General features: G+C 38.8%; 1 protein-coding gene and 2 pseudogenes across 1 annotated transcript; all 3 read left to right on the top strand.

Moving 5' to 3' along the window:
* The first annotated feature begins 30,884 nt into the window (after positions 1-30,884).
* Positions 30,885-33,221, top strand: LOC113068359 (zona pellucida sperm-binding protein 3-like; annotated as a pseudogene).
* Positions 33,222-45,315: 12,094 nt separating this feature from the next.
* On the top strand, positions 45,316-47,669 carry LOC113068358 (zona pellucida sperm-binding protein 3-like). Its single transcript, XM_026241085.1, has 8 exons — positions 45,316-45,881; positions 46,084-46,202; positions 46,291-46,394; positions 46,468-46,645; positions 47,025-47,142; positions 47,222-47,304; positions 47,370-47,458; positions 47,534-47,669. Exons 1-8 carry the CDS (start codon positions 45,345-45,347, stop codon positions 47,602-47,604), a joined length of 1,299 nt encoding a protein of 432 aa, XP_026096870.1. The 5' UTR covers positions 45,316-45,344; the 3' UTR covers positions 47,605-47,669.
* Positions 47,670-77,720: 30,051 nt separating this feature from the next.
* On the top strand, positions 77,721-245,735 carry LOC113068209 (oxysterol-binding protein-related protein 6-like; annotated as a pseudogene).
* The last annotated feature ends 29,030 nt before the right edge of the window (positions 245,736-274,765 follow it).

The following is a 274,765-nucleotide window of genomic DNA, read 5'->3' as shown; positions in this document are numbered from 1 at the left end:
AAGTTTGGGAAAGTTTTTTTCGAGTATGGCTCTGTGTGACGTTAGATGGAGCAGAATTTCCTTATATGGGTCCTGAGGCACTTCTGCCGGAAGAGCGCGCTCCCGTATAGCAGAGCACTGAGAGCACAACAGACTTCACTGATCAGAGCGAGAGCGTCGCCAAATGTCACAAAAGAAGTGTGTTTTTGGTTGCCAGGGCAAGACAACCCTGCACAGATTACCAAAAGAGAAACAGCATTAAGGGACCAGTGGATGGAGTTTATTTTTACAGAGCATCAACGGAGTTGTGCAAGTGTTTGTGTTTGTTCCCTGCATTTCCCAACGAAAAAGGGTCACGATCGTTTGTTGGAACCGCAGGCGGTGAGTAAAACTGCTTAAAATATCTCTGTGTTGTTAACTTAGCTATCCGCGCTGATTCTGGATCATAAATAAACGGCTGAATCTGACTGTAAGCCATGGTTTGTTTTGGATGATGGTTTTTTCCTCACGGTAATGTCACAGCTTCCAGACGATCTCAACACAAAAGCCTACTGGCGCTCGTGATTCTTTAGCTCCGCCCACACGTCACGCCTCCATTAGTTAATGCACTGTGAATTACATGAACTAACAATGAATAACTGTATTTTCATTAACTAACATTAACGGAGATGAATGAATACAGTAATAAATGTATTATTCATTGTTTGTTCATGTTAATTAATACATTAACTAACATTAACTAATGGAACCTTATTCTAAAGTGTTACCGGAAAAAATAATGTATGTCATAATCTTCAAAATTTTAATTCTCTCTCTCTCTCTCTCTCTCTCTCTCTCTCTCTCACACACACACACACAAACACACACACACAATTAAACATTTTGCCAAAGACTTTCTGTATGTATAAAAATAAAAATAAAAATATGTATTTTGCTTTATACGTATGCGAAGGAGCTTGTTTGTTTGTCACAGCACAGACGGCTGTGAAGTTTAGATGAAGTTAATGTATCTGTAATTCAAGAACTGAGCCCTTCAATACCATTACGCATGTTATGCTTCATTTAAAAAAGTGTGTGTAAACACAAATGCTGTTTTCACATATGGAGCAAATCTAACCATGACCATGCTACGGTCGTAAACCTTACACATACCTCTGCTTGTTTCAGACACAGAAAAGACATTTTTCGGGGCCTCTGTTTAACGGTTCAAAATATACCTATATTAAAAAGCAAAATATAATCACCTATATATCCAACAGCTGTAATTGTATTTTATATATTTTATGTTAAAAGTATATTCACTATCCATATCACGTATCGGTTAGATATTTCAAAGACTTTAATATATTCGTTATTTAAAACAATATATTTAATTATTCTATTCAGTAATTGTTTAATAATTCAAACAGTTGACATTGTACGTTATCTACCATCACCTTACGAACATGACATTTCAAACATGTACTGAAGTCACCGCATCTGAGCAAGAAGATGAATTTCTCAAGGCAAATGCATACCTTGACTCCAGGGGTCAAACGACTAAAAACAAGTCAAGAATCTTGGTGTGATTCTGGAGACAGAGGTTTTTTTTCTGTTTAGCTGAACATTTACTGAATGAGCATCGTGCAAAGTCCGAACTGGTTGCATAGTATTTTACATATAACCATTTTCTATTCTTAACTGTTTTAGTTCATTTTAAATAATTTTTGAAATAGTTTTAAAAGCTGTTTTTTAAATTCCTTGTTTTACTGTTGTGATTATTTATTTATATTTGTATGATTATTTTACTTAATTTAATGTAATGCACTCTGAATTACCATTTAGTATAAAACCTGCTATATAAATAAACTTGCCTTGACTAATACTCCTGGTCATCCTAAATACTGGTCACGCTCAATGAGATGAAGACCGAACACAACAAACATCCCTCTTCGGGTCATGAAGCACCTTGTCTAACACAACACACATTCTCCAGAATGGGGAAGTGATGGGTTCATTATCTCATGATGAAGGCAGACTGAATATCAAGATAGCAGATGGGACTGTGACTTTTTCATAAGACAATTGTCTGATTTCAAAAACACACAACTGAATCCTGATGCTATTTCACAAAATAACACCACAACAGCTGATCCATTACAACAAATGCATGTCAAGTCTGTTTATCATATTATTCTTGAATATAATTGTTTAGTCTAAACAACTAATTCAACTAATACCACGTTCAAATGCTGCAGACTTCTAGGTCAGGGGTCTACAAATCCCAGCATAAACCCCAGGGCAATACCCCACAATACTCATATACACTGCACTGGTCTAAAACAATGGACTTCTAGATATACACGTGCTCAGATACCCTGTATAAAAAGACTCACATCTCTGCACTATTTGTGAAGTATACAATCCTTCCTTGTGGCGATGTTACAATTTGAGTAATGTTAGTGATGCAAAGACCGATTCATTTTCGAGAACCGATTGTTTCGTAGAGATTGGGTCAATGAACCGTTTTAAAGAACCAATTTATCGAATCCATTAGTCATCACACAAAGATGTCAGTATACATTTCTTTTTCTAACAACTCACTGTCATGTTATATCATTTAAACATTAAAATAACGTTATCTGTGTGAATGCATATTGCTGTTTATTGTCGTTCATTTTAGTTAATGATGTTCATGGTTGCATTTTTATGCACTGATCCTTCATGTTGGATACGAGTCGTGACTGACCAGATTTGACTAGCCTACACATAAAAAAACAGATATTTTCTTTTAAGTCTATAAAAAAGAATAAAACATCCTAATAAACTTATTGATTTAGCTTCACAAATCTGCAAGCACGATAAACTATATGCTTTTTAAATTGATAGTATGGTAATTTAAAAAAAAATGTATATACGTGTCTCTAAACACAACTTTAATAAATCACTTGTTTTAAGCGAAAATGATGATTCAGACCATTTTGTTCAGTCGTAGTGTTTCTAGGTGTCTGCCTTCTGGCCTTGGTCCAGGAAACAGGTATGACTGAAACTGAACATTATCATGTCTGGCTTTAAGAAATCATGAGGTCAGCAACTTTTTAACATTGCTTAATTTTTCACAACTGTAAGTGAAGTGACATACAGCCAAGTATGGTGACCCATACTCAGAATTCAGGTTTGGTATCTTGCTCAAGGGCACCTCAGTTCTGTCAATTGACGTACGAGACTCGAACCCACAACCTTAGGGTTAGGAGTCAAACTCTCTAACCATCAGGCAAATGTTTGTTCAGCTTAAGTATTATAGTCCATTACAAAAGGGTCAGGCGTGAAGCTTATATCTATTTTAAAGTAATCATAATAAAGTTACAGGCTTCCGGGAGTTGGGCGAACACTTGACAGAGTATTATTCAAACAGTCCTCAGCGTTATCCTTCATTAAATATTTCATAATCATTAAGACGTTTCATTAATACGACGATATAAATGTAATCATACAAATATATGCAATGGCGCAAAAAGTGGGTATGCGGCGTATAGGGGCGCCGCTCCACGGGGGGCGCCCAAGCGATGGTTAAATATATTTTTTAAGTAAGTTATATAAAAGTTATATATAAAAAAAGTTTTATAAATTTTATAGGACTATCAGCCTAAATTAGGCACTGGTGCCCTCATAAGATTCCATCATAGAATGTAGACATCCTGAGTGGGCAGCAGTAAACGTTGTCATTGAAACTCAAAAAAGCTATCAGGGGCTAAAAATAGAAAAAGAAACAGGGAAAAGCAGATGACGTGTCAAGGGATGTGACAGCAGCTAAATAAGTGCATGGAGAAAGGCAACAGGTAGGATTTAAAATGTGACGTCTATGCTTGGAGGCTTGCAAATACGTTATTCATGTTAACTGACTAGCTAGCATTAGCTAACACTGGGAATGTAGCAGACAGAATATGTAGCTAGCTTAGAATATGCAAAACAGAGGTTGCTGAGCTAAAAACTGAAAAATATAGGTTAGCATGTACAATAAATGACAAGAATCTGGAAAACAACTTTAATATCTCGGGTTACCATGGAATCATGCATAGATTTGGTACCAAACTTGGAGGCTTGCAAATATTAATGTTTGCATATTATATATATATATATTAGTGCTGTCAATCGATTAAAAAAAATTAACTAATTAATCGCACAATTTGTAAAAATTAATCGCGATTAAAAGACTGAAACTTTTTGGATATGTAAATGTAAAATGTAAATAATTAATGTAAACTCAAGACAAAGAAACTATTTAAATTCAAAATATGATTGTTTATTGGAATTTTTGTTTAACTTGTAACACAGATTTTCCCATGTAAACAACATACCTGCAATAAACCATCAATATCCTCCAAATTAACTGTTGGCTTGAAAGCCATATTTACTACAGAAATAAAAACACAGGCATGTAAGTACCATTTGAATTTCAAAACAATCAATGCCAATAAAAAACAAAAATGATTTCCATGTTGAATTCTAAGTGGACTGCAAAAAAATTCCAAAGTGTAGTCATTGCCAGTGCTTTAAGTGGGCCGGTACGCACCGGTACTCAGTACCGCCACTTCCAAATATAGCTCTTGAGCGTACCGCCACCTCTCCGTGTGCCCAGAACGTGCTTGTAGCGTACCGGTACGCTCATTTGGACATCTGTTTTAATAGAGGTTTTAATCTTTTACCTGCACTGCCGATTTTCAGAGCGCCCTTCACAATGCAAGCTTCCTAATTCATCCCACCCAGAGCAGAAACTACATTACCCATTCACCCTTAAGTTATACAAGTGAATAGCGCATGTGTCGCTTTTCCCACTGTTAAGTGTCAACAACTCAACGTGGCCGGAGAAGGTGTGTGAAACTCGTTGTGAGTTATACTAAAGCAAAATCTTGAGTATTTATTGTCTGATAAACATTAAAAACTGTCTGCGGAGGTTGAGTCGTCCTGCAGCCCCCGCTGGCTGTTCATTGGCTGCAGCATCTTTTTTCTAAGTTCTAAAAAAATACCGTAGACGGCAAGGCACAAATTTAGATATTCATTTATCTAATTAATCTATAGCCTATGCACAAAGACAATATGATCTTTTTGTCCCCTTTTTGTTTTAAAGCTTGATGAAGAGAGAGAGCGCAAGTTGCTGCAGCTGAGGAGGACAGTGATGCACGCGTACAGGAGCAGAGATGTATAAAGTACTAGAGAACCATACTTGAGTAAAAGTACAAGTGCTCTATCAAAAAAGTGACTTGAGTAGAAGTAGAAGTGCTCTTTAAGCACCACACTTAAGTAGAAGTACTAAAGTATTCAACATTTTTTGTACTTAAGTATTGCAAGTAGTCTATTTTAAAATTTACTACTCAAGTACTGAAAGTAAAAGTAGAAGTATTGTGTTATGTAGCTATTAAAGAAAATAGTCAAAAGTTTGAACATATTGTTTTTACTATTTCAAATGATTAACCTAAAGGACAATCACAATTCCTTTGACTGTAACTTCTTGTAAACAAAAAACAGTTACTAGGGTTAGTTAGCCCAATTTGCAAAATGATGTCATTAATAACTTACCCTCATGTTGTTTCAAACCCATAATACCTCAGAGGGTCATTTCGAATTTTTTGAAGCATCGAAAATACATTTTGGTCCAAAAATAGCAAAAACTATGACTTTATTCAGCATTGTCTTCTCTTCCGTGTCTGTTTTAAGACAGTTAAAAACAAAGCAGTTTGTGATATCTGGTTCGCGAACGAATCATTCGATGTAACCGGATCTTTTTGAAACAGTCCACCAAATCGAACTGAATCGTTTTAAACAGTTCGCGTCTCCAATACGCATTAATCCACAGATGAATTAAGATGTTAACTTGTTTAATGTGTCTGACACTCCCTCTGAGTTAAAACAAACCAATATCCCGGAGTAATTCATTGACTCAAACAGTACACTGACTGAACTGATGAAGAGAGAACTGAAGATGAACACCGAGCCGAGCCAGATAATGACTCGTTCACGAGTCAAGAACCGTTTGTGTCAGACGCGTCCGATTCGTGAACTGATGAGCTGATGATACTGCGCATATGTGATTTAGCGTGAAGCAAACCGACGCACAGAGCGTCTGGAACCGAACTGATTTCTTTTGGTGATTGATTCTGAACTGATTCTGTGTTAATGTTATGAGCCCATGTGCAGTCAACGCCAATGACGCCATTGCATCGAACGCAAAAGAATCGGTGAACTGTTTTCTTCAATGAATCGAACTGTCAGAAAGAACTAACGTTACTGGTCATCCGAAAACCGATGCAACCGGTTCTTGACTCGTGAACGAGTCATTATCTGGCTCGGCTCGGTGTTCATCTCTCTCTTCACAGCAGTTCAGTCAGCACGCGCAGTCTTCTTAATCGCTTGTTTCGCTCAATGATGTGCCAGCTTCATCAAACCTCCCATCTACAGTTCTGGCAGTGGTTTGTAATGGAATGATTCGTAACATAATTGTAACGAGTAACGATGCAGCACATAAAAAAAATATCGGAGTAAAAGTATTAAACTCAGCGAAAATATGTACCGAAGTAAAAGTGGAAGTAGGAGAAAAAAATAATACTCTAGAAAAGTACAGATACCGCCTTTTAGTACTTAAGTACAGTAGTGAAGTAGTTCTACTTCGTTACTATACATCTCTGTACAGGAGTGATTGACAGTTCGCGGCACTGTGTACAAAAAATACTCCGCTACATAATTATTTCGTTATTTTCGTTTAAGCTTATTAACGTTAGCGTTACAGAAAGGTCTGATTTACACACTGTTACAGTCATTGTTTTTTTTTTTAAACAATGACATTTGAGTTCATGATTTTAATGTTGCTGTTTCTTGTGGCAGACTAAATGAAGAGTAATGTTTCTTGTGGCAGACTGAAGAGTAATCCAGCAGAGTTTTATACTGAAACTTTCCGTCTAAAAGTCCTTCCTTGGTCTTATCCATATTTCTTTGCACGTTGAACACACATAGGCCACAACTGGAAATAAAAAAAAACTGCAACCGCGTTAATTGCGTTATTTTTTTTTTAACGCGTTAAATATTTCAAATTAATCGAATGCGTTAACGCGCTAATTTTGACAGCACTAATATATATATATGGCACCCCTGTTTAAGATGTGGTCGTGGACTTCTAAGAATTCTCCTTTTTTTTAAACAACATAGAACCCATGCAAAAAAAAGAGCCTAAAACTAAAATCACACATTTAAGAAAAAAAAAAAAACTTGAAATCATGTGTCCCACAATTATTGGCACCCCTGATGTTAATATTATGTACAACCCCCTTTTGCCAACAAGACAGCCCTTAATCTCCTCCTATAACATTTCACAAGATTGGAGAACATAGAGAGAGGGATCTTTGACCATTCTTCTTTGCACAATCTTTCTAGATCATCCAGTGTCCGGGGTCCTCTCTTATGCACTCTCCTCTTTAGCTCGTCCCACAGGTTTTCGATTGGGTTGAGGTCTGGGGACTGAGATGGCCATGGGAGGACCTTGAGTTTGTGACTGCTGAACCATTTTTGTGTAGATTTTGCCACATGTTTGGATCATTATCCTGCTGAAAGACCCAATGATGACCCATCTTCAGCTTTCTGGCAGAGGCCATCAGGTTTTTATTTAAAATGTCCTGGTAGTTCAAAGCATTCATAATGCCATGCACCCTAACAAGGTTCCCATGGCCTTTGAAAGAGAAACAGCCCCACAGCATCACAGATCCTCCACCATACTTCACGGTGGGCATGAGGTGCTTTTCGGCATACTCATATTTTGTTTTTCGCCAGACCCACTTAGAGTGTTTGTTGCCAAAAAGCTCTTGGTCTCAGATCTTAGTCTCATCTGACCAAAGCACACGATCCCAGTTGAAGTCCCAGTTCTGCTTCACAAACTCCAGACGTTTACGTTTGTGAGTGTTTGTGAGAAAAGGCCTTTTCCTTGCATGCCTCCCAAACAGCTTGTTGGCATGTAGAGAGCGTCTGATGGTTGTTTTGGAGACTTCGTGACCCCAAGATGCCACTCTTTGATGCAATTCTGTGACTGTGAGCTTAGGATTTTGTTTTTACTTCTCTTACCATCCTCCTCACTGTGCGTTGTGGCAAGATAATTTTGGCACCTCTTCCAGCCTTGTTTGTCACTGTTCCAGTTGTTTTAAACTTTTTAATGATTCCTCTGACTGTAGATATGGGCAAGTTAAGGCGAGTGGCTATTTTCTTGTAGCTATTGCCTGACTTATGAAGGTCGACACACATTTGCCTTACTTGAATGGTTTGTTCTCTTGTCTTTGCCATGTTGACAAAGGGGTAGATTATTAGGCCTCTGTGTCACGTCATATTTATACCCCAGGTCATGAATTACTGATTAAAAGTTCCTAGATACCCTGACGAACTTTAGCAACTACAGAAATATATATATATATATATATATATTAGTGGTGGGCCGTTATCGCCGTTGACGTGCTGCGTTAACGCGAGACTCTTATCGGGCGATAAAAAAAAATATCGCCGTTAATCTATTCTCAAAGTTGGGTTGGGAGCTGGGTCTATATTAAGCAAGCTATGATGACTTTCACCTTGATATTTTATATAACTGACTCGCTGAGACCAGCCTAAAAAGATGCTCAGGACAGTTGACGGGCCACTGCTGCGCATCGCCACGAAAGCTTATCTTTCTCACGTGTTGTTAAGCCGTACCGCTTGTCGATTTAAACATTAAAGCATCCAAAAACTAGATGCGGAAAAGCTGAACAGAGTAACGCATGCCGTTCCCTCTCGAGGCGGTAACTCAACATTACGTCAGCTAAGACGTATATGGGAACTCTTCCCTTCATGTTGTTTGCACCTTGTGCAATGTGGAATTAGTTTACAGCTTTTTCAAGCACTTTGTGATACATTTTGGAAACAGGAGATGAGCCCCTTTTCTAATGCACCACCTAGCTTGTTAAACCCCTTCTCAAAGACCTACTGTTTGTCAATTTTATTTCGGTAACACATATTCTGAATGCCTTCGGCAGAATTCGAATGAGCCATTTTAATCTAGATTAATCTAGATTAATTTCGAGATCACAGTGAGATTAATCTAGATTAAAAACAATTAATCTATGCCCACCTCTAATATATATATATATATATATATATATATATATATATATATATATATATATATATATATATATATATATATATATATATATATATATATATATATATATAAAAAACAACAAAAATTTCAGCGGAATTGTTAGGGCTGCCAATAATTGTGGCACATATTTCAAGTTTCTTGTTTTTTTTAAATGTGTGAATTTTTTTTTTTTTTTTTTTTTTTTTTTTTTTTATCACCAAAGAAATGTACTTAAATAAAAGGTTGAATTTTTTAATTTTTTTGCATTTGGGTTCTATGTTGTTTGTGTCATGGTTCATGAATTCACTCTCTCTCTCTCGTCTATCGTGTTGTTGGATGGACACTCAGGAGGAGAACATGTCGATCACAGGAAGGGCGGTCCAAGCGCTTGTGATGCAGGTGTCCGAGCTCACCCAGCAGATCCAACAGCCACGAGTCTCCACTGCGCCACCCACACCGCCGAGTCCACCCTCCCCTCCAGAGTCGCAGCCGCGGCGAGAACCGAGACTGCCTACACCAGAGGGTTATTCAGGTGAACCAGAATTTTGTAGAACATTACTTACTCGATGTTCGATGCACTTTGCCCTACAGCCTCAGACGTTCAACCAAGAGCGATCCAAGGTGGTGTTCGTACTAATGCTATTATCCGGGAGGGCGGCTCTCTGGGGAAGGGCGGTGTGGGAGAACCAAGACCCATGCTGCGCCTCGTTCCAGGCACTCTCCGAGGAGATGAGGAAGGTTTTCGATCGGGTAGCGGCAGGTAGGGAGGCGGCCAGACTACTCGCCGATCTCCGCCAAGGTCACGGTTCGGTGTCGGAATATTCCATCCAGTTTCGCACCCTGGCTGCAGAGTGCCGATGGAACAAGGAGGCGCAGTGGGACAGAGAGCTCGGCTTTCCCGGGAGGAGAGGGAACACGTCACAATCCCAGAGTTGATTGGGGCACAGTTCCATCTCCATGTGGAGTAACGATTGTCATAAGTCTTGTCTAGTGTCTGCGTGTTCGTCTGTACCTGTACCTGTGTCTGTGTTCCAGGAGGAGATGGTGAATTTGTCTAATGTGCTTAGGGAATACCAGGACCTGAGAGAAGTGTTCAGTAAGTCTCGTGCTGCTTCTCTTCCTCCTCATCGTCCCTATGACTGTGCCATAGATTTAGTTCCAGGTGAGTCTCTGCCTAAGGGCAAGTTATATTCACTTTCTGTTCCAGAGAGGGAGGCTATGGAGAAATATATTTCTGATTCTCTAGCATCCAAATTTATTAGACCTTCCTCATCTCCAGCGGGGGCGGGGTTCTTTTTTGTGGGGAAGAAGGATGGGTCTCTGCAACCGTGCATTGATTATCGAGGGTTGAACAACATCACGGTAAAGAATACTTACCCGTTACCGTTGATGTCTTCAGCTTTCGAACAGTTGCAGGGAGCATCCTGCCTTCGGGCTATCCAACTCGCCCACGGTCTTCCAAGCACTCGTTAATGAAGTGCTGAGAGATATGGTTGATCAATTCATATATGTTTACCTGGATGACATATTGATCTTTTCTTCTTCTCTCCAGGAACACGTTCAGCACGTCAGACGAGTGCTTCAGAGGTTGCTAGAGAATGGGCTTTTTGTCAAGGCGGAGAAATGCGTTTTTCATGCACAGTCCGTCCCCTTTTTAGGGTACATCGTCTCGTCTGAGGGAGTGCGTATGGATCCTGACAAAGTTAAGGCTGTGAGATTGGCCAAGTCCAGATTCCCGTAAGGCCCTACAGAGGTTTCTGGGATTCGCCAATTTTTATCGACGTTTTATTCGTAACTTCAGCCAACTAGTCGCTCCTCTGACCGCCTTGACCTCCCCCAGAACGACGTTCAGGTGGTCTGATACAGCAGAGGCTGTATTTGCCAAACTTAAGAGTCGCTTCGTTTCGGCTCCCATCCTCGTTGCCCCTGATCCATCACGTCAGTTCGAGTTGTTGGCAGTCAAGTTAGCACTGGAGGAATGGCGACACTGGCTAGAAGGGTCAGGGGTACCTTTTATCATTTGGACCGATCCTAAGAACTTAGAATATATTAGAACTGCTAAAAGACTCAACTCTAGGCAGGCTCGGTGGGCACTTTTTTTCGGACGTTTTGACTTTTCTCTTTCGTACCGCCCGGGTTCCAAAAACATCAAACCCGATTCTTTATCTCTTGTTTTTGACCATTCCGAACCCCCGTCCACTCCTGAGTGTATTTTACCCGAGACATTAGTGGTCTCCACTCTCAGATGGGAGGTCGAATCGAAGGTCATGAAGGCCTTAGAAGGGGTAACGCCTCCGCCCGATTACTCACCGAACCGGTTATTTGTGCCTGAGGAATATCGGTCTGAAGTCATTCAGTGGGGTCATTGCTCCAGTATAGCCTGTCATCCAGGAGTTAATCGTACCAATTTTTTGGTTAAGCAATGATTCTGGTGGCCGTTAATGGCTCGTGATATCCGTAGTTTTGTTTTGGCTTGCTCTGTTTGTGCCACTGGTAAGACGTCCAACCGACCCCCTGATGGGTTACTGCAAACGCTGTCAGTCCCTTCGAGACCCTGGTCCCACATCGCTCTAGATTTTGTTTGGGAGGGTTACGGTCCGGAGGAGAGAAGTTGGGTTCCTGCTAGAGACATTCTGGATCACTCTCTGATCGATGATTACAATCGTCAGGTAAGACCGTCAGGGAACGCCAAGAGGCGTTCGTAAGGGAGGGGGTACTGTCACGGTTCATGAATTCACTCTCTCTCTCGTCTATCGTGTTGTTATGTGTGTGTCTATGGGCGTTGTCACTCATCAGCTATGATCAGCAGCGCCAGCTGGTTTCAATTGTTTGTGGCCTATATAAGTTCAGTGACTGGTGTTTCATGTTGTCAGATCGTTGTTTCTCCCCGGTGTGCTCCCGTACCTGTTTCATGTGTCCTAGTTCCTGCCTGAGTCTTCCTGGATCTTCACTCTTCTCTGGATTATTCGTTCACCTTCACGAGGATTGCTCACTCACCGGGATTCGAGGGATCATCACCGAAGCAAGCACCATCATCGTTGCCCACCAAGGTCCCTGTGTCACCGTGCCATCTGCCTTGTGTCCGCCCCTGTGTTGACCTGTATTTTCTGTGACTTCCTGACTTTTGAGCTTGGTTAATAAACACGCCTTGCGATTACATCCTGTCTCTGTGTTACGTAACAGTTTTAAAAAAAAAAGGATAATTTTTAGAAGTCCACTGCCACATCTTAAACAGGGGTGCCAATAATTGTGGAGGACACTGTATATATATATATATATATATATATATATATATATATATATATATATATAAGGTAGCATTAGGGCTGTCAAATGATTAAAATTTTTAATCAAATTAATCAGAATTTTCATTGGATTAATCAGGATTAATCACTATTTGCAATTACACCTGAATCCTTATTTTTCTGAAATTCATACCAAAAGATAAAATAACAGGACACAGATACATCATTTTCATGTATTGATTCATCAATATGTGGTTCTTTTTTTCTGAATTTCAAAAGTTTAACATTTACTTAATCAAATTTACCTGAGCACTATATCAAACCATGCCATTGATTTAACAACAGATAGTGTAAGAGTTTTAGGTGAACCAGTGGTTAAATATAGCCACATATCTATGAAATTATGCATAGAGAAACTCTAAAGAATGAACTCAGAAACACAAACATGCGCCACCATCACATAAGCAGCACTCTGGGCACTCTTGTTTTTGGGAGGTGTTCATTTGCTCTGCCACAATACTTTAGGATCAATATTTTCACTTTCTGAAGGCTTCAAGTGCGAGTAAAATCAAGTAAAAATGCATATGCTTTTCTCTGTTTATCGAGCTTGGCATGAATGTATTTGAGAGTAACTGGGGTAAAACCTTAAGCTTCTTCGCTGTTTTCGTTGCGGCGCTCGCCGCTGTTTTTTTACTATCTTGAGAATTCAGAGATAGACGAGACTTTCCTGACCTGATTAATTTGTCACACTGCGCATGCGTGAAATGCGTTAAAAAATTTGACGTAATTAATGACAAACAACTAATTAACGTTGTTAACGCACTATTTTTGACAGCCCTAGGTAGCATGCACAATAAATGTCTAGAAGTTGGAAAACATTACTTATGCAATAAGGCTGGATTATCATGGAAACACATAGATGTTAGCTCAGCTGTGCTGTCAGACATACAGGTTAAAGTTACATCTGCTGGGGGACATGTAAGCTGTAAGTAGGGTCACTTCTCTCTCTCTCTTTAAAGAGCCACATAGATGTGAAATCAAAAATGACCTGTATTACAGTGTACGATGTGGCTGTCCATCAGTGTAAACAATGTGCAAAGTAATTAAACCAAAAATACACGATTTATAAAGTTATTGGCTTCTAAAGTAAGGAGTCGACTCTGAATCGCTGAAACGAGTCGTTATAGATTTCAAATCTTTTGCCCATCTCTATGTAAGTCACTAGGAGCACTTTGCATAATAATCTCCGCCTACCGTCTTGAGAGAAACTGACCTCTGACCTGCCCCCCCAAAACACAGACGCTCTGGTTGGTGTGAGAGCATCATGTCGAGGAGACAGTGTGTTTTTCATTGTAAAGGCAAGTTTGTTTTATTTTCACTGCCAAAGAATGAAGATCAGAAGAACCAATGGCTAAAATTCATTTTTAACACAATACCAGAGCAGTACAACAAATCCTTACACAACATTTCACTGATGACTGCTTTTCTAATCTCGGTGAGTACAAGGCGGAATTTTCAAAGCGTTTGGCCATAAAAGAGGGTTCATTACCAACTTTATTTAGAACAACGAGCATCTCCGAATCACAACGCGAAGTATGATTATGAAGTTATGTGTCTGTTTTCTCCCGAGCGTCTTATCAGTATGTGTGCTGTCTGCAGCCTTTGTCTGCGCTGATCTTCATTTACAAACACATCATTAAAATGAAGTGTAACAAGTGCTGCTAACAGATATTCTGTGATAAAGTAATCCATATGAAAACAACGCGATGTCTGTTTTTCACGTCTCCCTTCATTATATCTAATGTGACCACGCCCCCACGCTGAACTCGCTATTCAGATTCAAACTGAAGCGCACGGCTTGAAGAAAAAAGAAGAAAAAGCAGCGAGACTGTTCAAGTTTTTTATTTTACTGTTTGCTTCGCGATGCTAACGCATAGTTTACCGTGAAGTTGTGTGCGGAACAACCAATCAAAACTGACTGTCAGTTGACCAATCAGAACACAGTATGCTACCGAAAGGTGGGGTTTAAGGAAACTGAATCTTTTGAACAGCTTCGCGCGAACCGTTTGGGGATCTCTGAGAATTGAGGTAATTTTAAAATTATATTTTGACAAAATGAAAATGTTTTTTAAACTTGGATGGATTAAACCTATTGTACAGGACTTATAAACAGTGATAGGAAGCTTAGAATTTTCATCTTACTGGCTCTTTAAAGATCTGTGCTACTGTATATATAAACTGCTCAAAAGAATAAGGGGAACACTTAACAACACAATGTAACCCTCAAGTATCTGATGCCATCACTAGGCTGATTTAAAAATTGAATATAGGCTGCTATATTTAACAGTGAGTTTATTTCGTTCTGGTGTGAGGATGGTGGATCAGGAAAGACAGCTGAAGGCAACAGGTAGGTCTAACATCAGGTGGAAGTGTAGAGGGAGCCACTTGATACCAACAGGTTCATTTCTTAATATTGTTATTATGGAAATAGTAGGGGTGTAACGGTTCACAAAATTCACGGTTTGGTACTTGTGCAATACAGAAAAAAGAAAGAAATGCCAGAGAAATTTCCTTTAATTTTATTATACATTTTTTATTAAAACATATATCATAATCTATGATATTCTTTACTTTGAGCAATGATGACTCTAAGTGATGATACGTGTCTCTTCTTAGGAGCATATAAAACAAAACAGCTCCTTGGACAAAATTAAATGTAATATTGTAGTAGGCTCGTTATGAACAAATGTTAAATTAAATGTTAAGTTAAAAGTTAACATTTGAGGGCAGCAAGTATTCATAATGTCAAAATAAATCCGACGTAATGTTACTTAAAAGCATTATAGCCTACTATTCCTGCCAAACTTCCATGGTTGCAGGTAGTGTCAATACAGTAAATCCATGGTGAATGTTGCTGATCTGTGGACACTGGATAGTTAATTCATGGCAAAATGTTACTTCCTGGTTTCCACGTTAGCACTGTTTGATCCGTTAATAATGGAGAAATTTGAATATTTCTCACTAGATCTCGTAGGGGGTCATGAAAAAGCTCTGGATAAATTAAATGTAAGCCTACAGGAGAACCTTGGTTTGGTTTTTCCAAATTTGAGTTTTCCTGACAATGCCTTTGACAGTTGCCTCTGCAGAGAGATCATTCTGCAAGCTTAAGCTGATAAAGACATACCTTCGTTCCAACATGAGTAATAATCGCTTAACCCAATTAGCAGTCATTTCAATTGAAAACAGTGTTGCATGAACCATTTCATTTGATGCAATACTAGATAAACGGGCAAGTGAAAAGGCATGCCATGTTACAATTTAGCAGACACTAAAGAGCGCTTTTAAATGTTTGGTAGCAACATTGTTACTAGGATTGGGCATCAAGAACCGGTGACTGACTAGTTCTAACTATTCTGTTTGTAACTTTTCATTATTTGATAACATTGTTAATAATAATAATTTATATATATATATATATATATGTATATATGTATATATATGTATATATATGTATATATGTGTGTATGTGTAATGGAGGCCAGCGAGTAGTGCTGTGCAGGTAAACCTCACTCCCCGATCTCAAGAGACGCACTAGCGACAGACGCTAGTGGCTGTAGCCATTTAGCCTCCTTGTTAGTGCGTCCGCCTCCCATGCCGGAAGACCCGGGTTCGAGCCCCGCTCGGAGCGAGTGCGAGGAGCGTCAGAGAGGACCCGGGTGAGAGGGGTTACATTGGTGCCGTGACCCGGATGGGAGTGAGGTTTAGGGGGGTGAGTGTAACGGAGGCCAGCGAGTAGTGCTGTGCAGGTAAACCTCACTCCCCGATCTCAAGAGACGCACTAGCGACAAACGCTAGTGGCTGTAGCCATTTAGCCTCCTTGTTAGTGCGTCCGCCTCCCATGCCGGAGACCAAGGTTCGAGCCCCGCTCGGAGCGAGTGCGAGGAGCGTCAGAGAAGACCCGGGTGAGAGGGGTTACATATGTACAGACCAAAACTTTGGAAACATTACTATTTTTTATGTTTTTGAAAGAAGTTTCTTCTGCTCATCAAGCCTGAATTTATTTGATCACAAATACAGAAAATAATATTGTAATATTGTGATATATTATTATAATTTAAAATAATTGTTTTTAAATGTATTATACTTTAAATTATCATTTATTTCTGTGATGCAAAGTTGAATTTTTAGGATCATTATCACATGATCCTTTAGAAATCATTCTAATATGATGATTCATTATCAAAGTTGGAAACAGTTCTGCTGCTTAATATTTTTTCAGAACATGTGATACTTTTTTAGGATACTTTGACGAATAAAAAGTAAAAAAAAAAAAAAAAAAAAAAAAGATGCTATGTTTTTAAAATATAAATATTTTGTAATAGCAATATACACTACTGGTCAGTAATTTGGGGTCAGTAATTTTTTTTCTTCTTTTTAAAAAAAAATCAATACTTTTATTCAGCAAGGATGTGTTAAATTGATAAAAATTGATAGTAAAGAAAATATATTATTAGAATATATATTAGACAGCAGAACTGTTTCCAACACTCATAATAAATCAGAATATTAGAATGATTTCTAAATGATCATGTGATCGACTGATGTTACATGTGACACTGAAGGCTGGAGTAATGATGCTGAAAATTCAGCTTTGCTTCACAGGAATAAATTACTTTTTTTTTAAGTATATTCAAATAGAAAACTATTATTTTAAGTTGTAATAATATTTCACAATATTACTGTTTTTTTCTGTATTTTTGATCAAATAAATGCAGGCTTGATGAGCGGAATAAATTTCTTTCAAAAACATTAAAAATAGTAATGTTTCCAAACTTTTGGTCCTTTTAAGGTAGCCGCCAGCCCAGAGCCAATTCAGAGGATGGCAGCTACAGTGGGTTTTCCTGAGTTGAGTCAGGTTCCCGTTGACTTTCCAGAGTTGAGTCAGGTTCCGGTTGACCCTCCAGAGTCGAGTCAGTTGCTTGTGGACCCTCCAGAGTCGAGTCAGGTGCTCATGGACCCTCCAGAGTCAGGGTTAGTCACCGTTGACCTTCCAGAGTCGAGTCAAATTCCAGTTAACTATCCAGATTCGAGGCAGGCTCCTGTTGACCGTCCAGAGTCGAGTCACGTTCCAGTTGATCCTCCTGAATCAAGTCAGATTCCTGTTTACCTTCCAGAGTCAAGTCAGGTGCCCGTTGACTTTCCAGAGTTGAGTCAGGTTCCGGTTGACCCTCCAGAGTCGAGTCAGGTGCTCATGGACCCTCCAGAGTTGAGTCAGGTGCTCATGGACCCTCCAGAGTCAGGGTTAGTCACCGTCGACCTTCCAGAGTGAGGGTTAGTCACAGTCGACCTTCCAGAGTCAGGGTTAGTCACCATTGACCTTCCAGAGTCAAGGCTAGTTCCTGTTGACCTTCCAGAGTTGAGTCAGGTGCCCGTTGATTTTCCAGAGTTGAGTGCGGTTCCGGTTGACCCTCCAGAATCGAGTCAGGTGCTCGTGGACCCTCCAGAGTTGAGTCAGATGTCATGGATCCTCCAGAGTCCGGGTTAGTCACCTTTGACCTTCCAGAATCAGGGCTAGTCACCATTGACCTTCCAGAGTCAGGGCTAGTTACCATGTACTTTCAAGAGTCAAGGCTAGTCAACGTTGACCTTTCTGAGTCAAGTCACTGGTAATCTTCAAGGACAAAGTCAAGTCACTGGTGATCTTCAAGGACCGAGTCAAGTGACTGGTGATCTTCAAGGACAGAGTCAAGTCACTGGTGATCGTCAAGGACGGAGTCAAGTCACTGGTGATCTTCAAGGACAGAGTCAAGTCACTGGTGATCTTCAAGGACAGAGTCAAGTGACTGGTGATTTTCAAGGACAGAGTCAAGTCACTGGTGATCGTCAAGGACGGAGTCAAGTCACTGGTGATCTTCAAGGACAGAGTCAAGTCACTGGTGATCTTCAAGGACGGAGTCAAGTCACTGGTGATCTTCAAGGACAGAGTCAAGTCACTGGTGATCTTCAAGGACGGAGTCAAGTCACTGGTGATCTTCAAGGACAGAGTCAAGTCACTGGTGATCTTCAAGGACGGAGTCAAGTCACTGGTGATCTTCAAGGACAGAGTCAAGTCACCAAATCAAATAAATAAGGCTCAGGAGACGGGGTTCCAGGTGTCAGAATATGGACTTTATTGAACACAGCAACAAGGCCGAGATGCCGTGCACTGCATCTGAATCTTCTGTCTGTCCATGCACTCATTTTATACCTCTATCTCTATACCTTATTTGGTAGTTCCGGTTTTTAATTGGCATTGCCTGCCAAGTTTGCCACCCCTTATCGCTTAATGATGGAATTCGGCCAAATCAACAATTAAACATCTCTCCCTATTGGTTGGCTATGGTCACGTGAGACATCCCCACAAGTCTGTTTACTACTGTCAACACTTGGAAATCACCCAAAGTTATCAGGGTTATTTTAGTTAACAGGTGCATTACAGAGGTCAGTTTAGTTCACAGATACAACTTAGTGGAATATTACCAGGATCTCCCACTGGGAGGTCTTTTATGTCCAATCCTGTTCAACACTACTAGTACTGCCCTATGGGAGAGCTTTTATTCACCTGACCCTTTTCATGACAACCAGTATTTGGGAATAACTCAGCATATTGATCAGTATATTGCTCTCTGTCATAGTTATACATAATATTATAAGTAAGATAATACCATATTAAGTAAATAACATAGAATAACACATTTGTATTGAGTAATACCAAAGAATAACACAATATATTCCCCCCTCTGAGACTTTACCAAGTCTCACCACTAAGCCCTTTGCCTAGAGTACAACACCACAAGTCCACCACTCCTTCTGTCCATCTATGAACCAATAATGGTCCTCCATTTCCTCTTAACAAATGGTTTCTTTATGTTGTTGCACTCCAGAGGAAGTTAGATCCAAATATCTCTCCCCACAATTGACTAGAGAAGAGTAAAAGAATCTGCTTCCCTATCTATACATTCTTGGGGGTCAAATGAATCAAAACAAATTAACAATGTGTATTAAAGCATGTGCATGAGATGTCTTAGCCTTGCCCATGGTTGTCATGGTTATGTAGAATATATGAATGATTCAAATAATCAAAATTAGTAAAAACAAAGTAATACAATAAATTGTACACTGGTTCATCCCACGCTGCCAGAGGAACTCCAAGCATTTCCGGTAGCCTGGAGCGCTATCTGGTGATGCTGTCCTTCGTTGCCAGAGGAGCTCAGGCAACTTTCATTGCCATTCAGCTCTATCTGGTGTTGGAGTAGATAGTGGGTTTTTAAACCTCCAGTTGAATCTACTCATGTTGCTAAGCACTGAGGTGCTCGTCGATCCCTTCTTCTTTTCATACTTTGAAGACTTTTCCAGTGTTGAAAAAGACAAACTATATACTAATAAATGAAGATTACATTAAGATAATAAGGAAATATGCAATCTTTCTTTACCATCCCCTTTTCTGGTTGCAATGCCTCGTAACACGGACAATGACCTGCTTAACACCTTCAGCGTCCCCTTTCTTTCTTAAGATGTTCTTTAAAACAAATGATTAGATAATAAGTGACTTAAGAAATAAATGACTTAAGGACTAAGTGACTTCAGGAAGGGGTATATGCCAAAATAAACTTTCTGCCTACTCTAATTCTACTACATAATAAGAAAATAAAAATACAATGAAGATACTGACTCCCTCTCTATCAAAAGTAACAATACAGGATAAAAATAAAAAAAATAGAAAACAAAAGGCACCCCTTCCCTACCACTCCATTGTTTTTCAGGAAGGTTTCACACAAATTCATCCAGTTCATCCAGTCCAGGTCCCAATGTGCACGTTGGTACATCCAATGTCCACTCCAGTCGGTCTCACTGACACATTAATCATCTGTTTGGCTGCAGCACTGGCCAGCATTGATCTGATGAAAGGCACAATACAACAGAACAACAAAAGAAACACAACAACAACAATGCCTATTATGATGCCCACTTTAGTTAACCATTGTCCCCAAGACCCAAAAAGTAAATTAAACCAATCCCAAGTATGTACGTCTACTCCAGCGTTCTTGGTCACTTCCTCTCTCAGGTTTTCCAGTTTCTCCATAGCTTTGGTGAACGATCCAGCTGGGGCTGTACTATTTGAAATATAAGTATATGAGTCAGTTCCCAACATTACACATACATCTCCTTTTTCGGACAGAAGCCAGTTCAGTGCTTGTCTGTTTTGCCATACCATTTTACTTGTAGGACTTAGTTGTTTTCCCAGAGCTTTCAATGCATCATCAATGTAATTAATGAATCTCTGCTGATTGTAGTAAATATAATTTATCCACTCCGTGTTCTTATTTGGGGCTAGTCATTCAACTATAGACTCAAATCCAGATTTTATTTACTTTCTAGCTTTATATTGCTCTTGGTATTCTTCTTGGTTGGCCAATTAAATCTATGTATAGATCTGCTTCATAGGCTCTTTTAGCTCTGTGTCACCTTAGTTGCGGCTGCTTAACTTCATTTAAGTCTCCTTCAATCATTGTTAACCCTTGTAACAGACTTACTCTGGTATAATACCTTTCCAGTCTTTTCGTGAGACTCTTACTCTTTTTTTTTTTTCACATACCCAATAGTAATCTGCAATTGCTTCTAATTGATCTTCCATGATGCGAATTTGGGGAAAACATATAGTTCTGTGTCTTTGACCTTTATGATTGTCATGTTCATTCATGTTTATCTTTACAGTGGCTGTGGCATATATCCGACAGAATGATTTGAGCACTTCTAAATTATAATACATATTTTGGTCTAAATGCCAGATTATTGCACAATTCCTTTTAAATTATCCCATTTTATGTTTCCCTTTTGATTTGTTGAAACACTCATACTCCAATGCGCAGTCGATTACATAAACTACAGGGGTCTTTCTTTTCTTGATGTCAGTTTTTATATCTATTTGTTGACATTGATCATGTCCATTTTCTGACATTACTTAGGGTGCAGACTTCACATTCAAATAGATATTCATCCACCATTGCTTATACATATAGCAACCAATAACTTTGTCACTTTATTTATAATCTTTCTTAATTTTTATTTTATCATTATTATTATTATTATTTATTTATTTATTATTTTTTATCACGTCCCCCCTCGCGCAATGGTCAAAATCATGTGTTTCAGAGATAAGGATTGTAACCAATATAGATCTTCATATGAGCGCCAAAGCCAATTTGCATTTTTTTTCGTTAATGGTTCAAATGTTGTTCATGCATCAGTAATCCTCAAATAATCAAAGGTGCTTTAATATTTTGATGGCCCATATGTTTTCTTAGTGCTCTAAGTGGAATTGTTTTGATTTAATAATTATCATTCCAGTCTGCACTAAAACCTGTCATTCCCAAAAAAGTAATAATTTATCTCACTGTTTGTAGTTGTAGTCCTCTAATTGACTGGGTGATATAGCTTTCATCCCATGTGAAATTGTGCATCCTAAGTACTCAGCTTGCGGTTAGCAAAATTGCAGTTTTTCTTTAGAGGCCTTATGTCCCCCTTCAGCCAAGTAAGACCTTTAATTGAGCCTTGGTGGCAAAGTCATTGAACAGATCAACAAATTATCTACGTACTGTATTAATGTACTGTCCAGCCTGAGATCACTTAGATCTTCTTTTAGAACTTGATTAAATACATATGGTGAGTGTTTTGAAACCTTGTGGCATTCTCATGTAAGTGAGTTTTTTTTTTACCTTGGTAGGTGAATGTGAACAAAAGTCTGCTCTCCTCGGCCAAGGGAATGCTGAAAAAGCTTAGCAGAGATCAATTACTGTATAATAATTAGGAGCTGAACATTGGTTAACAACGTATGCAAATTTGGAACTTCAGTAGGCCAATCCTCCACAACCTCATTCACTGCTCTCAAATCATACACCAAACGCCATTTTGATTATCTACTGGCAATATTGGGTGTTACTGCAGCTAGTAATTTCAACAAACACTCCTGCTTTCATTAATCCCTCAATTGTCTTTTTGATTCCCTCTTCTGCTTCTGGTTTTGAAGGATACTGAAACTTTCTGGGTAGCTTAGTACTGTAACTTTCTGAATATTTTAGCTATCTGATTTTACTAATCCCACTTCTATGTCACGCTGAGACCATAATTCAGGTGGTACATGTTTCTACATTTCTTTCTCAGTTCTTTCTCAATTCAATTTGCTTTGTTTTTTTTTGTTTTTTTTTTTAACCTTTGGCTCAACTTTTATATTTATAACCATTCTGGGGACTCCCATCATTGGAGTAGTACACAAAATTTTTAGATACACTTTATCTGCTGATTGGAAGATTGTAGGATTTTCTGTGGCTTCCCAGTTGCTTTTTTTCTGCTCGTTTCATAATGGGGCCTATGTCTTTAGAAACACAATCTTTACTCACAATGTCACATGAGGAATCGAGTTTGCCACATCAAACCTTCTGGTCCTACTATTATGTATTATATGTATGTATGTTTTCTAACCATCTTTTTTCAAATTCTGGGTCTTTGTGTTCAGTTTTTGGTGGACTTGGTTCACAAAGCTGTCCTCATATGTATCTTCCCCATTTGCTAATTGTTTTTTCTACATCTTCCTTTAGATGACCCAACCAATATATATTAGCACATGGTTCTTGTGTTTGTTGTAATGATGAAACATTCATTTGTATAATTGCCCTATTGTCTACATAAATTCCATCTGGTGTACAGCATATCTGCATTTTTAGTTTACATATAGCATCCCTGCCTAATAAATTAACAGGTGTGTATTCTGAGACTAAGATTGGTATTCTTATTTCAGTGTCTTTCAGGCTTATGCTCACAGGGGCATTCATGGGAAGTAACTGAGTTGTCCCCAAGAATCCTACTGTCTTTATATATTTTCTAGACATTGGGAAGTGCGAGGCATATCTTGGATTTAAACAGGAGTTTGTTGCCCCTGTATCAAGCATGGCAATAATGGGTTTTCCTTCGATTTTAACTTGCAGCATTGGTTCTTGATCAGCATCACAAGATATCATTGGAAGCTGATTCCTCCTCGTAGGATTCTCTGGGCAGCCCTAATAGCCTTGATCAGGTCCACGCCATGGGTTAACAGGGCCTGGAGGTTGAGATTGCACTTGTCGTTGTCCATAGTTGACTCCTGGGGCCATTGGCTGGCTCTGTTGCCAAGGATTGATGGTGCAGTTTCTTCTACTGTGTCCAGGCTGATAGCATCCCCAACATACTCCTGGAGGGCCACCAACTTTTTGTTGATTGTTGTTAAATCTTCCTCTGCCACGTCCTTTTTGTTGTTGTCTTTTCCAGCTCCTGTTGTTTGGCTGCTCTGGCTTGAGATAGATGACGACTGGTGCCGGTCCTTGTGGTGCATCAACTGTTCCAGCAGGCGGTGCCTGTGCTGCTGCGCTCTGATTTGCTGGTGCAGGCACATTCATTGTTACAAGTGGATTGACAGGCACCGAAGTATTGACAGGTGCCATCACTGCTGATTGGTCTTCCTTCTGCACTGCTTGGACCTTTTTCTTCTTATTTAGCAGCTCTTTTTCTTGGTCCTTCATCTTTAGCTCTGGTCTTCTGTGCTGTTCTACGGCATGGGCCACATGGTCTCTGAACTCTTTACGTAGCTTTGAGATCAGGCCTACCACATCCTCCAGCTTCACTTTCATTACTGCAGGCATGGCTTCCACAATGGCAGTCCTGAAGAGTGCTGTCAGTACTTTTCCTTGCTCAGGATCTTTTTCCAGTTCTTGTTTCCAGCATCTCTGTTTTTCTGTATGTAGGTGGTGGGATTCTCAGTCTCCCCCATTGGCTCCCCCTTCAGGAATTCTGGATAAGTTTGCATAGGGTATTCAAGATGTCACGTCAATGTTTGTCAAATGAAACTCCTTCTGCTTGAGGCCTGTCGACGGCTTGGTGAAGGCCAGACTGCTTGAGAATATCATTCATCTTGGAGGCCCCCAAATACTTAGCAAACAGGGCATTGATGTCACTTAGGGCCAGAAGCTTTCCAGTTGTTTCTTCTTCAAATGTTCTGATTCCATTTTCCAGCTCCTTTATGTATGTCTAGAAGACGGCAAACCAAAGTGTCCAGATCTTGACTTGCCCAAGTAATGTTTTGGGTGTGACCTTGCTTGATGATTATTAAGCACTCAAATTTTGGGGTTTCAGTCTTCTTGATGTCCTTGTTGATCCGTGCTGCTCTTTTCCTATCTTTTCCTTTCGTCTCTATGCTTCTTTCCTTTCGTCTTCTATGTCTTGCATGACCAGTGTCCCAGCTACTTGCTTGTACTGCTTCCGCTGAACATAGTCATGTGGGCTTGGGTGTGATTGCATTCGTTCATGTTTGCCCATCAGTTCGTCCAGCTCTTATTGAAATGTGTCCACAGCTTGCTTGAAATCTGCTCTTGTCATGTGGACAGTTTGTTTGAGATTCTCTCTTGTTCTGCTGCACCTTTCCTCCATCTCATTTAGGTGTCACTGTTCTTTCAGGTGCATCTTCAAGCTCTTCTGGTTGATGGCTCCCCAATTCTTCATAAACTGAGGTTAGGTGTTTGTGGCAATTCTCCATTTCTTTGAGTATCTCTGAAAGACATTGAGATGTGTGTGGCTCACCTGTTTTCTCCTCCTCTCGGTAGTCCTTGTCCCGTCCTCTTTCAGTCCTTAGCTCCACCTTTTGGGCTGTTCTCTCTCTCTCTTTTTGTTTGAATGAGACATTGATGTTGATGTTATCAGCCCCTCCTTTTTAAGCTTCAGCCCCTCTCTCATGGCTGTGTGTGTATCTCTCTCTCTCCTGCTGTCTGCCATTCTCCTCAGCTCACTTCTGCTGTGCTGCTCATTTATTTCAACATCTGCAGGTGCATCTTGTACATATCCCTCAAATTCTATTTATCCCTTTAAATCTATTTTTCCCTGTACTAAAGGGATTTGAATAATAGCTTGATCACAGGAAGGAGCATATGGAGGCGGCCTTTCTTCAATGTCATTGTTTTTATTGTCTCTTTCTTGTTTCTCCAATTTTAATGATTTAATTCCATGTTGTTTTAACCGAGTCAATACCCATGATTCTTGTTCTCTTTTTTCATTTCATTTCATTTCATTCATTTTTTTTTTTTTTTGATTTATCATTGATCTTGTAATTATTTTAAGATTCTTAACAAGTTCTCTCTGCCCACCTTTTTGAGAGCTCCCTTATTACTTGTTTACAGGCTGGATTTTTAGAAATCAATAACTCTACTTGAGTTGACATCTCTGAAAGTCACAGTTATTAATTTGTTCAACACAATAAATGATTATTTTTCCCTCAGTGACTTACCTCTCTAATCCCAGCACTTTAATAGCTAATCTTCACCAGGCTCATCAGACGAGCATCACTAAAAGTATCCGACCCCTGATTTCCACCTGGACTTATCACCTTTTAAAGAAGCTGATTAGATTGTCTCAAATATTTTAAAATAATCACAATGTTTTTTCTAGTTAACAGTTTGAAGGGTAACACAGGATTTATTGGTTCTTTCCATCGCAAATTGCTTTTTGTTTGAATTGTTTTCTCCCATGCTAATTGCCTCAAAACTCCACAATCTGTGACCTGTAGCTGTCATTCCTCCTGCCCAAATTGAGTAAGTGTTACTCTATGCGAAACCCTCCTATCTTGAATATTCTAATGTTCAGTTCATCTTTTGACAATATTTTAAGTTCAATGGTTCCATAAAAGTCAATTAGCAATCTCTTTCCTTGTATTTATAGAATTTCTTTACCCCTTCATCCCCTTCTTCTCTTTTTCTTATTAACAACAACTTCACCCATTATTCTCTTTTTTATTATTTATATCGATTAAGCAATGATCTCAACATCTGCCCTTTCATTTCTTAATCCTGAAAGATTTCTACCAACATTTCTACTGTCCGTGTATAATAGTCTACATTCATCAACATATTCATTATCATCCGTATAATACAGACCCCAGACCCACTTTACATGGTGAAAATATATATCCTTTTTATCATTTATTATTATTACTATCCTGATATTTCATGAATTTCCTAATTACAAAATATATTTTTAGGGATTTGTTTTTTATTTAATAATGCATCTGAGGTCTGTTATGACATGACTACACGCATAATGTTTGGGGTCATATTGACGTCAGCAGCAGTATTACTGAGATCAAATGATTTTCGCATGTTTTAAATATGTTTGGTATCTAATGTGTAATTTCTGAAGACTAAACTCTCTCCCTCACACTATCTCTCACACATGCAAACACACGTACACACACACTCTTTCATACACCCATGAGCACACATAAGACTTTCTCTTTGTTCTCTGTCACACACACATGCACAAAGTCAGACCAACATACAGGTTCTCAATCTCACATGTGTGCACAAATACACAAATCCATCACACCACACACTCACAGCTGCTCTGTTCTCCTTGTCCATGCCCTTTTGCTTTTACTCTTTGCTGACACTCACAGAGATAATTTCACTCTTTCACTCATACAGAGGTTTCTCGCATGGACACATACACACACACAGCTTCTCCTTCACTCCTACTCATTGCTTCCACTCCCTCCGTCATGCACACACCAGCCTTGGTTTCTGTCTCTCTTTCTCTCTCTCACTCTAGAAATGAAAAACCAGTCACTTGTTACTTTATCAATAATTGTTTCACAATTTAGATCACAACGTCGGTAACTTGGATGACCTCCAAACTCCCGATAAAGCCAGTTTTTTGAAATCTACTTTGTTCTTTCAACTCTTTATACACGCTTTATTTTCTAATCACCACCTTATTGCCTCCTCCTGTATTATTTTACAATTGTTCACACTAGTTTTTCATACCATTGCAAACACAAACAGCCACATAAAACATTTAAATCAGCACATTTAGCTACATGCAAAGCCCAGTATAGTTAATGTGGTTAGTATAGCCAAGCAATCAGTGCTTACAGTAATGTATCCAGCATGCTGCGCGCACACACAAATCTCTCTCTCAACATACAATGGACAGACAGAGACTAACACGTTAACTCTTTCCAGTCTTCAGACACCCGAACAAGCAGCCCTTCCCATGCGGGGACCCACCAGGGCCACATCCCCACCTACTTGGGCAGTTCCCTAGTTCCTAGACGCCCCCACTTAGGAAGTCCCTGTAACGGGATTTCTTGCCCCTCTTGGGCAATAACACTTAACACTTCATATGCATATACATCTCTTTATCAACTTTAAGCGGGGACCCACCAGGGCCACATCCCCACCTCCTTGGGCAGTTCCCTAGTTCCTTGGCGCCCCCGCTTATGAAGTCCCTGTAACGGGATTTCTTGCCCCTCTTGGGCAATAACACTTAACACTTCATATGCATATACATCCCTTTATCAACTTTAAGCGGGGCCCCACCAGGGCCACACCCCACCTACTTGGGCAATTCCCTAGTTCCTAGGCGTCTCCACTTTTTTCTAACTATCTACTTTTCGCAAGCGCAGCTTCCGACACCCGGAACCCCTTGATTTATACTTAATTAACTTTTCATTAAATTTAGTTTTCATTAAATTTAGTTCAAATTCAATACTTAAGTTTCGTTTATTGGTGAAGCCCTGTCCAAATTACCCCCACAGGCCTGACCTTAACCTACCACGCAAACATTCTTGTGTCCAATTTAAGCAAAAATTGCTTACCTTTTTTTAGGCGCCTTTAATTTTCAAGTAGTTTGCGTGGGAGTCAGGCCTTCTGCCCGCGACGGCTCTCGTGGACACCGGACTTCAATCCAGTCCCTTCGTTTTCGCCAATTATGTCATGTCTTAGGGCTGATGATGCATTTCTTCAGTCAAATAAATAAAGCTCGGGAGACGGGGTTCCAGGTGTCAGAATATAGACTTTATTGAACACAGCAACAAAGCCAAGATGCCGTGCACTGCATCTGAATCTTCTGTCTGTCCATGCACTCATTTTATACCTCTATCTCTATACCTTATTTGGTAGTTTAATTGGCATTGCCCGCCAAGTTTGCCACCCCTTATCGCTCAATGATGGAATTCGGCCAAATCAACAATTAAACAATCTCTCCCTATTGGTTGGATATGGTCACGTGAGACATCCCCACAAGTCTGTTTACTACTGTCAACACTTGGAAATCACCCAAAGTTCTCAGGGTTATTTTAGTTAACAGGTGCATTACAGAGGTCAGTTTAGTTCACAGATACAACTTAGTGGAATATTACCAGGATCTACCACTGGGAGGTCTTTTATGTCCAATCCTGTTCAACACTACTAGTACTGCCCTATGGGAGGACTTTTATACACCTGACCCTTTTCATGACAACCAGTATTTGGGAATAACTCAGCATATTGATCAGTATATTGCTTTCTATCATAGTTATGCATAATATTATAAGTAAGATAATATCATATTAAGTAAATAACATAGAATAACACATTTGTATTGAGTAATACCAAAGAATAACACAATAGGCTTTGAAAGTAATGACCAGGGCCCGTATTCATAAAGAATCTTAATGCAAAAAGTAGCTCCTAGTGACAAAATTCTAAGAAAATTCTTAGAAATGTGGGCATTTATTTTTAGAGAAAAAATCCTAGTAAAGAAAAAAAGTAATTCAGAAAGCACCTTAACCCTTAAAAGAGGTCTTAAGCTCAAACTTGTTAGGAGCAGGACTTTTAAGAGGCTTAAGAGTTTCTTTAGCAGAGGAGAAAATGGCAGAAAGACGAAGAGGGAGAAATAATGTGTTGCAGACAATGGATGACAGTGAGTAAATAAGACGTTATAGATTAGATCGTGCAGGGATCATGTTTGTGACTGATCTTATTAGAGACGTGCTAACATCTCCGACACAGCGCAGAAATGCCATAGCGCCAAAAATTAAAGTTATCACTACATTACGATATTTGGCAACTGGAAAAATGCAACAATTCAATAGTCGTGATTTGGGTCTGTCACAATCTTCTGTAAGCAGAGTGATCACACAAACAATTACAACACTTTTAGAACATCTTATTGTGTCGCAGTTAATTTAGTTTCCACTGGACATTCCCACCTTGCAGGCTCAAAAAACTGCATTTATGAATATAGCAGGCTTATAGGTGTGCACAAGCAGGGGGATGTCTTGTCCCTTGCTGTGACACCCGGCCTGAATTTTCCTTTAAGAATGGCCTTGTGTTCATCAACTAACTGGGCTAACAGTAAACACTGTTCCTCTGTCCAGTTTGGCTTTCTCGCCGTTCTTGGTTTTGATTCCAGGTTTGATACATTTAAACCAACATTCAAACCGACACTTAAACGTACAATATGGAATTTTTGGCCACCAGGGGTCACTCAATCAAAATAATAACATAAGACGTACTTTGATGACGTCGGGTAAGAGCGTAAGGCTCATGGGAGTTGTTGTTCATTGGAACACGCGCTCTGTCGCTCCCTATCATTCCTCACTCATTCTAACTTAGTATTTTGACAATCACGTCTTTTCGAACGGAGAGACGGTTTCAACGGCAACAACATAAACAAACGTTACTGCGCATGAGCGCTTTTGTGGACCTAACTTAACTTCCGGTAGACTTCCAAATATAATCAATAACAACAGCCAAGTCCCTCTAGAGTAGATATTTTTTGATAACAAACAAAATGTTTGCTGCGTGGATCAGGCGGACTTAATGAAAATGCTAATTCATTATTTGCCAACAGGAGATGTTTTAAAGTATAGACATAAAGTGCGAGAAATAGAGGTTTCCCCAGTAACAGCTGTAAACGAAGCAGAGCTGGTACGCTCATACCCTGCTATCAGGCATATAACATGATTTCTGAGAGCATTCTTAGAATCTTTATGAATACGGGCCCAGAATTTGAAAATGCACTCTATATCCACATGAACACATGATATGTAAAAATTGATAGCCTGAATGCACTGTAAGTTGCTTTGGATAAAAGTGTCTGCTAAATGCATAAATTTAACTTAAATTTAATAATTTAATATCCAACAGGAAGCCAATGAAGGTCCTTCAGCACAGGAGTAATGTGTGATCTCCTGCTGGTCCTAGAAATAAAAGGATGAACAAGCATCTCCCTCTCTTTTTAAAAAAAACCATAGATCTATCCTTAGCAATGTTTCTGAGGTGGAAAAAAACAGGTACGAACCACAAACTTAACATGACTGTTAAAACACATCGATTTGTCAAAAATGACACCCAGATTTCTCATGTCACTGCAGTCAGATGATGATAGACCCTCAAGGACCTGCCTAATCTTAAGGCTAATGTTGTCTGGGGCAAAAATCATCACCTCAATTTTATCTGTATTAAACAGATAAAACGTTCTTAGCTTTCTATTGGGTAGTGATGTTCTTGACTTTTCTAAATTTGGGATGAATAAACTCTACAAGCCCAGAGGAGAATCTAAGTTAATCAATTAAGCTGAAAGGGGAGGAGCCACCTTAATTCAAAGCTCTACTAAATAGCAAAGCCAACACTGATGTGCATTGTAGCATTGTGCCACAGTTTGATAGAATGGGGTTCTTGCAAGGTTTGTTAGTGTTGGTTGTGATTGTGGCTTTTGACCTGAAGAGTGCACTGGGAAGTTTGAAACACCGTCAAAGTCCAAGCAGCACAAAGCTGCAATCAGCTCCAGCTTCCAGAGTTCCTGATCTTTCTTCTCAAGGGTTCTTGAATCCTTTCCAAAAGGCTTCTCAGCTTCCGAGTCTTGACTACAGAAAATTTGCGCAAGACCCTCTTGGTCTTCAGGAGAAGCAGCTGTTGCAGGGTCCAGTCAAGCCTTTGGACTGGAAGTTTCCCATCGTTCCAGAGGTGCAACGTGAGTTGGCGGTGAACTTCCAGTTGAGGCAACCTTTGACTCCCAGTAGTTTGGCTGTTCAATGCAGTGAGAGCCGGGTTCATGTGGAGGTGAAGAAGGATATGTTTAGCAATGGTCAACTGATCCAGCCATCTGGTTTGTCTATGGGAGGCTGTCCTGTTGTTGGTGAGGACTCTGCCTCTGGGGTGCTCATCTTTGAATATGCACTACAGGACTGCAATAGTGTGCTGATGGTAAGAATGGTTACGTCTTACTGGATTACCAATAAAAACAAGGGTTCTTGATTTAGTGTTAGTCGAATGTTAAACATCCACAGAACCTTTCAGTTTCTGATACCTGGTAACTGAAAGCTGCTTTTGGGAACTGATGTTCTATGGCTGCTTTTTTTAAGTAGTTGAACAGAACCCATTTGGTAACCACTTCAGTCTCTTTCAGATGACTGAAGATGAGCTAGTCTACACCTTTGCTCTTACCTACACCCCTGTGGCATTTGCTGGCACGTCGATTACCCGTACTGGGTACAGTTGTTGGCATTCAATGCCACTATCAAAGGTAAGCGACTGACTGGATGTCTTCAAGCAGTGTTTCTTGTGGTGTTGTAACCGGAAAACGGTTTATTTGGTATCTCCTTGAACTACAGGCTCCATAATGTGAGCAGTAAAGCTTTGAGGCCAACTTGGGTTCCTTAGGCTTCAATGGAGGTTGCCGAAGACGTCTTGGTGTTCTCCATGAACCTCATGCTGGGTTTGTGTAGTTTCTTTAGATCTTAAGCCTTGTGAAATGAGGCTGTGCCTAAACCGTTATTTCCTCTTGCAGATGACTGGGCCATTCAGAGGCCTTCAAATGTGTACTACTTGGGTGACCTTATTAATATTGAGGCATCTGTGAAGGTGTACAACCACGTCCCCCTGCGTGTGTTTGTGGACCGCTGTGTGGCCACCCAAGTACCTGATGTGACTTCTGTTCCGAGATATTCCCTCATTGAAAATCATGGGTTAAAGTCCTGTCACTTCTCTAGAATGGTTTAAGTTTGTTCAGTGAGCGCTCGATCCCTGAGAATTAGGTTGAGTCAAGTGACCATCGGTTTAGCTCTTCTTGGTAAGTGCTTTTGGCATCGCTGAGAATGACTGTCCCAATGTTCATCCTACTGTAAATGGTATGTGAGATTTAAAATTTGTCTGAAGCATAGCTTGGCATTTCTGTTTTTGGTTGTTTAAGTGTGAGCTTGTGCACACTCTAATGGCTTACGTTGCCCACAATCTTTTGTGCTCTGGCTAGGAATTGGTTTGATCTACGAACCCCTACTACAGCGTTAACCACAAACATTGATGCGGGCAACTGGCTGTAAACCTGTTTTCACCCACTCTTTATCAGGTGCCTTGTGGATGCCAAGGCTACGGCTTCCAGCTCCCACTTCTTGCCTCGGACCCAGGAAGACAAGATCCGGTTCCAGCTGGAGGCTTTCATGTTCCAGGGAGGATCCAGTCCTTCTGTACGTACTACATTGACTTAATCGGAGTCCTCTTCCCATCTGCTCTGGTCTTGTGAACCCTTACCAGTGTCCCTTGCAGATCTACATAACGTGTACCGTGAAGGCCACTCTTGCTTCTGCACCCAGTGACGCTCTCCACAAATCCTGTTCCTTTTCCAATGGGTATGTTCATGCTGCTTAAGAACACGATGACGCTGCCATGTCTGATTTTTCCTTTCTTGTTGCAGGTGGCTTGCTGCTGATGGGAACCACCAGGTTTGTGCTTGCTGTTACTCAACATGTGGTCCTGAAGGGGGAAGTGATGCTCCTATTGGGGGTAGGTAGCTGCTTTAAGATTTCTTCTGACACTTCACGTGCTCTACTTGACTTGGGTATTTGCCTTTTTCAATAGGTGTTCAGTGGGAAGGCAAGGCCTCACTCGGTCCTGTAATGGTTCAAGGGCGACAGAAGACTCTAGCTTGACTTCAATAAATGGGGGTTGGAAACCCTATTGCTGAGTTTTAATAAATGCACAACCTTGTTCTTGCTTCTGCTCTTCTTGTCTAGTTTAAACACTGGTTTGTGCTCTAAAGATTAGATTCTTCTCATTGCTCGTTTTACTTGATCTTCGTGCTGCATTTGGCACCTCTGAGCTCAGATTACAAAACTATACAGGTATTCAAGGGCAGGCTTAAACAAATGGTAACGAGCAGACTGGTAGGATCTAAATATCTTTATTAAAATGGGTAGTCCTCATTTATCTCTGGCAAAATATGGAGTGCCGCAAGGATCCATCCTAGGTCCTCTATTCACTCCTTAAGGTCACAAAAAGCTGGACTTCTCGTAGTTCTTAGGATGGCAGAGTCCACTAAAAGAGGTAGAGCTCTTTTCGCATTTGGCTCCCAAGATCTGGAATCGCCTTCCAGATAATGTTCAGATACACCCTGTTTAAATCTAGATTTAAAAACCCATTTCTTTCGCCAAGCTTTTGAATTGATGTCTCTGTTTGATCGACAAATAGGTGTACTATGGACAGCTGGATTGTGTGATAAGTCTATGAACACTTACACTTGTGCAATGGACATTTTGAAAAAAAAATTGGGGTCTGGGGGGGTCCCTACAGGTCCTCAGAGATGGTAGTTCCCAGGAACTTGAAGCTGGAGACCCGTTCAACCATCCTGTGGATGGGGTCATGTGTGCTTCCTTTCTTTTTTCTGAAGACCACAATGAGCTCATTTGTTTTACTGGTGTTAAGGAGCAGGTTGTTGTCAACACACCATACAGCCAGGAGTTGTGTCTCCTCCCTAAATGTGGGGAAATCGGTAGTCATTCTGTCCCTTTTCTCTTTCTAGAAGGAAAAGCTCCCTTCTCAGTAGGGAAGTTAACTTAATCTTTGAAGAGAACTACTGTGAACTTGGTTTAAGCTCAGTTTAAAGAATTAAGTTGAATCTGTTGCCCGTGACGCTATAAATTCTTCTGCCGATCGGAGTCTCTGCCCCAAGGGTTCCACCTGAACACCCACTTCCCAGAAGGCAAGGCAAGTTTATTTATATAGCACATTTCGTACACAATGGTAATTCAAAGTGCTTTACATAAAAGAAAGTAAAATAATCATGTGTGTGGGTCCATGCACATGCTGAATCAGGTCAAAGGTGTTTAGAACCGTTATCATTTATTTTGTAGTTTTGTTTTCTGCATTATCTATGTGAATATTAAAATCCCCTGCAATTGCAAAACAGTCAAACTCTGAGGATATTATTGATAACATTTCTGTGACCTCTTCAACAAAGGCTGGAGAGTATTTTGGAGGCTTGTAATAAAATAATAATAAACCGAATGCGTGGAGCACCTTTCAGCACAATCCCTATATATTCGAAAGACAAGTACTGACCAAATGACACTTGCTTGCATTGATATACATCTTTAAATGCTACACCCCCACCTCTCCTAACAGTCCTGCAAACACTCATGTAAGTGAAGTTAGGAGGGGCTGCTTCATTTAGGATTGTTGCACTGCAGCTGTCTTCTAGCAATGTTTCATTTAGAAACATAAAATCTGCTTCGACCCTGGTCGCATCCGCTCGTCCCTCTGAGTGGCCTCGGACCACTCTAATATCGCCGTCCCTCTCAGCCGGGAGGGGACAGCTGAGAGGACAGCCGTTCCCATGGCTCCTCCAGAAGCTTTCGTTTCGTTGTTTTCTTTTCTTTTCTTTACTAAGTTTATTAAAATATTCGCCTCTCCACACAAGGAAGACAAATTCTGGAACATTGTTTGTTGAACCTTTCAAATACCGCGCGATTCAGCAGCAGCCCCGGGCCGGAAGACAAAGAGACCACGCTCACGGCCAAGCTCCAGGGCAGCTCACACGCGTGTCCCACATCTGGCGTCACACAGAGACACTTGCAAGTATCGTTTTTAAATTGAGTAACTAAATTTATCATAATGATAGAATAATGTTTTCATGGCCAGAGAATATTTTTCCTTGAATTATAAGAAGTGAAAACTTTATTGAAAATGTATAAGTTAATCTTACGGCCGTTTGCTGGACAAACCACTGTTTGATTTGCAGTAATTTACAGTAAGAGATATCACTATAACTGATTTGAAGAATGGAATATTGACATATTAATGAGTAAATTACAGTGCCCTGTAATGAGTTATTGGTATATGCAATTGAGCTATTTTTCATCTTCAATAAAATTTAGTGTAACTGTCATATGACTCAACTCAACTCAACTTTTATTTATAAAGCACTTTCAAAACCATTAGAATGGACCAAAGTGCTGTCCATAAGTAGGCTGATCAACAAGTGCTTTAAAAACAAACATCAACACCTTATATTGTATTCTGTATCTAACAGGTAGCCAGTGAAGGGATATCAATAAAGGTGTTATGTGATCCTGTTTTCTGGTATTTGTTAAAAATCTCACTGCAGCATTCTGGACACACTGAAGACGAGTAACCAGTGATTCACTTATGCCCAGATAAAGAGAATTACAATAATCCAGCCGGGTTGAAACAAAGGCATGCACAACAATCTCCAAGTCCTTGTACGAAAGAATTGGTTTCAGTTTAGACAATTTTCTTAAATGAAAGAAAGATGATTTCACAACGCTGTTAACTTGGCGGTCAAAGCGTAATTCCGAATCGAGAAATACTCCAAGGTTCTTTACATAACTTTGCATATTGTTGGACAGTAGTCTATTATTTCCAGCCGGAGCATTCCCAAACTCGTTGTTCCCAAACATAATAAACTCAGTCTTATCCTCATTTAATTGTAAAAAATTATTAGCTAGCCATCCCTTTACCTCAGTCAAGCACTTATAAAAATTAGTAAAATATGCACAACCATCACACTCCAAAGGAAGGTACAATTGTAAATCATCAGCATAGAGGTTATAGTTAATATTATGCTGCTTAAAAATAGACCCCAGGGGTAACATATACAGAGAAAACAGAGTCGGACCAAGGATTGATCCCTGAGGAACCCCCCAAGAAATAGCAGCAGATGCAGAGACATAATTTCCAATTTTAACAGAGCATGTCCTGTCATGCAAATACGAGGAAAGCCACTTAAGGGCTACACCATTGATCCCTACATAATCTCTAAGGCGGTCTATTAAAACTGCGTGATCTAAAGTATCAAAGGCTGCACTTAAATCTAGCATCATTAAGGCAACACTTTTCCCGGAGTCAATACTTAACAAAATATCATTTGTAACCTTCAATAGTGCTGATTCTGTGCTATGTTTGGTCCTAAATCCAGACTGAAAAATATCCATTATGTTATTTACAATCAAGAAATCTGTAAGTTGATTATGGACAACTTTCTCTAAAATCTTATTCATAAAAGGCAATTTTGAAATAGGTCTGAAATTTTTTAACTCATGTGAATCCAAGTTATGTTTTTTTAATACCGGCTCAATAACAGCATGCTTAAACCCTGAAGGTACAATTCCCTGATATAAACTACTATTGATAATCAGAAGTATATTAGGTCCAATAGTGTCTACAACCTCTTTAAACAATCGCGACGGGAGAACGTCATAAAATGAGGTAGTTGGCTTTAAATGCATTATTATCTTTTCCAACTCAACTAATGTAATAGATGCAAATTTACTTAAACAACGAGAAGGATTAATTATATCAGCTACAACATTGCCTACAGGCACAATATTCGAACGAATAAGAACAACCTTATCAATAAAATATTTTAAAAAACTATCACACAGATCATTAGACGGGAAAGGAAAATAGTTGATAGAAGGACTCAATACTTTATCTATAGTTGAAAATAGTACCTTTGGATTATTTGCATTATGTGATATAATTCGCGAAAAATATGAAGATCTAGCGGCTCTAACAGCGTTTTGATAATTTGATAGAGATATGAGATATATATTAATCATATTCCTGATTAATTATTCAAATTCCCTATATATCATTTCAGTTAATTATTATGTACAACCCAGTGTGGCAACATTATTGGTGGATATAACGCGCGCATTTCAAACGTCGTTTTGTGAGCAATCAATCTGTGTATATGGTTTTTTATAATTTCTGAAATTATGTACTTGTGAGATAGGTCGCAAGACGCGAACTCACTCCTAACTGACTGAGGCAAAAAACTGATCAGTCAGCACGTTAGGTATTTATAGAAACTTAACAGTATAGTCACTGTTATTTTTAATGAAAGTAAACTGCAGTATAATGTTAAAACGTCTCCTGTTAAGAAAGACCAAGATCTTTTTACAGTGAGAACATTTTAATATGAATAATTAAAAGATGAAGAAATCTTGTATTAGTTGCAACATGTAAATCTGAACATGAGCGATGTTCCTCTGATTCAGTTAAAAAGGCCTTGCTTATTAAATATCGTTATTGAATTTGTGGTGAACCACAGCGATATTCAAAAATAAACAATAAAAACTCCTGGTCTAAAATTGGCTTAGCTCCCCGATTTTAAACCTAAAACATTTAAATCATAAGTGCTATTTTGATAAATGTCTATGGGAGCCAACAGATGGAAAATTCCTGACAATCATTTGCATTTACAGCTTTGCTCGTGGGAATATTATTACAAGGAAACAAAATAATTGTTTCCTTCCTTTGACTGTTTACATTTACTTTGAGTTTGGTTCAAACATGATTTGAATTAAAATGTAATTGTTTAATAGTGGAAATCTAGATGTTTCAGGTCAACTACTGATTGAACCACTTAGAAGGTAAGCCATCTAGTTGCAGTCTCCTGTTAAATCGACTAACAGATCTCTGTCTTTTCCATTCTGTTTTGAATTCAATTTCCACTTTTACCCTTTTTGATTAATTACACCCTGTTTGAATAATTTCATAATTACTAATGATACCTTACAGCCATCATTGGTTATTATAGGATATTATTCAGATTTTCCTTTTAATTCTTACATGCTTATTTTACATTTTGATTTAAACCAGTTTTGAATTTTTAATTTGAATTAAGTTTCTGCTCACCAGGTTAAGCACAGAGAGACAGTACTTCCCCCTTGTGGTGAAAACCAGCTACTTCTTCTCCCGTGTTCCATTCCTGTCTTTTATTTTGATTTTTATTATTTTTCTTCTCTCTTTTGGCTTTTTATTTTGATAATTACCATTAGTATCATAATTCCTTTTCTCTGTTTTATCATTATTAGGTAAAGCTGTTACCTTTCCTTTCTACATATATATTTACTCAATGATGTTAAACAAACCAAACCTTAATTAACTTTAAGTTTCCTTTGTTCATCCTTTGTGTATTTGATTGTAGAACTCCCTTGGTGATTGGACAGTCATCTCAGGTTTCCAGTGAGCAAGGCTGCCCGACCGGTGTTACCGACACTGGCTGTGAGTGAAATTCGGTTCCTATTGTCTCTGTCCGTTAGCGGCACGCAGTGGAGACAGCAATTTGGCACTCCAAAGATTGTGTTAAAAGTTACAAGCTGTTCGAGAGGGCGCAACGCCAGAGTAACGGAGGACCGGGGACACTGCGGTTGAATGTTTGGGGAGCGCCGGAGAGGTTGACCAAGCCACTGGTTTCCACCTGAATTACTTCAATTCACCCAGGTGAACCAAAAATGATAAAACCCATCCACTTATTATAAGCCACAAAATATTAGATATTCCCCCAGATATATTTTAAGTGTTTGACACTTTTGCTTCTTTTAGCCACACCATATTTCTAGGTTTCCTACCCAGATAGCCCACTCACCTGTTGGCCCTATCTTAAAACCTAGCAGTAGGCTTAGGCCTCCTTATTCTCACTAACACATTGTGTTTCTATTGTTTTTATCTCATTTCAAGTGTTGTGTTTCACTTTGATCTTTTTCTATCCTCTGTTCTGTTGTGATTTGTTTCTTTCATTTCACAGAGAGACAGTAACCTGTGAGAGCCACCAAGGAAGCTTAATAGTAGAGCGACAACCAGCAGCCGGTGTCATCACGTGACCCGCTAGGCTACTGCCTGTCAAATCTCCATTTCAGGTCCTTCGTTGACCCAAGTTAATTGGCTACTGAACTGTCTGACTGTTTGCATCAGTTAGTCCCAAAATTCTCATAAACGGCACAGCCCGTATGAATATAGCTCGTTAACCGTAAAACGAACTTGCATTGGTCTTTTTGTGTGTGTGTGCTGTGCTTCTCTCACCAACAGTGAAGCCTGGATGTTCCAGTCATCCAGTCCAGCAGTCCACGGGGGCCACCTCTCGACATGGTTGAAAGCAGTGACGACCCCCTTCCTGCCCAAGGACGCCAGTAACCTGCAGCACTCAGAGCAATTAAACACCAAGCTAGATGAATGGAGCATATCGACCTTGAACAGCAAGCAGCAACGCTTAAGCTTCAAGCGGAGGAGGCCTGGAAGGACCAGGCCCCAACCCAGAGTCGTCTTGATCAGCTCCTCCTCGAGACCCAGAACCAGCGCGAGAAAGAGGACGACACAGATCCAGAGCTACAGAAAGGAGTGCCCTGCAAGATCTTCGCTTCGACACAGATCAAAGAGAACAGCTGGAGAGAGAAGCCAGAAAAGAACTCAACAAAAACTCCAGCAAGGTGACGCTCTTTTTAGGAGAGCAGAGACTGAACTGAAAGAAATAGACTATAAAACCTGGGCCTGCAAAACACACTTGCAAGCGGCCCGAGCTAAAATCAACGAGCTTACTCTTCAGAGAGACGAGCTCCAAGATGAACTTGACACTGTTCACACAGAACTGAGACAATATCACAGAGAAGTGAAGTGACATTCAGCCAAGTATGGTGACCCATACTTAGAATTTGTGCTCTGCATTTAACCCATCCGAAATGCACACACACAGAGCAGTGAACACACACAAACACACTGTGAACACACACCCGGAGCAGTGGGCAGCCATTCATGCAGCAGCGCCCGGGGAGCAGTTGGGGGTTCGATGCCTTGCTCAAGGGCACCTAAGTCGTGGTATTGAAGGTGGAGAGAGAGCTGTTCATGCACTACCCCACCCACAATTCCGTCCGGCCCGAGACTAGAACTCACAGCCCTTCGATTGGGAGTCCAACCCTCTAACCATTAGGCCACGACTTCCTCCAAAGTGTGGCTCAGAGTGGCTGGATCGGAGATACCCACGCCACAAAGTTTCTCCCGGCCCACCACTCCAACCCTTTCAGCCAAGAACCCAGAGCTGAAAAAGGGGGTGTAAGCTCATGGCTCAAGAAATCACCAGCCAGCTTACAAGAACACCTGTCACCAACGGAGGGGAGAGAACCCTTCCAGAGAACGCATGTCACTAAACCCTGCACTACTCATAGAGAACTTGACAAGCTAGCCAGAAGCATCTCTACATTCAATCCAGATTCTGCAGGAGGACATGACGTTCATGCTTCTTTACAAGACATTGGCTTTCACTTGCAAACTGTCACCAACGTGACAGATGTGAACACATTGTACCTGTTAAAAATCATGTCCAGCCGCGATGTGCATTGTTTTCTGGATCCTCAACCAGAGACTGTCAAAGCGTACTACCAGCAACTGCTACAAACTTTGATTCTTGAATTCTCTGATCCAGACTTAGACCATGGGCTCCTTATTGCAATGGACCTCAAACAGGGCCGACTTGAAAACCCACAGAATTTCTATAGTCAGCTACAAAAAGCCTACTTCGGAGCATGCAACGAACCAGGTATGGAACAGGATGTCGACTTAAAAACTCTGTTCCTCCGAGACCTACGTGCCAGTTGGAGTTTTGATCTCAGAGTCCCAGCATGTCCGCGTAACATGACTACACAAGAGTTACGGAACTTAACCCACAAAGCTTGCACCAAGCAAAAGACTATTTATGAAAAGACTGTGAAAAAAACCCAAATCTCTGTCTCTGAGCACTGCTTGGAGTTAACCCTTGAGTTGCGCACTACAACATTTAAATTATTTATGACAAGAAATTCCAGAGTCACGTGGGCGAGCCTCAAAGGAGAAACGAAACCCCCCACATTCCTGAACACACACACACACCAACTTTTCTTAATAATAAAGTCCTTAATAATATGTATTTTGAATATGTTTGTGCGTTGTATAAAATGGTTAATCCTTGTTATGTGAAGAGTATAAGTTGCTAGCTTATACTTTGGAAATGTTTATCCTAATTTTAATGTTCTCAAATAAGAATCATGAGTCTGTAACCCTACCCCTAACCATCTCTTAAAACTTTATGACCCCACTGGGCAACAGGACAGGAAAGAGCCCGTTCACCGGTACCTTTTTCTCAATGTATCCTAAACTATTACTTTTTCAATGTGGTCTCAATGTATTAAGTATTGCTTTTGGTGCATTAGAGATTCCCCATATAAATTGGAGAATCTACAGTTTTTATCGTGTGCTAATCAAACGCTAAATGTGTGTAATTCTGCATTTGAATGTAACTTCATGTTTTATCAGTTATATATGTACTGTTTGGTGTTTTTGGAATTGTCATATTGTGACCCAACTATGTGTGATTTGTAGTTTGATGTATTATTAGTTCAATTCTTAAAAACCCATATATTCATGATTGCCTCCGAACCGCTCACATTACGAGTCAATGAAGTGTCTGATCTTTAGCTACATGCTGTTTAAATTGAGTAACTAAATTTATCATAATGATAGAATAATGTTTTCATGGCCAGAGAATATTTTTCCTTGAATTATAAGAAGTCATAATTTTATTGAAAATTGATAAGTTAATCTTACGGCCGTTTGCTGGAAAAACCACTGTTTGATTTGCAGTTATTTACAGTAAGAGATATCACTATAACTGATATGAAGAATTGAATATTGACATATTAATGAGTAAATTACAGTGAGTTATTGAGTTATATGAGTTATTGGTATAGGCAATTGAGCTATTTTTCATCTTCAATAAAATTTAGTGTAACTGTCATATGAGATATATATTAATCATATTCCTAAATTAATTATTCAAATTCCCTATATATCATTTGAGTTAATTATTATGTACAACCCAGTGCGGCTACAAGGGTTTTACATGTTGTTGGTTTAGATGATTTAACAAGTTACAGCTGTCAGCAGAGCTAAATTATATCCCATTGTAAACAACTATATTTTTCATTCAGAAAATAAATGTTCTAAATTGTACAGTTATTGTACAGATAGGACAGCACTGACAAACTTACATAGAAAATGTTATTTTGGCATTATTGTTTATGTTTTTTAAAGTGTTAACAATTAAATTGATTCTGCAAATCAACCCATTTTATTGTTCTAAATGTATAATTTGTTAGGTAAATAATTCATTTATTTCACTTACATCTCCAATGTAGCCACAACAGAGCCACAAGAGAGCGTCATGTTTCAAGTGATGGTTTTGTGGATGCATCAAAATGTATTTCTGGAATAAATCGTAAAGATGGATGGATTTTAAGAGAATCACAGTGTTGACTCAGAACATCTAAAAAGTTTCAGTCACTGTTAGATGTGGAGACTGAATACATCTAAAATATTTCTAGTTCCTCAATCTTTCTAAAAAAAAAAATGTTGGAAATATACTGATCAATATCTCTCACTATGAAATCTCCACACATTACAAGGATTGACTTGCACTGAAGTAAAAATTCACAGTAAAAAAAAAGGGATAATAATGTTTTATCCCACTTGTTGTACCTGAACAATTACATGTGACTTCTGGGCTGCTTTGTCCCTCTATTTTGCCAATTTACTAATGTTTTCCTTTCTACTCATTTATATTTAGGTATACATGATGTTGCCATTACACATATGAAGATTAAAGTCTCAGATTCATATGTAATAAAGTTTAGTAAGTAAAGTTTATTTGTATGGCACACAAGGAAGGGTCATAAAGTGCTGCACAGTAATATAAAAATAGACAATAAAATAAAATAACAACTGTACAAATACACCTAGTACAACACTACAACTATAAATTCCATAAAACTTCAATAACAAACTAATCATATTGTTAATTAAAAGCTTGTCCAAAAAGATGAGTCTTTAAGTGTTTTTTAAAAGATTCCACAGAACTCATAGTTTTCAGAGCTAAAGGGAGCGAGTTCCAGAGCCTTGGAGCCACAACACAGAAAGCACGGTCACCTCTTTTCTTAAGATGTGTTCTGGGAACAATTAAAAGATCTTGGCCTGAAGACCTCAAAGACTGACATGGAGTATATGCAATAGATCCTGGATGTAAGATGGTGCTTGACCATGCAAGGCTCCCTAAGTAATGACCAGGGCCCGTATTCATAAAGAATCTTAATGCAAAAAGTAGCTCCTAGTGACAAAATTCTAAAAAAAATTCTTAGAAATGTTGAAATTAAAGAAAAAATCCTAGTAAAGAAAAAAAGTAATTCAGAAAGCATCTTAACCCTTAAAAGAGGTCTTAAGCTCAAACTTGTTAGGAGCACAGACAAGGACTTTTTTTAAGAGGATTAAGAGTTTCTTTAGCAGAGGAGAAAATGGCAGAAAGACGAAGAGGCAGAAATAATGTGTTGCAGACAATGGATGACAGTGAGTAAATAAGACGTTATAGATTAGATCGTGCAGGGATCATGTTTGTGACTGATCTTATTAGAGACGTGCTAACATCTCCGACACAGCGCAGAAATGCCATAGCGCCAGAAATTAAAGTTATCACTACATTACGATATTTGGCAACCGGAAAAATGCAACAATTCAATAGTCATGATTTGGGTCTGTCACAACCTTCTGTAAGCAGAGTGATCACACAAACAATAACATCACTTTCAGAACATCTTATTGTGTCGCAGTTAATTTAGTTTCCACTGGACATTCCCACCTTGCAGGCTTATAGGTGTGCACAAACTGGGGGAATGAACTGTTAATAGTTTGTGCTATATGCTCCATGTCTGCTTCTTGTCCCTTGCTGTGATACCCGGCCTGAATTTTCCTTTAAGAATGGCCTTGTGTTCATCCACTAACTGGGCTAACAGTAAACACTGTTCCTCTGTCCAGTTTGGCTTTCTCGCCCTTCTTGGTTTTGATTCCAAGTTTGATACATTAAAACTAACATTCAAACTGCAACTTAAATAGGACAGCAATCACTGTAATTGGAAAGAGTGGAACAATTTTTATCATTCGAAGCCAATCAAATACCTTATAGGAAATTAAAAGCATGGTAAATAAAAAAAAAAATGATTTATATACACACATATTGTGTGTGTGTGTGTGTGTGTGTGTGTGTGTGTGTGAGAGAGAGAGAGAGAGAGAGAACGGTCAAATAGGAAAAATTACTCATTTAAATTCAAAGTGAAAATTAGAATAGACCTATACTTAAAATCACTCTTTTTTTCCTTCTTGGACAACCAACCAATCACAGTCTTCAAAAGATTGTGTCATACATAGCAACAGGGTCAACCCCGCCTCCTCACTAAGATGAAAGTTTTTGTCTTTTCCCTACTTAGAGTTGCTCTCAGATCGGTCTCGAATCGCTCTTAAGCTAAGACTCCTACGTAAAAGTTTTTAAGCTAAATTAAGAGTTTTCTGAGAGGATTTTGAAAATTTGAAAATGCACTCTATATCCACATGAACACATGATATGTAAAAATTGATAGCCTGAATGCACTATAAGTTGCTTTGGATAAAAGCGTCTGCTAAATGCATACATTTAATTTAAATTTAATAATTTAATATCCAACAGGAAGCCAATGGAGGCCCTTCAGCACAGGAGTAATGTGTGATCTCCTGCTGGTCCTAGTAATAAAAGGATGAACAAGCATATCCCTCTCTTTTTAAAAAAAACATAGATCTAACCTTAGCAATGTTTCTGAGGTGGAAAAAAACAGGTACGAACCACAAACTTAACATGACTGTTAAAACACATCGATCTGTCAAAAATGACACCCAGATTTCTCATGTCACTGCAGTCAGATGATGATAGACCCTCAAGGACCTGCCTAATCTTAAGGGTAATGTTGTCTGGGTCAAAAATCATCACCTCTGTTTTATCTGTATTAAGCAGAAAAAACGTTCTTAGCTTTCTATTGGGTAGTGATGTTCTTGACTTTTCTAAATTTGGGATGAATAAACTCTACAAGCCCAGAGGAGAATCAAAGTTAATCAATTAAGCTGAAAGGGGAGGAGCCACCTTAATTCAAAGCTCTACTAAATAGCAAAGCCAAGACTGATGTGCATTGTAGGATTGTGCCACAGTTTGTTAGAATGGGGTTCTTGCAAGGTGTGTTAGTGTTGGTTGTGATTGTGGCTTTTGACCTGAAGAGTGCACTGGGAAGTTTGAAACACCGTCAAAGTCCAAGCAGCACAAAGCCGCAATCAGCTCCAGCTTCCAGAGTTCCTGATCTTTCTTCTCAAGGGTTCTTGAATCCTTTCCAAAAGGCTTCTCAGCTTCCGAGTCTTGACTACAGAAAATTTGTGCAAGACCCTCTTGGTCTTCAGGAGAAGCAGCTGTTGCAGGGTCCAGTCAAGCCTTTGGACTGGAAGTTTCCCATCGTTCCAGAGGTGCAACGTGAGTTGGCGGTGAACTTCCAGTTGAGGCAACCTGTGACTCCCAGTAGTGTGGCTGTTCAATGCAGTGAGAGCCGGGTTCATGTGGAGGTGAAGAAGGATATGTTTAGCAATGGTCAACTGATCCAGCCATCTGGTTTGTCTATGGGAGGCTGTCCTGTTGTTGGTGAGGACTCTGCCTCTGGGGTGCTCCTCTTTGAATATGCACTACAGGACTGCAATAGTGTGCTGATGGTAAGAATGGTTACGTCTTACTGGATTACCAATAAAAACAAGGGTTCTTGATTTAGTGTTAGTCGAATGTTAAACATCCACAGAACCTTTCAGTTTCTGATACCTGGTAACTGAAAGCTGCTTTTGGGAACTGCTGTTCTATGGCTGCTTTTTTTAAGTAGTTGAACAGAACCCATTTGGTAACCATTTCATTCTCTTTCAGATGACTGAAGATGAGCTAGTCTACACCTTTGCTCTTACCTACACCCCTGTGGCATTTGCTGGCACGTCGATTACCCGTACTGGGGGTGCAGTTGTTGGCATTCAATGCCACTATCAAAGGTAAGCGACTGACTGGATGTCTTCAAGCAGTGTTTCTTGTGGTGTTGTAACCGGAAAACGGTTTATTTGGTATCTCCTTGAACTACAGGCTCCATAATGTGAGCAGTAATGCTTTGAGGCCAACTTGGGTTCCTTATGCTTCAATGGAGGTTGCCGAAGACGTCTTGGTGTTCTCCATGAACCTCATGCTGGGTTTGTGTAGTTTCTTTTAGATCTTAAGCCTTGTGAAATGAGGCTGTGCCTAAACCGTTCTTTCCTCTTGCAGATGACTGGGCCATTCAGAGGCCTTCAAATGTGTACTACTTGGGTGACCTTATTAATATTGAGGCATCTGTGAAGGTGTACAACCACGTCCCCCTGCGTGTGTTTGTGGACCGCTGTGTGGCCACCCAAGTACCTGATGTGACTTCTGTTCCGAGATATTCCCTCATTGAAAATCATGGGTAAAGTCCTGTCACTTCTCTAGAATGGTTTAAGTTTGTTCAGTGAGCGCTCGATCCCTGAGAATTAGGTTGAGTCAAGTGACCATCGGTTTAGATCTTCTTGGTAAGTGCTTTTGGCATCGCTGAGAATGACTGTCCCAATGTTCATCCTACTGTAAATGGTATGTGAGATTTAAAATTTGTCTGAAGCATAGCTTGGCACTTCTGTTTTTGGTTGTTTAAGTGTGAGCTTGTGCACACTCTAATGGCTTACGTTGCCCACAATCTTTTGTGCTCTGGCTAGGAATTGGTTTGATCTACGAACCCTTACTACAGCGTTAACCACAAACATTGATGCGGGCAACTGGCTGTAAACCTGTTTTCACCCACTCTTTATCAGGTGCCTTGTGGATGCCAAGGCTACGGCTTCCAGCTCCCACTTCTTGCCTCGGACCCAGGAAGACAAGATCCGGTTCCAGCTGGAGGCTTTCATGTTCCAGGGAGGATCCAGTCCTTCTGTACGTACTACATTGACTTAATCGGAGTCCTCTTCCCATCTGCTCTGGTCTTGTGAACCCTTACCAGTGTCCCTTGCAGATCTACATAACGTGTACCGTGAAGGCCACTCTTGCTTCTGCACCCAGTGACGCTCTCCACAAATCCTGTTCCTTTTCCAATGGGTATGTTCATGCTGCTTAAGAACACAATGACGCTGCCATGTCTGATTTTTCTTTTCTTGTTGCAGGTGGCTTGCTGCTGATGGGAACCACCAGGTTTGTGCTTGCTGTGACTCAACATGTGGTCCTGAAGGGGGAAGTGATGCTCCTATTGGGGGTAGGTAGCTGCTTTAAGATTTCTTCTGACACTTCACGTGCTCTACTTGACTTGGGTATTTGCCTTTTTCAATAGGTTTTCAGTGGGAAGGCAAGGCCTCACTCGGTCCTGTAATGGTTCAAGGGCGACAGAAGACCCTAGCTTGACTTCAATAAATGGGGGTTGGAAACCCTATTGCTGAGTTTTAATAAATGCACAACCTTGTTCTTGCTTCTGCTCTTCTTGTCTAGTTTAAACACTCTGGGTTTGTGCTCTAAAGATTAGATTCTTCTCATTGCTCATTTTACTTTATCTTAGTGCTGCATCTGGCACCTCTGAGCTCAGATTACAAAACTATACAGGTATTCAAGGGCAGGCTTAAAGATATTTAGATCCTACCAGTCTGCTCGTTACCATTTGTTTATTTAAATGGGTAGTCCTCATTGATCTCTGGCAAAATATGGAGTGGCGCAAGGGTCCATCCTAGGTCCTCTATTCCCCTCCCCCATTAGCCCAATTTTAAAGTCTCTGCCTTGGCAATCTATGTTCCATATCAGTTACAAATTATTACTACTGCCTGTAAGGCCTTAAATGGTTTAACTCCAGTGTACCTAACTAGCCTTCTACAACACTACAATCCATCTCACTCCTTACGGTCACAAAAAGCTGGACTTCTGGTAGTTCTTAGGATGGCAAAGTCCACTAAAAGAGGTAGAGCTCTTTTCGCATTTGGCTCCCAAGATCTGGAATAGCCTTCCAGATAATGTTCAGATACACCCTCTCGGTTTAAATCTAGATTTAAAAACCCTTTTCTTTCACCAAGCTTTTGAATTATGTCTCTGTTTGATAGACAAATAGGTGTACTATGGACAGAGCTGGGCAGATTACTTATGAGTTGTAATTATTTACCGATTAAATGAGAAATTGTAGTCAGTAATATCTGTTACACTGTTGGTAACGTAATCTGATTACATTTGTGCTAACCCTTATTTGATATCACATATATTCAGTTAGTTTTTATTTTTTTATCTACAGGTCCTTCTCAAAAAATTAGCATATTGTGGTAAGTTCATTATTTTCCATAATGTAATGATAAAAATTAAGCTTGCATATATTTTAGATTCATTGCACACCAACTGAAATATTTAAGGTCTTTTGTTGTTTTAATACTGATGATTTTGGCATACAGCTCATGAAAACCCAAAATTCCTATCAAATTATAATTTTTCATCCGACCAATAAAGTGTTTTTAATACAAAAAAAGACAACCTTCAAATAATTATTTTCAGTTATGCACTCAATACTTGGTCGGGAATCCTTTTGCAGAAATGACTGCTTCAATGCGGCGTGGCATGGAGGCAATCAGCCTCTGGCACTGCTGAGGTGCTATGGAGGCCCAGGATGCTTTGATTGCAACATTAAGCTCATCCAGAGTGTTGGGTCTTGCGTCTCTCAACTTTCTCTTCACAATATCCCACAGATTCTCTATGGGGTTCAGGTCAGGAGAGTTGACAGGCCAATTGAGCACCGTAATACCATGATCAGTAAACCATTTACCAGTGGTTTTGCACTGTGAGCAGGTGCCAGGTCGTGCTGAAAAACGAAATCTTCATCTCCATAAAGCTTTTCAGCAGATGGAAGTGCTCCAAAATCACCTGATAAATAGCTGCATTGACCCTGCCCTTGATAAAACACAGTGGACCAACACCAGCAGCTGACATGGCACCCCAGACCATCACTGACTGTGGGTACTTGACACTGGACTTCAGGCATTTTGGCATTTCCTTATCCCCAGTCTTCCTCCAGACTCTGGCACCTTGATTTGTGTTTTTGAAAAATCTTTGCACATAATCATATACAAAACCTTAGGGAGGTATTTCCTTTCCATCAAAGAAGGCTTGTATGCAGATGAAGTAAGCCTTCTTTCCTACCTGCCGAGCAGCCTCCACTTTTGGCCATTGTTGTCTGTGTATAGCTTTGTCCATAGTAGTTAAATCTTCTCCAAACCGTAGATCCTTGGACTTCAGGTAGGTGCTGGTTTTCGCCGCTTTCCAAAGCATATCTCGTATGGATCTGGACACGAACTGGATGATGACGGTTCCTCTATCGTGGCATTTCCATCAAATTTTCTTCCGAGCCAGTGTACTATGCCTACATCTTGTTGTATTTTAGTGGTTAGCTCTGGAAGAATTGCACAACATATATCCACCACTTGTGCCGTTACGTCTTCACCGGTCTGCTCAGTCAGACCGTACAAACTCAAATTCAATCTTTATTTGTACCGTTCTATTTCGTTAAGCCTGGAATCGAGGTCCGACATTTTCTTGGTATGCGCATCACTGACCTAATGCATCGCCTTCGTGTCCTTTTTCAAAGTTTTCACCTCATCTTTGACATCCTTTACTTAATTGAAAAGGAATTCTCTCATTTTCTTCCAAGCTTCAATGCTCACCGTATTTGCTCTTAAGAGCTCCTCTAATCCGTTGACTCTTTCATTTATGCAACGCATGATGTTTTCTTGAATTTCAGACAGAGATGGTTAATTTTTACTTTTCTTCGGATCAGGGGTGCTGGGAGTTGAATCCGGTAAAGAAACTCTCATGCCTTGCACTACATATGCGTGCTCTGTTTGAATGTCAGTGCTGCAAACTTGCATTTGATCATCTTTATCCTTCATCATTGTCAGCGACTTTGTTAGGCTTTTCTTTTTAACTTTAACGTTACTCTCCCTCTCTCGTTTTTCCGCCATTCAGTGCAGTCTTTCCGGGTTAATTACAGCGTTCAAAAGTACTTTACAGCAACTATTCGTGTTAATTGTCTTGTAAATAATAAAATCTTACATTTAGATGTCGAATTGGTCAATTTATTAAACAAAAAGAACGATATGAGGTGAAGGAACAAACTTTTTCCTCAGCATCTCAAAACTACCTCCTCACCGGTTGCCATCTTGCGCGCCCCAGGAGCCACATGATGCTGATGCAAGCTGTGAGACGTGACGTGTTCACTGCTCATAGGCCAATCAGAATCAAGTTCTAGCCTTGAAAAGCGGTCGCATTACAACTGCAACGAAATTCAATATGTTAAATAATAAAACATCTAAGCGTAAAGGAGGGGCCGAAAGTTGAGAGAGAGAAAAACGACAAGCACTTGAGGCAGATACCACCAAATGTGTCAAGATAAAAGGCAAAAGACTTAAGTGAAGACGTCAGCAGGACGGGACTTGACTGCTGAGGCGAGACAGAAATGTAATGACACACGTAGGCTAATCCACCACTCAATGATCTATATACATGACATTTAAAATTCTCAGCTCTCAGGTTCTGTCCATTTTATTACAAAATTCAGACAATACCTTTTTGTCGTTAGAAAATGTGACGTGACAGATCGCTTTAGTGCCTCAGTTCAAGTAAACCGATCATCTGTTACTTTCTGTTTAAAGATACAGTACAACTTACCGAATGCCTCAAAAACAATATCGATCTATCAGTCATCAGTCAAAACAGCAGGAGAACAATTAGGTCACAGAATGTTATATTTACCTCAAGAAAGCCATTTAAAGACCATAGCAGGTTAGATGAGAAAAATAGCCATGAGAAAGGAGTATTTTGCTAAATATGTGCACTATAGTACATATTTATTATATTTTCACCTGTCATTAAATAATTGTTACTATAATGAAAACTGCATTATATTTCATTTTAACTAATAAACTTTAATAATACCAGCTGATGCTCTATGTCTCTGTATGTTTACAGCATTTATGTGAGATATATTTTTTTCAATTTGTAATCAGTTGAGAAAAAAAATCCCTTAAAGTGCAAGGCACAAGCCTTATACCTGTCGGTCTGTGTCATTAATGTGAACAAAAGACAAAGAGAAATAACAGCTTTAACAAGGATATATATGTATGTACTTCATCTACAGCGATATCATTGACTTGATTGCAAATAAATCCACAGACACTATTTAACTGAAGAGAGATGACATCACTGAATTCAATGATGAACTGCCTTTAACTGTCATTTTGCATTATTGACACACTGTTTTCCTAATGAATGTTGTTCAGTTGCTTTGACACAATGTATTTTGTTTTAAAGCGCTATAGAAATAAAGGTGACTTGACTTGACTTGTATGTATGTATGTATATTTATATATGTGTGTGTGTGTTAAATGAAGTATTTTACATTTGATTATGCAATATCTGTACCTGGAAAAGCTGCTATTTATGATAATTTTTTCTTATTTTATTGCTGACTGTTCACTTGTCTTCATTAATGTTTGAACTTAGTGTTTTCTGTGGTATTGAAATTGAAATTGTGAAATGAGATTGCAACTTATTTACAAAGAAAACAATAGCAATTTTATTTTTATTTATGTATCTATTTTTGGCAGGGCAAGTACAATTTTTGAACCCTAGCATTGAGCTCTGCATTTGAATACTAAGCCAGTCTACTTCAAGGATTTTTAAAGGCCTTTGATTATGTTAAGAAAAATTAATTATAAACCACTACACAACGTTCAGAATTGGATTCTGTCTTAATTACTATTTTATTTTATTGTAGATCAGTGGTCTTTATAAATCACGTTTACTGTAGATCAGTGGTCTTAATACTAGCCTACTATAAGCAGCCAAAAGGTCTGAGGTAATTTGTGTAAGTTAATATATAAAAAAAAACAAAAACAAGTGTTATGTTGCAGCACATGAAATAGTTACAGCAGAAACTGTGTACCCTAAGCATTAATATTTCTATTAGAATAATAAGAAACACATAAATTAAGACCGTTAGATATTTAAAATAAAGCCTGATAAAATCATTTGCATTTTCTTTTTTATTATTGTAATAGTTTTTTCTTGGTTTTGATAGTAATAAATTCTAATCAGAAATTTTACATGCATATTAATGTATGTATAGACATGTAGTGTGTGTGTGTTGTGTATGCGCATGTTTACATGCGTAGTGGGCCGGTCTGGATGAAGTCCAGGGCTGATTTTTTGTCCCAGTCCAGCCCTGATGAAGGCTGTAAGGATTTGACACCCGTTTTATAGACAGTTCTCAGCATACTCATAATTAGGGGTAATCTCAATTGTTTCACCACATTTACTTATTTAAATTACTGAAATATTATTATTATTATTATTATTATTATTATTTTTTTTTAATCCTTTTTCAATAGAATTTGCTCAGACTTCTGCAGTGTCAAGTGAAGGAAGCTCCTGTGAGTCTGATGACTCTATGAGTGTGAGTGAAGGAAGCCCTTCAAGAACGGAGCAGAATGCTGAAGATGATGCCAGAAGTGTGAGTCTGTCTCATTTATGTGTTAAGTGTGCAGTAGAAATTGAAAATGCACAAATGAATATGAAAAATTTCATTTAACTGGGCAGGTACACAATATTAGCTTATGTTCACTCCTGGAATTGACTAATTACTAATTTAAGATATCAAACTGCAAAAAGATAAATGGTTAGTTGACCCAAAAATAACTCTGTCATTCCAAACCTGCAAGATTTGCATTTATTTTCAAAACACAAATTAAGTTATATTGAATGAGATAATTTCCTTACATCGACAGCCTACACAACTACCACTTTGATACTTCAAGAAGTTCATAAAGAGATCATAAAACTAACCCAAATTAGTCGAGCGGTTTAGTAAAAATTTTCTGAAGAGACTTCGATCACTGTACAATGAACAGAATTACTTTTTTACACATTTAAACATTGATCAGGGAACATAAACAGAAAATTTGGACTAAACCACATAATACATAAGGATTACTTTTCTTTATGGATTAGTTCTCTTTATGAAGTTTCCGAAATATTAAAGTGGTAGTTACGTGGACGTCATTCAAGGAACAAAAATCTTATATTCTATTAAAATATCTTCATTTGTGTTACAAAGATAACAAAAGTCTTGGCTGAGTAAACTGATGAAATGTACATTTTTTAACGAACCCTGTAATACAACTATATGGCCACATGTGTCACCCAAGATGCGTGCTAATGCCAGGTTGTGAACAGAGCCACTGTGTGACTATACAATCAACTGAGCAGAATGCTTCCTTATGAATTACTTTACTTCTAAAATCGATACTATTAGAGATAAAATTGTAACCATTCAGCCGTCAGCTACAGTATCACATCAGACAGTGCACTATAGACCCCCTGAGGAACAGTTCCACTCATTCTCTACTATAGGAGAGGAAGAATTGTATAAACTTGTTAAATCATCTAAACCAACAACATGTATGTTAGACCCTATACCATCTAAGCTCCTAAAAGAGGTGCTTACAGAAGTCATAGGTCCTCTTCTGTCCTCTAATTCCTCATTGTCATTATGATATGTAACCAAAACCTTCAAACTGGCTGTTATTAAGCCTCTCATTAAAAAAAACACAACTTGATCCCAAAGAACTAGTTAATTATAGACCGATCTCGAATCTCCCTTTTCTGTCCAAGATACTAGAAAAGGTGGTATCCTCACAATTATATTCCTTCTTAGCGAAAAATGGTATCTGTGAGGATTTCCAGTCAGGATTTAGACCGTATCATAGTACTGAGACTGCTCTCCTTAGAGGTACAAATGATCTGCTCTTATCATCTGATCCGTGGGTGTATCTCTCTATTAGTTCTATTGGATCTTAGTGCTGCGTTTGACACAATTGACCACAAAATTATTTTGCATAGACTTGAACACTTTGTTGGCATTAAAGGGATAGTTCACTTTCAAATAAAATTTTGGTATGTTTTAGCTTACCTCAAGGACATCCAAGATGTAGGTGTCTTTGTTTCCGCAGTATTTCCCATTTTTATATTTTTAGGTCAAACCGTGCTTGTCTGTAACTCATATAATGGAGGTCTATGGTCACCACCTCAAAGAGCATGCACAGAGGAGTCCAAATTAAACAATTCCGCATCATAAGTACACATTGATGACCTAAGACACGAAACAAGCGGTTTGTGTGAGAAAACTAACAGTATTTATATAGTTTTTACCTCTTGCACACAACCACATCCAATTGATCTGAGTGTGCGAGTGCTTCCTGATGTGACATGCGCACATGCTCTAGCTTAGTCTGCGCAAGCGCGGAAAGCGCTGGAAGTGATCTCTCTCACACAAATGTCACTCATTGTTTACTGTTTACCACACGATACACCACCAATCTGCACTGTCTGAAATATAATTTTCAAGGAGACAAACCCCGTGATTCCCTCGTGAGCCCCATCCTTGGACTCTGATCTCCGTCACAGGTGCTCATCATCAGGACTTGTGCATAAAAGCTGGACTTCCACAACAGTTCAACGTGAAGTCTTGATTTGCTGTGTCTGTCATTTCTGAGCGTTATTACCCGTGTTTGATTTCCTGTTACCGATCCTGTTTGATATCTTTTTCGCACCTTTGCTGCCTACCTACCGACCCCCTGCTTGTTACTGGATTTTTATTCTCTCTTCTTCCCACGTTGTTGAGATTGCTGGTTCTGATCACTGCCTGTACGACTACGAGTCTGTGCAATAAAGCCTGCATTATGGATCCCATGTCGAGTTCTGGTTCATTACAATAATGCAGTAATTGTAATTAATTGATTTGTTTATAACGCACCCTATAATCTTTGCGATTTATAATAAAAATACAACACATTACTCACTCTATTGACAGCGTGCCATTGGGTCCCTCTGGCATTGGACGTCGCCTCCAGTTTATACGTGGCAAACTAAACACAACGTGCAAAACGCTGTGTCTCAACAGCGGAGAAAACTCAGGATCTTCAGTCAGGCAGGTGTGATGCGATACAGTCAATGTCCTCGTTGTCGTCTTGTAGTTGTTCCATTCATGACAACATATGCTCTCCACTTCTGTTGGCATCTCACAACACTTGCTACTAAAACACCACCAATATTGAAGAGATCTCTGTCTCTCTGAGGCTTGAAGACGTGCTGCTGAAGCAGATCGCTCCTGAGTACTTGATCTGTGTATTCTGGTTCAAATTAATATGGTTGTGAAAAAAATTCAACTTTGTCTATGGATATATTGAAATCATCTTCCATTGCAATTTCCTTTACGTCTAAACATGTTTAGATCTTCACAGTGAAAGGTAACACTTACGAAATCTCTGTGTAAACCATAGAGAGCAAGTTTAAACAATGAGTGATGTACACGCAAGAGAGATCACATTCGGCACTTTCCGCGCTGGCGCAGACTAAGCCAGAACCCGCGCACGTCACATCCGGAAGCACTCGTGCACTCAGATCAGTTGGATGTGGTTGTGTACTACAGGTAAAATCTATATAAATACTGTTCGTTTTATTTCACAAACAGCTCGTTTCGTGTCTTATGTCATCAATGTGTAATGACGATGGAGATTTGTTTAATTTGGACTCCTCTTTGTCACAGACAAGAATGGTTTGACCTAAAAATATCAAAATGGGAAATACTGTAGAAACAAAGAAACCTACATCTTGGATGTCCTTGAGGTAAGCTAAAACTTATCAAAATGTATTTTGAAAGTGAACGATCCTTTTAATGGAAGTGCATTACCATGGTTTAAATCATACTTATATGACCTCCATCAATTTGTAACAGTGAATGAAGAGGTATCATATCGATCAAGTGCAGTATGGAGTACCCCAAGGCTCAGTACTAGGGCCGCTACTCTTCATGCTTTATATGTTACCCTTGGGAGATATCATCAGGAAACATGGTGTTAGCTTTCACTGCCATGTTGATGATACTCAGCTCTAGATTTCTTTGCGGCCCGGTGAAACACAAAAACTAATGAAATGCATAGTCGATATATAAAAAAACTGGATGACAAGTAATTTCTTACTGCTAAATTCTGAAAAAAACAGAAGTAAATCTTTTACACTGAATCTTTGCTGCTTCAATCCAGATCGAGTAGGCTATTGACTGTATAGGGTAAATTAATATAGCATAGTACATATACAATAAAATATACACCTTTTACACATACTCATACATAACATACCGTATTTTCCGGACTATAAGTCACACTTTTTTTTCATAGTTTGGCTGGTCCTGCGACTTATAGTCAGATGCGACTTATTTATCAAAATTAATTTGACATGAACTAAGAGAAATTAACCAAGAGAAAACATTACCCTCTACAGCCGGAAGAGGGCGCTCTATGATTCTCAGTTCTCCTGTAGTCTACCCCTGAGCATCATAGAGCGTCCTCTCGCGGCTGTAGACAGTAATGTTTTCTCTTGGTTCTTGGGTCTAAATAAATGCGACTTATAGTCCAGTGTGACTTATATATGTTTTTTTCCTCGTTATGACGTAGTTTTGGACTGACGTGACTGACGTGAGTCCAAAAAGTACCGTATTTTCACGGGATGGACAGGTCTAGAAATATAGTGCTATATAATGTAAATACAATGTCTGGAAGTAGTGTTTCTGTGTTTGCATATGTGTATATGTGACTCATTTTGTAGGATACTGTAGTTTTGATGATACCCAGCTTGTTCTGACATTAACAGGTTATCTGATTCTCGTATGTTACTGCTATGTAGTTCTTCTGTGGTTGTATGGTTTTTCATAGTAGATAGATTTTTCATAGCTCCTTAATCACTTTACAGATTGCTCAGGTTTCACATATCTCCAAGTAATTGTGTTGATTTGAAACTGACTACCATAGACTATAATGGAAAATTGGATTCTGTTTATAAAGTACAGTATTTGAGAGGGTTGGGTCTTACCTTCAGGTCATATGAAATCTAAAAATGAACCAAATCAATATTTCATGAAATAGGCAACAAGCTTCTTGTAAAGCCAGTAAAGGTATTACTTTTACTAAAAATTAGAATGGTATTTTAGTGCACTTAACTTCTAACTTTTTAGTTGATCAAAACAGTTCTCTTTTGGATATATAATTACAATGAGATATTCTTTAGCCTACTGATTATCAGTTTGTTGCATGTCCTTGTAGACCTTGTATGTGTGTTACACAACATATGTTGCACTTGGCGATCATGGTGGGGATTGATATGGTAGTGGACCATGATGGTCATAGAAGAAGTGAAGGAGCTGTACCCCCCCAATTATGGTGGGGTAATTCGCACTCTGAAGCAGCTGGTAAATGCAGTCACTTTAATATACAAATCCAGTATTGAGATCCACTTCCGATTTATTTCTCAACAGTTTATGTCCACATGGCGGTTTTTGATTATATTTGCCAAGATATTATGTATTTTGAAATTATATTTGATGTGATTTGTCCATTCTACCGATGAAAAAACAGAACTATTTGCACTGTATTTATCAGTGGGACAATATTCATACAATACTATAATCTAGAAATCATTTAAAGGGGTCACATGCAGGCCTCAGCAGCACTAAGTGCTAGGTGTCCAGCAACATAAAATTCTAATATTATGCTAATTTAACAGTGAGTGGTGGTTTCAGACATCACAGTGCCATATTCTGCCTGAAAGAATGAAAGAGCACTGCTGAAGGTGGAACGATTCGACCAATCAGATGAAAGAAGCATTTCAGCTCCGCCCACAAGTGCGAAATGAAAGATTAAAGCCGTAAACCATTTTGTTATGTACACATTTTTATAATCAAAACTTACACGGAACAACTGTCTCGTCCATGTTCTCTCACTTGAATCCTCTTGAGTTTCTTGACCTTCTGCAAGCCCCGCCTTGTTCACGCAGTGATTGTCATGGCAGGAGGGGGCAGAGACGCGATCGGCTCGGAATGCATTTTCAATGTGCACATTGTATTTTGCTACATTCATTGTGGGACACTGAATGAAAATGCAATCATAAGTGTCTTGACTGTGAGTGTAAATGCAATTAAGTAAATAACATTTGAATTATAACTTTGCCACAGTTTTTTGCTTGAAGATGTTACATATATCTAATCATTTCTGTAATACATTTTCATTTTAATTTTGCAACTTATAAAGTGTTAAAAGTAGTATTCATTTTACATATTAAAACTAGTGTATAAAATGGCAAATTTAATTTTCATTTTCATTTTGTGCTCCCTTGTGTACTACTACCGCTCCCACTCCGGTGGTAGAGGCGTCCACTTCCACAACGAATGGTAACTCTGGGTTTGGATGCACGAGGAGTGGGGCAGTCGTGAAGGCCAGCTTCAAGGCCTGGAAGGCTCCGTTGGTTGCAGGAGTCCATGACAGGGACTTGGGCTTGTGGCAAAGGAGGTTGGTTAGAGGACTGGTGATAGTACTAAAATTCTGAATGAATCGTCTATAAAAGTTGGCGAAGCCAAGGAATCGCTGCAGTTCCTTTATGGTGGTAGGAATGGGCCAGTCCCTGACGGCGCTTACCTTCCCCTCGTCCATCCGGATGCCACTGCGCTCAAGGATCCGGATGAGGTTATACGCGCTGTGGAGGTCCAACTTGGTGAACATAGTGGCACCACGGAGATGTTCTAGGGCCGCTGGGACGAGGGGAAGAGGATAACGATACTTCTGAGTTATCTTGTTAAGGGCTCTATAATCGATACATGGCCGTAAACCTCCATCCTTCTTGGCCACGAAGAAGAAACTGGAAGCAGCAGGGGAGGTAGTTGGGCGGATGTATCCTTGAGCCAGCGCCTCCCTGATGTAATCCTCCATGGCCTTCTCCTCGGGAACGGATAGGGGATAGATCCGTCCCTTAGGCACTGGTTCACCCGGCAGATATATTGCACAGTCCCACGGCCGGTGTGGAGGCAGCTTGGAGGCCCGCTTCGTGCAGAAGACATCACTGAAGGGGGCAAAGCACTGGGGTATGGAGATGGACTGGTTCTCGACAGGGCTTTCAATGGAGGTGGAGTAGACTGGTAGTGGTTCGGGGGGACGTTCCACTGCAACAGGAGAGCCGGAGATACATGATTGAAAGCAGGCTTCGCCCCACTTCAGGATTTCTCCGGTCTTCCAGGAGATCACTGGGTTGTGCTGCTCCAACCATGGGCGCCCTAGGATGACATCAGCGGTGGAATCCTCCAGAACCAGCAGATGGATGTCCTCGTGATGAAGGAGTCCTGTCTGAAGGGAGATAGGGCCCACGCAGTGGCGTACATACTTCTTGCTTAACGGCCTGCCGGTGATTGTGTGGATCTGGTAAGCGGCCGGCAGACGGCAGATAGCTGACGGCAGAGGGCGCCGGAGATGAAGTTACAATAAAATATATTGTAATATATTATTTTCCCTTTTTATTTTCTAATTTTGTATATATTTGAATACATTTAATAATATATTGATGAAACATATATTATATAATATATTGCTAAATATACAAATGATTGTTGCTTTCAATATATTGCAATATATTGGAAAATAAATAAATATATATATGAATATATACCTAATATATATATATATATTAGATCAGTATATTTGTTTTCCTTAATTTAATTCAACACTAACTTTATTTTCCTCTGATTTATAAATAATTGATTCTGTATAAAATAATACTACCATTACAAAAATTGAGTTTCTTTTCAACCAATGTATTGTGTAACTTAAAAATAAGCAGATTAAACAGATACAGTCATGGTCAGAATGAATGGCACCCCTGGTAAATATGATAAAAACTGCCTGAAAAAAGAAATCTGCATTGTTTATCCTCCTTACCCTTTCATTAAAAAAATTGCCAAAAAATCTAACCTTTCATTGAAGTAAATTAATTAAAAGTGGGGGAAAATTAAATTATGAAATGTTTTTCTCATGTTGGCCACAATTATTGACTCCATGCAGTGTACTTGCTTGTTATAAATGCATAAATTTACTTTCTTACATCGTAATGATGTATTTAACATAACCAAGAATGATCTTAAGATATCATATTGTATGCTATATGTGTTGTGAATACACCCATGTTAAACATTAAAATTGACTTCCATTTCAAATCATAGGCGCACATAAGCGTAAAATATAATTACATTAATAAACCTGTACAAACACCTCCAAATAAATACTATGCTTCTGGATTTACACATTTTGTGTGTGTGTGTGTGTGTGTGTATAAATATACATATATATATATATATATATATATATATATATATATATATATATATATATATATATATATATATATATATATTTATATATATATATATATATATATATATATATATACATATTAAAAAAAAAATTTCAAGTGACCACTCCACCCCATTGAGTCAATTGGAATGACGTAGCATAATGCTATGGTTCCCAGTGTTTGCCAATTATTGTTATGATTTACACGATAGATTAATGCAATTCCTTTATGATCTTTTGTGTAGGTAAGGTTTTAAACTTCAGTTCAGTGATACTGCACAATAGTTCTTCTGTGGTGTACGAGGAGAGGATGTACAAACTGCAAGTAATGATGGTGAGCCAATCCAGATTGTGGCTTCCATCTTTGTTTCAACTGTTTCTGCAAAGGCGACCTGTTACACAGCAGATTCTATTATTGTATACTGACTACCAAACAGTTGCAGTATCCGGATCTGTTTCTAACTGAACAAGCCATCGATTTCTTCCATTCTTCTACCAATTTTTTTATTTTTTTCTACAACATCTTCCTGAATTGAATTGAATTGAATTCCACGACAAGAGCAGAAATTAAAAGGAATTTAAGAGCCACACATTATAATTGTATTTTCATTTTGTGTATTGCTTGTCTGTCTAACAGTAAAGTGCTGACTTTTTTATTTTAAATTTTTTTATTGTAAAACAATTAAAGCGATAGTTCACTCTCAGATTAAATTTTGATATGTTTTAGCTTTACCTCAAGGACATCCAAGATGTAGGTTTCTTTGTTTCCTCAGTATTTCCCATTTTGATATTTTTAGGTCCAACCGTTCTTGTCTGTGACTCACATAATGGATGTCTATGGTCACCACCTCAAAGAGCATGCACAGAGGAGTCCAAATTAAACAATTCCCCATCGTAAGTACACACTGATGACCTAAGACACGAAACGAGCGGTTTGTGTAAGAAAACGAACAGTATTTATATATTTTTTACCTCTTCTACACAACCATGTCCAACTGATCTGAGTGCACGAGTGCTTCCCGATGTGACGTGCGCGCGCGCTCTGGCTTAGTCTGCGCAAGCGCGGAAAGCCCCGGATGTGCTCTCTCGCACATGCACATCACTCATTGTTTTTGTTTTTTTTGTTTTTTTTATCACTCATTGTTTACCACACGCTACGCCACCAATCTACACTGTAATATAATGCAGTAATTGTAATTAATTCATTTGTTTGTAATGCACCCTGTAATCGTTGCGATAACACATTACTCACTCTATTGACAGCGTGCCATTGGCTCCCTCTGGCATTGGACGTCGCCTCCAGTTTATACGTGGCAAACTAAACACAACGTGCAAAACGCTGCATCTCAACAGCGGAGAAAACTCAGGATCTTCAGTCAGGCAGGTGTGATGCGATACAGTCAATGCCCTCGTCGTCTTGTAGTTGTTCCATTCGTGACAACATATGCTCTCCACTTCTGTTGGCATCTCACAACACATGCTACTAAAACACCACCAATTTTGAAGAGATCTCTGTCTCTCTGAGGCTTGAAGGCGTGCTGCTGCAGCGGATCGCTCCTGAGTACTTGATCTGTGTATTCTGGTTCAAATAAATATGGTTGTGAAAAAAATTCTATGTTGTCTATGGATATATTGAAATCGTTTTCCATTGCAATTTCCTTTACGTCTAAATATGTTTAGATCTTCACAGTGAAAGGTAATACAGTACTTCTGAAATCTGTGTAAACCATAGACAGTAAGTGTAAACAATGAGTGATGTACATGCATGAGAGATCGCTTCCGGCACTTTCCGCGCTTGCACAGACTAAGCCAGAGCGCGCGTGCACATCACATCAGAAATAATTCGTGCCCTCAGATCAGTTGGACGTACTTATGATGGGGAATTGTTTAATTTTGACTCCTCTGTGCATGCTCTTTGAGGTGGTGACCATAGACATCCATTATGTGAGACACAGACAAGAACGGTTGGACCTAAAAATATCAAAATGGGAAATACTGAGGAAACAGAGAAACCTACATGTTGGATGTCCTTGAGGTAAGCTAAAACATACCAAAATTTAATCTGAGAGTGAACTATCGCTTTAATTTCAACCTAAATATGTCCTAATAGCATCACTGTTTTGTTGGAGAACACACGTTATAACTTCCTTCAACTGTCGATCATAGCGGGCTTGTGGACATCTTCTAAAAAAAATTCTAAGAGAAATGTTGCAAAAAAGTATCCCACATAATTTCATTTTAGAAAGGCATTTATGTTATATAATTGTATGTAGTCTTATTGATTCCACTTATGTTACAGTTATCAGGTGATGGATTCAGCACTGTAAAACTGTCAAGAAGTATCTGCAAATAAATATTAAGCACATTGTGATTCTGTGCATGAGGATAAACCTTTGTGAGGTGATATATTTTTAACATATGTTTGTAAATTCTGGCCTGCACCATGATGGCATATGAACAAAAGTGACTTGTTTTGTCAGATGTGTGTCACTTCTCTCATCTCCTCGCATCTGTTTGGTCCAATTTCAGGTTGCGATCTCTAATTCAGAACAGAACCTGCCCCAGAGCAGGTATGGCAATGAATGCAGCTAGCCAAGCCACTTTCAAGGTACAGGATTGGTGCAAGCTTAACTGTGTCTTACGCAGAACCTGATTTTACCAAGTGAGACATGTTCCTGGGACAACATCGTTGTTGACCCTGGAACAACATTGTGATTAACCAATCAGATTTGAAGAACCAGTTTATAGATTTTGTGAAGTTTACGCTTAAAATCAGTGTTTGGTGCTTGTACATCAGTGTCATTCATCTATCATATCCTCTGATTTTAGGGATTACTCATGGTTAAGGTTAGGTTTAGGTGTAGGGATATGGTTAAGAATATATTTTTGGAGTAAAATGTTGTTCCAGGGTCAACAAAATATGTTGACCTAGGAACACATCGAACTTGGCAAAATCAGGACGTGCGTGTCTTACCTGGCTAGCCAGCTAAACCGGCAACTCTTAAAATGACTGGTAATTTGCTAAGACCTGATCGCAATGTTGGGGGGCCTTCAAGGAAAATGGTAAGGGCAACACTAAAACAGTCTGGTCATATAATTAAAGTGGGGGGTGAAATGCTATTTCATGCATACTGAGTTTTTTACACTGTTAAAGAGTTGGATTCCAAAGTTTCAAAAATTAAGTTGTACGTTTGAAGAAGTATTTCTGTTCCAAAAATACTCCTTCCGGTTTGTCACAAGTTTTGGAAAGTTTTTTTCGAGTATGGCTCTGTGTGACGTTAGATGGAGCGGAATTTTCTTTATATGGGTTCTGAGGCACTTCTGCCGGAAGAGTGCGCTCCCGTATAGCAGAGCACTGAGAGCACAACAGACTTCACTGATCAGAGCGAGAGCGTCGCCAAATGTCACAAAAGAAGTGTGTTTTTGGTTGCCAGGGCAAGACAACCCTGCACAGATTACCAAAAAAAAAAAACCAGCATTAAGGGACCAGTGGATGGAGTTTATTTTTACAGAGCATCAGCGGAGTTGTGCAAGTGTTTGTGTTTGTTCCCTGCATTTCGAAGATGCTTGTTTTACAAACAAGGGCCAGTTTGACGCCGTTTATTTCTTAAGGATAATGCAGTTCCAACGAAAAAGGGTCACGATCGTGTGTTGGAACCGCTGGCGGTGAGTAAAACTGCTTAAAATATCTCTACCTCCTTGTTAGTGCGTCCGTCTCCCATGCCGGAGACCCGGGTTCGAGCCCCGCTCGGAGCGAGTCGTTGCTGCTGCTGGTGCTCTCGTTCAGTTTCAGCCTTCACAGCTGTCACATCTCGTGATTCTTTAGCTCCACCCACACGTCACGCCTCCAGCTGGTCGTGTTTTTCCGGGAAAAATCGGTACAGACCATCTTTCTCTTATGAATATAATAAAACTAAAGACTTTTTGGAGTTATGAAGGATGCAGTACTACTCTATAGGTACTCAAGATTAACAGGATATTGAGTGAAAACGAGCATTTCACCCCCCCCTTTAAGCATTTGATCACTGCCGTTAAAGCAGTGAGACATTATCTGGCTTAGCTCGGTGTTCATCTTCACAGCAGTTCAGTCAGATACTGTTTGAGTGCATGCATTACTCCGGGATATTGGTTTGTTTGAACTCAGAGGGAGTGTCAGCCACATTAAAAAAGTTAACAGCTTCAGTCATTTGTGGATTAATGCGTATTGGAGACGCGAACCGTTTAAAACGATTCAGTTCGATTTGGTGAACTGGTTCAAAAAGATCCGGTTACATCGAATGATTTGATTGCGAACTGGATATCACAAACTGCTTTGTTTTGACAGTAGAACGTACACACAGCTTCAATGGAGGGACTGAGAGCTCTCGGACTAAATCTAAAATATCTTAAACTGTGTTCAGAAGATAGACGGACTTTATCCATTACTGGTTCTTACTGGTTTGGAACGACATGAGGGTGAGTTATTAATGACATAATTTTGATTTTTGGGTGAACTATCCCTTTAAAAGCCTTTAGTTTTCTATAAAAAACGACAGTGCGCTTTATAATCTGGAGCATTTTATATATGGATCAAGGCGCTCTGTCAAAATGTTGACATTCCCTTTAGCACAGCTCCATCTAGTGGATGCATAATGCAAACCCAGTCAAACGTTTGACTGTAGTATCTTCTATTCTATGTGCCTTATAGTCCGGTGCGCCCTATATATGAAAACAGTTCTAAAATAGGTAATTCATTGAAGATGTGCCTTATAATCCGGTGCGCCTTTTAGTGCGGAAAATACGGTAACCTAAAAATAACCTACAGGGAACGTTCCCAGAACGTTCTTGTTTGGTTCCCAAAAAATTTATCAAATGGGAACCATATGGCAACTTTAGGGGAAGGTTCTGTGTTTGCTGGGTAGACTGATTCTAGTTCACCTGTTTCAGTCAATGCAGTCTGAGCTATAAAGAGAACTGATTAGTTCATCTCAGGAGTCTTTCGTGTTTTCGAGTCGTTCCTTAATCACGTGACAGCCCCAAAAGCTTTGACCATAGACTGGAGTTACTCTGGAAACAAATCTCTGTGTATATTATTACTATTATTATTATTTTTTGTCTTTACGATTTTAAGTGGACTTTCTTAATGTTTTAATGTTTGTATTATTTAATAATAATAATAATAATAATAATAATAATAATAATAATAAAGACTGTATAAAAGGGTTTAACATATTGTTCGTTCTTTTGTCACGTGACGTTACAGCATTGGATAGAGAAAATAATTTACAAGTTTCCTCACAAACGGGTGCATAGTCATTATTATTATCATCATCATTATCATCATTATTAATAATTATTATTTACTCTCACAGTTATTGCATTTCTGGTCTCAAATTGTAGCTTTTTACTTCTTACAGTTTATAAATGTATGAATTTCTGTCATGATAGTTATTTTCTATACACTGAATTTTGTAACAAAGGTAATAAAGAGTATTTATTAATGAACACATGATTATGGAGGGTTTAATTTCATTGATTTCTCTTCTTTGAACAACACTTTCAAAATTAATTGGATTAGAGAGCTTTTGTGTAATCCAAACTCAATCTGGAATTTTATCCACAAATCCACTATTTTTCCAAATTAGATGGTCTCCCTTTCCTATTGATCTGCAATTATAATCTTGCTAGAATCTCTTACAATCTATCAAAATTTCATAAACAATCAAGACATTTTATATAAGAGAAACTCTTTGTTTTTTTTAATAACTGGTTTGAGATTTTTTTGTTTTTTTTTGTTTCCCAGTTATTTAACTCAGACGGTCTTATTTTAAGTTATAAAGGATTCTTATGTAAATGTATTTTCTAGTAACTACCAAAGAATTATCCATTGTCATGTACACTTTTCCTAAAGGAGCTGTTCTGCTTTTAAGGGTCTCTGTTAGATCATTCAGCACTTTATCTTTATCTTTAGACCCATTTGGAAAACTGTGCTTTTTGTCACATCCTTCATCACGTAACGATAAGATTACATCACATTTTCAAAAGGAGCGTGTAACAACTACATATGTGGTGTCTTATTGGAGGAATGTGGTACTGGACTGGACAAAGTCGTGGCCTAGTTGTTAGAGAGTTTGACTCCTAACCTTTGGGTTGTTGGTTTGAGTCTTGGGCTGGCAATACCACGACTGAGGTGCCCTTGAGCAAGACACTGAACCCCCAACTGATCCCCGGGTGCAGCAGCATAAATGGTTTCCCACTGCTCCGGGTGTGTGTTCACAGAGTGTGTGTGCATTTTTTTGTGACTTAAAATAAGACCTCTAATGTTTTTGAAAGAAGTTTCTTCTGCTCATCAAGCCTGCATTTATTTGATCAAAAATACAGAAAAAACAGCAATATTGTGAAATATTATTACAACTTAAAATAATAGTTTTCTATTTGAATATACTTAAAAAAAGTAATTTATTCCTGTGATGCCATGCTGAATTTTCAGCATCATTACTCCAGCCTTCAGTGTCACATGTAACATCCAGTCTATCACATGATCATTTAGAAATCATTCTAATATTCTGATTTATTATGAGTGTTGGAAACAGTTCTGCTGTCTAATATATTTGATCAATAAAAGGTTAAAAATAACTGCATTTATTCAAAATAAAAATAAAAATCTAATAATATATATTCTAATAATATATTTTCTTTACTGTCACTTTTTAGCAATTTAACACATCCTTGCTGAATAAAAGTATTTATTTTATAAAAAAAAAGCAAGAAAAAAAAAAAATGTACTGACCCCAAATTACTGACCAGTAGTGTATATTGTTATTACAAAATATTTTTATTTTAAAAACAAAGCTTTTTTTTTTTTTACTTTTTATTCATCAAAGTATCCTAAAAAAGTATCACGTTCTGAAAAAATATCAAGCGGCAGAACTGTTTCCAGCTTTGATAATGAATCATCATATTAGAATGATTTCTAAAGGATCATGTGATAATGATCCTAAAAATTCAGCTTTGCATCACAGAAATAAATGATAATTTAAAGTATAATACATTTAAAAACAATTATTTTAAATTGTAATAATATATCACAATATATATATATATATATATATATATATATATATATATATATATATATATATATATATATATATATATATATATATATATATATATTAGGGCCGGGACTCGATTAAAAAAATTAATCTAATTAATTAGAGGCTTTGTAATTAATTAATCGAAATTAATCGCATTTTAATCGCATATAAATATTTGACCTGTGTAACAACAATGAGTTTTACAGAATAATTAACTCAAATGATATATAGGGAATTTGAATAATTAATCAGGAATATGATTAATTTATATCTCAGATGACAGTTACATTAAATTTGATTGATTATGAAAAATAGCTCAATTGCCTATACCAATAAATAATCACAGGGCATTGTAATTTACTCAATATGTCAATAGCCAATTCTTCATATCAATTGTTGTGATAGCTCTTACTGTAAATTACTGCAAATCAAACAGCGGTTTGTCCAGCAGACCACTGTTGACCTATCAATTTTCAATAAAGTTATCACGCCTTATAATTCAAGGAAAAATATTCTCTGGCCATGAAAACATTATCCTATCCTTATGATGAATTTAGTTTCTAAATTTAGAGCTTGTAGATGTAGATCAGACATCTCAGTGACTCGTAATATAAGTGGGGTGGAGTCCAAGCAAATCGTCAGTATATGGGTTTTTAATAATTAAACTAGTAATACATCAAACTACAAATCACACAAAGTAAATATTCATACGACAATACAAACAGTAAGCTTTATACAAGACATAAAATCCAAATAAAAGAGAGAGAGAGAGAGAGAGAGAGAGAGAGAAAATAGAATGAGATCACATAAGGAGCTCAGGTATGGAAATCATAGTCAGTAACTTTTGGAAGCCAACAACGATCAGATCACAGCAACAATTTAAAGCAGCATTTAAATCTCCATAGAGAAAGTGATACTTGCAAAGTGTCCAATGTGCGTGAGCTGGACATCGGGGCGCGCTGGATCTTTTGAAACCGGCGTGTGCATGCTGGAGACCGGCGCACGCTGGAGCACGTGGTCTTTTGTTCTGTCCTCGCGCGGTATTTGAAAGGTTCAACAAACAATGTTCCAGAATTCGTCTTCCTTGCGTGGAGAGGCGAATAGTTGAATAAACTTAGTAAAGAAAATAAAAGAAAAGAACGAAAGCTTCCAAAGGAGCCATTAAAATGGCTTTTTCTCACAGCCCCTGTGCTGAGGGGGGGCTTGCGCTATGAGCGCGGCCTAAGGCCATGCGGAAGCAACGTTGGTCGATGCAGGAGGGAAGGGAGTCAGCGTAAGAAGAGGAAGAGGCGGACCTTGTTCGGTCATTCTTATGGCTTGAAATGATTTGAGGGAACATCCAATGAATGTCCGCGATCTGCAGCGGGAAAAAGTTCCTTTGTCTCTGCAGAAACAACCCCCTGGTGATCTAGGGCGTGTCAGATTTCCTCAGGGATATTTCTAGCAAGTTTGTAATTCAGATTACATACATTTTTAATTACTTTGCTCTAGATAAATGGGTCTGTCACAGCATGACGATTACACAGATACTAAACATAATATATATAGATGATCAAAACATGAAGTTACATTCAAATGCAGAATTACACATATTTAAAGATTTGCTTAACACATGATAACACTGCAGATAGTCCCAATTTATATGGGAAACATCTAAATGTACCAAAAGGGAATACGTAATACATTTATAAAACATAAAAACAAAAAGGTAATGAATTCATTCCATAGAATGCATTGGGGAGAAGATTTGGCTTCTCTCCTCTCCTGTTGTCCAGGGAGGTCGTAAAGTTTTACGACCTGCAGGGGTGGGGGTTGCAGAAGCATGGCTCTCTTTGAGAAAGTTAAAGTGAGGAGAGACATTTCCTAAAGTATAAGCTAGCAACTTATACTCTTCACATAACAAGGATTAACCATTTTATGCAATCCATAAACATATTTAAAATACATATTATTAATAAAATTATGAAAGTAAGGAACTTCTAAGAAAGGTTTCCTTCGTCTTCAGGAATTTGGTTGGGGGTTTTCATTTCTCCTTTGAGGCTTGCACGGGTATTGTAAATTAATTTAAGTCCAGCCAGGCTGGGGCCAGGCCAGGCAATTAGTGCAAAATGGGTTTCATTTTTTTATGCCTGAATTTAACCCATGAATCGATGATCTGCATATCTGTTACACCTGAGAAGTGAGAAGTAATTTTTTTCACATGGATTTCTAGTATACCATTGAATAATGACTGAATCCATAAGCTTAAGCAACAAAATATTGTTTATTTTTATTCAATCAAGTCTAGCAGACCAGTGCAATTTTTGCCATGAAGTGTAGCAATAGCATATTTAGAAACAATTTAGAAACAGTACATTTCAGAAATTCAGGAAGCTTATAGGTGCTGGAACCTTCTGTAAAGTGTTTTTTTAAAGTAAAACACAATACTGTCAAGTACATTCAGAACATTGGAAACCCTGACTATTAGAAAACATCTCTCTGTTGCTTCAGAGGCCATAACATACTAAGTCCAACTCTCAATAACCTTGGCCAAAACAATAAAGAGTTCAACATAAACTGTTGCACCAACAAAATAATACATAGTTCAACATAAAGTGTAAAGTCCACGCTAGCTGCTATATGTTTTGCGTTGAGGTGATACTTGAGACTTGATGTGCTGCTGCGGTGATATGCGAACGCTAGTTGGTGCTCCAGTATAATCGGTCCACCGAAACTCATCCAGTGTGTAACGTTCAGAGGTGCAAAAATAAGTTATTAAAAATTAATCTTAGTTAACGCGTTATTTTTTGTGTAATTAATTAATCTCAATTAACGCGTTAAAGTCCCAGCCCTAATATATTAATATATATATATATATATATATAAATATATATATATATATATAAATTCTGTATTTTTGATCAAATAAATGCAGGCTTGATTAACAGAAGAAACTTCTTTCAAAAACATTAAAAATAGTAATGTTTCCAAACTATATATATATTAGGGGTGTAACGATACGCGTATTCGTATTGAACCGTTCGTTGAACTAATTAATTATATTTGAAAAAAAAAAAAGTGAAATATAATGATATGCGTTCAACAAAGTAGCCCAATAACCCAAACGACGTAACAGGCAACGCCCCTGACACCCCCGAAGAAGAAAAAAACACCAACTTATATGTTTATATTAGGCTACTCAGTCAGGCGCTCGCTAACTCAGTAGTACGCACTGAGTGAGCGAGCAGTTCATGGTAAGCGGTGGCCAGTGCATTTAACAGACCAGAAATAGAAGATCCTCCAATAACCAACAGGTCTGGTGTTTGGGTGCACTTTGGATTCCCTGTAAGCTATAATGGTGATGGCAAGAGAGTGGTGGATAAAAAAACAATGGTCGCATCTGCTACATGACAATAGGGTACACCAGCGGGAATAAAAAAAAAAACGCCGACATCACCTTAGTGTGTCAGTAGGGAAAAGACGAAAAAAAGGAGAAACATACTACAACAAACTATCCCCGCAGCATTTAGACAGACATTTCCGATGGATTCAAACAGGGCAAAAGACATCACCGCGGCGATTGGTAGGCTTCATTTACGTTACATTACATTATAGCCGCGGATATGAGACCTTACTATTTACCATTCATTCTGTCATCACCATTATAGCTTACAGGGAATCCAAAGTGCACCCAAATACCAGACCTGTTGGTTATTGAACGATCTTCTATTTCTGGTCTGTTAAATGCATTAGACATTTTGCAACGAGCCTTCAGCGCGTACTGAGTGAGGGAGCGCCTTAGGGGCCGTTAACATATCGTGCCTAAAAACGCGTGGAAACTGCTAGGCGCGTCTTTCTCCTCCTTTCCAAAGCGCTCAGGCAGAAGCGCCCCTGAGGCGTCTGCCTTTGCTAAGAAACAGTGACGTGCTCCCTCCATGAAAACGCGGAAATTTCAGCAAAGGATATATATACACACACATATATATATATATATATATATATATATATATAAATTTATGTATATATATATATATATATATATATATATATATATATATATATATATGTATATATATATATATATATATATATATATATATATATATATATACATACACACACACACACACACACACACATACACACACACACACATATATATATATATATATATATATATATATATATATATATATATATATATATATATATATATATATATATATATATATATATATATATATAAGTGGTGGGCCGTTATCGCCCTTAATGTGCTGCGTTAACGTGAGACTCTTATCGGGCGATAAAATGTTAATATCGCCGTTAATCTGTTCTCAAAGTTGTGTTGGGAGCTGGGTCTATACTAAGCAAGCTATGATGACTTTCACCTTGATATTTTATATAACCGACTGGCTGAGGCCAGCCTAAAAAGATGCTCAGGGCCACTGCTGCGCATCGTCACGAAAGCTTAACTTTTTAATGTGTTCCAAACACAAGACGCGGAAAAGCTGAAGAGAGTAGCTGGTTACTCACGCGCGGTGTTTGGTGCGGAGAGAGAGAGAGAGAGAGAAAGAGAGAGAGAGAGAGAGAGAGAGAGAGAGAGAGAGAGAGAGAGAGAGAGAAAGAGAGAGCCGCGTATCACGGACAGCGACAATTGAACCGAGCTCTCTTCTGCGAAGTTCTCCTCAAAGTCCCTCCTGCACCTGAACGAACAAATACAAATCACAGTTTGAACAAACAAAAAGATGTGAAAGAGCCCAATTCAGTCTCAAAACACTTGAACATCGCATTTGCTTATTTTTGCTCTTGTGCCGACAAATAAATACAAAATATGTCAAAATATCCACCTTGGAAATTATGCTCGAAAAAAACGTCAGTTATTTCTTAAGTGAAAGTAAACAGTTGAGGAAAAGAATGGGATGTGTATTTTATTGGATGCGTTCATCGTCTCTTAAAGTGACCGCGCCTAATTTAGCTACTGGCTGCTGTAATGTTAATCCAAGAAAATGATAATGAAAATCACTCACTGCTCTTGACTGAATTACTTTGTAGTTTTAACAGTCAAACCAAAAATTATTCAGACACCAGATATAATTTTTGATATATATATAGCAAAACTGTAATAATGTGAGAAATGTTGAAGGTGTCTGAATGTTTGATTGTATATTTAATTTTTACATTGAAGACTATCCAGTGCTATTTTACATTTAATTAGTTGGTTTCTGTACACCTACAAACTTGAAAAAAACTTAAACATTGGGGTGAAACAGGCGTAATGTTGTTTGCACCTTGTGCAATGTGGAATTAGTTTACAGCTTTTTCAAGCACTTTGTGATGCGTTTTGGAAACAGGAGATGAGCCCCTTTTCTAATGCACCACCTAGCTTGATAAACCCCTTCTCAAAGACTTACTGTTTGTCAATTTTATTTGGGTAACACCACTGATCTATATATATAACTGGATCGCTCATAGTGTTCTAAACTGCCAACAGGCAGTGAAGCCACCGAAAGTGTTCGATCCGCCATCTTACTAATCCCTACCAGCAGAGGGCACCATTGAGTTGCATTCAAACTGCTGTCCTAAAATAACTCGATTTGAAGCTGATCAGTCAAACGGGAATCGTTTTTATGTTATGTGTAATAAATTAGAATGTTTACTTCTGGTGTTATCTGCAGTGTTTACGGTCATTTGGGACAGGATAAGCGATATATTTAAATCGTGTAGGTGGGTGTGTCTGCTGCGCACTGACGACACAGGTAACTGATCAAACAAAAAAATGGCTTATTTCTTTATGAACAAAGTTATTCAGGAATTATTAAACGAACGTATTAGTATCAGAAATGGATTTAAATTACAATGAATTATACAATAATAAATACAATAATTTACTATCTGGGAAATAAAGCTTTGTATATATTTCTTAAATCCGTATTGTATATAGTCTGTAGTTATTTCTCTGAATAAATTCAGATTTCAGAACGAACACTTTGTAGTTTGTTATATATGTTGTTGAGGTCGTGTCCGTCTCATGTTCATGATGCTCACTACAAACGTAGCTTTTTAATAAGTAGGCGAAATTCCCGACATTTAAAAATGCGGCTTCACTTTAATGACGTCATGAGCAATCCAATTCTATATTATAGATCAGTGGGTAACACACATTCTGAATGCCTTCAGCAGAATTCGAATTAGCCATTTTAATCTAGATTAATCTAGATTAGTTTCAAGATCACAGTGAGATTAATCTAGATTAAACTAATTAATCTATGCCCACCATAGGCTATTTTACATATTATAGTCTTGTGCGCTATCTGTCATGCCCACTGATGGTGCGCTGAAGTGAACTAACAGAAGCAGGTTATCTTCAGAGAGCAAGATATATTGTTCTTCTAATAAACCTGAAAGTCACTTCCGATCTTGGAACCGACAGCTGAGGTTATCCTCTCGCTTATGCTTAAAAATCCCCGTTTATCACATACCCACGGTCTCTGCTGTTGTGAAAGATGTGGAAAACACATACACAATACACTTAACCAATGATCAAACTACATTAAACAGAAATTAAACTGCTTTTGATAAATAAGTCTGAATATTATTTGAATTTTAAACAATAAGAGCTTTTCTACGCAAAGTAAATGAAAGGGAGTTTGAAGTATTATGTTCTGTTTATCTCTGTACAACACAGAGATAATTCCCGAAAACTAAATTAAAAGCATGTTAATGTCGATGCTTTATTTCCAGTGTTGGGCAAGTTACTTTTAAAAAGTAATTAGTTACAGTTACTAGTTACTTCTTCCAAAATGTAACTAAATTAGTAACTCAGTTACAAATTTTTAAAGTAACTAGTTACTTAAGAAAGTAACTATTGCGTTACTTTCAAGTAAAATTAAATTTTAAATGCTCAAACGTGACCCCACCTCTACCCCTCTTTAAAGGAACTTAAAATACATGTGCATGTTCAATTATTTATGATAAATCTGAATATTATAATGAAATGGACACTTAATACAATACATTATTAACAGAAACATGAAACATTGTACACACATCTAAAAAAAAAAGTTGCTGTGGGACAAAGTGAGACTAGCCTCCAATCAAATGGCATGTATGTAGATATTATGTTTATATAGTGGATCAATGCAAATAACACGATAGATTTTTGGGAACTTTTGATATTTCCTTTTATTGTTTCTTTAATTTCTTGAAGGAAAAAGTAATGTATATACTTCTATTTAGAGAAGGCTACTTTTGGATTATTTGGGCTCGTCGCCATACCTGTCTCTGGTTGACTGACTGGCTTGTGTTGTTCGTTGTGTGTCCTGTCCTGTCCGATGATGGGTCGTTCGCGAATGAGCGTTAGTGATGATGGATCGACTCGTTCGCGAATGAGCTTTTGATGAGTCGTTCGCGATTCGCGAATGAGCCGACTCTAAGAGCCGGCTTTTTTAGTTGAACTTCGGGAGCTGGCTCGCATATCTGAAGAGCCAACTCTATTTTTTCAAATTTAGCCTATAGAAATTAAATAATTATGTAATAAAAATTGAAATATTATAGTCAAAGTCATTTAAAGAGCCGTTTGTGAGCCAAAGAGCCGGCTCTTTTCAGTGAGCTGAGTCAAAAGAGCCGAATTCCCATCACTACTATGCGTGCTTTCGAAAACCCGCCCAACTCTACCTCTGATTGGCTTACAATGAAATTTTACTCTACCTCAGCCAATCGTCAGCATTTATGCGCTTGTCTCGTGCTCTGCCCACTAACCAAGGAAGAACAGTAAAAAAAAGTATTTGCCTCTCGCTCAGAGATCTAGTTGGTCTGATGAAAAAAAAAACAGCTTCATCATCAGTTATAGTAACGCGCCGCATTTTTTGGCAGTAACGGTAACGGCGTTATTAAGATGAGAAGAGTAATCAATTAGATTACTCGTTACTGGAAAAAGTAATGCCGTTAGTAACGCCGTTATTTATAACGCCGTTATTCCCATCACTGTTTATTTCTGAAATCTCGCAGCCGTGAACACACCTGTGTGACGTCACGACGGTGATTTGGTAAGAGCGCGTTGCAGTGAACGAGACAGCTGCATGAAGCTTCTTGTCTGCGTGAGGTAAGAGTCAACTAATGTGTGCTCAAAATATGTTTCAGTGTTCAGTTATGAATCGTGGGACATCGTTTTATGTGTTTTTTGGATCGAATTTTAATGTCATAATTGTATTGGTACTGAAAAACAAATTACCTAAGCCTTAGGAACCGTTTATATTTGAGCTTTGATGTATTTGTAAGAGTTATGCATGTCACTGCTTTTAAATGTAACTCGTTACATTTTATAACAATAAATGAGTGGGAACCGTTTGATCAGAAGGTTTGATGAATCTGATAGCCTGTCTTCAAGTGTCTCTAAGTGGTGTCGAATTATTTATTTTGTTTTATTTAGTCTATTTAAGAGCGATCAGCTTGTATTATGGGGTTTTAATAACAGCATGCCGATAGAACGTAAACTCATCTGCACGTGTGTGTGTGTGTGTGCGTGCAGTGAAACTTTGAAACCTTAAGTCATCTGAGTGGTCTTCAGACCAGTCACCGAAGCACACACATTATGTAATTTATTTTCTATTTTATTTATTTTTCCGTTTATGCATCCGCTTTCAGACTCAAGCTCAGTGGTAGCCTATGTTTAGATCACAGTACAGTTGTGCTGTTGCATTACTTAGTTTCATTGTAGAAATGTGTGAGAGAAGCTTTAAGATCAAATACTGCTGGACTTCTGCTATTTGTTCATACAGTAGCTTTACTAGAGTTTCAATTATTTCAAGTAAAACAACTAAAGCCCCCTCCCAAACCTGTTTGTTCACATTGCTCAAATTCATTGTGAAAGACGAGTCACACAAGATAGACAATGACTAATTATAAATTTAAAACATTTAGATTTTGGCCTTTTTGTAATTTATATAAAAAAAAATTGAGCTTTGTTTGTACCTTTCAGCATTCTAGCATAAATGTTTAACCTGCTTCTTATGGTCTTTCGTGTTTTGCAAAGTGTAGATTAGCTATTATCTGTTATGAGTTTTTTTCAGTATAAATTCAGAGGTTATAATTATGCTGAAAATTATTTGATGCTGTGGTTCTTAAAATGAAATGGAGCTTTAGGGTTGATTCTTCTACAGTCTGTGGGTTGAACCATTCACTGCTGAAATACAGGGTGCTTTTCAAATGGATGGCTGAATCACTTCCTACACTAGTTCCTGCTCCGCATCAAATGCTAGAATGAGTCTGTGTAGTTATGCATGCATAACTATTTCAGAAAGGTTTCTGCCCCTGCAGGAGCTGCACAAAATTACTATTAAAAGTATAAGTTAAATAGTAATTTATATGTGTTTATCTTATTATTACCTATTTTTAGGGGTGCTCCGATTGATTGGCAGCCAATTGCTATCAGCTGATAATCACTTTGGGAAGTTTGATTGGCAGTAGATCTCATATATGGATCTCAAGCTAAAGACACCTGTGTTACATCCTATAATGCTAAAGAGGAGGTACAATTCTGATTCTTTATTAAATAACTTCCTAAGAAATTTGAGAAATTGGACAATTTAGTGTAATTCATTTAACAAAAAATAAATAATGCCATATATGTGTGTGTGTATGTGTGTGTGTTAGAAAAGCATTTTCAAAACTTATAAGCAGAAACGTAATTGCAACTAGGTGTAGCTGCAGGTTTTGAGGAAATGACCCATATTTGCTGCCTCTATCCGAGTCCCTGGTACGACTGTGCCTTATTTCACTTTCCTCCATGTGATTGTGGGCTGCCACTGACTCATGACCGAAGATTGATGATAGTATTAACAGACTTAACAGGTGCCTTTTGCATTGTTAGCACTTGGCTGATATTTAATAATTATTATAGTGATCTTATTCCCTTAAGCTATACGCATTATTGTTAATACCAACAAGTGAGTTAGTCCATTTTATTTTTGTGGTGTCTGAAGTGATTAGAAAGTCTTAGTCACAGTTCCAATGGACTAAATGTAATAAATTGTAAAAAAAAGACTTCTGTTTCTGAAATGTATTCTAAATGTTTATCTGAATTCTTTCATTGTGAAGCTTCTGAGTTCTTGCAAGTTGTTTTCCACTTATTTGTACTTGTTTGAATGATGAATCTCAGACCATATGTTGTTTGATGGAAGCATCCAGCCCGACTTCTGAACATATACAACCTATACCAATGGCTGACTTCAGACATCCTCAATCAGTGAGTGCTGTCCTCTGTGCTGTTAAACCCACACACTCCTGTAACGGCAGCACAGGGTCTTTACGCCACTCACGACAGGTCAGTCAACCGCTCTCAGGATTTCTTTTTGTTCCCAATCCCTGGAGTTCTGCATTGGGAGAGAAAAAAAAAAAAAAAAAGTATAAAGTTATGTTACCAATTATGTTTTTAAGAGGAAATTACAATTCATATGTTAATAACCAGAACAAAAAGAAATCCTGAGAGCGGTTGACTGACCTGTCGTGAGTGGCGTAAAGACCCTGTGCTGCCGTTACAGGAGTGTGTGGGTTTAACAGCAGATCAAATCAAAACCAATGCAATGTTTTTCTCTTTTAGAGATATTTTGTATTAGATAAGGGGGTTCTCCAATATTCAAAGACCCAACAGGATGTAAGCAAAACTACTATCTCTTATTATAGTGATTAAAATCACAATGTAGTAATGTCCTTTTCTCAAATCCGTAGATTGTCAGAGGCAAGTTTTACGGTGCTTTAGATGTTAGTCTTGCGGTCATGTCTGTGAATAGGAAATCTAAGCGCATCGATCTTGATGCTGGCGACAGCTTGTACCATGTGAAGGTATGTATATGTAGAACTAAGAATGTTAGAGTAGTAGTGATTTGATGTTGTAAATCATTACAGTATCTCATGTTGCCCACATTAGCTGAGTCTGAATCTAGTAAATAAATCCTCAATAAATAAACAAGAGTGTCCAAATTGCACTCAAACCATTATAACCAACATTCATTATATGCTTCAAGAAAAACAGTGCATTATTAAAGATATTATTTTAATTTACAATTTAAATGACAACTGTTTTGTAATATTTGCTGTCTGCCGAGTGTCTGAATGTCTTGCACAGAAAATTGTAGGGCTGGATGATATGCTCAATTTATATCATGATATATTTCTTAATTACGGTCGATACGATAAAATTTAGATATTGATTTGAACAGTAGCCTATTTAAAAAAAAAAAAAAGCCTCAAAAACTGCCAAGAACAGCCACAACAGATGTCTGTACCTACAAATTTATGAAAAACTAATTTGCCAGATCGATAAAACCTATTCCTATAAAACTATGTAATATTTTTGGTGGAAAATATGGCACAAATAAATAAATATTCACCTTTTAGTATTTAGCCTTAATACAAACAAGACATGTGGAATCACTGTCAAATAAACCTCTCCGACTCGCCTCATTAATATTAATATCTTTAACTTCAAAATATAGGCTACCAAACTGTACACTACCAGTCAAAAGTTTTTGAACAGTAAGATCTTTAATGTTTTTTTTTTAAAGAATTATCTTCTGCTCACCAAGCCAGCACTTATTTGATCCAAAATACAGCAAAAAACATTAACATTTTGGAATGTTTATACCATTTAAAATATCTTTTCTATTTAAACACATTTTAAAAATTTAATTTATTCCTGTGATTTCAAAGCTGAGCTTTAACATAATTACTCCAGTCACATGATCCTTCAGAAATCATTCTAATATTGATTGGCTGCTCAAAAACATTTGTTGAAAAGAGCGGAGTAGATTTTTTTTTTTTTCAGGTTTCTTTGATGAAAAGAAAGTTTAGAAGAACAGCATCGTATTTCTATCTGAAATATAAACAAGGTTGGGGAGTAATGGAATACATGTAAAGGTGTTACGTAATCAGGAGGATACAAAAATCCAGTAACTGTAATCCGTTACAGTTACATCAAAAAACGTAGTAATCAGATTATAGTTACATTTTGAAAAAAGGGGGAATACTTTCAGGATTACAATGGTTTCATTTAAAACTAAATAAATCCGTATTTTGGCATAATAACACGATATTAAGCGCAGCTTGATTAATGACTCGCGCGAGTTATATCTATTAAGAGAAAAATTAGATTAATTTTGTATAGAAAAGGCTAAGAGGGCCTTTATTAGATCTAGGGCCAAATGGCTAGAAGTCGGAGAAAAAAACTCTGCTTGCTTTTTCAATTTGGAAAAAAAAGAGCCGAACTTAAAAAAATTTCCTCTTTGTATATTGACAACACTCTTATATCAGATGACAAAAAAAAAATCAGACTTTTACCAAAAATTATATACATCATATTTTAATCCTGTCTCTAGTGATTTATTTCTTAACAAGATACAACCTTTCACTCCTAGTATAAGTATAAATGGCAAAAACCTTTGTGAAGAGGAGATGTCATTTAAAAGAATTAGATGATATCATTAAGAAAACACCTTTTAACAAAAGCCCAAGACCTGATGGTTTACCATTTGAGTTTTACAGATGTTTTTGGGAAGAAATACGTGGGTTTATTTTGAATGTGTTCAATGAGTGTGCAGCAAATGGAGAACTTACAGAATCTATGAAACAGGGAGTAATTACTCTAATTCCAAAACCAAATAAAGATGTTTTGTATTTAGATAACTGGCGCCCAATCACACTGCTTAACTCTATATATGCCAATAGGTTAAAACCATGCTTGGAGGAAATCATATCACACAGTCTGGATTTATGAAAGGAAGAAATATTTCAAACAATATTAGACTGGTCTTAGACCTTTTAGATTATTCAGATTTAGTAAATGAGGAAGCTCTTATTTTGTTTTTAGATTTTTATAAGGCTTTCGATACAGTAGAGCACAATTTCATGCATCAAGCTCTTAATCATTTTGGTTTTGGCCCAACTTTTACAAATATGATGCACACACTCTATAATAATATCTCAAGTAGTGTTTCTTTATCCGGTGGTACGTCTTCTCGTTTTGGCATCCAAAGAGGCATTAGACAGGGATGCCCTATTTTCCCCATTTTTATTAGTAGCTGAAACTTTGAATCTTTACACTCTGCATTGCTCTTAAATCAAAGGTATTGAGATAGGAGATTTTACTTTAACGATTAGTCAATTTGCTGATGACACTTGTTTATTTTTGAAAAACATAGATCAGGTCCCTGTTATTCTGGAGGCACCCAAATTGTTCTCTGATGCCTCAGGTCTATCTGTGAATCAGTCTAAGAGTGAGATTATGGCTATACACCAACTAGAAGACTCAAGTATATCTGGAATACAGGTTAAACAATTAGTTAGATACTTGGGTATTGTAATTAGTAAATCAGACACAGAGAGACTAAGAGAGAATTTTACGCAAAGATTACAAAAAACAAGAAATATCTTTAACTGTTGGCTCCAAAGAAATTTATCTATTCAAGGTCGTGTATTGATTTCAAAGGCTGAAGGGATCTCCAGAATTGTATATCCAGCATTATCTCTTTATGTAGATTCTAAAATGTGTGCCGCAGTTGATAACATTTTATTTAAATTGATTTGGAGAGGTAAAACAAAATATACTAAAAGAAAAACCATAATCAGAAGTGTATCAGAAGGAGGACTTAATGCTTTAGACTTGGACACTATCAATAATATATTTAAAAATAACTGGATCAAAAACTGTCTTTGTGAAAATAACCTTCCATGGTTCTTTATTCCCAATCTAATCTTCAAAGAATGTGGTGGTCTTAATATTCTACTTGCTTGTGATTTTAAATGTACTTAACTCCCAATTAAGTTGTCTAACTTTCACAAACAAGCTTTGAATGCATGGAAATTAGTTTACAAACACAATTTCTCTCCACATTCCTTGTAATAACCAGTATATATTATTCAAAAACAAATCAATTTTTTGGAGCGATTGGTTTAACAAAGGTTTAATTTTTGTTACAGAATTGATAAATCAATCAGGTGACCTTTATAATTATAATGAATTTGTTAATTATTTTGGGACAAGTCTTCTAAAGAATATTTTAAACTCATTCACTGTATCTCCCCGAAACTACTTTATCTTATAAAAAAACGAAAAGATGTATAATCCTGTAATTGGTTATCTTCCTAGTCTGAATGTTGGGGGTCTTTCCATTAGAGACAAAAAAATTTAATTATATATATATATATATATATATATATATATATATATATATATATATATATATATATATATATATATATATATATATATATTAGAAGAATTTTAACTAAAGAAAAAAGTTCTTCACCTAAGGCAATGGTGAAGTGGAAACAGGATTACCACTTCATTGGTTTTAAGAATTTGTGGTCAGATATAAATAAATATGTAATTCCTAATAAAGTCAAAGAAACTCACTTTAAAATAATAAACCGATACTATCCATGTAATGATTTTATTAGTAAGTTTAAAGAAGGGTTTTCGCCATTATGTAGTTTCTGTAAAGAAGAAAATGTAACAATTGTACACTTATTTTTCAGTTGTAATTATACTAAATTATTTTGGTCCCAAGTTTCTTGGTTTCTTTTTGAGTTATTTTATAAGTTTGTCACAATAACCGATGTAATGGTCTTGTTTATTGATTGTGCTACTGGTTTATTGGAAATGGATAATATTATTAAACTTCTTACTCTGTTAGGAAAATATCATTTACATAAAGCAAAATGTATATCGACTGTACCAAATGGTAGACTTTTTTAATTTTTTTGGTATCTCAATAATAATAATAAAAAAAAGCAGTTGATGATAGCCATTGACTTATGAATGGCAGAAGAGTATTATAGATGTATGAAAAAAATACTATGAAAGTCAATGGCTACTGTAAACTGTTTGCTTGCAAACAATCTTCAAAAAATATATATTTTGTGTTTAACAGGAAACTCATTCATAACATCTTTGAGGGAGAGTAAATGATGACAATTTATATTATTGGGTGAATTTAAAAAAAACGTTTAATCTTTTCATGTCTAAATAAAATAATCTTATTTGTGTGTGTTTTTTTTTTTCTCGTAATTTTCTAGCATTAAATATAAAACTTTATCAGTAAATGTAATGTTTAAAACTAAAAAAAAAAAAAAGTCACGTGTGCCACCTGCTGGTGCATGCGCAAATAACAGCTGTCTGCAATCTCCTAAGTCTCCTGCAAAAACCTATGGCAAAAACGCGTTCATTTCATGGAAATCCCGCTGCTATTTTGTTTAAAAAGAAGAAATTGCAAACAACGTTGTACAGTGCAAACTGTGCCTTCCAGCAAAGAAAACACTTTCTTCATTGAAGGATTCGACATCCAACCTAAAGGAGCATTTGCACTTTTAAAAATTAGTTTTCTAATTGATAAAATAAAATAATTGTATTCTCTATTATCCTTTTGAAGAAACATTTTCCATTGTCTAAAAATGTTTCTTATTATATTTTCATTGGAAAAAAATTGAATTTGTATTCTCTATTTTCCTGTTGAAGAAACATTTCCTTAAAATTATTTCTTATTATATTTTCTATTATATATTATTATAATAATCTGTAATACCAATACCATGCACTAGATGTCTGTATAGTCCTTTACATATATATTAATTCAGGGCTGTGAAATTCTTAATTAATAAATGTTGTTGTTTTAAAAAAATAATATTTGACCTTGAAGTAATCCAAAAGTAATCAGTTATACTTTCATATTGTGGTCCTTGGATTACGTTACTGAATACTTTTTTTATGAAGTAATTAGTAACTGTAACAGAATACATTTTTAAAGTAACCCTCCCAAGCCTGAATATAAATCTTATGTAACATTATAAATGTCTTTCGACATAATTTATCAACTTAAAGCATCCTTGTTAAATGTAAGTAGTTTCTATAATAATATTGAAAAAAAAAAAAAAAAACTTTTGAAGCTTTATTTCAGATAAATGCTGACCTTTGGAACTTTCATCAAAGAATCCTGAAAAAAATGTACTCCACTGTTATTGACAATCAGCAAATTGTCATAATAGAATGATTTCTGAAGATCATGTGGCACTGAAGACTGTATTGTTTACATTTTACATATTACATTTTAAAAAGCTGTTATTTGAAATGGTAAAAATATTTAAAAATTGTACTGCTTTTGGTGTATTTTAGATCAGAAGATGATGATAAAAAAAGTAAAACCGTATTGTTTAAAAACCTTTGATGTAGGCTGATTATTCTTATAGATTGAAATGTGCTTCAACTGGACTAAAGAGTTTGAAACGTGCTCCAAGCTGCTTCAGAAAACAAAACAAAAATTGAGCAACAACAAAAACATATGTTGCTGGAGACAGGGCTTATTGAAAATGCAAACTGATTGTCTGCCAGCAGAAGGGGCTGTAAGAGCGGCAGAACCAGCGGTTTCTCAGGTAATGGCTGTAATCAAAGCAGCTCCACTCATGAACACTGCTTTATCAGATGAAATGAAAATGCAATTAAAAAAAAAAAAAAAAAATTTGGAATCCAGAAAAATTCAAATGGAAAAAACGGAATTTGAAAAAAAAAAAAAAAAACTGATTTCATAGTTCCGTACAGCCATTCAGAACTTCTACTAGCCAAAACAAATAAACCAGGGGACGGAATCACAAGAACGTTCTTAAGAAAAAATGGCAGTTGATTTAATAAATAAAATGTAAGAATATTTTGTATTCCAAAATGTTTCTTAATATTCTTTTTTTTTTCTCTTATGATTGTTCCTAAGACTTTATACTTAAAAGGAATATTCTTAAAAATCTATGTAAATAACTTAAATTTAAGTGCCCCTAACTTGTCTTAAAACCCAAATAGTTATGATTGTTGATGTTTATTGGGTTATTTCAAATGAATTTCTATATTTAATCACAACTACACTAGTTACATATGATACATAGTAGGACTATATAGGACAGTGATGTAAACCATGGCCATTCATGATTGTGTAAAGTGACCATTTGCTGTATTTCAAATTCAGTAACAACTCTACACAATTAAGTCTGATAGGGATCTCTTTTTTTTTAAAATTTAGCCTATAAATAAAACAATCTTTTGCAGTATACAGCACGATTGCACCCATATACAGGACGCATTTATTGTAGGAGCGCACACACACATACTGGAAGCATTCACTCAGAAAGAGCACAACAACAACCGTACAAAAATGTATGAAACTGATTGCTGCTTCTTGAGACCATCTTTTTAAAAGTAACTTCAAAAACATGGCACATAAAAATGTCAAGCCGAGCGTCACTCAAGCCAGTTCCCATTCCTTTTACTGTCAGTTTGCTGATGTAAGTGTTTCTCAATGGAAGCAATATGGCATGTCGCAGAAAAAAGCTAACGGCTACTTCTCGGATCTGTAGAATGATGCTCAAAAGTCTTAGACATGCCGTATTAATCAAGGCTTTGAACCAGTGCAAGGAACGAAAACGAAAACCGGAAACAAACAAAATTTTGACAGAAACGGAAACAAAATCTAATTTTATGGTTCTGAACAGAATCAATTTACAGGCCATTTACAGGTTAATAATTATTTATTATTTATTATTTATTTTATTATACCATTTTAATATTTAAAATTTGCTGTCAACCAATCACAAATTCGAGTAGTCCATCATAAGCAAATGTGATACTGAAGCCAACTCAGCTGTGAGCTCATCATAGGTCAGTCTCAATGGCAATGCACCGCCCTTAGAGTTTATCTGAGGATAGTGTAAGATGAATTCAACAGATCACACCTGCAGCGCTTCTGTGAATGAAGAAAACTGAAAAACTATAGGCTTATACAAAAACGAATATAGGCATATACAGTATTGTTCAAAATAATAGCAGTACAATGTGACTAACCAGAATAATCAAGGTTTTTAGTATATTTTTTATTGCTACGTGGCAAACAAGTTACCAGTAGGTTCAGTAGATTGTCAGAAAACAAACAAGACCCAGCATTCATGATATGCACGCTCTTAAGGCTGTGCAATTGGGCAATTAGTTGAAAGGGGTGTGTTCAAAAAAATAGCAGTGTCTACCTTTGACTGTACAAACTCAAAACTATTTTGTACAAACATTTTTTTTTTCTGGGATTTAGCAATCCTGTGAATCACTAAACTAATATTTAGTTGTATGACCACAGTTTTTTAAAACTGCTTGACATCTGTGTGGCATGGAGTCAACCAACTTGTGGCACCTCTCAGCTGTTATTCCACTCCATGATTCTTTAACAACATTCATTCACATTTCTTGGTTTTGCTTCAGAAACAGCATTTTTGATATCACCCCACAAGTTCTCAATTGGATTAAGGTCTGGAGATTGGGCTGGCCACTCCATAACATTAATTTTGTTGGTTTGGAACCAAGACTTTGCCCGTTTACTAGTGTGTTTTGGGTCATTGTCTTGTTGAAACAACCATTTCAAGGGCATGTCCTCTTCAGCATAGGGCAACATGACCTCTTCAAGTATTTTAACACATGCAAACTGATCCATGATCCCTGGTATGCGATAAATAGGCCCAACACCATAGTAGGAGAAACATGCCCATATCATGATGCTTGCACCTCCATGCTTCACTGTCTTCACTGTGTACTGTGGCTTGAATTCAGAGTTTGGGGGTCGTCTCACAAACTGCCTGTGGCCCTTGGACCCAAAAAGAACAATTTTACTCTCATCAGTCCACAAAATGTTCCTCCATTTCTCTTTAGGCCAGTTGATGTGTTCTTTGGCAAATTGTAACCTCTTCTGCACATGCCTTTTTTTTAACAGAGGGACTTTGCGGGGGATTCTTGAAAATAGATTAGCTTCACACAGACGTCTTCTAACTGTCACAGTACTTACAGGTAACTCCAGACTGTCTTTGATCATCCTGGAGGTGATCATTGGCTGAGCCTTTGCCATTCTGGTTATTCTTCTATCCATTTTGATGGTTGTCTTCCGTTTTCTTCCACGTCTCTCTGGTTTTGCTCTCCATTTTAAGGCATTGGAGATCATTTTAGCTGAACAGCCTATCATTTTTTGCACCTCTTTATAGGTTTTCCCCTCTCTAATCAACTTTTTAATCAAAGTACGCTGTTCTTCTGAACAATGTCTTGAACGACCCATTTTCCTCAGCTTTCAAATGCATGTTCAACAAGTGTTGGCTTCATCCTTAAATAGGGGCCACCTGATTCACACCTGTTTCTTCACAAAATTGATGACCTCAGTGATTGAATGCCACACTGCTATTTTTTTTAACACATCCCTTTCAACTAATTCAACTAATTGCCCAATTGCACAGCCTTAAGAGCGTGCATATCATGAATGCTGGGTCTCATTTGTTTTCTGAGAATCTACTGAACCTACTGGTAACTTGTTTGCCACGTAGCAATAAAAAAATATACGAAAAACCTTGATTATTCTGGTTAGTCACATTGTACTGCTATTATTTTGAACAATACTGTACACTAAATATATGTAATCTATTTAAATCATATTGACAGATTAACGAAATGAAAGAAAAAATGTGCTAAATTACATTTCATTGTGATGTGTTCCAAAGTTTTCGGAAAGGAAAATGAAACCGCAGAGAAATGTTTTCTTTATTTTACAAAAGCTTTACAGTTTTAATTATTTAGCAGAAGTTTGACAGCTTTAATATCTTGCTTCTGTAAAACCAAACAGCGTTGGTATGACCTTACGCGCTGACACAACATAATTTTGCTATATTGAAGCCTGTTCATTACAAAATAAAATACAGTTTAAAAAAACAAAGTAACACTGCTCCGTTGTACAATGTTGCGTTCAGTGTGACCACACCTCACTGTGCTGATATAGCCGATGTGCAGGATGATGTTTTATGTCGATGGAAGTACAAATATTTTAGCATACAGATACATCGGGAACATGGAACCATTTGCCCAATGAGAGTGGTAGGCATCAGCTTCACCTTAATTATTATTATTTTTTTGTCTTTTTTTTTCCTTGTCTTTTTGAGTAAAGAAATTGCTGTATAATAATAATAATAATAATAATAATAATAATAATAATAATAATAATAATAATAATAATAATTATTATTATTATTATTATTATTATTATTATTATTATTATTATTAGGCAAATTATAGGCAAAGAATATTGATTTAAACAAATGTTATTAACCGGTATTTCTTCCTCCCGAACCGGAATGGTACTAATATCAGAGGAACGCAGGAACGTAAATGTTAAAATATTGATTCTGCTCTGAGTGAACAGATTAGATTTTTTTTTTTTTTTTTTTCAAGCCCTGGTATTAATCAAACACTAGAAAGTGGGAATGGGTTGAAAAGTGGCCTCTTGTCTCCTCAACAGTCTTAACGGAGCTACTCCAGCAGAGCATTTGCTTGACTAACTTGAACACTAACTTGATTGGTCATTCAAAAGATGAACAGACGATTCTGTGGTTGGCAAAACAGCTCATCATTAGACCTAAACGTGGGATGTGAGGCCTCTTCTAGGGGAGTGTCTCTGACAGCGATGACATGCAAAATGATAGAATAAAATTTAATCATAACACATTGGATTTGCTTGTGAAAAACTCTAATTGTAACTATTTGTTTGTGGGTGCGTTGACTTGTCTCCTCCTTCCAGGCAAAGAGTGATGATATCTTCTATATCTGGCTAACCAAACTGACTGCCCATCGGCATTTCAAGAAGAACGAGGCTATAAACCTACACCAGGGGGTCCTTCAAGCCCTCTCGACAGGAAACGGCAGCACTTTGCCTGCCACGAGTCTTGCACAGAGAAACAGAGCGATGGTGGGCATTAATGTTCATCTTAAATGTGATTTTGCTTTTGAAAAAAAAAGTAATGTTTTTTTTTCTTTTTTTTTTCACTGGTTTGAATTTTCCCCATTGAGAGGTTCTGAACTTTTCTCTTATCTAGATGCCACATTATCAGAGCTCACCATCATTGTTTGGGTCAGAGATGCAGGTTTTCCCATCAGCCTCTTCATCTCGAGGAAATACTAAAGTTTCTGATTGGCTCAAAAAGACACAGGAAGCTGACTTTTGCCAGCAAGGTATGCAATACTAATACCTTTTTTTAATTTAGCATGAGTATATGGAGTCAGTGTAGGTCCTGAAGAAATGTCATTTAAATCGACATTATAAAACACTAGAAAAATTTGGGACAACTTTTATATATGCATTTTGAGAATCTTCAGTGTTTGCAATTAGTGTTGTCAAAAGATCCAGTACATAGTTGAAAGTTACGGTAACAGGTTTTTTAAAGAACTGATAGTACCTTGTACCCGGTCAACCTGGTTCTTGATGTGCTATTCGAAAGGTGTGCAGATGCGCTCTCTTAATCCTCATGTTGTGATCGGGTCTTTTTTGCCCCGAGAAGTTTCTTTTTCCCGAAAAAGATTTTTGAAGATTTTTTTCCTTGTTACACTTGTGGTGCTCCAGGGCAAAAATGACCCAGACTCAAAAAATTGCTTAAATCATTCATTATGCTATATTATCACCAAAGATTGGTGACACACTGGCTGCGTGGCGTGAGTGTGGCGTTTCTGCTGCGTGTCAGTTGCGTGACGGCTGCCTCACGTTTTCTGTGTCCTTAAACACCATAATCATGCCTGGCGCGCTGCTGCTACTGTAGGTGACATAGAGGGAGGCAGCCGACAGACCAGGATCTTGTCTTCACTACAACAATATCTACACTTCATGTTGAGCATAAATATAAAGCCTACTGATAAAGGACACCGTCAACAGTATTAACGGTAAAATAGACTATGTTTGACAGGTACAATATGCCAGTGTGTCACCGGCCTAAGGTTTTCAAAAGGCATCACGCGAGTTCGAACATCACTACAACTAGAAAAAAAAACTATTGTAATTCAAACGCAGCTCCCGTCGGCATTTAAACAGACCTTTGCTCTTAATTCCGATCGGTCCAACGCAATAACGAAATCTGAGCAGGTCTAAAAACTGAAACTGCTGATGCTGCAAATCTACACTTTGGAAAAGTTATATATTTTAAATATAAGCAGGCCTACAAGCTGGGATTGGTAATGCTGCACTGTAATCATAGTTATTTATTTATATTTTTCCTTATATTTTATTATGTGATATTGGTTTGAGACTGAGAGTATTTTATTTAGAGGAGAACTTTGCAGCAGTATTTTATTTCATATTCTTTTTTTATTTTATATATATTTTATTAAAAAGTGTCTTTTAAACTTTTTTTGTACAATTTGTTTACACTTTTTATAGTAATGAACAACCTGCAGTTTAATGTTTGGATTTCTTCCCCTTACTGTATGAACCGAACCGTGACTTTAAAACCGAGGTACGTACCGAACTGTTATTTTAGCGTACCGTTACACCCCTATCCTAGGTGTATATGACTTTCTTCTTCAGATGAATCCAGTTTGAGTTATATTGAAAATTGTCCTGGCTATTCAAAGCTGTATCATTGTTGTCCGCGGGTGTTACAATTGAACAGTCCATAAGTCGTCAAATAAAGCACTTCCATCTATAATAAAACGTGCCTCACAGGACTCCGGCGGCTGAATAAAGGTCTTCTGTTTTTGAAAGAAAAATATCCATATTTCAGTGTATGACAGATATCGTGACCGAAAGTGTTTATTACGTTTGAAATATGGATATTTTGTTCACTCCCCAGAGCTGTTTTACAGTTGAATAGCCAATCCGCTGACTGCAATGATAGAGCTTGGAATAGCCTGAACAATTTTTTTATATCTCTAACTGGATTCATCTGAAAGAAGAAAGTCATAAACACCTAGGATGCTTTGAGGGCGAGTAAAACGGTCTAATTTTCATTTTTGGGTGAAGTATCCCTTTAATGTGCTCTTTCTCATACTACAATTAATCAGATGCAAATATAAATACAAAACCAGTCCTAAATGAAGAAAAATTGACAAAAAGATTGAATCCAATGTTTGGTGATAATTAGATTAGATTAGATTCAACTTTATTGTCACTGCACATGTAGGTACAAGGCAACGAAATGCAGTTAGCATCTAACCAGAAGTGCAATAAGCAGTAAGTACAGAATAAAGGTCTATAATATGTACAATAACTATACAGGTAAGTATTATGGACATAATTTACAGATATTAAATACTATAAGCACGATATACAGATAGCTGTACTATGAACATACTATACAGATGGGCTATGTAAAAGTGTATGTACACTATAGGCAGAACTAAGAACATAATTTACAGTATTGCAATGGACAGTAAAGTGCATAGAAAAAAAATATTTCAATGTGCAAATGGATTATACAGTGTTCCTGGATGAACAGACAGTAGTGCAAGTAATAACAAGTTACTTTTTGCTTGTTGTGAGTAAATAAATCAGTGTTGAAGAGGGGGGAGGAGTCTATGTGTGTGGTGTGGGGGGTGTTGAGGGGTGTCAGAGGGCAGAGTTCAGCAAGGAGACAGCTTTAGGGAAAAAGCTGTTCCTGAATCTTGTGGTCCTTGTCCGGAGGCTCCTGAAACGCCTTCCGGAGGGGAGGAGGTTAAACAGTTCGTGGTCAGGGTGAGAGGAGTCCTTGAGAATGCTGCGAGCTCGACGTAGACAGCGTTTCCTCTGGATGTCCTCAAGAGCAGGAAGTGGTGTCCCTGTGATTCGTTGGGCAGTTTTCACCACCCTCTGCAGTGCCTTGCGGTCAGCCACTGAGCAGTTCCCATACCAGACTGTGATGCAACTGGTCAGAATGCTCTCGATCGCACACCGGTAAAAGTTCACCAGGATGGTTGAAGACAGCTGGTTCTTCTTCAGTGTCCTGAGGAAGAAAAGGCGCTGGTGAGCCTTTTTGACGAGGCTGGAGGTGTTTGTAGTCCAGGACAGGTCCTCCGAGATGGTGGTTCCCAGGAACTTGAAGCTGGAGACACGTTCAACAACCATCCCGTTAATGTGGATGGGGTCATGCGTGCTTCCTTTTTTCTTCCTGAAGTCCACAATGAGCTCCTTGGTCTTATTGGTGTTAAGGAGCAGGTTATTGTCAGCGCACCATGTGGCCAGGTGCTGTACCTCTTCCCTGTAGGCAGTCTCATCGTTGTCACTGATGAGGCCAATCACCGTGGTGTGATCTTAATGATGGAGTTGGATCCATGCACAGGCTTGCAGTCGTGGGTATAAAGGGAGTAGAGGAATGGGCTCAGCACACAGCCCTGTGGTACGCCAGTGTTAAGTGTGATGGTGGTGGAGTGGTTGTGGCCTGACCGAACATGCTGAGGCCTGTTGGTCAGAAAGTCCATAATCCAGTTGCAGAGGGAGGTGTTAATGTACAGGTCTCCAAGTTTTGTGGTCAGCTTGGAGGGAATGACGGTGTTAAATGCTGAACTGAAGTCAACAAACAACATCCTAACATACGTGTTGTTATGGTCTAAGTGTGTGAGGGCAGAGTGCAGCACTGTGCATACTGCATCCTCTGTGCTCCCATTTCTGTGGTAGGCAAATTGGTGTGGGTCCAGTGTGGGTGGGAGGCAGTCTTTGAGATGTGCTAGGACCAGTCGCTCGAAGCACTTCATAATGATGGGTGTGAGTGCTACGGGGCAATAGTCATTGAGGCACGTTGGGGAGGAGTGTTTTGGTACTGGCACAATGGATGTGCACTTAAAACATGTAGGCACAGTTGCTTGGATGAGGGACATGTTGAAAATGTCTGTGAAGACCCCTGCAAGCTGCTCTGCACATGCCCTAAGCACACGTCCAGGAATGCCATCAGGGCCAGCAGATCCGTTGATCCGGCTCAGTGCAGTGTGGACATCTGTGGAGGTGAGTTTGAGAGGTTGGTGGTCTGAAGAGGCTGAGATTTTGGTGGCCGTCTCCTTGCTGTCGCTGTTGAAGCGAGCATAAAAGTAATTTAGCTCGTTAAGGAAGAAGACGTCCGTGACTGTTGGTGTGGAGTTGCTTGACTTGTAGTCACTGATGATCTGGATGCCCTGCCACATGCGTCGGGGGTCAGAGTTGGAAAAGGGTTCCTCTACCTTCAACTTGTAGCAGTACTTCGCCTTTTTGATGCCCCTTTTCAGGTTAGCCCTGGATTTACTGTAGGCCTGAGCGTCGTCTGACCTGAAAGCGGTGTTGCGGGCTTTCAGCAGAAGTCGCACCTCCTTGTTCATCCATGGCTTCTGATTAGGGTATGTTGTTATCTGTTTTTCTGTTGTTACACTGTCAATGGTGGAGTTGATGTGATCCAGTACAGAGGAGGTGTAGATGTCAATGTCCGTGTGAGAGCCACAGCCAGCCTGTGAAGCAAACATACTCCAGTCAGTGTGTTGAAACCTGTCTTGAAGTAAAGAGTCAGCTCCAGTTGGCCACACTTTGATGGTCCTCACTGATGGCTTCACACGGTTGATGAGGGGTGAATACTTAGGGGTGAGAAACAAAGAAAGGTGATCAGACTGTCCGAGGTGGGGGAGGGGGCTCGCGATGTAAGCTCCATTAATGTTTGTATAAACATGATCCAAAGTTTTGTCTCCTCTGGTGTGGCAGGAAACATGCTGGTGAAATTTGGGGAGTACTGTTTTTAATTTGCAGTGATTAAAATCACCCGCGACAATAAAAGCAGCCTCCGGGTGAGCAGTCTGTTGTTTACTAATGGCTGCATGAAATTCGTTCAAAGCAAGCTTGGCATTAGCATCCGGTGGAATATAGACTGCGGTTATTATGGTGGAAGTGAACTCCCGTGGCAGATAAAAAGGTCTACATTTAACCATGAGAAACTCTAGGTAAGCTGAGCAGTGTCTCCCAACAATGACAGTGTTCGTACACCAAGCTTTGTTGACATAAATGCACAATCCACCACCTCTTGTCTTGCCGGAGTCATCTGCCGTTCTATCTGCCCGAAGCGTGTAGCGTCCTGCTAGCTCAATAGCATTGTTGGGTACGTCGCTGTGTAGCCATGTTTCTGTGAAAACCATGACATTGCAGTCCAGAAGTCTCTTACTGTGGGTGATGCGGAGTCGTAACTCATCCATTTTGTTCACCAGTGACCGCACATTAGCGAGAAAAATGCTGGGTAAAGAGAGCCGGAGCGGTGTTAGCTTTAGCTCCGCTCTTAGACCTCCGCGCTTCCCCCGCCTTTGTTTACGATCTCGACGCCGCCTGCGAGCACTTCCGCCCAGCCGGGTAGAGTGCGAAGCCTCGGGTGTTCTAGCGATCTCAGGGATGAGTCGAAGATTGGTGATAAAACTGCTGGTAAAGTCCTCACCGATATCCAAAAGCTCCTGTCGGGTGTATGATGTTAAAGCAAAGCTGTTCAGTACGAACAGACCCGAGATGAGCAGGAATAAAACTGCAAAATTGCAAAAACTGGAGAGACGCTGAGCCTCGCAATGTGTTCGCGCCGCCATCTTGGTCAAAATATAGCATGAGGAGTAATTTATAAGCAATTTAAGGCCGGGTCATTTTTGGTAAGCTTTGTTTCCCATATATTGATTTAATTGTGGTGGTCTACCACAATATCAAAACTGACAGCCACAAACACATTTTTCAAAACGTGTCAAAGTGGAAACCTGGTGCGGGTGTTTTTATGTCACTGTATTTCTGAAGGAAGCTTTCTTCAAAAAACGATTTATGTCATTTTCATTTCATCTCGCCCGTAATGCCTGAGCAGCTATTGTTGGCTGATTTGCAGCGCTTATTTGATTACAGCCGTTACCAGGGGAAACCACTCTCTTGCACGCTACAATCGCCTCCTGCTGGCAGAGAATGAATTTGCATATATAAAGGTGGTATTCTGTCAGGTGCATCTCAACAAATTAAAATGTCGGGGAAAAGTTCATTTCAGTAATTCAACTCAAATTGTCAAACTTGTGTATTAAATAAGTACAGGTGCTGGTCATATAATTAGAATATCATCAAAAAGTTGATATTAACTAATTCCATTCAGAAAGTGAAGCTTGTATATTATATTAATTCATTACAAACATACTGACATATTACACATGTTTTTCTTTTAATTTTGATGATTCTAACTGACAACTAAGGAAAATCCCAAATTCAGTATCTCAGAAAATTAGAATATTGTGGAAAGGTTCAAAATTGAAGACGACTGGTGCCACACTCTAATCAGCTAATTATCTCAAAACGCCTGCAAAGGCCTTTAAATGGTCTCTCAGTCTAGTTCTGTAGGCTACATAATCATGGGGAAGACTGCTGACTTGACAGTTGTCCAAAAGAAGTATGCAAGACATGTGTTTCAGCTGTCGCATTCCTTGTGTCAAGCCACTCTTGAACAACAGACAGCATCAGAAGCGTCTCGCTTCAAAAAGGACTGGACTGCTGCTGAGTGGTCCACAGTTATGTTCTCTGATGAAAGTAAGTTTAGCATTTCCTTTGGAAATCAGGGTCCAAGAGTCTGAAGGAAGAGAGGGGAGGCACACAATCCAAGTTGCTTGAGGTCCAGTGTAAAGTTTCCACAGTCAGTGATGGTTTGGGTGCCATGTCATCTGCTGGTGTTGGTCCACTGTGTTTTCTGAGGTCAAAGGGCAACACAGCCGTATACCAGGAAGTTTTAGAGCACTTCATGCTTCCTGCTGCTGACCAACTTTATGGAGATGCAGATTTCATTTTCCAACAGGACTTGGCACCTGCACACAGTGCCAAAGCTACCAGTACCTGGTTTAAGGACCAGGGTATCCCTGTTCTTAATTGGCCAGCATACTCGCCTGACCTTAACCCCATAGAAAATCTATGGCGTATTGTGAAGAGAAAGATGCGATTATGCCAGACCCAAGAAAGCAGAAGAGCTGAAGGCCACTATCAGAGCAACCTGGTCTCTCATAACACCTGAGCAGTGCCACAAACTGATCGACTCCATGCCACACCGCATTGCTGCAGTCATTCAGGCAAAACGAGCCCCAACTAAGTATTGAGTGCTGTACATGCTCATACTTTTCAATTGGCCAAGATTTCTAAAAATCCTTGCTTTGTATTGGTCTTTAGTAATTTGGGATTTTCCTTAGTTGACAGATATAATCATCAAAATTAAAATAAATAAACGTTTGAAATGTATCAGTCTGTGTGTAATGAATGAATATAATATACAAATTTCAGTTTTTGAATGGAATTAGTGAAATCAACTTTTTGATTATATTCTAATTATATGATTAGCACCTGTATACTGAAGTAGTTTAAGTCTTTGGTTCTTTTAATTGTGAATTTGGCTCACATTTAACAAAAACCCAGCTAATCAACTCAAAACACCTGCAAATGTTTCCAGAGCCTTCAAAATGGTCTCTCAATTTGGTTCACTAATCTACACAATCATGGGGAATACTGCTGATCCTGACAGTTGTCCAGAAGACAATCATTGACACTCTTCACAAGGAGTGTAAGCCAAAAAAACATTAATTGCCAAAGAAGCTGGCTGTTCATTGAGTGCTGTATCAAAGCATGTTAACAAAGTTCTGTGGAAGAAAAAGATGGACAACCAAGAGAACCGCAGCCTTATGAGGATTGTCAAGCACACTGGATTCAAGAATTTGAGTGAACTGTACAAGGAATAGACTGAGGCTGGGGTCAAGACATCAAGAGCCACCACACACAGAAGTGTCAAGGAATTTGGCTCCAGTTGTCATCAGGCCCGGCGTCAAGGGGGGGCTTAGCGACGATCTTAAGCCCCCCCTCCTAAGCCTGGCACAATAGAACATAAAAATGTAATAAAGTATAATGTGATATAAAATGTGATGTGTAATTTCAATAAAAAGTTTAAAAACAAAACGTTACTTATTTTAAATTGAATCGAGTTTTAATCATACCATAACCACTAAAAAATATCAGGCAAAAATCTGACGTGACCGTCAGACTGGTGGTAGGCGGAGATTTGTCTCCTAACAACGCTAGCCTATCAGGGAGCTTCTTACAATTGTGTGATTCATCAGTATTTGTTAGATTACTGTACGGCAGTATACAAATGGATATATTATAGTTTGCCAGATGCGACCGTGCAAATTCCAAGACACCAACAGCAACTCAGTAGACATGCTAGTCGACAAGACACCAACACCTATTGTTCCTCTGCCCTCGTGCTCCAGCTCATGCACGCCTGGACCACCAAGAGTGCCTTTTGACCTTGGTGAGGATAAACCAAATCAGGTTAAATTAAGACGTTTTCCTCTTCGCCTTTGCTACAACCAGCATTGATCATTTGTTGCATCATGGTATATGTCACGGGAGTGGTGGGAATACTCCGTAGAAGCAGATGCTGCATTTTGTTTTCCATGTAGGAAATATCTAATATCTCCATCAGACAACGCTTTCACTGTAAGGGGCTTCAGTGATTGGAAACACGCTGTAGAGGCGGGAAAAGGCCTTAACAAACATGCAGCATCAAAAGAGCACATTACAAGCATGGCACTCTGGAAATACAGAGGAAACGGGCTGAAAGTGGACTTGAAATTTCCACTATGGTTAACAGTAACCAATTAGCTAGGAATCGCTACTACCTCTCCTCTGTAGTGGACATGATTGAGTTTCTTGTAGTGAACCATTTGCCGCTAAGGGGAAGCACAGATGCTTTTGATAGTCTAACAGAGGATGGAAGCGGACTTTTCCTTTCATTATTCGAATATAACCTCCGAAAAGATCCAGAGTTAAGGAGTGTTATGAAGACAATACCACGCAATGCAATGTACAGTTCTCACGAAATTCAAAATGACGTCATTGCAGACATGAGCAGTCTGGTCACTGAAGAAATAGTTTGAGAAGTTGCAGACTCGTGGTACAAAATCAAAGTAGATGGCACACGTGACCCAACTGGAATGGAAAATATTTCCATAATTGTTCGCTTTGTTAAAGACAATTATCATGTCACAGAGCGACTTCTTTCCATGATCAACAACTGAAAAAGGGGATGCCCAGACCCTTACTAACACAATAATTACAGAGCTTGAAAAGAATGGGTTAAGTACTTCTAAAATATTGAGCCAGGTGTATGACGGGGCCTCATGTCCGAAAAAAATGGAGTACAGAAAATTTTGCAGGACAAATTAGGAAGAGTGATTCCGTACGTGCATTGCTTCAATCATCAGCTCCATCTTGTGGTAGTTCATGCAATATCCAGAGCCCGCGGTTGAAGACTTCTTTAATGTATGTAACTTGCTTTATAAATTCATAAAGGAGCAACCGTTGCTGTCTTGTATGGAGGGCAGCAGCTTAAGAGATTACTTGAACAGCGATGGACAGGACATCTTCAAACTGTCAAAACAATTCTGAATTCTTTAAGACATTACTTTGTTGTTAGCCGAAATCAATGGAAACCGCAGATACGAGACGGAGGTGCGCATGGAAGCAGCTGGCCTGATTAGGGAAGTATCAGAGATGAGCTTCAAATTCATTGCCCACATGGTGTATAAGATTCTACTGCTGCTTGATGCTCCAAATGAACTGATGCAGTCAGAGGACATGGATCTTCTAAGTGCAGTCAAATTAGTTACTTGTGCTTCAGAATGCCTTACGAAATTGCGCAGTGAATCTGAGTTCTTAGAGCTGTGGGAAAAGGCAGACGACACTGAAATGCCAAGACCTCCCAAACGAAAGCGGACCATCAACAAAGGCCTTCAAGAATATCTGCTGGAGGAAAGCATTGGCCAGGTTCAAGGTGATTTGGGAAATCAAGAAGAGCTCAGACGATTATTCTACAGTACTTTGGATGCAGTGCTTGCAGAAATCTTGGAGCGTTTCGGAGAAAGAAATAGCAAGTTAATTGAAGCTCTTTCAGCTTTTGATCCAAAATGTGACGCCACTTTCTTGGATGCTCAACTCGTACAAGATATGATGAACTTAATTAATTCAGAAGTGGTTCATTCAGAATTTGTTGTGGCCCGACAATTCCTGGGTAAAGTACTGTCCAGATCGATTTCTAGTGGCGAAAAATTAACAAATACTCCAGGAGCATCATACCACGCTTGAAGCCATGCCTAGTGTAATCACTGCAATGAAATGTGCGCTGACATTTGGAGCTTCTACAGCTACATGCCAAAACTCATTTTCTACTCTGAAACATGTTCACGGACAATCGAAGGAGCATGCTACATCAGCGAAAGGCTCATTTAGTGCAACTGGCATTTGAAAGAGACTTGACAAGAAAATTTCGGGATGAATGGAAAGATACTCTACTGAGAAGGTTCAACAAGAGTAAGCGCCGCAGACTCCAGCTGTTCTAGCAGGTTGTTTTTTTTTTATTTAGCTACTATAGAATGCATAATTAGTTTATACCGTCATCATATTTTAGTCGTGACTTAAATGTTTGCATAAAGTTTGAACCAATTCTGATGTGCATAGAGCCAGTGAAAAATCATATTTCTTTTTCTTTGCGAATAGTGACGATGATTAGTAATACTAGTTACTTTGTTTTATAGGAAAAATTAAATTCCATCACCAAACGCCCACTGACACTCAAGCTATGTGCCCCCCCGGGAAGGAGGGATAGTCCCCACTGTTAAAATCTTCTGGCGCCGGGACTGGTTGTCGTATTCCTCTTGTTAAGCCACTCCTGAGGCATCTTACCTGGGCTCAGGAGGAGAACTGAACTGTTGCCCAGGGCTCCAAAGTCCTCTTTTCAGATGAGAACAAGTTTTGTATTTCATTTGGAAACCAAGGTCCTAGTGTCTGGAGGAAGGGTAGAGAAGCTCATAGCCCAAGTTGCTTGAAGTCCAGTGTTAAGTTTACGCAGTCTTTGATTTGGGGTGCAATGTCATCTGCTGGTGTTGGCCGATTGTGTTTTCTGAGGTCCAAGGTCAACACAGCCGTATACCAGGAAGTTTTAGAGCACTTCATGCTTCCTGCTGCTGACCAACTTTATGGAGATGCTGATTTCATTTTTCAGCAGGATTTGTCACGTGCCCACACTTCCAAAAGCACCAAAAGATGGTTAAACGACCTTAGTGTTGGTGTGCTTGACTGGCCAGCAAACTCACCAGACCTGAACCCCAGAGAGAATCTATGGGCTCTTGTCAAGAGGAAAATGAGAAATAAGAGACCAAAAATGCAGATGAACAACTTGCAATTATCATAACCTTCCTAGTTTTTTTTTTTAATTTTTTATAAGAAATTGAACCTGGTGTGAAGTAGCATCACCTTATTTAATGTTATTTGAAACCTTTCTAAAAAGCAAACACACAAACAAAAAAACCCACACTTGATCCCTTTCATTTCACACAAATTGTACTATTGTCAGTTGACACCTATTTAGTGTACTAAGTAGACTGCTTTTGCATCAGAAGGCTTCAAAATATGTTAACTTCCTCTAACATTCAGACTCTCATTCACAGAACTTGCCAGGTGTCAGCTGGATATAGCTGAGCTTTTGAGTTTAATCCTGAAACTTCACTGGCATGAGGGTGGTCTTCCCATCACAAATGCGGACCTTGAACGTCGAATCGGCATGCAGGTGAGTCTGCGGTTTTAAATCTGACACAGAATGGATAGGATATGTTATCTTTGTGCAGCTGCCGGCATAACACTGAGCAAATGTGAGAAGTAGAAGTGATTGTTTGATGGCATTAGCAGTGTTAAATAGCAAAGAGGTTAACATGGTGCTTATTTTTCAGGACCTTAGTCTTCTGAAACCCAAAAAGAAGTCTGGAAAGATCTGGGGTCATTCCCGAACACTTTCAAGATTCGAATCACTTGGTTTTGTAAGTTCAAAGTGATGTTTCTTATTTGAGTTTGAATATACAGGTACTGGTCATTATAATTAGAATATAATCAAAAAGTTGATTGATTTAACTTATTCCATTCAGAAAGTGAAACTTGTATATTATATTCATTCATTACACACAGACTGATATATTTCAGATGACAACTAAGGAAAATCCATAATTCAATATCTCTGAAAAATAGAATATAACTTAAGAACAATACAAAGAAAGGATTTTTAGAAATATTGGCCAACTGAAAAGTATGAGCATGAAAAGTCTGAGCATTGTGGCGGGGTGAGGAACTACACGACAACCGATGGAAGAGGAAAGACCCCGAAGGGTGGATTTATTAGATGAAAGTGCTCTGGGTGAAGGCGGTGCTCTCCGTGGCGCTTTAAGTCCCTCGTGCTCGCTGTGTCCTGAGTGGTGGATCCCGTGCTGTGCTCTCCTTGGTGGGGGCTGACGGTCACACGCTGCTCTCTGGAAAAGAGGAGGTAAGGGTTAGCGTCTTTGTCAGGAGACATTCCTCACCACTCTGTCTTCCTCCTCTGCCTAAGTAGGCACTGCTTGATGAGCTGCAGGTGCGACCGCTCAGCCCGTGATGAGCTCGTGCCGGTGATTCCGGTGTGTTGCCAGGGCGACGCTGACGAGCGCTCGGGACGCATGTCACAGCATGTACAGCACTCAATACTTAGTTGTGGTTCCTTTTGCCTGAATTACCGCAGCAATGCGGCGTGGCATGGAGTCGATCAGTCTGTGGCACTGCTCAGGTGTTATGAGGGCCCAGGTTGCTCTGATAGTGGCCTTCAGCTCTTCTGCATTATTGGATCTGGCATGTCACATCTTCCTCTTCACAATACCCCATAGAGTTTCTATAGAGTTAAGGTCAGGCGAGTCTGCTGGCCAATTAAGAACAGGGATACCATGGTTCTTAAACCAGGTACTGGTAGCTTTGGCACTGTGTGCAGGTGCCAAGTCCTGTTGGAAAATGAGATCTGCATTTCCATAAAGTTGGTCAGCAGCAGGAAGCATAAAGTGCTCTAAAACTTCCTGGTATACGACTGTGTTGACCTTTGACCTCAGAAAACACAATGGACCAACACCAGCAGATGACATGGCACCCCAAACCATCACTGACTGTGGAAACTTTACACTGGACCTCAAGCAACGTGGATTGTGTGCCTCTCCTCTCTTCCTCCAGACTCTGGGCCACTGATTTCCAAAGGAAATGTAAAATCTACTTTCATCAGAGAACATAACTGTGGTCCACTCAGCAGAAGTCCAGTCCTTTTTGAAGCGAGACGCTTCTGACGCTGTCTGTTGTTCAAGAGTGTCTTGACACAAGGAATGTGAAGCTGAAACCCAGGTCTTGCATACGTCTGTGTGTAGTGGTTCTTGAAGCACTGACTCCAGCTGCAGTCCACTCTTTGTGAATCTCCCCCACATTTTTTAATGGGTTTTGTTTCACAATCCTCTCCAGGGTTATCCCTATTGCTTGTACACTTGTTTCTAACACCTCTTTTCCTTCCCTTCTCCTCTCTATTAATGTGCTTGGACACAGAGCTCTGTGAACAGCCAGCCTCTTTTGCAATATTCTCAATGTTACCCAGAAAACAGGATACAGGTTTAACTCTTTTGAAATACTTCTGCTAAATGTTACTCTGTCAGACATGCAAAAGAAATCTAATGTATCTCTTGCTCTGGCTACTGTGTATAGACCACCAGGGCCGTATACAGAATTCCTAAACGAATTTGCAGATTTCCTCTCAGACCTTCTAGTTACAGTTGATAAGGCGCTAATCATGGGAGATTTTAATATTCACGTTGATAATGCAAATGATACATTAGGACTTGCATCTACTGACCTAATAAACTCTTTTGGAATCAAGCAAAATGTCACCGGGCCCACTCATCGTTTTAATCATACACTAGATTTAATTATATCGCATGGAATCGATCTTACTGCTATAGATATTGTACCTCAAAGTGATGATATTACAGACCATTTCCTTGTATCGTGCATGCTGCGTATAACTGATATTAACTATATGTCACAGCGATACCGTCTGGGCAGAACTATTGTTCCAGCCACCAAAGAAAGATTCGCCAATAACCTGCCTGATCTATCTCAACTGCTATTTGTACCCAAAAATACACATGAATTAGACGAAATTACTGACAACATGGGCACTATTTTCTCTAATACATTAGAAGCTGTTGCCCCAATCAAATTGAAAAAAGTTAGAGAAAAACGTACTGTACCATGGTATAACAGTAATACTCACTCTCTCTCAAGAAAGTAACTCGTAGTCTTGAACGCAAATGGAGAAAAACTTAGAAGTTTTTAGGATTGCATGGAAAAACAGTATGTCCAGCTATAGACAGGCTCTAAAAACTGCTAGGGCAGAGCATATACACAAACTCATTGAAAATAACCAAATCCAAGGTTTTTATTTAGCACAGTGGCTAAGTTAACAAATTACCAGACGCCACCTGATTCAAATATTCCACCAACGTTAAATAGTAATGACTTTATGAATTTCTTCACTGATAAAATAGATAACATTAGAAATACAATAGCGAATGTAGATTCTACAGCATCTAACACTTCAGTTTCATCCATCGCACCCAAAGATAAATTGCAGTGCTTTACAACCATAGGACAGGAAGAGCTAAATAAACTTATCACTGTATCTAAACCAACAACATGTTTATTAGATCCTGTACCCACTAAATTACTGAAAGAGCTGTTACCTGTAGCCGAAGAACCGCTTCTCAATATCATAAACTCGTCGTTATCTTTAGGACACGTCCCAAAACCATTCAAGCTGGCGGTTATCAAGCCTCTTATTTAAGAAACCAAAACTAGATCCTAGTGTACTGTCAAATTATAGGCCTATTTCAAATCTTCCATTTATGTCTAAAATTTTAGAAAAAGTTGTCTGCTCAATTGAGCACCTTCCTACATAAAAATGATCTGTATGAAGAATTTCAGTCAGGTTTTAGGCCCCACCATAGCACAGAAACTGCACTTGTTAAAATTACAAATGACCTGCTCCTTGCGTCAGACCAAGGCTGCATCTCATTTCTAGTCTTACTTGATCTTAGTGCTGCGTTCAACACCATAGATCATGACATACTCATAGATTGATTACAAAACTATACAGGTATTCAAGGGCAGGCTCTAAGAAGGTTTAGATCCTACCTGTCTGATCGCTACCATTTTGTTTACTTAAATTGGGAGTCATCTCATTTATCACCAGTAAAATATGGAGTTCCACAAGGATCCGTCCTAGGTCCCCTTCTATTTTCAGTATACATGTTGCCCCTTGGTAATATTATTAGAAAATACGGAATTAGCTTCCACTGTTATGCTGATGATACTCAGCTATATATCTCAACGAGACCAGATGAAACTTCCCAATTATCTAAGCTAATGGAGTGTGTTAAAAATTTAAAAGATTGGATGACAAATAATTTTCTCCAATTAAATTCGGATAAGACAGAGATACTAATTATTGGACCAAAAAACACTACACAGAATCTTGTAGATTACAATCTGCAACTAGAAGGATGTACTGTTACTTCCTCTACAGTCAGAAATCTGGGTGTTATATTAGACAGCAATTTGTCTTTTGAAAATCATATTTCCAATGTTACAAAAACTGCATTCTTCCATCTTAGAAACATTGCCAAGCTACGAAACATGTTATCTGTTTCTGATGCAGAAAAGCTAGTTCATGCATTCATGACCTCTAGACTGGACTATTGTAATGCACTTCTAGGTGGTTGTCCTGCTTCGTCAATAAACAAGCTACAGGTCGTCCAAAATGCAGCAGCTAGAGTCCTTACGAGGTCAAGAAAATATGATCATATTACCCCAATTTTACAGTCTCTGCACTGGCTACCTATTAAGTTCCGCATCAGGTACAAATTATCATTACTTACCTATAAGGCCCTAAATGGTTTAGCTCCAGCGTACCTAACTAGCCTTCTACCACGCTACAACCCATCACGCACCCTAAGGTCACAAAACGCTGGACTTTTGGTCGTTCCTAGGATAGCGAAGTCCTCTAAAGGAGGTAGAGCTTTCTCACATTTGGCTCCCAAACTCTTGAATAGCCTTCCTGATAATGTTCGGGGTTCAGACACACTCTCTCTGTTTAAATCTAGATTAAAAACACATCTCTTTCGTCAAGCATTCAAATAATGTATCTTTTAAATTGTGAGTGTAGTTGCATCTGATCAAAGGTGCTTTTTTATTCATTAGCTTGGGTTAAACTAATTTTACTTTGTTGGATCAGCAGCTATGCTAATGATGTCTGTATTTTGTTTCTATGTTTCGCCACGGGATTCACATCCCGTGGTAACTAGGATTTACAAAAGCTCCAGTCTGGATCCAGAACACCTGAGAAGAGATGATGCTGACCCTCAGAGGACCTCAGATGATGCTAACCCTGAATCAACAAACAGAACTAACAATTATTGCTAAATGTGTGACTGAATCATATAATAACTTAATTAATAATATTGATAGTTCATCGTCTAGCTGACTACGTCTTGTATTATTATTATTATTATTATTATTATTATTATTATTATTTTTATTTTTTCTAAAATCCTGTCAAATGTGCACAAACTACTAGCTATTACTAAATATTGTAGAAACATAATTTTCTGTAAAGTTGCTTTGTAACGATTTGTTTTGTAAAAAGCGCTATACAAATAAACTTGAATTGAATTGAATGACCTTCTGTGTGTTGCTCTCCTTGTGCAAGGTGTCAGTAGTCGTCTTTTCGACAACTGTCAAGTCAGCAGTCTTCCCCATGATTGTGTAGCCTACAGAACTAGACTGAGCGACCATTTAAAGGCCTTTGCAGGTGTTTTGAGTTAATTAGCTGATTAGACTGTGGCACCAGGTGTCTCCAATATTGAACCCTTTCAGAATATTCTAATTTTCTGAGATACTTAATTTGGGATTTTCCTTAGTTGTCAGTTATCATCAAAATTACAAGAAATCCTTTTTGAATGCAATTAGTGAAATCAAGTTTTTGATATTCTAATTATATCTAATTATAAATTGACCAGCACCTGTATTATATCTGACTATTGTGAATACAGAGAGTCTCCTTCACTAACTGATGCATGTAGGTATTGAGGCTCAACAGAGCAAACATTTCACTCGAGCTTGCGAGGTCATACTACTTACTGTTTCATACTAATACTTAAATATCTTAGTTGTCATACAGTTTATCATTTTAAGAGGTCTGAAATTTGGGGATGGGGAAAAAACATGATGATGCAAATGTTGTTAAACTGCAAAAGGCAATATCATTAAATGTCACTGTACATTTCAAAATAAAAACGTGGAGCTGTTAAAAGCATTTTATAATACGGTTTAATTTATCATTTAATTATATTTTGTATGAATTCTTCATTTAAGTTTTTCCTCTTTCTCTTGATTTCCTTGGCTTAAATAGCTTGTAAAAGCACCGTGCGTATTTTACTTTCACTTTTAGCAGCAATTCGGCATTAATTAATAATTAATTCAATTCAAACAACAACAAAATACAACAAAGAACATTAGAACTTTTATTAACAAAATGAATAAAAATACACCATGCTATGCCTTGCCTCATATAAAAGAACAAATAACTTGCTTAAGTTTAAATGGCTATTGTTATAAAACTAAAAATCAATAAAGAATGAAGAACATCATTATTAAATGTTGAAAGTTTATTATTAAAACAAATAATAATTTTTGGAGGCATGGCAATTAAACAATTTAAAATAAAGAAAAAAAACCGGCTTAAAATAAAAATCTACCATAACTGTGGAACCAAATAAATGAGAAACAGTTTAAAATTTTAACAGTTTACAAATAATAATAAAACTGCCGCGGTGGGCAAGTGACGTCGTGCGTGTTGTGGGTTAACACCGGTATCATTGTCAACACAGTCTATCACAGCAAGCTTGTTGACTGTGTGTTTGTGCGCGTGCACTTGGATGCGTTAAATGCAGAGCACAAATTCAGAGTATGGGTCACCAAACTTGGTCACACTTCACTTCACTACTGTGTAAGAGCTCTCATTCTCTAAAGGTGTGCTCTTGCATAAGTGCACACACGACAATATCTTCAAGTTAACTGGCTGAAGTGTAATTAACAGTTTTTATGTACTGTAGGAATAGGTCAAGGTCACACATGATTTAGTTAAGTCATTTTTATTTGTATATCACTCATAATCCTTGTTTCAGTGCGGTCTAACAGTGTTTGTGAAACCCTCCTGTGTGTGTAGTGAAAGTGGAAAAGTTTCTTCAGCCAATAACCTACACTAAACGCAGTATGTTCATTAGTCTGGATAAGACTTAATTTAGGATTATTTTCTAATAATACGTAACATTTTGGCTTATGTTTTCATCGATTGCTAGGCCATCAGGAGTGTTTTTTCCCCTTAAATAGTCTTTTATTTCCATGTGAAAACCATTTTTATGTCCAAATACATCTGCAGGGTTATTGAATGAAGCACATAATCGGGTTGAATGTCTTGCCTTTTATATTTCTGAACTACTGCTTCTGTTTCCGGGCATACTAATTCTGTTTTATCTCTTACTCTGGAGCAGTATTCTTCGAGCCCCTTGGGCACATCAACTGGCTTGGCTGCTTCCCTTCAAGTCCATCCCAGATTACGTTTATTCCCAGTTCTCAACTCCTGACATCTCACCGGAAGGACAGCAACTGCAGTTAGACATCTGTGCCTTGTGTGAAAAGGTACATGGTTTCATTCATTCCGTTTCTACAATTTTAATTCTGCTGTAAATTAGTGTAGAACAAATTTTGTTAGGTGTCAAAGAAGAACTAAGTAAATGACTGTTTATACTTGTACTGGTGGGGTTAGGGTGAAACCTTCATAAATGGCAAAGGAAGAATACTGAACCAGTTCTTGCACATTGATATGAAAAAAATGGCTGGGGTGAAAAGAGTACTAAAACAATTTAAACACTACCGTTTAGAGGTCAACCGATAGTGGATTTGCCGATACCGATACCTAGGTTGGACTACACTGGCTTATATCAATTAATTAACTGATAGTTTTTAAAATGGATACTGAACAAAAACCAAAATGTTTCATTTTACAAAAAAAAAGAAAAAAAAACTGTACTGAACCATACTAGTATTTTTAGTTGTAATAATAATAACAGCAGAAGTAATCGTACGTTAACATTACCACACTTTAATAGGGCCCTATGAAATCATTTTTTTTTTATTTCCAAATTCCATTATATAACTTTTCTGGATTCTGTTTTTCCCATTTAATTTTTTTTTCCCAATCCTTTTTAATAGTCAAGTCACCTTTATTTATATAGCGCTTTAAACAAAATCCATTGCGTCAATGAAACCGAACAACATTCATTAGGAAAACAGTGTGTCAATAATGCAAAATGACAGTTAAAGGCAGTTCATCATTGAATTCAGTGATGTCATCTCTGTTCAGTTTAAATAGTGTCTGTGCATTTATTTGCAATCAAGTCAAAGATATCACTGTAGATGAAGTGACCTTAACTAAGCCAGCCAGAGGAGACAGCGGCAAGGAACCGAAACTCCATCGGTGACCGAATGGGGAAAAACCAGGCTCAGTCGTGGGGCAAGTTCTCCTCAAAACCATCTATCATCTAAAATCATCTATATCCTGTGGTCTTGTCCTGGTGCTCCTCTGAGACAAGGTCTTTACAGGGGATCTGTATCTGGGGCTCTAGTTGTCCTGGTCTCCGCTGTCTTTCAGGGCAGTAGAGGTCCTTTCTAGGTGCTGATCCACCATTTGGTCTGGATATGTACTGGATCCGGGCGACTGCAGTGACCCTCTGATCTGGATACAGACTGGATCTGGTGGCCACGGTGACCTTGGAATAAGACAGAAAAAGACTAATATTAGCGTAGATGCCATTCTTCTAATGATGTAGCAAGTACATAGAGTGTAATGGGAAGTGTTTCCGGTTCCGGTTTACCTAATTAATGCATTATAATAATCTAACCTTGAGGTCATAAATGCATGGATTAGCATTTCTTCATTTGACATTGAGAGCATAGGCCGTAATTTAGATATATTTTTGAGATGGAAAATGGCAGTTTACAAATGCTAGAAATGTGGCTTTCTAAGGAAAGATTGCGATCAAATAGCACACCTAGGTTCCTAACTGATGATGAAGAATTGACAGAGCAGCCATCAAGTCTTAGACAGTGTTCTAGGTTATTACATGCAGAGTTTTTAGGTCCTATAATTAACACCTGTTTTTTTCCAGAATTTAGCAGTAAGAAATTACTCGTTATCCAGTTTTTTACATTGACTATGCATTCCATTAGTTTTTCAGATTGGTGTTGTGGTGTATTTTGCCGGTTCTCCCAAGGATCAAACTCAGTCAGGGATTTTTCTCTCAGAAGAAAAGACTTTATTTTAAGCAAAACAAAGTCGAGAGCTTGTTGCAAGAAGTTCTGTCGAAATACTAGGTTGCATCTCATTATATACCGTAAACAGGGCGTTTCCAAATAGTCAAACTTTTCCTTATGCATGCAATTTTGATCCCTCCCTAGGGAGGAGGGCCCCTACTTGTTTTTGTATAACGAAAGGCCGTTTCTGGCCATATGTTTCTCATCAGTTCTGTAAATTCCAGGGTGTAGGCAACTTTCTCTCCATTACCTATAGGATTATAATGGAAAAACAACTAGCAACAAAAATGGCTTGATTCACATTGATTATTCTTGATTGATTAAAATCTTACTAATAAAAATCTTCCACATATTCTCCCCTTTGAGACTTAATAAGTCTCACATTTGATTATTCTTATCCAGAGTGCTACTCCATAATCCAGTCATATTATTTACACTACCTAGTGACTAAATAAGTCACATTGTATTATCACCAGTGACTAGATTATGAAATTCCACTCTGAGGGATTACTGGACCAAACATCTCTCTCCTAATTTGACATGGAGTGAGTAAAAGATCCAGTCTCCCTAACCCCTCTTTAATAGTAGACATTGTTAAAAGCATGAATATGCAATTGGTTCAGCATTTGCCTGGTTCTCACAGTTTTGTATAAAAGGCATAAAAATACATACACATACAAATACAAATCACACATTGAATATCACAAGATTATAATAGTTGATCTTCAGCTTAAATACCTTATGTATAAATTTCCCATTATTTTGATATCTTTGAATTTAATTTGCTTAACTGTGGCTTTGACTAGTGACCTCAATATAGGAAGTATACAGTAAAATAGTAAATCTCCTGTCATTAATGCCATTCCTAAAAACTTTCCCTATTTAGTTATAAACTATGCTCCACATGTTCCTAATTGTAAATCAAACCAGTCTTACATTTTATTATCTTTTCCAACATTTTCTTTATCACCATTCTTAGCCTTTTCAATTTGATCAGTTCTTCATTAAATGCTCCCTTCTATAAATACAGCATTTTCCCCAAACATAACTCATACTTTTCCTTCTTCAATTCACAAATCTTGAGTTTTTCTATTTTGGTCTTTTCATTCTATTTGTTGCATCCAATTGCTCTATTTTCCCTTCAAATCTTCCTACATCCATATTTCCCTTCTCATAACCTTCCAATTCTTCTTCTACCATTACTTAAGATTCTCTTTCCATTTTTTATTTTCTATTTGTTGGCTCATATCTGCTCTCAAGTATTTTGATCTCAGTAGCAGTCCCATCACGTCTCATTCCATCTTCACCAGGGAGACTCTTTGCGAGTCGTTGCAATGGTCTTTCCCTCGTTGGCAAGGGTGGGTCGTTACTAGCACGCCCTTCATCCCTCACTTCATGCTGTGTGGAGTTGTTGAAGCTGGTTGGGGTATTTTAAGGTTAGAGATGTGAACTCAGATGTCACTCTGTAACTGTTTTGCTGATTAATGCAAGGCTCTCTTGAGATCATAACTGCACCCTCACTGGTTCTCTTTGATGGAGCGAAGCATTCCTTGGTCTTACTGGAACTGCTGTCACCTGTAAATGGAAAACTTAAGAATTTTTGTTAGTGTTATCAAGCATGCTAATTTGTTCATCTTGCCAGTCGTCCTTCTTGGTGTGACCTGTGGAAATGTAATGTGGGTTGAGGGCTGTCTTGGCCCTTTTTTTGAGTTTTCACAATTTCAGTGCTGTCTTTACTATTTATTTATTTTATTTTTTTTTCAATTTTATTCTCAACCATTTGCTTATTCAGTTATCTCTTTGTTTTGTAAACTGAGTTCCACTATATCACTGGATATTTTCCTATCTTGCTCGGTAGCATAGGCCTTTTGACCTGGAAAACACTCAACCCACTGCATTTATTTTAACAGTCAGAAAGATAATATTTCATCCTTTTGACACAATCAGCTCCATCATGATATGCTGAAAAGAAAGTTAGATGTGGGGTGGACAGAGCAAGCGTGCTTTGCTCTGCCTTCCCATGTTATACGCTGCGCATGTGTGGCACTGTTTTTCTTTCTGCCACAACAAAGACCTTGGTACTGACCAGGAAACTTAACCAAATACATCCATGGTCATTATTTTACTGGGCATAAATTTGCCCTGTGGGCCCACATTCAAATTTGTATACAGCTTTTTGGGCAAATTGATTGAATTGCCTCAGTGTCTCATCAGACACTCTCTTTCATGCCATACAACACCATCATTCATACTTTTCCACACACTTTCACTCCCCCTTTTTTTTTTTTTTTTTTTTTTTTTTTTTTTTTTGCCAAAAACTTTTATTTTCTTTCTTTCCTTCCTTTTTCCAAAATCTCATAGATTAATTTGTTTAGAATATTAGGCCTAGGCATTGGGCATTTGAGAGAGCCAATTATCATTTCTCAAATGTCATGTGTTTGTCTAATTTAAAGTTTAGTCAAATACTTTTTTGTTATTGCTCATGAGCGACTCTGAGAAGAGGATTGGAGATCTCTGCATATCTTGGATCCATGACCATCTACATTTCCATTTTGTTATCCCCAGTGTTGACAGTATATGTGATTTCATGATTTTGGATCTTTGGAATTATCTTTTCTTCAATATTATTTTATTCAGTTTTACCTTAGAAAATTACCTTAAAACAAAATGGAGTGACCAACATTTCTATTTTTTCAACCCTATATCTTTTTCCTATTGTTCATCAAGATACCCTTTTTTATTTATTTATTTATTTATTTATTCTCTTCTTTCCCAAAGAGCTCAGCATTGTTGTGAAGTATTCAGTTGTGCATTTTCCCTTAGTTGTTTAATGAAACAGTCTTACTATGCCAAATCCAGCTCCATGTTTATCTGATTGGTGAGTCAAGTACTCACTTCTGTCTGTCAAAGTTATTATTTTTTCTTTAAGACATGAGGCTGGACTGGAACCTATTGAAAAGCAGATTGAGAAAGTTAGTTAAAACACAGAATTTAAGGAAGTGCTGTGAGACCAGTGAATAATCAAGATTAAAACATAGTAAATAAAATAATCAAATAAAATAATTAACATTTGAAGCAGTCTCTATAGTGTTCATTGAATATGCAGGACCTGTGCACTGAAGGGATGGAAGTCCTTCTGGTGACCTCATCAGCCTGGGCTGTTGTACTGGGTCGTCAGTCTGTGATGGCACTCAAAGACCTGATGTTGTGGTGTACGGTCTCCGTTGTTTCTCTGCTTCTTCTCAGTCTGGCTTCTGGTTTCTTTCTGCCAGAGTTTTGCATTTCATAATGTTCTTTTCACCCTCAGGAAAAGTCTCAAGTGAAAGATTCACCTTTTCCTGCTTTAATTCTTTCTTTCTCCATGCTGAAGTGTGTTCTTCTCTTTCAGGAGGGGAGGGGAACATCCGTCAGCCCCTCCCTCTTCTTCTCTTTCTGCAGCTGTGTTTGCTGCTTTGCCATTCCTCGACAGACTCCAGTTCATTGCTTTCCTTTGTCAAGGCACTGTTCCAGAAATCATCTGAAAGTTTAACACTCAGAGACTGCATTAATCAAATGTACCTATGTAACTCCTGACCAAATTGTTTCTGAGCAATCAGCTCTTTTTCTAATTTTCACTTTTCAACCTCTTCTTTCAGTGGTCCCTTATTAAAAACAAAATCATCTGGTTGAAAACAGCAGTTCTCTTATTCTTTGTTAGTTAAGCAAGTTCTTCATTGCAGGAAAATAGCAAGCATTTTTTCTTCTTTGCAAAATGCAGAAATCAGCTACCTTTATTATCTAAATATACTGCAATAAAATAAAATAAACCTTTTTTTATAACAGCATGACATGCATATGGTAAAATAAAGACTTCAATCATAATTTTTCTTCTATATTTGCATACATGATTCAGAATAATCCGGTATTTGTGAATTAATGTTTCCTAACCAACATAAAATAATTCCTATTATTGTAAATAAAATAATTAAATTTAATTCTTTAAGCAACTAGTTTCCTTCCTATTGTAAAATGCCTATAGCTTTTGAATCAAAATGTCTTATTAACTTGGTCACCCAATCTTGCTTTCATTCCACATTGCACAAGTTATTTCTTTTATTTTTTACATGTACACAAGCCCAATCTCTGAAACTCTGTAATGGATTAACTTTCATACTGTCCCAGGGATAACAAGAAACAAATTTTAGATGTCTTCACGTATTAAAAAAAGTTTTAAGCACGTGCATCTTTTAAATTAATCTATTCAGACAAGTTATTAAATAATAAATACATATCTTATTAATTAATTTATTATTATTTCTATATTCCACCATATCTGCCATCTCTATATTAGTCCATTTCTTGAAACATTTGTATTTATTTTTCTCTAAAACAACCTTCCTTCAGTTAACTTTATTGTTTTAGGGCTCCTGCACTTATCCTTTCTCAACACCAGTCTCTGTAACCTAATCACTCCCAAGTGATGGTCCAGGAGGGGAGAGCACCTCTTGCTCCCCCCATGTAATAAAACTTTACTGTGGAAACGTCCTCCTTTGTTCTCACTCCCACTACACTGGGCTCAGAAAATTTTCTCCCCTTTCACCCAGACATCCTAAATGCAAAAATCTATTATAGATCTTGGTTCAAACTTTATTGATGCTATTTTCCTAAACCCATTCACACTTGCTACACTCTTTATTGAGCCAGAGTGCTTATGCTTGCATACTTTTTCCCTTTATCTAAGGGATAATCAGTCATTAATTGTCCTTTTATTATCAAGGCTCATCATACATTCATCCCTCTCAAGTGGATACTAGCTGCGTCCAACTCCACCCAGCCACCCTGAAGTGACAGTCCAAGAATGGTGCGCAACTTTTACCCACCCAACGAGGAATTTCTTTGTTCACACATTCATTCAGTCCGGACACAGATACATTCACACAACAAAACACAGCTCTTCCTAGAGCTCGCTCTACCTAGAGCGTCCTTAAGGGCCCATCTATTCAGTCCTTCGAGAATTTCACTTATACATTCTCAAAGCGGTATCCATGGGACTTTTCCTCGCGATTCCTTAACTAATCTGCTTATCCGTTTATCACTGTCCTACCTAGGCCCAGCTATCCAATAAACACAGACCACAGCATGCCATGTCTTTCTGCCTACACCATATTTGTCTTAAATCGAGGTTGCCTTTCAAGGCCTTCCTATTAATAACCCAAATATGTGCATGCAGTTATTTCTTCTGGAGTAAAACCCCTTTTTCAATTTAGATATCATATTATTTTTCTAAATTTGGAAGAGCAGATTTTAAGTGTCCTTACCACTCAGAACTGACCAGTCAACAACACACACTAATTATATAAGCAAAAATGCTTACCTTATTCTATGGTGGCCACCACTGTGTGTGTGTTGCTCATCAGTCAGCTCAAGAGCAGTCGTCCACTCTGCTCCTTTCCAGTCCCATCTGGGTCGCCAAATCTGTGGTGTATTTTGCCGGTTCTCCCAAGGATCAAACTCAGTCAGGGATTTTTCTCTCAGAAGAAAAGACTTTATTTTAAGCAAAACAAAGTCGAGAGCTTGTTGCAAGAAGTTCTGTCGAAATACTAGGTTGCATCTCATTATATACCGTAAACAGGGCGTTTCCAAATAGTCAAACTTTTCCTTATGCATGCAATTTTGATCCCTCCCTAGGGAGGAGGGCCCCTACTTGTTTTTGTATAACGAAAGGCCGTTTCTGGCCATATGTTTCTCATCAGTTCTGTAAATTCCAGGGTGTAGGCAACTTTCTCTCCATTACCTATAGGATTATAATGGAAAAACAACTAGCAACAAAAATGGCTTGATTCACATTGATTATTCTTGATTGATTAAAATCTTACTAATAAAAATCTTCCACAGTGTGTTTCACCAGGCTGCGAAGAAATATAGAGTGGAGTATCATCAGCATAACAGTGAAAGCTAACACCATGTTTCCTGATGATATCTCCCAAGGGTAACATAAAAAGCGTGAAGAGTAGCGGCCCTAGTACTGAGCCTTGAGGTACTCCATACTGCACTTGTGATCGATATGATACATCTTCACTCACTGCTACGAACTGATGGCGGTCATATAAGTACGATTTAAATCATGCTAATGCACTTCCATCAATGCCAACAAAGTGTTCAAGTCTATGCAAAAGAATGCTGTGGTCAGTTATGTCAAACACATCACTAAGTTCCAATAAAACTAATAGAGAGATACAACCACGATCAGATGATCGGGATCGGTCTATAATTAACTAGTTCTTTGGGGTCAAGTTGTGGTTTTTTGATGAGAGGCATCTCTTAGGAACAGGAGGAAGAGAACAGGTCCTGCTGGTTGTGCTCTGCTTGCCAACCAAGGCTTGGTTCTTGGAGCTCAAGTTCCTGTCAACATTCTCTCTCTGACATATTAACCTGAGGGAGGACCTTCTTTCTCTGTGGCATGGCACAAATGCCCAGACCTCTGGACAGGACATGGAAGACATGAGTTGGCTATCACTTAACACTATCTAGCCTAGTGGCATGGTGATGGTAATGAACCCAATCTCTCAAGCCAGAGCCCCCTATACAAGGCAGCTGCATGAAGTTGCGTCTTTTTGCAAACTGGTTTTCTTCCTGAAAGGAAGGCCCACAAAGACATGCCATTGGGTCAGAACACAAGAGATCCAATAGCTATATCCATTGGTGGCCAACCCGAATGCTGGACACCACATGCCACTGCAGTAGACATACTGTATCTTGCAGTATTAAGGCCAGCCATTTATATATTAATTGGAAATTTGTGAAAATGGACATTTTCTAGTAGTTTTAGAAAGAAAATTTACAATTAACTCACTTGGAAGCTAGAAGGCTCCCTTTTTTTGGATCAATAGACTACACAATAATGCAAGATGGGTTGGTTTTTGAACTTTGAATTTAAATTATTATTATTTTTTTATTATTATTCCTTTTTATAGTAAATTCATCTTTCAAATCCATCCATGAATCCCTGGCTCTGGAGAGTGAGCGAGTCAGACAAGCTTGGGCTGGTACTGACCTTCGGCAGTCAACCTCCGATCAGTTGGCCACATTGTGCACAACCCTCTCAGAGGTAATCTTTTTATTTTTATTATTATTATTATTATTATTATTTTTCCTCCTTGTTCAAGATGGAGCTAGTACACTTCTGACAACACTGAGCTGCTACTACTACTAGTATCACCTATAAGCACTGCAGAATGAGAAATAAGATGAATATTTTGTGGTGAATAAAATAATGATAGACCTTTTAGAATCATTTATTTAGTAAGAGGGTTTTTTTAATACATTTTTTACCATTTTATGTCCTGATATTTGAAGAATTAATTGTAATTCTATATATATATATATATATGTATATATATATATATATATATATATATATATATATATATATATATATATATATATATATATATATATATATATATATATATATATGTGTGTATATATATATGTGTATGTATGTGTGTGTGTGTATATATATATGTGTATATATATATGTATATATATGTGTATATATATGTATGTATGTATATGTATCTATGTATGTGTGTATCTGTATGTATGCATGTGTATGTACAATATGTGTGTGCGTGTATGCATGTCTATGACTGTATTGTCATGTATGCTCTCATGCTTTATGCTTAAAGGTGACATCAGATGCCCATTTCACACAAGTTGTCGTGTTTCTTTTTATATTATTTCTGAAATAATTTTTAACACATTTTGGTTAAAATTCCTCAGCGGTTTTGAAAACGTTTTAACTTGTCAAACCAGCTCTGTTCACAGAGACCGTTTTGGTTCATGGCTCTTTAAATGCTAATGAGCTACTGTTCACCCCATTTATATCTTCCGTACTACTAACTCATACACTAACATTAGGTTTGTTCAACATGCTTCAGCCCTGCACAGACCGATCGGTGTATGACGTCAAAGTACGGTGCATGTGATTAGAAAGCAGATGAATCTTTAAGCGGAAGATAGTTTATTTGAATTTTGACAGTCTCAGAAAAATATTTGCAGGAATCTCATTTTTAATGATATTCTTCAGATTTGAAATAGAAACTCATGAGATATGTGACTTTCAACCCATTACTCTTCTAGATTGCTCCAGGACTGTATTTTTATATCAAATGAAAAGAGAAAATTCTTTGTGGTAACATTTTTTTCAAGGTACTTCAGTGTCTATAACTTTTAATATTTTGGAGCATAATCAATTCTGGTTGATTTAAAAAGTAAAGCCCAAAGGGTCTACTTTCCAAAGACTCCAAAATTAAGTGTGTAACACACTGACGTTCTTAAAGGTCACTTTTTTTTTTTTTTTAAGCTTTGTGTTTGCAGTGTGCAATATAACATGCGTTCATGTTTCGCGCGTAAAAAAACACAGTATTTTTCACCCAATTCACCTATCTTTTCACTGTCATAAAAACGGGCTGATGATTTCTTGTTCTGTGAAGTCCCTCTTTCAGAAATACGTGACGAGTTCTGATTGGGCCAGCGGTTCCTGTGTTGTGATTCGACACCAGCTGAGTGCACCTAGCCTCCTGGAAACGTGATTGGGCTAGTTTTGGTCTAGTTTTGAGAAACAAGTGGGCAGGATTTGTTTTGAAAACCTGGCAATCTTGATCTGAACGTACGTGCTGGAGATGTACTTCTAATCACAGGAGCGCCGTTACTGATGATATGTGCATGAAAATCGCGTTTTTTTTTTTTTTTTTTTTGCTCAGCCGTATCATCTAGTTAACAAAGCTAAACAGTGTTGCCCTTTTTGTAATAAGTTACAGAAACTGTTAAATGCACCAACTTACATAATAAAATACACTTACCGGTTGTAGTCCATAAACAACGCCTTCTCCAGACAAAGAGGGAACTTTTCAATTTTTCAAGAATAATCTTTGTGCGAATTCAGCATTAAACTGATTGAGATTGAGGTAGCTGTCCTCAGAAAAATGTGCTGCACATAGTTTTATATGTGGATTATAATTTTCGGGAACATTGTTAAACATAAGTTGTAAACATTAATCTCCAAGTACAGCGTCCCTGGGAAGCCCAAACGATGATGATTGGACTCCGAGATGAAAATAACAGAGGTTCGACGACATGGCGACAAACAAAAACACAGCTCTTCCTTCCTAGTCGGAGTGCAACAAGACCAAGCCCTTTTTTGTTTCTTCATGTGGGCGGAGGTTAGTAAAAAAACTGTTTTAGTGACGTAATTACTGCAGGAACTAGAGGGATGTAGTCCAAACAGGTAGTTCGTTGTAGGCGAATTGTTAAATAAAATATCTTGCTTGCCATTGAACTTTGAGCTTTATAATTTTACAGATATTATTTATACTCTAACAACAACATTACACACTAACTAAAGTTTAAAACATGGGATCACGAAGAGCCGGATCTTTAATATCCCATTATCTATAAGCTATATGTAAATGTAATTGCATGTTATTACTGCATTTAACAACTAATATTATATTAATATTAACTTTTTTTCTGCCCCCCCCCTACAAACGATTTATCGCACTGAATAAGACAAAAAGGACATAATGGACTGTAGAAAAGTGCTTAAAGATATAATAGCCTTATAATAAAAAAAGCTATACTGAACGTGTGAAGAAAAGAAAAAAAGACCACAAATTGATTGCTAGGCCTACTATAGATGCATATAAAAGTGGAAAATTTTTTAGTAATATTTTGCAATTAAAACCTCTAAGCACAAACGAATGGAGCCATTGGCATGGACTGAGAGCTCCCTGCATTAGCATATATTTGTATATTCCTAGGAGAAATGTTTAGTATGGTAATGGCACAAATCAAGCACGAATTAGAAAATGTTTGACTTTCAGTAAAAAATAAAAAAAGCAAATGAAAAAATAAAATAAAAAAGGTCACAGTTTCAACTTAATGTTGCCTTGAAATTTAAGCCTAGTCAACTTTGAAATATAAAGTCAGTAAAACGTGGAGCTGACTAAACTTACAATTTTAAAGCAGCACAATTTTTTTTGTTATTTAAGAAGAGGGCATGGTTGTTTCCTTTAATGGCACAAACGAATGGCACTGGTTTGGAGGACCGCATGGGGTGGAGAATGACGTCACTGACCCGTTTTGTATTTCTTAATTTGAGGACTGTATATAGATAGTGTACATTTGAATGGCACAAACCATGATTTAGAATTATTTTTGGAATGATTTAGATTGCATGGGGTGGAGAGTGATGTCACTGTTCATAAAAGGTTTAATTGTTTGTTATATAAAAGCGGTCATAGGTATAGGGTTTCTTTTAACAGCACATATCGGGCACAAATGAATGGCACCAGTTTGGAGAGATTTGGACACCATTTGGTGGAGAGTGACATCACTGCTCAGAGTTGTTTTTGTTATTCCTGAGGAGAAATATATTTGACGTTCATTTCAACAGCACAAATAGAGCACAAATTAATGACACCAGTTTTGGGTGATTTAGACAAACTGGGGTGGAGAGTAACATCACAGTCTCCGAAAATAGTATGATTATATCTATGGAAGGAAAATATATACAGTGTTTTTTTATAATTGCACAAATGGGCACAAATTGAGCACAAACGAACTATGCTGGTTTGTAGTGATTTATAGTGATGGAGTGGAGACTGACGTCACACGGCCAAAAAGATTGTTTAATCTCAAACACCAAATCAGCACAAACGTAGGTAGCACAAACTAATGGCATAATTAAGGTGATTTATTTCTTTTCATGGGGTACCAAGTTCACAGAGGTCACGATGCATCTCAAACAAGCCTATTCATACAGACAAAAAGTTATTTTTTTCCCCTTTTACTGAACTGTTTTTCCCCTTTGACTTAATTTTTTTTTTTTTATGTTTGTTTCGTGCTAGGACAATTTAGAGTGCTGATAACAACAAAATCATCTTTCAGACCTAAGCTATTGAATGACAAAAAGAAACAAACATTGATATATCTTTAGGTCATTCATGTGTGTGTGTGTACAGGATTTACCACAAGAACAAACTTCTTATTTATTTATATATATATATATATATAAAGAAGTTTGTGCTTGTGGTAAATCCTTTGATGGTGCTTGCATTATATTGTTCGGTCTTAAATTTCATGTGCTGTTTGTTTGGGTTTCATTTGGCACTGAATATAAAGTCTGACACATTTTGTGTTGCACTGTTAGCATTTGCAAGCATGGAGTGCATCTCCATCTCATCTGCTCAAGACACAAACTCTTGCTCTGCATATACTCTGAGTTTGTGTTGCTTAACATTCTTCTGAGAAAACAGTGCATTTAATATCACTAGATTTATAAAGTAAATTTATTAACCTGTGCCCAACACAGGATAATTCATCAACCTATTTCTTTGTATGCAATTTGATGGCGATTAAAGTTGAGTTTACAGGTGGGCAAATTTTAAAATCACATTAAATCATACTGTAAAGTAGGGCTGAAATGATTCCTCGAGTAACTCAATTACAAAAAATGATCGAGGCAAATTCCTCTGTCTCCAAGCCTCTTTTAAATTATTTTAAATCTCACATCAGGTTCTTTCGCATTGATTTCTTTTTTTTATGTGACACAACGCATTTATGCAACCACAAAGCAGAAGCAGGCACAAGCGCTGCGTCCGAAATGCCCCCTATGGAAATGCTGCAAGGAGTCAGCAGTGTTTTGATTTGAGGCAAACGTAAAGAGAACGTCGTGGGTTGTGTCCATTGCAAGATAGAGTTGGCATACCACAACTAGGGCCCTAGGATTTACGCGATGCAGAAAACATGGAGGAAATCGCGGAATCCAGACATAAAAACGGAATTTACAGTTAAACGCGGAATGGCCCAGAATTTGCCACATTTTGAATGAATTAATCAAAAATAGGTCATTTCACTTACATCAAATCACGATATGGACTAATATCTGTAAATATTAAGCCAGAACAGTCTATTTAAATATGAATCCTGCATGCTCTGCGTGTCTGTGTTAATGAATGGAGCAGAAGCGCTTCTTCATTTATTTACACACACACTGAAGCGCGTGACGCTCGCGGTAATTTCAGCGTCTGCTGTCTCACTAAATAAAGATGTGAACACATGAACAACATCTCCAGAACTGCTCTGACAGTCACTTCATGAGCATTTGACCGTTTGATTTGAGTAAAACTAGCGTCACATTAAATACACAGAACTGTAAAGGTACGTCAACCCGTCAAAATAAAAGTCCGGTTTAAAGACAATTATTTAACAGATAAATATTACAACTGTTCAGCAATGTGTATATATCCTACTACTACTAAAAAAAAAATAACAAAATCAACCTTTTTTTTTATCTTTAATCACACAACATTTCTTCCATGTTTTATTTTTAATAGTAAATCCCATTTGTTTTCCAAAAAATTAAGTCTGCTTAATTTTCAATAATTAAAAGATAAATAATTGTTTTGTGTGTTTAATGTGCATCTCACAAAATGCTTTATTTAAAACCCCAACTGAATGGCACTTAAATGCACTTAATTCATCTGTCAACTTTATTGTCATTGTTCACAGTACAAGTACAGGCAGGGAAACAATGGGTAATGATTAAATGTTTGTTTTTCATGAATGCATTGCATCGTTTGCATTTAAAAAAAAAAAAAAAAAATCTAAAAAAAGAAACTAAGTTGTTAATTTAAGAGACCCAGGAGTCTTATTTTCTCTTGCATAATTAATATTGCACTTTAAGCAAAAACGCATTTTATCTGATTAATCGATGGAATTTTTGGTAGAATACTCGATTACTAAAATATTCGATAGCTACAGCCCTACTGTAAAGTGAAGCATCACCAGGCCATTGGTGCCATCTTCAGGTATTCGTTAGGGCTTTGAATCTTTGCGTAGGCTTCTATTTGATTCTGACTCTAAGTGGTTTCACAGGATTATTTAAATGCTTCCCGTAAATTCTTTAAATGCATAGTCAGGGGGCAAATTACACCAGCCTTTATAGTTGGAGATCGAGGTCTTTACGGGTCCAAAATTGTGTGCCCGAACCCGACCGGGACCCGTCTATTATTTGAAAGCTGGACCCAAACCCGCCAGAAAGACAGACTCGACTGGACCCAATTGTCACACATTCCGCTTTAAATTGCTATTACAAGTCAATAAACCTGTTGCGAAAAATATAACACACTGTCTTACCTAATTCAAGGAGCTGTAGTCTCTCTTCCATCTACCTGACTTCCTGTGATGCATTACAATCCTCCGACAAGACAGTTATCCATGTTATTCCTCTCGTTATTCCAAGTCCAAGCTTAATCCACTCATTATTTCAGCTACAAAAGTTCACTTGATGTCACTGTGATGGATGACAAATTTAATTGTGCACATGTCCCTTCTGACTCGAGTTAACTCTCATATTAACTTCGACTGTTTGCCCGTCAGCAAATAAATAACGTCAGTGAACGATCGTTATTATAGTTCAATCATCTCTGTGCTCTCTGCTCTGTGTCAAGTCAGAGTCTGACCACTAAAACCTTAAGATTAAACGGTTACTATATAGTATTATAAAAATGGGAGAAAATGTGAAGCCTGGTTTGGCGGTCGAAGTGTCCCTCACTGGTTGTCATAGAAACATGACACGCTCTCGAGACTGCACATGTGTACTAGCTGGATCAATCTAAAACTAGCTTTTTTACGCAATTTGAGCATCATAGAAAACATTCATGTGATAGTTCACCTCAGATCTTGTTGCTGATTTGAAATATGAGTGTGTCAAGTCTGCACTATTATCGTGCATTAACCCTGAGTCTGTGCGCTCTGCTTCTAACGGCAGATAGAGAGAGAGAGAGAGAGAATCGCCTTTTTTTTTTTTACAAGTCCAAGTTACAAAAAACACAAGCAGTGTCTGATCACGGCCGGGTGTTCTCAGAGTCCGATGACTCCAATCACACGTGTATTACACACAATGGTAAACTGACCCGGGACCCAAAATAATAGAGGGTCTCGGGTGCACTGTGAAGACCTCTAGTTCGAGAACCATAGGTTAGAACAATTAAAAAAAAAAAAAAAAAACTTTTGTCCATTGTTAAATGCTAGTTTAATGATACTATGGCATGACATGGCATACGTAAAAATGCATGTAAGCCAATATAAAAAAAAAATGAAAAAAGATATTTTAAAATGATGTATAAGCTAACATTTTGTCACACCAGGGGTGTTGCCATTTCAGAAGTGACAGAAATGTCAAATACAATCATTTCATGTATGTAGCCTATGTATTATCATTATTATTTTTATTTTTATTTCTTATCTACAATGAATTCTCTTTTAATTTGCTGTAAGAAATCAAATAAACTGCTTGACAAATCATTTTGTAATCTATATTTTTTCCTAATGGCAATTTTATGATTGTTTTATATGCTACATTTAATTAGCTATTTTAATTTTCTGCACAGAATAAGGTAGAAAATATTATAGTGCTTTACATATATTTGCTATACTTATAGTTTCTGTACTGTAATAAATGTCGGTTAGCACTGCATCTTTCATACATTTTATCTATTTGTGTTTTTGTTTTTTACGTTTCATCAGTTTATTCTGCTTTTATTTAGTTTAGCTGCAGATAAAGCCTGGCACGTCTATGAGAGCAAGATCACTTCTTTCAGTGCAAAATGCTATAGTAGCTGTTTAACTTCTCCTCTCCAACAGCGAATGATGATTTTGAAAGAAAACGCACCAGATGTCACATTTTAAACACATTTATCATTCAATGAAACTGTGTGTATGATTTAGACACATTTCTGCTCCGTCCATGTAATAAATACCCAGCTTTCAACTACTCTGGCAATGCTGTCAGTAAAATGCAGAGAGCCATTGACAAACTACTTCTCTTTAGTATAATTGGCCACGTGTCCTAAGGAGAGATCACACATCAGCTGCATCAGAGAGGAATGGAGCGCGAGCACTATCTCAGACTGTAACAGTGGAGCATGTGAGAGATAGATTCAAGGCACAAACACTGTTCAAGGTCTCCATTTATTCGTGCTTGTAGTAATTTAATGTGTATATATTTTCAAAGCATTGAATTGCTATAGAAATTCATTCGCAATAAATTCGATTCTTGGCGTTTTAAATCGATTACTGTCCGAGATCTGCGATTCACAACTGAAAAATTATGTTTCAAGATCAATGCATATACATCATCAGGGTTTGTAATCGATGCATCAAGAAAACGAGTGGATATTTATAGCCCTAGTTATTATATAATAAACTTATTACATTTATTAGCATATTAGCATATTACATTATTGTATGCCAATTTCATCAGGGTTGTTCAATAAATCAATGTAATTACTTGGTTTTGATCCTTTATTTGAAGCAATTATTCCCTCATCGATAGTTTATATATAAATGGTCATACTAAAATTAATACTTTTTCACTTAGGTCTATTTGTATTAATAAAAGAATATTGGATAACTCTATTACTTGATTGCCAAAGTAATCATTAGTTACAGCCCTTGATTAGTTAAAATATTTTAAAATACAGCTGCATTGTTTTGATTTGTAATCAAAAGACAAATATTTTGTCATTTTTAAAATGTTTTAAGTGTTAAAGTATTGTCTCATTCTATATTTATATCTCATGAGCTAAGTGTATCGTCACGCACCCAAGTGTTGATAAGTGGGGATATAGCTCATAATTTAACAAGTGTAGGATGCAGCTTTCATTCTTCAGGTCAATCATATATTCATGAAAAAGAAAATCAGTTTTAATATGGAAACTTTGTCTATCTTTTGAAATGTTAAAGTTGCCACAGTCATTGGTCTATTAGCATAACAATATTAAGTCCTTGAAAACCAAAAAAGTAATGCTTAAAGTCCTTGAAATTCCTGGAATTAAATTTTGCAGTTTCTGTACGAACCCTGTATTTTAAAAAAAAAATATTTTAAAATTTTAATATTTAAATGTTAACATTTAGCCAAGAACTGGCTGAATGTTTTCTTTTCAGCGTTTCTGTGCTGGCAGACAGAAGAAACCCAACTAAATGGCAAAAAAAAAAAAAAAAATAATAATAATAATAATAATAAAATAAAATACAACAATAATAATAATAATAATAATAAAGAAATTCAAAAAAAGTGAAAATTTCATCTATCACCTTTTATCACAATTGTGCTAGTTACTTTTTTTTTTTTTTTTTTTTTTTAGCTTGAGATGCAGTCACGTTTAACCAGAGTTCACTCTCTGTCACTGTCATCCGATTCCTCAGATGAGTCCTACTCTACTGTGTGCCAGGATCAGGTGTGTACTTCATGTCTGAATTTTTTAAGTAATGTTTTTGGTTTATTTAATATAAATCTCTTTTTGTCATTAAGCAGGACACCCCCTCTCAAGACTGTAAGCTAAATCGTACACCCCCAGTAACAGACTGTACAGCAGAGTATTTTGATGCCAGTGAAGTTATTTATGAGAATTTGTCTGACAATGAAACATCTGACGAATCTGGATTGAGTGATGTCACCACAAGCAACTCTGAACCAGAGGAAGTCCACAGTACGTCTACAGTTAGCTAAACAATCAGCTTTACATGTTTATGTTTATGGTTATGTAATGAAAAATGAATAATAAAACCTAACAGATAATTAAAATAACTAAAGTAAATATTTATATATTTACTTTAGTTATCATTTTAATAATCGTTTAAGGTTTTATTATTCATACACACACGTTGTTTTTGTGTAAAGTGTGTTCATCCCATAGGTGTAATGGTTTTTATTCTGTACAAACTGTATATTCTATGGTCCTTCACCAACCCTACACCTAACCCTAACTCTCACAGGAAACTTTGTGCATTTTTACTTTCTCAAAAAAACTCATTCTGTATGATTTATAAGCGTTTTGAAAAATGGGGACATGGGTTATGCCCTCATAAGTCACCCTCTCCTTGTAATACCTGTGTCATACCCATGTCATTATACAGAGTTGTGTCCTGATATGATACAAAAACATGCCCACACACACACACACATATACATTATATATATATATATACCTAAAAACAAATTATAGACCTCCCTAAAAAAAAGGAAAATCACGGTTTATTTTTTTTTGTATCTTTACTCTATTGTATTTATTTGTGCTGTTGCTTGTAGTTGGATAGAATATTTTTATTTTATTAGAAAGTGTAGTTTTTCCATAAACATAGCACATCGAACTGTATAGAAACCGTGACTTTAAAACCGTGAAACAAACTGAACTGTGAAAGTTCAACCATGCCACCCCATTTATTTATTTATTTATTTATTTATTTATTAGTGGTGGGCCGTTATCGCCGTTAACGTGCTGCGTTAACGCGAGACTCTAATCGGGCGATAAAATTATCGCCGTTAATCTATTCTCAAAGTTGGGTTGGGGCTGGGTCTATACTAAGCAAGCTATGATGACTTTCACCTTGATATTTTAAATAACCGACTGGCAGAGGCCAGCCTAACGGACAGCGACACCGAACCGAGCTCTCTTCTGCGAAGTTCTCCTCAAAGTCCCTCCTGCACTGGAACGAACAAATACAAATCACAGTTTGAAACAAACAAGATATGAAAGAGCCTGATTCAGTAGCTCGCGGTGTTCTGGTGTTCAGGGCTCACGCAGAAAAGGCGTCTCGAGACACTGAAAATAAGCGTTTTCAAGTGTTTTGATCAAAACACTTGAACATCGAATTTGCTTATTTTTGCTCAAGTGCCGACAAATACATATTGAAGTTGAGGAAAAAAATGGGATGTGTATTATATTGGATGTGTTCATCGTCTCTTAAATTGACAGCGCCTAATTAAGCTACTGGCTGCTGTAATGTTAATCCAAGAAAATGATAATGAAAATCACTCACTGCTCTTGACTGAATTACTTTGTAGTTTTAACAGTCAAACCAAAAAATATTCAGACACCAGATATAATTTTTGATATATATAGCAAAACTGTAATAATGTGAGAAATGTTGAAGGTGTCTGAATAAATGTAGGTTTCATTGTATATTTAATTTTTACATTGAAGACTATCCAGTGCTATTTTACATTTACATTACAATTACATTTAATTATTTAGTTTCTGTACCTTGACACCTACAAACTTGAAAAAAACCTTAAACACTGTGTAAATAGCACAAATAAATAAAAATAAACGAACATACAAATTAGACAATTCAAACAGGGCCCACTGGTACAACCTTCACTGGGTCCCCACTTGTGCAATGTGGAATTAGTTTACAGCTTTTTCAAGCACTTTGTGATGCATTTTGGAAACAGGAGATCTACATTTCTAATGCACCATCTACCTTGATAAACCCCTTTTCAAAGACTTACTGTTTGTCAATTTTATTTGGGTAACACACATATTCTGAATGCCTTTGGCATAATTCGAATGAGCCATTTTAATCTAGATTCATTTCAAGATCACAGTGAGATTAATCTAGATTTAAAAAAAATAATCTATGCCCGCCTCTAATAAATATATAAATATAAAATATATATATAATGTGTGTATATATATATATATATATATATGTGTGTATGTATATATGTGTGCGTGTGTGGGTTGCATGACTAATGATTTCTACTAGTCTATTTTTTTTATTTCAAAAATACTCGAGTTACTCGACTACTTGTGGTTCATGCTACTGTAAATGAAAAGACATTAAATAGTTTTTTTTTAATCAATAAATGCTTATTAATTCATAGCCGTATGCAACAATTACATATAAAAATTGTCAAAATTTTATAATTATGACATTACATATTGAAATTTTCCTGTAACAGCCAGTATTTGTGTCTGTAATGATCACATTTTTATTTATATATTATTATTATTATTATTATTATTATATTTTTATCTGCATTCAGATACAATGTTGATAAGATCTTTATGGCAGGTTTTTTTTTTTTTTTTTTTATATATATATATATTTATCACTTAAGTATGTTGTGTTAAAATAAAATAACTATTAATTTCTAAAGTAACATTTATCATGCCAGCAGAGAGATGTCATAACATTTAGTGATCATTCTGAATAAAGAATTCGGCTTTTAGGCAAAACCCTAATTATTACATTACATATTTTAATTTTACATGCAACATAGATAAGGTCATAGAAAGTAACCGCTACACATAATTTTGTAATCCTAAAATTCATGTTGTACTTGCAAACACTTTGTATGCTTAATGGTTAATGCATGCTCGACTAGCATGCATTAACCATTAAGCGTACAAAGTGATTGTTTCCGACAGCGCCGACTAGTGGTTAAAGTAGTCGATTGATTTGGCATTGATTCAACAAGGTGCTGAAAGCATTCTTTAGAAATGTTGGCCCATATTGATAGGATAGCATCTTGCAGTTGATGGAGATTTGTGGGATGCACATCCAGGGCACGAAGCTCCCGTTCCACGACATCCCAAAGATGCTCTATTGGGTTGAGATCTGGTGACTGCGGGGGCCATTTTAGTACAGTGAACTCATTGTCATGTTCAAGAAACCAATTTGAAATTATTCGAGCTTTATGACATGGTGCATTATCCTGCTGGAAGTAGCCATCAGAGGATGGGTACATGGTGGTCATAAAGGGATGGACATGGTCAGAAACAATGCTCAGGTAGGCTGTGGCATTTAAACTATGCCCAATTGGCACTAAGGGGCCTAAAGTGTGCCAAGAAAACAGCCCCCCCACATCATTACACCACCACCACCAGCCTGCACAGTGGGAAAAAGTAAGTGCAGCTCATGCAAATTGTAGCCTCTTTTTCCTATTTGTAGTGGAGATGAGTGGTACCCGGTGGGGTCTTCTGCTGTTGTAGCCCATTCGCCTCAAGGTTGTGCGTGTTGTGGCTTCACAGATGCTTTGCTGCATACCTCGGTTGTAACAAGTGGTTATTTCAGTCAAAGTTGCTCTTCTATTAGCTTGAATCAGTCGGCCCATTCTCCTCTGACCTCTAGCATCAACAAGGCATTTTCGCCCACAGGACTGCCACATACTGGATGTTTTTCCCTTTTCACACCATTCTTTGTAAACCCTAGAAATGGTTGTGCGTGAAAATCCCAGTAACTGAGCAGATTGTGAAATACTCAGACCGGCCTGTCTGGCACCAACAACCATGCCACGCTCAAAATTGCTTAAAAACCCCTTTACGTGCAAACATCGCCGACGGCCCCAGTTTATTATTGTTTCACTTTCACAGCACATTAAACATCACTGTCTTCATCTGGACAAACTGTGCATCAATTGAAAGTTTAAAGACTCTAGCTTCGATATTTGACCAATATTTTGATAAAACATTGTTGCAGTGACAGATATTTAGTGATTTATGTCAGGAGTGCAAAATAATAAATCTGTATTATGCCACATTTTGAATAGAAATTCACCACTCACTCATATTCAGTCACGTCAGCAGCGGTTTATTTGTGTTCACATAGACTCACTGAACAGCGTCAATAAGGATTTATAGACCAAAAATGCATATCTGCAGAGATATATGGATATATTTATCTATGTTTACTTCATATTTCTTCAGACAGAATCGTCATTTCTATTCATTTTCCACGGATTTACGCGATCAGATGATAAACAGCCTCTCCCAGCGATCTGTGTATGTGTTTGCTGTGTTGTCAGCTCGTGCTGTGTGTGACTCAGTCTCCGATTGGGCCTTCCCAATGTCAATCTGAGAGTGTAATATCTGGACACTGCCACATCGTGTCACATGCTTCCTGCACACTTCCTGGTAGTTATCTGGCCAAAACAACACTGAAACACCTCTGTACACACGAAATATCCGAATAATAAACCCGCGATTACGATAGTAAAGCTTGGTATGAGAATTTCTTGAGATCTGGGTCGTTTTTATAAAAAAAAATTGAAAATTAACATCGGAAATGCTAACTTGTGCAGCGATGAAAAAGGCTACAAATAACATATTTTTACAACAGTAAACGACCAAATTCCACCCCTGATCGCTAAAGGAAGTTATTATAAACACTCAATCGGGGTTTAATTTTCATAAATTGTCTGATGTAGCTTGATGCTAACGTTAGCTCCGATGCTACTAATAGCAGGTGCTTTTCTTCTTCATAATGCATTTTTGTCTCGATAATTCACGTAAGGTCGTAAGAAAATGTTTTGTTGTATTTTTATAGTAAGACTTTTGATAAATAAGGGCTAAATGCAAAGAGATACTGAAGTGAGATCGCTTCTTTGTTGCTTTGTAAAGCCTGAAAAACCACAATCAAGGCTAATAAAGGTGGAATAAAAACAAAAGAATAATGATAAAAGAATAATGCGGATAATGTGTCATACCTGGCGGAGGTGTGAAAGACTCGTTTGGTGAGAACAATACAATAATGAATCGGGCAGCTTTCAACAGTGAAACATACACAAAGAGCACAGGAATGTTTACATGTGAGATCTTATAGAGATGACAAGGGCCATAAATCAATCTGATTAGCCTTCTCTAAAAACACACATGACATGGCCTTAGAAAATATTTCATAAAATTCACAGTTTTACAGATTCAATTATGAAAATTTTTATGAAGTTTTGGAAGACTTGTGGCCTTAGCTACACTGTGTTTTCAAACTCATTTCCTACATCAACATTTTTTAAAATACATTTAAAACATTTGTTTTTAATATTTTTATTTTTGTTTTTATGTCTGAGCTTATATATCTGTATTATCATATGTAGACGGTCAAATGCTGGTGCCAAGCTCTCTTCTGCTGTCATCACCTGGAGTGCTGCCAAATCCTCCGTCAAGGCGGAGACACAAATATATGTGTGTGTAGTGTGTGTGTGTGTGTGTGTATATATATATATATATATATATATATATATATATATATATATATATATATATATATATATATATATATATATATATATATATATATAAATATAAACATACACATTTACTTTCTAAAGAGAGAGAGTTTGTATTTAAATTGTACCAATTTATTGGTATGGTATTTCCTATTAATATTTTCCAGAAGCTGCAAATATGAAATACAGCGCCAGTGTTTCCAGCACAAATGATTTACCTTCTAATGCTCAGGTCACTGGGCGACGCACAGTGCTTCCTGCACACAGCACCGATAACAGCCATATAGGAATCCTCACCATCCTGTACAACAACATTGGGAAGGATTTGTCACGGGTATCCATGCCAGTGGCTCTCAATGAACCGCTTGGTTTATTACAGCGTGTCAGTGAAGATCTGGAATATTCTGAACTCCTGGATATTGCAAACCACACAGATGACCCTTTTGAAAGAATGGTAAGAGAAATGGGAATCATGTATAAAACTTTGCATGTATTTTATGCAAATTGTGTATACTGTGTTAGGTGCTTGATATTTTTGTGGGATGTTTTGTAACATTTAAGTGACACACAACTGGCACTGGGGCAAACAATGAAAGATACGGCAATAGGCAATGACGTTCAATATGAAATCAATTTCTTTTGTGAGGTGCAGATTAGCAGTCACTAAAGAAAATGTCTTGACAAATTATGGGGAAAAAAAGAGGAATCTGAGTGATGCCACAACAAAGAAATAATCAAAAGCCGATTTGGGGTCCAGGGGACAAGTGAGGGGGCCAGAGCTGTCGAACCTTTTATGCTACATTGCTAAGAGGGAGCTAGCTCCCTGGAGGTGGCATGATGACAGAGTCTGATAGAGGCCGTCATTGTCATACCTAAAGGACCAGAGCAAGCAAGGTCGGGATGTTCAGGTTATAGAATCTGACAAAAGTGGACGAGCGAGGACCAGCCGGCAGCCTCACAGATGTCCTTGATCGAGACACCCCTAGACCAGGCCCAAGAAGAGGCCATCCCTCTAGTGGAGTGGGCTCTTACTCCTATGGGGCACTCAAGGCCCATAGAGGAGTAACAGCGAGCGATAGCGTCGACTATCCAACGCGACAGGTGCTGCTTTGAGACTGAAGACCCCTTGGTGCGGCCACCAAAACAGACTAAAAGCTGGTCAGATTGCCGGAACAGCTGTGACCGCTCAATGTGACCGCGGAGGGGTTCAACCACCTAGAACCTCTCAGGAAACACACAATGAGGCTGTTTCAACCCACTGGTTGGCCGGCGATAGCATGAAATGCTGTGGTGGCTGCTATGTACACCTCGAGCGTTGAAGGGGTGAGACCCTTGTCTAGACGCTCTTCCAAAAATGACAGTGTCGGAGATGTGTCACACTCAACAGGGTCTTAGTTTCGTGCTGAGCACCAGTCGACGAAGACTGACCTTTTTTGGGCGTAGAGGCGTATTGTAGACTGGGCTCTCGCCTGAGGATCTGCTTCAATGTCGACATCCTGAACTTCCGTCTCATGAGGGAGAGGTTCAGGAGCCTGAGGTCTAAAATAGGTCTGAGACCGCCATCTTTCTTGGGGACAAGGAAATAACGGTTGTAGAACCCCAATCTGCTTTCTGAGGGAGGAACTATTTCTATGGCTCCCTTCCTTAGTAGAGTGATTACTTCAGTGCAATGGACCTGAGCATTGCCCGATTCTACCAAAAAACACACTCCAGACACGTAACATTCAACTCGAGCAGCGCTCTAAATAGGGCTGTGCAAAAAAATAAAATGTGATTTTCATGCCCATCTCGTCAGTAAAGGCGCTTCTGTGATTAGAAGTACATCTCTCTAGAAATATGGCACATAGTCTTAGTGTTTATACTTGACTAACTGGGGCCCAGGTCAGGAAGCAGACAGACTGGCTAAACCGACCGTCTGCTAGCTGCCTCCCGTCACAGAAGTCAGTTAATTCTCAGCACATAGAGACTCTTTCACCTAGATATCACACTATAGAGACTGTGTCTGTTCCCCGAACTAGAAAATACAAAAAACGTCCAAACCAAGTTAAGGTTAACAATTTAATTGAGGTTCAACAAATAAAAAACAAATTCAATATGGATAAACAAATGATAAAGATTGGCTTATTGAATTTCAGATCCATTTCTACGAAAACACTTTTTGTAAATAATATGATAACTGATCATAATATAGATGTGCTCTGTTTGACAGAAACTTGGCTAAAACCTGATGATTACACTATTTTAAATGAGTCCACCCCCCAAGATTATTGTTATAAACACGAGCCGCGTCTAAAAGGCAAAGGGGGAGGAGTTGCTTCAATTTATAACAACGTTTTCAGGATTTCTCAGAGGGCAGGCTTCAAGTATAACTCGTTTGAAGTAATGGTGCTTCATATAACATTATCCAGAGAAACCAATGTTAATGATAAATCCCCTGTTATGTTTGTACTGGCTACTGTATACAGGCCACCAGGGCACCATACAGACTTTATTAAAGAGTTTGGTGATTTTACATCCGAGATAGTTCTGGCTGCAGATAAAGCCTTTATAGTTGGTGATTTTAATATCCATGTCGATAATGAAAAAGATGCATTGGGATCAGCATTTATAGACACCAGTCAACTCACCAGTCTGTGCTGCCACCGTGGTTCCTGCGTTACTCTCCGACCTTTCATCATCATCATACTTCTAATAAACTTACTCGTACTTGCATTTGTCTCCTGTCCTCCATTAGCGCCGTTACAGAACGATCAGACCCTCATGGAGGCAGCGAGTACTCAAGCTTCATCTCTGGAGGAATTTCTCAGCGCCAGTGTTCGGAGGATGGACTCCCAGGAGAGGACTCTTAACGACACTGGTCGCGCGGTCCAAGCCTTGGTAACGCAGGTGTCCGAGCTCACCCAGCAGTTCCATCTTCTTCGAGCGCCCACTGCGCCACCCACACCGCCCGCTCTCCCGGTACCACCAGTGACCACCTCCCAGCCGGAACCGCGTCTTCCTATCCCGGAAGCATACTCGGGTGAGCCCAACTTTTGTAGAGCATTCCTAACCCGCTGTGATATGCATTTTGCCCTGCAACCCAGGACATTCGCCAACGAGAGGGCGAAAGTGGCCTTTGTGCTCACCTTACTCTCTGGGAGGGCGGCACTATGGGGGACGGCGGTGTGGGAGAACCAGGACCCATGCTGCGACTCGTTCCTGGCGCTCTCCGAGGAGATGAGGCGGGTCTTCGATCGGGCCGTCGCAGGACGGGAGGCGGCCAGGAGGCTGGCGGAGTTACGCCAGAGGGAGAGGTCCGTCTCAGACTTCTCTATCGAATTCAGAACCCTGGCGGCGGAGTGCCATTGGAACGAGGAGGCGCAGTGGGACATGTTCCTGCATGGGCTGGCTGACCGCGTCCAGAGGGAGATCTACGCCCTGGATCTGCCCCCCTCTCTTAATGGACTCATTGATCTAGCGTTACGGGTGGATGCCCGCCTCACTCGGATGGAGAGGAGGGGGCTGTTCAACACCCCATCCAGGGGCCCGGCGGACGGGCGATTCAGTGGCGGAGACGTGGTCAGCCCCACCTACGATCACGAGCCCATGCAGGTAGGGCGAGCTCGGCTTTCCCGGGAGGAGAAGGAGAGGCGGAGATCCCTGGGTCTTTGCATGTACTGCGGGGGAGCCGGACATCAAGCCCATACCTGTCCAGTAAAAGGCCAAGCCCGGTAGTACGCATGAGGCTACTATCGGGTGGGATCTCTGCCGAGAAGACCTCATCACCGCCATCATCTACGCTCCTTCCGGTAAGACTGCGGTGGTCAGCACAGACACACCACTGTCAGGAGCGGTGTTATCCCAACGTTCTCCCTTAGACGACAAGGTCCACCCTTGCGCGTATTTTTCTTATCGTTTATCTCCTGCAGAGAGTAATTACGATATTGGTAACAGAGAATTGTTGGCAGTCAAGATGGCATTGGAGGAATGGCGACACTGGTTAGAAGGATCGGGGGTTCCTTTTATAGTATGGACTGACCACAAGAACTTAGAGTACATTAGCACCGCCAAAAGGTTGAACTCCAGGCAGGCTCGATGGGCACTTTTTTTCGGACGTTTTGATTTTACTATTTCGTACCGCCCGGGCTCCAAAAATATCAAACCCGATTCCTTGTCTCGTATTTTGGACCATTCCGAACGCCCGTCCACTCCCGAGTGTATTTTTCCTGAGACATTAGTGGTCTCCACTCTCACATGGGAGATCGAATCGAAGGTCAGAACGGCCTTAGAAGGGGTAACGCCTCCGCCCGGGTGCCCACCGAACCGCTTATTTGTGCCGGAGGGATTAAGGTCCAACGTTATCCAGTGGGGACATTGCTCTAATGTGGCTTGCCATCCAGGGGTTAACCGTACTAGATTTTTAGTCAAGCAACGATTCTGGTGGCCACAATTTTGTTTTGGCTTGCTCGGTATGTGCCACTGGTAAGGCTTCCAATCGGTCCCCGGATGGGTTACTCCAACCGCTGCCGGTACCTTCGAGACCCTGGTCCCATATCGCACTAGATTTTATTACCGCCCTCCCGCCCTCCCAGGGCAACACGGTTGTTTTAACCGTGGTGGACCGGTTCTCGAAGGCCGCCCATTTTATTCCTTTGGCCAAGTTGCCCTCAGCCAAGGAGACAGCGTTGACCGTCATAGACCACGTCTTTCGTTTACATGGCCTCCCGATAGACGTGGTTTCTGACAGAGGACCCCAATTTGTGTCTAAATTTTGGCGAGAATTCTGTAAATTACTAGGAGCGACTGTAAGTCTGTCCTCAGGGTTTCACCCCCAGAGCAATGGCCAGACCGAGAGAGCCAACCAAGATTTGGAAAGGGTGTTGCGATGTTTGGTCTCCAAGAATCCTTCCTCCTGGAGCCAACAATTGTCTATGGTGGAGTACGCCCACAATACCTTACCAGTATCGGCTACGGGCCTATCTCCTTTTGAGTGTAGTGTAGGGTACCAGCCACCAATTTTTCCCAGTATGGAATCCGAGGTTGCGGTCCCCTCCGTTCACGCCTTCGTCCAGAGGTGCCACCGCACTTGGACCAGAGCCCGCGAGACTCTACTCCAAGTGGGGGCGCGCACCAAGGCCAAAGCCGATCGCCACCGGTCTAGGCCTCCCGTATACGTCGTGGGTCAAAAGGTGTGGCTTTCTACTAAGAACATTCCTCTCCGTTCCGTTTCTAATAAACTGGCTCCCAAATTTATCGGCCCGTTTACTGTCACCAAGATCATTAGTCCGGTGACAGTCCGCCTCAAACTCCCTCCGACGTACAGGAGAATTCACCCCGCCTTTCATGTATCCAAAATAAAGCCTGTATTTTATTCTCCCATTAATCCGCCCACCCCGGTCCCTCCCCCGCCGCGTCTCGTAGATGGGGAGACCACTTATTTGGTTAATCGTATTCTGGACTCTAGAAGGAGGGGACGCGGATTTCAGTACTTGGTGGACTGGGAGGGTTACGGTCCAGAGGAGAGAAGTTGGGTACCTGCTAGGGACATCCTGGATCATTCCCTTATCGATGATTACAATCGACAGGTAAGAGATTCTGGGGACGCCAGGAGGCGTTCTTAAGAGGAGGGGTACTGTCACGGTTTGTGAATGCACCGTCTCCAGCTGTAGTCAGGTTACGTCATGTTGATTGTTTCATGTGGGTGTGGTCGCTGATCACTGATCAGCGGCAGGTGCGGCTAGTTCCCACAGACTATTTAACACCCTGTCTTTCGTTTCCTGTTTGTCTGATCGTTGTTTGTAGATCCTGGTGTTTGATATCGTGTTCGTGTTGTTCCTGCCTTGCCTTGTCGCCGTTCTGTTCGGATCCTGTCGTCACGCTTGGAATACACTCACCACTATTGGATTATCACCGCTGTCATCGTCGTTCCACGCACCCCACGTCTCAACTCACCAGTCTGTGCTGCCACCGTGGTTCCTGCGTTACTCTCCGACCTTTCATCATCATCATACTTCTAATAAACTTACTCGTACTTGCATTTGTCTCCTGTCCTCCATTAGCGCCGTTACAGTTACAAGTATCGAAGAACCATCACTTCTACCACAAAAGACTGCTTTTTAAGTTATCTTCCTGATGTATCCGAATTCCTTAGCATATCCAAAACCTCAGAACAACTTGATGATGTAACAGAAACTATGGACTCTCTCTTTTCTAGCACTTTAGGCAAGGCAAGTTTATTTATATAGCACATTTCGTACACAATGGTAATTCAAAATGCTTTACATAAGAGAAAGTAAAATAATCATGAAGAAAAATAATAACAAAAATAAAACAAGTAATTTTAAAACTTTTAAAATGATTAAAACATTTTAGAACAGTTAATAATAAAACAATAATAAAACATAAAACAGTGAAAATATAGTGCAATCAGTTCGGACATTGCACAGTGCTCATTCAACAAATGCACAGCTAAAAAGATGCGTTTTGAGTCTAGATTTAAATGTGACTAGTGTTTTAGCACATCTGATCTCTTCTGGAAGCTGATTCCAACTGCGGGCGGCATAGTAACTAAAGGCAGACTCCCCTTGTTTTGTGTGAACCCTTGGTATTTCTAACTGACTTGATCCTAATGATCTGAGTGCTCTGTTAGGTTTATATTCAGTGAACATATCTGCAATATATTTCGGTCCTAGGTCATTAAGTGACTTATATACGAGTAAAAGTACTTTAAAATCAATCCTAAATGTAACTGGAAGCCAGTGTAAGGACCTGAGGACTGGTGTGATATGCTCAGATTTTCTGGTTCTAGTCAGAATCCTGGCAGCAGCGTTCTGGATGAGCTGCAGCTGTCTAATGGTCTTTTTGGGAAGGCCAGTGAGGAGCCCATTACAATAGTCCACCCTGCTGGTGATAAAGGCATGAACAAGTTTCTCCAAGTCTTGACTGGAAACAAAACATCTAATTCTTGCGATGTTTTTTAAATGATAGTATGCTGATTTAGTTACTGCTTTGACATGACTACTGAAACTAAGGTCTGTCTCCAGAATCACACCAAGATTCCTGACTTGATTTTTAGTTGTTTGACCCCTAGAGTCAAGGTATGCATTCACCTTGAACACTTCATCTTTGTTTCCAAATGCAATGACTTCAGTTTTTTCCTTGTTTAACTGAAGAAAGTTCTGGCACATCCAATTATTAATTTCTTCAATGCAATGGCAGAGGGAGTCAATGGGGCTGTAGTCATTTGGAGATAAGGCTAGGTAAATCTGGGTATCATCAGCATAGCTGTGATAGGCAATCTGGTTATTTCTCATTATTTGACTTAGTGGAAGCATATACAGGCTAAACAAGAGCGGTGCAAGAATTGACGCTTGTGGGACTCCGCATGTCATGGATGTCCATTTAGACTTATGCTCTCCTAGACTCACATAATAGCCTCTCCCTTCTAAGTATGATCTGAACCATTTGAGTACCATCCCAGAAAGCCCGACCCAGTTTTCCAGTCTCTCTAGTAGTATGTTATGATCGACAGTGTCAAACGCAGCACTGAGATCTAGCAATACCAGCACTGATATTTTGCCAGAGTCACAATTTAAGCGAATATCATTTATTATCTTAATGAGTGCTGTCTCTGTGCTGTGATGTGGTCGGAAACCAGATTGAAAATTGTCCAGGTATCCATTTGAGTTTAAGTATTTGTTCAGCTGATTAAAAACTACATTTTCTATAATTTTGCCTATAAAAGGAAGATTAGATATTGGTCTAAAATTGCTCAAAAATGTGTTATCAAGATTGGTCTTTTTCAGGAGGGGCTTTACAACTGCAGTTTTTAGGGAGTTTGGAAATGTCCCAGAAAGAAGTGAGGCATTCACCACTTCTAAGAGATCTGCTTTTAAGCAGTCAAGCACACTTTTGAAAAAAGATGTGGGAAGTGTGTCAAGACAACAGGTTGATGATTTTAGTTTCTGCACTATGTCTTCCAGAATTTGCTATCAATTTTTTCAAATTTAGACATAGTATCTTTTTGATATTTTGGCCGAATCTGTCTGACCTCTGCATTACTTGAGGATGTGCTAATCGCCTTCCTGATATTTATGATCTTCTCAGAAAAGAAAGAAGCAAACTCATTGCATTTGCTGTCTGATAGCATATCAGTGGGAATCTGACTTGGGGGGTTTGTCAGTCTCTCAACAGTGGCAAAAAGAGTATGAGTGTTATTTAAGTTACTGTTTATAAGGTTTGAGAAGAAGTTCTGTCTAGCTGTGGCTAGTTTCACATTAAAAGCATGAAGGATGTCTTTATAGATGCTATAGTGAATTTCAAGTTTCGTCTTCCTCCACATCCGCTCAGCTTTTCTGCATTGTCTTTTCATAGTCTGAACTGCTGTTGATCTTCTCCAAACTGATTTCTGTCTGTTTGTTTTCTTACTCACTATTATTGGAGCAATATCATCAATACCATTCTTAACTTTTGAGTTAAAGGAATCAAGGAGAATATCAACAGAGTCTGCAGAAATTCTTGGTGTTAAAGATATAGCCTCCATAAATAGTACACTTGTGTTCTCGTTTATGCATCTCCTTCTGACAGAGACCGATCTAGATTCAGTGGTAGCAGAGATCAATATATCAAAGAAAATACAGAAGTGATCAGTGCTACGTCCTTAATAACAATGGATGAAATGTTTAGACCCCTACTGATGATCAGATCCAGAGTGTGTCCACCTTTGTGTGTGGGTCCATGCACATGCTGAATCAAGTCAAAAGTGTTTAGAACCGTTATCATTTCTTTTGTAGTTTTGTTTTCTGTATTATCTCTGTGAATATTAAAATCCCCTGAAATTGCAAAACAGTCAAACTCTGAGGAAATTATTGATAACATTTCTGTGACCTCTTCAACAAAGGCTGGAGAGTATTTTGGAGGCCTGTAAATAATAATAAACAGAATGCGTGGAGCACCTTTCAGCACAATCCCTAGATATTCGAAAGACAAGTACTGACCAAATGACATTTGCTTGCATTGATAGACATCTTTAAATAGAGCAGCTACACCCCCACCTCTTCTAACAGTCCTGCAGACACTCATGTAAGTGAAGTTAGGAGGGGCTGCTTCATTTAGGATTGTTGCACTGCAGCTGTCTTCAAGCCATGTTTCATTTAGAAACATAAAATCCAGATTGTTTGAGGTTATAAAGTCATTGATTAGAAATGATTTATTTTTTAGTGAGCGAATGTTTAAAAGTGCTAGCTTGATGGCAGTGCTATGTGTCTTTACATCAATCTTAGTTTGATGCATAATAGGCCGCAGATTAGATGAGTTTGCCCTTCGGCTTGAGAAGGCCTTAGACTTTCTATCACGTGATAAAACTGAAATAGAGAAAGCTACAGGCACACTGGGTTCCCGCTTGTTCAGTAGGCATTTGTGAATGTTGCTGCTATTATAGCTGAGACCCGACACATATCACTGAGAGCTGCTATCAGTTGTTTTTGGTTCACCTTCAGCAGATAGAGGGTTTGGGCCCTGGCGTTGTGGCAGCGGTCGGAGAGCTCTCATAGGAACAGGGCCCACAGGCTTTGGTGGTTGGGGGGCCCGCCGTTTTTTAGTTGATATCTGCGGGCTAGCAGCGAATGAGTGGGAGAGTTTAGTCCCAACATACACCAATTCCTCCATTTTCTGTGAGAAGCACAGAAGTGGAGATGCTGGAGAGAGGGATAATGTGTCTGGTGAGATGGGCTGTGTCTCTGGTGTTTCCGGTGGCTGTGATGTGTTGTCCTGGCTTCCCTGGCTGTTTTCCAGAAAGTTGTCCTTGGGTGGTGAATCTTGTAGCTGTTTTGATACATCACAGTCAGTCTGTGAGGAGCTCTGTGGGCAGGGCTCAGCAGGGATAGTGTCTATCAGCAGTGATTGTTTTGGCTGCATGTTGTTATCAGTGTCCTTGTGGGATATGTCAACCACATGATGATTCGGACCCGGTGTGTGTGTGCTGAATGGATTGACACACTCTGCTGAAGGATGACGAAGGGAGAAGAAGATATTGTCCTTAAACACTCTTGCACCTAGTTTGTTTGGGTGAAGGCCATCCGGTTTAAACAATTGTCTATGCCCCCAGAAAAGATTGAAGTTGTCAATGAAATGTACTCCTTTTATATTACAAGATCTTTGTAGCCATGTGTTCAGCCCAAGCAACCGTGAAAACATATTTGTTCCCCTAGCTGGGAGTGGTCCACTGATGAACGACTGAACTTTGAGTCTTCGAAGTGTTTCAAAGAGTTCAATGAAGTCCTTCTTAAGGAGTTCTGACTGCTCTTTCCGAATATCATTCTTCCCCACATGGATGATGATTCGATTTGCAGTTTTGTGCTTCATCAGAATGTTCTGAAGTTCCTTGTTCACATCAGAGACTGTTGCTTGAGGAAGGCAGCATGTTGTTGTAGTCCTGCTACGGATGTTTCTGATAACAGAGTCACCCACTATCAGAGTCCTGGGCTCGGCTGCGCTCTGAGCTGAAAGCCGCTGTCTGCTCGTCCTTGAGCGCCTGTTAGTAGCGGAGTTTGCTGCTGGCTGATCAGATCCATATTTAAATACATTTGGGGATTCCTCACCCACATTTATTAATGCTTGAAATCTGTTCTCCAGATGTATAGGGGGTGGTAGAATACCAGTATTTACAAGCCTTGTCATAGTCGAATCTGGGGTAGAGGAAGCAATGGCAACAATACGAGAAACTCGTGACAATCTGATATCTTGTGTTCCTTTGGGTCTCGCTCCCTGTTTGTGCCATTGATTAGTGTGGCGATCAGTTTCGGCTTGTTCCTCTACACTTGGTATAAACTGTTGAGATTCAGAAGATTCATGGGACTCACCGGCTGTATGCTGAGAGGGTCCATGACGACGGTCTGCTAAGTGTTCCGTCTGTTTTGGAAGTCCAGAAAGTAACTTTGTTTCAAGAATCACAATCCTTTCTAGAAGTTTGCAGCAGTTCATGCAACAAGTAAATCCAACAGGAGGCATTTTCTCTCTCTTCTGTTTGGTAGGCAGTTGTTTTCCCGTCTCCGGAATGTAAGCTGTTTGCAGTGGGAGACGAAGTCTTCTTTTTGTAGTATTATTCCAGTCCCAGTGTTTTTAGTTTCAGCGTTTGTGCCAAAAATCTGTTGTTTGAGCACTGTGCTGATCTGCTGAAGTAAAAATCTTAGAAAAATCTGAGAAAAGTACAGAAATAAGAAGCAAAGCGCAGAGCAGTAAGCTAGAACGTCCGAACGGTAGCAAAGCCGGAAGCAACAACTTTAAATACAGTTGCTCCTTTACGCTTAAGGAAGGTTAAGGAAAACATTTTGACACCATGGTATAATGAGCATACTCGCACCCTAAAGAGAGCAGCCCGAAAAATGGAGCGCAGCTGGAGGAAAACAAAACTAGAGGTATTTCGTATTGCTTGGCGGGAAAGTAGCATATCCTATAGAAAAGCATTAAAAACTGCTAGATCTGATTACTTTTCTTCTTTTTTTAGAAGAAAACAAACATAACCCCAGGTATTTATTCAATACAGTGGCTAAATTAACGAAAAATAAAGCCTCAACAAGTGTTGACATTTCCCAACACCACAACAGTAATGACTTTATGAACTACTTTACTTCTAAAATCGATACTATTAGAGATAAAATTTCAACCATTCAGCCGTCAGCTACCGTATCATATCAGACAGTGCACAATAGACCCCCTGAGGAACAGTTCCACTCATTCTCTACTATAGGAGAGGAAGAATTGTATAAACTTGTTAAATCATCTAAACCAACAACATGTATGTTAGACCCTATACCATCTAAGCTCTTAAAAGAGGTGCTTCCAGAAGTCATAGGTCCTCTTCTGACTATTATTAATTCCTCATTGTCATTAGGATATGTCCCCAAAACCTTCAAACTGGCTGTTATTAAGCCTCTCATAAAAAAGCCACAACTTGACCCCAGAGAACTTGTTAATTATAGACCAATCTCGAATCTCCCTTTTCTGTCCAAGATACTAGAAAAGGTGGTATCCTCACAATTATATTCCTTCTTAGAGAATAATGGTATATGTGAGGATTTCCAGTCAGGATTTAGACCGTATCATAGTACTGAGACTGTTCTCCTTAGAGTTACAAATGATCTGCTCTTATCATCTGATCGTGGGTGTATCTCTCTATTAGTTTTATTGGATCTTAGTGCTGCGTTTGACACAATTGACCACAACATTCTTTTGCATAAACTTGAACACTTTGTTGGCATCAGTGGAAGTGCATTAGCATGGTTTAAATCGTACTTATATGACCGCCATCAGTTCGTAGCAGTGAATGAAGATGTATCATATCGATCACAAGTGCAGTATGGAGTACCTCAAGGCTCAGTACTAGGGCCGCTACTCTTCACGCTTTATATGTTACCCTTGGGAGATATCATCAGGAAACATGGTGTTAGTTTTCACTGTTATGCTGATGATACGCAGCTCTATATTTCCTCGCAGCCTGGTGAAACACGCCAATTTGAAAAACTAATGGAATGCATAGTCGATATAAAGAATTGGATGACGAGTAATTTCTTACTGCTAAATTCAGAAAAAACAAAGGTGTTAATCATAGGGCCTAAAAACTCTGCTTGTAATAACCTAGAACACTGTCTAAGACTTGATGGTTGCTCTGTCAATTCTTCGTCATCAGTTAGGAACCTAGGTGTGCTACTTGATCGCAATCTTTCCTTAGAAAGCCACGTTTCTAGCATTTGTAAAACTGCATTTTTCCATCTCAAAAATATATCTAAATTACGGCCTATGCTCTCAATGTCAAATGCAGAAATGTTAATCCATGCATTTATGACTTCAAGGTTAGACTATTGTAATGCTTTATTGGGTGGTTGTTCTGCACACTTGGTAAACAAACTACAGCTAGTCCAAAATGCAGCAGCAAGAGTTCTTACTAGAACCAGGAAGTATGACCATATTAGCCCGGTCCTGTCCACACTTCACTGGCTCCCTATCAAACATCGTATAGATTTTAAAATATTGCTTATTACTTATAAAGCCCTGAATGGTTTAGCACCTCAGTATTTGAATGAGCTCCTTTTACATTATACTCCTCTACGTCCGCTACGTTTTCAAAACTCAGGCAATTTGATAATACCTAGAATATCAAAATCAACTGCGGGCGGCAGATCCTTTTCCTATTTGGCGCATAAACTCTGGAATAACCTACCTAACATTGTTCGGGAGGCAGACACACTCTTGCAGTTTAAATCTAGATTAAAGACCCATCTCTTTAACCTGGCATACACATAACATACTAATATGCTTTTAATATCCAAATCCGTTAAAGGATTTTTAGGCTGCATTAATTAGGTAAACCGGAACCGGAAACACTTCACATAACACCGTACTTTCTACATCATTAGAAGAATGGCATCTACGCTAATATTTGTCTGTTTCTCTCTTGTTCCGAGGTCACCGTGGCCACGAGATCCAGTCTGTGTCCAGATCAGAGGGTCACTTCAGTCACCCGGATCCAGTACGTATCCAGACCAGATGGTGGATCAGCACCTAGAGAGGACCTCTACTGCCCTGAAAGACAGCGGAGACCAGGACAACTAGAGCCCCAGATACAGATCCCCTGTAAAGACCTTGTCTCAGACGACCACCGGGACAAGACCACAGGAAACAGATGATTCTTCTGCACAATCTGACTTTGCTGCAGCCTGGAATTGAACTACTGGTTTTCGTCTGGTCAGAGGAGAACTGACCCCCCAACTGAGCCTGGTTTCTCCCAAGGTTTTTTTCTCCATTCTGTCACCGATGGAGTTTCGGTTCCTTGCCGCTGTTGCCTTTGGCTTGCTTAGTTGGGGTCACTTCATCTACAGCGATATCATTGACTTGATTGCAAGTAAAAACAGACACTATTTCAACTGAACAGAGATGACATAACTGAATTCAATGATGAACTGCCTTTAACTATCATTTTGCATTATTGAGACACTGTTTTCCAAATGAATGTTGTTCAGTGCTTTGACGCAATGTATTTTGTTTAAAGCACTATATAAATAAAGGTGATTGATTGATTGATTGATCTCCAGCATGTGCGTTCAGATTAGGATTGCCAGGTTTTCAAAACAAATCCTGCCCACTTCCTTCTCAAAACTAGTCCAAAACTAGCCCAATCGCGTTTCCAGGAGGTTCCCCAATGACAAATTGAGTCCCAGGGTTAAAATACATGTTTTTTTTTGGCAGGGTTGCCTTGGTACTAGGGCTGGGCAATATATAAAAAAAAATATCTCGATATTGTAAATTTTTACGATATTCGGTATATATCTCTATGTTTGCATTCGCATTTAAATAATAAAAAAAAACATGATTTTCTTTTGCCCATTTAAAAATTTTTAAAAAAAAATGATTAAACAGCTTATTTAAGCAGTTAAAAAAATCTAGACCAAGAGATCACTTACTGCTTTTTATTGAATGAATACATGTAGGCCTATATGTAACTGAAGCAGTGCAAATTAAGTACAGAAAGTGCATTCTGTCAACTTTTTAGTGGATGCAATTCACAATTTATACTATGCAACTGGGATAAGTATTTTATAAAAAATTTTTTTACAAGTTTTTAAGCTAAGAACTAGGGCTGTAGTACTCGAGTCCGGTCTTGGACTCGAGTCCGGACTCGAGACATTTTTCTGTCGTCTCGGACTTGTCTCGGACTCGTTGAATTTGCACTCGGACTTGTCTCGGACTTGGCCATTGGACTCGCCAAGTCTTCTAGTTGGTCTCGACCGAGTCCAGAAAAAAAATAAAATAAAAAATTTCTCCTTCAAAACAAAACCACATTTGCATGATGTCGCGACTGAAAACGTGTGGAAAACGCTAGGCGCGCCGCTCTCCTTATTTCCAAAGCACTCAGTAGCCTGCGCTTGCGCTCCAGTGGCGTCTGCTGTTGCTGGGCAACCATGACCCGCTCTCCATGATGACGCAGAAGTTTCAGTAAAGAATAAATGGAATTCCAGCACTTAAAATCACTTGCAGTAGCTCTGCTAATAGATTCATTTAAAAAATGGCTATCCTTGTACAACTATGATCATCTGTTTCTCCATCTTGCCTTAGCTTTCAGTATTGTTCCGGGAAAGGATGTGCATGACCAGTGGTGCACTTACTGCGACCTGAAAAGTTTAGATGTTTCTAATTTAATTTTCTACATGTTAGATTGTGTTTTATTTACGTCTACACCTAGATAGCCTTTTTTTTTTTCAATAAACGCGTATTAATGTATAGCCTTATGCAACAATTACATATGTAAATTTTAAAAACTTTATATTTGACATTACATATTTACATTTTCATGTAACATCCAGTATTTGTATCTGTAACAATCACAAAATTTTTCCTATCTGCGTTCGGATATAACATCGTACAGTTACTTGATAAGACTGTTATGACTTTTTATATATTTTTTCATAGTTATCACTGAACAAGTATGTCATGTTAAACTGAAATAATTATTAATTTCTAAAATAATATTTATCATGCAAGCAGAGAGATGTGATGACAAACGTTTAGTGATCATTTGAACACGACTGAATCCATTCAATGCGCACATTTTCATTACGCAGAAAACTTTGAGCGAGTCTTAATGTTAATGAACTTCACTACACAGATGTGTGTGTTCCGCGCAAACCAGCAAAAGGTAAATATGCAAACATGTAGGACAAGTAGACAATGTATCCGTATCAAAGCTGATTATTAGCCTACTCTTGAGAGAGAACTGATTTGGTTTTTGAGAGACTGAGACGCGCAACGCGTCTGTTTGATTGGTGAGCGTGCTGTGCTTATTCCATTCATTCGTATCATGGTAGCCTAAGCTTTCAATATTTGCCTTTTAAATATATAAAAATAATATAACGTGTAGCTATGATGTATTATTATAGGTAAAATTACTCTTGCAACGCTCTGATTTCTGAGAGATAAACAGAGAGGCGACAACAATGCGGTGTTTGATTTGCTCTCTTTTCACTCATAAAGTTTACATTCATTCACTTCTGGCGCTGATGCCCTGGCTCACCTGTTATCTAGCAAACACCAGACTCTGTCAGCTTTAGCCGAGTATTCAGGCAGAATTATTCCTTGAGCGTTATTCGTTTTTTAAGCCATTATCCGTGCCATTCCGAATAAGGTATTCGGCTTCAGGCACAACCCTAATTATTACATTACATATTTTATTTTTACATGCAACATAGATAAGGTCATATAGTAACAGCTCCACGCAATATTGTAATTCTAAAATTCACGTCGTACTTGCAAACACTTTGTATGCATTATGGTTAATGCATGCTGGAGTAGTCGATTGTTTCCGACAGAGCTCGACTAGTCTATGCAAGATCTAGCACAGTAGGACAAAAATTTGCTGTATTTATGTGCGCATGGCCAGTAGAGCCAAACGTATCCATTCTAGCCTTGCTGCGCGCATTTGTCATATCCCGAGCTTTGCGTGTGTCTGTGCACTGTGCCAATTAGGCATAGTCATATACATTTTTGACCACAGATATAATGTCAACAAAAAATAAAGTACATAAAAATTATTTGACCTTACAGTTCCAAACTTTGTTTGTTTATCCAAGTTTAGCTCCCAGGGTCGGACTGGGAGTAAAACCAGTACTCATTAGCAAGGCCCCAAAGGAAGAGAGGGCCCTTGAAAAGTATGAATCTGAAATATCTATTTTTTACCTGGATATTTTCATGGGTGGGGGCCATGGGGGCCCATCAGGACTGCCTATGCATAGGGCCCAGGATCTTGTTTAACGCCCATGTTAGCTTTAACCCAAATTACACACACTTGAACCTAATCAAGCTCTTACTAGACACACTAATCTTCCAGGTGTTTTAAGGCCAGTTGGAGCTAAGGACATTGGCCATCCAGGATGTAGTTTGGAGACCCCTGTCCTACAGAGTTGTTACTTTGCACATGCTTTTTGATCATTACAAATAATAATGTAAAATGATTTTCTTAGAATAGGAGATATGCTTTCTCTCGCATCACAAACATTATCAGTAGTTTAGTATGTGGTCTTGAAGAGGACCATTTTTTCTTTCATTTGGACTTGGTCTTGGACTTGGACTCGAAACTTTTGGACTTGGACTTGACTTGGACTCGAACCTCTTTGGACTCGGTCTTGACTAGTCCTGGACTTGGACTTGACTTGAACTCGACAAAGCCGGACTTGACTACAGCTCTACTAAGAACACAAGTCTGTCAACTGTCTGCGGTTTTAAGAGAAGCTGTGTGGCATGAAACTATGTTCCTACTGACATTAAAAACCCTCTTAGATGGGGAGCTAGTTGCTGAAGCACATAGCTATTTCTTATATATAAATGAATACCAAAGACTTTTGCATTCTCTCTGTCTATAATATGGAAACTGGTAAACATATCAGTGAAATTCCCCAATAGTAATTCCAATTGGCCATAGCCTATGTTTCTCTATTCAAACATCAGCGGTCGAGTAAGTGTATTTATTTTGCGATCACAAATGCAAACAATACAGTTCAGATCTCACGACAGAACACAGACCGGCTGAACGACGCTTTCATTAGATCGCTCAATTCCAGCTTGGTAGTGTTTTCAGATTATCGTCGGCGGCTCTTCCGCAATGAGGAGTGAGCACGTGCGCATGGTTGCCAGATTGCTTAAAATAAGCAAATGCCGGGCAGAAAATGTATCCTTGTAACAGTGGAGCTCTGATTCGGAGATTTAAACTCTTGTTATCTGGCATCCGCTATCATTAAGCTCTCATAGTAGAGGGGTGTAGAGCAGTCAGCAGTTACAGGTTCCTTTTTTGGACATTCGGCGCGTTCTTTTGGGAAAATATGATTGAATTTGAAATATTCAATATTCCCGATATATTCAAATTTTACATCGTCGTCAAAATTATTCCGATACTATCGCTAATATTAGATATATCGCCCATCTCTACTTGGTACAATTCACGTTTTAGGGGCTAAACATCATGTTATTGGTATTGGGGTCGCTTCGACCAGCGGACATGAAAAACAACTGCAGACTTGTCAGACGTGTTGTCTTTTAGACCATTTTTCTCAGGCTAACTGCCTAAAATTAACAACGTTTGGACCATCTCATACAGGCGTCCTATGCTTTAAAGCTGTGAGGAGTTAGTTTGCTTCGGACTGCTTGTGCCAGGATCCCTGGTTTTACCATCCTACATGTTTATTTTGGGGTCTTCTGAAATTCTGATTCTTGGTTGGTTTCAGTTCTGATCACATTTTCACTGTCTGATTGGCTCTAAGACAGGTCTGGGTTGTGACCTCAGCTTGGTTCCAAACAGACCGCGAGACATAATTGCAACGGCAGCACCATTTTACCCTTTTTAAATAGTGATCAGCATGTCAGTCAAAGGAGTGGTTCACAACACAAATGCTCAGGGTCATTTATTGTAATGATCTTAAGGCATTATATCCTCATAGTATTTTAATCTCAAGCTAAACAGGCTTCATTCAAACTTGTCCTATGTGTTATGGGGCGGCAGTGGCTCAGTGGTTCATGTAGGTTGTCTACAAACCGGAAGGTTGGTGGTTCGATCCCCGGCTCCACCTGACCAAGTGTCGAGGTGTCCTTGAGCAAGACACCTAACCCCAGCTGCTCCCGACGAGCTGGATGGCGCCTTGTATGGCAGACACCGCCGTCGGTGTGTGAATGAGTGAGTGGATGGGTGAATGTGAGGCAAATTGTAAAGCGCTTTGGATGGCCATGTGGTCTGTTGAAAGCGCTATATAAATGCAGTCCATTTACCATTTACCATTTACCATATGCTCCTCTCTAAAGACATTAAAGCACAATTAAGAGCAGCGGATGACAGGGTAGCTTTAAAAATAAGCAGAAACATGGTGAGGAGCAAAATGGATCAGTACTTTTGCTAAAACTCAGACTCTGACCGTTCGAGACTAATAGCATTTTAAAGGGGTCATATGTGGTTGCTAAAAAGAACATTTTGTGTATTTGTTGTAATATAATGTCTATGCTGTTTAAGGTTTAAAAAAACACATTATTTCCATACAATGTACATTATTGTTTCTCCGCTATACCCTGCCTTTCTGATATGCTGCGATTTTTTTTTTTTTTTTTTTTTTAAACCAAGCTCATCATTCTAAAAAAAAAAAGTGAGGTGTGCTGTGATTGGCCAGCTTTCCAGTGCGTTGTGATTGGTCGAATGCCTCAAGCGTGTGATGGAAATTTTAGCTTAGTTTACTTTTTGTTTACAGGGACAATGCACATTAATAAACATAACTGTAAATGTGCCAGAATTAGCCAAAAGGCTATTTTTCATCTGTAGTCCCTTGACAGAATGTTAAAAGATCACCCTAAAACGAAGACAAAGCATCATTACACACATACTCACAACACAATATACCACTAAAATACAAAAACAAGTAAATTATCTAGAGGAAGTTAAAATATGAGGGAGAGGAGAGGGAAAGCGAGAGAGAATAAGAGGGAGAGAGGGAGAAAGAGAGAAACAAAGAGAGATGACAACAGAAGGCAACATAGACGAGCAATTATTACTAACGCCTGTTTCACACCGCAAGCGTGAGCGGTGCACGAGCAGTGTTGTGTGTAAATTTGGTAACGAAATGTAGTTCATTTTTCAATTCGGCGCAACGTTACTTTTCCCATGGTTATATTTGACAGCGACACTGCCATCTGCGCGCTTGCGCAATAGTTACAAGCTCCATACGGTACGTGACAGAGGCTGGTAGCAGTCTGCAAAGCAATCATAAATCATGGCAAGTGAGAAGCTGCCGACGCTAACTTTTGAGGGATGGAGGTATTCCCACTACTTCAAACTTGTTGAAACTAAGGGGAGGAATGTGAGTGTAAGGTGTACACTGTGTCCTGGCGAGAAACTTTTGTCCACTGCCGTTAACTCAACTGTCCAACGCCAAATAAGCAGCTAAAACTTAATTTTCACCACCAGGAGGTAACTAAACAAGAGTTGGAAAAACTTGTCGCTTCGTTCATCGTCGATGAAATGTTACCCATCAATACTGTCGAATCTCCCTCTTTCAGAAAGATACTTAGTAAAATACCTACAACAGGAGACAGGTGCCCATGGTCAGATCGTAAAACTTTCACGGGCTATCTGGACGAGTGTTAGCTAAAAATGGAGACTGAATTAAAGAAAATGTTCGAGAGTTTGCAGTATGTTTCAACCACTGCGGATATATGGAGTAGCCATAACCGAAGCTTTCTGGGAATCACTGTGCATTGGATCAATCCGCGCAACTTGAATCGCGAGAAAGCTGCCATCGCATGCAAAAGAATAAAGGGCAGGCATACATATGATGTCATAGGCTTTGAAATGGAACAGATTCACTCAGCGTTTGGCCTTTCACATAGGATCACCGCCACCGTTACAGACAACGGGTCGAATTTTGTTAAAGCTTTTAAGATGTATGCTCCCCCTGAGCCTGACGAGGAGCAGGATGAAGAGCAAGATGAGCAAGGTGTAGTTTTCACAGATGTGGAAGAGTTGCTTGGAACCACAGAAGGACAGTTTTCTCTTCCCCCGCATTTTAGGTGTGCTTCGCATACGCTCAATTTGATCTCGTGCAATGACATCGACAAATGGCTGTCATCCAACAAAACGGACTCAAAATCTGTGTACAGGAGTGCAACGGCGAAGTGTGCTGCTCTTTGGACAAAGGCAAGCCGTTCTACCGTGGCCTCTGAGATTGTCGATGAAATCTGTGGGAAAAAAATTATCGTGCCTTCATCCACAAGGTGGAATTCCTTCCACGATGCCTTGTCCCGTATCAGTGACATCCCGGCCCAAGATTTGAATACGCTTTGTACTAGACTGGACATCAGAGGCCCGACAGAGCGTGAACATCTATTCCTAAAGGAATACTGCAGTGTTTTGAAACCGATGACAGTAGCACTGGATATCTTGCAAGGCGAAGAGAACTGCTACTATGGTTGTCTTCTACCAACCCTGGAGACCCTGATGTCAAGGACGCTCGCACTCCAAAATGGACTTTCAAGGATGACAGCTGACCTACCGGGTGTAATTGTACAGGTAAGCCAATAGCCTATTTGAAAGTTAGCTACAGGCCTACGTGTTGTATCCTAGTCATTAAAGATTTAGTTTCGTATTTATGTGTAAATAAAAAAAAAATAAAAAAATGTATTTCATGTATGTTGATTATATGAAAAGTGTAAAGCATGAGTAAGATCATAATTTTGCGCAATATATCGGGAGACAAATGGAGCGGGCAGACATTATTTTGACCACTTTATTAAGTTTGTTTTTGTAGAAAGCCTTTCTTTAAAATGAATTTCGTGTTGTATTAATTGTATCTTAATTTTAATCTTATGTCTTTTATATCATTTTGTCCTAGGCTATTAAGACGCGATTTGCACCGGTGTTGGAGAGCAGGGAAGCTTTATTGGCTGCCTTGACGTTGCCGAAATTGAAAGTTCGGTGGATAAGTGGAGCGGAGCAGAGAGAAGCGGCGCGTGCTCTGCTCATAGCGGAGTGTCGCACTCTACCCCATGATGCAGAGCCGGCTGAGAATAAAAACAGAGAAGTTACTGCACACAAGAGCGCCAATGAAAATGACTTTTTTTATTTTGGTGAGGAGGAGGAAGACGCAATGGCCTTTAGTGCAGACTCAGAGGTACTTGAGTACATGAGATCAGGCTCAGAGTTAGAAGTTCTCAACCGTTTCCCCCGAGTGAAAGCTGTGTTCATGGGAGTGTCACGGTAGGAAATCCATTGTTTCCTCCGTGTCATGTTTTGTGTTTGTTTTTGTACTCACGTAGTCTCCATGTGCTCGTCTGGTTGATTGTTGTCACCTGTGTGTTGATTGTCTCGCTCCAGCTGATCCTCATCTCCACTCAGCTACATAAACTCACTCATCTCTCCGTCTGTTGTCAGATCCTCATTCATGTCTCAGCTTCCCTGTTGGATTACCGTCTCCCGTGTTCGTGTTCTGGATTGTGTTCGTGTTGTCGTCTTCGTGTCAGTGTTCCGGTCCGTTCCTGGTTTCATCCATTGACCGTCTTCACCTTCACCTTCGACTTCACCATCCAGCTCTTCTCACGCCACCGTAGACCTTCTTTCCCATTGCCAACATTCTGGACTCTTATTTCAATAAACTTCATCTGATTGCCTGCAATTACTTCCTCCTCTTTTACTAGTCGTCACAGTAGGATCTGACCATCATGGAAGCAGCAGGCGATCGCTCCCCATCTCATCTGGAGGAATTTCTGCAGAGAGCCGTTGGTCGTATGGATCGCCAAGACAAGGCGATAGATGAGATGGGTCGAGCTTTCCAAGCAATGGTGACGAAGGTGTCCGAGCTCGCTCTCCAGGCTCAACATCAACTACAACCGCCACCCGCTGCGCCTCCCACGCCACCCACACCGCCGATTGTCTCCGGGGGGATTTCCCAGTCCGAACCACGCCTCCCCATCCCTGAGAAATATGCGGGTGAGCCAGAGTTTTGTTGATCATTTCTGTCTCATTGTTCTCTGCACTTCGCCCTGCAGCCCCGCACGTTTTGCACCGAGGAAATGAAGGTGGCATTCGTCTTGTCACTACTGACGGGGAGGGCTGCCCTCTGGGGGACGGCGGTGTGGGAGAACCAAGACAGCTGCTGTGCCTCGTTCCACGCCCTTTCGGAGGAGATGAGACGGGTCTTCGACCGCTCCGTCGCCGGGAGGGAGGCGGCTAGACTTCTCACGGACCTACGTCAGGAAGACAGGTCCGTATCCGACTATTCCATTGAATTCCGCACCCTGGCGGCGGAGTGTAAGTGGAACGAAGAGGCGCAGTGGGATCACTTCCTGCATGGGTTGGCTGACCGCAACCAACAGGAGATCCGCGCCGTCGAGCTCCCCACTTCTCTCAATGGCCTGATCGACCTCACCATCAGAGTAGACAACCGACTCGACCAAGCCGCCAGACGGAGGGGGAGAGCAGTTCTCGCGACCAGACCGGAGGCTCAGCGTCAGTGCTCAGAGGTTGCGGTCAGCCCACCTGGAGATCTTGAACCCATGCAGGTGGGGCGAACTCGGCTCTCCCGGGAGGAGAGGATCAGGCGGAGATCCCTGGGACTATGTTTATACTGCGGCAGCCAAGAACATCACATCCAGCGCTGTCCGGTAAAAGACCAAGCCCGATAGTAAAACGGAGGCTACTATCGGGTGGGATCTCTGCCAGGAAGACCTCATCTACATCGACACTCCTTCCGGTGAGTCTACGGTGGTCCACCCACGCACTCGATCATCACGCTTTGTTGGATTCTGGGGCCGAGGGTAGTTTCATGGACTTTAAGTTTGCTACTAAACTCAACATTCCTCTCACCTCCCTCAAACACCCCATTGCACCTTTTGCACTCAACGGACACAGACTGCCAGTCATCACACAGACCACCTTACCTGTTTCTCTCATCACATCTGGCAACCATACGGAGGAGATTTCATTCTTCATCACGGACTCACCTCAATCCCCCATTGTTCTCGGTCACACCTGGCTCCAGAAACACAACCCCAGGATCGATTGGCGCCTCGGATCTGTGGTTAGCTGGAGCGAGGAATGTCATTTGTCTTGTCTTTTGTCTGCTGGTGTTAATGTTTCTGAGTCTGTGTTTCAGGGGGAAGCAGTGGATTTGGCTAACGTGCCCGCGGAGTACCACGACCTGAAGGAGGTGTTCAGTAAGTCTCGTGCTGATTCTCTTCCTCCTCATCGTCCCTATGACTGTGCGATAGAGTTATTGCCAGGTACTTCTCCGCCTAAGGGCAAGTTATATTCTTTGTCTATTCCAGAGACGGCGGCCATGGAGAAATATATATCCAGTTCTCTAGCAACGGGGTTTATCCGCCCTTCTTCTTCTCCAGTGGGGGCGGGGTTCTTTTTTGTGGGAAAGAAGGACGGATCCTTGCGACCTTGCATTGACTACTGAGGGCTGAACAACATAACGGTAAAGAATACCTATCCTTTGCCGCTTATGTCTTCAGCTTTTGAGAGGTTGCAGGGAGCGTCCGTTTTCACTAAATTGGACTTACGTAATGCTTATCATTTGGTCCGCATCAGGGAGGGGGATGAGTGGAAGACTGCCTTTAACACCCCTAGAGGCCATTTTGAGTACTGCGTGATGCCTTTCGGGCTTACGAACTCGCCGGCAGTCTTCCAAGCACTCGTTAATGACGTGTTGCGAGACATGGTCGATCTGTTCATATATGTTTACCTGGATGACATATTGATTTTTTCTTCGTCTCTCCAGGAACACGTGCAACACGTACGACGAGTGCTTCTGCGGTTGCTAGAGAATGGATTGTTTGTCAAGGCGGAGAAATGCGTTTTTCATGCACAGTCTGTTTCTTTTCTAGGACACATCATTTCGACTGAGGGTGTTCGCATGGATCCTGAGAAGGTTAAGGCTGTGGTAAATTGGCCATCCCCAGAGTCTCGCAAGGCCCTGTAGAGATTTCTGGGGTTCGCCAATTTTTACCGGCGTTTCATTCGCAATTTCAGCCAACTAGCCGCTCCTCTGACCGCCTTGACCTCCCCTAGTTTGACGTTCAGGTGGTCAAACTGAAAAGCTGCTTTGTTTCAGCTCCCATTCTTGTCACCCCTGATCGCTCACGTCAATTCGTAATGGAGGTCGACGCGTCAGAGGTGGGGGTAGGAGCAGTGTTGTCCCAACGCGCATCCTCAGACGGAAAGGTGCATCCTTGCGCGTATTATTCTCACCGTCTATCTCCTGCGGAAGTTAATTATGACATTGGCAATCGAGAGTTGTTGGCAGTCAAAAAAATTGCACTGGAAGAATGGCGTCACTGGCTTGAGGGGTCGGGTGTACCTTTCATTGTATGGACGGACCATAAGAATCTCGAATACATTAGAACCGCCAAAAGACTTAACTCCAGGCAGGCTCGGTGGGCATTGTTTTTCGGTCGTTTCGATTTTACACTTTCTTACCGGCCGGGTTCCAAAAACATCAAACCCGATGCTTTATCCCGTCTTTTTGAGCGTTCCGATCGTACTGCTACTCCCGAGCCCATTTTACCGGGGACCATCATTATCTACGCGCTCAGATGGGAGGTCGAATCGAAGGTGTTGACTGCCTTAGAAGGGGTAACGCCCCCGGCTCGTTGCCCACCGAACCGATTGTTTGTGCCGGAGGGGTTACGGTCAGACATTCTCCAGTGGGGTCATTGTTCCAGTGTTGCTTGTCACCCAGGGGTTAGTAGAACTAGGTTTCTAGTCAAGCAACGATTTTGGTGGCCTGGTATGGCTCGTGACGTCCACGACTTCGTCTTGGCTTGTTCAGTTTGCGCTATTGGTAAGACTTCCAATCGACCTCCAGATGGGTTACTCTTACCACTGTCTGTCCCTTCGAGACCCTGGTCCCACATTTCGCTAGATTTCATTACCGCCCTCCCGCCCTCTAAGGGCAATACGGTGATTTTAACCGTAGTGGACCGGTTCTCGAAGGCGACTCATTTTATTCCCTTGCCCAAATTACCTTCAGCCAAGGAAACAGCGGTAGCTGTCATTGACCACGTCTTCCGTATACATGGCCTTCCGACAGACGTGGTTTCTGACAGGGGTCCCCAATTTGTGTCCAAATTTTGGCGAGAATTTTGTAAATTGTTAGGAGCGACTGTTAGTCTTTCTTCCGGGTTCCATCCCCAGAGCAATGGTCAAACCGAGCGAGCCAATCAGGATGTCGAAAGGGTTTTGCGATGTTTGGCTTCCAATAATCCTTCATCCTGGTGTCAGCAACTCTCAATTGTGGAGTACGCACACAATTCTTTACCAGTGTCATCTACGGGCATGTCTCCATTTAAGTGTAGTTTAGGGTACCAACCACCTAATTTTGTCAGTACGGAATCCGAGGTTTCGGTCCCCTCCGCACACGCACTAGTCCAGAGGTGTCACTGCACCTGGACCAGAGCTCGCAGAGCTCTGCTCCAGGCTAGGTCGCGCACCAAGGCTAAGGCCGATCGCCACCGGTCGAAGCCTCCCCGTTACGTCGTCGGTCAAAGAGTGTGGCTTTCAACCCAGAATATTCAGATGCGTTCCGTTTCGAATAAGCTTGCTCCCAAATTTATTGGCCCGTTTTCTGTTACCAAAATCATTAATCCGGTAACAGTGCGTCTTAGCCTTCCTCCGGCGTACAGGAGGGTTCATCCCGTGTTCCATGTGTCCAAAATTAAACCGGTGATTTTCTCCCGTCTTAACCCGCCTGCCCCGGTTCCCCCCCTACCTCGTATCGTTAATGGGGAAACCACATATTTGGTTAATCGTATTCTGGACTCTAGACGGAGGGGACGCGGATTTCAGTACTTGGTGGATTGGGAAGGTTACGGTCCGGAGGAGAGAAGGTGGGTTCCTGCTCGGGACATACTGGATCACCGCCTTATTGATGATTACAATCTACAGGTAAAGCAGGCTGGGAACGTCAGGTGACGTCCTAGGGGAGGGGGTACAGGGAGGCCTTGTGCTTACCCCCAGAAGAAACAGACTTTCAGATAAACGTTTTGAAAGACTGCTCCTGATGAGGTATAATCACCCATTTTGTGCTGATGTGGAATAGGTTGCCTGCCACCCATGCTATAGACAACTCAAGCCTATGCTCTTTTCTATCTGCCCATCATACTGTGAAGCAGGGCCAGCATATTCAGTTAATATAGCCTTTTTAATTCTGAGGCTAGTCATGCTATAAGTTGTGCTTGATTTTATTTTGGCTAAAAAGTCTTTGCCTCTAAACTGTATTTTGCCATTTTATTTTATTTACAAAAGCCATCAACATCATTTTTAAGTTATTATTTTTTCTGTTGGATTTATATGAGGCATGCATGTTTTATTTTGAGACATATGACCAATTTTGAGGTTACCATGTTGTTCCTAAGGAGCTTTTTGATACAATTTTTTTTATATATAATAAAGGGCACAAAAGAAATACCTGTTATGTCCTCCATAGTATAACTTTATGTAGGCCTACACATTAAGGAACAGATATTGGGTTCTGCCCAAAGTCAGCAACATAAAAGTAACGTAAAAAGTAACGAGTAACATAAAAAGTTACTTTCCAAAGGGGGTAACTAAGTAAAGTAACGGATTACTTTTTTAAAAAGTAACGAGTAACGAGCAAACACTACTTTTTAAAAGTAACTTCCCCAACACTGTGCGCGAGCAGCGCGTCCACGCTACTACATCATCACTGCAGCAGCAGACTCTCGCGAGTATTCACACTGGAAGCATATGTGTACAACATACAGCAGCAGCTGCAAAGCATCTGCAGACAGTATAACCATTTCAAACAATGGGTATAATTCTTTCAACATTTGTTTTTATAACAATACACCATACTTTCACCCAAAACGATTAATTAAAAAGTAAATGGGTAAATACATATTTGTTATACTTAATTTTCTTTTCTGCCATAATTGTTAAAACACTAGACATTGGCATTGTTGTTAAAACTCTTGACATGCTTATTCTGTGCATTTTGAGCACGTTTTGTTTTAAATAATATTTATTTTGTCCATCAAAAGTGTGCTTTCACTTTAATTGAGTGTGAGCAGCACAGCAAAAATAGACTGGATGCTGAAACCCCCGCTGCACTGCTGTTCACGTGACGCTCCTGCTTGACGCTCACGCGCTGGTCCTGGTGTGAATGCACTCATTGATTAACAAGGACGCCGAAAAAAATACGCGCTGCGCCTCTCACGCTTGCGGTGTGAAACAGGGGTAAGAAGTCTGTTGTCAAGAATACAATACTAATGTTGACAGTGCTGAGTCGTCAGTCACCATTTTTTAAGATGAAACTGAAAATATCCTAAAGTGTGTAATCTAATTATTGATAGGATGGAAATCAATATTGATAGGATAGGATTGAAATATTGATAGGATGGAATTAGGATGGAATCCCTTGCAGCTTTGACTGAAAATACAGACTGACTGAATTTACATCTTTTAATAGGAATAATATAGTTCCCTCTTTCCCCACCCCTTGTAAATCGGTGAGCAGTTGTTCTAATATTAACAAACTGTTTTAGTGGTGAGGTTGGGCTGTGTATAGTCTTAAACAGCAGACAAATATGTACATAAATGATCAAGTTATCCCAACTTAGCAAATTATATTTTTGTAATATTGAACAATGATGAAACTTAACTGATTTCCGATCAATAATTTTTAGTCATGGTTTACACAAAACCTCTAGTGGTTTCAGAGTAGTACTACTAGCATGCGACCAAGAAGTTAAACTAAGTAATATGAAAAATAATCATGGAATGCACATACATCAAAGCAGCCTCGGGTGACATGTAATCACGAATAAATAAAAAATTTTATAGACTAAATCTAAACCGGTTACAGATCTTTTTTACATGAGCCTGAAATGAAAGTTTGGAATCAATCAAAATACTGAGGTACTTGTATTCAGATACAGCATGTAATTTTGCCCCTGATACAAATACATCTGGCACTACATTTAAACCGATAGATTTGGTAAAGAACATACTCACGGTTTTTTGGGTGTATCTATCTATTAGTTTTATTGGATCTTAGTGCTGCGTTTGACACAATTGACCACAACATTCTTTTGCATAGACTTGAACACTTTGTTGGCATCAGTGGAAGTGCATTAGCATGGTTTAAATCGTACTTATATGACCGCCATCAGTTCGTAGCAGTGAATGAAGATGTATCATATCGATCACAAGTGCAGTATGGAGTACCTCAAGGCTCAGTACTAGGGCCGCTACTCTTCACCCTTTATATGTTACCCTTGGGAGATATCATCAGGAAACATGGTGTTAGCTTTCACTGTTATGCTGATGATACGCAGCTCTATATTTCCTCGCAGCCCGGTGAAACACACCAATTTGAAAAACTAATGGAATGCATAGTCGATATAAAAAATTGGATGACGAGTAATTTCTTTTCAGAAAAAACAGAGGTGTTAATCATAGGGCCTAAAAACTCTGCTTGTAATAACCTAGAACACTGTCCAAGACTTGATGGTTGCTCTGTCAGTTCTTCGTCATCAGTTAGGAACCTAGGTGTGCTATTTGATCGCAATCTTTCCTTAGAAAGCCACGTTTCTAGCATTTGTAAAACTGCATTTTTCCATCTAAAAAATATATCTAAATTATGGCCTATGCTCTCAATGTCAAATGCAGAAATGTTAATCCATGCATTTATGACTTCAAGGTTAGACTATTGTAATGCTTTATTGGGTGGTTGTTCTGCACGCTTGGTAAACAAAATACAGCTAGTCCAAAATGCAGCAGCAAGAGTTCTTACTAGAACCAGGAAGTATGACCATATTAGCCCGGTCCTGTCCACACTGCACTGGCTCCCTATCAAACATCGTATAGATTTTAAAATATTGCTTATTACTTATAAAGCCCTGAATGGTTTAGCACCTCAGTATTTGAATGAGCTCCTTTTACATTATACTCCTATACGTCCGCTACGTTCTCAAAACTCAGGCAATTTGATAATACCTAGAATATCAAAATCAACTGCGGGCGGCAGATCCTTTTCCTATTTGGCGCCTAAACTCTGGAATAACCTACCTAACATTGTTCGGGAGGCAGACACACTCTTGCAGTTTAAATCTAGATTAAAGACCCATCTCTTTAACCTGGCATACACATAACATACTAATATGCTTTTAATATCCAAATCCATTAAAGGATTTTTAGGCTGCATTAATTAGGTAAACCGGAACCGGAAACACTTCACATAACACCGTACTTTCTACATCATTAGAAGAATGGCATCTACGCTAGTATTTGTCCGTTTCTCTCTTGTTCCGAGGTCACCGTGGCCACCAGATCCAGTCTGTGTCCAGATCAGAGGGTCACTGCAGTCACCCGGATCCAGTACGTATCCAGACCAGATGGTGGATCAGCACCTAGAAAGGACCTCTACTGCCCTGAAAGACAGCGGAGACCAGGACAACTAGAGCCCCAGATACAGATCCCCTGTAAAGACCTTGTCTCAGAGGAGCACCAGGACAAGACCACAGGAAACAGATGATTCTTCTGCACAATCTGACTTTGCTGCAGCCTGGAATTGAACTACTGGTTTCGTCTGGTCAGAGGAGAACTGGCCCCCCAACTGAGCCTGGTTTCTCCCAAGGTTTTTTTCTCCATTCTGTCACCGATGGAGTTTCGGTTCCTTGCCGCTGTCGCCTCTGGCTTGCTTAGTTGGGGTCACTTCATCTACAGCGATATCATTGACTTGATTGCAAATAAAAACAGACACTATTTCAACTGAACAGAGATGACATAACTGAATTCAATGATGAACTGCCTTTAACTATCATTTTGCATTATTGAGACACTGTTTTCCAAATGAATGTTGTTCAGTGCTTTGACGCAATGTATTTTGTTTAAAGCACTATATAAATAAAGGTGATTGATTGATTGATTGATTTTAGATATGTTTAACTGTAAACAGCATTTTTCTAGCCAAGCTGTGACATGAACCAGAGATTGTCTGTTAATTTGCAACTTGTGACACTACTTCCATGTATATAAATGTCATCTGCATATGTATATAAATGTCATATGACGGATGGAAGGTCATTGATGTACAATGTAAAAAGTAAAGGACCTAAAATAGATCACACCAGTGGATATACTTAGGGGGGCTGACTTATAATTCTGTATACTAACATACTGTGTGCGACCTGACAAATGATTCAATCCACTTTAAAATATGTGGAGAAAAATGAAAACTTAATTTAGACATAAGAATTCTTTGGTTTATAGTGCCAATGGCTTTCCTGAGGTCAAGAAACAAAGCCCCAACAACCCCTTCTTTATCTAATAGAGGCTTTACTTTTTCAGTGAAGTATAATTTGCCCTGAACACGAGCCCCGGCGAGGCACGATCAAGCCCCGGAAGTGACAGTGGAAACACGACTGGCCCTGGCATGCACTAGCACGCCCGGTTTAAGCTCAAAAGTGGAAACATTGCTATTAAGTGTTTCTGCTACATCAGCTTGTTTGTTAGTCAGCTCCCCATTTACCATCAATTCAATTGATGACCTATCTTTTCTTTTGTCTCCCTTTTAAATAGTTCAAATGATTCCAGATTGTTTTAGAACTACCTCTTTCCTCTTCAATTATTCTCATGAAAAAATCTGTCTTTGCTTTTCTCAGGGTCTTTCCCACCTTGTTCCGTAACGTAACAATTTTGTCTATCACGAGTTAACTTTGATCTGTTTGCAGTTTTTAAAGCAAGATCCTGTTTTTTCATTAGATCTAAAATACCTGAATTAATCCAAGGGGCAGTAACTTTTTATATTTTTAGGATAAAATTAACAACTGAAATCTGTAATAGTGTGCTCTAATTTTTTTGGGAGAATATTTGACTGTCATCCTCCCTGATCTTTTCTGGTTAATAAATCACATTTAATCTGATGGATAGCCCTTCTGAAGTAATTTAGTTTGCGTTTTGGAATAAAACATAAGCATCATTTTCGTAAGCATCATTTTCTGGCCACTAAAATCAAATTGTGGTCAGAAAAGCCTGTTACCATATTAAAAATTAAGTTTCTCTCTGTTCTGTTACTAAAAATTAAATCAATTTCATACATTGTTGAATTTAGTTATTCTTGTAGGCCCATTAATCATTTAAATCAGATCGAAGTGACTTGTAAGTAACGGTTTTATTATCCCAATTAATATTAAAATCTCCCATATTAATACCTTCTTTGTTAAAATCACACTGTTTTAGTAATTGTTTCAGTTTTTCATAAAAACTAATATTTGAAGATAGTGGATGATGAATTACAATTAATGCAAAAGACATCTGTGGAGATAGTACAATATTCAGACCAATACATTCCAAATCTGTGCAATTTGCCCAAGCGATTTCAATACACTGGATGCTAGTTTTCACATAAATCATAGCGCCACCTCCCTTAGAACCAACTCTATCTTTCCTATACAAATTAAAACCAGGTACTTCTAAATGCTGCAGAAGGAGAATTATCATGAAGCCATGTCTAAGATAAACAGAGAAAGTCTAAATTAGAGTCTAATAAAAGATTATGAATTTCGTTACTTTTTGATATAATACTTTGTATATTAAAATGACCACATAAGAGACCCTTTGGCTTGACTTTAGGATCCCAAATTGTTCTTGAATGATTTACTGTATGAAAGAACAGCGAGACAGAACGATGGCGGTTAGTGTGTTGAGCATAACCAGACAGTAACGTACCACCACCAAAAGTGCATACCTGTAGGATAGCTGGATCCGACATGGAATCTACTTGGCCGGTTTGACACCAGTCCATGATGGCATCACCCATGTTGTGCCTCCACCATCTCCCCGCTCATGACATCAAAAGGTACACCCCTAAACACTGTGATGCCATCTCCCAGCAGGACAAGACTCAGTCCAGCTGCTCTGCTCGTGTACATCCAATCATCATTTCTCTTTTCAAGTTCAGTCGATGTACTGTTAGGAGTAACTGAATAATTTAACAAAAAAAATGTAAGTAATTTGTGGATAATTTTGTATGGAGATGCAAAACAGTAAGAAGATCCGGTTAAAGGTGCCATATGCAAAAACTGAGGTAAAAATATCCATAACATGACCTACACGCATCAAAAGAATGAGAAGAAATAAGGGCGATGATGTCATTAAAATAATTTCAAGTTATAGCGCTGCAGAGATATCAACCTTAATTAGCATTAGCATTACTAGCCCCGGCCCGACAGGTGTTGTAATACCAGTTTCGGCCATGGGAGGTGGTATGCGGGCAACATAACCACCAGCCAACCTGCAATACACGAATAACTCGCACGGCTTGTGGGCGTGTACTTTAACCTGATGTCAATTGTGTGGAAAGTACAGCCCCCTACTTCATTTCAGTTCAGGGAAGAGAGAGAGGTGGCAAAAGACCCCTACCACCACCACCCGCTACAGGGAAACAACCGCACAAATCAGATCCGATAAGAAAAGAGCCGAATCAGAGTAAACATCGGCACTGCTTTCAATCGCTGGAGACAACTGATGGACCATAAAGAAATGAGGCTCGACTCCGAACTTGCAACATTTCTAACATTAAGTTAGATGCTGTTAGTATTTCGCTAGAAGTTTGTTTTATATGTTTGTGTATTTGTTTTCGGTAAGTTATAACATAGAAATGTATCGAAGGCTGTTCGATAAACGTGCTAATGTTAGCGATGGCTAACCATAGCTGCATTTGATAATTAGCTAGCTATAACTTAACGTTACCCATTTTATTATATCATAACTAACCTGCTCTGTCTAGTATGTTGGTCTCCGTGTCCTCTTTGCTTCATGGTTTTTCTGTGCGTGAAAAAATTTATGTGTGGCGTGAAAGCGTGTGAAAAGAGTCAATTGCGTGTGTCTCACTGTGAATGCTTGAGAGTTGGCACATTAGTTCCCAAGCAGAATAAAGGACAGGTTGATTATTGCTGTTTAGCGTTTGTATTCATCTATGATGTGTCCCTGTTAGCGGCCACTTTAAATACAAAATAAGCATTAGATCTACGTCAGAGCGTCTGAGCGCTCACAAATCTTTCTGCAGCGTCGTGAGCAGAGCGGCAAGAGCGATTTTTGACACTCTAGACGCCGGCGGTGTGAACGCACAGTTAGGCTTCGGCTATGGCTGTAGTGTTGTTGTGAAGGTAGGGGCGGAGCATAGAGACTATGCCGTTTCTCGTTTGTTACTCTAGAGTAGACCAATTCACTTTATTGAGGCATACTGCCCCCATCTGTTATGGAATGTGGAGTATGACTTGATTTTTTTTGCCAAACATTACAGATGGCACCTTTAAATGGAACGATTCGTTCACTATTCAGACATCACTAGACAGCCAGTTGGGGACATAACTGATTATAATGATTTTTGCGCGTTGTTTCATGCTGCGTAAACAAAATCATGTCAGCATTTGTGATCTGAGAACCAACAAGCATTCTCTACACTGGTCAAAACTCATGTTTGAATCATCAGTGGCAAATTATTTAAATATAAAAAATATACTTACAGGCTGTGCTTCAGAAGTGCCAGACTGTCCTTGCAAAGTTGGAACTGTTCCACTTTATAGAAACAGCCTTTTTGCCACAGACACATTGTAGGCTAATGTTACTGGTTCAGTCCTCATCCTTCATAAAATGCGAAGCGCACATCGAATATTTGGGTTGAACTGTTCTGGAACAGTGTTGTAAATACAATTTAACCACAAATTTCTAGTTGTGTCCTCTTTTGGAGTTATGTTACTTAACACTAAGTTACCCAATCATAGCGGTGGAAGTTTACAAGTCTTAAGTCTGAAGGACACATAAAAAATTATAAAATAAACTAACAATTTAAAGTTACACTGAACAAAATTATAAACGCAACCGTTTGGGTGGGGGGGGGGGGCAGATCAGAGTTCCGTTTCTCCCAAGACGGTAGGCGGAGATTATTATGCAAAGTGTTCCTAACTTCCTAGTGACGTACATAGAGATGGGCAAAATATTTGAAATCTATAACGACTCGTTTCAGCGATTCAGAGTCGACTCCTTACTTTAGAAGCCAATAACTTTATAAATCATGTACTTTTTGGTTTAATTACTTTGCACATTGTTTACACTGATGGACAGCCACATCATACACTATAATACAGTTAATTTTTGATTTCCCATCTGTGTGGCTCTTTAATCGATTCGATTTCGATTATCTTCCCATTAATTGACTACTAACAATTTATACATGTTGATTTAAATATCTGAATGAAAAAAACATGAAAACCTTAACATTGCAATATATGTTTATTGCTCTTAAAATTACAAAATAAAAGACTGACTAAGAATGCATTACTTTGCACTTGTATAGAGATAGCATTCAATAAAACCTTGAAGTCTTGAAAACACATAGCTTACTGAAACAAGCTTACTGAACACATAGGGCCTAGCTTACTGAAAAAAAGTTCTTCTTTCAGATGAAAATAACTTGATGCCTAGCATTCAATAAAAAAGGTCACCCAAAATAATGAAATTGAGGAATTGAAAGAATACAGTAACCAATGTAAACTGGAGGGCTTTAAGCTAATACAGAGAGTGCTTTTCCAGAATATAAATAAATAAAAATTAACAGTGGGGGCCAGCAGCCTGTCATGGAGGAAAAAAAAACAATATTCGAATGCTCCACGTGAAACTTTGGCATTCCGCCCTTTTTCTATCGTGTTTAATGATTTTGATTAATATGCACAAGGGAGAGAGAGAGAGAGCAAGAAACGCTCATTTGAAGACTGTGAGTGCGCGCGTGTAGCCGGGGCTCTCTCATACGTGCCCTGTCAGGCGCAACAGATAACTCACCGATCAAATAAGGCTTTGACAGCCGCCAAAAAAAAAAAAAAAAGATCAATGCAGAAAAACCCCTGGATTGGTTATATAACGTTCGACAGAATGTTGATCCAGCCATCGCGTATATTCAGCGCACATAAGGTAAACGTTTTGCAAACGTTTTTTAGAAAAATAAAAACAGGTCGACGAATCAATGTGCATATTGATGCATCTACGTATTTTTTTGCGTCGACGTCATCGATGACCTCGACGCATTGTCCCAGCCCTAGTCACGTGCTTCAGTCTATGTAGTAAACAAAAACCATTCATTCATTCACACAGAGACACGCAGAAAATGCAGGATTCAGATTTCAACCATTTTTTGCGGCTTAACATTTACAGATACTCGTCCATATGAAGATTTGATTAATTTATCATAACTTGGACAAATTTGGTGACTGTCCATATTAAAATGTAAGTTTCATTTTCATGACTGGATTTTGAGATTCCGTCTGTGAATATGAAATATGAAATGTTCATAAAACCGTGAAACAGGCTCACCCCAGTGAACTATAATCTGCGCTGCTGTGTTTTGTTGCAGAAAATGCATTCATGATCCTTCCGTGTGTGTCTGCGAGAAAGGAGCACAATTTTTTAGAAAGGCATAAGAAGCATAGCAGAACTATTTAAAACAGTTTGGAGATTAAAATAATTGTGAAATAGGTGTGTGTGTATATATACATATATATATATATATATATATATATATATATATTTATATGGTCAAATAAATTTTCAGCAATATCTTCAAAAGATTTCTGAACTTTGGCAAATTTTTCTCTCAACGGAGATGATACGTCAAGGAAATATTGTGAAATCTTTACATTTTTTTATCTGGAAATGTTTAAATCTTGTAGTGTTACAATTAACCCTGCGTTTGTGCCCTGCTCACCCTGTACATGTGAAATGCTTTTTACAAACTGTTTCCTGAACGAAAATAGTGCAGAGTTCAAACAGACGATAGAAATTAATGAACATGGCCTACCTGAAACTGTTTTCGTAACATTTGAATTTTCTGGTGTATGCAATCTCATGCAGAATATATTGTATTCAAAACACGCAAAGCATGCGGACTTAATTGCAATTCAAAAATCACACTAAGGATATTGTAGTTCGTAATTAATGTTGGTAGGCTATATAGTGTGACGAGTGGGGCAGGGCAAAGAGCCATGGAAATGGAGCGAGCCCGGTGGAGTGATTGGGAAATGAGAGAGGACCAGGCCTGGGATTTATTTTTTGTTTGGTTTTGTCCACGCGGGGCTGTCACACTGTTTTGTTTATTTGGTTGTTAAAACTTTGATTGTCCGCCAGTTCCCGCCTCCTTCCCAAAGGAGTTTCCCGCCGAGGATGCTCAAGGCCGTGGGTTGGAGTGAGTTTGTCCGTCCCCAGCAACTCACTCCAGCCAACTGCCTCGCATCTTGGGTGCCAGACTCCTTCGCCCTGCTCGATTGCATGTGAAGAAGGCGGGAACCGGATAATTCAATTGAAGTTTTAATAACCAAATAAACACAAAACAGCGTGACAGCTCCTCGCGGACGCACACAAACAAAACCAAACACACAATAAATCCCAGGCCTGGTCCTCTCTCATCCTCTTTTCGCTCTTATATCTTTCCAATCTCCTCCGTGAGATGCGAGAATGGAGAGTGGAGCAGGTGTCACTCATTTCCAATCACTCCACTGGACTTGCTCCATTCCCACGTCTCTTGGCCCCGCCACACTCATCACATACGTGCAGCCCTAGACTGAAACACTGGACCCACAGTTTGAAAACCCCTGTTCTAAACCATAGCAGGGATACTATTTCCCTACTGTCTCTGTGTTAAACATGGTGTCACGTGCATGGGAATTTGCATGTAAATTATATGTAGATGAGGTTATGCATAGTAAAACAAGGCATTGTAAGCTCCATATATGGTGATTTTGTTGAGGAGATGAAGTGGAAATGCACGTACGCACAATCTCCCCTGACTGGGATTTATAAAGAGATTATTGCGCAGGTTCTGACGTGCGTATGGTTTTATAAATCGGAAAACTTTTGGGCGTACGCAAAATCTAGCTTTTGTACCCATGTAAAATTTTAGGATGAAATCTACAGAGAGTTTTATAAATGAGACCCCTTGTCTGTAATCTTACCGGTAAAAGAAATTAACCCATCCATTAGAAATGGTTCATATCTAGAATCTGGCATAGCATCACGCACAAGGTGGTCAATATCAACAGCCTTTACAAAACCAACGCTCTTAGTCACCAAACCTTGCTGCTTCCATTTCAACATGGAACAGTCAGCGATTAAATGGACTTATGGCAATAAAAATGAGTAGCAGTGAATATGTTCGTGTGTCACTACAAATTTGTCCGCCAGAACAGAAGCTTGGGACTAGGACGACACCTTTTGTTCTTTTATATAGACAACAACACGTTTGTGTATGCAATTCTTAAATTCTGAAAGGAGTTCTCATGTCTTAAAATCTGTAACATTACTCGATAAGCACCATTTTCAAATAAAACATCTTTCTCTCTGGCAAATTCAACGAACATCTAACTAGCAGTTTTTTGACTCCTAAACTGCATCTCAACCCATCGGTTTTCTGCCTGCCGGACCTTAAGCCGTGCATTACCTCCAGACCCCATAGAAGCCAGAGAAAAAGGTTCAAAGGGCAGAAAGAAAGCTTTGGCATCCTCTACCAGAGCATCCCCACTCTGCTCCTCACCTAACAACGGCACCTGGACATCAGCTCCAAGAGAATCCCTCTCGACTCTTGCGGGCAATACTTACACACCTGATTCCACCAACCCTTGCATGACAGCACTCTTTATCTCTTTCTTAAGCTGCCGTGTTGTGACCACAATTCGATAAAGGGCTGCAATTTTTATCAAATCGTTTTTCCAACACTTGTTAACCTGCTCGATAGACAGCGCCTTAACAAAGGACTCCAAATCAAGATCAGCAATAATTATGCTGACACCCCGACCAACGAGTCACGCCTAAAACGTACTCCAAATCAAACCACGGTCATTCTACTCTCCACCCCCAGTAATATTTAAAACAGGAAATATGATTAATAATCGATCCCGGATGAGCCCCAATTAAATGTTACAAACTTTTAAAGTTCCAGGGGTTGGAACGCAACATTAAGATATTGCTGTGATGGAGATTTGTAGAAAGGACAAGACACAAATACAGAGTTGGCCCCAATTAAATGTTTTAATTTCCAAAATCCGAAGCCACTTACAGTATTGTTCAAAATAATAGCAGTACAATGTGACTAACCAGAATAATCAAGGTTTTTAGTATATTTTTTATTGCTACGTGGCAAACAAGTTACCAGTAGGTTCAGTAGATTGTCAGAAAACAAACAAGACCCAGCATTCATGATATGCACGCTCTTAAGGCTGTGCAATTGGGCAATTAGTTGAAAGGGGTGTGTTCAAAAAAATAGCAGTGTCTACCTTTGACTGTACAATCTCAAAACTATTTTGTACAAACATTTTTTTTTTCTGGGATTTAGCAATCCTGTGAATCACTAAACTAATATTTAGTTGTATGACCACAGTTTTTTAAAACTGCTTGACATCTGTGTGGCATGGAGTCAACCAACTTGTGGCACCTCTCAGCTGTTATTCCACTCCATGATTCTTTAACAACATTCCACAATTCATTCACATTTCTTGGTTTTGCTTCAGAAACAGCATTTTTGAAATCACCCCACAAGTTCTCAATTGGATTAAGGTCTGGAGATTGGGCTGGCCACTCCATAACATTAATTTTGTTGGTTTGGAACCAAGACTTTGCCCGTTTACTAGTGTGTTTTGGGTCATTGTCTTGTTGAAACAACCATTTCAAGGGCATGTCCTCTTCAGCATAGGGCAACATGACCTCTTCAAGTATTTTAACATATGCAAACTGATCCATGATCCCTGGTATGCGATAAATAGGCCCAACACCATAGTAGGAGAAACATGCCCATATATTGATGCTTGCACCTCCATGCTTCACTGTCTTCACTGTGTACTGTGGCTTGAATTCAGAGTTTGGGGGTCATCTCACAAACTGCCTGTGGCCCTTGGACCCAAAAAGAACAATTTTACTCTCATCAGTCCACAAAATGTTCCTCCATTTCTCTTTAGGCCAGTTGATGTGTTCTTTGGCAAATTGTAACCTCTTCTGCACATGCCTTTTTTTAACAGAGGGACTTTGCGGGGGATTCTTGAAAATAGATTAGCTTCACACAGACGTCTTCTAACTGTCACAGTACTTACAGGTAACTCCAGACTGTCTTTGATCATCCTGGAGGTGATCATTGGCTGAGCCTTTGCCATTCTGGTTATTCTTCTATCCATTTTGATGGTTGTCTTCCGTTTTCTTCCACGTCTCTCTGGTTTTGCTCTCCATTTTAAGGCATTGGAGATCATTTTAGCTGAACAGCCTATCATTTTTTGCACCTCTTTATAGGTTTTCCCCTCTCTAATCAACTTTTTAATCAAAGTACGCTGTTCTTCTGAACAACGTCTTGAACGACCCATTTTCCTCAGCTTTCAAATGCATGTTCAACAAGTGTTGGCTTCATCCTTAAATAGGGGCCACCTGATTCACACCTGTTTCTTCACAAAATTGATGACCTCAGGGATTGAATGCCACACTGCTATTTTTTTGAACACACCCCTTTCAACTAATTCAACTAATTGCCCAATTGCACAGCCTTAAGAGCGTGCATATCATGAATGCTGGGTCTCATTTGTTTTCTGAGAATCTACTGAACCTACTGGTAACTTGTTTGCCACGTAGCAATAAATAAATATACGAAAAACCTTGATTATTCTGGTTAGTCACATTGTACTGCTATTATTTTGAACAATACTGTAAGTGTGTGAGCTATGTACAATGCATACACTGTAAAAAATGTACTGTAGAATTTACAGGATTTTACTGGCAAAAAAGTTGCCAATAAAATCCTGTAAAAATGATGTTAATTGCTGTAAAATGGATTACAGGAAATTACTGCAAAGCAAATAACAGTTAATTGCTGTATGTGAAATACAGTAGTTTGTAGTATTTTTTTACAGTAACATTGAATTTTACAAGTAGTTTATTTTACAGCAATATTTTGTAAATTCACTAAAGTACAGTATTTACCTGGCAAAAAAGTTGCCAATAAAGTCCTGTAAATATATTTTACAGCATTTTGTAATTTCATTAAATTACAGTATTTAACTGGCAACAAAAGTTGCCAATAAAATCATGTATAATACCTCTTGAATACAATATGATGTTGTAATAATTTAACAATGAAACTGCTTTAAAGAATAATTTTAACAGTAAACTATAAAATACTGATATAAATGCATTATCATGAGCTCTATCTTAATACATTTACAAATGAATGAAAACCAAGTCAATGATGATGCAAAGAAGTATTTATTAAAACTGGCAGAAAGACATTGCAAGACTCTTACTGGTAAAATAAAATTTTCAGTCTTTCAACAGTTAAATCTTATCATAAAAATAGCATAGCATCACAAATAACTTAAAAAAAGCCATATTCAGTGTAGAACATTAACTTTCTATAAAAATGAAGGTCAATCAACAGAATTTGTACAATTTTTTTAAACATTTAAAAATGTTTTAAAGAAAAGGATTCAAATAAATGCTGGAATCAACATTAAATCACAAATTCTGTTGTTTGAGCTTATGTTCTATTAAATTAAGAATATTCCTGCAAAAGACAATATTAAAAAATACATTCTGAAAGTCCATCAACTTTCTGAGATGAGCACACACATGAGGGTTGTCCCTCTTCTCTGAGACTTTTCCTCTTGTTTTGCCTCTATGTGTCCCTCTTGTATCCAGTGAGTGTTGTGATTCCAAGAAAACATCTGCACATAAAAACAAGCAAAAGCATCAGGATAAAGTTATGTATCAAATGAAACTAGCTCAATAAAATAAATGTCAAAATGCATTTATACAATACAATCAGCATTTACCAGTACTTAAAAGGTTACTCCACCCCAAAATGAAAATTTTGCCTTTAATCACTTACCTCCATGTCGTTCCAAACCCGTAAAAGCTTAGTTCATCTTCGGAACACAATTTAAGATATTTTGGATGCAACCGGGAGGATTCTTACCATCCCACTGACTGCCAAGTAAATACAACTGTCAAGGCCCAGAAAAGTATGAAAGACATCATCAGAATAGTCCATCAGTGGTTCAACAGTAACGTTATGAAGCGACGACAATACTTTTTGTATGCAAAGAAAACAAAAATAACGATTTATTCAACAATTAGTCTCCTCTGTGTCAGTGTAGTGCCATTTTTGGATAGTATCTGTTGGACACAAACTACAGCCGCTGTTCTGTGTCAGCTGGGTCACATGGACACGCTTTCTATGTTTATTTACGCTTTGATTTGAACGAAAACAGCTATGATAACGACTTTGTTGAATAAAGTTGTTCTTTTTGTTTTTGCATAAAAACATTATTCTTGTAGCTTTGTAAAATTACAGTTGAACCACTGATGGCAGATGGACTATTCTGAAGATGTTTTTCATACTTTTCTGGGCTTAGACATTCTTAATTGTTTGGCAGTCAGTGGGACAGACGCAAGCCTCCCGGTTCTCATTCAAAATATCTAAAATTGTGTTCTGAAGATGAACATAGCTTTTACGGGTTTGGAACGACATTAACAGTTAACAGTGATGAATGACTACATTTCATTTTGAATAAGTAACGTCTCGGTTACGTACGTAACCCTCGTTCCCTGATGGAGGGAACGGAGACGTTATGTCGACCGACAAATGGGGTCTCACTTGGGAGGCCAATCATCTCTGATTTTAAGAGAAAACGCCAATGAAATTGGCAAGTGGATTAACACACCTGAGCCACTCCCCGTGCCAGCGGGTATAAATAGGGCGACAGGTGCATCCACTCATTAGGTTTTACGCTGAGGAGCCGAGAACGTGTCCCGGCAACAGCGAATGGTTCAAGGTTGTGGCATGGGGACATAACGTCTCCGTTCCCTCCATCAGGGAACGAGGGTTACGTACGTAACCGAGACGTTCCCTATCTGTCGGTCACTACGAGTTATGTCGACCGACAAATGGGGTCCTATGGAAAACGCCATAACCTGAACCTTGTCACAACCCTGAGGCGCTGCAATTGTTGACAAGCCTTGGCGTGCCACAAAAGCTACGCGTAAGGTCGTAACCTTCCCAAAGCCCCAGCGCAAATTCACTGACCTTGGTACCGAAGGGGCCAAAGGGTGAGTACATCGCTGCTGGAGAAGGCCATGCTGCTGTTCCGCCCACATAAAGTAAATGGAAGGGATTTCAACCTTCAGAGAAAGATTGCTTCAAATCTTCCCTATTTGTTCTTTCAGCTGGCAAGACAATGGGGAAGCGAGCCTTTAGGAAAGGTCGCTACGGAGACCACATCCTACCCGTAGGGAGGTGACATGTGGATATACCGATATGGACTGACCCAGGGGGCAGTACTACATATGGAAAGGGTCTCTGAGGCAGGTCCTACCTTGGAGTAGGGATGGAACGGCTGCCAGAAGAGACTGACAGAGCGATCTGTCAAGGGAAGACACGGGTTTGCCAAGAGGGAAACCTTACCGTGGAAGAATACACATATGGGATTACCCGTAGGGAACCCAGCCATATGGACACCTAGCCCAGTACAGGGGCTGACCGGCTCCGGGCATGCTAACGCCAGTACTGGGCCTGGCGACAGACTGCTCCGCCAAGTCTGACGCCGAGGGTGCTGGAGGATGCTCGACCAGGGTACGCCAACCGGGGAACTCTACTGGGAGAAGAAGGCGCTCACATCCCCGTGTTAGGGGGAATGGCGCAGCAAGCGAGACACCCAGCCAGCCCTTCCCGCCAATTACCTGTTACCCAACACACGGGAGGAAACTGGCTCTACACGGAGGTTGTAAAACCTCGCAAAGGTGTTAGGTGTCGCCCAGCCCGCAGCTCGACAAATGTCTGCCAGAGAGGCGCCGTGCGCCAACGCATAGGAGGAGGCCACACTCCGTGTGGAGTGGGCCCTCACCCCCAGGGGGCACGGCTCGCCTTGGGAATGGTAAGCCAAGGCGATGGCGTCCACTATCCAGTGGGCCAACCTCTGCTTAGAGACAGCCTTCCCCTTCTGCTGACCTCCAAAGCAGACCAGGAGCTGCTCAGAGCTTCTGAAGCTCTGGGTGCGGTCCACGTATATGCGCAGCGCTCTTACGGGACACAGCAACGACAAGGCTGGATCTGCCTCCTCCAGGGGCAGCGCTTGCAGGTTCACCACCTGGTCTCGAAAGGGGGTAGTGGGAACCTTGGGCACGTATCCAGGCCGGGGTCTCAGGACAACGTGAGAGTAGGCCGGCCCGAACACAAGGCACTCTTCACTTACCGAAAATGCTTGGAGGTCCCCGACCCTCTTGATGGAAGTGAGCGCGATCAGGAGCGCTGTCTTGAGAGACAGGAACTTTAGCTCGACTGAATCCAGCGGCTCAAAGGGACCCCTCTGAAGTCCTGCCAGGACAATAGAGAGGTCCCAGGAGGGAATCAGGGGTGTCCTAGGAGGATGTAACCTTCTGGCACCCCTCAGGAACCTAACGATCAGGTCATGCCTCCCCAGGGACCGGCCGTCCACTGCATCGTGATGGGCTGCAATGGCAGCCACATACACCTTCAGGGTGGAGGGTGACAGCCCACGCTCCAGCCTCTCTTGCAGGAAAGAAAGCACGACTCTGACCGGGCATCTCCGGGGGTCTTCTCGGTGAGAAGAACACCAATTCGTGAACAGACTCCACTTCAGAGCATAGGCCTGCCTCGTAGAAGGGGCTCTAGCCTGAGTGATAGTGTCTACCACTGCTGGGGGCAGATCACTTAGGTCTGCCGCGTCCCGTCTAGAAGCCACACGTGGAGGTTCCAGAGATCTGGACGCGGGTGCCAAATGGTGCCAAGCCCCTGAGAGAGAAGGTCTCTCCTCAGGGGGATGCGCCAGGGAGGGGCTGTCACGAGGAGCATGAGTTCCGAAAACCAGGTCCGGGTGGGCCAGTAAGGCGCAACCAACAGGACCTGTTCCTCGTCCTCCCTGACCTTGCACAGTGTCTGTGCGAGCAGGCTCACTGGGGGAAACGCATACTTGCGTAAAGCCCGAGGCCAGCTGTGTGCCAGTGCATCTGTGCCCAGGGGGGCCTGGGACAGGGAATAGTACAGATGGCAATGGGAGGACTCGGGGGAAGCAAACAGATCTACCTGAGCTTCCCCGAATCGACTCCAGATCAGCTGGACCGTCTGGGGATGGAGTCGCCATTCCCCGGGGAAAGTGAGCTGTCGTGAGAGCGCGTCGGCTGCACGATTGAGCTCCCCCGGGATGTGGACAGCGCGCAGCGACTTGAGCCACGTCTGACTCCAGAGGAGGAGATGACGGGCGAGTTGAGACATGCGGCGTGATCGTAACCCGCCTTGTCGGTTGATGTACGAAACAGCCGCAGTGTTGTCCGTGCGGACCAACACGTGCTTGTCCAGCACTAGCGGACGAAACCGTCGCAAAGCTAGATGCACTGCCAGCAACTCCAGGCAGTTGATGTGCCAAAGCAGTCGAGGTCCTGTCCAGGACCCTGAGGCTGCCTGCCCGTTGCATGTCGCGCCCCAGCCCAAGTTGGAGGCATCTGTTGTGACAACAACGTGCCGGGACACTTGTTCCAAGGGCACACCGGCCCGTAGAAAGGCAAGGTCCGACCAAGGACTGAATAGGCGGCGACACATCGGTGTGATGGTGACACGATGTGTACCGCGGCGCCATGCCCATCTCGGGACTCGGGAGTGTAACCAGTGCTGAAGTGGTCTCATATGAAGCAATCCGAGCGGCGTGACTGCGGCTGCGGATGCCATATGCCCCAGGAGCCTCTGAAAGTGTTTCAGTGGTACCACTGTCCTGCCTCTGAAGGAACTCAGGCAGTTCAGCACTGAGTGGGCACGTTCGCTGGTGAGACGTGCCGTCATACTCACCGAGTCTAACTCCATACCGAGATAAGAGATTCTCTGCACAGGGGAGAGCTTGCTCTTCTCTCGGTTGACCTGAAGCCCCAACTGACTGAGGTGCCGAAGCACGAAGTCCCTGTGATCGCACAACTCTTCTCGGGACCGGGCCATAATGAGCCAGTCGTCGAGATAGTTGAGGATCCTGATGCCCACTTCCCAAAGTGGGGCAAGGGCGCCCTCCTTCGTGAAGACACGGGGGGACAGGGAGAGCCCGAAGGGGAGGACCTTGTACTGCCATGCCTGACCCTCGAAAGCAAAGCGCAGGAACGGTCTGTGACGAGGGAGGATAGAGACATGAAAGTACGCGTCTTTCAGGTCGATCGCTGCAAACCAGTCCTGGGGCTGGACGCATTTGATAATGCGTTTCTGCGTCAACATCCTGAACGGGAGCTTGTGTAGGGCCCGATTCAAGACTCGCAGATCCAGGATAGGTCGAAGGCCACCGCTCTTCTTGGGCACGATGAAGTAAGGGCTGTAAAACCCCGTCCTCATCTCGGCTGGAGGGACCGGCTCGATTGCATCCTTCGCCAGGAGGACAGCAATCTCCTCGCGCAAGACAGGGGCGTCCTGGACTGCCACCGAAGTCTCGAGCACGCCATTGAACTTGGGGGGTCGCCGGGCGAATTGAATCGCATAGCCGAGTCGAACCGTCCGGATGAGCCAGCGTGACGGGTTGGGCAGCGCAAGCCACGCTCCCAGATACCGTACAAGTGGCACCAAAGGGACAGTCGACATACCCGCAGTGGTGCAGCGATGGGGAGTCGTGCCGCAAGGCCCAGAAGGCACAGCGTCCTGGGTCATCGCAACCACACTCCTCATGTTCCCGGAGGAACTGGCCAGAGACGCGTGGAGAGGCGTTGCGTCTCCGAACCGCGACCTCTTGGCCGCTGGCGAAAGGGGGCGTCGTGGGTGAGAGTGAGGAAGCTGTGCGTCGCTCATTGTCAAGCCACGAGCCTTGCAACTCGGAGGAAGGAGAATTTGCTCTTTTATTGAAAATGTGGGTACCACTGGCCGTCCGGCCAGTGGCGGAACAGAACAAAACAGAAACTGAGGATTCTCCGCCCGGCCCTCCTCCGGGGGAAGGAGTGGCGCTGTCTTCGCCATCTCCTGAAGAGCAGTTCTCCGCATCTCCGAGTCGCCCGTGTCAGGGCCGCTTGGTCGACTTCCTGGAGGACTTCGCAGCCGGGAGTGACACGGGGGGCGCCGCTCTCCTGCGCGGGGCTCGACGCGCCGGCCTCGAAGAACTCTCAGCACGGGGCGGAGCTGGCGTAGAGGACGCAGGGGGGCGCCCACGGCGACGAGCAGGCTGAGGCGCTACCCGCGACGGAACGGTGGCAGCCGGAGAGACACGTCGGGGCAGGATGTGCTGGATGGCCTCAGTCTGCTTCTGTACCGCCGAGAACTGCTGGGCAAAGTCCTCGACAGTGTCGCCGAACAGGCCTGCCTGGGAGATGGGGGCGTCGAGAAAGCGCGCTTTGTCCAAGTCCCTCATCTCAGCCAGGTTCAGCCAGAGATGCCGCTCCTGGACCACCAGCGTGGACATCGCCTTCCCGAGGGACCGCGCCGTGACCTTCGTTGCCCGTAAGGCGAAGTCGGTCGCCGTGCGCAGCTCCTGCATCAACCCCGGGTCGGTACCACCCTCGTGCATGGTTTTGAGTGCCTTGGCTTGGTGTACCTGCAGGATAGCCATGGCATGCAGGGCAGAGGCAGCTTGGCCCGCAGCACTGTAAGCCTTGGCAGCGAGTGCGGCCGTCAGCTTACAGGCCTTGGACGGGAGGCGCGGACGATTCCTCCAAGTGGCGGCGTTTTGTGGGCACAAGTGCACCGCAACCGCCCTCTCCACCTGGGGAACCTCTACGTACCCCCTGGCTGCCCCGCCATCGAGGGTGGTGAGGATGGAAGAGGGAGAAGAGCGGCTTCTGGCCGTGAAAGGGGCCGTCCACGACTTCGTCACCTCTTCATGCACCTCCGGGAAGAAAGGCACCGGAGCAGAACGAGGTTGTGAGCCGCGTCCCGCGCCGAGAAACCAATCATCCAGCCGTGAGGGCTCGGGACTGGGCGGTGTAGTCACCTCCAGTCCGATACTCACGGCTGCCCGGGCAAGCATGGCCGACAACTCCAAGTCCGATTCGGCAGTAGCGACAACACCCGAGGGGGGCAGCCCCGCCGAACCTTCATCCTCAGAGGTCGATAACCCATCCCCCGATGCAGCAATCGACATCTGGTCCTCGGGCGGCGCACCGAAAGACACGCTGGGACCGCTGTGAGACGGCCCAGCAGAATCAATCGGCAGCTGCACGGGACAGTCGCTGCGTGAGGAGTGAGAGGTCCGTGGGGCGTGGCCCGGCGGAGAAGCTCTCACTGTGATCCTCAGATCTCCCAGAGCGCCAGCCGGCGGCCCTCTGCTCGAGCCAGAGAGACCGGGACGGGTGGCGACAGAGGGGTCTGCTGCACTCCCCTTGAGGAGTGAGAGACGCGATCGCAGCGCTGCCATGTTCATACGCCCACAGTAGACGCATGAATCATCCACGAGCGCAGCCTCAGCGTGTTGGACGCCCAGACACTGCAGACAACGCTCGTGACCATCAACCGAGGACAGGAAACGACCGCATCCAGAAGGACACGGACGAAACGGCATCTTGAAAAAGACGCGAATCGTCCGTGATTTGCTCTTTTAGAGAACTGTCTCTTTTAGCCGAAGCGCCCAGGGGAATCGCCGCTCGCAGGGACACCACTGTAACGCGCCGTCACACCGACCAGGAACAGCTCTACCAAAAACAAAGATGAATGGCTTTGTAGCGATCTTCTTCATCGACTACTCGGCTCCGAAGCAAAAATCTAATGAGTGGATGCACCTGTCGCCCTATTTATACCCGCTGGCACGGGGAGTGGCTCAGGTGTGTTAATCCACTTGCCAATTTCATTGGCGTTTTCTCTTAAAATCAGAGATGATTGGCCTCCCAAGTGAGACCCCATTTGTCGGTCGACATAACTCGTAGTGACCGACAGATAGGGAACCTTTTTCGCGAATGAAATTACTTAAGGAAAACTTGTTACCTTTGAAAAAATTAATGTGTGCAAAAGATGCCTGCTCCCGGGACGCACAATGTTGAGGTATGAATTCACAACCATCTGACCCTCAAATAGTCAAAAGCCACTGGGTGGACCTGAAATGAATAAATATGAGCAATAATGTAACCTACAATGCAGTATTTCAATATAAAATGTAATTTAAATTACAAGTTTATCAAATTATTTAAATAATTAATATATTACCTAATAAAATCAGCTTCAGAGTCTTGAAGCATCGAACATTTCTCCACATCAGCTGCTATTCTTTGCACCTACAAGACATAAAGAAATCTTGTGATTTCTTTAAAGCATTATGTACTGTAAATGAGACCAAAATTAACACCCAAAAAGGCATATATATTAGAATAAACAAACTATTATAAATTATATAATTTATAATTATAAATTGTAATATTACATTGTAGAACTGTACCACCAATCAAATTAAATAATTAACAGTGCAAAATTATATGAAATTTGAAAATACAATTAATAAATGTTGGAAAAATGCAATGCTGCTTATTAAACCTGAAACTAATCTGCCATTAGGTGGCAGTAAATAACTTAATCAGGGAATCAACTGAGTCATTCATTGAACCAATCCGTTCAAAAAGATGAATCATTTAGCTCAAGTTTGGAGAGTTTTGATTTGAGAATGAGCAAAATCAAAAAAAAAAAAATTGCTTTGGTCTTTGTTTGGAACTATATTCGTCGGTGAAATACAACAACAGTTTATATTGTGTCTAAAAAAGTAAGTAACTTGTTAACTAATTGTTTATTGAACTATGTATTTGCAATCGTGATACTCAGCAAAACAGCTCACTTGTGATGCTTCTTATATGTTATAAATAAACTCAACAGTTGAACATTTAACTTACCTCATGTATTTTCTGTGAGTTTATGTGTGCTGTTAAGCTTTTTTGATGTTGAATGAAACGTTTATATAATCAGAATCATTCTCGCGTTTCGATGCTTCCTCAGTCTTTTTTTCTTTTGTTTTTCTTTTTTAATCAGGCTAACTTGTCCAGTCGGGCATATAAAGATGTCTTTCACTTATTATAGTAAGGCGTCGAGTCAATATGGGATAGTTGAACACATATAAACTAATGAAATTTCAAATGTTGCTGTTCGTCAGTTATTTAGATAGATATTAACGTTAGTTACTATGACAATCGTTCGCATTAGGTAAACACTACTTTTAAATCCTCTCAATAACAACATTTTACTTCCAAAAATCGAACATTTGGCGTAACTATGCTATGATAGCAATTCCCAGTTTACTGCACAGAAGTTACCAAGGCCACTAAATGTCATGATAGGAGGCTTTCATGTGACATGAAATCGCTTATAGTTTAACTTAAATAAATATAAAAGGTTATATTTCTTAAGTATAATTAAGTGAACTAACCAGGAATAATGAATAAAGCCTCTTATCTTCAATCGTTCTCGGGCTGCTCCAGTCGCTGGGTTTCTGAATTTGAATGATGCGCGCGCAATCCCATAATGCCACACTACAGTAAGTTAGTGTAGGAAACACCTGCTTCTTGTAAATGAATTACAGTTGACGTGGAAAATACTGTTAACAACTGTAAAACCTTATTTGACCCATAATGCATTGCAAATTACAGCTGCATCTTGTAAAATGTTTATACAGTAAAATTCTGTAGAATTTTGCTGTAGAAACTACAGCATTTTTTTTACAGTGTATATTAGAAAACAAGAAAAAGAAAAATACATTGTGAAAACTGGGAACAAGGGCGGTGCCCAAATCATGAAAATGAATACAAAATAGGTCCTAAACTAAGTTTCAAAAACCCTCTAACCTAACTTAACCAAAAGAAAAGGTAGAAAACCCTAAATCTTTGGCGTATGTGGCGCCTCAACTACACTACCCTAACAACCAAACCAAAAATACAAAAAGGGCACACACTGCTTAGCTATGCCGCGTTTCCACCGAAATTACCCGGAACATTTTTCCCAGGAACTTTTTTCCCCCCAGACATGTTGCTTTCTGCGTTTCCACCGCCGTGTAAAGTACCGGGAAGATTAGGCAAATAGACTGGTGACGTAGGTCCGCGCGCGTTTCTCATTACAAAGTACCGCTGATAAAAAAAAAAAAAAAAGGTAAGCTGATTTTGGACGTGCATCATCGGTAGTTAGTTCAGACTTTGTGCATTCGACTGGGGAGTGTGATGTCAGCGACGACGCAAGTCTGGTAAATCTATAAACAGCAGCATACTTGATAACTTCAGTCAGCTCGTCTTGGCTACTGCAATTTTCCTCTCTGTATATTTACAATAAAACGAAATAGGATATAAAATACCACTGCCTCCTTTGGTTTTCATTTAAGCATAATAACAGCTGCAGAAATATACTTAGTTCAGGGATATGTGTATATGCAGCCATTACAATTAAACGAAATATTATATAAATTTGCCTTTTTTATTTTCATTTTAACATATAGATAAATTGAATACAGACCAAAGAAAACCTGTTAAATTTACCCCGCAGCTGAATTATATTTTATGTTTAACCACTAAAGACACATCAGAGCCAGCGGCGCATATCAGAAGATCTATCCGAGATGAGGCTGCTCTCTGCGGATACATGAGGACTGAGCTTCCGCTGATCGAGTGGAGCTCACCGTCTATGAGATCGGCAAAACACATTTTTAAATAGGCGCTGTCTTTATAAATAAACCACAGATTTGAGTTTTAAACAACTACATTTTAGCCTGAAATACTTTTAAAATTACATTTCATGACACAATAACAGTAATATTTGAAAATGATCCGAATAAATGGTGTTTGAACTTAACCAATGCTGTGTGAACCCAGATGGCTTTGGCTACAGCAATTTTCCCCTCAGTATATTTACAATAACATGAAATAGGATATAAAATACCACTGCCTCCTTTCGTTTTCATTTAAACATAATAACTGCTGCAGAAATGTACTTAGTTCAGGGATATGTGTAACGTTATACAGCCATTACAATGAAACGAAATATTATATAGACTTGCCTTTTTTATTTCAATTTTAACATATAGATACATTGAATACAGACCAAAGAAAACCTGTTAGATATACCCTGCAGCTGAATTATATTTTATGTTTAACCACTAAAGAGATATCAGAGCCAGCGGCACATATCAGAAGGTCTATCCCAGGAGAGGCTGCTTCTCGGCGGATAGATGATCACTGAGCTCCCGCTGATTGCGTGGAGCTCACCGTCTCAGAGATCGGCGAAACACATTTTTAAATAGGCGCTGTCTTCATAAATAAACAACAGATTTGAGTTTTAAACAACTACATTCTCGCCTGAAATAGTTATAAAATTACATTTCATGACACAATAACAGTAATATTTTGAAAATGTTGATACGAATAAATGGTGGTTGAACTCAACCAATGCTGCGTGGACTCAACCATTCAGAATGTTTAGCGCCAAAGTCCCGCCCCCGAAAGTTCCTGAACTTTGAAAAAGTACCACCTCGCCAGCAGGGACTTTCTGAGGGGCATTTTTTTTACCCGGAACTTTATTTAGTTCCTGGTTCCTGCGGTGGAAACACACCAAGTACCAGGCCGAAGTCCCTAGTTCCTGGGTAAAGTTCCTGCGGTGGAAACGCGGCCCTAGTGTGTCTAACACCTATAATCTAGATCACATGGAATGCTGAACTGCCCAGCCCCCCCCCCCCCCAAGTAAAGAGGAGAACAGTTTATCAGCCCAACTCTGACACAAGTCAGAACCGCGAACAAGCATTAGGCTCACATCATAACAAATAAATACAAAATGCTTACCACAAGCTCAAACACTTGAACACACACTGAGCCACTCAGTGCAGCACGCCGAAAGACCTTTAACCAGCGGGCTGACATCGGTTTGGCTACAGAGACCACACCCTTAATGATGATCAACAGCCGCCTCCCCATTCAGCAGATACCTAAGAGCGAAGACAACACACTAGGGAACAGAATGGTAAAGACAGAAGAGGGAGAGGGACGAAGAAACACGCAGCACATAACAATCGGTGTATAGAACAGCGTGTTCCAGTTCCTGCCAATATCCAGCAACTTCACACAGCCTTTGAAGAGGAGTGGACCAACATTACACAGGCCACAGTCAAGAAACTGATCAACTCTATGTCAAGGAGATGTGTTGCACTGCGTGAGGCAAAAGCATGGCCACATTAAGAGCTCACTGGGCCCCAGGTTTATGAGTTACTGCAGGGCCCCCACCACAACTTTAGGTCACCAACTATAGAGAGAGAGAAAAGAAAAAAGCATTTTTCTAAAACACTGCTGAAGTTGTTTTGCATAAATATATTCTAGAATCATTCAGAATAACAGTTGCCAATTCCTTTACAATATACAATTAAGAAAATAGCTACTTGAAAAACTTAACACTAAATAATAGGATTTGTTTAGTTTATAATATGTTTGATTTTTAACTTAAAGAAATACAACATAACATTCAAAACTCATTGGCTTAGACTGCATTTGAAGAAAAATAAACACATCAGTTTTCTGTAGCCATGAGCAAACTTCTAGAATGCTCTTTCCAGTGCAAAAAATCGTCTGATGCATGCTGCTTAATATCACACACTCCGCCATGACATAGAAAAAACGCGACGGCTTTTGTTTACATAGAAAAAATATTTGAGTATCTGATCTGAGATCATGATAAATGGGGGCAAAAACAAATGTTGCGTTTATAATTTTGTTCTGTGTAAAATGCAATTCATGACCCTTATGGAGTGTCTATTTGGTTGACAACAGGTTTATAACTGCTTTTCATTGCAAAGCTAGAATACTGGTAAAAATGTAAACCATCTCCAAAAATGTTAGAAATATATGCAAATGTAAAAAGTAAGCAAATATTTAGATGAATGTAGTGGAGATGTTGCATTGCCAAATGTATCTTATAAGTTAAGAAATACTACTCATCTGATCCATTACATGTTATGGGATTTGTGATGTCAAAATAATGTGTTTTATATCCTATGGTCTTCACCAATTATTTATTTTAGAAAAAAAACTTGGGCAGTGTAATGGCATTGAGTTTTTTTTTTTTTTCACGTTATAAGTATTGCAGGAATTTCCACGATTTGTCAGCTGAATCCCTTTAAACTAAAATAAATATTTGTTTTGAAGTTGCCCTGAGAATTTCAGGCAATAATTTAGATAAATGTTTAAATATGTTGGTGAAGGTGGACAATTAGAATTGTATTTATTTATTTGCTAACACTTTAGTATAGTGACTAGTTCTCAATATTAACTAGTTGCTTATTAGCATGCCTTTTATTAACATATTGGCTGTTTATTAGTACTTATAAAGCATGTATTCTACATGACATCCCTAATCCTGCCCAATACCTAAACTTAACAACTACCTTACTATTAATACACTGCAATTTTTTTTTTTTTTTTGTCGCAAAAGTTATTGACACAAAAGTCATAGTCAATGGTTTGTTAATAGTTGGAATTGAATCTTTAAAATAAAGTATTACCTTTTTTTTCTGTGTGTGGAATTTTGTTTATTTTAATTAGCTTTTCATTAACTCTCAACCTCTCTGAAGTTCTTTTCATTTGGGAAACCTATATTTAATGTCATGCAATAATGCACTTTGTGTTTGTTAAAGAGTGGAGAATATTTTCTTTGTATTTACCGGAACTCAAAAGGCAGCTGCTCTGTGTCATGAGTTGTATGCATGTAAAAGAATAATGACAGCCTTTTTTATTGTAATCTTTGTATTGTTTATGAAGATAAACTTCAATTATTATTTGAGTGCATGTGCAGCATTAGTCTGAGGTATTTTACATATTTTTATTTTTATTTTTTATTTTCCCTTTTCCCTTCTCTCTTTCAGGTTTATGTGGCTGCATTCTCTATTTCAGGCTATGCCTGGGCCAGTTGGCGTAATCATTACAAACCATTTAGGGGAAACATATGAGTATGTGCAGAAGGACCGTGGTTTCCGTTATATTGCAGAGCAGGTATGAGCACTTATATATTAGACATAAAATATGAAGGAGTTTATTTTCAGTAATTGAATTTTAACAATTTTCTTTCTAGGTCAGTCATCACCCACCTCTGTCTGCCTGCCATGCAGAGTCTGATAACTTCAGCTTTTGGCAAGGTAACAGCTCATTTTTATTTATTCTTCATGTGGGATGTTACATTTAATATTTTATTTAAAACAGCAGAACAACCACCCAATAAAACACAATAATCTTAACAATATATTAACAGTATAGCCTTGAAGTAATGGACGCATTATTATTTCTGCATTTGACACGGAGAGCATAGGTTGTAATTTAGATCTATTTTTAAGACAGAAAAATGTGGTTTTACAAATGCTAGAAACATGACTTTTTAAAGTAAATATTGCTATCAGATAGCACACCTTTTGTTAGGTTGTGTGCTATGTTATTGGATGCAGAGGTTTTTGGTCCAATAATTAACACCTGTTTTTTTTTGTTTTTTTTCACAATTTAACAGTAGGAAATGACTAGTCATCCAATTTTTTATCAACTGTGCATTATTTTAGCAAATTGGTATGTTTCATAAAAAAAGAAATATAGAGCTGAGTATCATCAGCCTAGCAGTAAAAGCTAACACCATGTTTCCTGATGATATCTACAATGGGTAACATGTAAAGCATGAAAAGCAACAGTCCTAGAATTGTGGCACTCCATACTGTACTTGTGATCGAAATGGTATATCGTCATTCACTGCTATTGAATTGAATTCAGATAAGTATGATTTGAACCATGCTAATGCAATTCCACTAATGTCAACAACATTTTCTGGTCTATTCAAAACAACGTTGTGGTCGATATTGTCAAATTTAACCAGATAAAAATAATAGGTAATTTGTAACTTTGTGAGAGCAGTCTGCAATCTATAATACATAGGGCCCTATGATTTCCGCGATGCAGAAAATGCGGACAGAATCACGGAATCCAGGCATAAAAACAGAATTTGCAGTTTAATGTGGAATGTCACAGAATTTGCCGAATTCTGAATTAAGTTGGTCATTGCACTTGCATCAAATCGCTATATGGACTAATATCTGTAAATATTAAGCCGGAAAAGTCTATTTAAATATGAATCCTGCATGTTCTTCATTCATTACACACATGGAAGCGTGCGTGACGCTCTCTGTGATTTCAGCTTCTGTCGTCTCACTAAATGAAGACGTGAACACATGAAGAACATCTCCAGAACTGTTCTGAGAGTCACTTCATGAGCATTTGACCGTTTGATTTGAGTAAAACTAGCATCACATCATATACACACAACTGTAAAGGTATTCACGTCAACCCGTCAAAATAAAAGTCTGGTTTAATGTTTGCCATAAATATTCAGCAGCGTGTACATAGCCTACTACTACGACGACTACTACTACTACAAATAATCAAACATTATTTTTTTAAAGGTTTAAATCACACAACATTTCAATGTTTTTTTTGTTTTGTTTTTTTGTAGTAAATCCACTTTGTTTACCAAAAAATAAAGTTTGCTTAATTTTCTATATTTAAAAGAAATTAAATGAATGTTTTAAGCCTTCATTAGTAGTGATTATAATGCACTTTATGCCAAGAAGATTTATGATATATATATATATAAAACAATTAAAGGTTGAAAAACATTTCAGTTATATAATTTATATAATCTAATAATTTTCATGCTAAAGTTGAAAACATTTTAGTTATTTCATATATGTGACCTTCAGTTATTTCACATTTATATATATATATAAAACATCCTATCCTTTATATAATCTAAAAAACAATTAAAGGTTTAAAAACATTCTGTTCTTTTAAAAAAGGTTATAAAAGAAACTGTATAAAAAATATACTGAAACCGACTGTATCAGATGAAACGAGATCAAATTTTTTTTTTTTTTTTTTTTTTTTTTTAGAGGGCAGAAAGGAGGTGTTTTTATAAAGGTGAAGGTCCCTGTGCTTGCACGCCACATTGCACACTCGTCCGAGTTTACTAACCAATCATAATATCTTCAAAGCCATTTGTTAATTAACACCAAAGTATATCACGCGGGAGTACCATGTTTTTGACAGTTTTCTGACGGTTCAACTATGAATTACGGTTGGTGCGCGGCTAGCATCTCTTGTACCCCATCTCTCTCCCTCTCAGCCATTCATTCATTTCCAAGTCTTATTTTCTTCTTTTAATGAATATAAACACATTATACATTCACAAACAATATAAAACAAAACATTTACATTAGTTTTGTTCATCACTAAAAATATAAATTTTACCATGATCGGGGAAAAAATATATAATTGAACAGAATGAAGAATATGGACGAATTTTTTACAGTCTATGATGTTACGGTTTCTTTAAACCATATTATATTTCATTCCTGTAATAAAACATGCATCGGTATTTCATCCACTGTTAGTGACTATATTCATAAATTATGCTATGCTGTTTTATTTTATCCGCCGATAGAGATATTTATAAACTTATGATATGCCGTTTTTATTTTATCTGCTGGTAGAGATATTTTAAGTACTCTATTCATTGATCAAATTATGTTATGCTATTTTTACAGTCTATGATGTTATAGTGTCTTTAAACCATATTACATTTCATTCCTGTAATTTTCTTCATGTTCTGCGGTTTTATTTTATTCGCTGATAAAGGATTATTTTACCACTATATTCATAAAGTATGACATCCTGTTGAAAATACTTTTATTTAGAATATATGACGATGTCCTGTTAACACGCGCTTAGCTTTCCATACTTCAATGCTATGTATAGGATTTCAGAAAACACTATTCTGCTCCGTTAAATCGACGTTTTACCACCGCGTTATCCGTTTGTCATCTATGAACACGACATCGCGGGGGGTGTAAGCACTCCCGGTTAGGAATGCATGGTTCTACCGGTCTTAGTGAAAAGGCTTCCTCCGGTGGAATTCATACGCGGGGCATATTAATGATTATTCTATCAGCCCTAAACCTACCCACGCAGTAAACGGCAGTATAACTGATCTTTTTTCAAAAGCTGTATAATTATTTATTTTAACTGTACACCTACAGTACCACCACACAATAAAATGTTTTATGCACGTACATTTTTAATTAAATTTAGTTTTTAAACTATCTATTTTAAACAATATGAAAAAATTAATAAAATATAAAATTATATATGACGACATGTTAATAAACCGGAACATACATTTTAAACGTGTTTATCAAACTTATAAAACACATCGCAGTAAGAGACGTTACTAAACCAAAGCAAATCAATTTATCATACATTTTTTAATCATGTATTCAACAAATATACAACATATAAAAACACGCTTTAAACATATTTTAAACAAAAACTAATCATAAACGCCGCCTTCTCAAAATTACAGACATGTACAATCATGCTGATCACATATTATGGATATGCAGACTTTTAGCCATTAATACGTTTTAGGATAATGAAAAACACCAATGTCTTGGGGCTGCAAAAATATCTCCAGTCCCCCAAAACCCACTCAGACTCCAGTGGTTAAAGAATATGGAAATAAATAATTATATAATGACATCATCATCCTAAAGCAATTCTTTAAACAAAAAAATGTATTCAACATTTAAGTTAATCAAACTTATAAAACACACCATACTCTTCTTTAAAAAAAAAGATAACTTATTTTAAATGTGATAGCATAGTATATACAATAAACATTTCTGATGATACATATAAAAAATTATCCCTTACATTTTTAGACCAGTGAGAGATGTCCAAACATGAATGAAATATCCCCAAAATAAAATTTACGACTTAAAAAATAAAATAAAATGTTTAAAATCATAAACAGAATCTCTAAGGTCCTCGTAGTGAAATGTATGTGAGACCTGAAGGAGTCCTTCACGGACCCCGCGCAGCGGGGGTGGAGTTCCAGACCGCATGATCTAAGTCAATGGTGTACATTATTTCAAAGCTAACATTAATGTAATGTTTTTTTAATAATCAGTTCCCCAACTACATCTGATGTAGTTCATTACATCTGTTTAAATGTTTCTTAATTCGACAAAATGATGTGTATATTACCTAAAATATTTTATATTTTTTATATAATATTATATAATAAATAATTATTTATATCATATCATATATATATATATATATATATATATATATATATATATATATGATTATATTATATTAGATGCGTCATGAATTAATCACTTTAGATTCTTTAAAGTTCTTATTTCTAGCACCATCTTCAAAGTTTTTAATGCCATCCCTCTCTCTCTCCCCCCTCTCTCTCTCCCTCTCTCTCTCTTTCTCTCTCTCTCTCACACACACACACACAATGAAACATGATACCAAAGTCTTTCTGTATGTTTTAAACATAAAACTAAAAAATCTGCTTTAAATCTGCTTTAAAGCTCGTTTGTCACAGTATAGACTGTGAAGTTTAGATAAAGTTGTTTTATCTTTTAGAAGAAGACCCTCGAACGTATTCAACCATTAAAGATGGTTCAGGAAAGACCCGCGCATCCTAGATATGTAATTTATGTGCGTTGCTACGGTCGTAAACCTTTCACATATCTACGGTACTTTCAGACACAGAGCAGGAAAGACATTTGCAGGCCCTCTGTTTAGCCTTTGGGACTACCTCCATTTAAAAGCAAAAATTAAAAAATGAACGCCTTTACATCTAACAGGCTGTAGTTCTATTTTATATATTTTATATTATATTCTTTATTTAAAACAATATATTTAACCGACAGTATCCCCCAACGTGTGTTTTCCATCAGTTGTTTGGCCTTAAGCCTTTTTACGTAGTGCTTTTCATTTAGCCTACTGTAAGATCGCTTTACACTAGTGTAATGAAAGTTAACTTTTCTTAAAGTTTATAGTTGTATTTTACTGTATCCCCATCCTTCTATCCTTTAGATTGTATGCGTACTGTAAAATAACAAATATACATCTTGCTTAAAGTCTGTCAAATAATTACACCTACAATTTTAAACGTGTTTAAACACATTGTGTGTCACTAAAGCAAGGCACACCGTCTATCGTCTTATTTTTTTTTTAATAACCCGATGACCGGCATCGTCTCTTCATATAATTTATCAACCCGAGTGCTTTTCTCACATGAGTAGAAAACACTTTCTCTTTGGATTTGTTTGGCAGAAACATAATTTCTACATCAGAACATTTTTTTAAATGTACGACTGAACTTTTCTCATTCGACAGAAATACTATTTTCTAATTATCTACCCGTCCTATAACACTCGGTGTAAATGTTCTTACCTAGAACAGAAAACATACGCTTTGACTATTTTGTAGGCATCGTGTAATGTTAAATGGTTTACTAAAAAAACTGTAATCACTAGCAGCTGTGATTTTCAAAATGAAAGAAATGTACGAGCTAAGGATGTTTCAACTATTATCATCATTTCCTTTTGACCTGGATAAAGCCATAATTAACTTTCTACGCGAGTGACACAATATACAGTTATCATACTATTGGTGTAAATAGCCGTGCTAAAACATTTATGACTATTTTTGCGCAGGCCAGCAGATCATGTCAAGGGTGTTTCACATCTAAGAATCACAGTGTTTTGTAAATGAAATTTTTCTTACACCTCGAGATTTAGCCGTATCAAGATTTCGGATGTCCGTTCGCAATTTGTTTGTCGCACCGTATGTTTTTATGCGATCTTCGTGCGGTGTCATCGTAATAGGAATAAATGAAAATTAAGAAATTAAGTTACAGTTTTTCTCTTCGAGATCTTTCTTTTTAGCGCAACTTTGTGTCTGTCCAAAAGTGTCATCGCATGAAGCATCGGCGCAAAAATGAAGTCTAGCTGTTTTACACTTAAAACTATTACAACCTAAACAAATCAAATGGTACACTCGTTTAAGTTTGAGCGTGTTAAAGTTTCCACACTCTTGTGAGATACATTTTATCCATAACCTTTCGTGTATTCGAGCGACCAAATCACTAAGAAAGAGTATAGCAAGAAAGCTAACCTTTACAACGCATATAGAATTCAGAATACAATTGTTAAAGTTTTTTTGTTGTTGTTGTTAAATGTTGATTTGTAAATCATATTTTTATTACTCTGTTAGATTTAGTCATCGTGTTCGGATAGCAGATGACACAATTCACATTTTGTTTTAAGACTCCTGTAAGTTCATGCTAACTCTCGTGTGGGAAAGAGAGCGGGGTGAGCGTATTCTATTGAATTAAGAAAAATTATTAAACATTTCCCCAAACTTTTTTATTTTGACAAAACACAACACGACGACATTAAAGAATGTTAACAGTTCCTAAGGCCATCATCTTCGATTCAAATAAAGCAACATCTCTGGTGTACGTGTATACGTGCTAAACATCTTTGCTTCTCCACTTCTCCAGATTTGTTAGATGGGCTACCGTTGTAATACAAACACATTTGAGAAATACGATGTTCTCACTTTTGTAACGGTTATAGAAAAATGCGTACACACTTTTGCATTTCATAATTCAGTGATTTTAGCTGTAATTAGCACATAAGGCAAAAATTGTCAACGTGTGACTCGTAAACATCTATAATTTTATTTATTTATTTATTTATTTTTTCCAGAGATAGTCGACCGATATGTTGACACGTTGTTTTGCACTTTTCTGTTGAAGAGCCTTCTCTGACTGCGGTCAAACATACAGTGCTTGTTCATAGGAATTTTACAGCATAACAATATCGCCCCTACATCTAGAACAAAATAGAGTACAATGAACAAAATAGAGTACAAGATGATTAAATGATTGTCAAGAGAGTGTTTAAACTGAGATTGTGATGCACTTTAGAGCTTTTTCTGGTCTACCTGTGTCACAAAGACAAATAATAGCCACTACCTCGACTTTTAAAATGAGCCTTACCATCTTCTGTTATGACTGTTACACTTAATACAAACCCATCTACTACACTAAAGTTACACATTAAAAGTCATGGATGTCATGGATGTGGTATTTTCATCATATGCATCTCTAAACAGTACTTTAATAAATATACCACTGTTGATAAGTTGTTCATTTAAGTGAGAGGCGGGATGATTTTGACTGTTTTAGTCATTCATCATGCTTAAGGTCTGATCCGGGAAACTGCACTACGACTGTAACTGCGCTTTGGCACGTCTAAATAACCCGTACTTCTTTAAGAAAACACGAGGTGAGCAGTTTCTGACATCTATTAATTCACTTCATTTTTCACAACTGCAAATGTTTTGTTTAGCATACATATTAGTTTTAGTCAGTTACATAGGTGTCACGCATGAAGTTTATAGTTATTTTAAATAATTATGATAAGAGTTACAGGTTTAGGCTAGTGGGGTGCCTGTAAGCAGTGAAAACTTCAAGCATCAGAGACGACGGTGTTACTCAAGCAGCCCATATCTTTTAACAAAAACTATTGTATTCCATGTTACTAAGACAAAATCTGTAACAGTTTTCATCAATATGTTGAAATGAAAATAAACATACAAAACTTTAGAATGACCCTGAGTTCAATATAGCCTAACACCGCATAGACAAATGTTTGTTCTAACTCTTTTGCCCTAAAATTGCAAGATTTCTTGACTTTGCCGTGTTTAACAGACGCTAGATCTCATCACGCCGCAGCGAACTGTAAACCACAAACTTTCTCATCGCATTAGACTAAGAAACTGCACATGGTTAAAGCTATTACACCATAAACTGTCTAAAGTTTTTAATGTACAAACACAGTAAACTATTTCTACAAAAAATATCATTGCACTACTGTTTTTGCATATAATACATCGTTCAACTGTAACTGTAACAGCACAGTCGATGGAGCTACTGCAACATCTTTTCAATTAAAACATTATCTACGTGGACTGAGAGAATCGGCTTTGTCTGAAACTGACGCATTCTCTAATTTCTTCAAATAAGACTTCGACGGATCTAAACCATTTAAAAAAAAACTGGATCGTCGTGGATCGTTTGTTTAAAATTAAATGTTTTAGCACGGCTATTTACACCAATAGTATGATAACTGTATATTGTGTCACTCGCGTAGAAAGTTAATTACGGCTTTATCCGGGTCAAAAGGAAATGTTGATAATAGTTGAAACATCCTTAGCTCGTACATTTCTTTCATTTTGAAAATCACAGCTGCTGGTGATTACAGTTTTTTTAGTAAACAATTTAACATTACACGATGCCTACAAAATAGTCAAAGCGTATGTTTTCTGTTCTAGGTAAGAACATTTACACCGAGTGTTATAGGACGGGTAAATAATTTGAAAATAGTATTTCTGTCGAATGAGAAAAGTTCAGTCGTACATTTAAAAAATGTTCTGATGTAGAAATTGTTTCTGCCAAACACATCCAAAGAGAAAGTGTTTTCTACTCGTGTGAGAAAAGCACTCGGGTTGATAAATTATATGAAGAGACGATGCCGGTCATCGGGTTATTTAAAAAAATAAGACGATAGACGGTGTGCCTTGCTTTAGTGACACACAATGTGTTTAAACACGTTTCAAATTGTAGGTGTAATTATTTGACTGACTTTAAGCAAGATGTATATTTGTTATTTTACAGTACGCATACAATCTAAAGGATAGAAGGATGGGGATACAGTAAAATACAACTATAAACTTTAAGAAAAGTTAACTTTCATTACACTAGTGTAAAGCGATCTTACAGTAGGCTAAATGAAAAGCACTACGTAAAAAGGCTTAAGGCCAAACAACTGATGGAAAACACACGTTGGGGGATACTGTCGGTTAAATATATTGTTTTAAATAAAGAATATAATATAAAATATATAAAATAGAACTACAGCCTGTTAGATGTAAAGGCGTTCATTTTTTAATTTTTGCTTTTAAATGGAGGTAGTCCCAAAGGCTAAACAGAGGGCCTGCAAATGTCTTTCCTGCTCTGTGTCTGAAAGTACCGTAGATATGTGAAAGGTTTACGACCGTAGCAACGCACATAAATTACATATCTAGGATGCGCAGGTCTTTCCTGAACCATCTTTAATGGTTGAATACGTTCGAGGGTCTTCTTCTAAAAGATAAAACAACTTCATCTAAACTTCACAGTCTATACTGTGACAAACGAGCTTTAAAGCAGATTTAAAGCAGATTTTTTAGTTTTATTTTTAAAACATACAGAAAGACTTTGGTATCATGTTTCATTGTGTGTGTGTGTGTGAGAGGGAGAGAGAGAGAGGGATGGTATTAAAAACTTTGAAGATGGTGCTAGAAATAAGAACTTTAAAGAATCTATAGTGATTAATGCATGACGCATCTAATATAATATAATCATATATATATATATATATATATATATATACACAGACATCATCATTTTGTAGAATTAAGAAACATTTAAACAGATGTAATGAATTACATCAGATGAAGTTGGGGAACTGATTATTAAAAAACATTACATTAATGTTAGCTTTGAAATAATGTACACCATTGACTTAGATCATGCGTCTGGTACTCCACCCCCGCTGCGCGGGGTCCGTGAAGGACTCCTTCAGGTCTCACATGCATTTCACTACGAGGACCTTAGAGATTCTGTTTATGATATTAAACATTTTATTTTATTTTTTAAGTCGTAAATTTTATTTTGGGGATATTTCATTCATGTTTGGACATCTCTCACTGGTCTAAAAATGTAAGGGATAATTTTTTATATGCATCATCAGAAATGTTTATTGTATATACTATGCTATCACATTTAAAATAAGTTATCTTTTTTTTAAAAGAAGAGTATGGTGTGTTTTATAAGTTTGATTAACTTAAATGTTGAATACATTTTTTTTGTTTAAAGAATTGCTTTAGGATGATGATGTCATTATATAATTATTTATTTCCATATTCTTTAACCCCTGGAGTCTGAGTGGGTTTTGGGGGACTGGAGATATTTTTGCAGCCCCAAGACATTGGTGTTTTTCATTATCCTAAAAACGTATTAATGGCTAAAAGTCTGCATATCCATAATATGTGATCAGCATGATTGTACATGTTTGTAATTTTGAGAAGGCGGCGTTTATGATTAGTTTTTGTTTAAAATATGTTTAAAACGTGTTTGTATATGTTGTATAAGTATATGTTGAATACATGATTAAAAATTGTATGATAAATTGATTTGCTTTGGTTTAGTAACATGTCTCTTACTGCGATGTGTTTTATAAGTTTGATAAACACGTTTAAAATGTATGTTCCGGTTTATTAACATGTCGTCATATATAATTTTATATTTTATTAATTTTTTCATATTGTTTAAAATAGATAGCTTAAAAACTAAATTTAATTAAAAATGTATGTGCATAAAGCATTTTATTGTGTGGTGGTACTGTAGGGGTTCAGTTAAAATAAATAATTATACAGCTTTTGAAAAAAGATCAGTTATACTGCCGTTTACTGCGTGGGCAGGTTTAGGGCTGATAAAATAATCATTAATATGCCCCACGTATGAATTCCACCGGAGGAAGCCTTTTCACTAAGACCGGTAGAACCATGCATTCCTAACCGGGAGTGCTTACACCCCCCGCGATGTCGTGTTCATAGATGACAAACGGATAACGCGGTGGCAAAACGTCGATTTAACGGAGCAGAATAGTGTTTTCTGAAATCCTATACATAGCATTGAAGTATGGAAAGCTAAGCGCGTGTTAACAGGACATCGTCATATATTCTAAATAAAAGTATTTTCAACAGGATGTCATACTTTATGAATATAGTGGTAAAATAATCCTTTATCAGCGCATAAAATAAAACAGCATAACATGAAGAAAATTACAGGAATGAAATGTAATATGGTTTAAAGACACTATAACATCATAGACTGTAAAAATAGCATAACATAATTTGATCAATAAATAGAGTACTTAAAATATCTCTACCAGCAGATAAAATAAAAACGGCATATCATAAGTTTATAAATATCTCTATCGGCGGATAAAATAAAACAGCATAGCATAATTTATGAATATAGTCACTAACAGCGGATGAAATACCGATGCATGTTTTATTACAGGAATGAAATGTAATATGGTTTAAAGACACCGTAACATCATAGACTGTAAAAAATTAGTCCATATTCTTCATTCTGTTCAATTATATATTTTTTTCCCCGATCCTGGTAAAATGTATATTTTTAGTGATGAACAAAACTAATGTAAATGTTTTTTTTATATTGTTTGTGAATGTATAATGTGTTTATATTCATTAAAAGAAGAAAATAAGACTTGGAGACGAATTAATGGCTGAGAGGGAGAGAGATGGGGTACAAGAGATGCTAGCCGCACACCAACCGTAATTCATAGGTGAACCGTCAGAAAACTGTCAAAAATATGGTACTCCCACGTGAGATACTGTAGTTTTAATTAACAAATGGCTTTGAAGATATTATGATTGGTTAGTAAACTCGGACGAGTGTGCAAGCACAGGCACCTTCAGCTCTCTAAAAACACCTCCTTTCTGCTCTCTAAAAAAAAAAAAAATTGGATCTCGTTTCATCTGATACAGTCGGTTTCAGTATATTTTTTATACAGTTTCATTTATAACCTTTTTTAAAAGAACAGAATGTTTTTAAACCTTTAATTGTTTTTTAGATTATATAAAGGATAGGATGTTTTATATATATAAAAATGTGAAATAACTGAATGTCACATATATGAAATAACTAAAATGTTTTCAACTTTAGCATGATAATTATTATATAAATGATATAAATTATATAACTGAAATGTTTTTCAACCTTTAATTGTTATATTTATGTAGAACACACCGATCACATTTATACACTGCTCAGGAATGTAATGGGGGGGGGGAAGCCATATAACCACACACACACACACACACACACACACACATATATCCACATACACACACACATAACCGTATAACTGTGATAAAGTTCAAAAAAGCTAACTGGCACAAAGTTCAAACAAGCTAACTGGCACAAATTCAAAGAGCTTCTGTCAAAACCACATGATCGATGCGTGGGGAGTCTTTCATATACCGTTATAATTTAGAACTAACTAGGTCAATAGGGTAAAACTTTCTGTCAAAACCACATGATCGATGCATGGGAAAGGGTCATAGGTTAACCCTTGAACTCATTTGGAAAGTTCCGCCCATCCATCATAAGGTTAGCGGAAGTTCAACCTGTCAAAGGTCAAAGTCATAAATCTTCTTGGCATAAAGTGCACATAATCACTACTTTCATTTGATAACATTGAAAATTATAACATTTGAAAAAAATGCAAATACACAAAAGAATATCTGACAAAAACAGAAAACATTTCATAAGGTTATTTTAGGAAAAAATGTAATAAATGTAAGTTGTTTTTATGCATTTAAATAATTAGACATGCTAAAACACAGAAATAGGGAACAATAAAACATATGGTGAATAAAACATTAATCATTTCATAGGTCCATAGATATGTAATTTTTGTAAAACTTTAATTTAACAATGAAAAATGGGTGGAGAAAAATGAAAATGGAAAAAAACGGAATCCAGAAAAATTAAAATGGAAAAAAATGAATTTGGAATAAAAATTAAAATGAATTCGGGAAAAAATAAAACCGATTTCATAGGGCCCTAAATAATGTCTTAATCTTGACTGGAAATGTTTGGGACATATCATAAAGACATTGATTTAATAATAAGTTAGTTGGTTCAGTTGATTTAATTAGTTTATACAATTCTTCCTGTCCTATAGCAGATAATAGAATTGTTCTTCAATAGAACTGTACCTCTATAGTGCACTATTTGATGTGATTCCTGTGGAGTTATGACTGACTGGAGGTCTTTTGATTTTAAATACTGGTTCCTCTTTGGGACTGGAGTTTGTGTCAGAGGCTATGCTGAACTGTACATGAACAACTGTACATGATTTCTCGCCACTGTCACAGGTTAGCACCATGTCCTGTCATGAATGATCAAACATAAATGACAGCATCATCTTACAAGGCCACGCAGTCTCATGTATAGTTGAAATGCCGACACAATGTACTAGCGTTTTGCAGCGTCACATCCACAAGGAGAATTTCAACCCAAATTAAATGTAAAATAATAGTACAGTAAATTCAACATCATTTGATGACCGTACTATGTCATTCTAAAATCGACAAGGTATGTTTTTGCAGATGAGAAAATCCTTACTTTAAAAATAAAGACTTTATAGAAAAGAATAAAATAATAAAGACCGGTTTTCTCCTGAAGTTAATATACAGCCTATTGAGATAATGCTGTAAATAAGAATATGAAAAGCTTTAAATAAATATTATCTTATTAATGTTTATATTGTGTTAATATTAATATATGTGCGTTAATAAATCCAACCACCCCATAGATTGAAGTTTCACTTTCTATAGTCCGTGACCAAAAGAGGAGCATCTTGGAGGCAGAGATTTAAATCTTTAAAAAAACAAGACTTTACAAGATTTTTCTTCAAGGTAGGGCATAAATAATTTCAAAACATTTCAGCAGGTTTATATATATATTGTGTATATATTTATGTCGTATAAGATGCATTTGGTTGAGTTGCCCTGCAGTAAAGAGCTTCGTTCATTGTACTACGGTGATCTCTTCAGCACGCAGTGCGAACAAGACAAGCAACAACGCATATTAAGAACTATGACTGGGACTCTTATGTATATAACATTATAATGAGAACACTATTATAAAACGCTGTGAATTTTTAGTTTAGCTGCCGTGTTTCTGCACTTTGTTGCGTGAAGAAACAGTCTACAAAAGGAGTTCATTCATAGATGCACAGACATATTCATGCATTCAGGGCATTTTGTGCAGATAGCCTATACTTCATAATATAAATGTTATGTTGTATAAACATTTATCTCATACAGAATATGCTTGGAGTCAAATCCCATTGATTAAAAACCTGCTATCAAATACTTCATTCTACTGGTCATCTTCAGCGCGCGCAGCTCAAAACAGAAATGCAGAACATAACTACTGTCATATACAGAACATTATAATGAGAGCACTATATATAAAAAAAAATGTGAATAGTTTCGCTGAAGTTTAATGTTAAAGGGTTAGTTCACCCAATAATCAAGAATATATCATCAATAACTTGATGATCCCTTATGTCGTTCCAAATCCGTGAGATCTCGGTTTATCATTGGAACACTGTTTAAAATATTTTAAATTTAGTCCGAGAGCTCTCAGTCCCTCCATTGAAGCTGTGTGTACGGTCTACTGTCCATGTCCAGAGAGGTAAGAAAAACATCATCAAAGTAGTCCATGTGACATCAGAGGGTCTGTTAGAATTTGTTGAAGCACCAAAAATACATTTTGGTCCAAAAATAGCAAAAACTACAACTTTATTCAGCATTGTCTTCTCTTCCGTGTCTGTTGTGAGAGAGAGTTCAAAACAAAGCAGTTTGTGATATCCGGTTCATGAACGAATCACTCGATGTAACCGGATCTTCTTGAACCATTTCACCAAATTGAACTGAATCGTTTTAAATGGTTCGCATCTCCAATACGCATTAATCCACAAATGACTTAAGCTGTTACCTTTTTTTTTTATTTGGCTGAAACTCCCTCTGAGTTAAAACAAACCAATATTCTGGAATAATTTATTTACTCAGACAGTACACTGACTGAACTGCTGTGACGAGAGAACTGAAGATGAACACCGAGCCGAGCCAGATAACAAACAATAGACTGACTCTTCTCGAGTCGAGAATAGAAATTTGGAATTTCTGTAGTCTAATGTGATATTGTTTTTCATATTCTTGTTCATGGTGAAATTTATTTTATTGCTGAATTAAATAATAGCGTTAACAAAAACTGTTGAATTCATTCTAGAAGCGATAACTGAATGTATTTTTAGTCCAGTGCCTGTATATAATTATTTTTTTTTTTGGATAACCTAGGAAAGAAGGCGCCAGGTTGTGTATTGGCTTGCCGTCGCTCTACATTTAGGATGTCTGTTTTTTGTTTATTTATTTTACTTTTATGTTTTATCAATTATTTGGATTGCTCTCAGTTGATCTATGGTCGCCTTTCTCTGCTAAGTCTTCGTACTACGGCCTTGAATATGTGCAGCCGTGATTTGAACTTGAAATTGTTTGCTGAACAGCCATGCATGTTCCAGCCGCCGTTTAAAGTCTGTCAGGTAACTCCAGGATGCGTGTGCTGGAAGAGGAGACGCCGCAGGAGACGAGGCATATGGGCTGGAGTCTTGGTGAAACTTAAGAAATTGAGGATCCTGAATAGTGGAGCTAGACCAACAGTGGAGTCGCGGCCTTCCTATTTGTTACATGTTCTGCCTGCCACATCAACATCATTGCGCTGGACTACACGGAGAGAGACGAGACGCGGAGGCGTGGTGCACTCAAATTTGCGCTCCATGAGACGAGCTGGGGCAATGAAGCTAAGTGCTGTTTCTTCCTCTAATCGGCCCCTTGAGTCGACCACAGTGCTCATGGCTTTGATAAACGCACGCTCAGTTGTCAACAAAACATTCATCTTGAATGACTATTATGTAAAATATGGGCTGGACTTTCTTTTTATCACTGAAACTTGGCTAAATTACGCTGATCTGAGTCCTCTTGTTGAGCTTTTACCAAGGGGATGTAGCTATTTAAGTACTTCGATAAGTAATCGTCGAGGTGGAGGCTTGGCTGTTATTTTTAATAACATGATGAAGTGCAAGTTACTGTCTGCTGAAAGTTCAAAGAGTTTTGAAGTTCAATTAATGAAGATTGACTTGCCCTCGCCAGTGATTTTGTGCCTTGATATATAGGCCTCCTGGTTATAATAAGAATTTTCTTGATGAATTTTGTGAGTTTTTATCTGTGGTTGTTCCATCTGCTGACAGGATTTTGATTATGGGTGATTTTGACATTCATGTTTGTTGTCCTGGGAATAACCCATAACCAAGGAATTCTTGAATTTAGTTGATTCTTTTAACTTATTTCAATGTGTTTCCGGTCCTACACACAATCATGGCCACACACTTGACTTGATCTTTTCTTTGGGGATAACGATAGAAAATATTTGTTGAAGAAATGGCCATCTCGGATCATATGCCTATTAGGTTTAATTTTACCTCTACAACAAATGACTGTCATCAGCCTCCATCATTCTTGTCCAGGGTTATCACTACTTCTACATCTAGTGTGTTCTCAACTGCTTTTACTGAATTAGCCCTTCATGTTGAGCCTACCATACTGTCAGTTGTAGGACCTGATGAATTTGTTGTCTCTTTTAATAATGTTTGCTCTGAAATTTTGGATCATGTTGCGCCTTTTAAAATGAGATATCAAAAAGTTAAAAAACGACCGTGGTTAAATGATGTAACGCGTAATTTGAGGCGGGTTTTTTCGGCTGGCAGAGCGTAAGTGGCTGAAAGATAAATTGCAGATATCTTATGATATTCTTAGAGAATCTCTATCAAACTATCAAAACGCTGTTAGAGCAGATATATCTTCATATTTTTTCGCGAATTATATCACATAATGCAAATAATCCGAAGGTACTATTTTCAACTATAGATAAAATATTGAGTCCTTCTATCAACTATTTTCCTTTCCCGTCTAAGGATCTATGTGATAGTTTTTTAAAAATATTTTATTGATAAGGTTGTTCTTATTCGGTCAAATATTGTGCCTGTAGGCAATGTTGTAGCCGATATAATTAATCCTTCTCGTTGTTTGAGTAAATTTTCATCTATTACATTAGTTGAGTTGGAAAAGATAATGCATTTAAAGCCGACTACCTCACTTTATGACGTTCTTTCGTTGCGATTGTTTAAAGATGTTATAGACACTATTGGTCCTAATATACTTCTGATTATCAATAGTAGTTTATATCATGGAATTGTACCTTCAGGGTTTAAGCATGCTGTTATTGAGCGGTATTAAAAAAAACATAACTTGGATTCACGAGTTAAAAAATTTCAGACCTATTTCGAAATTGCCTTTTATGAATAAGATTTTAAAGAAAGTTGTCCATAATCAACTTATAGATTTCTTGATTGTAAATAACATAATGGATATTTTTCAGTCTGAATTTAGGACCAAACATAGCACAAAATCAGCACTATTGAAGGTTACAAATGATATTTTGTTAAGTATTGACTCCGGGAAAAGTGTTGCCTTAATGATGCTAGATTTAAGTGCAGCCTTTGATACTTTAGATCACGCAGTTTTAATAGACCGCCTTAGAGATTATGTAGGGATCAATGGTGTAGCCCTTAAGTGGCTTTCCTCTTATTTGCATGACAGGACATGCGCTGTTAAAATTGGAAATTATGTCTCTGCATCTGCTGCTATTTCTTTGGGGGTTCCTCAGGGATCAATCCTTGGTCCGACTCTGTTTTCTCTGTATATGTTACCCCTTGGGGTCTATTTTTAAGCAGCATAATATTAACTATCACCTCTATGATGATTAACAGTTGTACCTTCCTTTGGAGTGTGATGGTTGTGCATCTTTTACTAATTTTTATAAGTGCTTGACTGAGGTAAAGGGATGGCTAGCTAATCATTTTTTACAATTAAATGAGGATAAGACTGAGTTTATTATGTTTGGGAACAAGGAGTTTGGGAATGCTCCGGCTGGAAATAATAGACTACTGTCCAACAATATGCAAAGTTATGTAAAGAACCTTGGAATATTTTTCAATTCGGAATTACGCTTTGATCGTCAAGTTAACAGCGTTGTGAAATCATCTTTCTTTCATTTAAGAAAATTGTCTAAACTGAAACCAATTCTTTCGTACAAGGACTTGGAGATTGTTGTGCATGCCTTTGTTTCAACCCGGCTGGATTATTGTAATGCTCTTTATCTGGGCATTAGTGAATCACTGGTTACTCATCTTCAGTGTGTCCAGAATGCTGCAGTGAGATTTTTAACAAATACCAGAAAACGGGATCACATAGCACCTTTATTAATATCCCTTCACTGGTTACCTGTTAGATACAGAATACAATATAAGGTGTTGATGTTTGTTTTTAAAGCTCTACATGATCAAGCTCCTGAGTACATAAAAGACATGTTAATTCCTTATCAGTCTCAACGTCACCTTCGCTCCTCTCGGAATATGCTCCTAAGCGTCCCACGGTCTCGTTTGAGGTGTAGTGGAGACCGCGCTTTTTCTGTGGCGGCTTCTGCACTTTGGAATGTATTGCCTCTATCCTTAAAAACCTCATCAGGCATGGATATTTTTAAAAAGGAATAGAAGACTTATTTATTTAATCAAGCCTTTGGCGTTTGATTAGGTCTGAGAACTGATAGTGATTTGTTTAGATTTTCTTGTGTCTTGTTTTTAATGTAACTTAATGTTGTAACTTAATGTTGGTATTTATTTTAGAGTTAGTGCCTACTTATGGACAGCACTTTGGTCCATTCTAATGGTTTTGAAAGTGCTTTATGAAAGTTGAGTTGAGTTATGATTATAATATAATTGATATTGACCAAGTTCAGAGTATTTTCATTAGTTTCAATATGAAAAACAACTTTCATATTAATTCAATGGATTTATTGCATGTTGGGAACAAAAATAATACAATTTTATAAATCTTTGAAAATCAAAACCTGGATTTTAATTTGTGATGCTATTATAACCTAAAGATGTTATGTGAAAGTTTGAAATGGACAATAGTGGTTTTCATCATGCCACCTTCATGATAAAGAAAACACATTTTTACTTAAATTAATCAATTGATTTATTGTGGTTTGGAACCAAACTCTTCATACACATTATTTTATTTTATTTGTTCATTCATTTGATCTTTCATTCATTCCTTCTTCATTTTCAGACCAGAGATGGAAGTATAAGTTCTGGGGGAAGTTAGTGGAAATCGTTTCAACCGGAATGGTTAATATAACTTTGCCAAAGTGAGTATGGTTCAACTGAGCTCTCTACACAGCTGAGAAGCAAATGATTTTATTTGAGTTTAAAATTTTATTCTTTGGATATTCGTTTTCATTAAGTTTTGAGGTTTATATATAGTTGTGGCCGTTGACAATGCACATCGAAGGGAAAGGGTCACACATTACATGGTCACAGTAATACACAGGGCCACTATGAATGCTCTGGGACAAGAAATACATTTACATTTATTACATTTATTCATTTAGCAGACGGTTTTATCCAAAGTGACTTTGAAGCAATCAAAAACAACAAAAAGAGCAATGATATATAAGTGCTATAACAAGTCTCAGTTAGGTTAATACAGTGCACTTAGCATGGGATTTTAAGTAATATTATAATAAGAAAATAGAATAGAAAAAGATTAGAGGTAGTTAGATTTTTTTTTAAAGAATATAATTAGAATAGTGAGTGTTAAAGTTAGAGGGTCAAATAAAGATGGAAGAGATGTGTTTTAAGCCGATTCTTGAAGATGGCTAAGGACTCAGCTGCTCGGATTGAGTTGGGGAGGTCAATTCCATCAGGAGGGATCTTTTAATTTAAAAGTCTGTACAAGTGACTTTGTGCTTCTTTGGGATGAACAATCAAGCGACGTTCACTTACAGGAACGCAAGCTTCTAGAGGCACATAAGTCTGAAGTAACAAATTTAGGTAAATGGGTGCAGAGCCAGTGGTAGTTTTGTAGGCAAACATCAATGCCTTGAATTTTATGCGAGCAGCTATTGGAAGCCAGTGCAAAATGATAAACAGAGGTGTGACGTGTATTCTTTTTGGCTTATTAAAAATTTATCTTGCTGCCGTGTGAGAATTAAATTATGCTCTGCTATATATTCTAGATCATCTAAAACATAGGATGGTGTGATTAAAAACAACGACCAGAAACCTACAAGTTTTTATGTTGTCTTATACTCAATTTACTACCAAAACAATGAGAAAAATATTTTTCCTTCAAGCTTTTTCTTCTCTATAGAATATGAAAAACTGATAAACCGAATAGCCCATAATCTAAAAGCAGTGCATCAAGCATTATATTAAATTTAATTTAAAAAGTATATTCTGTGTAATTTAAAGGGGTCAGATATTTAGAAATACATTTTTTCTTCATGTTTTGACACGTAAGAAAGAGGTCATTGTACTATAAAATGTCCTGTAAATTTCAGAGCTTAAAACTTCCTTGTTAGTTCAAAAACTTTTTTTTTTGTTTTTTTTTTTTACCAAGATCAGAAATCGACTCGTTCCAGATTTTCACATTATGACGTAATAGTGAGACGAAAGCCCACCTCTGCAGAATCAGATTTATGCCTATTTCTGCATCATTGTGTCTTTGGCCTCAGCCGCTGGAGTGTAAGAATTAAATAATTTCAGTGGTTATCAAAGTGGGGGGCACGGGCCATCAACAGAAAAAGAAATACAACCCTATACAGCCAACAGATGTAGAATGGGAAATGGATTGGTTTGTGAAAGGTACGAGAAAAGCCATAGATGAAGTTGCACAGACCCAGGCAGATGCTGGTCAGGAAAGGCCTAAATGTGTTCTATGTCTTAAAACAAACACTATGAATCCACAAAATTAAGACACATTGAGAGCATGCATCTGAATTGTGCAAATGCAACTTGAGTTTTTCAAAAGAAAACTTGATCTGTGTCATGGACAGCGAAAGCGCAAATGGCTTGAATCAAATTGCACAATGCAAAAAAATCTCACTGGATTGTAGGAGTTTATTCTTCCTGTTGCTAGATAAGGTGCTAGTTATGCTTGATGACTGGCTAACATCTTTTCATATAAGTATTACACATGGACCTCTCTCAAAAACTTATGCAGATATAGGGCTTGCAAAAAGTAGCAGAATTCCAACAGCCTTCTGACCTATAAGTTGGAACTTCCTCTCCACAAAATAAAAATAAAAATTGAATAAAAATATTTGGACATTATTTATAAAAATTACATCAACTTAGAACCAACAAGCTTGTTAGCTAGACAGTTAGCATCAGCTAACAATATTTACTTATTTTCAGTACGATGAACATTCATGTCTGTCTAATCGTCTAGTTAATCCAAACAATATACATATGTATAACGTTACTGTCGATAAACAATATAAAAACAGACGTCACAAAGGACATTTTAATTCAACTGTTAACATTACGGCAGCGGTGAATTTGAACGTGCACAGGTTATTGTATTTAATCTGTGTTATTTTATGGTTTTTTTTTGTTGTTGTTGTTGTTTTTTTTTTTTTTTTTTTTTACCTAGAATTGATGTGTCTGCATCGTCTGCACTCGAGCATTTGAGTGGGCTTAAATAGATCTCTCTTTACAATGGATTTAGTTCCCAAACAACTGACAGTTTTGACCCAAATATGATTTTCAGTTACAATAATTAATCCAAAATTTCGATATTAATAACTTACTTTTAGCAACATCAGACGCACGCGCGCTCACAAGATCTCCCGGTTCTTACTTCTGTAGACTCGCACTAAACGGTTCATTTGAATCAGTGAGTGGTCGACTCCAGAACAGCTGCAATCGGATCATTCTAATTCGTAAACGAATTGTTTGGTGTGATTCGCGATCCGATTTAAAAGTTTATTTTGAAAAGATTCAGTTCGTTCATGATGAATCAGACACCGCTTCTGAGTGTCCGAGCACATGATATTATAGGGAGTAACGATATGTTTTATGAAATGTAGTGAAGTAAAAAGTACGATTTTATACTTTGGAATGTAGTGAAGTAAAAGTTGCTCAAAATAAAACTACTCCAGTAAAGTACAGATACTTGAAAAATGTACTTATGTACATTAACGAAGTAAAGCTAGTCCGTTACTGTCCACCACTGGTGTGTATATGTGTATAAATATATATATCATATGACAGTTACATTATTATTATTGAAGATGAAAAATAGCTCAATTGCATATATCAATAACTCATTACAGGGCACTGTAATTTACTCAATATGTCAATAGCCAATTCTTCATATCAATTATGGTGATATCTCTTACTGTAAATTACCGCAAATCAAACAGTGGTTGTTCCAGCAAACGGCCGTAAGATTAACTTATCAATTTTCAATAAAGTTATCACTTATAATTCAAGGAAAAATATTCTCTGGCCATGAAAACATTATCCTATCATTATGATAAATTTAGTTACTAAAAGTAAAAAGTGTGTAACTAAAGATCAAACATTTCATTGACTCGTAATGTGAGCGGTTCAGAGGCAATAATGAATATATATTGGTTTTTAATAATTGAACTAATAATACATTAAACTACAAATCACCCAGAGTAAGGGTAGGGTTACAACCCATGGTTCTATTTGAGAACAATAAAATTAGGAGAAACATTTCCAATTTATAAGTTAGCAACTTATACTCCTCACATAACAAGGATTAACCATTTCATGCAACGCATAAACATATTCAAAATACATATTATTATGGACTTACATAGAGAGCTTAAAGAAAAGTTTGTGTGTGTGTTTAGGAATGTGGGTGTTTCGTTTCACCTTTGAGGCTGCTCACGTGACTCTGGAATTTCTTGTCGTAAATAATTTAAACCCAGCCAGGCTGGCGCCAGGCATTTAGTTTACAAAGGTTTCATTTTATATGCCTGAATTCTAAATCTACAAGTGTTAAGTTTGCATTGTTTTTGATTTAACGAACCGTGATTCATTAGTTCAGAACCCATGAATCGGTGACCTGCATATCCGTTATAATCTCTAGCAATAATATATTAACAATACACAAAATGGATTTACAAAGTTCTAGAGAGTATTTGATTGGTCAGAAGATTTGATGAGAAGGTGAAGCATGATATGACATCAAAATAATTGTTGAGCTGTTTTGGTGAATGCTTATCTTCTAAATGCGAATTTTGACAATGGTTTAGAGAACACTGCCTTATAGATAATCTTAAAATCGACATATTGATGTTAACACCAAAAACATTTAATTTTGATTTCATGGGGACTTTAAAGGGGGGGTGGAATGCTCGTTTTCACTCAATATCCTGTTAATCTTGAGTACCTATAGAGTAGTACTGCATCCTTCATAACTCCAAAAAGTCTTTAGTTTTATTATATTCATAAGAGAAAGATGGTCTGTAACGATTTTTCCCGGAAAAACACGACCGGCTGGAGGCGTGACGTGTGGGCGGAGCTAAAGAATCACAAGCGCCAGTAGGCTTTTGCGTTGAGAGCGTGTGGCAGCTGTGACATTACCGTGAGGGGAAAACCACCATCCAAAACAAACCATGGCTAACAGTCAGATTCAGCGTATATTTATGATCCAGAAACAGATCCAGAGGCTGAAATTTAACAAGAGCAGCATCAGCAACGACATCTCTATGTGGTATGTACTGAAACTGTATATATTTGGAAAATGACTAAGTTCCACTTTTTTTTTTTTTTTTTAAGGTGTACAGTGCAGTGCAGTTTGATGACAACATCACATGTTGTTGACTTGATGTGCTTACGGGCCGATAGCTAAGTTAACAACACAGAGATATTTGAAGCAGTTTTACTCACCGCATGCGGTTCCAACAAACGATCGTGACCCTTTTTCGTTGGGACTGCATTATCCTTAAGAAATAAACGATGTGCAAATCCAGCGTCAAACTGGGCCTTGTTTGTAAAACAACCATCTTTGAAATGCAGGGAACAAACAAAAACACTTGCACAACTCCGTTGATGCTCTGTAAAAATAAACTCCATCCACTGGTCCCTTAATGCTGTTTAAAAAAAAAAAAAAAAAACAGCATTAAGGGACCAGTAAAAAAAAAAAAAAAATTATCCTTCAAAACAAAACCACATTTGCATGATTTCGCAACTGAAAACGTGTGGAAAATGCTAGGCGGGCCACTCTCCTTATTTCCAAAGCACTCTGTCATCCAGTGGCGTCTGCTGTTGCTGGGCAACCATGACCCGCTCTCCATGAAGATGCAGAAGTTTCAGCAAAGAATAAATGGATTTCCAGCACTAAACATCCCTTTCAGTAGCTCTGATAATAGATTAATTTAAAAAATGACTATCCTTGACCTTGTACAGCTATTATCATCTGTTTCTCCATCTTAGCTTTAAGTATTATTCCGGGAAAGGATGTACATGACCAGCGGTGCATTTGCTGCGACCTGAAAAGTTTAGATGATTCTAATTTAATTTTCTACCTGTTAGATTGTGTTTTATTTACGTCTACACCTAGATCGCCTCAAACGTCCCCTTTACAATAATGAAATACTCGTTATTGTTGTACAGTATAGGGGTTACAAGACTACTGATTTCTACTAGTCGATTTTTTTATAAAAAAATGCTCGAGTTACTCGACTCGTGGTTCATGCTATTGCAAATGAAAACACTAAATCTTTTTTTTTAATGGATAAACGCTTATTAATGTATAGCCTTATGCAACAGTTACATATGTGAATTTTCAAAACTTTATAATTATTGCATTACATATTTAAATTGTCATGTAACAGCCAGTATTTGTATCTGTAACAATCACAAAATTTTTCCTATCTGCATTCGGATACAACATTGTACAGTTATGTACGTTATGACTTTTTATCTTTTTTTCGTAGTTATCACTGAACAAGTGTCATGTTAAACTAAAAATTTATTAATTTCTAAAATAATATTTATCATGCAAGCAGAGAGATGTCATGACAAAAGTTTAGTGATCATTTAAACATGACTGAATCCATTCAGTGCGCACATTTTCATTACGCAGAACAGAACACTTTAGCGAGTCTTAATGTTAATGAACTTCACTAAACAGATGTGTGTGTGCCGCGCAAACCAGCAAAAGGTAAAGATGCAAACATGTAGGACAAGTAGACAATGTATCCGTATCTAAGCTGATTATTAGCCTACTCTCGAGAGAGAACTGATTTGGTTTTTGAGAGACTGAGACGCGCAATGCAGCTGTTTGATTGGTGAGTGCGCTGTGCTTATTAGCCTACCTACATTCATTCGTATCATATCGTAGCCTAAGCTTTAAATCATTGAATTTTAAATATATACAAATACTATAACGTATATGATGTATTATTACAGGTAAAATTACTCTTGCAACGCTCTGATTTCTGAGAGATGCACAGAGATGCGACAACAATGCGGTGTTTGATTTGCTCTCTTTTCACTCATAAAGTTTACATTCATTCACTTCTGGCGCTGATGCCCTGGCTCACCTGTTATCTAGCAAACACCAGACTGTGTCAGCTTCAGCCGAGTATTCAGGCAGAATTATTCCTTGTCCGTTATTCATTTTTTAAGCCATTATCCTTCCCATTCCGAATAAGGTATTTGGCTTCAGGCACAACCCTAATTATTACATTACATATTTTATTTTTACATGCAACATAGATAAGGTCACATAGTAACAGCTCCACGTAATATTGTAATTCTAAAATTCACGTCGTACTTGCAAACACTTTGTATGCATTATGGTTAATGCATGCTGGAGTAGTTGATTGTTTCCGACAGCGCCGAGTAGTTTATGCAAGCACTAAGTACAGTATGACAAAAATATCGTTGTATTTATGTGCGCATGCCCAGTAGAGCCAAACGTATCCCTTCCTTGCTGCGCGCATTTGTCATATCCCGAGCTTTGCGTGTGTCTGTGCACTGTGCCAAGCCCAAGGCATCAGTCATTAAAATTTTTGACCACAGACATAATGTCAGCAAAAGCAGCATTATTAAGTAAATAAAATGAAAATGAAGTACATAAAAATTATTTGACCTTACAGCTCCAAACTCTGTTCTAGAGGGCCAGTGTCCTTTATAGTTTAGCTCCCATGATCGGACTGGGGGTAAAACCAGTACTGATTACCAGGGCCCCAAAGGAAGAGAGGGCCCTTGAAAAGTATGAATCTGAAATATATTTTATTTTACCTGGATATTTTCATGGGTGGGGGCCATGGGGGCCCATTAGGACTGACTATGCATAGGGCCCGGCATCTTGTTTAACGCCCCTGTTAGCTAATCAAGCTCTTACTAGACACACTAATCTTCCAGGTGTGTTAAGGCCAGTTGGAGCTAAACTTTTCATTCATTCATTTTCATTTTATTGTCCACAATGTGGAAATTTGCCTTCGGTCTCATAAAAACAACAATCAAACCAACAACAACAAAAATAACAAGAACAACAAAACTAACACAAAAACATCTTCAGGGCAAAATGCAGCACAGCAGTAGCAATTACGTTACAATACATCAGCGGGACGTGTTGTTCAACATTCGAATTGCATTAGGAATAAAATAATTTTTGAAAATATTACGATTTGCCCTAGGTACTTTGTAACGTCTGGCAGAGGGAAGGAGTTCAACCTCCCTATTGAGTGGATGAGTGGGATCGTTTGTTATTTTAAAAGCTTTTTTCCTGAGAACTTCCTCGTACATGGAACTTAATTGTTTCTGATTTGTCCCTATGATTTTTGAGGCGAGGTTTACTATTCTCTGCAGCTTACTTCTCCCTTTTATGTTTAAATTACCATACCACATCGCCATGTTAAAAGTTTGAATACTCTCTATCAGATTCTTATAGACTATTTCCATAATGTGCTTGCTCACTCAGAAAGAGTTGAGCTTGCGCAATAGATTGAGACGTTGGTTACAAGTTTTAAAAATGTAATCTGTGTTTTCACCGAAATTTAGATTAGAATCAATATATGTACCGAGGTATTTGAACTTTTCTACTACCTCTACAATTTGTCCCCTAATTATAAGGGGCTGCACAGGGTCCTTTTCATAAAAGACAAGTTCCTTTGTTTTTGTTACATTTATCTCTAAGGAACTTTCATCGCACCATTTCTGGAGAGATGACACATGTGCTCTATATACTTCCTCTCCAACTATGTCCCCCCTCTTTAATAAAGCAACCAGGGCCATATCATCTGCATACTTGAACAAACGAAAATTTTCCAGATCTAATTGGAATTCGTTTGTATAAATGGAGAAGAGTAATGGAGATAGAATAGTCCCTTGCGGGGCGCCAGTATTAAGTACAAGGATGTCAGACCGAGTATTATTAACCAGAACCTGTTGAGGGCGGTCAGAGAGGAAATCCCTTACAAGGTGGATAATACCACCATTTACTCCTATATCGATAAGTCTCTGCAGCAAGATGTGAATCTGCATGCTATTAAAGGCAGATGTAAAATCGATAAACAGGGCCCTAACAAAGTGGGAGGGGGCTTGAAGGTGCTTTGCCAGGGTGTGAAACATACTGACAATTGCGTCATCGGTTCCCCTCATAATTTTGTAAGCAAACTGGAGATGATCTAAGCTGTTAGAAACTGATGCTGTAATATGTTTGCTTATAACTCTCTCAAAACATTTTCCTAAGATGGAAGTAAGGGCAATGGGCCTGAAATCTTCTAGTTCAGTGGCTCCAGGTTTTTTCGGAATAGGCACATTATAGGACATTTTCCATAATTTGGGCATTGTTAAGGAATTAAGCAAGTACTGGAATAACTCCAGCACAATACCTTTTAGTTCATGAACATTTTCCTTTAAAACTCTCCCTCTCAGGCCATCTGGCCCCGGGGCTGAGTAAGGCTTAATACTGGACAGACTGGCTATAATATCATGTTCATTCAGTGTAATAGGGACATATCCCGAAATGGACCTACACACACTATCACGTTCAGCACTAAAATCATTTTTGTCAAAACGACTAAAAAAGACATTTAGATCATTTGCAAAAGATGGAGAGGAGTGTGACGGGGGGTACGGTTTTGCTTAGTTTCCCGACCCATCATCACATTTAAACCTTCCCATGCTTTCTTGGCATTTCCTGAGAAATACTGACATTCAACTTTATCCTTATATTCTATTTTTGCTTTACTCAGTTTCGATCTTAGTTTGCTTCTTTTTTTCTTGAGTAACTCAATATTACCATTTTTAAAAGCATGTTTTTTCTCATGAATACATTCCTTAAGATCACTAGACATCCATAAATTGTTATTAGGAAATATTCTAACAATTTTAGTTCGAGTGATTTTACTTTCATTAAACAACAAATAGGATGTAAAAGTGTCAATTAAGCCGCGTTTCCACCGCAGGAACTTTACCCAGGAACTAGGGACTTGGTCCGGTACTTGGTGTGTTTCCACCGCAGGAACCAGGAACTAAATAAAAGTTCCGGGTAAAAAAATGCCCCCCAGAAAGTCCCTGCTGGCGAGGTGGTACTTTTTTAAAGTTCCGGAACTTTCGGGGTCGGGACTTTGGCGCTAAACATGCTGATTGGTTGAGTTCACGCAGCATTGGTTGAGTTCAACCACCATTTATTCGGATCAACATTTTCAAAATATTACTGTTATTGTGTCATGAAATGTAATTTTAAAAGTATTTCAGGCGAGAATGTAGTTGTTTAAAACTCAAATCTGTTGTTTATTTATAAAGACAGCGCCTATTTAAAAATGTGTTTCGCCGATCTCGTAGACGGTGAGCTCCACTCGTTTAGCAGGAGCTCAGTCTTCATGTATCCGCCGAGAAGCAGCCTCTCCTGGGATAGACCTTCTGTGCCGCTGGCTCTGATGTGTCTTTAGTGGTTAAACATAAAATATAATTCAGCTGCGGGGTAAATCTAACAGGTTTTCTTTGGTCTGTATTCAATTTATCTATATGTTAAAATGAAAATAAAAAGGCAAGTCTATATAATATTTATTTCATTGTAATGGCTGTATATAACGTTACACTTATCCCTGAACTAAGTACATTTCTGCAGCTGTTATTATGTTTAAATGAAAATGAAAGGAGGTATTGGTATTTTATATCCTATTTCGTTTTATTGTAAATATACTGAGGGGAAAATTGCAGTAGCCAAAGCGATCTGAGTTCACGCAGCATTGGTTGAGTTCAACCACCATTTATTTGGATAATTTTCAAATATTACAGTTATTGTGTCATGAAATGTAATTTTAAAAGTATTTCAGGCGAGAATGTAGTTGTTTAAAACTCAAATCTATGGTTTATTTATAAAGATAGCGCCTATTTAAAAATGTGTTTCGCCGATCTCGTAGACGGTGAGCTCCACTCGATCAGCGGAAGCTCAGTCCTCATGTATCCGCCGAGAAGCAGCCTCTCCTGGGATAGACCTTCTGATATGTGCCGCTGGCTCTGATGTGTCTTTAGTGGTTAAACATAACATATAATTCAGCTGCGGGGTAAATCTAACAGGTTTTCTTTGGTCTGTATTCAATTTATCTATATGTTAAAATGAAAATAAAAAAGGCAAATTTATATAATATTTCGTTTCATTGTAATGGCTGCACACATTTCCCTGAACTAAGTACATTTCTGCAGCTGTTATTATGTTTAAATGAAAATGAAAGGAGGCAGTGGTATTTTATATCCTATTTTGTGTTATTGTAAATATACTGAGGGGAAATTGCTGTAGCCAAAGCCATCTGAGTTCACGCAGCATTGGTTGAGTTCAAACACCATTTATTTGGATCATTTTCAAATATTACTGTTATTGTGTCATAAAATGTAATTTTAAAAGTATTTCAGGCGAGAATGTAGTTGTTTAAAACTCAAATCTGTGGTTTATTTATAAAGACAGCGCCTATTTAAAAATGTGTTTCGCCGATCTCTGCGACAGTGAGCTCCACTCGATCAGCGGGAGCTTAGTCCTCATGTATCCGCAGAGAGCAGCCTCTCCTGGGGTAGACCTTCTGATATGTGCCGCTGGCTCTGATGTGTCTTTAGTGTTTAAACATAACATATAATTCAGCTGCGGGGTAAATCTAACAGGTTTTCTTTGGTCTGTATTCAATTTATCTATATGTTAAAATGAAAATAAAAAAGGCGAATTTATATAATATTTCGTTTCATTGTAATGGCTGTATACACATTAGTAGTTATTATTATACACTTTATGCCAAGATGATTTATGACTTTGACCTTTGACCTTTTGACAGGTTGAACTTCCGGTAACCTTATGATGGATGGGCGGAACTTTCCGACTTCAAGGGTTAACCTATGACCTTTGCAACCATCGTTCATGCGGTTTTGACAGAAAGTTTTACCCTATTGACCTAGTTAGCTCTAAATCATGGTTTTGACGGCTAGTTTAAACGTAAGATGAAAGACTCCCCACGCATCGATCATGTGCTTTTGACAGAAAGTTTTACCCTATTGACCTGTTAGTTCTAAATTATATTTTTTGACGGCTAGTTTAAACGGAAGATGAAAGACTCCTCACGCATCGATCATGTGCTTTTGACAGAAAGTTTTACCCTATTGACCTGTTAGTTTTAAATTAAAACGGTATATGAAAGACTCCCCAATCATCGATCATGTGCTTTTGACAGAAAGTTTTACCCTATTGACCGTTAGTTTGTTTGAAGTTTGTGTCAGTTAGCTTGTTTGAAGTTTGTGTCAGTTAGCTTGTTTGAAGTTTATCACAGTTATACGGTTATGTGTGTGTGTGTGTGTGTGTGTGTGTGTGTGGTTATAAGGCTTCTCCCCCCTCCCATTACATTTATGAGCGGTGTATAAATGGGGTCGGTGTGTTCTACATTTATATATATATATATATAAAACATCCTATTATTTATATAATCTAAAAAAACAATTAAAGGTTGAAAAACATTTCAGTTATATAATTTATATAATCTAAAACACATTTGAATTATTTCACATTTATATATATAAAACATTATATAATTTATATAATCTAAAACACATTTTAGTTATTTCACATTTATATATAAAACATTTTACAATTTATATAATCTAAAACACATTTTAGTTATTTCACATTTATATATAAAACATTCTATAATTTATATAATGTAAAGCGATTTAACCAAGGTTGAAAAAAACATTCTGTTCTTTTAAAAAAGGTTATAAATTAAACCGTATAAAAAAATATACTGAAACCGACTGTTTCAGATAAAACAAGATCTTTTTTTTCTTTTTCTTTTTTTAGAGAGCAGGAAAGAGATGTTTTCACATCACCTTCCTGACCTGCAAGTATTCACAGCGTCTTCGTTTGCACGCTACACTTCACTTTCTTCCGAATTTACTAACCAATCATAATATCTTCAAAGCCATTTTTAATTAAAACCAAACGTATCTCACACGGGAGTACCATGATTTTGACAGTTTTCTGACGGTTCACCTATGAATTACGGCTGGTGCGCGGCTAGCATCTCTTGTACCCCCTTTCTCTCTCTCCCTCTCTCTCCCTCTAATGCCTGTGTACACACATTCGTCTCCAAGTCTTATTTTCTTCTTTTAATGAATATAAACACATTATACATTCACAAACAATATAAAACAAAACATTTACATTAGTTTTGTTCATCACTAAAAAATATACATTTTACCAGGATCGGGGGATATATAATTGAACAGAATGAAGAATATGGTCTATTGAGGAACCCGGACGTGTCATTGACACAATTCAGTTAAATTCATTTCACATTATTTGTTGCAAGACATTTTCTGTATTATATTTAAAACCTTTTATATCCATCTTTATATCATATCTTTTTCAAAAAGCTGTTTTATTATTTATTTTAACCGTACACCTACAGTACCACCATACAATAAAATGCTGCATGCACGTACACTTTTAAGCGATCTGAATTATGACTAGCCTATAAATTTCATCATAAGCCACACGTACCTTGTTATATCACTATAATATCCACGGCGCTATACAAATTTGTATTCTGATAAACCATATAAACAAGCGGACATACGCGTGGACATATCAAGTTAAAAAGAGACTTATCTCTATTTTAAACAATATTAAATTATATATGACGGCATGTTACTAAACCGGAACATACATTTTAAACAAGTATTCATCGTTTTTATAAAACACATCGCAGTAACAGACATGTTACTAAACCAAAACAAATAATTTTATCATACATTTTTTTTTAATCATGTATTCAATCAATACTTATACAACATATACAAACACATTTTAAACATATTTTAAACAAAAACTAATCATAAACACAGCCTTCTCAAAATTACAGACATGTACAATCATGCTGATCACATATTATGGGATATTCAGACTTTTAGCCACTAATACGTTTTAGGATAATGAAAAACACCAACGTCTGAGGGGTGTCAAAATATCTCCAGTCCCCAAAAGCCACTCAGTCTCCAGTGGTTAAAGAATATGGAAATAAATAATTATATAATGACATCGGGCTACTAAAGCAATTCATTAAACAAAAAAAGGTATTCAACATTTAAGTTAATCAAACTTAAAAAACACACCATACTCTTCTTTTTTTAAAAAGATAACTTATTTTAAATGTGATAGCATAGTATATATACAATAAACATTTCTGATGATACATATAAAAAATCATCCCTTACAGTTTTAGACCGGTGAGAGATGTCCAAACATGAATGAAATATCCCCAAAATAAAATAATACGACTTATAAAATAACATAAAAATGATTAAATCATAAACAGAATCTCACAGGTCCTCGTAGTGAAATGTATGTGAGACCCGAGGGGCTGCTTCACACACACCCCGCGCAGGCGAGGGTGGAGTTCCAGACCGCATGATCTAAGTCAATGGTGTACATTATTTCAAAGCTAACATTAATGTAATGTTTTTTTAATAATCAGTACCCCCAGTACATCTGATGTCCGTTGATTCTTAATTCAACAAAATGATGATATATATTACCTAAAATATTTTATATTTTTATATAATATTATATAATAAAAAATTATTTATATCATATTATATCATATATCATATATATGATTATATTATATTAGATGCGTCATGCATTAATCACTTTAGATTCTTTAAAGTTCTTATTTTTAGCACCATCTTCAAAGTTTTCATACCATCTCTCTCTCTCTCTCTCTCCCTCACACCCACACACACACACACCCACACACACACACACACACACACACACACACACACACACACACACACACTCTCTTTCTCTCTCCCTTTCCCTCTCCCTCTCTCTCTCTCTCTCTCTCACACACACACACACACACACACACAATGAAACATGAAGCCAAAGTCTTTCTGTATGTTTTTTAAAAATAAAACTTAAAATATTGATTTTGCTTTAAATCTATGCTGAGGAGCTCATTTGTTTGTCACAGTATAGACTGTGAAGTTTAGATGAAGTTGCTTTATCTTTTAGAAGACCCTCGATCGTATTCAACCATTAAAGATGGTTCAGGAAAGACCCACGCGTCCTAGAGATGTAATTTATGTGCGTTGCTACGGTCGTAAACCTTTCACATATCCACGGTACTTTCAGACACAGAGCAGGAAAGACATTTGCAGGCCCTCTGCTTAGCCGTCCCAAAATACCTCCATTTAAAAGCAAAAATATTAAAATGACTTCCTGTACATCTAACAGGCTGTAGTTCTATTTTATATGTTTTGTATTAAAAGTACTTACTTTTGTATTTAAATCCTTATTTCAAACAATATATTTAACCGACAGTATCCCCCCAACGTGTGTTTTCCATCAGTTGTTTGCCCTTCGGCCTTATTACGTAGTGCTTTTCATTTAGCCTACTGTAAGATCCCTTTACAATAGTGTAATGAAAGTTAACTTTTCTTAAAGTTTATAGTTGTATTTTACTGTATCCCCATCCTTCTATCCTGTAGATTGTATGCGTACTGTAAAATAACAAATATACATCTTACTTAAAGTCACTAAAATAATTACACCTACAATTTGAAATGTGTTTAAACACATTGTGTGTCACTAAAGCAAGGCACACCGTCTATCGTCTTATTTTTTTAAATAACCGATGACCGTCATCGTCTCTTCATATAATTTATCCACCCGAGTGCTTTTCTCACACGAGTAGAAAACTCTTTCTCTTTTGGATGTGTTTGGCAGAAACATAATTTCTACATCAGAAATTCTTTTTAAATGTACGCTAAACTTTTCTCATTCGACAGAAATACTATTTTCAAATTATTTACCCGGCCTATAACACTCGGTGTAAATGTTCTAACCTAGAACAGAAATCATACACTTTGACTGTTTTGTAGATGCCAACAGATCATGTCAAGGGTGTTTCACTAAGAATCACAATTCACAGTTTTGTAAATCACATTTTTCTTACACCTCGAGATTCGAGGTCCGTTCACAATTTGTTTGTCGGATCCTACGTTTTTATGCGATCTTTGTGCGGCGTCATCGTAATAGGAATAAATGAAAATTAAGAAATTAAGTAACAGTTTTTTCTCTTTGAGATATTTCTTTTAGCTCAACTTTGTGTCTGTCCAAAAGTGTGATCGCATGAAGCATCGAAGCAAAAATGAAGTCTAGCTGTTTTACACTTAAAACTATTACAACTTAAACAAATCAAACGGTACACTCGTTAAAGTTTCCACACTCTTGTGAGATACATTTTATCCATAACCTTTTGTGTATTCGAGCGACCAAACCACTAAGAAAGAAAACTAACGTTTACAACGCATATAGAATTCAGAATACAATTGTTAAAGTATTTATTTTTTGTTAACTGTTGATTTGTAAATGATATTTTTATTACTCCGTTAGATTTAGTCATCGTGTTCGGATAGCCGATGACGCAAATCACATTTTGTTTTAAGACTCCTGTAAGTCCATGCCAACTCTCGCGCGGAGTGAGCGCATTCTATTCATTTAAGAAAAATGATTAAACATTTGCCCCGAACATTTTTTATTATTTTGACAAAACACAACACAATCAGTTCCTACGGCCATCTTCTTCGATTCAAATAAAGCAACATCTCCGGTGTACGCGTGTATGTGCTAAACATTTTTGCGTCTCCACTTTTCCAGATTTGTTAAATGGGCTACCGTTGTAATACAAACACATTTGAAAACTCCGACGTTCTCACTTTTGTAACGGTTAGAGAAAAATGCCGTACACACTTTTGCATTTCATAATTCAGTGATTTTAGCTGTAATGGTCACATAAGACAAAAATTGTCAATGTGTGACTCGTAAACATGTATAATTTTATTTATTTATTTTTACCAGAGATAGTCGACCGATCTGTTGACACGTTGTTTTGCAGTTTTCAGATGAAGAGTTTTCTCTGACTGCGGTCAAACATACACTGCCTGTTCATAGGAATTTTACAGCATGACAATATCGCCCCAACATCGAGAGCTCTTGTTCATATAGCCGATGACCACATTCACATTGTTTCAGCATTTGCCAATTGACATGGTCGTAAGCATTATCATCTACCGTGCGCTGAGATTTTTCTGCTTTGGCCACTTTTGACGGATTTGCTAGGGGGACTATGTCGCCTCGTTGTAACGTGATTACCTTTAAGATCCATAAGATTGCACTACATTCACCTGAAAAGGTTATAGATATAGTCTTTTATACAGGAAATGTGTATCAGAATAACAATTACCTAATAGTGAAATCCACTCTTCTAAACTATTGTGAAAACTTTTAATGTTGATCCGGCCCACCAGCCGTGTATGTTTTTCATTGTTTTTTAGATAAAGACTATTCTCAGAGTTTGGTCAAACAGACAAAACGTGAACAAAATAGAGTACAAGATGATTAAACGATTGTCAAGAGAGTGTTTAAACTGAGATTGTGATGCACTTTAGAGCTTTTTCTGGTCTACCTGTGTCACAATGACAAATAATAGCCACTACCTCGACTTTTAAAATGAGCCTTACCATCTTCTGTTATGACTCTTATACTTAATACAAACCCATCTACTACACTAAAGTTAGACATTAAAAGTCATGGATGTCATGGATGCGGTATTTTCATCGTATGCATCTCTAAACAGTACTTCAATAAATAAACCGCTGTTGATAAGTCGTTCATTTTGAGTGAGAGGCGGGATGATTTTGACCGTTTTAGTCATTCGTCGTGCTTAAGGTCTGATCCGGGAAACCGCACTACGACTGGAACTGCGCTGTCACGTCTAAATAACCGCTCTTCTTTAAGAAAACCGCGAGACGAGCAGTTTCTGACAGCTATGAATTCACTTCATTTTTTTTTTCACCACCACAAATATTTTGTTTAGCATACATATTAGTTTTAGTCAGTTACATAGGTGTCACGCATGAAGTTTATAGTTATTTTAAATAATTATGATAGAGTTACAGGTTTAGGTTAGCGGGGTGCCTGTAAGCGGCATCGGAGACGACGGTGTTACTCAAACAGCCCATAGCGTTATCTTTTAACAAACTATCGTATTGCGCGTTTCTAAGACAAAATCTGTAACAGCGTTCATTAATATGTTGAAATGAAAGTAAAAATACAAAACTTTATAATGAGCGTGAGTTCAATATAGCCTAACACCCATAGACAAATGTTTGTTCTAACGCTTTCGCACTAAAATTGCGAGATTTCCTGACTTTGCCGTGTTTAATGGATGCTAGATCTCATCACGCCGCAGCGAATTGTAAACCACACACTTCCTCATCGCATTACGCTAAGAAACTGCACATGGTTAAAGCTATTACACCATAAACTGTCTAAAGTTGTTAATGTACAAGCACAGTAAACTATTTCTACAAAAAATATCATTGCACTACTGTTTTTGCATATAATACATCATTCAACAATACTTTTGCACACTCATTCAACTATTTATTACCAGCCGTTCTCACGTTCCTGCTGTTCATAATGTATATATAATCCTTCATTGCTCCGTTCATAATGTACATACGATCCCTACATTGCATTCATATTTATATTCTGTACTCTGATCAATATCGTATATAGCAACTACGCTGTATAGTCTGTACATCATAGCTTTACTTACTCTGCACTTTTATGTATACAAAACACTATATTCTTGCACTTCTGGTTAGATGCTAACTGCATTTCATTAGCTCTGTACTTGTACTCTGCATAATGACAATAAAGTTGAATGTAATCTAAACAAGTACAATCGTACGCTTCCAGGACTCTGCTCATTCTTTCTGTTTCAATTTGTTTAAACGGACTTTCGCATTCTTATCTTATTTTCACCAACTAAGCGTTATTCCTAGGCCTCGCGGATTGTTTTCTAGTTTTGGCCCTCAAATTCTTTGTTCATACGTAGCGATATCTCTGTGAATTTGCTTGATTTCATAAAATATCTTTTACGCTATATCATTATCCTATCCTAGTTTATATCAGATACAAGTTTGTTTCTTCATATTTCTCGCACATCTACTCCCGTCCATTCTACCCCCGTTAGAGTATCCGCAACAGTATACTCATTGTAATGTGCTAAATCATTAAAATCCAAAAAATGAACTCTGAGAAAGAATATCCGGTGAAAGGATTCAAACTTTTATTTCAACAAAACAGTGTTGAATTTACAATGAAGTAATGAAGAAAGTGATCAAATTGTTTTTACAAACAATAGGGATGACATGACAAGTTATCTAGCCAGAAAAGAAAATCTCGGCAGGCCCTCAAGTTTTGTTCTACTATGAAATCGACGACGGTTTCAATAATTTCAGGTATGGCGAAGCCATAATGTTTAGCGACTAACATCACACACAAATCCGTTATGCACGTACACAGACAGAGAGTCTCGTTAATGTACATCTCGCCGCTACATTCGGCCGTCACATACAGAATTTTTCTGGTCGTTACACAAATCGGCGCCTTGCTGGTCGTATACAAGCTTGTCAAATCGGGCCACGGGTTATTTTTCAGACTTCTTACAACGTCCATTTCTTTCTTGAGATTTGTTACGCGCTTGGAATCCGTCGGACAATCATGATTCGGATCAGACGCATCGTCTATGATTTTACGCATCAGATCAATCATTTGCTCTCTGTAACATTGTTTAAACATAGAGTCTATGTTGGCTTTTACAGGACACATCTTTCCTTCGTCACAGCCGCACTCCACTCGATCATCCGCAGCAGCGCTGGTAGTGGCGGACATCCTTTTCAGATTTTGTTCCAAGAAGTAAACCAAGCGTTTTAAAATCCACTACGATCCAGTGTTTTTTTTTTTTTTTTAATGGTTCAGATCCGTCGAAGCCTTATTATTTGAAAATTTGAGAGTGCGTCAGTTTCAGACAAAGACGATTCTGTCAGTCCAGGTAGATACTGATAGATACTCCATCGACCACGCTGTAAAACCCTTGTTCGCGGATCATAAGAAAACCTGCGATAACTGCAGAGTTTATGAGGTCAGCCGCTCACAGGGGATAAAGACTAGCCGTAGTCATGAGGAAGTAGCGGTGGATCTTCTGTACATTCTACCAAAAAATAGGTTGTGGGTGTTGCGCTCAAAAAGCGGAGGAGGGTGAAGGGCTGTGGTTAGGGGTTTGACTTACGAGAAATATGGAGAAACAAACTTGTATCTGATATAAACTAGGATAGGATAATGATATAGCGTAAAAGATATTTTATGAAATCAAGCAAATTCACAGAGATATCGCTACGTATGAACAAAGAATTTGAGGGCCAAAACTAGAAAACAATCCGCGAGGCCTAGGAATAACGCTTAGTTGGTGAAAATAAGATAAGAATGCGAAAGTCCGTTTAAACAAATTGAAACAGAAAGAATGAGCAGAGTCCTGGAAGCGTACGATTGTACTTGTTTAGATTACATTCAACTTTATTGTCATTATGCAGAGTACAAGTACAGAGCTAATGAAATGCAGTTAGCATCTAACCAGAAGTGCAAGAATATAGTGTTTTGTATACATAAAAGTGCAGAGTAAGTAAAGCTATGATGTACAGACTATACAGCGTAGTTGCTATATACGATATTGATCAGAGTACAGAATATAAATATGAATGCAATGTAGGGATCGTATGTACATTATGAACGGAGCAATGAAGGATTATATATACATTATGAACAGCAGGAACGTGAGAACGGCTGGTAATAAATAGTTGAATGAGTGTGCAAAAGTATTGTTGAATGATGTATTATATGCAAAAACAGTAGTGCAATGATATTTTTTGTAGAAATAGTTTACTGTGCTTGTACATTAACAACTTTAGACAGTTTATGGTGTAATAGCTTTAACCATGTGCAGTTTCTTAGCGTAATGCGATGAGGAAGTGTGTGGTTTACAATTCGCTGCGGCGTGATGAGATCTAGCATCCATTAAACACGGCAAAGTCAGGAAATCTCGCAATTTTAGTGCGAAAGCGTTAGAACAAACATTTGTCTATGGGTGTTAGGCTATATTGAACTCACGCTCATTATAAAGTTTTGTATTTTTACTTTCATTTCAACATATTAATGAACGCTGTTACAGATTTTGTCTTAGAAACGCGCAATACGATAGTTTGTTAAAAGATAACGCTATGGGCTGTTTGAGTAACACCGTCGTCTCCGATGCCGCTTACAGGCACCCCGCTAACCTAAACCTGTAACTCTATCATAATTATTTAAAATAACTATAAACTTCATGCGTGACACCTATGTAACTGACTAAAACTAATATGTATGCTAAACAAAATATTTGTGGTGGTGAAAAAAAAAATGAAGTGAATTCATAGCTGTCAGAAACTGCTCGTCTCGCGGTTTTCTTAAAGAAGAGCGGTTATTTAGACGTGACAGCGCAGTTCCAGTCGTAGTGCGGTTTCCCGGATCAGACCTTAAGCACGACGAATGACTAAAACGGTCAAAATCATCCCGCCTCTCACTCAAAATGAACGACTTATCAACAGCGGTTTATTTATTGAAGTACTGTTTAGAGATGCATACGATGAAAATACCGCATCCATGACATCCATGACTTTTAATGTCTAACTTTAGTGTAGTAGATGGGTTTGTATTAAGTATAAGAGTCATAACAGAAGATGGTAAGGCTCATTTTAAAAGTCGAGGTAGTGGCTATTATTTGTCATTGTGACACAGGTAGACCAGAAAAAGCTCTAAAGTGCATCACAATCTCAGTTTAAACACTCTCTTGACAATCGTTTAATCATCTTGTACTCTATTTTGTTCACGTTTTGTCTGTTTGACCAAACTCTGAGAATAGTCTTTATCTAAAAAACAATGAAAAACATACACGGCTGGTGGGCCGGATCAACATTAAAAGTTTTCACAATAGTTTAGAAGAGTGGATTTCACTATTAGGTAATTGTTATTCTGATACACATTTCCTGTATAAAAGACTATATCTATAACCTTTTCAGGTGAATGTAGTGCAATCTTATGGATCTTAAAGGTAATCACGTTACAACGAGGCGACATAGTCCCCCTAGCAAATCCGTCAAAAGTGGCCAAAGCAGAAAAATCTCAGCGCATGGTAGATGATAATGCTTACGACCATGTCAATTGGCAAATGCTGAAACAATGTGAATGTGGTCATCGGCTATATGAACAAGAGCTCTCGATGTTGGGGCGATATTGTCATGCTGTAAAATTCCTATGAACAGGCAGTGTATGTTTGACCGCAGTCAGAGAAAACTCTTCATCTGAAAACTGCAAAACAACGTGTCAACAGATCGGTCGACTATCTCTGGTAAAAATAAATAAATAAAATTATACATGTTTACGAGTCACACATTGACAATTTTTGTCTTATGTGACCATTACAGCTAAAATCACTGAATTATGAAATGCAAAAGTGTGTACGGCATTTTTCTCTAACCGTTACAAAAGTGAGAACGTCGGAGTTTTCAAATGTGTTTGTATTACAACGGTAGCCCATTTAACAAATCTGGAAAAGTGGAGACGCAAAAATGTTTAGCACATACACGCGTACACCGGAGATGTTGCTTTATTTGAATCGAAGAAGATGGCCGTAGGAACTGATTGTGTTGTGTTTTGTCAAAATAATAAAAAATGTTCGGGGCAAATGTTTAATCATTTTTCTTAAATGAATAGAATGCGCTCACTCCGCGCGAGAGTTGGCATGGACTTACAGGAGTCTTAAAACAAAATGTGATTTGCGTCATCGGCTATCCGAACACGATGACTAAATCTAACGGAGTAATAAAAATATCATTTACAAATCAACAGTTAACAAAAAATAAATACTTTAACAATTGTATTCTGAATTCTATATGCGTTGTAAACGTTAGTTTTCTTTCTTAGTGGTTTGGTCGCTCGAATACACAAAAGGTTATGGATAAAATGTATCTCACAAGAGTGTGGAAACTTTAACGAGTGTACCGTTTGATTTGTTTAAGTTGTAATAGTTTTAAGTGTAAAACAGCTAGACTTCATTTTTGCTTCGATGCTTCATGCGATCACACTTTTGGACAGACACAAAGTTGAGCTAAAAGAAATATCTCAAAGAGAAAAAACTGTTACTTAATTTCTTAATTTTCATTTATTCCTATTACGATGACGCCGCACAAAGATCGCATAAAAACGTAGGATCCGACAAACAAATTGTGAACGGACCTCGAATCTCGAGGTGTAAGAAAAATGTGATTTACAAAACTGTGAATTGTGATTCTTAGTGAAACACCCTTGACATGATCTGTTGGCATCTACAAAACAGTCAAAGTGTATGATTTCTGTTCTAGGTTAGAACATTTACACCGAGTGTTATAGGCCGGGTAAATAATTTGAAAATAGTATTTCTGTCGAATGAGAAAAGTTTAGCGTACATTTAAAAAGAATTTCTGATGTAGAAATTATGTTTCTGCCAAACACATCCAAAAGAGAAAGAGTTTTCTACTCGTGTGAGAAAAGCACTCGGGTGGATAAATTATATGAAGAGACGATGACGGTCATCGGTTATTTAAAAAAATAAGACGATAGACGGTGTGCCTTGCTTTAGTGACACACAATGTGTTTAAACACATTTCAAATTGTAGGTGTAATTATTTTAGTGACTTTAAGTAAGATGTATATTTGTTATTTTACAGTACGCATACAATCTACAGGATAGAAGGATGGGGATACAGTAAAATACAACTATAAACTTTAAGAAAAGTTAACTTTCATTACACTATTGTAAAGGGATCTTACAGTAGGCTAAATGAAAAGCACTACGTAATAAGGCCGAAGGGCAAACAACTGATGGAAAACACACGTTGGGGGGATACTGTCGGTTAAATATATTGTTTGAAATAAGGATTTAAATACAAAAGTAAGTACTTTTAATACAAAACATATAAAATAGAACTACAGCCTGTTAGATGTACAGGAAGTCATTTTAATATTTTTGCTTTTAAATGGAGGTATTTTGGGACGGCTAAGCAGAGGGCCTGCAAATGTCTTTCCTGCTCTGTGTCTGAAAGTACCGTGGATATGTGAAAGGTTTACGACCGTAGCAACGCACATAAATTACATCTCTAGGACGCGTGGGTCTTTCCTGAACCATCTTTAATGGTTGAATACGATCGAGGGTCTTCTAAAAGATAAAGCAACTTCATCTAAACTTCACAGTCTATACTGTGACAAACAAATGAGCTCCTCAGCATAGATTTAAAGCAAAATCAATATTTTAAGTTTTATTTTTAAAAAACATACAGAAAGACTTTGGCTTCATGTTTCATTGTGTGTGTGTGTGTGTGTGTGTGTGAGAGAGAGAGAGAGAGAGAGGGAGAGGGAAAGGGAGAGAGAAAGAGAGTGTGTGTGTGTGTGTGTGTGTGTGTGTGTGTGTGTGTGTGTGTGTGTGTGTGTGTGTGTGTGTGTGGGTGTGTGTGTGTGTGGGTGTGAGGGAGAGAGAGAGAGAGAGAGATGGTATGAAAACTTTGAAGATGGTGCTAAAAATAAGAACTTTAAAGAATCTAAAGTGATTAATGCATGACGCATCTAATATAATATAATCATATATATGATATATGATATAATATGATATAAATAATTTTTTATTATATAATATTATATAAAAATATAAAATATTTTAGGTAATATATATCATCATTTTGTTGAATTAAGAATCAACGGACATCAGATGTACTGGGGGTACTGATTATTAAAAAAACATTACATTAATGTTAGCTTTGAAATAATGTACACCATTGACTTAGATCATGCGGTCTGGAACTCCACCCTCGCCTGCGCGGGGTGTGTGTGAAGCAGCCCCTCGGGTCTCACATACATTTCACTACGAGGACCTGTGAGATTCTGTTTATGATTTAATCATTTTTATGTTATTTTATAAGTCGTATTATTTTATTTTGGGGATATTTCATTCATGTTTGGACATCTCTCACCGGTCTAAAACTGTAAGGGATGATTTTTTATATGTATCATCAGAAATGTTTATTGTATATATACTATGCTATCACATTTAAAATAAGTTATCTTTTTAAAAAAAGAAGAGTATGGTGTGTTTTTTAAGTTTGATTAACTTAAATGTTGAATACCTTTTTTTGTTTAATGAATTGCTTTAGTAGCCCGATGTCATTATATAATTATTTATTTCCATATTCTTTAACCACTGGAGACTGAGTGGCTTTTGGGGACTGGAGATATTTTGACACCCCTCAGACGTTGGTGTTTTTCATTATCCTAAAACGTATTAGTGGCTAAAAGTCTGAATATCCCATAATATGTGATCAGCATGATTGTACATGTCTGTAATTTTGAGAAGGCTGTGTTTATGATTAGTTTTTGTTTAAAATATGTTTAAAATGTGTTTGTATATGTTGTATAAGTATTGATTGAATACATGATTAAAAAAAAATGTATGATAAAATTATTTGTTTTGGTTTAGTAACATGTCTGTTACTGCGATGTGTTTTATAAAAACGATGAATACTTGTTTAAAATGTATGTTCCGGTTTAGTAACATGCCGTCATATATAATTTAATATTGTTTAAAATAGAGATAAGTCTCTTTTTAACTTGATATTAACACGCGTATGTCCGCTTGTTTATATGGTTTATCAGAATACAAATTTGTATAGCGCCGTGGATATTATAGTGATATAACAAGGTACGTGTGGCTTATGATGAAATTTATAGGCTAGTCATAATTCAGATCGCTTAAAAGTGTACGTGCATGCAGCATTTTATTGTATGGTGGTACTGTAGGTGTACGGTTAAAATAAATAATAAAACAGCTTTTTGAAAAAGATATGATATAAAGATGGATATAAAAGGTTTTAAATATAATACAGAAAATGTCTTGCAACAAATAATGTGAAATGAATTTAACTGAATTGTGTCAATGACACGTCCGGGTTCCTCAATAGACCATATTCTTCATTCTGTTCAATTATATATTTTTTCCCCGATCCTGGTAAAATGTATATTTTTAGTGATGAACAAAACTAATGTAAATGTTTTGTTTTATATACATTAAAAGAAGAAAATAAGACTTGGAGACGAATGTGTGTACACAGGCATCAGAGGGAGAGAGAGAGAGAGAGAGGGGTACGAGAGATGCTAGCCGCGCACCAAACGTAATTCATAGGTGAACCGTCAGAAAACTGTCAAAATCATGGTACTCCCGCATGAGATACGTTTGGTTTTAATTAAAAAATGGCTTTGAAGATATTATGATTGGTTAGTAAATTCCGACGAGTGTGCACTGCGGCGTGCAAACGCAGACAGTGGGGACACAGAGGGTCAGGATCAAAGGTGTGTGAAAACATCTCTTTTCTGCTCTCTAAAAAAAAAAAAAAGATCTTGTTTTATCTGAAACAGTCGGTTTCAGTATATTTTTTATACAGTTTAATTTATAACCTTTTTTAAAAGAACGGAATGTTTTTTCAACCTTAGTTAAATTGTTTTTAGATTATGTATATTATATAAACTATCTAATGTTATATATATATATATATATATATATATATATATATATATATATATATATATATATATATAAATGTGAAATAATTAAAATGTGTTTTCAACCTTAGTTCAATTGTTTTAAGATTATATAAATTATATAAACTATATAATGTTTTATATATAATGTTTTATATATATAAATGTGAAATAATTAAAATGTGTTTTAGATTATATAAATTATATGATGTTTATATATATATAAATGTGAAATAATTAAAATGTGTTTTCAACCTTTAATTATTTTTTAGAATTATAGAAAATATAGAATGTATATATATATATATATATATATATATATATATATATATATATATATATAAAATGTAGAACACACCGACCCCATTTATACACCGCTCATAAATGTAATGGGAGGGGGAAGAGCCGTATAACCACACACATAACCGTATAACTGTGATAAACTTCAAACAAGCTAACTGACACAAACTTCAAACAAGTTATCTGGCACAGACTTCAAACAAGCTAACTGACAAAAAACTTCAAACAAGTTATCTGGCACAAACTTCAAACAACCTAACTGACACAAACTTCAAACAACCTAACTAACACAAACTTCAAACAAACTAACTGACACAAAGATCAAACAACCTAACTAACACAAAGTTCAAACAGCTTCTGTCAAAACCGCATGATCGATGCGTGGGGAGTCTTTCATGTTCCGTTTAAACTAGCCGTCAAAAAATATAATTTAGAACTAACAGGTCAATAGGGTAAAACTTTCTGTCAAAAGCACATGATCGATGCGTGGGGAGTCTTTCATCTTACGTTTAAACTAGCCGTCAAAACCATGATTTAGAGCTAACTAGGTCAATAGGGTAAAACTTTCTGTCAAAACCGCATGATCGATGGTTGTAAAGGTAATAGGTTAACCCTTGAAGTCGGAAAGTTCCGCCCATCCATCATAAGGTTACCGGAAGTTCAACCTGTCAAAAGGTCAAAGGTCAAAGTCATAAATCATCTTGGCATAAAGTGTATAATAATAACTACTCACATTTCCCTGAATCACATTTCCCGCTGCTGTTTATAGATTTACCGGACTTGCGTCGTCGCGGACATCACACTCCCCAGAGGAATGCACAAAGTCTGAACCAACTACCGAGGATGCACGTCCAAAATCAGCATACTTTTTTTTTTTTTTTTTTTTTAATCAGCGGTACTTTGTATTGAGAAACGCGCGCAGACCTACGTCACCAGTCTATTTGCCTAATCTCCCCGGTACTTTACACCGCGGTGGAAACACAGAAAGCAACAGGTCTGGGGGGAAAAAAGTTCCTGGGAAAAAAAGTTCCTGGTACAAATGTTCCGGGTAATTTCAGTGGAAACGCGGCATAAGTTCATGAGGTGTATCACATGAGTTAAGAAATAACCAGTCAGTAGTCTCCAGCTCACATTTCATCTCCTCCATACAGTCCTTATTCCAGATCTTAATTTCCTTAATCACAGTCTTTTCCCGTCTCAGCTTAGCCCTGTAACATGGAAGTAGGTGGACGACATTATGATCAGATTTCCCCAAGGCAGGCCTGCAGATGGATTTATAGGTGTCTAGTATGTTGCCATAGCACTTATCTAGGGTACGTGCCAGGCGGGTAGGACAGTCCACATATTGATGTAAAGTGGGTAGATGATCAGACAGGTCACAGGAATTAAAGTCCCCGAGTAACAAGACGGGTTGACTGACTGCACGGGACAGGGCGGTGTTGTAGCTCTCTGCTATCCTGGCTGCAGCTCCCACAAAATCCGGCCCAGGTACATAGGCCAATATGATAGTGATCTGTCCAAACTCCCTCTGGAGGTAAAAGGGGCGAAATGAGACAACCAAGATTTCGTAGTCATGTGTACACACACGTTCCCGGACGGTATACTGAGTAGCCCAGCGTGTGTCCATATAGACACACAAACCACCACCAATAGATTTCCGAGACGAATTAATGTCTCTATCAGCCCGAATAAGTATATAACCCGGCAAGTTGGGGTCTGACATCTCCTCTTTCAACCAGCTTTCCGTAAAACAGATGAGATTACTCTGTCGGAACTCATTATCATATTGTACTTTAGCGATCAGTTCATTCATCTTGTTGCTCAAAGAGCGAACATTAGAGAAAGTTATTACCGGTAGGGGATGTCTGCTGCCGCGCTTCCTCAGTCTTTCTCTCACTCCTTCTCTTGATCCTCTTTTCTTTATTTTAGTCCCTTTTCGCGTTCCGATGTTTTTGAGTTGCGGATACTTAACCAGCAGCTCCAGACCAGAGTCCTCCAGTCTGATTGTGTATCTGAGTGACAACAGCTGGTCCCGCGTATAGGTAAGGATTCCGGCGTTTCCATATAAACTCCATACTTCGGCGATTAAACCACTGAGAAGGCACACAGCCAGCCAAAGTAACATGCAAACCCTGAACTTCATTTTGCCACAAAGAGAATGCAGGCTCAATCACTTAAAACAAAACCCCAAAAAAAAAAAAAAATCACAGAACACGAGACAGACAGATGAGACACTGGGTCAGCAGCAGAGCCGCGCCCCTCAGGACATTGGCTCTCCAGGATGTAGTTTGGAGACCCCTGTCCTACAGAGTTGTTGCTTTGCACATGCTTTTTGATCATTACAAATAATAATGTAAATTTATTTTCTTAGAATAGGAGATATTCTGTCTCTCGCATCACAAACATTATCAGTAGTTAAGTTATGTGGTCTTGAAGAGGACCCTTTTTTCTCTCATTTGGACTCTGACTTGACTTGGACTCGAAACTTTTGGACTTGGACTTGACTTGGACTCGAACCTCTTTGGACTCGGTCTTGACTCGGTCTCGACTAGTCCTGGACTTGGACTTGACTTGGACTCGACAAAGCTGGACTTGACTACAGCTCTAGCTCTCGCTCTGATCAGTGAATGTCTGTTGTGCTCTCAGTGCTCTGCTATACAGGAGCATGCGCTCTTCCGGGGAGAAGTGCCCTTAGGACCCATATAAGGAAATTCTGCTCCATCTAACGTCACACAGAGCCATACTCGAAAAAACTTTCCGAAACTTGTGACAAACCGGAAGAGGTATTTTTGGATCAAAAATATTCCTCCAAATGTACAACTTAATTTTTGAAACTTTGTCCGTGTTTAGCATGGGAATCCAACTCTTTAACAGTGTAAAAAACTCAGTATGCATGAAATAGCATTTCACCCCCCCTTTAAGGAAATTGATACAGTCCGCTTCCAGTCATCCGACTGGAATGTTTTCAGAAATATTAAAACAATTTTCAGTCTATCTAGACTATGAAATACTGGCTGACAGGGTGCTGTTTTTAATTATGCCTTTACATAGTACTTGGGTCCTTGTTAACAAAATAAAGTTTTTTTAGTACATGTTAATGTCATTTAAGGGAGTCTTGAGCGAGTGGATCTGATTAAAAGCTACATATGGTGGCCGAACTGCAGCATGCTTGAGCAACCCAATTGGTGAACGGGACTCATAAATGGCAGCTTTACAAGAGTATATTGCATAAATGATAGAGAGCATTAAAGTAAGCTGTTTTGTTTCCAACATGCACTTACTTAAGACCATCTTATTTAACTCATGTAAAGTTACATCTTTGGGACATGTCTATGGATTACATGAGTCTCCTTGAATCTCTATTTCTCAATGCCAAGCTTAAACTACATGTCAGTTCATGTAAAGCATTCCATTTGTGCATTATTGGATAATGTTAAAGTAGAACAATTAAAGTAAATCAAGATATTTTATTGACAAATTGAGTGCTGCAGTTTGTAAAAATGTGCATTCTTAAAGGCCACATCTGTATCATCCAAGACCCAAAGAAATCCAAGGAAACTGTTATTTATTTTTTTATTAAAAAGTTGTGTACTATATTCCATAAATTGAGCAAAATAAACTGGTCACTGTGTATCTGATGAATTTTCCTGATTGTTCTCCCCTCTTCAGCTATGGTGGTCATTATGAGTGGAATAAAGCAGTCACTTGCATCCACAATGTGTTCAGTCAACACAGATGGCTCGAGCACTACTGTGACATTGTCATTCGTGATTTTAACAATGATGAGTGCACCTGCAAGATCACATTCGTCAAAGTATGTTTTAGTTGTTTTTGTATTTCTTCACTTAATCTAATTATTGAGTCATTATTTACTCACTCTGGTGATGTTTCAATGCTGTATGACCTTCTTTCTTTCTCAGACCACAAAAGGTGCTTGCACTCCATGTCATGGAAGTTAATAGTGACCAGCTTCAAGCGTTAGCTTAAAAAGTATCAGAATAATCGCATACAACTTGTGCCATAAGTGTTGAGCATTTGATAGGATTTGGTTGTAGGCCTGGGCTGTTGGTCCATTGTACGTGACTAAATGTTCATATTAGCAAAGTGCACAGCTTTGAGTAATCTAGATTTATCTAAAAAAAGAAAAGAAAAAAGAAAACATGACACCCAGAAAACCCCCCAAAGCATTTAAGTTTGTGAAAATAAGTTTACTTTCTTCTCAAAGGTAAATAGCTCCATACTAGAATTCTGGCTCTGTTGACAAATGTGAATGTGAGATCTTTGCTGTTCGGCCAAGGTCAGGATTTTTTCTAAATTAGTTTGAAATGTTTGCTAAAGAATCAATATAAATTACATTTAGGTTAATATATTTGTATATTTATAATTTTTTTAACCAAACCTTTGATCCTTCAGAACACTTGTAAAAACACACATTTGATCTCACATTTGATTTTAACAATGCATTATTACTGTAAATGTTGAAATTAACATTAACTAAAATTAACTAAATTAATAAATGTAGAAGTATTGTTAATGCTTAGATTGTGAACTAAAGTAGTTAAATAATGTTAACTAATGAACCGTATTATAAAGTGATACTGATTTTACTAAAAGACCTATTTATGTTTAAAAATAGTGATGCTGCCTTCTGTCTGAAGTCATTATTACCCATCTAATTTGTCTCTGAATCTCAGGTGAAGCCCAGATCTCACATCCCAGCTAAGATTTCTATACAGTGTTGTTCACTCACTTCACAGAAAATAATTTAGTTGAGTTATACTGGTAGTAAAAAACAAAGTGCTGCACATATTATTGGTGCATAAATGCTGCTTTTAATCACTTAATTAGAAGCATCACAATTAATAAATTCTTATTTGTTATAGAGACTGTTGAACAGACATTCAGAAGGTTTTATTTTTTATGCAAAGTATTGAAAATCTAAAGTACTGCCATTTTTACAACACTAATCATCGTGTCATCGGTGTCATCGGGTAATGAGAAGTTCTACATACACTTGTGGCCTTCATGCGCACTTAAACACTCAATACAGGAAATATATTTAAGCAGACAAGTGGTCAAGTGCAAAGACTGCAAGTGTGGATATATAGCCCACTCTCTGCCTGCTCACCACTGCTGTAAAGTAAGAACTGATGTGTTGTTGTGGAGCTGATCAGGTGCAAGTGACATCACAATGTGGAGGCAGTAAAAGAGTTGTTTGGCAGTGCCAATATTTGTGGAGGACACTGTAAAACCAAGAATCATTCTACAATTAAGACTAGATTTCCAGCTTTACATTAAATCTTCACACGTGTATATAAATCTAATGTAATTCTCATTTGTCCAGTCGCGTTACTAGGGTGACGAAAACAGCAAGAATGAAGTGCACGGCACAGTCCTTGACCATGCTGGTAGAGTGCGTCACCGCTTCGGGGGATCATGGCATGAAGGCATCTTCTGTAATACTCTTTCCAACCCACAATGCATTTGGAAGCCCAGTAAGTGACCATGCACACAATAGTCTTAACTAATTTACATTGTTTAGATAGATGTTGAATTGAATTGTTGTTATCATAATTCAAAGATCCTCAACCAGATGATTACTGTGACTACTATGGCTTCTCCCAATATGCCAGAGAGCTGAATGAAATGACACCTGATATAAAGGATAAATTGCCCCCGACAGACACTCGTTTCCGTCCAGACCAAAGGTATGTGGCAACAGCCACTAATTAGAGATGAAACAATCTTACCTTTTGCACTGTAATTTGTACTTTCAAAACATTGGTCGGAACAAAACCCATCAAATTAATTATTTATTTAAAGCAAATGTTACATTGATTTTGTCACTGAATCAAACTATTAGTTTGTAAGATGCTCTGAACACAGACAACGTATATCTACTCCTAAAGTTAATGCTAAAGCATCATTTCCCTGTAAATAATTTTTAAACATTGGTGTCAGCATCACCTTTCTCTAACAGTTCTCTAACTAATTTGTTTTGCAGGTTTACAATACTTTACAATATTATATACTTAAAGAGAAACTCCACCCTAAAATGCTAATTCTTTCCTCATGTCATCACCATGACTTTGTTTCTACTCAGCATGTTGTGAAACTTGTGTGAGACAGCATGTGGATGAGAAAAAATAAGACAATTTGCATTTTTGGGTGGAGTATACCTATAAGGTTTTATTCATTATAGTTGGTATCCTCATTTCAGTTATCAAAGCTTGGTTATTTGCCATTTTGGTCAAATTTACCTGAATGTCATTGTTTTCATTCATATAAAATAGCAAGTGAAGATATTGATGTATTTGAGTTAGCTATTTTTTTTTTTTTTTTTACTTGTAGGCTTCTCGAAGATGGCAAAGTGGCAGAAGCCGACAAACGTAAGGATGAAATAGAGGAGAAACAACGTGAAAGACGTAAGGAAATGACCAAGATGGGTGAAGAGCATGTTCCACGTTTCTTTATGTGAGTCCCAATATTTATTCTATATTTCTGTTTCTAAAATCTGCTGGTAATCTGAAGAAAATACATCCTCAGATGTATAATCAAATATGTCAGAGGACTACATACAGGTCCATCTCAATAAATTAGAATGTTGTGGAAAAGTTAATTTCAGTAATTCAACAAAAATTTTGAAACTTGTGTATTAAATTCAATGCACAGAAACTGAAGTAGTTTAAGTCTTTGCTTATTTTAATTGTGATGATTAAGGCTCACAATAGGGCTGCACGATAAATCGCATGCGATTCACAGGGAGTGTAAGCCACAAACATTCATTGCCAAAGAAGGCAGCTGTTCACAGAGTGCTGTATCTAAGCATATTAACAACCAACCAAGAGAACCGCAGCCTTATGAGGATTGTCAAGCCAAATTGCGCTTTGCTTCTTATTTCTGTACTTTTCTCTGATTTTTCTTAGATTTTTACTTCAGCAGATCAGCACAGTGCTCAAACAACAGATTTTTGGCACAAACGCTAAAACTAAAAACATTGGGACTGGAATAATACTACAAAAAGAAGACTTTGTCTCCCACTGCTAACAGCTTACATTTCTGTGACGGGATAACAACTGCCTACATTCAAACAAAAGAGAGAGAAAATGCCTCCTGTTGGATCTACTTGTTGCATGAACTGCTGAAAACTTCTACAAAGGATTGTGATTCTTGAAACAAAGTTACTTTCTGGACTTCCAAAACAGACGGAACACTCAGCAGACCGTCGTCATGGACCCTCTCAGCATACAGCCGGTGAGTTCCATGAATCTTCTGAATCTCAACAGTTTATACCAAGTGTAGAGGAACAAGCCAAAACTGATCGCCACACTAATCGATGGCACAGACAGGGAGCGAGACCCAAAGGAACACGAGACATCAGATTGTCACGAGTTTCTCGTATTGCTGCCATTGCTTCCCAGATTCGACTATGACAAGGCTTGTAAATACTGGTATTCTACCACCCCCTATACATCTGGAGAACAGATTTGAAGCATTAATAAATGTGGGTGAGGAATCCCCAAATGTATTTAAACATGGATCTGATCAGCCAGCAGCTAACACTGCTACTAACAGGCGCTCAAGGACGAGCAGACAGCAGCATTCAGCTCAGAGCGCAGCCGAGCCAAGGACTCTGATAGTGGGTGACTCTGTTATCAGAAACATCCATAGCAGGACTACAACAACATGCTGCCTTCCTCAAGCAACGGTCTCTGATGTGAACAAGGAACTTCAGAACATTCTGATGAAGCACAAGACTGCAAATAAAATCATCATCCATGTGGGAAAGAATGATATTCGGAAAGAGCATTTAGAACTCCTTAAGAAGGACTTCATTGAACTCTTTGAAACACTTCAAAGACTCAAAGTTCAGTCGTTCATCAGTGGACAACTCCCAGCAAGGCGAACAAATATGTTTTCACGGTTGCTGGGGCTCAACACATGGCTACAAAGATCTTGTAATACAAAAGGAGTCAATTTCATCGACAACTTTGAAATTCTTTTCTGGGGCCATAGACAATTGTTTAAACCAGATGGCCTCCACCCAAACAAACTTGGTGCAAGAGTGTTTAAGGACAATATCTACTTCTCCCTTCGTCATCCTTCAGCAGAGTGTGTCAATCCATTCAGCACACACACACCGGGTCCATGTCATCATGTGGTTGACATATCCCACAAGGACACTGATAACACCACGCAGCCAAAACAAGCACTGCTGATAGACACTATCCCTGCTGAGCCCTGCCCACAGAGCTCCTCACAGACTGACTGTGATCTATCAAAACAACTACAAGAGTCACCAACCCAAGGGCGATTTTCTGGAAAACAGCCAGGGAAGCCAGGACAACACATCACAGCCACCGGAAACACCAGAGACACAGCCCATCTCACCAGACACATTATCCCTCTCTGCTTCTCACAGATAATGGAGGAATTGGTGTATGTTGGGACTAAACTCTCCCACTCATTCTCTGCTAGCCCGCAGATATCAACAAAAAAATGGCGGGCCCCCCAACCACCAAAGCCTGTGTGCCCTGTTCCTATATGATCTCTCCGACCGCTGCCACAACGCCAGGGCCCAAACCCTCTATCTGCTGAAGGTGAACCAAAAACAACTGATAGCAGCTCTCAGTGATATGTGTCGGGTCCCCGCTATAATAGCAGCAACATTCACAATTGCTTACAGACCAAGCGGGAACCCAGTGTGCCTGTAGCTTTCTCTATTTCAGTTTAATCACGTGATAGAAAGTCTAAGGCCTTCTCAAGCCGAAGGGCAAACTCATCTAATCTGCGGCCTATTATGCATCAAACTAAGATTGATATAAAGACACCAATCACTGCCATCAAGTTAGCACTTTTAAACATTCGCTCACTAAAAAATAAATCATTTCTAATCAATGGGTCTCATTCATGAAACATTCGTAAATATACGAGTAAATATCTGAGTGATTTGCGCGTAAATAGAACTTCCCGAAAACTCTTCTCCTGATTCACAAAAACTTCGTAAACGTCAGATGTGATAGTGAAATGTGTGTGTGTGTTAATGAATTCCAATCAGTCGTAAATGGGTCGCACGTGCACGCTCACTCTCAATTACCATAAATCCTGCCTATTAAATCCGACTTACAACTACATATGAGCATCATATTATGACACCAAACGAAGGATTTCAACATGTCCTCTCAAAAGCGACTGAAAAAGAAACATTTCTCAGCTGCGGAAATTGAAGTTTTATTATCAGAAGTTCATTCAAAACGCCACATTTTATTTTCAAGCGTACTAGTGGCGTATCAGGTCCTAAAAAAGGAAGTTTGGCAGCATATTACAGATCCTATTACTGGCTCTCATAATAAAAGTTAAAAGAAAAACCGTATGTAATTAATATATATAATATTATTTTCAAAATGCTGGGTAAATATGTACCCGATTAAGGTGAATTAAAATGCAGCCGTATTAATGAGCAAAACGTTCAGACGTTAAACTCTCTATTTACGCGTGGCTGGGAGCAGGTGTAGATTTCTTTCTTACCAACTAACATTTGGAAAATACGAACGTTTTAATGAATCCGAAAATTTACACCAAAACCACTTTACACGCGATTTACACAAAAATTCGTTCTGCTCGTGTTTCATGAATGAGACCCAATGACTTAATAACCACAAACAATCTGGATTTTATGTTTCGAAATGAAACATGGCTAGAAGACAGCTGCAGTGCAACAATCCTAAATGAAGCAGTCCCTCCTAACTTCACTTACATGAGTGTTTACAAAACACTTTTGACCTGATTCAGCATGTGCATGGACCCACACACAAAGGTGGACACACTCTAGACTTAATCATCAGTAGGGGTCTAAACATTTCATCCATTGTTATTAAGGACATAGCACTATCTGATCACTTCTGTATTTTCTTTTGATATTTTGATGTCTGCTACAACTGAATCTAGATCGGTCTCTGTCAGAAGGAGATGCATTACCGAGAACTCAAGTGTACTATTTATGGAGGCTATATCTTTAACACCAAGAATTTCTGCAGACTCTGTTGATATTCTCCTTGATTCCTTCAACTCATAAGTTAAGAATGTTATTGATGATATTGCTCCAATAATAGTCAGTAAGAAAACAAACAGACAGAAATCAGTTTGGAGAAGATCAACAGCAGTTCAGACTATGAAAAGACAATGCAGAAAAGCCGAGCGAATGTGGAGGAAGACGAAACTTGAAATTCACTATAGCATCTATAAAGAGAGCCTTCATGCTTTTAATGTGAAACTAGCCACTGCTAGACAGAATTTCTTCTCAAACCTTATAAACAGTAACTTAAATAACACTCTTACTCTTTTTGCCACTGTTGAGAGACTGACAAAGAGCCCCTCCTGAAAAAGACCAATCTTGATAACACAATTTTGAGCAATTTTAGACCAATATCTAATCTTCCTTTTATAGGCAAAATTATAGAAAAGGTAGTTTTTAATCAGCTAAACAAATACTTAAACTCAAATGGATACCTGGACAATTTTCAATCTGGTTTCCGACCGCATCACAGCACAGAGACAGCACTCATTAATATAATAAATGATATTCGCTTAAATTGTGACTCTGGCAAAATATCGGTGCTGGTATTGCTAGATCTCAGTGTTGCGTTTGACACTGTCGATCATAACATACTACTAGAGAGACTTGAAAACTGGGTCGGGCTTTCTGGGATGGTACTCAAATGGTTCAGATCATACTTAGAAAAGAGAGGCTATTATGTGAGTCTAGGAGAGCATAAGTCTAAGTGGACGTCCATGACATGCGGAGTCCCACAAGGGTCAATTCTTGCACCACTCTTGTTTAGCCTGTATATGCTTCCAAGTCAAATAATGAGAAAGAACCAAATTGCCTACCACAGCTATGCTGATGATACCCAGATTTACCTAGCCTTATCTCCAAATGACTACAGCCCCATTTACTCCCTCTGTCAATGCATTGATGAAATTAATAGTTGGATGTGCCAGAACTTTCTTCAGTTAAATAAGGAAAAAACTGAAGTCATTCCATTTGGAAACAAAGATGAAGTGTTTAAGGTGAATGCATACCTTGACTCTAGGGGCCAAACAACTAAAAATCAAGTCAGGAATCTTGGTGTGATTCTGGAGACAGACCTTAGTTTCAGTAGTCATGTCAAAGCAGTAACTTAATCAGCATACTATCATCTTAAAAAACATTGCAAGAATTAGATGTTTAGTTTCCAGTCAAGACTTGGAGAAACTTGTTCATGCCTTTATCACCAGCAGGGTGGACTATTGTAATGGGCTCCTCACTTGCCTTCCCAAAAAGACCATTAGACAGCTGCAGCTCATCCAGAACGCTGCTGCCAGGATTCTGACTAGAACCAGAAAATCTGAGCATATCACACCAGTCCTCAGGTCCTTACACTGGCTTCCAGTTACATTTAGGATTGATTTTAAAATACTTTTACTCATATATAAGTCACTAAATGACCTAGAACCGAAATATATTGCAGATATGCTCACTGAATATAAACCTAACAGAGCACTCAGATCACTAGGAACAAGTCAGTTAGAAATACCAAGGGTTCACACAAAACAAGGAGAGTCCGCCTTTAGTTACTATGCTGCCCGCAGTTGGAATCAGCTTCCAGAAGAGATCAGATGTTCTAAAACACTATCCATCCATCCATCCATCCATCCATCATCTTCCGCTTATCCGGGGCCGGGTCGCGGGGGCAACAGTCTAAGCAGAGACGCGCAGACTTCCCTCTCCCTAGCCACTTCTTCCAGCTCTTCCGGGGGGACCCCGAGGCGTTCCCAGGCCAGCCGGGAGACATAGTCCCTCCAGCGTGTCCTAGGTCTTCCCCGGGGCCTCCTCCCGGTGAGACGTGCCTGGAACACCTCCCTGGGAAGGCGTCCAGGAGGCATCCGAAATAGATGCCCGAGCCACCTCAGCGGGCTCCTCTCGATGTGGAGGAGCAACGGCTCTACTCTGAGTTCCTCCTGAGTGACCGAGCTTCTCACCCTATCTCTAAGGGAGCGCCCAGCCACCCGACGGAGAAAGCTCATTTCGGCCGCCTTTATCCGGGATCTTGTCCTTTCGGTCATGACCCACAGCTTATGACCATAGGTGAGAGTAGGAACATAGATTGACCAGTAAATCGAGAGCTTTGCCTTACAGCTCAGCTCCTTCTTCACCACGACAGACCGGTACAGCGACCGCATTACTGCAGAAGCTGCACTGATCCGTCTGTCAATCTCACGTTCCATCCTTCCCTCACTCGTGAACAAGACTCCAAGATACCTGAACTCCTCCACTTGAGGCAGGAACTCTCCACCAACCTGAAGTGGGCAATCCACCCTTTTCCGACTGAGAACCATGGCCTCGGACTTGGAGGTGCTGATTCTCATCCCAGCCGATTCACACTCGGCTGCAAACCGTCCCAGTGCACACTGAAGGTCCTGGTCTGAGGATGCCAACACGACAACATCATCCGCAAAAAGCAGCGACGAAATCGTATGGTCCCCAAACCGGACACTCTCCGGTCCTTGGCTGCGCCTAGAAATTCTGTCCATAAAAATTATGAACAGAACCGGTGACAAAGGGCAGCCCTGCCGGAGTCCAACATGCACCGGGAACAGGTCTGACTTACTGCCGGCAAATCGAACCAAGCTCTTGCTCCGGTCGTACAGGGACCGAACAGCCCTAAGTAGGGAGCCGCCGACCCCATACTCCCGGAGCACCCTCCACAGGATGTCGCGAGGAACACGGTCAAATGCCTTCTCCAAGTCCACAAAACACATGTGGACTGGTTGGGCAAACTCCCATGAACCCTCCAGCACCCTGGAAAGGGTATAGAGCTGGTCCAGTGTTCCACGACCGGGACGAAAACCACACTGTTCCTCCTGAATCTGAGGTTCCACTATCGGCCGAATTCTCCTCTCCAGTACCCTGGCATAGACTTTCCCAGGGAGGCTGAGAAGTGTGATCCCCCTATAGTTGGAACACACTCTCCGGTCCCCCTTCTTGAAAAGAGGGACCACTACCCTGGTCTGCCAGTCCAGAGGTACTGTCCCCAACCGCCATGCGATGTTGCAGAGGCGTGCCAGCCAAGACAGCCCCACAACATCCAGAGACTTGAGGTACTCGGGGCGTATCTCATCCACCCCGGTGCCTTGCCACCGAGGAGCTTTTTAACTACCTCGATGACTTCAGCCCGGGTGATGGACAAGTGCACCTCCGAGTCCCCAGCCACTGCTTCCTCAACGGAACACAAGTCGGTGGGATTGAGAAGAACCTCGAAGTATTCCTTCCACCGCCTGACGATATCCCCAGTTGAGGTCAACAGGTGCCCATCTCTACTGTAAACAGTGTTGGTAGGGCACTGCTTCCCCCTCCTGAGGCGTCGAACAGTTTGCCAGAATCTCTTCGAGGCCAACCGATAGTCTTTCTCCATGGCCTCACCGAACTCCTCCCAGGCCCGAGTTTTTGCCTCCACGACTACCCGGGCTGCAGTCCGCTTGGCCTGCCGGTACCTGTCAGCTGCCTCCGGAGTCCCACAAGCCATCCAGGCCCGATAGGACTCCTCCTTCAGCTTGACAGCATCCCTTATTTCCAGTGTCCACCACCGGGTTCGGGGATTGCCGCCTCGACAGGCACCGGAGACCTTACGGCCACAGCTCCGAGCAGCCGCAGCGACAATGGAGGTGGAGAACATGGTCCACTCGGACTCAATATCTCCAGACTCCCTTGGGATCCGGTCGAAGCTCTGCCGGAGGTGGGAGTTGAAGATCTCTCTGACAGGGGGCTCGGCCAAACGTTCCCAACAGACCCTCACAGTACGTTTGGGTCTGCCGAGTCTGTCCAGCTTCCTCCCCCGCCATCGGATCCAACTCACCACCAGGTGGTGATGAGTTGACAGCTCCGCCCCTCTCTTCACCCGAGTGTCCAAGACATATGGCCGAAGGTCTGATGACACGACCACAAAGTCGATCATCGACCTCCGGCCAAGGGTGTCCTGGTGCCACATGCACTGATGGACACCCTTATGCTTGAACATGGTGTTCGTTATGGACAAACCGTGCTTTGCACAGAAATCCAATAACAGAACACCGCTCGGGTTCAGGTCAGGGGGGCCGTTCCTCCCAATCACGCCCCTCCAGGTGTCACTGTCACTGCCCACGTGAGCGTTGAAGTCCCCCAGTAAAACGACGGAGTCTCCAGTCGGAGCACTTTCCAGCACCCCTCCCAGAGACTCCAAGAAGGCCGGGTAGTCCGCACTGCCGTTCGGCCCGTAGGCACAAACGACAGTGAGAGACCTATCCCCGACTCGAAGGCGCAGGGGAGCGACCCTCTCGTTCACCGGGGTAAACTCCAACACATGGCGGCTGAGCTGGGGGGCTATTAGCAAACCCACTCCAGCCCTCCGCCTCTCACCATGGGCAACTCCAGAGTGGTAGAGAGTCCAGCCTCTCTCAAGAAGTGTGGTTCCAGAGCCCAAGCTGTGCGTTGAGGTGAGCCCGACTATCTCTAGTCGGTACCTCTCGACCTCCCGCACAAGCTCAGGCTCCTTCCCCGCCAACGAGGTGACATTCCACGTCCCTAAAGCCAGATTCTGTGTCCAGAGATCGGGTCGTCGGGGGTCTCGCCTACGACTGTCGCCCGATCCACTATGCACCGGCCCCTTACGCTCCCTCCTGCAGGTGGGCGGCCCCACGTCATTCCTTCGGGCTGAGCCTGGCCGGACCCCATGGGGGAAGGCCCGGCCACCAGACGCTCGCATACGAGCCCCAACCCCCGGGCCTGGCTCCAGGGTGGGGCCCCGGCTGCGCCATGCCGGGTGACGTCACGGTCCTTGATTTTAATTTTGCCATAAGGGGTTTTGTGAACTGTTCTTAGTCTGGCCCGTCACCAAGGACCTGTTTGCCTTGGGAGACCCTACCAGGAGCATATAGCCCCAAACAACATAGCTCCCAGGATCATTCGGGTACTCAAACCTCTCCACCACGATAAGGTGACAGTTCAAGGAGAGGTTAAGGCTAAAACACTAGTAACATTTAAATCTAGACTCAAAACCCATCTGTTTAGCTGTGCATTTATTGAATGAGCACTGTGCAATGTCCAAACAGATTGCACTATATTTTCACTATTTTATATGTTTTATTTTTATTTTATTTTTTTATCATTTTCTAACTGTTTTTAAATGTTTTAATCATTTTAAAAGTTGTAAAATTGCTTGTTTGCACGTTTTTCTTCATGATTATTTTACTTTCTTTTATGTAAAGCACTTTGAATTACCATTGTGTACGAAATGTGCTATATAAATAAATTTGCCTTGCCTTGCCTTGCCTTGCCTTTATTTCATTCTCCAGCAGGATTTGGCACCTGCCCACACTGCCAAAAGCACCAAAAGTTGGTTAAATGACCATGGTGTTGGTGTGCTTGACTGGCCAACAAACTTACCAGACCTGAACCCCAGAGAGAAACTATGGGCTCTTGTCAAGAAGAAAATGAGAAACAAGAGACCAAACAATGCAGACTAGCTGAAGTCTAATTAAAGCAAAAGGAGCCCCTTCCAAGTATTGAGTACAACTTTCCAGAAGGAATTATTATTTGCAATTTGTTGAGAAGGTTATTACTTAAATTAACCTTTCCATGACATTCTAATTTGAGATGCACCTGTATGTTAATGAAATAATCTGCAAATGATATACATATTTAAAAAGCGCTGTGAACTTCTCCATATTCAGAGTGAATCAACATACTTATTCATGAACTAATAAAGTGTATTTGTAAATACCTCATTTAAAACCATGTACAAATATTTCATCAGAAAAACCAAAGATCGTGCTGAAAGAGAGGTGTGGGTGACAAATTGAATTTACTGGAAGATTCGAGAAAATCCAGGATTTGCCAGCACTGAAAATCTGGATTTGTGGTGTTGATGAAATTGAGTAGGGGTGCTCCGATCACGATCGGACCGATCGTTAATGCGCATCTCGTCAGTAAAGCCGGTTTTCTAATCAGCGGTTAATTCCATCAGGTGCGTGATTTCACATAGAGCAGCTGTTACTACACAGAGCCGTTGTTAACTGAGAAGATGCACCAAAAAACGCTGAAAATTAACGTGATTTGCGCATCTTCTCTATTAACCGCTGATTAGAAAACCGGCTTTTCTGAGGAGAAGCGCATAACGATCGGCCGATCGTGATCGGAGCACCCCTAAAATTGAGTCCTGCGATTTGTTACATCCCAGTATTCTGTTAGCGAAACTTATGACTTGTCAGTATGGTTAGTTTATGTATATAATTATATTTTATATAACTGTTGTGAATTTTAGACCAAGCAAAAGACTTCACAGGCAATGTAGGAATGGAGTTTTTTGATCTAAACGGTGATATTCCTGAAGCCATTCATCTCAAATTTTTAGTGATTTTAAAAATAGGTTTGTGTTAATCAGAAATGCATATTATGTGTAGTGAATAGATGTATTCATTTTTTTTTATAAGTCTCTTTTTATTGAAAGATAAGGCCTAATCTCAGGGAGTTAGGGGACCTTCCAGACAGTAATGGATTTTAGGACATTACACTAAGGGACATGTACTGAACACATATTAATATCCATCTTAGCTAAATATAGTGATTTAGTAGAGAATGTTTCCCATTCCAATAGACCTTAATGTTTAACTAATGCATGTCTATGATGTTTTCTGTAAGGTTTTTATTTATTTATTTATTTTTATTTATTTACACTGATGCATTGAATTATTTCTGATAGAAAATCTTGCATGTCATAAAATACTAAATATAGTGATTTAGTACAGAATGTTTCCCATTCCAATAGACCTTAATGTTTAACTAATGCATGTCTATGATGTTTTCTGTAAGTTTATTTTTTTTATTTTTTTTTACACTGATGCATTGAATTATTTCTGATAGAAAATCTTGCATGATGTTATAAAATACTTTTGTGCTAGGTATTTCCTCAAATGAACAATGAAAATGACATTTCTTTCTGGATTTGCAACCAGATCTACTGAAAATATTTTGGTGAAAAGTGTAATCGTGTTAGGAGCAATTTCCTGCATGAAGGCATTTCCAATCAGATGAGACTTGAATAAATATTAAATTAAATACAGATTTGCACTTTTATTTGCCATTTGAGGGGGAGCTCTGGAAGATGATCACATCAATGTATCTTCAATTAACTGACATCAGCTGGAAAAATGTCCTCTGGCATTAGTCAAGTCACCTTTATTTATATAGCGCTTTAAACAAAATGCATTGCGTCAAAGCAACTGAACAACACAACAGTAGACTGTGATGAGTGTGAGTGAGACACACCCACACTAACCACACAGGATAAAGGGGAGTATTGCACAGCAAAAGAAGTATCCACCAGTTCAATAATGTGAAAGGAACAAAGAAGCTGAATCATGCAAGTCTGTGTAAAAGAAAACTGGCTTCAAGAATCTATAGAACCGTTATAACAGGAAACATCACAGTGGATCCAGTAATCTTTAACTTACAGTACACGATGCAAAAGTGCGTGAATCTCTCCTGTTAGAACCGGACGATTTATCACTGTCTTGGGCAATCATGATTGCAATAAGAATAGAGAGTGCAGCTGCATGTGCGTCGGCTCTGATTAAACAACACACAATCGCGGACTACTCGGCCCCCTCCCCCATGTCATCATCAACGTTACAACCCGGCCAGAATGGCACATTGGCGGCAGCAGATTCCTCTGCATTTATGCTACTGAGGCGCCAGCAGCGGTCTCAGCCACACCCACAAGCACAAGCATCAAGGCCCTGTGATAACTGTGAATCTTCATCTCATCTGTCTAGAGCACAGAACTGCCCAGCCCGTGGCCAAATATGGCGCAACTGTGGTAAACGCAATAATTTTGCTTCAGTCTGCCGCTCCACTCCAGCTGTGTCAGACCAAACACCCACTATCATTCACAATGTGTACTCTGGGCCAGTCTCATTTAAAGCATGTTCAGTGCGCCTAAATGATGTTTGTATCCCACTGCTTTTGGACACTGGTGCCAGTGTGTCTCTCCTGAATATGCACAAATACAGCACATTTTTTGGAGCACTGCCACTTTCGGCACCTTCTGCTTCACTCTGTGGCTATGGTGACTCAAAGATTGACTTAGTGGGTTCCCTACAAATGACTGTTGGGTATGGCAACAAGATGGTGCCCAGCTTTACCTTCCATGCTGCCCGTTTTCTCTTGTTGACATGAAGGGAGCTGCGATCCTGACAGTCTCCACGCCCTGGCAGGAAAAGTGGCCATCCCTGTTTGAAGGCTTGGGCTGCCTTACTGCTTTTGCCCATCAACCCCTCCTGGACCTTTCCATTAAACCAGTCATCCATCCACTTCAACGCATTCCTTTGGCTCTCCGTGATGGTGTCTCGGCTGAGCTTAAGCAGCTGCTGGACATTGGCATTAGTGAACCAGTGGATGCATCACCCTGGGTCTCAAACCTGGTTGTAGCTCAGAAGAAATCAGGGGCCCTACGGGTGTGTGTTGACCTGCGAGCGGTGAATAAGGCGGTAATCCCAGACAGGTTCCCTCTGCCTACCTCAGAAGAGCTCATTGCTCAGTTCCATGGCTCAACCTTGTTTTCTAAACTGGATCTCAGACAGGGCTACCTACAGGTGCCTCTTCACCCGGACAGCAGAAACCCTTACAGCCTTTGTGACACATGCAGGTGTGTTTCGCTACATGCGTATGCCGTTCGGACTCAGCTCCGCCCCCAGCTGTTTCCCAAAAAATCATGGTGTCGGTGTTGGCTGGTATACCATGGGTGGCCATTTACTTGGATGATATTGTTATCCATGGGCCCACCCCCGAAATTCACGATGAACGCCTCAGCAGAGTCTTTGCAGCCCTAGCTAAACACAAACTAACCCTCAATGTGGAAAAATGTGTTTTCTCTGCACCGACTATTGATTATGTGGGATTTCAACTGTCGGCAGATGGCGTCACACCACTTCAATCAAATGTAGATGCCATACTGGCAATTCCCGAACCCAGCTCAGCTGCGCAGGTCGCCTCCTTTTTGGGTATGATGGGCTACTATCTGAAGTTCCTCCTACATTATTCTGCTACCACTGACCCACTACGGCGACTGCTGCGTAAGGATGAACCATGAGTGTGGTCACAGGCATGCTCTGATGCTGTGCGTGCGCTCAAGGTGCAGCTCACCACAGCCCCAGTGTTGGCCCACTTTGATATCTCCAGCCCCACCTGGATGACCTGCGATGCATCAGCTACCGCCATAGGCGCAGTGCTGTCACAGACCCAGCAGGGTGTTGAGAAGCCCATTGCCTTTGCGTCACGGGCCCTCAATCAGACGGAGCAGCGGTACTCAGTGGGGGAACGTGAAGCATTAGCCTGCATCTGGGCCTGCGAGAGGTGGCACTTGTATCTCTATGACCGCGCTTTCACCCTAAGGACAGATCACCAGGCCCTGACTGCATTACTTTCCACATCGGGGACAGGCCACCGGCCACTAAGGCTACACCATTGGTCCGACCGTCTTCGCCAGTATAACTTTGATCTGAAGTTCACCCCAGGCAGAGACAATGTCGTGGCCGATCTACTGTCCCACTCTGCTCAGGCACACCCCACCACACACACCCACACCGACACAGACCAGGTGGAACAGGACATTGTCCAGATGTTACACACACCCCTCCAGGCCGTTGTATCATTACAAGAATTGAAGGAGGCTTCGGAACAGGACCCGGTCCTTTCTCAGCTCAGAGTCTATATTCTGAATGGCTGGCCTCAGGGCTGGCAGCATTTTCCAAAGCCGGAACTGTCCTGCTGGAATGACACCTGTGTGGCTCGCGGCCTCTGCACAGTCATCCCCAGCTCCCTACGTGCACGTGTCTTGGCAATGGCTCATGAGGGCAACCTGGGTATTGTGAAGTTGAAGCAACGCTGCAGGGACTGGGTTTGGTGGCCAGGGATAGATAAAGACATTGAGGCCCTGGTGAAAGACTGTGCTGCCTGTCTATTGAGCGGTAAGACTGGTCACCAGGTCCCCCCACCCTTACAACCTCTTGCTTGGCCATCGCAGCCCTGGGACCACCTGCCGCTAGACATATGTGGTGAGATACTGGAAGTTCCTCATCACCAACGCTTCCTAGTGGTTGTCTATGACCTGCATTCGAAATGGCCTGAGCTCATTGCCACTGGCTCTGTGACCTCTCAAGTCATAATTAACTTCCTTGACTTTCTGTTTTCCCGCTGGGGCCTTCGGAACACTATCACTACTGACAATGGCCCACAGCTGATCTCAGCCGAGTTCACAACATACCTCAAAAACAAAGGTATTCATCACATTCGCACGGCATACTATCACCCCCAAGCTAATGGTGGTGTCGAACGCTTCCATCAGTCACTGAAAAACAGTCTCAGAGCACACTAGTTCCAGGGATGGAGCTTCTTACAGGCCATCCATCACAAACTGCTGCACTACAGGGCCACCCAACACTCTACGACGGGGGTCTCTCCAGCTTTTCTCATGCTTGGCCGTGAGCTCCACCTTCCCCTTGACAGGCTCAGTCCAGCACTGCCTCAGGAACCACTACCGAGAGTCAGGGCCTCTGTCACTCGCCAGCAGAGGAGGATGAAGCAGAAATTCGATTTCTCAGCACGTGTTAAGGCCCCTGACATAAAGGTAGCAGAATGGGTCAGGGTTCGCAGGCCCCACAGAGACAACAAACTAGCTTCATATTGGTCTGCTCCTCTTCAAGTTACTCATCAGTTAGGCCCAGCCACCTTCTTGCTCAGCGACGGCACACGATGGCATGCAAGTCGCCTCCGCAAAGTGCCGCCCCCGGCACATACAGCAGGCGTTGTACCTCAATCCACACCCCCTGCTTGGCAGGACACCCCAGCACTTCAGCGGATACCTCAGTCAGTGCCTGCACAGGCTCCGGACATGCCTAGCAACCTGCTAGCTGAGCTGGGTGCCTGCCCATCACAGGCTGCCCAGCCTCATCCCCATGTTTCTTCACGGCCTGTCCGCATTCGTTCTCGCTCAGGGCACTTACAGGACTTTGTGTCAACATTTCATGTTTGAAACCCCTTAGGAGGGGGGGAAATGTTGTGTTCTCACACAAGTGTTGTTTCATAATGCAATGAGTTTGTGTTGAGTAATGCATCGAGTTTGATTGTGCTAAAAGCATTCTGTCATGCCTGACCAATGTATGTGTTCGTCTACTGGGGTCTGAAGACAGAGAAGTGAAGTAAAAAGATTCGATAATTTGATGTTACTTACTGTTTCGGTGTGATCTTTATCAAATGCAACACACTCCTGTTTAAAAAATGGGAGAATATTTTTGTGTCTAAAGATTAAACGGTCATAAACAAAAACTGGATAAAATTTAGGTACAATCATATGATGAAATGCTGTATGTAAATTGTCCACATGTTCATGAATATGTTAATTATTTCCTGTGCTGTGTTTTTGTTTTAATGTTGTTGTTTGTCATAATTAAAATGTTTCATAAAAAGAATATATTAAAAAAATATATTAAAAAAATAAAAAAAGCTTTTGTGACTTTAAAAAATAACAATCTTTAATTTATAGTCAAATATGTGATGCTGTTTTAAATTCAATTACTTTATTAAATTTCTGTATCTAAAAACTAATACTAGACCTTTTAACTCTACTGTATTTATTTTTGCGGTTGCTTTTAGTTAGATCTTTTTAAATGATAGTTTCTCTATTAACATAGCACATACCGAACTGTACCGAAATGTGACTCTTGAATCGTGAAAAAACAAACTGTGAAAATTTGAACTGTGCCACCACAATAATATATATATATATATATATATATATATATATATATATATATATATATATATATATACGTATGTATATATATATATATATATATACACGTATGTATGTGTGTGTGTATACATATATACTCAATAACACACAAATGGTGTGCACATCCCAAACATCCAAATAGGATGCAGGTGCAAGACAACTGAATAATATAATCAAATAAAGAAGTGAAGTATGCACACTGAGAACTACTGCTCCAGAGGAATTAAATTAAGCTCAAGCAACGTTTCGACCTTCAGGTCTTCATCAGGCACAGTATCAATATAAGGTGAAGTCAACTTTAAATAGACACAGGTGATCACCTTAATTAGGCACATTCGAGCAATCATGTGACAAATACAAGTCATGTGACACATACATAATAGACATGACTTGTATGTGTCACATGACTTGTATTTGTCACATGATTGCTCGAATGTGCCTAATTAAGGTGATTCATTTAATCATTCTTATTTTCTACAAAAAATAACATTCATTGTTTTTATTATTATTATTATTATTAAAGGGGGGGTGAAATGCTATTTCATGCATACTGAGTTTTTTACACTGTTAAAGAGTTGGATTCCCATGATAAACATGGACAAAGTTTAAAAAATTAAGTTGTACGTTTGAAGGAGTATTTCTGTTCCAAAAATACTCCTTCCGGTTTCTCACAAGTTTCGGAAAGTTTTTTTTCCAGTATGGCTCTGTGTGACGTTAGATGGAGCGGAACTTCCTTATATGGGTCCTAAGGGCACTTCTGCCGGAAGAGCGCGCGCTCCCGTATAGCAGAGCACAACAGGCATTCACTGATCAGAGCGAGAGCGTCGGGAAATGTCACAAAAGAGGTGTGTTTTGGTTGCCAGGGCAAGACAACCCTGCACAGATTACCAAAAAAAAAACAGGATTAAGGGACCCGTGGATGGAGTTTATTTTTACAGAGCATCAACGGAGTTGTGCAAGTGTTTGTGTTTGTTCCCTGCATTTTGAAGATGCTTGTTTTACAAGCAAGGCCCAGTTTGACACCAGATTTGCACATCGTTTATTTCTTAAGGACAATAATTTTTAATAATAATTTAATAATAATTAAAAAAAAAAAAAAAAAAAGACGAAAAAGTGGAACTTAGTCATTTTCCAAAACCGCTAAGCAAATATATACAGTTTCAGTACATACCACATAGAGACATCGTTGCTGATGCTGCTCTTGTTAAATTTCAGCCTCTGGATCTGATTCTGGAACATAAATATACGCTGAATCTGACTGTTAGCCATGGTTTGTTTTGGATGGTTTTTTCCCCACGGTAATGTCACAGCTTCCAAACGCTCTCAACGCAAAAGCCTACTGGCACTCGTGATTCTTCAGCTCCACCCACACGTCATGCCTCCAGCCGGTCGTGTTTTTCCGGGAAAAATCGGAACAGACTATCTTTCTCTAATGAATGTATTAAAACTAAAGACTTTTTGGAGTTATGAAGGATGTAGTACTACTCTACACAACAAAAATTGGAGGGTTGAAATTTCTGTGTTAAACATTTCTGAGTTGATTTCAACACCCAAAGAGTAATTTTAACACATTCAGAGTAAAATGGTGTTTGGTGTTGGAGTTATTTCACAGAGTTGATCATCAGTGTTAAACAAACTCCACAGAGACGTAATTAGACTCCGCCCATGCATTTCCAATCGTCGCTGGTTAAATCCATGAAGACGTCACCATTATTCTCGTGTGGCTTTGAAAGGTAAGTTAAATTTAATCATACTTTTACATTTATGATTGGTGCTTATTCAGTAGAGAATGTACAACATAGCGTGCTATGGAGCACTGTGCATAAAGGTAATTTAGGCTATGTGTGCGTTCGCTGCCACATTTTAAGTTAACGTACATAGTGGCAGCGGTTTACTACGCTCGCGCTTTTCGATTTAACAGCTTGGCCTCTAATTAATTAAAATGCTTGACCGAATTAATAAAACGAACGATCTTTTACAAAGCCTCGTTTATTGCCATCGTCGATGTGATTAGCTTCGTTAGCTAGCTAAGTTACTGTACGAACAGCAGAAGTATGTGAAGCTGGACTGCATTTAAGAGAGGTTTAACTTTATGCAATTTCACGTCAAAGGTTTTTTTTTCCTCTAACTCCTTTAAAATAACTAAGAATTTGATTAAAATCTGTAAATTCTGTGCATTGTGTTGTTGCCTCATTTCTGTATTTGCCTTTATCATATGATGTTCTGTAGAAGGGGATATATTGGAAAAAACTAAAAATAATTCATATTTACATTTTGCTTGAATCATAAAGATAAGTTTTCAAATCAGACATTTGTTGTGAAGCAAGAAAGGGCATCAACTTAAATATTTTTTCTTTTTTTTCATTCATTGAGAAATTTTGCTTGCCACCTAATGCAAAAGTTACGTACAAGGATGCAACAGGGACAGAAGTCGATGAAGAAATATTCAGCGACCTCATTGGACAAGGCAATGTGGTGTTGACTGTTTTCTCAAATGTTGGTGAGCTTTATTGAATGTTTAAGTTGTGTTATCAAGCAACTCAGGATAAATATGATAAATTGGCTATTTCTGATTCTTGTGCTGGTCATCACAATATTTGTAATATTTTAATACTTTAATTATTTAGAATTTTCAGACTCTTTGTCTTCCATATCTGAGAAGTCTGACAAAAGCAACAGTTCAAGTGCTTCGACTGTAATCTTACATGAGGTCCCTAACAAGAGACAAAGAAAAGAAGACACATCTGCACTGTCTGCAAAACAGGTTAGAACAAAGCGTTTTATGTCGGTGTCCTAAAGGTTATGTTCACCCAGAAATGAAAATTATCCAATATATATAATTTTTTAAACCCCTTTGAGTCTGTGGTAATAAATGAATCACCAAGGTCATTTTTTATTTTAATTTATTATTATTAACTTTTTTTTTTTTTTTTTTTTAAGTTGGTCGAGGATGTTCTAAAATTGATGTGGTGAAGGAGTACTGCAGGAGTATCAAGAAATAGAAACTAATAGATGCCACAAGAAGACAAATGATCAACATACTGGTGGCTCACATGATTGATACACATGGGTATTTTAATTTTTTATAAAAAAAAAAAAAAAAAATAGCTGCATGACCATTGTATAAATTAAGACCAATTTGATATATTCTCTTAGGCAACTCCCTACTAAAGCTATCAGAGAACCGTATGCTCTTGGCATAGTGATACTGTTCCCTCAAAGATCCATATTCCAAGAAAGGCTTTGTAAGTCATCGTCTGCATGATTCTTTCATGTTATAATTGCAATGTTATGTTATCTGACATAGAAATGTGATTCTTTTAAGGAACACTTTTATGATGATGCAAGCAACATAGGATACATTGCTTGGTATATGAAAACAGTCCACAGGAAGATTAGACGAGGATCTTTGCCACTAGACAGGTCTCATGATGTTTCTTCAGGAGGCCCAAAATGCCAAAGAGCTACGAATTTTGAAGGGCAACTTGATGGGAGTGCTTGCAGAGAGGCCATTTCTTTGCTCAGCCACAATACAGAGAATTCCCTAATATTCCAAAAGATGAGAAAGACCTTTCAGCATCGCCAAGAGCTTATTAAAGATACAGTCTTTAGTGTTGATATCCTCTCCACCTTCCCAAGATTCATAGATACAAAAGGTTTTGTATCTAAAAAGGTTAACATGTTTTCACAAGAATGCAATTTGAGAATATTGTTTATAGTGTAATATCTTCTTAAAGGTTGGTCAAGACTTCACTCTCCTGTTTGACACTGAGACATCCTCCAGGCTGCTTCAGAAGAGGGACACATTCTTCAGGCCAAATGTCATGAAAGACACCAAGCAACTTACTTGAACAGCAGAAAGGAGTCAGTTTTTGCTCTCAGTAGAATGTCCTGAAGGAAGTGACCTTCATGAGACAAGTATGTCGTATTTGATTTTCTTGTTTTTACACATATTTGCAGTTACAGTTACAATATATATATATATTTTGATGACAAAAAAAATATTAAAATTCAGGAACTTCAGAACCTATGAGATTGGATGTTTTCCGTATTAATAACTTGACTTGACTTGACTTGACAGACTTTTATTGTCATTCAGTATACAACAATTGTGTACGGAACGAAATTTCGTTTGCATAGGCCACAGTTTCAGTACAAAGTGTTTAAGTGTTCAACAGTCTGATGGCTTGGGGAAAAAAAACTGTTATAGAACCTGGTGGTCCTACACTGCATGCTGCGGAACCTCTTTCCAGAGGCCAGCAGAATAAACAGATCATAATGGGGGTGAGAAGAGTCGCTACAGATTTTTCCGGCCCGAGATGCACAGCGGTTCTCTGCAATGTCCTGAATGGAGGGGAGAGAAGTGCCGATTATTCTCTCTGCTGTCCTCACCACTCTTCTCATATCCTTCCAGTCAGAGGCACTACAGCCTCCACACCACACTGAGACACAGCTGGTCAAGATGCTCTCTATGGTGCTTCTGTAAAATATGATGAGGATAGGTGGGGGCAGATGGGCTCTTCTCATCCTCCGTAGGAAGTACATCCGCTGCTGTGCCCTCTTCACCAGTGATGTAGTGTTTACAGACCAGTTAAAATCGTTTGTGATAAGCACCCCCAGAAACTTTGTACTACTAACCACCTCCACGGTTATGTTGTTGATGAGTAGTGGAGCATGGCTGGGCTGGTTCTTCCTGAAGTTGACAATGAGTTCTTTGGTCTTGTCGACATTCAGGATCAGGCTGTTATCTCTCCACCAGCCCACCAACTGCTCCACCTCTTTTCTGTAGGCCAGGTCCTTGTCATCCCTGATGAGGCCTACCACTGTTGTGTCATCCGCAAATTTCACAATGTGATTTGTGACATGCCTAGGGATGCAATCATGTGTCATCAGGGTGAACAACAAAGGACTCAGGACACAACCCTGAGGGGAGCCTGTACTGAGGGTGATGACGCTGGAGGTATTTTGCCCAACCCGTACTGACTGAGGTCTGTCAGTGATGAAATCAAGCAGCCAGTTCCGCAAGGGGGTGCTGAAGCCCAGAGGTTTCAGTTTGTCTACCAGATGTTGAGGGATGATGGAATTAAAAGCTGAACTGAAGTCCAGAAACAACAGCCTAACATGCGTGTTCTTCTCCTCCAGATGTGCAAGGCTCGAGTGTAGAGCGGAGGAGATGGCATCCTCAGTGGAGCGATTTGGCCGGTAGGCAAACTGAAAGGGGTCAAGCGTGAGAGGTAGTCTAGAGATGATGTAGTCTTTGACCAGCCTTTCAAAGCACTTTGAAAAGTCAGTGCGATGGGTCGGTAGTCATTTAGAGAGGTGATCCGAGATTTTTTTGGCACTGGGATAATGGTGGCGGTCTTTAGGCACGATGGCATTATGGCTTGGTCTAGCGAGATGTTAAAAATATCCGTCAGAACACAAGCCAGCTGGTCTGCACATTCCTTGAGCACTCGCCCCTGTATGTTATCAGGGCCTGGAGCCTTCCGGATGTTTACCCTCCTCAGAGACTTCCGCACATCAGTTATGTCCAGGCAAAGTGTCTTTTCTTGCTGATGGGGAACTGCTTTCTCAGCAAAGGTGCTGTTTAGTGCCTCAAACCTCGCAGGACAGAGTCAGATTCACCTCCAAATGGAGGAGTTACCTTGTGATTGGTGATAGCCCGTATGCCTTTCCACATGTTGCTGATGTTAGTAGAGTCATGGAACAAGTATATATAATAACAAATAAATAACTTTCACTACATAAAATCTTTAAAAAGACCACATTAACCAGGTGAATGTTTAAAATGCTTTATATTCTTCAACTTAAAATATTTAATTAAAAGGTTTAGAATAACTAATTCATGTGTTTTTAATACTGCATGTCTGTTTACGATGCAGTAAACATTGGACTGCATTATGTTCTGCAACACCTAGACAGACCGGGGACTTATGTGAGGATCCTGTTTGTGGACTTCAGCTCGGCCTTCAACACGATCATCCCAAACCTCCTCCTGCCCAAACTAAATCAGCTCTCTGTGCCCACCTCCGTCTGTCAGTGGATCAACAGCTTCCTGACAGACAGGCAGCAGCTAGTGAGGCTGGGAAAATACACATCCAGCACCCGTACAATCAGCACCGGAGCTCCCCAGGGCTGCCATCTCTCCCCACTGCTCTTCTCCCTGTACACCAACGATTGCACATCTAAGGACCCCTCTGTCAAGCTCCTGAAGTTTGCAGATGACACCACACTCATCGGCCTCATTCAGGACGGTGACGAGTCTGCTTACAGACAGGAGGTAAAAGAGCTGGCTGTCTGGTGCAGTCTCAACAACCTGGAGCTTAACACGCTCAAAACAGTGGAGATGATCGTGGACTTCAGGAGAAACCCCCCTGCACTCCCCCCACTCACCATCATGAACAGCCCTGTGACTGCAGTGGAGTCATTCAGGTTCCTGGGAACCACCATCTCTCAGGACCTGAAGTGGGACATTCACATTGACTCCATCGTAAAAAAGGCCCAGCAGAGGTTGTACTTTCTCCGCCAGCTGAGGAAGTTTAACCTGCCACAGGAGCTGCTGAAACAGTTCTACTCCACCATCATTGAATCCATCCTCTGCACTTCAGTAACTGTCTGGTTCAGCTCAGCTTCTAAATCTGACCTCAGAAGACTACAGAGAGTAGTCCGGACTGCTGAGCGAATCATCGGTTCAACTCTCCCATCTATTCAAGAACTGTACTTATCCAGAGTGAGAAAAAGGGCTGTCAAAATCACTCTGGACCCCTTACATCCAGCACACTCCCTCTTTGAACTGTTGCCATCTGGCCGACGCTACAGAGCTCTGAGCACTAGAACGACCAGACACAGGACCAGTTTCTTCCCTCAGGCAATTCATCTTATGAACAGCTGACAATAATGGCGAACACACTACACTTTATATTTATATACACACACACTTTATTTATCTAACACACATACTTAGTATACACTTAAATTTTGCACACAATATATATGTACATACATAACTTCACTTTGTAATATACCTGCCTACAATTGTCATTTGTATATTGTCATTCACTGTCTACATATTTGTATTTTTTATTCTTTTATTATGTGTTTTATGTTCTGTCGCTGTCATTCTGTTGTACTGCGGAGCTTCTGTCACGAAAACAAATTCCTCGTATGTGTAAACATACCTGGCAATAAAGCTCATTCTGATTCTGATTCTGATTCTGATTCTGATCTTTCATAAGGTATTGACATTTTAATATTGTGTTTTGGTTTGCTCTAACATGGAGATTTAAAATCATTCATATGCATTCTCATATTGCACCAGCCGTTGAGTTTCTTTGAACAGTCACTTTTATACAGTTGTTTTCTGTGACTGGACATTATGTTTGTGTCTAATCAATGTTTAGTCATGCTGCAGTTTGGAGGAGCCCCTCAACAACATCCAGCATCAGCATCCCTACCTCCTTGCTGTTGGACGCCAGAAAAGCAAGACTGAGTGCTTCTACATCATCTTGGATAAGCATCTCATCCCATGCCAGGCAAACCGCTCCCTTGAAACATTTGATGAACTTTTCAAGGCACATTTGTGTTAAATTTGTCCTATGATGTTGCACTTCTGAACTTTTACACATTCCTGCAGACAACAGTGTATAACATTGATGAAGGTAAAATGGAGTTTCCCAGGGTTAGAGATTTGAGAGCCAGACTGACAGTCTGACCAGACAGTCAACAGTTGATTTCACATTTAAGAGGTGAGAATTACAAATAAACAAGTCATTGGCAAATATATTGTGAGCTGTTGTTTATTTAACATTATTTTGTAGATCTGTTGAGACGGTATAGATTTAACCACCTAAAACATGCAACTCTGAAAAGTGTTGTTTTTCTGTATCCCTTATAATGTTATTTTAACACTTTTTTTGGAGTCAAATTAGGAACTCCGGCATTGTGTTAAATATTTAACTATTTTGAAAGTGTTATTTTAACTCCGGAGAGTGTGGAGCTATATAAACTCTGAAAAAGTGTTGAAATCAACTCTGTGAGAGTTAATTTAACACTGGACTTTTTGCTCTGTATAGGTACTCAATATTAACAGGATATTGAGTGAAAACGAGCATTTTACCCCCCTTTGATGTTAAAAAGAACTGAGAATTTTATTTAATTTTTTTTTTCAGTTTTTTTTAGGGGGGATAAATTGAAAAAACAGCATTGTGTTAGATTTGTTACAGTTACATTTATTTATTACATTTATATTATTTGCATCAAGCTTTTGAATGGTATAGTATTGTATATTGTTATTGAAACTTCATAATATTTCACTTAATTACACATTTAGTCAGGAATTATAGTTTGGAAAATTCTAACTAGTAAAATGTTTACACGTTATGTGAAGACTAGTACAAGTATATAAATAAATAAAAAGAGACTTAGGCCCAATCCCAATTCTTCCCCTTAGCCCTTCCCCTGTCTCGATTCTCTTTTGGTTAGAGGGGTAGGGGGTAAGGGGAAGGTAGCCCTTCAAATGAAGATTTTTCGCGACCACACTTCAAAAGAAGGGGTATGAATTATCTCGGAAACATGGCTGCTACAGCGAACAAAAAGACACATAAATGTAAGCTTTTTTGGCATAAATAAAGATTTTAATGAATATTTATAATTAGTTTTATGTTACATTCACTTGTGAGTTCATATTAACGGTCATGTTTCTCAAAGAAATGTATGCAAAAAATCGCTAATATTTGCCAACATCATATCATTACAGCATATGTCTGATCAAAGCAATAACTGCCATAGACATTGATACAATTCTCTCCAAATTCAAGGAGAAATTGCTAAACCATTTTCTCAAATGCGTTACTGCCTATTTGAGAGAGAGAGAGAGAGAGAGAGAGAGAGAGAAAGAAAGAAATGGAAGTTGCGTGTATTTGCGTCTGTGCGTTTATCTTTTTAGAGTGAGTTTACTTAAAACAGTGACTGTATCCTCTCATCACTGGAAAATATATAGTAGTGATTCAGTATTTAAACTGTATTTAATAAAAGTCCTAGGGCAGTGTTGACAAGTTTATTTTCTCCTGGATATGTGAGCTGCATGATTTCCGATAATTAATTGGCATTATTGCACACCAGTATATGTGTGTATTGTAAGAGCTAGACGGCGAATGATGACATGTGATCCCAATCCATAGGGGAATATTTTCTCCCCTACCCCTTGACACTCTGGGTAGGCGGAGAGGTAGGGGAAAGGGTATAAAATATAATTTCGATTGAGCCTTACTCATGTTTATGATCTCTGCTGGGTAAAGTGCTTCATTCTTTTTTTCTTAGAAATTCCAAATCTCAAATCCTCAACCATTACATCTTTTCTGGGGTGAATTATGTCTTATTCCTCTCATTGCGAAGCAAACAGTAAAATAAAAAAACTTGAACAGTCTTGCTGCGTTGTCTTCTGTTGTGTGGGGGTATTCAAGCCGCGCACTTCAGAGAAACATTAGAATCTGAATAGCGCGTTCAGCACGGGGGCATGGTCACATTAGAAGATAATGAAGGGAGACGTGAAAAACAGACATCGCATTTTCATATGGATAACTTTATCACATAATATTTGAAGTAGACATGTCAGGCTTTCTATAGATATCTCTCATGTGTCTTCGTTGAGTATTCACTGAGTTACAGTTGTAGGACCTCAGTGAACAATCACGCCAATAACTGCAGAATTGGCTGCTTCGGCCAAAGTAATTATAAGAGCCTACTTCCTCCCATCTGCGATCTGAACACAGTTAATGATTAGCTGAGGAAAACAATGCTCAAGATTTACCTTTTTGTCAGGGAAACAAATGGCTAAAGGACATTGCGACATTAAGTGAAGTGATAACGTGATCATACAACATAGGAAAGGTCTGTTGCGAAATGCCCCCGCTCATGAGGAAACTAATAAGACATCGACATCCTGAGTCTGTAAAAAGGAGCTGATTTAATTAACTCTTTTTACAAGATACAAGGACCCTGTGTATCACAGCATCACATGATCCCAATGTATGGAAACGCCCCAGGAATTGTTAATAATTAGTGGACCTCAACACAAAGAACCAATACAGGATCATCCTATGACTTTGCTTCCTGCTTGCTTGAGAATCTTCCTACGAACTGAACTTTTCAACAAACTATCTCAAAAGGACAACCATTAAGGAATCTGAAGGTTTAACTAGATTCACAAAAAAAAATTTATGTCCTGTAAATGTTTGATGTGTTCAATGTAATCTGTGTAACTTAAATCATTGTTTTTATAACAGATAGTGATATTAAATGTGTGTAAGATATGGAAAGTTTAGTATTGAATGAAAGCTCACGTTATTTATCTAAACTTGGAGCAAATGAAATTTCCAGATTCTGTATTGTGTGACCCCCAACTAAGCAAGCCAGAGGCGACAGCGGCAAGGAACCGAAAATCCATCTGTGACAGAATGGAGAAAAAAACTTGGGGGAAACCAGGCTCAGTTGGGGGGCCAGTTTTCCTATGACCAGATGAAACCAGTAGTTCAATTCCGGGCTGCAGCAAAGTCAGATTGTGCAGAAGAATCATCTGTTTCCTGTTGTCTTGTCCTGGTGGTCCTCTGAGACAAGGTCTTTACAGGGGATCTGTATCTGGGGCTCTAGTTGTCCTGGTCTCCTCTCTCTTTCAGTGCAGTAGAGGTCCTTTCTAGGTGCTGATCCACCATCTGGTCTGGATACGTACTGGATCCGGGTGACAGCAGTGATCCTCTGATCTGGACACAGACTGGATCTGGTGGCTACGGTGACCTCGAAACAAGAGAGAAACAGGCAAATATTAGCATGGATGCCTTTCTTCTAATGATGTAGCAAGTACATAGGGTGTTATGTGAAGTGTTTCCGGTTCCGGTTTACCTAATTAATGCAGCCTAAAAATCCTTTATCGGATTTCGATATTAAAAGCATATTAGTATGTTATGTGTATGCCAGGTTAAAGAGATCTTTAATCTAGATTTAAACTGCAAGAGTGTGTCTGCCTCCCGAACAATGTTAGGTAGGTTATTCCAGAGTTTAGGCGCCAAATAGGAAAAGGATCTGCCGCCCGCAGTTGATTTTGATATTCTGGGTATTATCAAATTGCCTGAGTTTTGAGAATGTAGAGGACATAGAGGTTTATAATGTAAAAGGAGCTCATTCAAATACTGAAGTGCTAAACCATTCAGGGCTTTATAAGTAATAAGCAATATTTTAAAATCTATACAATGTTTGATAGGGAGCCAGTGCAGTGTTGACACGACCAGGCTAATATTGTCATACTTCCTGGTTCTAGAAAGAACTCTTGCTGCTGCATTTTGGACTAGCTGTAGTTTGTTTACTAAGCGTGCAGAACAACCACCCAATAAAACATTACAATAATCTAACCTTGAGGTCATAAATGCATCGATTAACATTTCTGCATTTGACATCGAGAGCATAGGCCGTAATTTAGATATATTTTTCTGATGGAAAAATGCGGTTTTACAAATGCTAGAAACGTGGCTTTCTAAGGAAAGATTTCGATCAAATAGCACACCTAGGTTCCTAACTGATGACGAAGAATTGAGAGAGCAACCATCAAGTCTTAGACAGTGTCCTAGGTTATTACAAGCGGACTTTTTAGGTCCTATAATTAACACCTCTGTTTTTTCAGAATTAAGCAGTAAGAAATTACTCGTCATCCAATCCATTAGTTTTTCAAATTGGTGTGTTTCACCGGGCCGCGAAGAAATATAGAGCCGAGTATCATCAGCATAAAAGCTAACACCATGTTTCCTGATGATATCTCCCAAGGGTATCATATAAAGCGTGAAGAGGAGCGGCCCTAGTACTGAGCCTTGAGGTACTCCATACTCCACTTGTGATTGATAGGATAAATCTTCATTCACTGCTACGAACTGATGGCTGTCATATAAGTACGATTTAAACCATGCTAATGCATTTCCACTGATGCCAACAAAGTGTTCAAGTCTATGCCAAAGTATGTTGTGGTCAATTGTGTCAAACGCAGCACTAAGATCCATTAAAACTAATAGAGAAATACACCCATGATCAGATGATAAGAGCAGATCATTTGTAACTCTAAGGAGAGCAGTCTCAATACTATGATACGGTCTAAATCCTGAGTGGAAATCCTCACATATACCATTTTTCTCTAAGAAGGAATATAATTGTGAGGATACCACCTTTTCTAGTATCTCGGACAGAAAAGGGAGATTCCAGATTGGATTTGGGTTTTGGGTACATATCCTAATGACAATGAGGAATTAATAATAGTCATAAGAGGATCTATGACTTCTGTAAGCACCTCTTTTAGGAGCTAAGATGGTATAGGGTCTAACATACATGTTGTTGGTTTAGATGATTTAACAAGTGTATACAATTCTTCCTCTCCTATAGTAGAGAATGAATGGAACTGTTCCTCAGGGGGTCTATAGTCTTATGCGATACCGTAGCTGACGGCTGAATGGTTGCAATTTTATCTCTAATAGTATCGATTTTAGAAATAAAGTAGTTCATAAAGTCATTACTGCTGTGGTGTTGAGAAATGTCAACACTTGTTGAGGCTTTATTTTTCGTTAATTTAGCCACTGTATTGAATAAATACCTGGGGTTATGTTTGTTTTCTTCTAAAAGAGAAGAAAAGTAATCAAATCTATCAGTTATTAATGCTTTTCTGTAGGATAGGTTACTTTACCGCCAAGCAATACGAAAACATAAGGCCCAAATACTTTTTCTGTAGGATAGGTTACTTTTCCGCCAAGCAATACGAAAGTATAAGTAGGAAAGAAAACCCAAAAGCTTAAAGCACCTGGTATTCCCAGGCGGTCTCTCATCCAAGTACTAACCAGACCTAAAACTGCTAAGATTCAGAGATCGGCCATTTACTCTTTATTTTTTATTTTTTTGCAAGATTATTATTTAATTAGTGAAACATTTCCAAAAAGCTTAAAGCACCTGGTATTCCCAGGCAGTCTCCCATCCAAGTACTAACCAGGCCCAAACCTGCTTAGCTTCCGAGATCATACGAGATCGGGCATAGCCTTTTTTTTATATATTAAAAAAAATCAATAAATAAAATACAATAGTTTGAACACAAGCAATAGAAAATACAGAATTTCTTCTATAAACATCTCTACATTACACATCTTTACATAGATAATTAAAAAAACTTTCACTTTCTGGCAACTTCCACATTAAATCATTTAAAACACAACAAACTTTTAAGGTAAAAACATCATAAAAAGAGTCTAACATATTTACACCTTTAAAGTACACATACAGTCTTTCAATACAGTATTGTTCAAAATAATAGCAGTACAATGTGACTAACCAGAATAATCAAGGTTTTTAGTATATTTTTTATTGCTACGTGGCAAACAAGTTACCAGTAGGTTCAGTAGATTGTCAGAAAACAAACAAGACCCAGCATTCATGATATGCACGCTCTTAAGGCTGTGCAATTGGGCAATTAGTTGAAAGGGGTGTGTTCAAAAAAATAGCAGTGTCTACCTTTGACTGTACAATCTCAAAACTATTTTGTACAAACATTTTTTTTTCCTGGGATTTAGCAATCCTGTGAATCACTAAACTAATATTTAGTTGTATGACCACAGTTTTTTAAAACTGCTTGACATCTGTGTGGCATGGAGTCAACCAACTTGTGGCACCTCTCAGCTGTTATTCCACTCCATGATTCTTTAACAACATTCCACAATTCATTCACATTTCTTGGTTTTGCTTCAGAAACAGCATTTTTGATATCACCCCACAAGTTCTCAATTGGATTAAGGTCTGGAGATTGGGCTGGCCACTCCATAACATTAATTTTGTTGGTTTGGAACCAAGACTTTGCCCGTTTACTAGTGTGTTTTGGGTCATTGTCTTGTTGAAACAACCATTTCAAGGGCATGTCCTCTTCAGCATAGGGCAACATGACCTCTTCAAGTTTTTTAACATATGCAAACTGATCCATGATCCCTGGTATGCGATAAATAGGCCCAACACCATTTTAGGAGAAACATGCCCATATCATGATGCTTGCACCTCCATGCTTCACTGTCTTCACTGTGTACTGTGGCTTGAATTCAGAGTTTGGGGGTCGTCTCACAAACTGCCTGTGGCCCTTGGACCCAAAAAGAACAATTTTACTCTCATCAGTCCACAAAATGTTCCTCCATTTCTCTTTAGGCCAGTTGATGTGTTCTTTGGCAAATTGTAACCTCTTCTGCACATGCCTTTTTTTTAACAGAGGGACTTTGCGGGGGATTCTTGAAAATAGATTAGCTTCACACAGACGTCTTCTAACTGTCACAGTACTTACAGGTAACTCCAGACTGTCTTTGATCATCCTGGAGGTGATCATTGGCTGAGCCTTTGCCATTCTGGTTATTCTTCTATCCATTTTGATGGTTGTCTTCCGTTTTCTTCCACGTCTCTCTGGTTTTGCTCTCCATTTTAAGGCATTGGAGATCATTTTAGCTGAACAGCCTATCATTTTTTGGACCTCTTTATAGGTTTTCCCCTCTCTAATCAACTTTTTAATCAAAGTACGCTGTTCTTCTGAACAATGTCTTGAACGACCCATTTTCCTCAGCTTTCAAATGCATGTTCAACAAGTGTTGGCTTCATCCTTAAATAGGGGCCACCTGATTCACACCTGTTTCTTCACAAAATTGATGACCTCAGTGATTGAATGCCACACTGCTATTTTTTTGAACACATCCCTTTCAACTAATTCAACTAATTACCCAATTGCACAGCCTTAAGAGCGTGCATATCATGAATGCTGGGTCTCATTTGTTTTCTGAGAATCTACTGAACCTACTGGTAACTTGTTTACCACGTAGCAATAAAAAAATATACGAAAAACCTTGATTATTCTGGTTAGTCACATTATACTGCTATTATTTTGAACAATACTGTATATGTTTTCCTTTTAAACACAGTCCAAACATCCAACACAATTTTTTCCTTTTTAGCCAAAGCTCTTCTGTCCCATATTGCACTTTTCATTGCATTACACACAGATTAATGAAACTTTTGTTTTGACACTTTTTTTCCCAACCAAACATCACAACTCATCTTTAATTAAACATTTACATTTCCTTAAAAAGTCCTCTAGCTCTCTACACTGTAAAAACATATGTAAAATCCCCTCTTCCTTTTCCTGGCACACTTTACACAGAGCATTTTCTTCCATTCCTATTTTATTTAAAATAACCTTAGTAAAAACCACTTTATGCCTTATGAAATACTCTATACATACCAATTTTGTTTCCACACATTTCCCCGTCATGTTTCTCCATATACACTTTTTTTTAAATCTTTGAATTTCTGCACCCAGTAACCATTTGCAATTGGCTCTTTAAAAACATCCTCTCTAAAAGCACAATAAATAATTTTCAGAGTACATTCCTTAATGTGTGTATTGAAATAGCAAGATGACAAATGATGGCGTGTGACGTCATGGTACTGATGTCCCAATCCTTAGGGGAATATTTTCTCCGCTACCCCTTCACACTCTGTTTCAAGGGACAAGGGGAAGGGGTAGGTGGAGGGGAAGGGGTATAAAATAGAATTGGGATTGGGCCTTAATGTCCTTAATTTCCAAAAATTTCACCTTCTTTCAATTCCTCCTATTCCTTCCCACATTTTTTCTTTAATATTCCTTTCGTCTTTTCCCATTAGAACACCTAAAATCCTTATTTCTTTTGTTTCTTTAAAATGAAAAGACTCCGTTAAAACAGTCACTCCTCCAAATCTCATATATATTGTTTTTTTCTTCATTTATCTTGCCTTCTGATCCCCTACAAAACATCTGTACTACTTCCATTACTTTATTAACACTCTCTATATCTTTAACTATTATTGTTGTATCATCCGCATATTGAAATATTTTTTCATTTCCCCCACTTCCTTCAATGTTTATCCCTCTTATGTATTAATCTATTTTTATAGCTTATCCCAATGGTTCTGCAACTAAAGAATATAAAAGCGCTGATAATGGACATCCTTGTCTTATTGACCTAGTAATTTTAAAACATTCAGTAAAAAAAAACGTTACATTGTATTCTTGTTATTGCTCCCCTATATAAAATTGTAATCCACTTGACAAACTTTTCCCCAAACCCATACCTTCTTAAAATTCCAAATAAATATTTTTGTTAAAATTTTCAGATCTGTATTCAGCATTGTAATTAGTCTATAATTTTTTAAGTCTACTTTATCTCCTTTTCTTTGATATATCAACTTTATTAATCCCATCCCCATTCTCTGATTAATTTCCTCATTCTTAAAAATGTCTTCATATACTTCTTTTAAAATACTGGTTAAAAAAATATTTAAAAACTATATAAAATTCACTTCCCAGACCATCTTTACTTGGACTTTTGTTTTTGTTTAATTCACTTATTGCTCTTTTTATCTCTTCTTCTTATCTCTTCATCCCACTCTTTTTTGTCTACTTCTCCTACTGTTGTTTCTATTTGATTTAGTAACTCCAATTTATCTTCTTCCCTCAACCCCTCAGTACTAAACAGGTTTTATTAATATGCTTTTACTTCTTTTAATATTTCCTCATTTGTTTCCACCACTACACCATTTTTCCTCTTATTTCTTTAATCATTACAGCTTTCCCTCTTATTTTTTTTCTAGATCAAAGAAAAACTGTAAATTTTTCTCCCTCCACAGTATATTTAGCTTTACTCCTTAGTCTTGCACCTTCCTTTTTTCTCTTCCAGGTCTTTCAATATTCCCTCCAATTCTTTTATTTTTTGTATATCTTTCCCATTCTCATTTAATTCATTTTCCATTTTTTCTCTTATTTCTCTCTCCTTCTTCCTCTTACATATCTGTATTAATTTGCAATACTTTATTGTACATTTCATTCTCCTTTTCTTTTTCAATAATTTCTTTAACACTTAACACATACTCCTCATTCTTCAAAACCTCTACATTTAAAACCCATACACGCGGCCCTCTTTTCACTGAACTCCAGTCTACTTGTATAAAAAGTGGTTTATGGTCACTTAAGCTTGATTCTTCATATTTAATGTTACCGATAAAACCTTCAATGTTCCTTGTACATAAAATAAAATAAATCCGTGTTTTACACATAAAATCCCCTACTAATTGCCTCCTTGAATATTCTTTCTTTTTTTCATTTCTTTCTCTCCATACATCAATAATATTATTTTCTTCCATTAATAATTTCAGTTCTTTTCTTCCTTTATCATTTTTAAAAACCATTCCCTCACCCATTTCTAATTTACTGAAAACAGTATTAAAATCACCCATCATAATAACTTCTTTATGCTTTTTTTAAAAATCTCTTAATACATTTTAAGTGAAAGTGACAGTGAAAGTGACGTGACATTCAGCCAAGTATGGTGACCCATACTCAGAATTTGTGCTCTGCATTTAACCCATCCGAAGTGCACACACACAGAGCAGTGTACACACACACACTGTGAACACACACCCGGAGCAGTGGGCAGCCATTTATGCTGCGGCGCCCGGGGAGCAGTTGGGGGTTCGATGCCTTGCTCAAGGGCACCTAAGTCGTGGTATTGAAGGTGGAGAGAGAACTGCACATGCACTCCCCCCACCCACAATTCCTGCCGGCCCGGGACTCGAACTCACAACCTTTCGATTGGGAGTCCGACTCTCTAACCATTAGGCCACGACTTCCCCAAAATATTCCTTCTTTTCATTCTCTACAGTCGGTGCATGAATATTAACTACAATAACTTTTTTCTCCTCATACACCATTTCAACCGCAATACATTTCCCATCTATGTCATTATATATTGTTTTACATGATACCCCACAGCTTTCTTTTATTAAAATCGCAACTCCTCTTCCCAGCCTCTCATCACCATTGTTATAAAAAATCTCTCCACTCCACCTTTTCCTTATTTCAGCCATGTACTCTTCCCTCCAGTTAGTTTCTTGTAATAAAATCACATCCTCACCTTTACACATTTCTTTCACTTTTCCAAATTTTCCTACATTTGAAAGCCTTCCAGCATTAAAAGTAACAATTCTTAAAAGCATAAAACATATAAAAACATGCATAAAACCCATAAACTCAGTCCATCTCCTCCAAACCCTTTAGCAGCTCTTACTTATTTGCACACTCAATACCATCTTTAAGCACTCTTTTTCTTGCAGTATCTAGATTGGGCATTACCTTTACAGATCTTCTTCTTTTCGATGATTTCCCCTGCGTCTCCTAATTTTTTTCCCTTGTTCACACTCTTTTGTAGCAGAAACATTCTCATTACTCTCATAATTAAGTTCCACAGTGTGCAAAAGGAGATGGACCCTGTTCGTCACATCCATCGGTATACATAAAATTTCCTCCTGTTGTGCATCACTCAGTACTTTATTCCTTTTATCATCCAGTTCCACAGTATCCAAAGCATTTTTTAAGCTGTCAGTCAAATCCATCTGTGTCCAAATTCCTCCATCCCATTGTTTTTGTATGATCGGTTCGGTACACTCTTTATGTTGTTCTGTATTCTTATTTAATTCCAGTCCTTCACCTCAAACTCTTTCTCCCTAGTCTCACTGCTCGTTGTCTTGTTCATGCACCTGCTCCACCTGCTGCTCCTCCTCCTCACCCTGTATCCAACACTCACACTTATTTAAAACCAAATTGCAATCTGGGCACGTTACAGCGTTGCAATTTCTCGCGAAGTGGCCTTTCTCCTCGCATTTATGGCACGTGAACTCCGGGAAGTCCTTCACCACATGGTCTGGGCTAATGCACAGCCGACAAGTCTTCACCTGATGGCTGTGCCTCAGCTGAAAGTATTGTGGACCCTTTGCCGTTTCTATTTTTGTGCTGTAAGGGAGGGAGGCCACCTCCTTCGGAAACTGCGCCTTTATATATCTTGTCCCATCCTCAATGCTGGTGCCCGGATAAACACGCCGCTTTATTTTTTAAATTGGGGAAACCCCCCAAACCTCCAGTTTATTTAAAATCTCTTCATCACCAAGTTAGACGGGCAGATGCATGAAAGAGACAACATAGTCTCGTTTTGAAGTTTCTTTATCTCACAGTTCACTCCTTTTATTAACAATCCCTCAATCAGTTTATTACAATGTAACATCTCATAATTATCTTTAAATCAAAGATAGTTACATATCTGATTTTGGGTGGGTTTCCCACATAAACGATGATTAATTCTACTTGATAAAATAAGGCAACCACACAATTTCTGGTTATTTGTTTCTTTTACCTGAATTTCTTTCATTTATGGTGTGCATTTAACAACCAACTCATTATACTACAACCACAACAGTCCTAGTATCCTTCATACCCCACTTGTGCATCTGAGATCAAACATTAATCCATCTTGATCAAACTATGTATCAAGTCTTTGCTTGTACAAACACTATGTGTAAGAGTCAAAGAAACCAGTCTTATCTGTGTTAAACACTGAAGGAGTTCAGAGGAGATATCGACTGAAGTTACTGATGTCCTTGAATCACAATGGTAGTCCGTATTGTAGAACGTCAAAGTAGTCCTCAATGCAAATCCATAGAAGAGAAGACAATTTGGTCAACTTAAGTCCTTTCCATCCCCAACATCATCATAGGCATCAAACATCCCATAGCCATAAACCCTTAGTTGAGAATGAAGCAAAAATGCTTCTCAACAAGGGTTCCTCAAATGCAGTAGCTAGATCAACCTTTCCAGGTTCCTCATGAAATGAAACCGCATAGTTTACTTGACCCAAGCATTTTTTGACTTTTGCTGGCCCCTTCCATTTGGCAGACAATTTAGACATAAACCTATCATCTGCTTTGGACAAAGGATGAGCTCGAACCCAAACTAGGTCTCCTACTTGAAATCGAGTATGTTTTCTTCTTTTGTCATAATAGCGTTTTTGTTTGGTCTGAGCTCGTTCTACATTCTCCCTTACCACCTGGATAAGACTTTGTTGTCTATCTATCACTTAATAGGTAGGGCTACTTGGATCAGGTGGTCGCCTAATGGTTCTTTCTAATGGACCCTTAAGTTTGCGTCCCAAAGCAACCTCGGCAGGTGTGTAGCCCGTACTTTCATGCCATGCCGTATTAATTGCAAACCTAAATTCAGCTAACCACATATCCCATTGTCTGTGGTGCTCCCCTACATATGAAGCCATCATTGTTTTGAGGGTACGATTGACCCTTTCCGTGAGGTTTGTTTGTGGGTGATAAGCAGTTGTTAATTTCTGCACAACTCCCCATTGCTTACACATTAAGTTAATAAGATGGGAGGTGAATTGTGCTCCTCGATCTGATACAAGGTAAGCAGGAGTTCCCCACCTCGTGAATATTTCCTCCACTAAGATACGTGCTATTTGGGGAGCCTTGGCCGTTCGTAAAGGAAATAACTCCACCCACTTGGAGCAATAGTCAACCACCACTAGCAGGTGTTCATTCTGCTTACCACTCTTTGGAAAAGGTCCCATCAAATCTACACCCAGCATTTACCCCGGCTCAACCACAGCTGTTGACTGTAAATATCCAGACAGCTTTGACAAGTTAGGTTTGTACTTCTGACATACATGACAAAACTTGCAGTACTTCCATACATCAGCAAGCATACTAGGCCAATAGGCAACTTCCATTAGCCGACGCAATGTCTTAATTCTTCCGAGATGCCCACTCAATGGATTATCATGCGCGTACTGCAAAAACTCCTCTCGGAGGGATGCTGGGATGACTAATTGCAATTTCTCTCCATCCTGGTTACTAGGACACTGCGGAATAACAACCCATTTTCCCACACATATCTTACACGTGTGTTATCCGCATCTGCCTTCTCACTCAGTTCTTGCACTTCCAAATCCTCACTCTGAGCAGTGGCTAGTTCAGACAGGTTTACCGGTAACATTGCTGGCTTAACTGGGGACTTCATGGCTTTAAGAACTGTCAACCTTCCTGAAGTTGCCAATGGTTCCATGCTTCTTGATAGTACATCCGGAACAACATTGGACTGACCCTTTCTATACTTAACAGTAAACTGAAAACCTTGCAAACGGATGGTCCACCGTGTCAATCTTGAAGACAGTTTGGGGTGTTGGAACACCCAAGTTAACACAGAGTGGTCCGTAATCACCTCAAAAGGTCGACCTTCTAAATAGGTTCTCCATTTTTCCACTGCCCAGATCACTGCGAGACATTCCTTTTCTGAAACAGAATATACTCTTTCAGGTCCTCGCAACAAACGAGATGCGTATGCCACCACATGCTCTTCTCCCTCTACCTCTTGAGTCAGTACTGCTCCTAAGCCAACCTCACTGGCATCTGTTTGTACTCTGAATGACCTTGACAGGTCAGGTGGAATTAGTACCGGAGTATTCGTCAGGTCTCGCTTAATGGTGTCAAAAGCTATCTGGCATTCTTCTGTCCAAACCCAAGTAGCATTATTTTGTTTCAGCGCATGAAGTGCAGCAGCCTTTTCCGAAAACTTGGGTATAAATCGGTGATACCATCCGGCCAACCCGATAAAACGTTGTAGCTCCTTAAGAGATTGAGGCACCGGAAAGTCACCTACTGCAGATACTTTTGATGGATCTGTCTTAACTCCTTCTCCAGATATTATATGTCCCAAGAATGTAAGGGATTTCTGGAAAAAATTACATTTTTTCAGGTTAAGAGTAAGACCAGCATTGAAAAGACGGCTGAACACCTGCTTAAGATGCTGCATATGCTTTTCTTCATTTTCTGAGAATATCACCACATCATCTATGTATATCAGACAGCATTTTCCTCTTAGATCCCTGAGAACATGCTCCATCATTCTTTGGAATGAAGCTGCAGCATTTTTAAGGCCAAAGGGTAGACGGAGGAATTCAAATAGCCCTGCAGAGGTAACAAAAGCTGTCTTGCGTATGCTTTCTGGTTCCATCTCCATTTGCCAATAACCAGTCTTGAGGTCAAGAGTGCTAAACACCGTTGCTCCATTCATTGATTCCAGAATGTCCTGTATTTGTGGTATAGGATAAGCATCAAGGTGCGTTTTTGCATTTACGCCTCTATAATCTACACACAGCCTTGATTCTCCATCTTTTTTAGGTACCACCACTACTGGTGCTGCATATGGAGAAATTGAGGAACGGATGATCTTCTTATCCAGTAACCCTTGAATTTCTGCATCTATGAATTGTTGTTTTTCTCTTGACACCTTATAAGGTCTTTTCCTTACAGGCACTTCATCAGTGGTGATTATCCGATGTTTAACTACACTTGACTGCCCTATTTCATTGGTGCAGACTGTGGGCCAGTTCAACATCAGCTCCCTCAGCACCTCTTTGCCATGATGATTCATATCAGCTTTCTGAACAATGTCATGGATCGACTGTATAGTTTCCTCTGATGCCACTAAAGGAGACAGAGCAAGGTAAAAATGTACAGTAGTACAGGATTCGTGTGACAATAATGGAAAAGTTACCATGTTCTCATCATCATCTAAGGCTGGCAGTTGATACTGAGATCTTCTGAAATCAAGGACGATCTCTGAAGAAAGCAGAAAATCCATACCAAGGATAATGGGTACTGTTAGATCAACATCACGCATTACATACAATGTAAGATCTCTTTTCCTCCCTTGCAGGTCACATTCCCATTCCAGCTTACCAATGGCATCCTGCCTCTGACCATTGGCTAGCAAGAAGGATTGACCATTACTCGGTATACACGGTTCTTGACATTGCAATTGCTTCCAGCAAGATTCTTTTATGAGCGATAAAGTAGTGCAAGTATCAATCATTGCTTGGAATTATCTGCCACGTAAAATGATTGGAAGACTGATCATTTCAGGTTGAACAGCACTCTTTGTAGACTGCATAGTTATCGTGTTAGCTGGAGCAGACCTAGGTACAACTTCTCTAGAAACATTCGCTCTCCGTTGTTGTGTCTCTGAATTAACTTGGCTCCAGTATCTTCTAGATTCTTCAATATCTTTTTCAATTTGGGTACCAAATCTTACTAAATCATCTACCCCTCTTACAGTTCCTCTGAGTAAACTCGCCAGTCGGGGGTTACAGTTTCTTAAGATAGCATGTACAATTTCCCTCTCTGACATGTCCT

The sequence above is a fragment of the Carassius auratus genome, linkage group LG44F (assembly GCF_003368295.1).
Source record: "Carassius auratus strain Wakin linkage group LG44F, ASM336829v1, whole genome shotgun sequence".
Classification (NCBI taxonomy): domain Eukaryota; kingdom Metazoa; phylum Chordata; class Actinopteri; order Cypriniformes; family Cyprinidae; genus Carassius; species Carassius auratus.
The sequence above is the reverse complement of the archived record's forward strand: the minus strand, read 5'-3'. Positions and strand labels throughout refer to the sequence as shown.

Coding starts and splice junctions, on each gene's coding strand:
- LOC113068358 (XM_026241085.1), top strand. CDS start 45,345: ATGGGGTTCTTGCAAGGTGTGTTAGTGTTGGTTGTGATTGTGGCTTTT. Junction 46,203..46,290: donor ATTCAATGCCACTATCAAAG/GTAAGCGACTGA, acceptor CTTGAACTACAG/GCTCCATAATGTGAGCAGTA. Junction 47,305..47,369: donor TCCTGTTCCTTTTCCAATGG/GTATGTTCATGC, acceptor TTCTTGTTGCAG/GTGGCTTGCTGCTGATGGGA.